We start from the raw sequence: 281,185 nt of genomic DNA, 5'->3' as shown, positions 1-281,185 counted from the left end.
CTGGGCCACAGCAGAGAGCTGGACTGGAAGAGGAGCAACCGGGACTAGAACCCGGCGCCCATATGGGATGCCAGCACTGCAGGTGGAGGATTACCCAAGTGAGCCACGGCGCTGGCCCCTTCTTGGTGACTTTTGAGACTGGCTTTCTCCCATGCCTCATGACATCCTCAGATCCAGCCAGGTTGTTGGGCGTAGTAACAGCCATGCCTTTTTACTGCAAAGTAGTACTCCGTGGCACGGATGAGTCAGTCTGTTTACCCACTCAGTCGCTGAAGGACAGTTGGGCTTTCCCAGTTTGGAGCTATTATAACTAAAGCTACTATGAACATTTGTGTACAGCCTTTTGTGTGAGCGTTAAGTGTTCATTTCTCTGCGGTAAATGCTCAGGAGTGAGAGTGCTGGAGCATATGGCAAGTGCATGCTGGATTTATGGAAAAAAAAACACCACTGTTCTCCAGTTGGGGCTTTCTTAAGTTTCTTTTCTTTTTTGTTAATTTGTTCGTTTCCACTCAGAGATTCCAGGGATGCGGTCCTTGATGAGATGATCGGGAAGGCTCGTTCTCAGGAGTGGGGTTCACAGCGCAGAGGTGACAACGCACAGGGCACTGTGCCTTCCTGTTCCAGGGTCTCCAAGTCTTTTGCTTCCATCATCATAGTAGAGCAAAATCATCACCTGCATTATAATTTCATTTACATATATCAGATACCATATAGAAACAACAAAAGTGAGCCCCAAGCCCATAACCTGCTACCCCCACATGGAGTTACTGAATTTCTTTGAACTTCACTTTCCTGTTCTGTAACCTGGGGAATAATATTTCCCTGGGAGTGAATTACAAAGACTAGGAAAAAAAAAGCCAGAGTGGGCATTTGGCTGAGTGGTTAAGACGCTGCTCAGGGTGCCAGCATCCCGAATCCCAGTGCCTGTATTTCAGTCCCAGCTCTGCGTCCTAGCTCAGCTTCCTGCTAACGTGCACCCCAGGAGGCAGCAGGGGATGGCTTCCGTGGCTGGGACCCTGCTCCCCGACACGCGAGAGACCAAGATCCAGTTCTTGGTTCTTGGCTTCAGCCTGGCCCAGCCCTGGCTGTTGTGGGGATTTGGGTGGTGAGCCAGCATATGAGATATCTCTCTCTCTCTCTCTCTCTCTCTCTGTGTGTGTGTGTGTGTGTGTGTGTGGTTCTCTCTCCCTCTCTCTGCCTTTCAAAATTGAATAAATAAATAGTTAAAAAGAAAGATAGAGAAGCAATGTAAAAACCTGGGACACCGTAGGCGCCACATAGACCATGTTAGTCAATCCAGGTGTATGACACGGGACCACTGAGCGCTGAGGGGGCAGACTGAGCTGACCCGCGTGGCCGCTTGTCCGGGCACTGCCCTGAGTGGGGCTCCACCCTAGCGGTTCTCGGGGGCTGTCAACTCAGCCCTCAAGTCTGAAGCAGGACTCTGCCAGACACATCCCCACAGCACCCTCGTGGGCATCACTTAGAAGGAGGAGAAGGGAGGCGAGAGGCCCTGGGGAGGGACTCAGGTGCCTGACATTCTCTGATTCCTGCAAGCGCCTCCACAGTGAACACTTCCGCCCATTCCACAGATGAGCAAAGCAGCACTCAGGACCGCTGGCTCCCAGGCGTGGAGCTTCCCGTGTCCCGGGGATTTTATCTGTTTGCATTGTTACCCGCCCCACATCCTGGACAAAATAGAAGCCTCTGGTGGGAGGACTCTGTCATACCCACGGCCACAATTGGTGCTGTCCCAGCTGTGACCCTGAATGAGGGACTCTTACAGAGAACCCCTGGCAGGGTAGGGCACTGGCCGGGGAGCGGGCTGGGAGGGCTTCACAGGACACTGCCCCAGCGGACACTGGGGTGAGACTCCCAGCCATAGAAGTGCACTGCTGCTAGTTTAAGCCCCCAACCACCCTGAGCCCCGTGGGAGCTTGTCCTCCTTATGTGGGGGGACTGTCGTGGAGTGGGGCATTTCCCACGCACACATCAGAAGCCCAGACCTGCCGGGTGCAGGAGGCCGGAGCCTGCTTCCTTGCAGTCCGCGGCCACTCCAGAGCCCCACCCACACCTGCCGGCGCAGACACGGGCTTCCATCCAGTCCTTGAGCCGGGCTCTCCATCCCGCGTGCTCCCCATCACCCTCACCACCCGCACCCCAGGCTTCAGCCCACCAATCCCTCCGCAAGCCGCGGAGGAAACCCCGAGGGGCTAAGGTGGTGGGGGCGGCAGTCCAGGACTCAGCAGGCGCACGCTGGGGTCCCGCACCCGCGCGAGGAGACGCAGCTGCTCCCTTGGTCCGCCCGGGCCCCACGCTCCCGGCGCCCTTCCTTCCGGATCCCCGCGGGGACTAGTGCGAACGCGGCCGCCGGCTCCCTCCGGCTCTGCCCAGCGGCCAAGCGGCCGGAGGCAGCGGAGCGCGTCGGTGCGGTCCCGGCCACCCCGTGCCGGTGCCGATGCCGGTGCCGGTGCCGGTGCCGGTGCCGGTGCCAGAGCGCGCGCTGAAGGCCTGCCTGGTGGCGGGCGCCTGTTCCTGCCCTCGGTTTCCCTCTTCGTCGGGTTTCCTGCCCTCCTAGAACTCCTAGGCGCCTGAATTGGGGCGGGGGCTCAGTCCGTGGCGGACAGAGCAATGGGTTCTGTCTCAGGGACCACAGGGGAGGGGCCTCTAGATCCCACCTTTTGGGAGGGTAAGGGTGCCCCTGGAGTCCACTGAGAGCTGGGTCCCCGCCCCAGCTCGGGCCTCAGGCAGTTTGGGGAAGCGTGCTTGGTCCCCTGCACAGTGGCAGCGGCCTGGTCCCTGCTGGGCAGGAGCCAAGAGGCCAGCCCATGGCGGGAGCAGTGGCACTGTGGCCCCCACCTTACAGAAGAGGAAGCTGAGCCTTAGCGGGGTGGTGACCGTGATGCACAGAGCCAGGTTAGGCCCCAGGAGTCCCAAGGCACTCTCTGGTGCGGGGGGCTGGAAGGGTCTGGGGTGAGGAGTGATCTGGTGGTGAGTGGCTCGTGCCACGGTGCCTGGCTGCAGGAGCGGTGGCCCCGGCCTGCCCTGTGGGGAGGGAGGGCTTGAGCGGCCCCTCTCCCCAACTCCCACCTTCTCTCCCAGCAGGTGGACCCAGAAGCAGGGGTGGCGTCCCTTGTCAGTCTTGAGGTCTCTGCTGAACCAGGTGCTGAGCCTAAGCCCCACTCACACCTACCCTGATGCTACCCCTTTCTGCAGGGCTCACCCCTCACCCCCAGCTCACCCCCTCACTCCCGCCCCACTTCTGCCCTCTCCAGAAAACCAGAGGTGAGGATCAGAGCTAGAGCCGGGGGGGGGGGGGGGGGGGCTCAGCCCAGACTGTGGTCACACTCAGGAACCTGGGGAAGAGGAGGGGCTGGAGAGGGGGCTGAGATGGCTTCAGGGTCGGAGGATCAGGGTTCAGAGGTGAGGAGAGGGATTGTCCAGGCGAGGAGGCACTGGCCCCACCTTTCTCCAGGGTCCCTGTACCCTTCGGGTAGCGGGTTCAGGGACAGTGCTGAGGCTGGGGACAGGGCTAAGAGTCGCCGTGTACTGGCGTGCGGGTGACGTCAGCGATGCTCTGTATGAGTCATTGGGCTTCATAGTATTACCTTCAACCACTGCCACACATTTGTGGCCCAGTTCTTGTTCTTTTTAAAGTTATATTTATTTTTGGCGATTTGAAAGGCAAAGGGAGAGAGAGATCTTCCATCTGCTGGTTCACTCCCCAAATGCCGGCAGCAGCCAAGGTTGGACCAGGCCAAAACTCAACCTGGGTCGGGGGCCAGGAACTCAACCTGGGTCTCCCAAATGGGTATCAGGAATCCAACTACTTGAGCCATCGTCTGCTGCATTCCAGGGTGCGCATTAGCAGGAAGCTGGATCAGAAACAGAGGGGCTGGGGCTCAAAGCAGGCCCTGTGATGTGGGATGGGGCCATCCCAGGTGGCATCTTAACCACTGTACCAAATGCCTGCCTGAGGCCTCGTTCTTCCAGCGGACATCTTTGGTAAAGACACCCACGCACAGTAGAAGAAAAGCCAGTTGAGTTCCTTAAAGCTCCTTAACGGTCAAGTGGACTCCCTGGGGAGAGGGGTGCCCTCTGTGGACACTTGAGGAACTTCACGATATCTTTTCCATCCTGGGGTGGATCCCTGATTTCCCCCAGGTGCACTCCACCCTCAAAGGCCCAGTGAAGGGTCTTTGTATTAAGGACAAAAAGGGCTCTGAGGTCCCAAGATTGGATTTCACCCTCAATTGCCTATAATTGTGTGAGCAACCACTTGGGTAACAGTTAATGTGAGTTTTACAAACAATGCATTTAGGGGCTCACTTGGTTAATCCTCCACCTATGGCGCCGGCATCCCATATGAGCGCTGGTCCTAGTACCGGCTGCTCCTCTTCCAGTCCAGCTCTCTGCTGTGGCCCAGGAAGGCAGTGGAGGATGGCCCAAGTGCTTGGGCCCCTGCACCCGCATGGGAGACCAGGAGGAAGCACCTGGCTCCTGGCTTCGGATCGGCTCAGTGCTGGCCATGGCGGCCACTTGGGAGTGAACCAATGGAAGGAAGACCTTTCTTTCTGTCTCTCTCTCACTGTCTATAACTCTACCTGTTAAATAAATAATAAAAAAAAATAACAACAATGCATTTAAACCCTGCAGCTGCTCCCATTGCCCCCTTACTGGTGAGGACATTGGGGAACAGAGACGCTAAGTGACTTGCCTGAGGTCACCCAGCCACCCTGCGTTCCAGTGCTCAGCTGTGCTGCCCCTCACTGGTGGGGAAAGCCTCACCCAGGGGTGGCATGGTGACAGTGGAGACATGGCGTGTCACAAGTGTGCATGTGACAGACAGACCCCTCCCTGGCTTCCCAGAGCCCGGCCCACACCTCCCAGGGTGGAATCTGTCCTGCCCTCCAGAAAGATCCCTTCTCTTCAGGTTCCTTCTGTCGCTCAGGGGAGGGGCAAGCTGTGGGAGGAGACTCCGGGACAGGACCCTCAAGTAACATGGCCCCACGCTGGCTGACCTGGAGCGGTGTAGGCATGGGCGAGTCGGCGGCCACACTCCCTTCCCAGGCTCGCTCTCCAGGTGTGCCGAGGGTCCTGAGCAAGTCACTGCTTGCTCCTGAGCCCCCTCTCTCCTCCCCCACTCTACAGACAAGGAACTGTCGGGAGCCCGGGCTGCATCTCGCCCTGAAGGGACCCTGGCCAGAGGATGAAGCACACGGTGACCAGGACTCGGCGTGGCGGGTGTGCAGCCGAATGTGTGCAGCCACAGAGGAGACTGAGCCGGCCCCACCCCGCAGGAGGGAGGGAAGCCGGAGCTTTGGAGGCGAGGCCGCTGGAGGTAGGTCTTGGGGGGTGGGTCGGGATTAATCAGTGGAGAAAAGAGTGTGACAGGTGGAGTGTGCGGTGACAGCGGGGGGCGGGGGGGACCTGGGAGTGAGTCTCTGGTGCCACAGAGGCTGCTGGGAAGAGGATGGGGGACTCACAGGGTCAGGTCACAGGAGGTCTCACCCGCCAGGCGGTGGAGTTGAGACCCCAAGTGCAGACAAGGGGTGGGTGACCGTCTCGGAAGAGCATGGAGGAGGCGGCGTCTGGCCCCACGCGGGGTGCTGGAGCCAGCTCGTTTCATTCCTGCGTGTTCTCTGTGGACCGGCCTGGTGTTCTCCACTAGTCTGAGCTCTTTGAGGTGCGAGCGAATCTCAAACCAGTGTACACCAACAGGGTACAGAAACGTTCCGCCCACGCTTGCACCTCTGCGGAGTTGGGAAGAATGAGGAGGAGCCAGGGAAGGAGGGACGGGAAGTTCAGGGCGAGACCTGAGACAGGCGGAGACCCGGGGGGCCTGCGCGCTTTTCTGGCCTCCGCTAGCGCTGGAGGGAAGCGGGAGGAGTCTGGGCCGGTGAGGGGCTGGGTGCCCGTGCCGCAGGCAGGTGGAGATGCCCGGGAGATGTTGTTGGGTTGAGAGAAAGGATTAAGCCAGGGAGAAAACCAGGGGATCCGTCCCAAGGGGTAGTAGCGAAAGCCACGGAGAATGGGTCCCGGGGAGGCAGGGCTCGGGAACACCCACAGTCCCCAGTGGGCGCCCGCAGAGGGCAGAGGGCGGCGGAGAGGGCCAGCCCGAGTTGGTGGCAAGTTTCAAGAGAATGGCTGAGCGTGGGAGCCCCAGGGCTCTGCTTGAAAAACCTCCCGGGTCAAGAGGCGGCCGCGATCTGCGATCCACGAAGGGATGAAAATCAGCGACCCTCCTGCAAGAAGAAGGCCTACAGAGCCTCCCGGGGTGCGGCACCCTCATCTCTCCTCCCACTCTCCCTTGCTAGCAGGGCCCTGGGCATTTTTTGCTGGCCCTGGAGTGAGGGCCCTGCCACTGCGGCCTCCCTTCCAGCCCGGCGGGAGGCCGGGAGACGCTGCTTCCGCCTGAGAAGCCGCCGGGAGCCAGGTCGCTTGCAGCCTTAGGGGAGCGCTGTAGGAGAGGTTGAAGGTGGTCACTTCTGGGAGGGGGCCTTGGAGCCCATGCAGGAGACTTGACCTTGAGTCCCTTCTCATGTACGGCTCAGAAGGATGCACGCCTCTTTTTTTTTTTTTTTTTTTTTTTTTTTGACAGGTAGAGTTACAGACAGAGAGACAGAGAAAGGTCTTTCTTCCATTGGTTCACCCCCCAAATAGCCGCTACGGCCGGCGCCGCACCCGATCCGGAGCGAGGAGCCAGGTGCTTCCTTCCGGTCTCCCATGAGGGTGCAGGGGCCCAAGCACTTGGGCCATCTTCCACTGCCATCCCAGGCCACAGCAGAGAGCTGGACTGGAAGAGGAGCAACTGGGACTAGAACCCGGCGCCCAAATGGGATGCTGGTGCCGCAGGCGAAGGATTAACCTAGTGAGCCACGGCGCCGACCCCACACCTCTTATTTCTTAATCCAACTTTTACTAATTTGAGAGGCATAGAGACACACACATAGACTGACAGGGAGAGGGAGTGAGCTTCCACCTGCTGGTTCACTCCCCCAAAAGCCTGCAGGGCTGGGCGGGAGCCAGAGTCTGGAGCCGGAAAGGCAATCCAGGCCTGCCACGTGGGTAGTAGGAACCCGATTACTTGAGCCATCATAGCTGCCCGCCAGTATGAGTCCTGGCTGTTCCCCTTCCGATCCAGCTCCCTGCTAAAGCAGCCAGAGGTGGCCTGGGCCATCCACATGGGAGACCCAGATGGAGCTCCAGGCTTCCGGCCTGGCCCAGCCCTTGTGGCCATTTGGGAAGTGAACCAGCAAATGGAAGATTTCTCCTTCTCTCTCTGTAACTCTGCCTTTCAAACAAAATAAATCTTAAAAAAATTATTTGACAATATGGCTGGCCCCACGGCTCAATAGGCTAATCCTCTGCCTTGCAGCGCTGGCACAGGTGGTTCTAGTCCCGGTCAGGGCGCCGGATTCTGTCCCAGTTGCCACTCTTCCAGGCCAGCTCTCCTCTGTGGCCAGGGAGTGCAGTGGAGGATGGCCCAAGTGCTTGGGCCCTGCACCTGCATGGGAGACCAGGAGAAGCACCTGGCTCCTGGCTGCGGATCATCGTGGTGCGCCGGCTGCAGCGCGCTGGCTGCGATGGCCACTGGAGGGTGAACCAATGGCAAAGGAAGAATTTTCTCTCTGTCTCTCTCTCACTGTCCACTCCGCCTGTCAAAAAAAAAAAAAAAAAAAAAAAAACTTCAATGAAAACAAGTGTAGAAAGCCTCATAAAAGAAAAGTCTCAGTAAAGTAACAGAAGATATAAAGGAAAGCTAAGTGAAATTTTTAGAACTGAGACATCTAAGAGAAATGAAAACTTTCGTGAGTTCAACAGTAAAATCCAGCAGATAAAAGAAAAATCAGTGAGCTAAAAGGAATAAAAATAGAAATTGCTCATAAAAGAACAACAGTTAACAGAGTATCAGGGACCTGTAGAACTATAATAAAAGGTCTGACATGCTGGGGCCGGCACTGTGGTGTAGTGGGCAAAGCTGCCGTCTGCAGTGCAGGTATCCCAAATGGGCGCTGGTTCGAGTCCCGGCTGCTCCACTTCCGATCCAGCTCTCTGCTATGGCCTGGGAAAGCAGTAGAAGATGGCCCAAGTGCTTGGGCCCCTGCACCCTCGTGGGAGACCTGGAAGAAGCTCCTGGCTTTGGATCTGCTCAGCTCCGGCTGTTGCAGCCAGCTGGGGAGTGAACCAGCAGATGGAAGACCTCTCTCTCTCTCTTTCTGCCTCCCCTTCTCTCTCTGTTCTCTCTCTGTGTAACTCTGATTTTCAAATAAATAAATAAATCTTTAAAAAAAAAAATCTGACACGCCTGTGCTCAGAATCCCAGAAGAAGAGTTAAAACAGACTCAAAGAGGTGAAGGCTGCAAACGTCCCAACCTGGGCCAAAGCTGTAAGCTTAGAGATTCAAGCAGCTACACGAACCCCAAACAACAAGCTCAGAGAAATACACACCAAGATATCACAATCAAAAGTCTAAAAATTAGCTGGCGCCACGGCTCACTAGGCTAATCCTCCGCCTAGCGGCGCCAGCACACCGGGTTCTAGTCCCTGTTGGGGCGCCGGATTCTGTCCCGGTTGCCCCTCTTCCAGGCCAGCCCTCTGCTGTGGCCAGGGAGTGCAGTGGAGGATGGCCCAGGTGCTTGGGCCCTGCACCCCATGGGAGACCAGGAAAAACACCTGGCTCCTGGCTCCTGCCATCGGATCAGCGCGGTGCGCGGGCCGCAGCGCGCCGGCCGCGGCGGCCATTGGAGGGTGAACCAACGGCAAAGGAAGACCTTTCTCTCTGTCTCTCTCTCACTGTCCACTCTGCCTGTCAAAAAAAAAAAAAAAAAAAAAAAGTCTAAAAATTAGACAAAGTCTTTACAGCAGGGAAAAAACTATGCAAATGACGGTAGAGTTTGCATCAGGAACCACGAGGCCAGAGGCAAGTAGCACATTTCCCAAACCCTGAAGGGAAAGAACTGTCATCCCGGGATCCCGTATTTGGTAAAAAAAAAAATCCTTCAGGAATCGGGAGAAATCAAAGCATTCCAGATGAAGAAAAAATAAGAATGTGTTACCAGCAGGTCTACTACTTTTTTTAAATAGCTAAAGGAAATTTGCTAAACAGAAAGAAAATTCTAAAAGAAGAACTCTTGGAACAGCAGGTAAGTCTCTCCTTCTCTCTCTGTGTAACTCTATCAAATAAACAAATCTTTTTTTAAAAAAGGCAGATGAGATGTGAAAACTGAATGTAATATATATATATAATATTCCTAGATCTGTACTTATGAAATTGCATTCATTAAATAAAAGCTTTCTTAAAATAAATAAAAAAATAAAAATGAAATTGCAGACTTAATCTCAAACATGTCAATAATTATATTAAATGTAAATAGTCTAAGCACATCAATTAAAAGACAAAGATTTGCATAGTGAATGAAAAAACATGACCCAACTGCATGCTGTCTACAAGAAACTTATTAAAAATAGAATGACATATCACATACACATTGTTAAAAACCAAGAGTGGCTATATTACTATCAGATAAAGTAGACTTCGGAGCAAAGAACATTACCAAAAATAGCTATGATGAAAGGAGTCACTCTATGTGCAGCACCGACAACTCCTGGGCGCCGGTTCGAGTCCAGGCTGCTTCACTTCCAATTCAGCTCCTGGCTAATGGAAAGCAGCAGAAGATGGCCCCTGCACCCACACAGGAGACCCGGAAGAAATTCCTGGCTCCTAGTTTCGGTCTGGCTCAGCTCTGGCCATTGCAGCCATTTGGGGAGTGAACCAGAGGATGGAAGATCTTTCTCTCTCTCTCTGTAACTCTGCCTTTCAAATAAAATAAGCCTTTAAAAAAAGCTTTTTTTTTTTTTTAAATAACAATCCCAAGCGTATATGGACACAAAACAACAAAGCTTCAAAATATGTGAATCAAAAGCTAATATAACTAAAAGAGTAGGCAAAACCAAGATCCTATTATAGATGACTTCAACACTCCTCTCTCAATAAAACAACTAGACAGAAAACAATGAGTATGCCAAGGAACTTAACAATAACATCAACAAACAGGACCCAATGACATCTATAGAATACTACACTAGGGGGCCGGTGCTGTGGCATAGTGGGTAAAGCTGCCACCTGCAGTGCAGGCAACCCATATGGGCGCCAGTTCAAGTCCCAGCTGCTCCACTTCCAATCCAGCTCTCTGCTATGGCCTGGGAAAGCAGTAGAAGATGGCCCAAGTCCTTGGGCCCCTGCACCTGCATGGGAGACTCAGAAGAAGATCCTGGCTCCTGCCTTCAGCACAGCTCCAACTTTTGCAGTCAACTGGGGAGTGAACCAGCAGATGGAAGATCTCTCTCTCTCTCTTCTTCTCATCTCTTTGTGTAACTCTGACTTTCAATAAATAAATAAATATTTTAAAAAATAATACTACACTTGACATTGGTAGAACACAGATAATTTTTGGGTACCCACAAGACACATGCCAAGATAGACCACATCCTGGGCTATAAACCCAACTCAACACTTTTAAAAGAATTGAAATTGTATAGAACATGTTCTCTAACCACATAAACTAGAAATCAGTAACAGAAAGATAACAGGAAAATCTCCAACACTTGGAAACTAAACAATACACTTATAAATAATCCATGAGCCAAGACGTCTTAGTGGAAATTTTTTTTTTAAAAAAATACATTGTCCTAAATGAAAATAAAGAAAACAGCATATTGAAATTTGTGTGTCACAGATGAAGCAGTGCTGAGAAATGTACAGCATTCTGTGCATTTATTAGAAGTCTATTAGAAGTTAGAATCATCTAACCTCCAATCCATAGTCCTTAGAAAAAGGGAAGCAGGATAAACCCAAAGCAAGCGGAAGAAGGAAGGAATAAAGATAAGATCATCAATTTATGAATTTTAAAATATAAAAAGAACAGAAAAAAAAGACATGTCTCCTCTGAAAAACGAATAGGAGGCAAACCTCTGCAAGACTGACACAGCGGAAGGAGAGCCTCAGATCTCCAGTATCAGTAGCAAGACACGGAATTCCACTACAGTCCCCACGGACAAAAGACCCACTGGGAGTAACTCTACAAAAGCTTGATAACTTAGACGAAATGAACTATTCCTTTAAAAAATCTGCAATGCATGCAATATGAAATACTTTTTTATAAGGAATCGAGGAATAACTTTTTCTGTTTAATTTTTTATGTATTTGAAAAGTGGAGAGACAGATGATCTCCCATCAGCTGGTTTACTCCTCAAGGCTTTCAACAGCCAGGGCGGGGCCATGCTGAAGTCAGGAGCCTGGAATTTAGTCCGGGTCTCCCCTGTGAGGGGCACAGACCCAAGTACTTGAGCTGTCATTCGCTCCCTCCCGGGTGCACGTTAGCAAGCAGCTGGGATCCCGAGAGGAGCTGGGACTCAAACACAGCTCAGACTCCAATATGGGATGCAGGCATTCCAAGCAGCATAGATTTATTTATGGGGTTGGCGCTGTGGTGCACCGGGTTAACGCCCTAACCTGAAGTGCCAGCATCCCATATGGGCACCAGTTAGAGACCCGGCTGCTCCACTTCCAATCCAGCTCTCTGCTATGGCCTGGGAGAGCAGTGGAAGGTGGCCCAAGTCCTTGGGTCCCCGGACCCACGTGGGAGACTGGGAAGAAGCTCCAGGCTCCTGGGTTCGGATTGGCACAGCTTCAGCCATGGCGGCCGATTGGGGAGTGAACCAGCGGATGGAAGATGTTTTTCTCTCTGACCCTGGCTCCCTATAACTCTGCCTTTCAAATAAATAAATAAATCTTTTTTCAAATAAATTGTTTTCAAATAAATAAATCTTTTTTCAAATAATTTTTTTCAAATAAATAAATAAATCTTTTTTTCAAATATTTGAAAGGCAGAGTTATAGGGAGGCAGGGTCAGAGAGCGAGGTCTTCCATCCGCTGGTTCACTCCCCAGACGGCCGCCACGGCCAGAGCTGCGCTAATCTGAAGCAAGGAATCAGGAGCAGACCCAACATGCTGCAAAGATGTACTGGTTAATTAAAGTCAGCGGAAAGCATTTAGGTTAAATGCGGTGCACTTTTTACTGGAATGATAATATAGAATTTCTAAACTGTGTGGAACCAGAGGATCAAAGAGAACAGCAGAAGAAAAGGAATCAGACAATAAACCTGACAAGCTTTAGGAAGGTGGGAAGTGGATGGAGGAGTAACAACAAGGAGCTACCCCCTGAATGTCGCTGTAGCCTCAAAGCCTCGCTCATCACCCCAGAAAGCTTTGGGGCCCAGGACTCTGCAGTGTCAGGCACAGTGGAAAGGGGGTTGTCACATGGGAATGAACACAGGTGCATTGGCAAAGCGTCGCGGATCAGAGCTCTCAAAGTTCCTAGGACTGCTTCCCACTCTGAGCAGCCAAGTAACCCCCACCGCCCCACTCAGAAGTAGAGGGCACAGGGCCGGCGCTGTGGCCTGGTGAAGCCGCCACCCGCACTGCCGGCATCCCATATGGGCTCCAGTTTGTGTCCTGGCTGCTCCACTTCCCAGGCAGCTCCCTGCTGACGCGCCTGGGAAAGCAGTGGAGGATGGCCTGTGTGCTTGGGCCCCTGCATCCATATGGGAGACCTGGAGATTCTCATTCTCTCTCTCACTCTCTCTCTCTCTGTAACTCTGCCTTTTAAATAAGTAAATAGATATCTTTTTTTTTTTTTTTTAAGTAGAGGGTGCCATTGTGTGAGGAAAATAAAACCAGCGTGAGACTGGGGGCAGCAGAGGCGGTGGCCGGGGGACAGGTTGATGCAAAGTACAAAGCAGAATATTCACGTGTTCTCTTCTCGCACCCGCTCCTGGACAGCGAGAAATCTGAAGCAGCCTCCGTAGGAGGACTGGCTCTCCCAGGGAGGGAGAGCTGCATACCGGGACCTGGCCGAGGCCCCCAGGAAGCCGGCGCCCAGGGGGTGTGGTGGGAGCGCCAGGGCTCTGCAGGAAGTGTGCCGTTGCTGGCAGCCTTTGCCAGTGTCAGCGGTGAGAATCCTCCCACAATAGAGAGCTTCCCGCTCCTGGCTGCTGTCTCTGAGTGTGGCGGGGAGGGGGGTGCACACCCAGACCCCGCACACCGGGGTCAGCCAGCTCGAGCTCACCAGGTCCGGGTCCCCTACTTGAGCACCCTGAAGTGAAGGCCACGCTTTGTAAAGCCCCCCCACCCCGTATACACACCCACCTTTCAGTTCCTTGCTATTTTTTGGGGTGGGGGGAATTACTTATTTATGTATGTATTTGAAAGGCAATTACCAGACAGAGAAGGAGAGACAGAGATCCTCCATCTGCTGGTTCACTCCCCAAAAGGCCGCAATGGCCCGGGGCAGGCCAGGCCAAAGCTTGGCGCTCCACCCGGGTCTCCCAGATGGGAAGCAGGGGCCCAAGCACTTGGGCCATCTTCTGCTGCTTTCCCAGGTGCATTAACAGGAAGCTGGATCAGAGCAGAGTGGCTGGGACTCGAACCAGTACCCATATGGGATGTTGGGGTCACAGGCAGTGGCTTAACCCACTAGGCCTCAATGCTGGCTCCAAGCCAAAGATCACTAAATATTTAAGTAAAGCTCACAATATGGAAGGGCAAGTCTAAATGAGAAAAATAACTTTGAGGGGCTGGCGCTGTGGCACAGTAGGTTAAAGCCCTGGCCTGAATCACCGGCATCCCATATGGGCGCCAGTTCTAGTCCCGGCTGCTCCTCTTCTGATCCAGCTCTCTGCTATGGCCTGGGAAAGCAGTAGAAGGTGGCTCAAGTCCTTGGGCCCCTGCACCCATGTGGGAGACCTGGAAGAAGCTCCTGGCTCCTAGCTTTGGATCGGCACAGCTCCGGCTGTTGCGGCCATCTGGGGAGTGAACCAGTGAATGGAAGACCTCTCTCTCTGTCTCTCCCTCTCTCTGTAACTCTGTCTTTCAAATAAATAAAATAAATCATTTTTTAAAAAAAGAAAAAGAACTTTGAGAGGACTTTTCTTGAAAAAAAGTCCCAGGGCCAGTGAGATGAAAGCTCTCTCTCTTGCTCTGTAACTGTGCCTTTCAAATAAATAAATAGTCCTCTTCTAGTGAATATGTTTAGAAATGTAGGATATTTCCACTCAGGAAACAAGTACAGGGTGCGCTAGAAACAGCTGGAGAACAGGAAGAGCTCTCCGAAGTTAAGAACAAGATGCAAGAGGGAGGAATTCGGCCCAGCACTCAAGATGCGGCCTGGGGTTCCTGCATCCTTGTCGGAGTGCCCGGATTGGAGCACCCACCACACTTCCGACCCAGCTTCCTGCTACAGCACACGCCAGGAGCTGAAGGCTCAAGCGCTTGGCTCCCTGCACCCACATGACAGACCTGGACTGCGTCCCTGGCTTCCAGCCCAGGCCTGGCCAAGACTCAGTGCTTGTGGGTATTTGGGGGAGTGAACCAGCATAGCATCTCTCTCTCTCTCTCTCTCTCTCTCTCTCTCTCTCTCTCTTTCTCTCCCTATCTCTCTCTCTCTCTCTGTGTATGTGTGTGTATGTCTCATTTCCAGATAGATAGAAATAAATCAAGCTTTAAAAAAGCAAGATATGGGACTGGCACTGAGGCATAGAAGACAAAGCCACCACCTGCAGTGCCGGCATCCCATGTGGGCGTGTGTTCCAGTCCCTTTTGCTCCACTTCTAATCCAGCTCTCTGCTAATGCACCTGGGAAAGCAGCTGAAGATGGTCCAAGTCTCTGAGTTCCTGCACCTACATGGGAGACCCGGAAGAAGCTCCAGACTCCTGGCTTCGGATTGAACCAGAACCGGTTGTTAAGGCCATTTGGGGAGTGAACCAGCGGGTAAAGCTCTCTCTCTCTCTCTCTCTCTCTCTGCCTCTCTATAACTCTATCTTTCAAATAAGTACATAAATAAATCTTTTTTTAAAAAGCAAGATAGGGGCCAGCACATCGCGCTGATCCGAAGCCAGGAGCCAGGTGCTTCCCCTGGTCTCCCATGCGGGTGCAGGGCCCAAAGACTTGGGCCATCCTCCACTGCACTCCCAGGCCATAGCAGAGATCTGGCCTGGAAGAGGGGCAACCAGGACAGAATCTGGTGCCCCGATCCGGACTAGAACCGCTGTGCTGGCGCCGCAAGGCGGAGGATTAGCCTAGTGAGCCACAGCGCTGGCCCTCATCCTTTCTTAAAAAAAGATTATTTATTTATTTGAAAGTCAGAGTTACACAGAGAGAGAGAGAGAGAGAGAGAGAGAGAGAGAGAGAGGTCTTCCATCTGCTGGTTCACTCCCCAGTTGGCTGCAACAGCCAGAACTGTGCCGATCCGAAGCTAGGAGCCAGGAGCTTCTTCTGGGTCCCTCATGCAGGTTCAGGGGCCCAAGAACTTGGGCCATCTTCTTACAGTTTTCCCAGGCCACAGCAGAGAGCTAGATAGGAAGTAGAGCAGCTGGGACTCGAACTGGTATCCATATGGGATGCCAGCACTGCAGGTGGCGCTTTACCCACTACACCACAGCGCTGGCCCCTATATATTTCATTCTAACCAGGAAAAAAACAGTATCTGGAGAGTGTAATGAAGCAAAGATAGAAAAATTAGGCAGAAGCTACAGTGACTCTGAAAAAAGATAAAGGACATATACTCAGAAACATTTTAGGTAAATCAGAATCATCTTAAAATACATTCAAGTAACCTACAAGAAGGCAGAAAAAAAATAAAGAAAATTAAAAACAGAAAGAATAATTACAGATTAAAAAAATATAAAATTACATGGGGCTGGTGTTGTGGCTTAGCGGGTAAAGTTGCCGCCTACAGTGCCAGCATCCCATATAGGTGCCGGTTTGAGTCCCTGCTGCTCCACTTCCAATCCAGCTCTCTGCTGTGGCCTGAGAAAGCAGTGGAAGATGGCCCAAGTCCTTGGGCCCCTGCACCCACGTGGGAAGACCTGGAGGAAGCTCCTGGCTCCTGGCTCCTGACTGGGGAGTGAACCAGCAGATGGAATACCTCTCTCTCTCTCTCTCTCTCTCTGCCTCTCCTTCTCTCTGTGTGTAACTCTTTCAAGTAAAATAAATAAATCTTAAAAAAAAAAAAAAGCAAGATAAAAGAAAAGTGAGTCAGGGGCCGGCGCTGTGGCGTAGTGGGTAAAGCCACTACCTGCAGTGCTGGCATCCCATATGAGCACTGGTTTGAACCCCAGCTTCCCCATTTCCTATCTAGCACTCTGCTATTACCCGGGAAAGTAGTAGAAGATGGCCCAAGTTTTTGGGCCCCTGCACCCACATGGAAGACCAGGAAGAAGCTCCTGGCTCCTGGCTTCAGCCTGGCCCGGGCCTGGCCATTGTAGTCATTTGGAGAGTGAACCAGCAGATTGAAGGTCTGTCTCTCTGTCTCTCATTCTCTCTTTCAAATAAATCTTTTAAAAAATGAGAATCAAAATGGCATAAGAATTCTTTTTCTAAAGATTTATTTATTTAGTTGAAGGGCAGAGTTCGAGTTCTAGCCACGGTTCATCCCTGAATGGCCACAATGGCTGGGGCTGGACCTGGCCAAAACCAGAAGCCTGGAATTTTACTCAAGTCTCCCTCATGGGTGGCAGGGACCCACATATTAGGGCCATCCTCTGCTGCTTTCCCAGGCACATTAACAAGGACCTTGATTGGAAGTGGAGCGGCTGGGACTCAACCCGGCCTGCTACCCCACAGCACTGGCCTCCAGAGTAATTATTTTTTAATTATTTTATTTATTTGAAAGGCAGAGTTACAAAGCGAGAGAGAGAGAGAGGGGGAGAGAGAGAGCAAGAGAGGTCTTCCATCCTCTGGTTCACTCCCCAAATGGCCATAACGGCCAGAGCTGGGCCGTTCCAAAGCCAGGAGCCAGGAGCCTGCTTTGGGTCTTCCAGGTAGGTGCAGGGGCCCAAGGACTTGGACCATTTCCTATTCCTTTCTCAGGCCACAGCAGAGAGCTGGATCAGAAGTGAAGCAGCCGGGACGCAAACTGGGGCCCACATGGGATTCTGTCCCTGCAAGCGGCGGCTTTACCCGCTGTGCCACAGCACCGGCCCCCAGAGTGAGAATTCTTAAGAGAAATACTGAAGCTAAAATACAATGGAGAAAGGCCTTAAAAGTTCTGAGAAAAGATAATTTCCAACCTAGACGTTTGCCTCCCAGACTGTCACTCAGAGGTGTGAGTAAACAAGGCCTGGGAAACCCCAGAAGTTATACCTTCTGGGCACCAGGAGCTTCTGGAAGATGTTCTTTAGCAAAACAAGGGGATAAACAAAGCAAGGGGTGCTGCGTGCTCCAGGAAACCGGGAAGAAGCAGGAGAGACACACAGGGTCCCCAGCCTGGCGGGGAAGGGAGGATCCCAGGAAGCGGCCGGGTGCACCTGCCACCCCTCCCCTCAGGGGCAGAGTTATTTCCCCTCCCCTTGCACAAGAGTACTTCAAAAGCTTCATGGAGAATGGAATTCAAGGTAAGTTTCGGAGCAGGCATTACGCCAGCGGTGAAGATGCTGGCTTGGACCGCATCCCACATCAGAATAACCGCCTTGGAGTCCTGGCTCTAATTCCAGCTTCCTGCTAATGCACACCCTGGGTGGCAGCTCAAGTCACTGGGCCCTGCCACCCACAGGGAAGACCTGGCCTGGCTGGGTTCCCAGCTCCCAGCTTCAGCCTGGCCCATGCCAGCTGTTGTGAGCATCTGGGGAGTGAACCAGCAGATGAGAGCTCGCTCTCTCTCTCTGTTTCTCAGGGTGTGTCTATCTCGCTCTCACTGTATCTTAAATGAATAAAATAAGTAAAAAATAAAAGTTACTTTGTTGCAAAACATTTTGAAATCTGTGCCTCTGTGGGGATCTTCAAAATCGTTCCAGAAGGGCCCGTGTTGTAGTACAGCGGGGTAAGCTGCTGCCTACAGTGCTGGCGTCCCGTGTTGGCGCGCAGGCTCTAGTCCCAGATGCTCTGCTTCTGACCCAGCTCCCTGCTGATGTGCCTGGGAAACAACAGATGATGGCCCAAATACCTGGGCCCCTCCAACCCACGGGGGAGACCAGGATGGAGCTCCAGGCTCCTGGCTTCCGCCTGGCCCAGCTCTGGTCGTTGCAGTCATTTGGGGAGTGAACCAGCAGATAGAAGATCTCTTTCTCCCTCTGTCTCTTCTGTCTCACTTTCAAATAAATAAAATACATCTAAAAAGTCATGGAAAGTGTATCAAATGTATCATGAAAAAACTATGCATGGCTATTAAAATTTATTTGAAAGGCAGCGTTACAGGGAGAATCTTCCATCCACTGGTTCACTCCCCAAATGGCCGCAAGGCAGGGGCTGAGCCAGGCCAAATCCAAAAGCCAGGAGCTTCTTCTGGGTCCCCAAGGGGGTGGCAGGGGCCCAAGCACTTGGGTCATCTTCTGCTGCTTTCCTAGACACAATAGGAAGGAGCTGGATTGCAAGTGGAGCAGCCAGGACTTGACCCGGCGCCTGTATGGGATGCCAGTGTTACAGGTGGCAGCTTTTACCCACTGTGCCACAGCACCGACCCCACCAAATCTATCTTTAAAATTAGCACATAGGAATGTGAGATCTGAATGCTTATTTTTTTTTTTTTTCATCTACTTGAAAGGCAGAGCAACAGCAGGAGAGAGAGACAGCGATTTTCCATCCACTGGTTCAGTCCTCAAAAGCCTGAAACAGCCAGGGCTGGGCCAGGTGGGAGCCAGGAGCCCAGAACTCCATCCAGGTCTCCCACATGGGCAACAGGGACCCAAGCACTTGGGCCATCATTTGCTGCCTCCCAGGATGCGTTAGCAGGAAGCTGGATTGAAAGCAGCCAGGACTTGAGCCAGCACCCTGGTATGGGAGGTGGGCACCCCAAACAGTGGCCTACCTGCTACACCACAACACCAACCCCCAGTTTTCCCACAAAGCTTGTGAAGTATCCTCACATATGGGCTGGCCCTGGCTGAGAGAATGCAGCCGAGTGATGCTGTCCCAGCTCCAGGCTCAGCCCTCACAGACCTGGGAGCTTCTTTCTCACTCTTTCAGAGCCCTGAGCCAAGAAGTCCAACTCCATTGTCAGAGAGGAAAGACCACGGGTGTGTGCCTCCCATCAGGTGAACAGAGGCAACATCTGCAGAAGGGAGAAGTTAATAGTCTTACAGAACTCACGTGGGGGCGGCGCTGTGGCGTAGTGGGTAAAGCCACCGCCTGCAGTGCCGGCATCCCATGTGGGCACCTGTTCGAGTCCTGGCTGCTCCACCTCCATCCAGCTCTCTGCTATGGTCTGGGAAAGCCGTGGAAGATGGCCCAAGTCCTTGGGCCCCTGAACCCACGTGGGAGACCCAGAAGCTCCTGGCTCCTGGCTCCTGGCTTCAGATCGTCGCAGCTCCAGCCATTTTGGCCATCTGGGGAGTGAACCAGTGGATAGAAGACCTCCCCTCCCCCCACCCTGCCTCTGCCTTCAAATAAATAAATAAATATTTAAAACACACACACACACACAACACAGAAAGTCAGTGTTATTAAAAAAAAAAACTCACGTGGGATCAAAGTCAAACAAGGCCTTACACACAAAGCACTGGGCAGGCATGAAGGCACACCCACTCTGAGTGAGAATTGTTCGGAAGGACAGGTGCAGGTGCAGGTGCCACGGCATTTTGGTTACGCAGCCACTTGGGAGGCAGGATCCCACATCTAAGTGCCTGGGTTTGAGTTCTGTCTTCACCCCCAGCCAGCTTCTCACTGATGGACAAGTGGGAGGCAGCAGGTGATGGTCCAGGTGCTTGGGTCCCTGCCACTCACGTGAGAGACCAAGATGGAGTTTCAGGGTTCTGGCTTCAGCCTGGTCCAGCCTTCACTGTTGCAGCCATTTGGGGAGTGAACCAGCGGAGGCAAGATCAATCTCTCTCTCTTTCTCTTCCCCCCCACCCCGTCGCTCTGCCTTTCAAATAAATAAATAAATAAAAAGAAACCACAGATGTAGACAGTTCCTCCAGCACCACCCTCCACAAGGACAGGCACATTGGAAATGTCAGACACAAAATGCAGAATGGCTGTGTGCTTACAAAAAGCAAAAGCAAAGAAGGTGACTATAGGGATCAAAATCCAACCAGAGCCGGCGCCGCGGCTCACTAGGCTAATCCTCCGCCTAGCGGCACTGGCACACCGGGTTCTAGTCCTGGTTGGGGCGCCAGATTCTGTCCCGGTTGCCCCTCTTCCAGGCCAGCTCTCTGCTGTGGCCAGGGAGTGCAGTGGAGGATGGCCCAGGTGCTTGGGCCCTGCACCCCATGGGAGACCAGGAAAAGCACCTGGCTCCTGGCTCCTGCCATCGGATCAGCGCGGTGCGCCGGCCGCAGCGCGCCGGCTGCAGCGGCGGCCATTGGAGGGTGAACCAACGGCAAAAGGAAGACCTTTCTCTCTGTCTCTCTCTCTCACTGTCCACTCTGCCTGTCAAAAAAAATAATAAAAAAAAAAAAATAAAAAAAAAATCCAACCAGAAATCCTCAGGATCATACGAATTAGAGAAAAGAGAACTTACAGAAATGCAAAAATAACATTTAAATAAGACCTTAAAAGAGATAAATAAAAAATCATAAAAAGCACTTTGTAAACTGTGTGTGTGGGGGGGGAACAACTTGATCTAATCTGAGGACTAGATACAGCTGAAAGTAGGATTAAAAAAAAAGATACAGGTGAAGAATTTATCCAGAACACAGCACAGACTAGGATGGTAACTCTCAAGAGGGAGGGGTGGTGGGTGGAGTGGAGGGACGTCCAGACTTTGTTGCTGTCTTTATCCATTTCTTCATTGTTTGAATGTTTTTTTTTTTTAAAGATTTTATTTATTTACTTGAGAGGCAGAGTTACAGAGAGAGGGAGAGACAGAACCATCTGCAGGTTCACTCTTTGTATGGCCCCAGTGGCTGAAGCTGTGCTGATCTGAAGCCAGGAGCCAGGAGCGTCTTCCTGGTCTCCCATGCAGGCACAGGGGCCCAAGTACTTGCGCCATCTTCCACTGCTTTCCCAGGCACATTAACAGGGAGCGGGATCAGAAGAGAAGCAGCCGGGACTAGAACCGGCGCCCACATGGGATGCTGGCGCTGCAGGCGGAAGCTTACTTAGCTCACTATACCACAACGCCAGCCTCATTGCTTGAATTCTTAAAAAGAAGCAGGTATCATTTTTCCTTTTTTTTTTTAAAGATTTATTTATTTATTTGAAAGTCAGAGGTAGAGAGAGAGAGAGGAGAGGCAGAAAGAGAGGGTATCATTTTTCAAACACAATTTGGCGTATGCAGAAAGAGACAGAGATTGGAAGAGAACCAGAAAAAAGCAACAACAGTAGAGCTCAGCGCTTGCTGTTTGTGAGGCCCTATTCTTAAATCCTCTCCGCGCACAAGGCTGGATCGCATGAAACGGTGAACTGATTGTTTTCTTAAAAGATTTATTTATTTATTTGAAAGGCAGAGCGACAGAGAGAGGTCTTCCACCTGCTGGTTCACTCCCCAAATGGTTGCAACAGTCCAGCCTGGGCCAGGCCAAGGTCAGGAGCCGGGAGCTCCATGCAGGTCTCCCACGTGGGTGCAGGGACCCAAGTCCTGGGGCCATCAGCCACTGCCTTCCCAGGCTCGTTAGGAAGGAGGTGGACTGGAAGCGGAGCAGCGGGATTTGAACTGGTGCTCAGAGGCTTTAACCCTCTTTTCCAGCCCCTGGTTCTTCCTGATCTACAAAAATAAACATTTTGGGGGCCAGTGACATGGCACACTAGTTTAATCCTCCGCCTGCATCCCATATGGGTGCAGGTTCTAGTCCCAGTTGCTCCTCTTCCAGTCCAGCTCTCTGCTATGGCCTGGGATAGCAGTAGAAGATGGCCCAAGTGCTTGGGCCCCTGCACCCACATGAGAGACCAGGAGGAAGCACCTGGCTCCTGGCTTCAGATCGCTGCAGCGCTGGCCATTGTGGCCACTTGGGGAATGAACCAATGGAAGGAAGACCTTTATCTCTGTCTCTCTCTCACTGTCTGTCAAATAAATAAATATAATAATAAAAATAAAGATTGCACATGGTTCAGTTTATATTTACTCCTTCCATCCTTGAGCAAGCCTGGGGGTGAATGCAGAGAGCTGCTAGAAACGGCGAGAAACCAAGTGCCTCCCGTGGGCCCCTCGCTCCACCCAGCCTGGTGCCCAGTCCTGCCCTCCCCTGCCCTCCCCCCACAGGCCCAGATGCTTCCAGAGGGAGCAGCAACCGCCTGCCTGAGGGCTAAGGACAGGACCCACGGCCTTGCTCTAACTCGGCTGACTCCTGACGGAAGTCACTTCAGGTTTCCGGTGGGGGGGGGGGGCAGCAAAGGAGAGGCCTGACCAGACCGTCCCAGGCACAGCAGCCGTGCCCGCCCCAGGGGCCCCACACTGGCATGGAAGCAGAACACGCTCCACAGTTTCAAGTTTATTTTCAGAAAGTGATGGAGACAAAGACATCCAGACACCACTCTCTGCACAATAAATAGCCACCCCGTTCAAAAAATAAAAATAAAGAGATAGGGAAGGCAAGAGTGGGCACGCACGCAGCCGCCCCAAACCAGCCCGCGCGTCCCGGGCTGTGCACTTCGGCCCCTTCTTCCGCACCCCACTGTGTCCGAGCAGGTGGGGCCCAGGCCAGCTGCTCAAAGTCACCGGAGTCCTCTCCCTGACCCTGGCTGGCCGACTGTTATAAAATCCGCGTCCATTTATTTTCAGATCGGGGATTAACACACACGCAAACAACCCCATCGGAGGCCTCTTTATAGAGGAAGAAAGCAGGCTCCCGTTCCCGGCCTCCCAGCCTGGTCCACGCCCCCCCCAGAAGCGAAGAAGCCCCGAGGTGTCCAAGACCTCCTCCTCGTCTGTCTCCTGTTCGCTGGCCGAGAGCCGACAGCCAGAAGCAGCACCAGGTACACGACCCGAGCTGGGGCAGAGTGAGCGGGCAGGGCTGAGCCTCACATGGTGACTGTGGGCCAGGAGGCAGCCAGCGAGCCCCAGACCCTTCCTGGCGCCCCTCTTTCCCAGACAAGGGACAGAGGCAGCCGGGGGCTCCTGCAGCCGGAGTCTCTTGTCCAAGTTCCGTGGTGTCCTCCAGCCTACCAGCACCGCTTCTGTGCCTCGCGCCAGGTCCACGCTGGCTCAGTTGGGGAAATAGTTATAAAACTGGCCCTCCGTGACCTCCTTATCAAAAGGGGACGGGGCCCCGGCGGGGGAGGAGCTGTCGCCACTGGAAGGATAGGGGGACACGCGTCTCCTCTTAGAGTCCCCTTCGCCCAGCCCTGAGTCACTGGACTCCGGCCGGAGGGGCGTGATGTCAGTCCAGAGCGAGGCGGAGACCTGGTCCTCCGAGGCTCTGGGGCCAGGTTCCATGGGCAGAGTCCGCATGGGGCGAAACCAGCTGGCTGTGCCCATCTTGGGTGGGTACTGGGGGGCCACCGGCCAGCCAGCTGCAGGCGCCAGGACCTCCTGGCCGCGGTAGTAGGGCACGGTGGGCCCAGGGGCGGAGGGCAGGAATGCGGGCTTCATGCTGACCGCTCGAAACTCGGCGTCGTAGCTGTGGTCCCGGGGGGGCCCCAGCCAGTAAGGCTGCGGAACCACCTCCTTGGCCTGGCCAGGAAGCTCGGGGTAGAAACGGCCGGGAACGGGGTACTGGCTGGGGAGGAGAGGCGAGTAGGGGTCTCCACCAGGCACCTGACAGTTGGGTGCAGGCGGGGAGGGGACGCTGGTGTCCACAGATGCATACATGCTAAACAAACAAACCAGAGAGTGAGAGAACAGCCGGCACAGCCCGACCCACTACCCTGACCCTCCCTGCCTGGCCTGCCCACCCTCCAGCACCTCCCCCCTCAGGAAGGGGGTGGAGCAGACAGAGGCTGAGCGCGGCCCTGGAGTCCCCGCTCGGGTGGGCTGGATCCAGGGACACTTACGACTCAAAGTTCTCCCGGAAGCCTTTGGCAAAGGGGTTGTTGTCAATCTTCAGCTGCGTGATCTAGAGAAAGGGGAAATGGAGGCACCTGGGGCTGAGGCCCGGGGGGGGGGGTGTCTTGCAGAACCTCCTACCCCCCCTCCTCCCACCAGGAAGCCCACAGGCCCCACTCTGCCCCTCCGCCCGGCCCAGGCCCCACTGGCCAGGCCGGCCTCACCTCGGCGTTCTGGTAGGCGGTCACGGCGATGAACTGCGTCTCTTGGAAGGTGAAGACGTGCGTGTTGGCGGCGTGGCACGCTGCCTCCGGCTCTCCGTCCGTCACCTCCACGATGTGCAGCCGGGGCTGGTACTTATGGAGGGACTGCAGCACGATCATCTGCACAGACAGCAAGAGGGAGGGTGAGGCTCTCCCGCTGCCCACGGCGGCCCTGTGGCCAGTCACGGCCCCAAGGGGGAGGGCCCTGAGGTCACTCATCCGTGCCCCTGCCACCACCTCACTTCTCCCAGGCCTTCCGAGTCCAGGCCCAGCACCAACTCTAAGCCTCGTGTCCTCTCTCCTATCCCCAGATGTCCCTTGTGACCAAGCCACCAGCACCAACAGGGCCTGTTAGGGATAAATGCACCTCCCAGCTGCTCAACCCAGAGGAGCTCCACACCCACTCCCTGGCAGGCGGGGGCCCTGAGCAGTGGCAGGCAGCCTGGGGTTTGGTGATGAAGCTCCCGGGCAGCCTTGACCTGAACCTGACCCCCGTCTGAGATGGGCCTTTCTCCTGCCTCATCTTCCTCCACAGTGAGTGGGAAAGAGCCCGAGCTCAGAGAGGTATAGCAGGGAGGCCCAGAGAAGAGGGTCCCAGGCTCTGGAGGGCGGGGCTGCCCCCAGGAAGCAGGTCCTACCTGGGTCACGTTGTTGGAGGCCCCTTTATTGTTCGTGAGCTTCAGTTTCCCAAATGAAACTTCCTGGCGCATCCAGTGGGCTCCGGTGTTGGGTGAATCTGGATGGACGTACAGGCGGTTTCCTGCGGATGGTTAACCTCTTTGGCTTGCAGTCCCCGGGGGCAGACCCCCTGGTGACTTGCAGGAGGCGCAGGGAGGGGCAGTTGGGGTGGGGCAGGACAGGTGAGGGTGCGGGGGGAGGCACAGGCAGCGCAGGGGCAGGCGTGGGCAGAGAGGTGAGCAGTGGGCAGGCTGCAGCCTAGGAGAAAGAAGGACAGACGAGGTGGAAGCCAAAGGGGGCCTGGGAGGGAGTGGAACAGGAAGGGGGTGGGGGTGTTAGTCCTCAGCATCCGCGGCAGGGGCTTGGGGATCCACCAGGGGGCGCTCGGTCCTGGAGAACAGGCGCGCGCACCACCCCGCGCCCGGGAGCGTACCTGACACGCTGCCTTCGGCTTTTCCACACTGCACCCACTTGCCGCTCTGGTACCGCCAGTGGTGCTGGTCCACCAAGACCACGTCCACGAACATCCTGTAGTGGCTGGTGGGCTCCAGCCCCGCCACGGTGAACGACAGGAACGGGAACATCCTCCTGGGGAGAACAGGGAGGCCCGGTGTGCATGGGTGCCAGCCCCGTGTGCATGGGTGCGGGCTCGGCAGCCAGTCGCCCCCGCCGGGAGAGCGTGCAGGAAGTCTGCCAGCCGGGAGCTGAGCGCTGTCATAATCATAAACTGAATTCTGTGAACTTACAGTGGGATACATTCTATTACAAACGAAAAGGTAATAAAACTCAAAACCATCACTATTGCACTACACTTGCTATGGTGGTGCTCCCGGGCTGTGTATGCCTACTGGACCCGAGTGGTGAGGAGAGCAGGCAGAGGGACACGGTCTCATCAGTGACACCACACCGGAGCCTGAGTCAGCCATGTGATGTTTACACCACGGCAATTGGCCAGCACCACTCCCCGGGGCTTGCTGAGAGCTTTTGCTTTCAGAGGGTCGGCTGCGGACATTCTGCCACGGCCAACTCTGCCCAGGGTTGGTTTCCACTGTGGCTCCCACAGTACTAGCACCCGCCTCGTCCCAGGGCATGCCCTCGCCCACTGGCCCTTCCTGCCCCATCCCCGTGGGCCTGGCGTCTGGAGGACCGCCTGTCCCAAGCCCAGGCCTTCTGAGAAGTAGCTAGCAGCTCAGGCCCCGCCCACCCGAAAGAAGGCACACCAAGGCCCGTCCCCATGCTCCCCGTCCTGTTCCCAGAATAGCGGAGGAAACTGAGGGTGAGGGGGGAAGCGGGCTGCCGCACTGCCCTCCCCCCCGCATGGTGCCTGCACAGCAAATTGTGAACGAGAAGCCTTCTCCAGCCGCACCCACCTCCAGTACTTCCACCGTCGCCGCCTCCATAGTCACTGTCATTCCGTAACAGCCACCATCACCCTAACCACCATCTCCACCATCACCATTGCAGCCACCACCATCACCCCCACCACTACTTCCACCCTCCCCACCGCCACTGGCAGCCCCGCGCCGCAACCACTGCCCCCTCCTCCAGCACCGGGACCAGCAGCAGCTCCAACAGCCAAACTTTTCTCTTCCGTCCCCGGCAGGGAGAGCGGAGTTGGCAGAAGGACCGACTCCAACCCTCACCGGGATGACTTCATCCCCCCTCCTCCCGTGAGAAGCCCAGCAGGGCTAGAAGGAAGACGGAGGCCTAAGCCTTAGCATAGCTGGGCCCAGGCAACCCCCCCAGGAGCTGCTGTCACATCCTGTCTTCCCAGACTCTCCTGGGTTGAGAAAAAGACACTGGGACCCTGGAGAAGTTAACTCCCAAGCCAAACCTGGGTTTCCTCCGCCGTGCATGGCGATACCTGCAGGCGGCCGACTCGGTGCCAGCGCCAAGGCCGTGCACCTGGGCTCCTTCTCCCTCTGCTGCGTCCCCAGCCCTGGACCCAGGGCTGCCCTGGCCCTGCCCTGGCTGGAGGACTCTAGGCAGCAGTCGGAGGTCAGGCCCCGGCTCCCTGGGAGCCCCGTGGTCAGAGGACCTGAGAAATCAAAGGTCAGGGACTAGGCCGTGGCCAGCCGAGGTGAGAGCATTTTCAACCCCGGCCTCTGACAATGGTCAGCTCACTCGAACCTTTGCTGTATTGTAACCAGAACTCACGGAGCTTCTGCTTATGTGCCAGCTGATTCATCACAACAGGCCTCTGAAACAGGGAGTGGGTGTGACTTAGACACCGGCGTCCCACAGCCTGAGTGCCTGGGTACAAGTCCCGGCTCCGGCTCCTGGCTCCAGCCTCCTGCCAGTGCAGACCCCGGAGCAGCAGTAACTGCTCAAGTGTTTGTGTTCCTGCCACCCACATGGGGGACCCGGATTGAGTTCCCAGCTCTTGGCTCCCTGGCCCTGGCCCAGCCCTGGCCTTTGCAGGCATTTGGGAAGTGAACCAGTAGACAAGAGTGCTCTCTCTCTCTCTCTCTCCCCCTCAAATAGATTTTTTTAAAGATTTACTTATTTGAAAGAGTTACTTAGAGAGGGAGAGATACAAACAGGGGTGGGGAGAACGCTTTCATCTGCTGGTTCACTCCCTAGATGGTCACAATGGCCAGGGCTGGGCCAAACCAAAGCCAGGAACCAGCTGCTTCACCCACATCTGCCATGTGGGTGCAGGGGCCCAAGCACCTGGGCCTGTCTTCACTGCTTTCCCAGGCCATTAGCAGGGAGCTGGCCAGGAAGTGGAGCAGCTGGTACATAAATGAGTGGTTGTATGGGACACTGGTGCCACAGGCAGCGGCTTTACCCACTCTGCCACAGTGCTGGCCCCATCTCAAATACATTTTTTAAATAGTTAATGTTATTTCTGACTTTATACTTGAAGAAACTGAGGCTCAGAGAGCTTTGGGGATGGCCCCTCTGTGGGAGGCAGAGCCGGCGTCTTCTGAGGGCAGAGCAGGGTCATAGTCTCAGCTGTCCACCCATCTTTCATGTCGAGTAATGGGAAACAGGGGAGACACAGGAAGAGGATGGGGAAAAGGGAGAGAAGGAAGGTCTCAGTTTCACCCTAAAAGTCTAGAATCGCCACCAGCCAGCATCCCAAAATAGCTCTGATTTACATGCCAGCATGCCGGGAGCACCGGGCGTGGAGATGGGGCCAGTGTCCCACAGCCCCTCCCCCCAAAAAACTGCCTACTGTGGGTCCAAGAGCCCAGACTCCTCCTCTGCCCCCAAGAGGATAGTCTCCGATGCTTCTCAGGGTCACCGGACCCGTCCCAGAGCCTGGCACCTGGCACCTGCGCTGCCTCACTGCCACTTAGTGCAAGCTAGACTAACAAGGGGATTCTGTCCATCATGCTGGCAGAGTATTTAAACATTGATCTTACCTCCTGCTGACCAGGGTGTGAAGAACAGGCCTGTCTCATAGAGTAAGATGGAGCTGTAAACGGGTCCCACTTTTTATTTATTTATGTATTTTATTCATTTTCATTTTATTTGAAAGGCAGGGAGAGAGAGAGAGATCTATCTATCTATCTATCTATCTATTTATCTATCTATCTGCTGGTTCATTCCCTAAATGCCTAGAACAGCCAGGGCTGGGCAAGGCCAAAGACAGGAGCCAGGAACTCCATTTGGGTCTCCCCATTTGGGTGGCAGGGGCCCAAGTCCTTGAGCCATCCTCTGCTGCCTCCCAGGGTGCACATTCGCAGGGAGCTGGATCAGAAGCAGAGGAGCTGGGACTGTAACCAAGCACTCTGATGGGGGATGCAGGTGTCCCAAACTCACATCTTGACCTCTGCGCCAAATGCTCACCCCTGATGCCACCTTTTGGGAGGGCATTCTGTACCTGCCGAATGCAAAATACGCCCAGATGTCAGGGGACCTCCTGCTCCCAGCCTTGGACACACTCACTGGAAGTCAGAGGGCCACTGGCTCGAAGCCACAGAAAGGGCAGGCGTAAGAGGAAGAAAACATTTTTGAGCATTGTGGCAAGGCAGGTTAAGCTGCCAGCTGCAACCAGCATCCCATAGGGGCACCAATGCAAGTCCCAGCTGCTCCACTTCCAGTCCAGCTCCCTGCTGATGCACCTGGGAAAGCAGCAGAGGATGGCCCTAGTGCTTGGGCCCCTGCACCCACATCAGAGACCCGGAAGAAGCTCCTGGCTCCTGGCTTCCGCCTAACCCAGCCTTGGTCATTGTGGCCATTTGGAGAGTGAACCAGCAGATGGAAGCTCGCTCTCTCTCTCTCTCTCTCTCTCCCCCACCCCAAGATCTCAAAGGCTCTGGGGGCTGGGTTGGGAAGGTGTAGAAAGAAAACCACGAAGGCCACCAGGCTGGCGAGCACCGCATGGACTGAGACCGCTGGGCCCGCGCCCGACCTCACACGCACGCACACGAACGCAAGCCGAGCTTCTCAACAGCAGAGCTCCCCAAGTTATCTTAATTACAATAATCAACTAATCACACTCAGAAAAGTGGGGATTACCAGCAATTAATGCACGCCCACGCAAGCCACAGCGCCCCGGCCTCGCTCTTCCTCTCCTGGGTCTTCATCCACCGCTCTGTCCTCAGCAGTCCATTCCCAACTCACACAGGGCCCGCGGCGCCGAGACAGCAGCACACGTCCGTGTGTGTCACTAGCAGCTGCCCAAAGTCCACGGACACACCACCATAACCATCAAGAGCTCCCTGGGCCAGGCCCTCATTTTGTTCTGCCTCGCCCAGCCTCCTCTGAGCCACCTTGATCAGTCTCTGGAGCCGGAAGCACCATCCCCCTCCCCGACTCCCCACCCCGGTCCCACACACTTGGGGGAGAGTGTGACTGTGTCTGGTCCACGCCAGGGTGGGGAGGTGGGTCTTGGGTGGGTGGGAGAGGAAGGACTTGAGTGAGTCAACCCAGGGCAGAGGGCTGCCCAGCTGTGGGTGGGCCTGGGGTGGAAGATTTCATAAAGGAAGAAGGCTGGGGGTGATACGGTGGTGACTGGTGGGTCAGTGGAGCCCACCAAGGGACAGACCAGCCGCCGAAGCAGGGGGACAGAGAGGAAAGGGTTCTCTGAGCCCATAGCGAGAGAAAATGGCTACCGGCTTCCCAGATAGGCATAGCCCAAGCTGAGAAGGCACGGGGGCCACTGGGCACTGGTAGGACTGGCTTAGGGGTAGTGGGCTCTCTGTCCCCCCGTCCTGCCATGAAACCTCCCTGGCCAGATCCAAGAGGAGGCATCAACCAACAGGGGTTCTGTGCTGCCCAAAGTGGCCCCTTAGGATGACTCAAAAAGTGTAAATTGAAACACACACACACACACACACACACACACTTACAACAGAATCAGGAAAACTTGGTGAAAGGAATTTCTGTCCTGGTTTGCCAACGGTGTTGTGTTTATTTGTTTCAAGGCCATTTTGAGAGATGCATGGAGAACTATTTAGGGATGAGATCGATTCTAGGACTTACTCACTAATTATTTACGTATTACTAATATGGCCCTAGGCGGGAGGGGTGGAAGTGAGTGAGGGCAAAGGAGAAACGAGACGGGAGCAGTACTGACACCTGCTGAAGCGGGGCCACGGCGGGGGGGGAGGGGGGATTTTTCTGTCTACTTGTGTATACAGTGGAATTTTTCATAACGAAAAATACAAGTGCCTGGACCCAAAAGGAAGACAACAAAACTTGTCCAGTGGGGAGCACTCATTAGGAGCAAGCGGGAAAAAAGGGGGCCGCAGGGCCAGGAGTGAGGATGCACGCTGAGAATCACACCCCTGCCCGACTCCCCTAAACAGCCCACGGGCAGGCAGCCCTGCGCAGGCCAGAACCCCGGAAGTCCTGGCTGACGCTCCATCTACCCCATCCCTTAAGACCGGACACGGGCGGAGCCCTTGCAGAAGGCTGTGGGGACAAGACCCCAGCCAGGCCGCAGGGCCGGGCAGCTTCCCAACCGTTCAACAGAGGGCAGGGCTAGGAGGCTCTGCCACCCTGCACCTCACTGCCCTCCACCAGCGCCTGCCTGCCTAACACTCAGATACTGGAAGTGAAAGCAGCCGAATGCATCAGGGCCTCTGGACAGCGTGGGGGGCTGTCCTTGCTCGTGGCCGTGGGGGACCCAGGAAGAGACCCCCTGGGCTCTGGGGCCAGCTCTTCCAGCAGTGGGTGTGCTGGGTGACCTCAGAAGACTCTCTTGCTGTCTCTGGGCCCATTTCATAGTCCCTTCCAGTCAGATGCATTGGGACCAGAAGCCTGGGCTGTGCCTGAGGAGCACCCAGAGGGGGAGTGGAGAGGAATTACCCGAAGCCTTAGCAAAGAAGGCTGGCCCACAAGTGCCCCTGCCAGCTTCCTGGGCTCATCCCAGGGCAAGCAGAGAAGCTTGGCAACCCTCAGTCCCTCAACCCCAGACTGTGCCACCACAGAGAGACGAAGGCCCCAGCCGGGCCCGATCCAGCACTAGCCCCTGGGGCCTAGCACACGCAGCCCTCACCCCCACCCCCCGAGCCTCACTTGTGACACCTGCTCCTCCACACCTCCTGACCGCGGATGGACCATGCTGGGTCGGCCAGCGACACAGCCCCTTTACCCAGAGGCCTCCACGGGGCAGGATGGGTCCCCGTTGTCACAGGCCAGACTCAGGCAGGCACACACAGGGTGTTGCTCACCAAACAAATACCACACGCCGCGCAAGTTTCTCTTTCTTTGCTCATGCAGGAGGCTGTATCCGGAAGCAGCACCCTAAGCCCCAAACCCTCACCGTGGGGCTCTCCCCACGACTCCCCCCAGGGTGCACTGATGAGAGCAGCGCTTTAAGGCACAGATCTCAAAGGGTGCTGCAGTCCAGCTCCTCCAACCCTTGGGTGAGTGAGCCTCACCTGCTCGGGCCCTCCCGGGCATTTGTGCCTGGAAGGGATCTGTGCCCCCCTCCCCGCAACACACGCACCCCAGACATTCGATCTCAAAGGGAGACCGGAAAGGAAACTTGGCCACAGCCTCTCTATGTCACCGAATCCCAGTCTCCCGCCACCCCCACCGCCATCAAAGCTGACACAGCACAACAGACGCAGAGGGACTGGGGGGAGGCAGGGGCCGGGGCTTGTCCCCCATTCAGCAAAATCCTGCCCTCCCTTCCAGTTTCCCACACCAGGAACCAAGAGGCCCCTCACTCTGTTGGACCCAGCCCATGCACTCCCGACAGCTCACTGCCACCTGTGCACACGGCGGATCTGTGCTCCCGACCCTGAGCAGAGCAACTTAAGCGCCCACCCTCATTCAGGGAACTTCCGGCGCTCACCCTCGTCCATCTCCCTGTTGAGTTCTCTGGGCATACACAGCCCTGCAGAACCTTCCCTGTGCTCGCCGCTACCCCATTCTGCCCCAAAGCTGGTGTCCCAGAGGCACCAGCGCCGTCCAACCGGAAAAGGCCTTGTCCCACGCGGCGCCCAACTCACCGCCCCTGCTTGGTGATGATCATCTCCGTCTGGTGCTGATTGAACTTGGACCACAACAGGTGGTTGTTGAGCGCCACTCTCAGCTTTCCCGACACCTCCAGCCCAGCGGGCAGCGCATAGTCCTCGCGCGGCCCCGGGTAGAGACTGGCGCGCGGGTCCGGGGCTGCGTAGCCATCCCCGGGCTGGTAGCCCTCGGCGCCCGCCGGCGGAGGATAGGGCTCGGCCGTCCCAGGAAAGCCGGCCGCCTGGGGCCGGGGCGGGTAGGCGTAGGCTCCGAGGAAGCGGCCTGGCGGGGCCGGCACCAGGGCGCCCCCTGCGTAGGACGCCCCGAGGCTGCCGCCCCCGCGCCGGTCGGCGGGGTCCTGCGCGCCGGGCTCCGGATAGAAGTAGCGGTGCTGCGGGTCGGCGCCAGGCGCCCGGCCCTCGTCGCTCGCCGGCATCGGCTCGGTGCCCGTCAGCATCTCTCCGCAGCCCGGCTCCACGATGCCCATCCGGGGCGGGCTGGGCACCTTCCCGCAGCCGTCGAGGGGGCGGCCCTGACGCGCGGGGGCAGGCGAGAGGGTCGCACGGGCTGGGGCGGGCCCTGGGGCGGGGTGGGGGCCCCAGCGCAGTCCGGGCTCGGGCGCCCGCCTCGTGCGCCCGCGAGTGGCAGGCGCACAGCTGCTGCCGGGCTCCCTCTCGGCGGGCCGCTGTCACTAGCCGCGCGGCGCCTTGGCTGTGGCTTTATGAAGCTCTCGGGTCCCCCCCGCCCGCCACCCCGGCCCCGCCCCGCCTCGCCCCGCCCCTCGTGGCTAATTCTCGGCGGAGTCCGCGCTGCGGGCGGAGGACCGGCGGGCCCCCCAAGGAGGGGACCAGCGGGTCCTCGCGCGCCCTGCGGTTCCTGCTTCAAGAACCTGCCCCCTGGGGAGGCAACCGCGCTGCCTAAATCGCCGGCCCGGTTCTCTTCCCGGGACCCTGGCGCGGGGGGGGGGGACGGGCGGGAAATTTCATCTGTCCCCGAAGGCTCAGATCAAAGACCCCCTCCTGCGGGAAGCCTGCGACGATGGCCCAGGTGGGACTCGCGGGGCCTCTTCGCCCGCACTGGCCGGCTCAGAGCAGCTGCGACCGCGGCAGCCAGCAGATTCTGGCTGGCGCCCAGTGTCCGGGCTCAGTGCTGGGTGGCTTTGCACTTTGCATGAATGAAGCGTTTGCCCTCTTTCTCCGGGCCAGCGGCCCACGCGGGCTGCGTCCGGACCCCAGCCGGAACCCCAGCCCGGGACCCACTTGGAAACTGGTGAGCCACAGGAGGAGTTCCTTAAAGAGAAGCGCCTCCGCAGCAGCGTGGGCGGCCGCGCACTCCTGGCCGGGCAGCCCCGTCCTGGAAGCCGCGTTGGGCTGCGGGTGCTCAGGTCCCGGGACTGGCGCTGTCACTCAGTTATATGTGACCTGGGAGAGTCACTTCCCTTGCCTGAAGGCAGCATGGCATTCCTCATCAGGACACTGGGGCAAAGAAACAGATGGACTTTGCCAGCGAGCTGCGAGCCTCAGACTGCACTGCACATAGGCTTCCAAGCCATGGTTACACCTGCGTGGAAACGCTGAGGTTCAGAGCCCACCCCACCCCCACCCCGGTACTCCAAAGGGCACCCCCAGGCTGATGGGACCACGGGGGCTTTGCTTTCTGTCTCTTTTCTGTTAACTAATGTAGCTATGCGTTTATGATGAAAACTCTTCCCCCCTCCCCCCAGCGATTGAAGGTAGCCTCACGGAGAGTCTTCCTGTGTATAAAGATGAAACATAGAGAAAATCGAGCAGTAAAGAAAACTAAAAACAAGACTATATAAATTGCCCCAAATCCCACCCTCAAAGGCAAACAGAATTAACATACCGCAAACACACAGATGTCACTCCTTGCACACTGGCTGTCTTTTGCACACACACCAATGCATAATTCTATATAAACACCACACGTGCTGCTTTGTCATGTGTGGTTTTTTTTTTTTCATTCAACAAAGTGGTGCCGAATTTTTTGCATGTCAATAACCATTTACATTTTAGAGTGTTTTGGAAAATACTTCTCACAGTTTCATCAGGTTAGCTCACCTCTCCTCTATCGCCCCCCCACACCCCCACTCCTGCCCTCCCTAGTCTCCCCTGGGGCTGGCCCCATCTCCACGTTCCTCCTTTCGTTTCTGCCCTGACCCAACAGGGCTTCACCCTTAGGGGCCCACAGGGACTCTCTGCTCCCAACTAGAGCTGAACCAAGAGGCAGGCTGGCAGGTGAAGGCGAAGTTGGGGACCCCAGGAGGCGGGCATGACCCGGGGAGGAGGGGGAGGGAATTAGTGCACCTCCCCTGGAGGATGGAGGCAGGGCATCGGTCTGACCTCCTCTTCAACCCTTCATCCGCCATCTCCCTGTGCCTCAGGAAGGCGGAAGCCTCTGCCTGCTCTTCCAAGTGGGGCAGCGCTGCTGGAGAGAGAGCACGCCCTGGAGACCTTGGCTACTTTTGGGGGAACCTGAGAGGCTTCGGGAAGACGGCGGAATGACTGATTTCCCCAGGAGCTGTGAGGCTGTAGGATACGGAAACCTCTGCCAGGGAGATTTTTCTGCTAAGTTCTTGGCTCTGGGGGCCAAATGGAGACTTGTTCCTTCCCACGCAATCCTCTGTCAAGGGGTCCGTCCCCACTCAGACCAATCCGTGCCCCACATCCAAACAGGCCCCCCAGCTCCCACCCAGCACTCCAGGGCGGGAAGGATTATAATCTCAGAGTTGGCAGCCCGGGGCACCTGTGTTTGGAGGAAGGGGGAGGGGCTGTGGGTGATCTCCATAACCTCAGGAGTACTTGGAGGTCTTCGGGCTCATCAACCCCGATTCCTCCCCGCCCGCCCTCCAATTTCTTCCACCCAAAAAAGAAAGTGCTTGTGAAAAGCGGAGGCTGAGCAGCCCTGGTGTCACCACTGCCAGTCCCGCCCTTCTGCCAGCTTGGGTGAGAAGAACCCTGGTGGTGACACCTCCTCCTCCCTGCTGCCGCCTCGCCCCTTCCCAGGCCCAGGGCTGGAAAGGTGGGAAAAGAGGAGCAGGAGACCAGGCCTCCTGGGATCCCTTCACTTCCCCGAGGCCGCCCCTCCCAGCACCTCGCCCACTCCCATCTACACACTGCACATCCGCCAGGCTGGCCCTGGTGGGGCGGGAGTGAAGAGACAGGGGGTAGGGGTCTGGGAGGGGAGAGACAAGCTCCCAACCAACGCGGAATTTGATGAGCCAGGCTGGGTGGTAAATATGGGGGAGGGGATCACACATCCCCCTGCAGAGCTGGGGCTGGAAGTCTGCTCTCTGCACTCCTGGTCCAGTGCTCTTCCCACAAACAGGGAGAGGGTCATGTAATGAAGGAAGAGCCTTGGAGATAGAAAAGAGCTCACCCTAAGCTGGCGGCCTAGGTGGTGGCTCCCCCCTCTCCCCCCGCTGCTTCTGCAAGAGTCAAGTTACTTCCCACTGAGGCTAGACAGGCTCCGTGGAGGTCCCAGCCTCTGCCACACCCGTGGGCTGAAAGCTGTCAGGAAGCCTTGGGCTGTTTCAGCGTGGACTCTGGGACTTGCCCCATGAGGTTCTGATCCCAGACCTGGGGCACAGGAAATAATATGTACTTGTTATTTTATTCATTTATTTGAGAAGCAGAGAGACAGGGAAAGGCCCTATCTTCTTGGTTTACTCCCCCAAATGCCTGCAATGGCTGAGGATGGACCAGGAACCCCATATAGGTGGCAGGGACTCGGGTACTTGAGCACCACCTGCTACCTCCCAGGGTGCACATGAGCAGGAAGCTGGGGTCTGGAATGAGGCTGGGATCCTAATCCAAGCACGCTAGTACAGGGGATCAGGTGCCTTAACCAGTCCTAACTGGTGCCTTAACCAATGCACCAAAGGCCCGCCCCCAGACACCTGTACATTTAAGGGCTCTGGATGGTTCTGGAAGTCAGTGAGTCCACTCACCCCAGGCTCAGGCCCCTGCCCCATAGCTCTCACACCTGCAAGCTACATCCCATCCCCAACAGCCAGGACCATGCGTGTGCTGGGGCACGCTAGGGAATGGTGGTGGTGGGTGGGACATACACAATGCCCAAGAAGGGTTCTCTTCTCACAGCTCTAGGCACCCCAGAATCAAATAGCCAGCTGGATCCTCCCGCCGCAAACATGGGAAGGACTGGCCATCCCATCCCCACCCCCACCCCCACCCCCACCCTAGGGGGCAGAGAAGGCTCGGGGTGGGGGGAGGACTCACACTCAGTGGCTCCATTAGGGCAGAGGCCTTTCTATGGGCAGCTGGGACAGGGGTGGCAGTGGCCCCAAGATCAGGATTTCTGCCACCCACCCGCCAGGCCCAGTCTTAGAGGCCGTAAGAGGATACACGGGGAAAGAGAGAAGGGGCAGTGAGTTGAGGATGAGGCCTGAAAGGCAAGAGTGCCAAACATGAGGTTGGGCGAGTTTCATGGAGAGACCGAAAAGGGCAGTCCCCACAGAGACCCCAGAAGCTGACTCAGTTAGTAAGCGGCAGGCCAGGGAGACACCGCGGAGGGTGGAGGCCACAGCAGAGGGACACAGGGCAGACCTGGTTGGGTGGCTGGGTCTGAACCCCAACTCATACTGTGTGACCAGCATGAGTACCTTAATCTCTCTGGTCTCCCTCTCAGTGCAGCTAACCGACCTCCGGCCAGGACTACCAGTTTGCAGCGGCAGGGATCAGAGCCAAGGCCCAGCCGCCCCTTCGTTCCTTCAAATCAACCCCCAGCCTCCACTCAAGGCTTTGGGCCAAAAGAGGGCTCTACCGTGTGCAAGATCCCATCTCAGAAGGGGAGAGGCTCCCTGGAGACACCCGCACGCGACTCCCTGGAGGCTCGGGTACTGCGCACTGGGATAAACGGACTCCGGGGTCACAAAGACAAATCAAAGTTAGCCTCTGCTCGCAGAGCGCCCCTAGCACGGTGATCCCGGGGATCAGAGCTGTCAAGCCCTCAGCCCACTTGCCGCTGGAGTGTGGCTGCATCAGCCTATGCACCCATGCTGCCACTGCACGCACACTGCCCACCACACACCACACATCGCCCACCACACTAGAGACGGCCTGGGACCCGGTCCCTGGCCCCACCCCTTGTTCTTGCCCCGCATCCAGCCTCCCAGAGCTCCCTGGGCATCTGATTCTGCCCATCCCCACCCACCCCAAACCCCCGCCCCTCCAGGACCAGCCTGCCAGTCTTTCAGAGGGCATAGCCGGAACCATCGGATTAACAGCCCGGGAGGGGGAGGAGCGACAGGCACCTGTACAACCCCCACCCTCGTGACAGCTGCAGGAGTTCCGAGTCCCCAGCACCCAGCATCAGGTGGTCAGTGGGAACACGGAGTGGAGGGCTCACCCCCAAGGTCAAGGACACCAGCTCCCAACTCCAGACTGGGCCCCCCTTCCCCACGCCGCACACCCCTCAAGGCCAGGCAACCCTTCCGCCTTGGGCCCCCGCCCATGCCTGGGTCCTTCTGCATCCAGTGCTGCTTCTCCAGGGGCATGATATTTCTGACTACGTTTCCTCTCTCCATCTCCAACCACTGTCACCCTGCCCCAGGTCTCCACGTGAGACCCCCTACCCACATACCCTGTCCCACAGCGCCCTTGGGCTGGGGTTCCTGCTTTGTGTCCCAGAGGGCAGGCCCGAGATCCAGGGAGGCCCCCCTTCCTGGGGAATCTCGGCAGACAGGCCCTTAATCTCAGGCAGGAAGCAGAGTCTGGTTACCAGGGGTGGGGGTGGGGGTGGGGGGATACCCAGGGCTTTGGGTAAAGGGAGCTGGGGGAGGAGGGAAAGAAAAGAAGAGACAAGGGGAAAGGAACTGGAAGGGGGAGACAGGCTGAGGGGTTAACCCCTGCACAGCCGCCCACCCCCAGCCCACGCGGCCCCCTGTGCCTACCCTGCCGTCTCTGGCAGCACCGCACGGCATCGGCACCGTTAGGCCCTGCCAGGCGAGCCTCCCTTGCAGGCTACCCCTGGGGCCTCCGGCCACAGGACAGCAAAACAAGCCCTGCTCGGCTCTCCCCTCTCGCCAGGGCCCTCGCCAAGGCCCGCGAGCCTCGCATCTCCCGGCTTCCGCCTGGCTCTGCGTCTCAGCGTGTCTGCGCCCTGGAAACTCTCTGCAGGCGAGTCCTGCACACAGGGCCCTGTCTGCCTCTCCGTGCCCGTGTCTGTGCGCCCCAGAACTCGGGGTCTCTCGGTTACGCGTTGGTGTCTGTCTCCAGGCCTCTCTGGTTCTCAGCGTGCCTGCTGCGTGTCCGTCTGTCTGTGACGGGGCCCCCTGAGTCTGCTCTGGCCTGCCTGTCTCTGGTCAGTCTTGTCCATCTGTTACGCTGCACAGCAGGGGCGAAACGGGGTGGACCTAAGGCTTGGCTCCGGATGGATGAAAGAGGCGGGAAATGGAGGAGGGCCCAGGCCAGAGCGGGAGGAAGCAGTGAAAGCCCTGACTGATAGGTGGGGTACAGGGAAAGGCAGATGGGGCTCTGGGGCTCTGGTCCTGCCTGCGGTGACCACAGGTCAGGCCCTCTCCCTGGCTGAGCCTCAGAGTTCTGCTCCGCAAAGCGAGACAGTTGGCAGAGTCTGTACCCTGGATGGCTGTGAGAGAGCCAGAGTGACAAGGACACCCCTACATCAAGGGCAGGAAGCCAGCTGCCCCTTTCTGTCCCTCCAGGGAGGCGTCCCAAAGTCCCTGCTCATCTAGATCAACAAACAGCCTGTGTGTCTTGATTCAGCACCACTAGGGGCAGGACAGAGGGAAGGATGAAGGATGGAGGTTAGACAGCAGGAAGGACTTCCTGAGAGCAGCAGGAGGCGAGGAGGCGCAGGCCTCCAGGGCCCCTCTACTGGGGCTGGGGGTGGAGGGGCAGGGGTGGGGGCGCTCAGCAGCTGGATAATTAGCCTGCGCTCTCAGGCCCTGCGGGAGGGGCCGGCTGGACCAAGAAACCAACGCAAAGTGACAGGGGAGGTTTTGACACGCGGTGGAGCTGACGGGCCCAGGGGGCCGGGGCTTTGGTTTGGAGGGGAAATCCTATCAAATGATTAAAAAATAGGTCAGAGGGAAGAAGCCACAGCCGGCACTGGGTCCGTGGTGAGAATGCAGCTTCCCCAGGGCTGCGGGCCAGAATGGGGCGGGGGAGCTGGGAGTGGGGACAACGGGGCAGCTGCCTCCCTCGGTCCCGTCTCATGGGGACACCGTGCAGTCTCTACCAGGGTCCACCTCTGGTCCTCCCGCGGTACCTCTTCCTATTTCAAGGCAGGGCGGTTTCAGCTCCTCCTCTGTCCAGCGCCCTCCCAGCACTGCTTTCCAGAAGCACTGGCCATGGCCCCATCTGGAGCCCTCACTACCTTCAAGCTTGGGTTCCTTGCCTGCAAAGGTGGACTGCTGATTTATCGACACTCTTTTTTTTTTTTAATATTTATTTGAGAAGCAGAGTTATAGACAGACAGAGGGAGAGACAGAGGTTTTCCCTAGATGGCCACAATGGCTGCAGCAGGGCTGATCTGAAGCCATGAGCCAGGAGCTTCTTCTGGGTCTCTCACGTGGATGCAGGGGCCCAAGCGCTTGGGCCATCTTCCACTGCTTTCCCAGGCCATTAGCAGAGAGCTGGATCAGAAGTGGAGCAGGGGCCGGCACTGTGGAGCAGTGGGTTAAAGTCTCGGCCTGCAGCACCAGCGTCCCATATGGGCACCGGTTGGAGTCCTGGATGTTCCACTTCTGATCCAGCTCCCTGCTAATGCATCTGGGAAAGCAGTAGATGACCCAAGTCCTTGGGCCCCTGTACCCACATGGCAGACCTGAAAGAAGCTCCTGGCTCCTGGCTTTGGATCAGCTCAGCTCTGGCTCCAGCCATTTAGGGAGTGAACCAACGGATGGAAGACCTCTCTCTCTCTCTCTCTCTCTCTCTACCTCTTTCTGTAACTCTGTATTTCAAATAAATAAAAAAAATCTTTTAAAAGAAACAAACAAAAAAGTGGAGCAGCTGGGACTCAAACTGGTGCCCATCTGGGATGTCGGCGCCGCAGGTGGAGGCTTAACTTACTAAGCCACAGCGCTGACTCCTATCAACATTCCTGCCCATCTGAACAGCGCCCCCTGGTCATCTTGCCAACTCTGCACCCTGCCTAGCGTCCACGTTGGCCCTCCAGCTTGTTCTCAGAGCTCCCTTTTCCCTCCTCTCCCCCTCTGCCACCTTCTCAACTCCTGCCATGAGTCGTGGCAAAGGTGGCCGGGAAAGGCCAAGGGCGAGGAGGAGCAAAGCAGGAGCCCTTGGGGTAGATCCACTGTGTCAGCACTGGACAGAGATCCGGGTGCCTGGGGGTGCTTCCCCATCTCAGCAATTAAGAAAAAATTATTTACTTATTTGTGCATCAGAGCTAAAGGGAGAAACAGAGAGATCTTCGATCCGCTGGTTCACTCCCCAGATGGCCACTACGGCCAGGGCTGAGTCAGGCAGAAGCGAGGAACTTCATCCGGGTCTCCCACGCGGGTGCAGGTGCTTTCCCAGGCCGTTAGCAGGGAGCTGGCTCGGAAGAGGAGCGGGCACGGCCCAGCCCTGCCATTTCAGCAAAGTCACCTCCAGCTCATGCACTTCAGGATGGGGCTCCTGTCAGCCGCCTTCCCACAACCCTCACGCTGCAGCGCATGTGCCTTTCTGAGGTCACTGGAAGTCATGGCGAGATCAGCACCTGAAACCAGAGAGCCGAACAGGGCCTGGGAGCCACACACATCCCTCTGTGCGGCTCAGGCAGCAGTCGGGGGTGGGGGGCGGGCAACCAGTGCAGAGAGACAAGCCTGGCATTCGGCTCCCAGCGAGCAGGCACCTGGGTCCCAGTCATCGCGAGGCAGGGCACCCAAGGCCATGCTGGCGTGAACACGGATTGGCTAGTTCTGACCTTGAGTTTAACCCCACTTACCACCCCAGACACAGATCCGCTCTGACACCAAGTCTGAGATTTCCCCGGGAGCCTGCTGTCTACTGCCCATTCCCGCCCTCGGTTACCCAGCAAGTGTCACAAGACGTCCTGCCAACCCCCTTCCACCAGGGCTCTGAGATGGCCCCCGGACTCTGCCTCTGGCCACAGCGGGCGTACAGCTGGTGTGGCTGCCATCACTGCCCCCTGCCCATGCCCGCCTCCATTTCTTCCCAACCAGTGGCACCAGAATCTGACACTCGGTGGGTTCTGATCAGGCAAGTCCTTAGCACCGCACCAGGAGCTGGGAATTGAGAAGTGGGGCCTATCACCTCGCATCTCTCCCTCTCTCTCCCTCCCTCTCTCTCTCTCTCTCTCTCTCTCTCTCTCTCTCACACACACACACACACACACACACCATCCACTGTCTCAAGGCCCAGGGTCCACAAATGGGCTGCATCCAGGACTCCCAGGTGCCCACCTCCCTGGACATAGCACACCAACTCCAGCTTTTACATTGTCGCATTCCTCAACTTTCAGGAAGTTTGGAAATGGAAAAATCCCAGCTTTTCCTGAACCCCTCTCCTGGCCCTGCTGCTTGCTGGGGGTGGGGGTGGGTACGAAACAAGAGAATCCCTGCAGGGAGCTCACATGCCTGGTGTGGGATCAGCTGGGCAGGCACCACTGTCCCCATCTTACAGACCAGGAAACCGAGGCGTCGAGAAGCGAAGTACTTTCTCCAAACGAGGATGCCCCTGTGCTTGGGAACTCGTGCCTGGTGTCCCAACGTCCTCCTTCCTTCTGTCTGATGACCCTACAGAATGCGCCCCCACTGCTCAGCAAACCCACGCCAGTTACGGGCAGGAGGGGAGGGAGGCAGGGCTGGGGGCTGCAGGGGGCAGGAGTTGGCTCAGCCGCAACGTCAAGGCCAGGCGAGGGGTCAGCGGTGCCGTGAAGGCAGATCCAGACGGGAAGCACTCAGGCGACCCGGGCTCCAGGTGCAGAGGTGGGAGGCAGGGGCAGTCCTCATTTCTCCCAACTTCCCCTGGCAGCCGAGCCCCTGGTAAGGGGCCTGCGCAGCTCCCTGCAGCCGCGCCGCCTCCTCCCTCTGCGGGGGGTGGGGGGCATCATCACACCTCCGCTCTGCCCTCTGCTAGCTGAGCCTGTGCGCTCTCCCCAGAGAGAGGCGGCAGAGCCAGCCCGAGCTGCCTGTGAGTCTGAGGACCCCTCTTGTCCCCGTGTTGGGGGCTAATCCAACTCAGGAGCCCCTCTCTGCGCCTTCCCTGACAACACATGGGACCCCAGATTCCTCGCGGTGGAAAGCTCCCCGAAGCTGCTGCTGTCTTTGAACAAACGCGGGGAAGCCTTCCCAAAAGAACCTGAGCCAGAGCCAGAGCCCCTTCCTGGCCCGGGCTGGGGTACCTCCTCCAGGCTAACCTTGACCTCCTGCAGAGAGGTGGAAGAGGACAGAGATGAATCGCAGTTTCTTATAAACCTGCTGGCTTCTTGGTCCCGGACGACGACGACACAGCGGAGGAGCCCTGTGGTTCTGGCTCTGAGTCAGGCCCTCGCCCGGGCGTCCCCAGTGCCATCGCGCTGCGCGCCGCCCCGACTGGAAAATCAGGCTCATGCCTCTGCCCCGGAGTCAGTGCTTCCCCTGCGTCCCCGCCTCATCTCGCTTTCCCCTAAAGGGAGGTGTTTCCTCGAAGCCGGGAAAAGTCAAGGGGCAGCAACCTCGCCAGGCAGCCGCGGGGGCGTGGCGCTGGGGGGCACCGGCGCGGGGCGGGGCCGCCGCCTTCCTGCCCCAGCCCCTGCCCCTGCCCCTGCCCCGCCCTCGTGCAGCTCGGCTCCCGGGAGCGCGGCTCGGCTGCGTGTAGGCGCGCGAGCGTGCGCACCTGACACGCGCGTGTGCGCACCTGACTCGCGCGCGGGGGGGGAGGGCGTGCCCGTGGCACACGAGGAGTTTCCTCGCGTGTGTTCTTCACATGTGCTCTGTCCGCGGGTGCTCGGTCCCCCAGGGGAGGAGTTAGGAGCTTCTCCGGGAGTCTTTGAGGAGGGTCCCTTCCCAGCTCTCTTCCTGCCCCCAGGCCTCAGCAGGTAGAGGCAGTGCCCTGCAGAACCCGGACCTTCTCCCCCATCAGAGGCTCAACCTGTTATCAGAACCCCTGAGAGAGTTGGGGGAGGGTCTCTCAGAAAGGCCCGAGTCAGCACCTGCAGGAACTCCTGGTGCCCCCAGCCCAGCCTGAGGCGGCTGAAACAGAAAGAGAGACAGAGAGACAGAGATGAGAGTAGGAGAGAGAAACCGGGACAGTCAGAAGGAGAGCTTGGGCAGCCCTGCCTTGGGGAACCAGAGAAGTGTGGGGATGGGGAGGGGGTGGGGTGCTAAGAGGAAGCGTCTAGGAAGTGCACCCAGGTCAGTGCTGGAAGAATCTATGTCCGTCATGTTAAGAAGGGGACATTGAGGCACCGCGAGAGCACAATGGGCTCCAAGTCACCAAAAGGGAGCACGGCCAGAGCCCCCCCCCAAGCTGCTCACTAACCCCAGGGGAGTCCGGAGGGCCCAGCGGCCGGGTCACGGACAGTTCAACATTCCCCGTGGACAGCCGGGGCTTGGGCCTGGGGGAGCGAGCACCGGAAAGGGAGTGGGACTTGCCTGAGGCTGATTTGCCTGGCAGGCACGCTTCTTGCTTTGAGATGTCACAGATCAATAAAAATGGCAAAACGTTCTAAAGGATGCTTTTACGTAACACCGGGAGGAGGGAGAGCGACCCCTCCCTTGCTGCTGCTGTCCGCTCACAGGAAGGCGGTGGGAAGAGTGGCCAGGAGCGTTCCAAACTCCTGGCAGAAAGAAAGCAAGCAACCCTTACCCACGCCACCGCACGCGCCATCGGATCACCTGCGCCCCTTCCTCCTGGCTCTGGGAGGGATGGAGGACAGGTGGGCCCTGGGACACCACAGCTGTCACACTCCATGACACTGCGAGGGCAGTGCCAGCTCCATCACCCCTTCCTGAAAGACCACCAACAGCACTGGGCCTGGGAGGGAGGTGGGGAAATCCTAGCCTAGGGCTCTGGCCCCGAGTTCAAGCTGCAGCTGGACCACAGGGCTGGGACTGGGCCGTGTCCGTGTCCTCAGGCCAGGCCCTGCCTGCTTCCAGGCTGTTGGGTGAGAAAGCCAGGAGTAGATGTTACCCCCACCTCGGTGACCCCACCCCCTGAGCTGCAGGCTCAGGACCCTCTGCTACCTGACAGCGCCAGGCTCCAAGGAAAACCACTTTCCATCTTGGTCTCTGACCCCTCTGAAAATGTTGGGGGGCTGAAGGGAGGGGCTCCCACCCCCCTAGTCATCCCAGGAAGCCAAGCTCAGTCGTGGTGACTGATATGCACCCGACCACAAGCCAATTTTGTGGTTTCTGTTTTCAGAGGGAGCGGCAGTACAGAGGCAGCGGGCCTGGGCAGAGGAGCGGGAGGTCTCCAGGCCCCCAGCCCCTGCCTGGGTGCAGCACAGCCCAAGGAATCGCCTCTGCCCTCGGAGTGGCCTGGCCAGGACAGGATTTGTGACAACTGGAAAGCCCTGCGCAGGGCCTGCACCTTTGCGGGGTGGGTCTGGCTGCATTCGGGTTCCACAGTGAGCCTTCCCTCCTTTCCCTCCCTCTCAGCTCCTTTCCCTTTCTCCCCCCACCTTCTTTCAGTTCCCCCCCCCCCGCCCCCACCACCTCCCGTGTGTGGCAGGAGTAATCTCAGAGCCACAGGAGAGAGCTGAAGCCGCTGGAAGCCCCCCCCCCCAGGTGTGCGCCCCGTGCACACTCACCTCCTCCTGAGCTACAGGGGAGGAGACCAAGACGAGCTCTAAGAAAGTGCTTCCCTTGGAGTCAAGGTCAGAGGAAGCGCACAAGCACAGAACCCCGAGAGCGCGGAAGGAAATTAACACTGCCAAGTCCGTTCCCTTCGTTCTTTCAAACCAAAGAGCAGAAGCTCCGAAGTGCTGTGGGGCTCCCAGGACTCAGTGAGAGCCAGAGGTGCCTGTCCCAGCAGTAGGCTCCAGCCACCTCCCCTCTCCAGGCCACAAAGGACAACTGCTGTCCCCTCCCAGTTCCAGGGGAGGCACGACCTGATGTCCTTATGTCCAGGGAGAAGAAAGTAAGCGGAGATGGGACAGGCTCAAGGAGGCACACTCGGGCCGGCAGCTGCCCAGGCCCGGGGCCTTAGCATTCCCAACACACAGCTCTGCCTTGTCCCCGTCCCTCAGTGGCAGCCTGCCTGACTCCTCAAGAGTCCATCACCCTAGTGGCCTTGACCGTGGCAGGGAGCGAGGGTAAAAGAGCCCTGCCTGAGTACCCAGCACAGCGTGCAGCCTGAGTGACAGGGGAGGCAGAGGAGAAACGAGAGGGGCAGGAAGTGGGGTCCAGGCAGAAGTAGGGAAGGGGAGGCAGCCCCACGGGGCAGAAGTTGCCCTGATGAGTCACTGCTGCCCAGGTGCAGCCCTCCTGGGGGCTGCCCAGCTGCACTAACGCTCATCATGTGATTTCTATAGAGGATCATGGAGTGGTGGGATGCGGCTGGTTCACACGGCTCGAAAGAGCAGCACATGTGTGTGCCTCCTCAGTGCTCCGTGCTCAGTGCGTTGTAGCCGTAGCTTAACTCAGAGAGCCGTTGTTAATCACGCAGCAGCACAGCACTGGATAACGGGGTCAGCTTCAAGGCTAGGAGTGTGTCTGTGTGTGCGTGTGCGACTCCACACATGTGTTGGCATGCAGTAGTCCCAGGGTCCCCGTGGCACCTGAGTCATACCCGACTGGCTCCAGGACCCTGGGTGCTGTGCTGGGGACAGTGTGTCCATGCAGGTGGGTGTCCCTGGGAGCCTGGTGGGTGGGGAAGGATGTGTGCACATATGGCTGGGTCCGTCCATGCACTCATAGCAACAGGGGTGAAGCGTGACCAGGGGAACCTGGGGGGGCAGTGGGTGGCTGCACATCTGCCTGACCAGAGAAGAGCACCCCTCCCTCATGCCATTGTGAGGGACAAGGGCAGCGCTGGGGATGAGCTCAGGGGATGGGGCGCCCACCTCAGTCCCTCCTCTGGCAGCAGGCACAGCCAGTCTGGGAAGGAAGGGAGGCTCTCTGATGCCCCCTGTGAGTTCTGGGGGTGTCCCGGGCCCACCCCCGAGGCCAGCACCAGGGGGCACTCTCCCCTTCCCTGCCCCTCACCCATGCTCAGGGCCAGCTATCTCCTTCACACCATCTCCCAGTCCTCCCCCTCACCTCCCATCCACCCCTCGCTTCTGCTCTCTGGCGGGCAGGAGGGAGAGCTGAGCTCCTGCAACACCCACAAGACCCAGGGCCCCAGGAAGGAAGACGGCTTCGATCAGCACTTCAGCAGGCCTGCGCACCTACTCCCCTTGGGCCAGGAGCCTGGACCTGGTGGCCTCCTGAGCAGGGCTCATTGGCAGGACAAGGTCTCCTGCCCTCTGGCAGACTCCCTCCAGGTCCTCTGCCCCAGCGCACTTGGCTCCCTGGCTCCAGTTCCCCTTGGAAGGCTCCTGTAGGCACAGCCCTCCCTGGCCTGGAAGAAGAGAGAGGCTTCCCGGCCGTGGCTTGTGCCTCACACCCCTTACCCCGCGGGCTGCTGTGGGGATGTGTGCATTCCAAGCCCGAATCTGTTCTCATCCCACAGACCCCCACGGCCTGCACTGGCTCGCTCTGCTCACCTCTCTGCCTGTGGCCTGCACTGTCCCAGGACAAACGCCAGCCCTGGAGGGAGCGCTGTGCAAACCACACAAGGGGACTGGACCCCTCTGTTCCTCTTTGGAAATATGCCCCTACCCCGTCTTTGCAGGAAGTTCTTCCTAAAGTCTAACCTCAGTTCCTTCTACTGCAGCTGTGCCCAGCTCCTCACAGCAGGCTCCAAGCCAGGCCTTTTCCCACCCCAGCCACCCCTTTCTTTTAGGAGAAGCTGGACTCTCAAGCAGAGACACAGCCAAGCTCTAAAAAGCGAAAATAAAAGTCTCTGCTCAGCCCCACACTAGCTACCCGCCCTGCGCCTGCCCCTGCCCCTACCCCAGCCACCCCAGAAACCCACAGGGCACCAGAGTTCTCATCCCAAGATGAGTCAAGGCCCCCGGGAGCGCTGAGCACTTCATGCCAAGAGAGGCAGCCTGCAGCACGCCTCCTGCCTGGGGAGCGAGCGGCTTCCCCACGCAGGGGTCCCACCCTGGGGGCCAGCTCAGGTGATGCTTCCGCCCTGCCCCCTTCCACACCCATCCCTGCAGAGTGCGGAAGTGCAGAGTTGGGGGCAAGAAGTGCTTGGGCTCCCAGGCTGTGCTCTGTGCCTGCCCGCAGGAAGCAATGGAAATGGAAACTTCTCGTGGGGTCTGAGGCCAGCTCCACATGTCCTGGCCACTTCTTCCCACCCTCCCACCCTGGGGCTCGGGAAGCACCTCCCAGTGACGAGGGCAGTGCAGGGGCATGCCGGAGCCGGGGAAGCTGACTGGGAGAGTGGGGACAGCGCGCGCCAGCTGACCCTGTGGAAGCTGGCACATGCCCCACCCTGCCCCCTGCGCTGCATATATCAGCTCCCCCAGAATAGCATCTCTGGAGGGGGAGTGGGGAAGTTCTCAGCTCGCCGTTCGCTCCTTCCCACGGTGTGTTCACAGCTCTTGCTCGCCTGCGACCTGCTTTCCCTGCTGGGCCTGCTGCTCCCCCCCTCACTCCCGCACCCCTGCGGGTCCCAGGACCCCTCTCTTCTCGGCACATCCCGCCTCTGAGCTGGGACCGTCAGGCTCCTCCCCGGCCCCGTTTGGGGCAGAAGTAAATTCGCTGCAAGTCCACGGAGCAGCAAGGGTCTGTGCGTTCCTTGCTGAGGCAGGGGAGAGAAAGGTGGAACTGGAGGGGGTCTGGTCCCTCTCTCTGAAACAGGAGACCTGACACTCAGGAACCACCTCCAGGTAAAGCTAGGGGTCCCTGGTACGGGAGAAAAACCCCTCTTTGCCCTGTCACACAGCCCTAGGCCCAGGGTCCCCTGCTGGGCCCCGCTTCACCCCAGATCCAGCAGAAAGCTCTGTGGCTGTCCCCTGGGCGACTTCCCCTGCAGAACGGCCCCTCAAGTGGCTCTGCTCAGGCCCTGGTTCTGGCAAATGCTCCAAATGCTAGTCTGACGGGGGAGGCAGGACACGGACTAGGGAGCGCTGGCAGAGACAACTCCCCAGCTGGGCAGAGCTGCAGGGGGCCCAGGGAGAAGGCTCCTCAGGGAGGGGGGAGGGTAGGATGGAGGACGGAAGGGGTAAGGTGGCAGTGTGGGGGACTGAGAGGCTGGGAAGGGGGAGCTGGCCCCCACTGGAGGAGCAACAGTGGGTGCACTCCCCTGCCCTGGGGCCAGCTGTGGGGCTGCCTGCCCTCTTGCTCCCAGTACCACGGGAGTGTTGGAGGCAAGACAAGGAAAGAGAACCTCAAAATGCCCCCCTCTGCCACGGGAACCACCTCCCCGCCCCCATTATTTCTGGCTCCATTTTCTTGGTCAAGAAGATTGTCAGTGGTAATGCAAATTAGGAGGTGTTGGAGGTGCTGGCCGACACCCATCCTGTCCCCTCACCCTCCCTCCCTCCCTCCCCCATGCCCACAGCCTACGGGAACATCTGTGAGACGCGCTTGTGACCCTGCCCTTGGCTGACTTGGCAGAGAGTGGGGGACACGGTCAACTGGGGCTGGGTTCTCAGGGGCATCGCCTTTGTCACAAGAATGGGGCAGGCGCCAGGGCAGGGGGCTCCCAGCTGATGCCCATGGCCTCCCTCCCCTGGCCTCTTCCTGCCCGCAGCTCTGCCAGGCCTCCCTGGGTCATGAACATAGGGCCGTGTGGCTTCTGCAGAGTGAACCTGCAGGTCCTGACCCACAGCCTTCTGTCACAGACGTGGCCTGGAATGTTCTCAAAGGCACAGCTCACGACCCTCCGCAGGTGCAGTTGAGACCTCAGTTTATGGCACAGGGGCAACCCCAGGGCAGCTGAGTGCCTGGCACAGCTCTGGGGTCCAATGGAGAAACGGGAGACGTGGCAGCGACAGGGCGGGGGCGGCACACCCTCTGGCCCCGGACGCCTTACCCCACCCCTTCCCAATCCACAGCCGCCTTGCTCTCTATTCTCTCTGCCTCTTCATCCTTAGTCTGACCTCGGTTCTTCCTGTGGTCTCCTAAGCTGCTGTCCTTGTCCTTGCCGAGGGTGAGCCTGTCTGCTCCCCTGCTCCATAAAGATGCCCCCCATTCTTGTTCATTAGTCCTCATCAGCCGGGTGAAGTGTTTCTCATTAACACGGCTGACTCACCCCACACCCCTCCCCGTTTAGCGACCGCTTCTGAAGGCAGCTGCTGCTGTCAGCTCGCCGCCGTCCTCAGCTCGCCGCCCCGCACAGCCTGAAGCGGGCAGGGGAACCTCGGCCGGGTGTGGGGCACCACGGAGAGCCCTGCTGTGTCTGGCTTTGGTGTGTGCTGGAGAGAGGGAGCACCTTTCCCAGCCTGGAGAGATGTCCTCCCTCACTTGTCCCGCCCCCTTCTACTTCCCCGGAGCCTGGAGCCTTGGCCACCCACCCCCTGCCCCGCCTTCTCTCAGCCCCAAGTGCCCCCTCCTGTGCCCCAGACAGCATCCTTCTGTCTGGTCTGGCCGCTCCTTCAGGGGGTGTAAGATGAAGGCCCTGACTCCGAGGGACCTGGGCAGGGGGCCTGTGTCGGCTCCTGCTACCTTCCCGCCTTCGCTGCCAGCCCCCAGCAACTTTGCACCCTGCACCTGAGTGTTTCCCGGGTCCCTGGAAATCAAGGCGACAAGCTGCCAGAATCGGCACCCTCTGTCCCCTCACTCCCCTCACCCTGCTGACAAGGGGCAGAGCCAGCTTGCGGGGCACTTGGGTTCCCTCACACATCAGCGGTCACGCAGCACCCCTGCCGCTGCACCAGCTCATTTCCAGGTCTCCCCAGGCCCCTCTCCCTAATGGCCAGGAGTTCTGTTGGCCTTGGGTGTCCTGAGACCACCACCCTTTAGACCACTCACCCCTCTGTCTAGGGCATCCAGAACAGGACCCGGGTCTGGAAAACCAGTGTTGTCTTCCTCCATGGGGCGTTGACTGAGGAGGGAAACAGCTGGCAGCACTGAGTGCCCACATCCCAGAGGTTCTAGAACTTTCCTGGCTCTTGGGACTTGGCTGCAGATGGCAGCTGTAAGCTGGGGAGGCTGCACCCTGTGTCGAGGGCTGAGCCTCAGGAGACCCCGTGAGCAACGGCCCCGCCACCACCACTTTTGTTTTCCGATGAGCTCTTGGCCAGAAAGGGCCGCATGGAAACCACGGGCACTGAAGCCCGTCCTGCAGACAGAGGGCACAGCCTCCGCTGGGGCAGTCATGGGTTTGTGACCCAGCTCTGACCTCCCAGGTATGGGACTCTTGAGGCAGCCGCTAACCCTGGATCCAGGCGCTCAGAGCCAGGATGATGGAGGCACGGGCGTCCCTCCTGTCGAGGGCTCACCTGGCCCCAGCCTGCAGCAACCATGGGAAGTAGCTGCCACTGATTAGTGACTCCCCCACCCCACGCCCAGAGACTGGACCTCTCCTGGCCAGGCCGGCACCAAGGGGCCCTTCAAGAGCCCCCACCAGGTGCTCAGGGCGAAGCTGACAGCACCAGCCACCTGTAACTACCTGCACGGCCCCCGGCCCTGTCCCTTCTGAACGGGGGTGCCCGCCCCCCTGTGGCTGTGGCTCCAGGAGATACTCCGCCCAGCACCTCCTGCCACCTTGGGCTCCAGCCACACCCCAGCCACGGAGGGCACAGGCCGAGCGCAGATGGAGCAGGTACGTTTATTTGGACTTCCAACTTGTTCAGAGAGCACACAGGCCCCCGCCCCCCTCCAGGCCCCCTTCCCCATGTCCCCTCCCTGGGGAACACTCAGGGTACGATGACATGTGTCTCTGGAGTCCTTGGCCCCTCTCCCCCCAGTCACGGCCCTTCCCTCCCTGACACTGAGGAGGGAGGGGAGGGGAGGGCCTGGAAGAGCTGGATCGGACGGGCACATGCGCTGCCAGCAGTGTCCATGGCCACCGCCCGGGGCAGGGAGCTGCGAACGGCTGGTGGGGAGGGGTCCCTCGGGGTGGCAGGCTCTGGCCCAGGAGGCTCCCCCACCCGCCAGCCGCCTGCTCCCCGTCTTTCTGAGGGCACGACTCTGAGGTAGATTTCACAGAGGGAGTGAGGGGCGGTGGGTGTGGGAAGGGGGTTAGCTCTTTTGAAGTGGATCTCCACAGCACCCTGGACCCATTCTTAGGTTCTGGCCTGGGAGGCAGGGGCCGATGATGCCCACCCATCTGTGTCACACGTGGGCTCCAGGGCACCTGTGGTGTCATCGGCTTGAGTGGGGCAGGGCTGGGGGGAGGGGGAGGCTCCCCCCTTGACAACCTGTGCCTCGGAGCCAGGACTCCAGGAGGAGGGCATGGGCTGGGGGCTGGCAGGCAGTCCCCGGCCAGAGGGTCATGGGGGGGTCTCCAGCCCCCCAGGGCAGCTTCTTTGTTGGCAGGCCCTCCCTCTCGCCGCCCACCCCCCCCTGCTCCCAGGGTGGGCGGGGGGAGGGGAGAACATGGCTGGCCTGCAGGGAATGGCCAGAAACCAGATGTCTGCTCGCCCACTAGGGCCGCTGCAAGGAGCCCAGGCTGGCCTTGGCGGGAGAAGCCAGCATCGGTGCTCTGGGCAGGCTCTGGGGGCCCACAGGGAGATGCTCCCTGGACAGAGCACAGCCTGGGAAAGATGGACCTTGGAGGAGGGACTGGGGGGGGCGCTCCTGGAATCCTCTGACACCCTCGCCCTCCCCCAGGCCCAAGCACTAGACACGTTCTTGGATCCAACCCTGTTTAAGAACAGAAAGGCAGAGGGAGAGGCGTGGGAGGGGTCTGCCCCTCCCCATCCCAGCCCAGAGTCCCCACCTCCCCAGTGGAAGCCAGGAAGGTGGGGTGGGGGTGGGGGGCGCCTCGACTGACCTCCCAGGAAGAGCCAGAGCTGAGTGGTGCCTGGGCCAGGGAAGACGGCACACACGTTGACTCAGTAGCTAGTGGAGGTATCTGGGGGTCGCGAGGGGCTGGGGCCCCCCACGAGATTCATGCAGCATTCAAAGTGAGTGAGATTCCAGGGGTGAGGGCAGAGGGCAGAGAGACAGCCAGTGGGGGGAGGTGCCCTAGATCTTGCTGTTCTCCAGGTGGGAGTCAATGTGTTTGATGAGGGCGTCATCCGGGTACCCAACGGGGAAACCCAGCTGGCAGAGGGGGCAGCTGCGGATGTCGGAGCCCACTGTCTCCATCAGCAGCTGTGGGGAGAGAAGGGGAGTCACTTAGGGTCCCCAGCCCCAACCCATGGCCCCCACGGCCCAGCCTGCCCTTTCCAGGGACTCGGGGCAGCTGCAGAAGCCGTCTCCAGCGCCATCACTCAGAATCCACTCTGTGGTCGAGGGCTGGGGTCCTCAGGAGCTCACTGCCCAGCTTGCCAATGAGGGAGGCCAGGCATCCCCGGCTGGAGATGAGAGCCTGGGGCGGGGTGGGGGTGGGGGGACCCAGGGCAATGGATGACTTCCTGGCTGCTTTTGGAACACACTTTGGTCCTTCCTGATGGCAAGCTGACCTCCAGGAAACTCATCGTTTCAGTGAAATGAGTGAATCCCGAAGACGGGACTGTCTCATGGCACAGCCAGAAAGAGCCGGGGCTCCGAGGCCCGCCAGGGCACGGGTGGGGACCGGCAATGGCTGCCGGTCCCGGACGATGGGAGCTGGGCCCTGCGCAAGCTGCTCCTGGCTCACTGCCTCCCTCTTCAGAATGCTCATTTAATCATTATCGCCCATTTTACAGACAAGAAAGCTGAGGACCAGCAAGGATGAGCAACTTGTAGGAGGTCCAACAGCTACTAAATCAGTCACACATTCCGGGGGCAAACCCAAGCCCCTCACTGAAAACCATGCTCTTAGCCGCGGCGTGGTGCTAAGCATAGCTCTCTAGTGGTGCAGGCCCCAGTTCCTGGAGGCACGGGAAAAGGCCCTGGAGGCGGCCCAGGGTCAGGAGAGAGAAGGGAGCTAAGCAGTGGGAGGAGGAGGCCGCGGGGAGGGCCCCCAGGCAGAGGGCGGAGCTTTGGGGCCGCCTCCCCCGTCCCACCCCCGCGCGCAGGGCGGCCCCCACTCACGTTGATGGAGGGCCAGGACTGCGCGTGCTCGGCGTGGGCATAGGCAGCGGGCGACTCCGGGATGGGGAAGCCCGCACAGAAGGAGGCGCAGCGGATGGTGCCGGCCTCCGGGCTGGGCGGGCTGGCGGGCACGGCCCACTCCTCCTCCTCCGACGGCTGCTTCTCGAAGCGCAGCCGGATGCCCTCGAAGGCGCGCCGTGGGCTGAGCGGCCGCGCAGGGCCGTAGAGCTCGCCGCCGTAGGTGCGCGGCTTGGGTAGCGTGGCCGCCTCGGCCTGCAGCCAGGCCGGGGAGGCGCCCGCGTAGGCCGCGCCCTCTGCCAGCTCGGAGTAGCTGCGGCGGCCCTGGAAGCCGGCCTTCACGTGGTGGCTGGGCGGCTTGGCGTAGGCGCGCTCCGCCAGCGTCCTGTCCGCGGGCGGCGGTGGCGGCGGCGGCGGCCGGGGCTGCGGCGCCGGGCAGCTGGGCGGCACCGGGGAGCGGCGCTGCGGGCTGGGGGACTGGCACGGCGGCGGCACCGGCGAGCGGCGCTGCGGGACGGGCGACGGGCACGAGGGCGAGGCGGGCGAGCGGCGCTGCTGGGGCGAGGGGCACGGGGGCACGGGCGAGCGGCGCTGCGGGACGGGGGACTGGCACGGGGGCGCGGCTCGGGCGGGCGGGGACGGCGAGGGGCACTGGGGGGCCGGGGAGTGACGCTGCGACAGCGGCGAGTGTCTCTGGCCTGGAAGGGAAAGCAGGCCGGGCGTGGGGGACAAGGGTGTGGGGAGAAGACGTCAGAAGTGGGACCAAGCCCACCGCCCTGGTGTGGGGAAAGGTGGTCGAGGGCTGCCCAGAACCCGGCTCCTTCCCTTCCTGCCTCCCGGGGTGAGGGTCCCATCTCACCGCAGCTGCGGGCCTGCTCCTGCAACAGAGTCCTCAGGATCCTCCCCTGCAGGGAACTCAACTCCCGAAGCCGGCCCAGCTCCTCAGTCAGCTCTGTGTAGGCCAATGCCAAGTTCACCCTGAGGACACAAGGCAGAGAGTCAGAAGAAAAAAGAGCGTGGGGGGGGGGGCGGGGTGTCCTACGGTCCCTGCTGTGTAGGAAGCCCCAGTTCTGCCACTGCACCTGCCCAGCCCCAGCTGTAAGAATCCTCTGTGGCTCTAAGGCCTCCCCCTGCTCCTACACCACCCTTCCCCACGGCCGTGGATCCCAGCCCCGGGGACCGGGTGGAGTGCAGTGACCCTAAGGGGTCCCTGATTCACGGGTGCACCAGGCCTTGCCTGGGGCCTGACACAGCCCCTCCAGGAATGCGCCAGTGTTCTCCTGTTCTCCGTGCAGAAGCTGCCAGGAGGACTGCAACAGTTTCACCATCAAAGAGCTATCATGAACTGAGGCTCGCCTTCCTCACTGTCAGCTCCCAGAGCAGTGCCCCAAGTGCAAGCGCAGTATGTGTGCCGGGGGAGGGGTCAGTGAGAAGAGTCCTCCGCTTGGCCGAGGGCCACTTGCTGCCCAGCCTGTGAGCAGCCCGGCTGAAGAACAGGGCCTGCGGGCTGCGAGAGGGGCCCGCTGGCACACGGCCCCAACACCACCTGACCCCACGGCCACCGCTCTTGCCTCAGCCTCAAAGCCACCTCCTGGCCCCTCTCAGCCTCTCCCTGCCCAGGGCCTCCGTGCTGCCCTGGTCCCTCCAGCTCCTCACATGGACATCTTTGTGAGCAGCTGTTGCGCACTGCACACCTGCCCCGAGCGCTCTCTGAGGCTGCCCTGTTCTGGAACTTTACTGGGTTCCTCTGTGGCAGCAGTGGGGACGGTATCACTGGGTTTATATTCCCAGCACTTTGCCCAGGGCCTGACACCCAGTAAATGCCCTGGGGCAGGGGTGTGTGTGTGTGTGTGAAAGTGAATTGAGCTGCTCTGTGAATTTATTTTCTTATTCCCTTTCTCCTTCCTGCTGGGGCCTCCTGGGCATCCACCTGCACAGAGCAAGAGCAAACTCCGGGTTAGCAAGGGGCCTCGCCCACTTCCTTTGCTCTGCCTCTCTCTCGGGGTCACTTTGAACCCAGAGCCATCGAAGGCTATCGCTCCAGCCCTGCCCTCCACTTCCTCCCCCTGTGGCCTGCACGCCCCCTCCCTGACCTCCCAGGCGGCTCTGCCATGGCCTCGGTCCTGCTTCGTCTCTGTTCTGGGCTTGGACACAGCCTGGGGCTCTCCCTATAGGCAGGGGTTTTGGTTTCCTTGCCCCGCCCCCAACCTCAGAAGGGACTTGGGGACTTTGGGGAAGTCGGGGCTGGAAGGAAGCAGCCCCTGTCGCCCGGAAGGTCAGGGCAGAGGCCCAGGTTCTGCATGGGATGCACGTGGGAGAGAGGCATGTGGATGGGAGGGGAAGGCGGGGATGAGACCGTCTGGTGAGTGTATCTGACCGCACAGGAGAGGGAGGCTGCAGAAGGCAGTGTGGCTTGAGCCCCACTGCCCTTGCTCATTGGCTGGCTCTCTCCTAGGCCTTGGGCAGAACCAGGGGGAGAGCCCCTCTCAAAACAAAATTATTTTAGGAGCCAGTGCCATAGCGTAGTGGGCTAAGCCTTCATCTGTGGCGCCAGCATCCCATATGGGCACTGGTTCAAGTCCCAGCTGCTCCTCTTCCGATCCAGCTCTCTGCTATGGCCTAGGAAAGCAGTAGAAGGTGGCCCAAGTGCTTGGGCCCTGCACCCACGTGGGAGACCTGGAAGAAGCTCCTGGCTTCAGATCGGCCTCCCTCTGGCCGTTGTGGCCATTTGGGGAGTGAACCAGTGGATGAAAGACCCTTCTCTCTGTCTCTCCCTCTCTAACTCAAATAAATAAATAAATAAAACCTTTTTTTTTTTTTTTTAAAGTGACTTTGGGCCGGTGCCACGGCTCACTAGGCTAATCCTCTGCCTCGGCGCCGGCACAACGGGTTCTAGTCCCGGTCGGGGCGCCGGATTCTGTCCTGGTTGCCCCTCTTCCAGGCCAGCTCTCTGCTGTGGCCAGGGAGTGCAGTGGAGGATGGCCCAAGTACTTAGGCCCTGCACCCATGGGAGACCAGGATAAGTCACCTGGCTCCTGCCATCGGATCAGCGCAGTGCGCCGGCCGCAGTGCGCCGGCCAAGGCGGCCATTGGAGGGTGAACCAACGGCAAAGGAAGACCTTCCTCTCTGTCTCTCTCTCTCACTGTCCACTCTGCCTGTCAAAAAAGAAAAAAGAAAAAAAAGAAAAAAAAAAAAAAAGAAAAAAGTGACTTTGAGGGCCGGCGCCATGGCTCACTTGGTTAATCCTCCGCCTGTGGTGCTGGCATCCCATATGGGGTTCTAGTCCCAGTTGCTCCTCTTCCAGTCCAGCTCTCAGCTGTGGCCCGGGAAGGCAGTGGATGATGGCCCAAGTGCTTGGGCCCCTGCACTCGCAAGGGAGACCCAGAGGAGGCACCTGGCTCCTGGCTTCAGATCAGCGTAGCTCCGGCCATAGTGGCCATTTGGGGGGTGAACCAGCGGAAGGAAGACCCTTCTCTGTCTCTCTCACTGTCTAACTCTATCTGTCAAATAAAAAAAAAAATGATTTTGAACTCATTTGGGCCAAAGGCAAATTATTGCATTGGGGCCAGGATCTAGGGGCAAGGCCTCTTATTGGGGAAGGAGAGTCCCCGCCCATCTGATGGTGGGTAGGGTTAGGCAGGCACGCAGGGAACAGGCCCTTCGAGGAGGCCGGGCCGAGGTCCAGGGCCCAGTCCCTGCACCCCTCCATGCGCACATCTGCTAAGCGTGTGCTGTGCTCACCGCACCCCCCCCCGACCTTCTCATGGGCCTGGCACCTCCCCCAGTAGATGGGGTGGCCCTGGTTTGTCCACCATCACGCTGGGGACTCCCCCAGGGAAGGAGCCCTCTTCAGACTGAGGACAGGGGCTGGAGGTCCCCCATCGGACTAGGGGCTCTAGGAGAACAGGGTCCTGCGGTGGCCTTGTGGGTGTGGGACTCTGGGGAGGGCACTGAGGGAGTGCTGCCCTCTGTCCCTGCAGCCAGCTTCTCTCATCCACCGTCACTGCTGCATCTCGGTGACAGATGCAGGTCGCTGCCTTCACACCCCTCCTCACGGATCTCACCTGCCACACTCAGTTCCCAGGCCCCTATCTCTCCGAGGCCTGCCTTCCTCTCTGATCAGAGCTACCCCAGTTCCCACCACCCAGCTCCTGGCACTGCAGGAAGGACCAAGGAGCAGCTCCAGGCCCTGAATGCCCAGCCCTCTCCCAGCCTTGACACCGGGTGCCTGGAGCAGGCAGAGCCCCAGGCAACCCTCACAATGACCTCTGAGACCCTGGCCAGCTGAGGGGACCTGGCCTCCTGGAACTCCATGGCCCTTAGGGGCTCCCCCCCTTCACAGGGTGTCTCTCCCAGCCTCACAATGCACAGGCAGGGCCGGCGCTATGGCGCAGCAGGTAAAGTTGCCACCTGCAGTGCTAGCATCCCGCGTGGGTGCTGGTTTGAGTCCCGGCTGCTCCACTTCCAATCCAGCTCCCTACCAATGGCCTGGGAAAAGCAATGGAAGATGGTCCAAGAGCTTGGACCCCTGCACCAACATGGGAGACCCAGAAGAAGCTCCTGGCTTCAGATCAGCCCAGCTCCGGCCTTTGCAGCCATTTGGGGAGTGAACCAGTGGATAGGAGACCTTTCTGTGTGTTTGTGTGTGTGTGTGTGACTGCCTCTCTAATAAATACATAAATACATCTTTAAAAAAAGAAGATTAAGATGCACAGGCCCTGGGCCAGCCCTGTGGCACAGCAGGTAAAACAGCCGCCTGCAACACCAGCATCCCAAATGGGTGCTGGTTCGTGTCCCAGCAGCTCCCCTTCCAATCCAGCTCCCCGCCAATGGCCTGGAAAAACAACGGAGGATGGCTCAAGTGCTTGGTTCCCTGCCAGCCATGTGGGAGACCTGGAAGAAGAGCCCGGCTCCTGGCTTCCACCTGGCCCAGCGCTGGCGCTTGCAGCCATCTGAGGTCTGAACCCGCTGAAGATTCTCTCTCTTTCAAATAAAAAATAAACAAATCTTTAAAAAACAAAAACATGCACAGTCCCAGGTTACTGAGTGCACTAGCGACCTGAATGACTCACTGAAAACACTGCCAGTTCAGTGGAAAAAAATCTCAACTTCACAACACAACCCAAGAGTCACACACGTGCACCTCAACACACACTCCATTTCCTGGCTTCCTGGCCCACACCTGAGTGCTTTTTCCGCCCTCATGACTGTTTGGGAAGAACGGGTGAGGGCTGCATCAGGGCGCTGCTTTATTGCTGGGGTCACAGGGAAAGGTTCTGCTGAGACTTTCAGAACCTGGGAGGCCCCAGGGCCAGGAGCTGCTCCGACACCCTGCAGGAACGCTCATCACGGGCCACATGCTGTGCTGACGAATGACCTGCACTGCCACGGCCGTCAGCTCCATCTCACAGGTGAGAAAACTGAGGCTTACAGAGGTTAGGGCCCTTGACCAAAGTCCTAAGGCATTCATTCCAGGCCACTGACCACTGCACTCTGCTGTCCCCCAAAGAATCAAGAAGGCAGCCGTAGGGAGAGGAGGTGGCCGGGAGCCCCGAGAACTGCCAGCCGGCCTGTCTGGGGAGGAGGGGAGGTGCAAGTGGAGATCAGAATGACTGAGCTGGCTGAAGGTCACAGCGTGGATGTGGCACGAAGCAGGGACACAAATGCGTGCTCCTGACACCTCGGTCTGCTGAGCTGGGCTGCACCGACTGACTGATCCTCTCATTCAGTCTTCCCACGAACAATCCGGGGATCTCAAAAGCTCTTCTGGAAACTGATGAGCAACTGAGATCAGGAGAGTCGGAGACCGCAGCGTCCTCTGCTCCGCAGGCCTCTTTCTCCGGCCAGCGGCTGCGCGACACAGGGGATTCTGCACGTCCCGTGCTGGGCGCTGCGGGACTCGGGCCAGCCTGGGATCAGGGCTAGGGATGGGCCTGAGGTCAGGAGGACAGCCGGGGTCAGGGTCACACTAGGGATGGGCCTGGTGTGTGTGTGGCCATGACTGCACACGAGTTGGGGTCAGGGTTAGAGATACGGCTGGACTCAGGGTTACGGTTCGGTTTGCAGTTGGCCACGGGGTCAGACCATGATCTCATCGAGAACCGGGAAGAACACAGAAATCCAGCATTCCCAGCCCTTCTGCCCTGGCTTGAGGCTGCCCCCAGCACCTCACCCTGGCGGGGGCGAGGTGAAGGGATGGGAATCTAGCGGCCAAACTTTCCACCACCCACGGGCACACCCGAGCCCGCCCGACCCTCAGGGAGGGGACCACAGGCACCGGGCCGGGGAGAGGAGGAAGTCGCCGCGTACAACCCAGGCTCCACCACTTCCTTTCAGGCGCCTTGAGCCTTTCTCTCCCCTCGACCAGCGCTGACTTGTGGTCCCCAGGGCCCAGCGCTCAGTGGCAGCCCCTGCCAGCTGCCAGCAGAGCCCGCCGCCTGCTGTGACTAGAAAGCTCCCCACATGTAGCTAAATGGGGTGGCTGGGGGGCGGCGGGGGGGGGGGTTGGGGGCCGTGACCGCGGCTCCTCCCATCGGCCCCTGCTCATACCAGTTGGCCCAGTGTAATTATTAATAGTGCCCCTTTCATTTTCAAAAGTGATCAGGTTTGGTCAACAAATCACATGGTCGCCCCTCGAGGAAGGGCCTCCCTCCCGGCAGGGCCTCCCTCCCGGCTAAACAGAACCTGGACGGGACATGCGCACCTCGTGTGGTTTACGTGAGTGACCTTGTAGAGAAACCACTCACCCAGTGTGTGGCCTGGACGCCAGGGCCAGGCAGTGCCAGGAAGCTGGGGGGGGGGGGGCTGAGACCTCCCTGGAGATGCCAGCTCGGCGGCAGGAGGTGGAGGACATTGGGGCTCTGAGCCCACCAATCCCTCGGACCAGCTTCAGGGTGCGCCTCCTGCTCAGGGAGCCCCCGGAGCGGCAAAGGCTCAGGGGTTCACTGCTGCGGCCCCGGGTGCCCTGGCTGAGGGAGCCTTGAAAGAAAGGAAGTGGGGCAGGATGAGAGGCGTCAGGGGGGAGGCCCTGGGCCTGCGGGTTCTGGTGCAGCAGGCTGAGCCCAGGGCACCCGAGGGTCTCCGGCTTCCGTCCTGACCCACCTCACACTGCCCTTGACCTCCGTGCAGAGTTTCCATCCTCTCTCTCAGAGTTCACACTTCTTCCCCCACCACTAACCGCAGCCCACGCAGAAGCTTGTGGGTGGAGGGGGGGGGGTGGGCGGAAAAGGGCCCGGGCTATAACCGTGAGCCCCCCACGTTGGGAAAATAGTTTCCCCCTCAGTACCCTCTGCTGAGCCCGTCTCCTTGTTGGGTCCCCTCACGGAAGAGCCCCATCCCCCGAGGGGCCTCCGCCGCCCCACAACTTCCCCTGCCCTCGGCGCTGGCTACACCCCCCTGGAAAGGCCCCACACTCAGGAACTCCATGCCCGGGTTCCGCATCTCCTACCTCCACCCAGACCCTCCTGGGGTCCTGACTCCCCCAACGCACCCTCAGGAGCAGGGTGGGCCTCACACACGCCTGTTGCCTCATCACTGCCTTCGGCCCGGAGCGGCTCTTCCTCCGGGGCAGTCTGTCCCCTTGGACCGCGGCCACCGGGAGCTGGATCCTACCCGAGGTCAGCCCTGGAGAGTGGCAGCACGGGGTGGCCTGGGCGCCTGCTTCCAGACAAACCCTGGTGGCCAGCACCTGTGAGCCAGGGGCCACCTCCCAGCCTGCTCTTGGGCCTGGCCAGCAGCCGGCGAGGGCACTCCCAGGCGGCGGCGGGGCACAGGAGGCTGGGGCTGGCGGCCCTGGAGGTGTAAAGATACCCCGCCATTCACGCAGACACTGCCACGCAGGAGGAGGCTGGACTCGGGACTGGACTGCCCCCCCTCCTGGCTTCACAACTGGGGGCCTCCCCCCTGGGATAATGCGGCCCCTGCGCGCCACTCCTGGAAAGCCCAGATCCCCTAGCCTGGAGGCTCAAGTGGAGGCAGAGGAAAGAAGGGGGCTGGGGGGCGGGGAGGTGCCCAGGGCAGGCAACAAGGCTCCCTCAGGTGGGAGGACCGGGGAGAGAGCACTCGGGAAAGGGCCTGTTACCAAAAGGAGCTGCATTTATGAGAAAATAAAACTGCCGGGGGAGTGAGGACTTCCTCTGAGAATTAACTCTCGCCAGGCTGGGGCTGTCCAGAGCTGCTCTGCCCGGCGGGGGAGCACGCGCAGCGGGGCGCAGGGCCCGGCTGGCTCTGGCTGCAGATACCAGGGAGGCCTGGGACAGAGGCAGAGCCGCACGGGAGCAGCCCCACGTGGTCACTCTGTGAGACCAGCTCAGAGCCCCCGAGCGGCCAGCACCCTCTGGCTAAAGGGCCCGAGAGGGGCAGGTGCCATAGCGGTGGGTGGGGAGGGGGGGGATGGCAGGGGGCTGCTCTAGCCAGATCCAGCCAAGGAGAGCCACGCCCCCCCAGCACCTCAGAGGCTTGCAGCACACACCCTCCCCGCCCACCCCCCCACCTGCCTCTCACACCTCTAGGAATGACTGACCCTTGGGCCTGTGGGGGCAACCTGGGCTCCAGGGGGCAAAGTAAGAGCCACAGAAGCCAGAGGATTTACAGCCTGGAAGCCTGGGCCTCAGCCCTGAGTGCGGGGCCTGCTCGGGGAGGGAGCCGGGCTCCGAGACCCGGAGCGGGGGTGGGGGCGGGGGTTGGGGGGTCTCCAGCCTGCCTTCTGGGGCAAGCTAGGATGCTGAGACGCATGTGCACATGAGTGAGCAAGAGCACGCTCCAGGTCTAGGCACACAAGCTAAGACGGGCCCTGGGCCCAGCCACAAGCTGGCGCAGAGCCCGTCTGCAAAGGCCCGGGCAGCCAAGCTGAGGGCTCCCACCCTCAGTGCCACAGAGTGAGTTCTCACCCCCTCCCCAGGCATCAGAGCCCCACCCAGGCCCCCAGCAGGGCAGGGAGGGGGCGTGGCACCCCAGTTGGCCAGAGGCTGGGAGGAAGATGAGAAGGAGGTGAGAGGCCTGGGGTCCCCGAGCCAGGCCTCGGGGCGGGTCTGAGCTCTGTTTCTCAGAAGGGGGAGGGGCCAGCTCAGAGGCAGAGGCGAAAGGCGCCAGGCTCTACCCTTGCTGCCTGGTGCTTCCAGGTAGCACCCCTGCCAGGCCCAGCCACCACGGCTGGCTGGCTGGCTGGCGCGCTGAGTTGTCCCCAGCAGAAGGTGCTGGGGGAGCCCTACCTGTCTTGCAGCCTCAACGTCTCTCCGGAGATAAGCAGAAAAGTACAACAAATCCTGAAGAGACCATCTCCCTCCTCCTTGTGGGGGAGACGGTGAACCCCGACTGGCTGGGGCTGGTTGCTGGGATAGGAAATGGGGCCCCAGTGAGGCCGCCGAACTCACGGAGGGGCACAGGACATGGCAGCAAAGCTGCTGAGCCAACCTCCGGGAGGAGACGGGCCGGGACAGCTCCAGAACCAAGCCATTCACAGCACACCCCGAAGCCAGCCAGAGAAGTCAGTGAAACAGCACCGAGGGGCCGGAAGCACCCCCAAGGGGGAGCTGGGCCAGGCCGTCCAGGCCGGGAAAGAAGAGAAGGCTACAGATGTCACTTACTGATCGTCCCCAATTCTTTTCACCCACGCCATGTCCCGCTCCGACTGGTTGGAGGCCAGATCCTAAGGGGGGAGATGGAGAGGTCAGAGCCCAGAGCCCCCCAGGCCTGGGAGCCTTCGCTCCTGCGGCCCCCAGGGAGCCTGTGCCCCACCCGTACCTGGGCCCGGCTCTCCTGTAGCTGCTTCAGCTCCCCCTGCAGCCGCTCGCACTCCGCCTGGAGCTGCTCCTCCCGCAGCTGGGCCCCCCGGGCCTCTCCCTGCGCGGCCTCCAGGGCCTCTTCGAGTCGCCGCCGCTCCAGCTCACCCACACTCGGCACAGGGCCTGGCCAGCCCGCTGTCAACGGAGGGCACAGCGTCAGACCATGTCCCAGAGCCACAGAGAGGGAAGCAGGCAAGAAATGGAAGCAAGTGTGAGGGGCCCACGGGAGCAAATGCCCTAGGGTGGGCCACAGCGCCACGGGCGTGGAGGAAGGAGGGGCTGAGCGGCCTTTTCTAGGCCTTCCCGGAGGCCAGGCGGAACAAAGATGACTTTCTGAAGGCATTCCTGGCCAGCCGGGCAGAGCACCCTCAGGGGCCTCTCCTAATCGCAACCTAAGACAGGCAGGGCAACTCTGGGCAGGGGTGCCCTCTGCTGGCACACACGAGAATGGCAGTGGGGTAGCCTGAGGCTGCCGGGGGAATGCCCGGGGTTTTTAGAAGCAGGGATAAAACTGGGGCTAACAGTGCATGAGGTGAGAGCACGATGGGTAAGGAGGGGTGGGGTGGTTGTGGAAGAAATTAAGCTACTATCACAGGGCGTTAAGTACGGTGGAGGTGCCCGTGCTATTGAAACGGGCTGGGTTTGGGGACCTGGCGGGGGGGAGGGGGGGGGTCGGAATAAGGGGTCACGGAGCTCTCACCATGACTCAAGGCAGATCCCCCTCTCAGTGCCAGGTAGTGCAGGTCCAGGTCAGCACAGGGCGGGGCAGGGGCGGGCGGGGGGCTCAGGCTGGGGAAGGCTGCGTCCCGAAGGCCTTGTTGCTGCCGCAGCTGCTGCTCCAAACCACAGATCTGCCGCAGGTGCGTCTCCACCAGGGCCCGCTGAGGGGGAGACGGCGGTGTGTGCACCACGCCAGGGAGCCCAAGCCTTCCCATGTCTGGACGGTCACCACTCCCCACGTCAGAGCCGAGGCCCCCAGACCACACACCCCTCACCCCACCCCAAGTGGCCACGGGTGCGAGGCCTCCCCTCCCAGCAACTGCAATGCAGGTGTTTCTGGCGACGGCTCCAGCAAGGTCAGAGCCGATGGCTCTTCCCTGTCACCAACGCACCAACACAGAGGGACACTCAGCCCCTGGTCCAGCCTCGGCCGCTCCATCAGGAGCAGGAGAGCCTCCCTTCACCCATCGGCCTCATCTATAAAGTGGGGCGAACAGCAGCCCGCCTACCTCTTGGAGTTGTGAGAATTAAAATGAGCGCACACACATAAAGTGATCAGACCTGGGCCCAGCGCACAGCAAGTGTCAGGTAAGTGTTTCTGATCATTCAAGCAGAGCAGGCTTCCGTGAGTGCCCCGCAGCCTCCCGACAGCTCAGAGAGCTGGTCTCCATTTCTGAGGGTCACGGCTAGGAGCCCACGGAAGCCACGTGTCCCGACTCGGACGCCTGCCTACTGCCTCCACCCCTACTCCAGCCATCACAGACTCTCCTGGTCACCTCTGCCCTCACCCGCACAGCCTCCCAGGCACCGTGCTGTGACCAAACAGGGTTGATACCAGCGGGCAGAGACAGACGCACACGCGCGCGAGCCGGGCGCACACCGCGGGCAGCGTGCGACACCATCATGGGGTCGGAACGCTCACCCACAGAACTCCACACGCACACACCACCAGGCACCCAGCCTCCGGCACCCACGCCTCCCAGGGCCTCACCATCTCGCCCAGCTCCGTCTCCAAGTCGCTCTTCTCCACACAGAGCTTCTCGTAAGCCTGGATCATCTCCCCGAGCTGTTCTTCCTGCTCCTTATTCCTCTGCAACTGAACGGGGCCCGCAGAGTCAGGCCCACCCTTGACTGCCCACGCCTCCTCCCCGTAGCTCGCTGGTTTTAGGGAGCACCCTGGCCACCTCTGGTCACAGGCGCAGAAGCCAGAGAGGCTGGGGTGGGCGTGCGAGGACAGACGGTGCATGCAGCCAGCAGCTCAGGGGGCCGGGCCCCACAGGCCCCAGAGCTCACCTCCTGCTGGAACTGGTTGAGCCGCTGCTGCAGGCTGACCTTCTCCACCTCCAGCAGGGAGCCCTCCTTGATTTCATAGAGGGAGAAGCCGTGCTCCTCGCCAAAGTCACTGATCAGCGGGTACTGCGGGCAGGGTGGGTCATCAGCAAGGTGGGCGTCTGCTCCCTCCCAGGCTATGGCCTCAAGGTGTCCCGGCCCCACAACCTGCCTCTCCCTCCGCTCGCCAGTGGGAGCCCCATGTCCAAGGGCCTGCAGGTATCCTAAGTGCTGCTGGAGTCTGCCCCCTGGCCCGCTCTGTCGCTGGACCCCCAGGTCCTGCTGCCCCCAGGCCCGCCCCCGGCAGGCACACTACCCGGCCCCTCACCTCCCAGTTCTGACCTTGATCTCATAGACTTTGAGACGGCGGCGCAGAGTGGCATTTTCCCTCTCCAGGCCTCCCAGGCGCTCTTTGATGTCTCCATAGGCCGTGATGAGGGCAAAGTGGGAGGCGGAGCACATGTCCCCGCCCAGCGAGGGGTCTCCAGGACCGTCCAGCCACACCTCGCTGGGCCCCAGGGCCTCCTGCGTCAGGATGCTGATGTCCTCCTCAAACATGGACTCCATGGTGAGGTCCTGGGCCGTGGCCCGCACCGGGCCTCCTGGGAGAGCAGGAGCCACCGTGGAGAGGTCAGCTTGGGGCTTGTCCCCAAGACCCCGTAGCTGGCCAGCACCCCGCCAGCCAGCTTCCTGCCCAGGGCCTGCAGGAGGTGGTGGGGAGGGGGGCTCCAGCGCCCCTTCCCAGGCCACTGAGCCTCCCCTTCTTTGCTTCCCCCAGGGTTGGAGGAGGGGTATTGGCAAGTAGGGACAAGGAAGACTGGCCAGCGGCAGGCACCGGCTCCTTCCAGAACCCACGGAGACCTGTGGAAGGCAGGGCTGCCTCCCCGGCCCCGGCCGGCCCTGGAGCCTGCCTGAGCGCACTCCTCGGCCCCCTTCACCGTCCCACACTCCACTTCCCCAGATACCTCGCCGCCAAGCTCCTCATCCCAGGCCTGGCGCCCCAGCTGCTCCCTCAGGCAGGCCCAGCGCCTGTGCGAGGGTCAGCCCCAGCAGGAGCGCGGCCTCGGCGGCGCCCCCGCCCAACTTCCGCGCTTCCTCCCGCAGGATCCCAGAGTTCAGGAAAAGGAAGCGCCTCCCCTAGCCGCACCGGGGCGGTGGCAACCGGCCAGGCACTCCCGGCCCCTGCCCCGGGACCGACAGGAAGCCCTTGGCTGAGCGTCAGAGCGACGCGTCAGCTGGGGAATGGGCCTCGGGTGAGGAGGGACCCCCGCGCGTCCCCCGCGGGTCCCAGCGCGCCTGCACACGGGGACCGGGGAGCCCGGCGAGGGGGTAGGGATGACTCAGGGCTCCCGAAAGAGTAGGCAGCGAGGGGGTGCGTGTGTGTACTTCTCCGAGCCTGTTTATGAATGTGTGTCTGCGGCGGGCCCGCGAATGAGTGTAGGTGTGTCAGCGTCAATGGGCGCCTCGGCCGGCCGCAGCCCGGGGGTCGGCGCGAGGCGCGCAGCGCCGGCGGCGGGCGCGCGTGTGTGCACGCGTGCGTGAGCGTGTGGGCAGGTGCGCACGTTCGGCCGGGTCACGTGAGGCACTATGGGAATGTCCGAGGTGTGCGCGCGCTGGAGCGTGTGTGTGCGCCCGGGAGCGGGGGCCCGGCGGAGAGGTGTGAGTGCAGACCGCGGGGCGCCGACCGCCCCGAGCGGGGCTGCGCGCGCAGGGGGCGCCCCGGGCTCGGGCGCAGGCCCCAGCACCGCGCCCAGCTCCTCTTAAGTGCTAGGGCAACGCGTGTGACCGGGTCTGAGTAAGGAGCGGGTGCGCGCGTGTGTAGGGCCGGCCCCACCTTTAACCCCCTGCTTCCCACGCCACCCCTCCCCCCGACTCGCTCGTCAGCGCTCTCCGCACACTCCCCCCACCCCCGACCCCTGCCCGTCCCCTCGGGCCCACCCCCACGACGGGCTCCGCGCCCCGGGCCGCCCCGCCGAGGCCTCCTTCTCCGCATTCTTCCCTCGGCCCAGCAGCCCCGGCTGAGCTCCGCGGGAGGCGGATGGGGAGGGGGTGCCTCCGGCCGGCCCCGGGCCCCTCCTGCGGCCCCTTTAAGAGCCGCCCTTTAAACCCCTTTAGCTCGGCGGACAGAAACTGTCGCCCCTCCCCTCTCGGGGGCTGAGACCACGCAGCCCCCTCCCCCGCCCCCGGCAGTGCCCGCGGCCCGCGGCCCCCCGGCCGCCCGCCCCAAGCCGGGGAAAAGGGCTCCGGGGGCGGCGCGGCCTGAGGCGCGGCGGCGGACACGAACCCTTCCCCTCCCAGCCATCCGGTGCAAACTGCCAGCCTTCCTCTCCCCCGCTCCGGCCCACCCGCGACCCCCCGGCCCGGCCGGCCGCCGCTCCCCTCCCCCTCCCCCTCCCCAGCCGGGGACTCACAGCTGCTGCCGGCTCCTGCTTGTAATCGCAGCTTATCCCCTCCGCCTGCTCCCTCCCAGACGGGCACCGGTGCCCCCACCCCCCTGGCACCGCGCTCTGCTCCGCGCCCTGTCGCCGCCGCCGGGTCTCTCCCCACCCCCCACCCCTCCCCCCAACCCCCTCCCTCCCTCCCGCCCGCCCCGCTCCTCCTCCGCCGCCGCCGCCGTCTCCTCCGCCTCCTCCTCCCCGGCTGCTCCGGGTTTCTCCGGCTGGGAAGGCGCCCGGGACCCCGCCGCTGCCCCCGGCACGTGGCGAGGGGCGGCGGCCCCCGCGGTGCGGCCCGGCTGGCGGCGCGCCCGGCGCCCACCGGCTCCCCGCAGAGCGGCCGGCCCGCGCCGCGCCCCCTCCCCGCCGCGTCCCGGCGCAGTGTGGCGTGGTGGCGTGTGTCGGGGCGTCTGCGGACAGCGCAGGGGCGCAGCCGGGGCCGGGTGCTTGCGGAGGCAGGGGGCCTGTTTATGTGGATGATTTTGGGAGAGGCGTTGGACCTTCTCCTCATTGCTGTAGGGGGGAGGGGGCCGGGCTGGGAGAAACACACGGAATAGAGAGGGTGCAGCCGGGGAGCTTGGCGAGGAATCTGTAACTTGGGAAGTGAGAGCGAACTAAGGGGCCCGCACGTTCATTTAAGAAAGTGGACGACGGCTCGCTCCCTCCGCACACGCCCCCTCCCCCAGCACCCGAGCGCCCTCCGGCCGGAGAAAGGAGACAACAGCTCCCATTCTTTCTACAGCGATTATTTGAGCGCTTTCCAAACTGCTGGGCCGGAGACGCAAGTGGGTTTTCTTGGTGGTGTTCTGTTTTGTTTTTGACACTTTCCCACCGGCTGACCTTGGGCAAGCTGCTTAACCTCTCTGAGTTAACTCCTCGCCAGGCACCGGGGTGGGGCAGGACCTGGTCAGAGGAGAAGGTGCCCTGTGCCGCCTGGGCGTGGTTAGCCCAGCTGCAGGTGGGGACGGGCAGGCGAGGGGTTTTTCCCAGGCTCAGCTTGGGCAGGTTGCTGGGAAGCTGAGCTAACCTTTCTGGCTGCCGGGACAGGGCAGAGGGAAGAGAGGTCCCTTGCTCTGGGCTTTCAGCAGCAGTGCCCTGCCATGCTGGCCCACTGCGGGGAAGCATGGCCCCGGGGGTACGCTCTTTCTCTTCAAAGAAGGGGGTTCTCATTGGCTTCCTTCCTCCTCAAGCTTTTTGTTCCTTTTCATCTTTCCTGCTAATGTTCACTCCCCTGTATAGGCCAGAACGGGAAGGCGGGACCCTTCACTGGGCCCCGTCGGGTGAGCGGTCCACCCTGTAGAAGGGAAGGCAAGCTGGGCTGGGACCTGTGCTCACGCCGTGAATCCAGGCACCAGGCTGGTGTCCCGTAGTGCTCGTAGGAGACAAGGGCAAGGCGTTGGAGGTGGGGCCAGAAGGTGTGGGTGCTTGGGAGACCCCGGACTTGGCTCCAAGGTGGACCTTGTAACTGCCTGGCAAACCCTCGCTCGCCCTTCGTTCTGAACACACGCTCTTCGTAAGGAGCCGTCAGCCCTGCTGCTGCCTGGATGCTCGGGGTCCAGGCCGGACTGAGTCACCTGGCAGGGGAAAGCCCAGGGTTCCAGCTTGGGTTCTGGGGGGTTGGTGGCAAAAGCCCAAAATTAGGCCTCGCTTAAATACCCTAAAATGTGCTCCCAGCCTGCTAAATTTGGACTTGATCTCCATTGCACTCTCCCTGTGTGTGGTCTGTGTGTGTGTGTGTGAATGTTTCTTTAGTTTCATTTGCTTAGAGAAGAATCTTCCGTGTGCTGGTCACTCCCCAGATGCCTGCCACAGTCAGGGGCCCAGGCATTTCAGCCATCGCCTGCTGCCTCCCAGGATGCGTTAGCAGGAAGCTGGAGCGGAAGTGGAGGTTCAGGACTTGAACCAGCGCTCCAAAAAGTATGGGTTGTGGTGTCCAGAGCAGCAGCTTAACCCACTACAGCACAAGGCCCGCCCCTCCTCCTTCCTGTTTCTAGCTCTGTTGCTCATCAGACAAGTGTCTAAAATGTTGTCATCAGGCGGTTCCAAGAGCAGGGTCTATATCCCATCCATAGTTCCTTTTTTTTTTTTCCAAAAAATTATTTATTTATTTGAAATGCAGAGTTATGGAGAGGCAGAAGCAGGGAGAGGTCTTCCATCTGCTGGTTCACTCCCCAAATGGCCTCAATAACCAGGGCTGGGCCATGCTGAAGCCAGCAACCAGGAACTTCTTTCAGGTCTCCCACATGGGTGCAGGGGCCCAAGGACTTGGGCCATCTTCCACTGCTTTCCCAGGCCACAGCAGAGAGCTGGATCAGAAGTGGAACAGCCAGGACTTGAACCATATGGGATGCCAGCACTTCAGGTGGAGGCTTTACCTGCTATACCACAGGGCTGACCCCACCCCCCATCCACAGTTTTAAAAGTTTTATTTAATTTGAGAGACAGAGCTCCCATCTCCCCAAGTGCCTGCAATGGCTGGAGCTGGGTTGGACTGAAATGGGGAACCAGAAACTCAATCCAGGCATTAGCAGAGTGTGCATTAGCAGGAAGCTGGATCAGGAGCAGAGCTGGGTCTGAAACCCAGGCTCTCCAATATGGGATGCAGGTGTCCCAACCAGGCTCTGAACTGCCTGTCCCTCCTATGGACTTTGTATCCCCAGATGTCCTGGTCACCCCTGCTTACGACGCATTTACTTGGCAAAGATTTCGTGGACACCTGTTGTGTGCTGGATGCTAAGAATACAGTGATGAGCCTGTCTCTTGCCTTTGTGGAGCTTACATTCTAGTAGGGGAGTCAGACAAATAAATAGATGAAGAATTATACAGTCACACATTGTGATAGAAGACCCGGAGCAGCAGCAGGGGAGAGTGGGAGGGTGGGTTCTGCCTTGGTGGTCAGAGGTGGTCTGTCTGGTTTAGAGATGGCGTTTCAGCCAAGCCCTAAAGGGTAAGCAGACGTGTCCGTTGTTGGACGAGTAAACACAGGAAGCGGTGTGACTTTGGAGGAGTTACTCCTGGGCCTGTTTCCTGAGCATAGAACCTGGACACTGCTCTGAATTCCTTCTAGGAACCCCCGGTATGTCCAGGGCAAATCACTGTGGAGACAGAAGGTAGAAGCCAGGAGCATGGAGCGGGAGGGAGGGGGAGCATGGTGGACACCTGCTCGGGCGTGAGTCGTGAAACGTCTGCAAATGGCCTGCACAGGCGCGGCAAGGGAGGACCGGCCTCCGCTCTGAGGACAGGGAGAAGCAGCCCCTGGCCGCCCTGCAGCGGTTTCCTCCCCAGGACCCATCGGGGGAGACTGTCTCCCACTCTCTGACTCGCTCTGGGGAGACTTTGTCTTGCCTGAGAAGAGTAGGAGGAGGTGGCATTAGCAGCCAGTAAAGAGACTGAATCAGACTAAAACCCGGGTGACTCAAACAGAACCAGGCGGGCAGGACCCACGTGACTGCAGGGTCCGGAGGCCGCCTCTGCCCCCCAGTCCCAGACCTTAGGAAATGAGGGCTCACTGCGGGCCCGTCCTGTGACTCAGCGTAGCTGCGATCTCCCGTCAGATCAGAGGGTAGGGCAGTGGTGGAACAACTTATCCCGATTCCTGGAGAGGGCAGGCACGGCTCTAATTCAGTTGGCAGGTCTGGGGAGGAAATAGGGCATGTTCTTCTGCCGCCCTCCCAGGTGCAATAGCAGGGAGCTGGATCAGAAGTGGAGCAGCTGGGACATGGACTGGTGCCCATATGGGATGCTGGTACTGCAGGCATAGGTTAAACCACAGCGGCGGCCCCTCACGGCTCTAAGCTGGGCATTGCAGTGGTAAACGAGTTAGACTCAGTGCCTGCACCACAGAGTTCACAGAGGGGAACCCAGGCACAAGTAGGTGGAGCAGTGTACACGAGTGTACGTCGAGTGACGTGAAGGACCGGATGCGTACAGCCGAGGTGCCGACGGCGTCCGTGCTGGGCAAGCCCGGGAAGAGCTCTGGCTTTGGTGTCTCTCAGACCTGGGTTTGAAGTCCGGCTCCCTGCGGTCTCGGGCTGACCACTCGTCTTCCTGCCCCTTCGTCCTCATCAGGATACCGGGAATAGTGACTGTCACCGCAGCTGTTGTGAGCGCGAAGGTAAAACATGAAATCTCCGCGTTTGCTGTTTTTCACTGCGGGAAGGAGCGGCCGGACCCCTGGTGGGGCCAGGCAGGAACTGCTGTAAGCTGATGCTATCAGCTTGTTTGTGGGCAGCTGCGGTAACCTGCGGCCCTAGTATAAAGGAGAGCAGGGCCTGCCATCTCCCACGAAGCACACTGACTGCTCTTGGCCGACCACTGTTACTCAGGATGTCACCCAGTGGCCTACGAACCCAGTAGTCTCCAAAGTGGGGCGCAGGAGCAAGGTATCGGTACTTCCATTCCATCTAGAGCCCACATTTTAGTCTGTGCCTTCTGATCATACCACACTCAAGAGCATCAGTGCATAGTTTATAGTTTACAAATACAAAGGGGTAAGCATGATTGACGTGTGTGCGGGTGAAAGGCCACGTGGAGACCGAAGTGGGAAAACAGCTCGGCCCTGAATTTACATCCCAGCATAAACTAAGAGCGAATTTCACAAACCAGCCTGCACATGCCAGTGCCTGGTGAGGGACAGGACCAGCTCTTTTTTTTTTTTTTTTGACAGGCAGAGTTAGACAGTGAGAGAGAGAAAGGTCTTCCTTCCATTGGTTCACCCCCCAGATGGCAGCTACGGCCGGCACGCTGTGCCGATCCAAAGCCAGGAGCCAGGTGCTTCTCCTGGTCTCCCATGTGGGTGCAGGGCCCAAGCACTTGGGCCATCCTCCACTGCCTTCCAGGGCCACAGCAGAGAGCTGGCCTGGAAGAGGAGCGACCAGGACAGAATCCGGCGCCCCAACCGGGACTAGAACCCAGGGTGCCAGTGCCGCAGGCGGAGGATTAGCCAAGTGAGCCGCGGCGCCGGCCAAGGACCAGCTTCTGAAGTCAGAATCTGGCATTGCTTCCAAGTTCCTGGGAGGAAAAAAAGTGAAGCAGAAATACATAATGCAAAAAAAAGCTAGCTTTTGGGAGCTAGGCATGGCACAGTGGCTCAGACACTCACGTTACTGATCAAAGTGCCTGGGACCAAGTACGGACTCCTCCACTGGTTCCCGCTTCCGAATGCGCCTGTGGAGGAGGGCATGATGGCCCAAGTGCTTTGGTTCCTGCAACCGTGGGAGACCCAGAGTTCCAAGCTTCTGGCTTTGGCCCGGCCCAGTCCTGGCCTTTGTGGCCATTTTGGGGAATGAACCAGCATATAGCTCTCTCTCCATCACTCTGCCTTTCAAATAAAATTTTTAAAAACTGGACTAGTGTTTAGAAAGAAAATGTAGGAAAATGGAATGAAAAAGGCCAACTTTTGGATGAGCCCTTAAATGCGATCATTAGCATAAAAATCATGCACAAGACACCCTTCAGTACAGGTTCCGAATCAAACTGAACAGGAAGCCTCCTCCAGATGGCACTTGGTTCCTCCCTCACTCACGGACTTGTTTTCCATGGTTCACACTGCACTACGTGGAGTCCATTTTTCAGAAGCATGTCCTCCCCCCCCCCACATGCGTGCACACACACAGCACACTCACCACACACTCGGGCTCCCTCCAGACCACTCGGTTCACCTCCACAGAGGTGACGCCACGTAGAAAAAAGAACGGGCAAAATGTTGAAAATAAAAATAAAGCGGACTTTATTTAGAAGATAGAGGTGGTGGTATCAGTTTTGGTTAATAAAGTGGGGCTCAAGTGTTTTAACAAGTCTTCAATGCCATCGCACAGACTGGCATGCCAAGGGCATTCCGAATGCCAATTACAGATTGAAGTTGTTTGAAAACCAAGAAGCTACCAAAAGCTGATGGATTTGGGTTTCTCTTAAAGTCAGACTAACACACTTCTGAAATGGTGAAGAGTAAATAGACTGCTTGGCTCTCAGAAGTTAAAACACTGCACTGCGCAGCGCCCCTCCCTGCCTCCGCAAGTCCCTAAGGCAACATTACAGTTGCCTCCGACAATTAAAACCCCAACATTTCAACAGAGGGGGCTGCAGGAAATTGAGAAAAATGAAGAGCAAAATTAATAATAAATGTAATTGGTATAGGCAGCTGCCACTTGTGGCAAACCCAAGTCTAGTCCGATGCCCATTTTGTTCACATTTGCACTGACATCTTCCCAAGCAGACGGTAACAACATTCTCAGAGGAATGTGCCGAAACTAGGGTGGGGAGGGCCAGACAGGCAGTGGACAGGATGCATTCTGCACCCAGTTGCCTTAGGTGGTACAACTTAAAGGACAAATACCCAGACTATAGGAAACCCAAAGGTTAACTAGGAAAGAGGATCAAATGCATAACCAGTGCAGAGTAACTGCAAGGCACCAAGACCACACCCCAACCAGCCCCTCTTCCTCCTCTCCACCAGCATTAACAGCACTCTCAATGGCCTCCCTGAACAAAACAGGACAAAGCACACGGAAGGTTTCGTTTCCATGATGGTTCTTGGCGTCCTTTATTCTCCTGCTGTCTAGCTAAGCAGCCCACACAGGACAGAAACGGGTAGCACTGAGGAATGATCAGACTGTTTTCTCCCCAATAGTCCTGCCCCAGCCCTCTCTATAGCAGGAATGGTTACAACATCCTTTCCTTCAAACTAAAATGGAATCAAGGCATCGCAGGCCAGGCCTCCTCACAGGGCTCAGGGGCTGGTTTGAGCTCTTTATTCACAATGGAGCGTCTCTCCTTCAAACACCTGGTTTTTTTTTTTTTTTTTTTTTTTTTGTACACTGGTTCATAGATCGGCACTTGACTTTGAACCTGGCACCAAAAGGCACAATATCTGATACCCTGTACAAGAGCTATTAGAGATGCTGCCGTATGGGTGGGCAGAACCGAGCCAATCCCACTGACGAACGGAAGGCTTGGATAGGGAGGGGAAGGCGGGAAGGAAGAGATGGAATAAAACATAAGCCCATTTTTTTGCTAGAATGGAAATGACAGTGGGAATGAGGGTTTTGTTTTTCAATCCTCCAATTATCAGGAAGCAATTAAAATGCCTCCTTTTTTTGGAAAGCAGCATATTCAAACTGCCAAAACTCCTAACAACTGCAAAACCAAAAGGGGATCAAAGCTCTTAACATCCCTTCTTATTGCTGAGATTCTAGAATTCAGGGTGCCCTGTTCCCTTGTAAAAGGGAAAATAATGAAGTCTGATTTATGTTAAGCACAGCACATCACACTTTTTAAAAATATTAAAGCGTGTGACCAGGGGAATGTTTGACACCATTTTATTAATCTTCAACTTCAGTGGAAAAATAAAACCTTTTTCAAGTGCCATTTTCATCACAAGACTTCTAGTTAGTGTGTGTGTATGTGTGTATAAACACATACACACACACACATTTATATAGTTTTGTTTTGTTGGTTTTCAAGTGCAGCAAGAGACCAACACCGCATTGCAGTCAATCAAATAAAAGAGAACAGAAGGCCAAGCAGTTTCCAAATGGTCATTTTATCAGGTTGTTTGAACATTAAATTTATCCTTGTTTGCAATCCAAAATCGTTCCCTGAAGTTTGCTGTTGTGTGTGTGTGTGTGTGTATTTACTGTTATCGTATGTCACTTTCTAAACTCTTTGGCACAATTTTCTGGGGGCGTTCAGACTGCCACAATACCAGTCAGGAGAGAGCTTTCCTTTCGTGCTGCCAATTCTGAGCATTGAAATTTTGGTTTGTTTGGGTTGTGGCTCTTTTTGTTTCTGAAGTCTGTATTCTTTATTTGTAACAATTGTACTTTTATTTTTCTATATCCTCTAACTCCAGAGTTTTCTCCTTCTCCCCCCTCCCCCCGCTTCTACATTCACAGTTGAACCATATTATTTAGGAAAGGCGCCTTGATGAAAAGACCAGGATAGGAGCTCTGACCATTCGTCAGTGTTTTCCCTAGAATAATTAAAAACAAAACAAAACAAAACCTAAAGAGCGTCTTTCCATTTTTTTAAACATCTCTTGTGCTGCATCAGTAGACAGAACTTGGGTTAGTTTTATGAAATGCAACATCTAACCCCTGTTTTCTGGGAAAAAGAAACTGCAATGACTTGAAGTTGAGAATGTGGATACCGCCTCACTCACACACACTCATTCTCAGACTGGACAAACCCCTCCCTCGCCCTCCTCCTCCTGGCTGGCGCACACTGGGCCGCGTGGCAAAGGTACAGCGGAGGTGGGCTCGAGAGCCAGGCTCCCTCTTTCTCCTCAGTAGCAAAGGCCAGGCTGCCTTTTACAAGCACCACAGCTGAACCCAGTCCCCGCCTCCTCTCCCAAACCAGTCATTCCACTCGGTACCGGCCACAAGACAGAAAAGCTACTTCTAGCCTCTCCCTGGGAAGAGACAGCTTTCTTTCTGTTGTTACAAGCAAGTAAATCCACCGTTTTCTTTTCCAAGATGGCCGATGTTATGGTTTTCTACGAAGTCAGTGCTTCCTTAGCTCACTAACAGCGCTGCTGTTGGCGGCTGCGGCTGCTGCTGTGGCAGGATTTTCAATGTGGTGTGTTTTCAAGCCTCACTCACTCATCCTCTCATTCCCAAACATTCAGCATCCGTGCACACTCCTCACTTCCGGGTTTTTCAAAAGATTGGAGATTTCCAGTGGGGGTCTCAGGTTATCATCCCAATGGTAACAGATCTAAAAAGAGATGGAAAAAAAGGTCAACCCCGAGATCACATCTACCCAAGAGCCAAACACCTCTGTTCCTTCAGTTAAATGCTTCCAGACTGGAACTCAATCTGTCACCTCTGCAAGCACTGTTTTTCTTCTCTGCGACGTGCCATCTACCTGCTCTCATTAGCACCTACATCAAAGGGTGAGGCAAAACTCAAACAGCCAATTTTACTGAGATCTGTGGAATATGATAACTGAGTAGCTGAGAGGAAAATAAAAGTATTTCAAAGCAGGGGAAGAACTCGGCTTTGTCTAAAAGCACTCCAGCGGAGGAAAAAGAGCATGAGGAAGAAAGGAAGGCGTTGGAAAGAGAATTCCGGGTTATGGGGCAGCCATCACTAATGATTCTATTAGGGCCCAAAACGTTTTCGGAATTTCAGGAATTCCGTTCTGTAAGTTCTATTCTCCATCCCCGTGAGGAATCGGCCACTGGGCTCAGGAAAGATGCCTCACTCTGCTAGTACAAAGCCAGAGATGCAAAGCCCAAACCAGAAGCACCTACGTGGAAAAGACAGCACATAAAATACCAACAGGCAGCCCTTGCCAGGCAGAGCAACCAAGACACGGTACTCCTTCCCGAGACAAAAGAGGGCAGCAAAGACAAACTCTCACCAAGCCTGGTTCTTCAGTTTCCTCAGTTCTTTCGTTGCCCATGTAGCAAGGGTTTTTGCTTTGTTAGTCTTCGATCTCCGGCCTTCAGTTAACAGTTCATGGATCATTGGCCTAGCTTCTACTAATTTCAGTACGTCCTTCCCAAATGCTGTACATAAGTCCCTGTGCAAAATAAACACACCTGAGCGCGAGCTCTCGGCCCCTTCCCAGTACCGGACTGCGGGCCCTCCCTACAGTGCTGAGTTAGTTCTCATCTACTTTCTAAAGCTCAAGAGATTTTCTGAGAGTACACACAAGACAGAGAGCTTCCATCCACTGGTTCACTCCTCAACTGCCATGGTGGCTGGAGTCAGAGTCAGGAGCTAGGAGCTCAGTTCCTGTTCCCCCGTGGGTGGCAAGAACTCAATTACTTGAGCCATGTCTGCTGTCTTCCAAGGTCTGCACTGGCAAGAAGCTAGTGCCACAGACTGGAATGAAACTCAGGCACTCGAGCGTGAGCTGTGGGCATCCTAAATGTGAGGCCAGGGACCTGCTCCCCTACGCGAGAGAGCGAGAAGTTTAATGTCTGCACTCAAATCCAAGTCTTGAGAACAATGTTCTTTCTCCTAACAGTGCTTTAGAAACTCAGAAGAGAAGGCTACACAGAGGCAATTTAATGACCAACGTCAGAACTTACTGAGGAGCAGTGACAGAGATATGGGGAGTCTGGAATAATCTCTCAGTATAGGCCCCTGTGACTCTCCAAAAACAAAACAAAAACAAAACAAAACTCTGTGCCAAAGAAGTGGGTTATTGCCATCCACACTATTCTCAAACTCTCCGCTGCTGGCAGCAGGTGACTTACCCTATGAGTCCAGCAGCACAGGCTACTACTCCATCTGTGTGATCCTCATCTCCAGCAATGTGGTCAATGAAAGACAGAATAAATTCTACTCTGGGCTGTACCAGCATTACATCCGCTGTAAAAGAAAGGCAAGATCTGCTCAAGTTGCTGCAGTCTGGCGGGACTATTCCTTTTCAAACGTTCAACTCTTCCATCTCTGGCAACGAGGGCCCAGCTGGAGAACCAGCTGCATGCGGCGATGACGAACAGCTCTGCCAGGTGAAGAGCTCTTTCCAAAGTCAACAAGAGACCAACAGTCTTCCTTCTGTTGCATCCCACCCCTTGTGATTCTCAACCAACACCAGACAAAGCCGCACAGGAAGGAGGAGCGGGAGTAATACACCTCCACAGCCTCCCCAGAAACACTGTCTTCATCAGGCACTGTGTTCCCTCTCCCCCTCCTTCAAGCACCAGGCACTTGTTCACAAGTGAGCATCAGAATCAAAGACACAGCCCATCTGGGTAACACACACTGGCCAGCGGACTAAGGGAACTAGGTCGTATACTCAACGGTGCACGTTCTCCTGATCCCCCTTCAATCCCTGGACGATTCCGGTGTAGGCCTCCAAGCAGCTTTCCCTCAGTTCATTTAGATAATCCACCATGTCATAGTCTGACTGTAAGAGACAAAGAACAGAACCCCCAGCAGACTGATCAGCTGTGGCTGTTTGCCAACATTTGGAAAAAAAAGATGCGCAGAATAGTTTCATGCTCACCTTGTCCACCTGGGCTTGGGAGGCCTGCTGAAGTGTGTTCAGTACAACCTCTAAGTATTTTTTAAATTCCCCACCAAGAGCAAGGGCGATGTCACCAAACACGGACAGTATCTGTGGCTTCACCGACCTGTGCACGTTCTCATTCTGCCGGGAAAAAGAGAAAAGTAACAATAAATAAAGCCAAACTTTTTCAGTCAAAAGACTCATAAAACTTTCCTTTTTTTTTAATTTTATTTTTATTTTTTGACAGGCAGAGTGGACAGTGAGAGAGAGAGACAGAGAGAAAGGTCTTCCTTTGCCGTTGGTTCACCCTCCAATGGCCGCCGCGGCCAGCGCGCTGCGGCTGGCGCACCGCGCTGATCCGATGGCAGGAGCCAGGAGCCAGGTGCTTCTCCTGGTCTCCCATGGGGTGCAGGGCCCAAGCACCTGGGCCATCCTCCACTGCACTCCCGGGCCACAGCAGAGAGCTGGCCTGGAAGAGGGGCAACTGGGACAGAATCCGGCACCCCAACCGGGACTAGAACCCGGTGTGCCGGCGCCGCTAGGCGGAGGATTAGCCTAGTGAGCCGCGGCGCCGGCCCAAAACTTTCATTTGTAATAAGCAACTACTACTAAGTACTTGAATGCCCCTTCAAAAATTAACTGTGGTTCATCTCTGCAGAGATTATGTGTTTACTTTTCCTTGGTAATCGACAGCTTCCCCCCAAGTGAAGCAGGCATCCTTTACAACCTTTCACTGGAATCATCGTGAACATGACGATGGGATTCTCCAGGCTGGCTCCTGAGCATGCGCAGACACTCACCCCCAAGTTCTCCAGCAGCAGCTGCATGACCTCGTCACAGAAAGGCAAGATGTTGGACTGCAGGGCACGGCATAAGTCTCCCACCAAGCCCACAGCTGCCAAACACACCTGCAGAGAACCAAGGAAATAATCGGCCTGACAGAAAAAGCTGCCTGCACGGGAAGACATTAGTTTTACCCAGCTGCTGGTCCTGCATCACCTGAACTTATTCCCCCCTTGCTGAGATTAAGACCAATGTGGCAGGAAGGAAACTAGGACTATTCCCAGACACCACTGAGTAAGGAAAGACAATATTCACCAGGGATGGCGGTGGCAGACCAAGGTGGGGGGGTGTTTCAAAAAGCCTTCCTCTTTAGGGTGCTTCAGAGTGTAACTCTGCCGTTGCCTTTACACTACCTAGACATTCGCTCTGTGCTTCTCACGTGGTGTAGCCAACACCCTGTTTTTCACAGCCTACTCCTTGTTCAGACAGAGGCAACAAATAAGGTAGCTGGACTTTTGGAGCAAAGCTGGGGAAACCATGTAGGCTACAGAAACCTGCTGCTGTCTGTTCTACAGTGACTCTTGCATAAATGTCAAAAGCATATCCTACCTGGTACTCAGCATAATTTTTCAATCCAATGCCCAGGAAGGGTTTAAAGGCCTCCATGTACTTGAGAAATTCACCACCCAACACTGTAATGAAACAAACTGTTAGCTGAAGACTGCATCACAGGACGGCAGATGTAGACAAAAATGACCATCCTAAGTCTTACTCAACATGGCAGGGTGGAGTGAGAGTTAATTATTCTAAGACAGTAAGGCTGTCTTGCACAAGCCAAGTTTACAACTGCTGGAAAGGCCTAATTCTTAGGCCCTCGAGATAACACCACAGCCAGTGCTCTGCAGGATGGGGTTTTAGCTGGCTGAGACAACCAAGTGGTAGGGCCCTCACACAGGATGGAGGTTAGCTGTGAACTGGCTGAGCCAGCAATAAGGCCTCTTGTCTCGGCAGCTAATCACAACACATGCCCTAAGGCTAGCTTCAAAACAGGGTCCCCAGGCAATCCCATCGAGCACTTAACAAGCCACAGCCAAGAAAAGCAGCACTGGCCTTTGGATACGAATCAGCCACTCCAGGAGCCAAGATTAACTTCCTTGCCCTCTAAGGGCAGTCACATTATGCCAGTTCAGTTGGACATAAGCTCTGCGCACCAGAAGTAGGTCTGAACCTCAGGAGAGTCCTCCTCAGGGCACGGCCTTAGTAAAATACTTGCAGGTCACCCCTGAAGAGATGTTCTAGGTTTCTAAAGTGCTCTTTAATGTGCTTTTGCTTCCCCATGCCGAATTCCTACAGCACGTTCAATGTTTCATCCTATGGCATCCCAGGCACTGTGAACACAAAGCACTACTGCCCAAACCAGGGGCTTCCAAGTGCCAGAGAAGGAGAGAACTTTCACTTCTTCCACCCTTGACAGGCGCCAAACATCAATAAAGTAAGTTGACTTTCAGGGTAAGAAGGAACCTGATGAACACGGGAGAATTAATTCAGTTTCCACCAATCTGACTTAGCTGCAAACTGGCGCCCCGTTTACCTTAAGAGTGGCAAGGCAATCACTCAGGTTCAATCCAACTTTGAACCAACTCACACCCCAGTGAAAGATCTACGCTTTTTGCAGTAAAAAAGAAAAAAATTCTCCAAGGCCACTCAAACGCCTACCTTCTACAGAAACCACCTGCCCAGTCCCTGCTCACTAACCTTCCACCAGTGTGCTAACTGCCATCAGGGCATCCTCTTGCACTCCCCCAGACCCAGCTGTGCTCTGGAACATCCTCAACAGGGAAGCCATGACCACATCAGAGATCTGCAAGGCATCTTGATGCTGCACTTTGCGGAGTACATTCTGTGAAGTAAGTAAGAATTCAGGATCCATTAACTCCAAATCCTTCAACCACAACACTATACCTTTTGCTTTCAAAATAAATTAAGTCCTTTGTTCATTTTTGGAAGATCAAATATACACTTTAACTTAAGAACTTTGACAGTGCAAATATGCATTACAATGCTCACTCTAGTATCTCAGATTCTGTTTATTTATTTATTTATTTTTTATAAATATATTTGAAAGGCAGTAAGAGAGAAACGGAGAGTAAGTTTCCATCCAATGGTTCACTCCCCCCCAAATGGCCACAATGGCCAGAGCTGTGCCAGGCCAAAGCCAGGACCCTGGAGCTTCTTACAGGTCCCTTACATGGGTGCAGGGGCACACCACTTTCCCAGGTGCCATCAGTTGGGAACTGTATTTTAAGTGGAGCAGCCAGGACTTGAACTGGTGCCCTTATCGAATGCTGGTGTCACAGGCAGTGGCTTAACCTATGGTGGCTATGCCACAATGCCAGCCCCAGATTCTATTTCTTGACTCAAAACAAAACCCACTTAGTCCCACCACCTGAAAAACTGCTAGTAGTTTCCATATTCCAGCCTTACTGGAGTAACAATTTGTTTTAAAGGTTACATCACTCATAAATAAAAAACAAGCCTTCTTACACTCCAACCCACATACAGATAGCAGTCAAAAAACAGTCTGGATAAAAATGAAGCCAGTCTGACTTCTCCCAAGCCATACTCATCACACTCCAGGGTACTCTTCCATGTGCCTCACCTAATGTTACCAGATCAAGCAGTCCTGTATTTTCTCTGATGAAAAAGGAAGATCCCAGGAGGCTGGCACTGTGGCGCAGTGGGTAAAGCCACCACCTGCAGGGCCAGCATCCCATATGGGTGCAAGTTCAAGTCCGGGCTGCTCCACTTCTGATCCAGCTCTCTGCCTATGGCCTGGGAAAGCAGTAGAAGATGGCCCAAGATCTTGGGCCCTTGCACCTGTGTGAGAGACCCAGAAGAAGCTCCTGGCTTCAGATAGGCCCAGCTCAGGCTATTGCCGCCACTGGGGGGGTGGGGTGGGGGGTGTGTGTGAAATAGCAGACGGGAGATCTTTCTCTGTCTCTCTGCATCTGTCTCTGTAACTCTTCCTTTCACATAAATAAAGAAAAAGGAAGATCTCTTAACCATCATGCCTTAAAAAATGAAGTATGGGGTAAAAAAAAAAAAAAAAAAAAGGCAAAGTTTACAGGTAAGATGACCTTGTTAGCATTAATGAATATTCCAGAACTTTCCTGTTCTGTGGCAGATTAGGAAATAGCTCCTTAGCCACTTCATAAGCAGAGAACGACGTTTCAGTTCCCCAGTCACTCAAAAAAGCCTACTGTGAACACAACGATAACGAAGCTTCCAACAGCAACTGCTTCAAAAGATGACGAGTGTCTGGTGCAGCGGTTAAGACACTGCTTGGGAAGCCCCACTGCTCTCTGTAGTGCTCGGGTTTGAGTCCCAGCTCCACTTCTGATTCCAGCTTCTTGCTACTGTGCACCCTACAAGCCAGCAGACGATGGCCCGAGTGCACAGGACCCTGCCACCCCCACAGGAGACCTAGATGCAGTGCCATGCTCCAAGCCTCAGCCTGGTCCAGTCTTGATTGTTGTGGCCATCTGGGGGTGAACCTCCAGACAGAAGACCACTCTCCGCACCCCTCTCTCTGTCACTCTGCCTTTCACATATTTTTTTAAGACATAGAAAATGTAAAATTTGTTTAACAACAACAAAGACAAAAGTAGAAACTCAAAGATATATATTTGTAGCCAAGTAAACCATAGTTGGAAGTCAAATCTAATTTTAGTTTGTACAACCTAATGACAACCAAGACTAAAAGGAGCTAATATAAACTAGCTGTACAGCTGGGAGAGACCATCACACACTAAGTAATTTCCTTCTTTATACTGTGAAAAAGACAAACTTGATTTTTCTGGATAGACAGGAAATTACTCTTCCAATCAATCACAGCCCAAAGCCTTCTGAGAGCTTCAGATCAGCACCATCTATCTACACCTACACAACTGCACAGCTCTCTGTGTACATGAACTTGTCATCCTGAGACACGCAGTTTCTTCCTCTGAGCTAGTAAGAAGTGATACAGCTCTAGCATACCTGAAGAGTTGCGCAGAGTAAAGACTGAAGGTCATTGAACTGGATCCTATCGGATGTGCTCTGGATATGTGACTATAAGATAAAAAAAGAAAACGTGTTCTAAAGAGAATCCTTCCACTCTTGTTAGGGTTCCTGAGACCATTAAGTTATTTTTATTAATACTAATGTAGGAAAGCAAATAAAAACACATAACCCACATGCACATGAGTAAACTGTGCCAAGTAATGCTTATGTAAAGTTGTAATAGTTTCTGTATAGCATGACATCTTTCTAAGAAAATACATACTGAAACACCAAACAGTCGTGTGTCCAAGGTGCTGCCCTCTCCAACAGCCAGGGATGCTGACTCACCTCCATCTGAAGCACCTGCTGCAGCCGCTCCATGATGACCAGGGTTGTTTTCTGCACTGCAGGGTAGCAGTCCTTGGCGCTGTTTTTCACGATCTCCATGAGAGATTCATACGCAGAACTCCTCAGGTTGTTCTGGTGGCCATCAGGTCTGCACAGAACACACAGCAAAGTTTTTAAACCTCAACTGATTAAGAAAGGACAGAGGAGCTGTTATGACATAGACACTGGCCAAAAGTAAGAACCCAGGCTGACATGATTGGAGGCCAGGCTTGAATTTAGCAACAAAATATCCAAGAATCCAACTTCCGAAAAGGTCTCTGCAAGCGATGTCTACGTTGGTTATGGTCTCCAGACCTGTTAAAATGCCCAAGTCGCAGGGCCGGCACTGAGGCCTTAGTGGGTTAAGCCGCTATCTGCAGTGTCAGAATCCCATGGGTGCTGGTTCAAGTCCCAGATGCTTTTACTTCCAATCCAGATTCCTGTGCACCTGGGAAAGCAGTGGAGGATGGCCCAAGTCCTTGAGCCCCTGAGCCCACATGGGAGACCTGGAGAAAGGTCCTGGTTCCTGGCTTTGGATCAGGCCAGGTTCGGCCGTTGCAGCCATTTGGGGAGTGAACTAGTAAATTGAAGGTTCTCTCTGCCTCTCAAATAAAAAAAGGGCCGACAACGCGGCTACTTGGCTAATCCTCCCCCTGTGGCACCGGTACCCCAGGTTCTAGTCATGGTTGCTCCTCTTCCAGGCCAGCTCTCTGCTGTGGCCCGGGAAGGCAGTGGAGGATGGCCCAAGTGCTTGGGCCCTGCACCCGCATGGGAGACCAGGAGGAGGCACCTGGTTTCTAGTTTCAGATCGGCGCAGCGCGCCGGCTGCAGCAGCCATTTGGAGGGTGAACCAACGGAAAAAGGAAGACCTTTCTGTGTCTCTCTCACTGTCTAAAAAAAACCTCTGCCTGTCAAAAAAAAAAAAAAAAAAAAAAAAAGCTAAAGTGCCTGGAAAAGCACTCCTACTCTCCCTTCTCATGTGGGAAAACCGGATGAAGCTCCTTGCTCCTGGCTTTGGCCTGGCCCAGTCCAGGCTGCTGAGTTCATTTAAGCAGTGAACCAGCTGACAGAAGATCTCTCTCTCCCGACGTCTCTCCCTCTCTAATTTTGACTTTCAAACACATAAATTAATGTTTTAAGTGCCCATGTTGCACCCTGGAGTCCTTGGGTTCCATCCCCAGTTCTAGCTCCTGGATCCAGCTGCCTGCTCATGCACATGCGGGAAGGCAGCGGTGTTCACACACGCAGTGAAGCTCCTGCCACCCATGTGGGGCATCTGGGTTGCACTTCCAGGTTCCAGCTTCAGCCCTGTCCACTGTGGGCATTTGGGGTGAACTAGCAGATTGGGAGCTCTCTGTATCTCTCAAAAGGTCTGAAATAGGGCTTTCTGAAATGTGTAATGGAATCCTAATTTAGGGACAACCTCTAATCTTTGTGTTTTGTGTGAACTGAAAAGTAAACCATCAGGAAGGGACCAGACATAAATTCTTCCGTGTTTAACTAGTCCTTCCCCATTGCTCTGTGCAAGATTGTATAAAATGACATCTCTTGGTGAATGAAGAAAAGTGGGGTATACTCTCGTAGAGAGCCAGACACTATCTTGATTTGTCCAGGAGCCAAGGACTCAATCTAGGCCTCCCATTTAAACGGCAGTAAGAACCCAATTACTTCCGCATCTCAGGAACCACCTTAGCAGAAAGCTGGAAATCAGGAGCCACAGCGAGCCAGGCATCAAACTCAAACCCAGGCGCTCCAATACGGAATACAGCATCCTAACTGCTAGGTCAAGTCCCCACCCCAACTCTTACCTAAACTCGGAGTAGAGAACCCTTTTTTTCTGTTAAGGGCCACTGGGTATTTGTAATATCATTAGAAGACAATTAAAAATTATCAACTTAAAAATTAGCCTGCTTAAAAAATTAGTTTGCTAATAAATAACTAGATTTATTGAATTTCAAGTCCCATCTGTGGTTGCCCTGGCAGGTACAGACCAAATGATTTCATGGAACTTATATGTCCATGGGCTAGCCATTCCCCACCCCTGTAAACAAGTAATTTCTTTCTTCTCTTTTTTTCTTTTTTTCTTTTTTTTTTTTTTTTGACAGGCAGAGTGGACAGTGAGAGAGAGAGACAGAGAGGAAGGTCTTCCTTTGCCGTTGGTTCACCCTCCAATGGCCGCCACGGCCGGCGTGCTGCAGCTGGCGCATCACGCTGATCCGATGGCAGGAGCCAGGTACTTATCCTGGTCTCCCATGGGGTGCAGGGCCTAAGTACTTGGGCCATCCTCCACTGCACTCCCTGGCCACAGCAGAGAGCTGGCCTGGAAGAGGGGCAACCGGGACAGAATCCGGCGCCCCGATGGGGACTAGAACCCAGTGTGCCGGCACTGCAAGGTGGAGGATTAGCCTAGTGAGCCGCGGCGCCGGCCTAACAAGTAATTTCTTAAGTGTACTTTCAACCTCTCTAGAGCAGATACAGTGCGCTCCTGTCTCATGTTGCTGTGATTAGGCTGCGCATTCTCCACACAGTGTAACAGAGTTGGGCACCCAGACATCACACCTTTCTGTACAGGAGATCAGTTACCTGTCTGTGGTCTCCAGGAGCTTCTGAACTATGAGTTCAAATGAAGAAGATAAGCAATAGGTGGCTGGTTCCTCCTGATCATCAGCTACATCTGCAGCCTCATAAGCAGCTTCAGCCAGGCTGGAGAAAGCCTGAAACGCAGAGATTTAGTATCAGTCTTGAAACAAACCCCACTCCAGGGGACAGGGTTGCGGCATGGTGCACACAGCCACTGCCTGCAGTGCAGTCATGCCATGTGGGCACCAACTGGAGCCCTGGCTGCTCCACTTCTGATCCAGCTTCTTAATGTCCTCGGAAATGCCAAGTGTTTAGGCCCCTGCCACCCACAGCACAGACCCAGATGAAACTCTTGGCTTCAGTCTGGTCAAGCCCCAGCCATTGCAGTCATCTGGGGAGTGAACCAGCAGAGGGAAGTACTCTGTCTCTCCCCCACTAACTAAGCCATCTTGGGTAGTGTTTCTTTCCAATTGACCTCAGAATGAATAAAAGCTAGTGAATCTTCAATGTTTCTGTTAAGGTCATCTCAAAGGGCCAGCAGTGTGGCACAGTGGGTTAATACCCTGGCCTGAAGCGCCGGCATCCCATACAGGCGCCGGTTCAAGACCCAGCTGCTCCACTTCCAATCCAGCACTCTGCTATGGCCTGGGAAAGCAGAAGATGGCCCAAGTCCTTGGGCCGCTGCACCCATGTGGGAGACCAGGAAGAAGCTCCTGGCTTCGGATTGGTGCAGCTCTGGTCATTGAGGCCAACTGAGGAGTGAACCATCAGATGGAAGACACTCTCTCTCTCTCTGCCTCTCCTCTGACTTTCAAATAAAATTTTTTTTTTTTAAAAAAAGATCATCTCAAGACAACTTAACATTTGACAGGTATCTTTAAAATAAAATATTCAAGGGCCAGCATTGTGGCAGGGTGAGTTAAACAGCTGCCTGGGATGCTGGCATCCCAAGTGAGTGCTGTTTCAAGTCCCGACTCCTCCACTTCTGATCCAGCTCCCTGCTAATGCGCCTGGGAAAGCAGCCGCTGGCGGCCCAGGCGCCACCCCTTGGGGAGATTCCGAGGGAACAGAAACCTTCACCTACCCCAGGGGCTGCCATCTCACCTCTCATGTACAGGAAGGCTCCTGCCCCACTCCTCCCTCATTAGCACTTCTCTCCCATTCCCTCAAAAGCCCCAATCAATTACATGCAGCCCACACTGACTCAGCGTTTAGGCCGCCTACCTTCCTTCCCTTTCTCTCTTCTCAGCAATGATGCTTCTTGTAGCCAACAAATCTCACCCTTAATCAAAATTTCTTCTCCCCAAGCAATTCAAGAAAGAAAAGCAACTCCACAGAGTTTCTCTGCTGCGTTACTACGACTGCTCTAAGTCGTTCGGGAGCCAGTTGCCATGAGTCAACAGCTCCCACTGGCTCCTGTGGGTGGCATCTCCCCCGCACTTTAACTGAGGAAATCAAAAAGGAGATGCTATTCCAAAAAAGTCTTCCAGTGAGGTAGGTCCATTTCTCCCCCTCACCCCTCACCTCCCACTTTCTTGCCATGGTTCAGGCAAACTCCTTTTCTCTCACCAGGAAAAAACCCCTTACCCAGCACACATTTGATGCCACTCTGGGTTCAGCACTGAGGCCCTCAATCAGACACTGTAGCAGGGGAGCCAAGTAGACATCATTGATGGCAGCTTCAGGAAGCAGTTCACAAATTCTGCCCACAGTCCACGCAGTTGTATCTCGAACAACTACACTTGGGTCTTTCATTAATTCTATGAGGGTGGGCATAGCCTACAAATACAACAGTTATTAGCAAAACAAAACAAAGATTAAGACTCATGTTGACTCTGTCTCTCAATAAATATAAAGTTGGGGCTAGTTTTGTGGCACAACTTAAGCTGCTGTCACCACCACCTAATACCAGCTTCCCATATACAGGCACTGGTTTCAGTCTTGGCTGCTTCACTTCTAATCCATCTCCTTGCTAACGCTCCTGGGAAGGCAGTTGAGGATGGCCCAACTCCTTGGGCCCCTATACCCAGGATGGCTTCAGCCTGGTCCAGAGCCAACTGTTGTGGCCATTTGGGGAGTGAACCAATGGATGAAGATCTCTGTCTCCATCACTGTGGTGTAGCAGATAAAGCCATCTGCGACACTGACATTCCATATGGGTGCTAGTTCAAGTCCTGGCTGCTCCACTTCCCATCTATCTCCCTGCTTATGTGCCTGGGAAAGCAGTGGAGAATGGCCCAAGTGCTCAGGCCCCTGTACCCACATGGGAGACCTGGAAGAAGCTCCTGCCTTTGGAAGGGTTCAGCTCTGGCTGCTGCAGCCAGCTGGGGAGAGAACCAGTGGATGAAGATCTGTCTCTCCTTCTCTGTTAACTCTGTTGTTCACTGGCAGTTGATGCCCACTGGATTTTGAGCACAGGCTTTGCTCCCAATTCCAGCTTCCTTCTAATGCAAACCCTGGGAGGCTCAAGTTCCTAGGTCCCTGCCACCAACGTGGGAGATCTAGACTGAGTTCTCAGTTCCCGGCTTCAGCCTGGAACGTGCCTGTTGCGGACATCTGGGGAGCGAACCAGTGGATGGAAGCTCACGGACTCTCTGCCTCTCAAACAAAAAATAAATCATGCTGATTGCTACTTCAAAACAGGAAATACTGACAAATGGATTTTAACTCAAAATATCCCTGGGGCTGGCGCGTGGCTCACTTGGCTAATTCTCCGCCTGCAGGGCCAGCATCCCACACGGGTGCCGGGTTCTAGTCCCGGCTGCTCCTCTTCCAGTCCAGCTCTCTGCTGTGGCCCGGGAAGGCAGTGGAGGGTGGCCCAGGTCCTTGGGCCCTGCACCCGCATGGGAGACCAGGAGAAGCACCTGGCTCCTGGCTTCGGATCGGCATAGCTCCAGCCATAGCAGCCATTTGGGGGGGTGAACCAACGGAAGGAAGACCTTTCTCTCTCTCTCACTCTCTATAGCTCTACCAAATTAAAAAATGTATATATATATATATATATATATATATCCCTAAAATCTTTTATAAAACACATGCTTGAAACATCTGTCAAAACTAATACAAATAGAGTGAGTTATGAAAGTCCTCCTCCCTTTATCAAACCCCAGTTCCACTTGATGCGGTGTGGGTACTGTCAGCAGGCTGCACTGAACGCTCAGCTTCCAGGATGCAGTTAGGACGGCACCAGGCCACATCCGAAAGCACCAAGTTCTATTACACCACGCAAAAAAACACACTACTTCCATAGGAGATCCTTATTACAGATACCATTCTGCCCAAAGGATGGACTATTAATCCCATCATTAGTTTTGGAAGCAATATCTAACAAAGCTGCAAGGATAAATATCAAGTTGAGAGGGTACCCGGACAAGAGGGATTAAGGGGAAACTTTGTGGCCTTTTCTGCATTTCCAACTTCCTGGGTCATAGGACTTATGCCATTAAAAAAAAAATCCTACTTTGACTTTCTACCCCCAAATTCCTTTAGTTTCACCTGTATAACTAGTGGTTTGAGCTGATTGGGCTCTGGTCCTTCCAAGATACAGCCGAAAGCCATCACTGCTGCATCCCGGTATCGCCAATCCGGGTTCTTGATGTGCTCCTTAATGAAGGGAAGGACGTGGGGGACGATGTCATCTTCACAGCAGGTGGCCAGGAGCATGAGGCACACCCCTGCTGCTTTGCAGGGGTTCCAATCATCATCATCATCATTTTCATCCTGGTGAAAGAACGTGGTGCTAAGAATGATTTTAATTCAAAAGGTTCTCTGACCACTCCAACGTAAACTCCAAGGAAGTATACAACACCAAGCCTTTATATTTGATCTCTTCCACAGTGATACATTACAAAATAAGGGGTAGCGCTGTGGTGTAGCAGGTTAAGCTGCATGGGCAGTATCCCACATGAGGGCCAGTTCAATTACCAGTTGCACCACTTCGGATCCAGCTCTCTGCTAATGCACCTGGGAAGGCAGTGGAAGACCACTCAACTGCTTGGATTCCTGCCATCCACGTGGGAGACCCAAATGGAGTCTGGGCACCTAGCTTCAGCCTGACACCGCCCCCTGGCTGGTGTGGTCATGTGGGGAGTGAACCAGCAGATGGAAGATTTCTTTCAAATGCCTTTCAAAAATACTAAATTACAAATCTTCATACAAGATGCAGATGAAAGATTCTACCTAGTACTACACAAAACAACAGAATGAACAAACTTTGGCTGCATACAACAAACATCAGTCTCAAATATGTATATGGATGGGCTTTGTGGTACAAATTTAGCTGCCATTTGGGACATGTATATCCCATTAGTCAAGTGCTGATTCAAGTCCCAGCAACTCCATTTCCAATGTAATTTCTGCTAAGACACTTGGGGAGGCAGCAGATGATGGCCCAAGAACTTGGGCTTCCTGGTTTTAGCCTGGTCCAGCTCCAGCTGTTGAGGGCATTTGGGGAATGAACCAGCAAACAGAAGACTCCTCCCTCTGTCCCTCTCCTTTTCAAATAAACAAAACTTTAGAGCAGGGGGTTGGCACTGTGGCGCAGCAAGTGAAGCTGCAGCCTGTAGTGTCAGCATCCCATATGGATGCCAATTCAAGACCCGGCTGCTCCACTTGTGATTCAGCTCTCTGCCATGACCTGGGGAAGCAGAAGATGGCTCAAGTGCTTGGGCCCCTGCACCCTCGTGGGAGAGCAAGAAGCTCCTGGCTGCTGGCTTTGCATAGGCACAGCTCTGACCATTGCAGAGCTGTGATTGAAACAGCAGATGGAAGATCTCTCTGCCTCTGCCTTTGAAATAAAAAAAAAAAAAAAAAAAAAAAAAAAAAAAAAAAAAAGCCAGACCAAATAAGCGGAAGGTACATGATTTTGGTCCAAAAATCTACCAAAATTAATCTATGGAATTAAAGGTCAAGAAAGCAAGGGGGTTCACAAGTGGGAAGAATATATGAAAACAGCCTCTGAGGTGCTATTAACAGTCACAATTCAATAAATGTGGGGCCGGTACTGTGGTGCAGCAGGGTAATGCCCTAGCCTAAAGCACCAGCATCCCATATGGGCGCTGGTTCGAGACCCAGCTGCGCCACTTCCAATCCAGCTCTCTGCTATGGCCTGGGAAGGCAGCAGAAGATGGCCCAAGTCCTTGGGCCCCTGCACCCACATGGGAGACCAGAAGAAGCTCCTGGCTTCGGGTTGACACAGCTCTGGCCATTGCAACCATCTAGGGAATGAACCAGTGGATGGAAGACCTCTCTCTCTCTCTCTGCCTCTCCTCTCTGTGTAACTCTGACTTTCAAATAAATAAATAAATAAAAACAATTCAATAAATGTTCATAAACAAAAATCACACAAAAAAGGACTGTATTAGAATCCAAAGTCACAGGGGACGGCATTGTGGTGCAACGGGTTAAGCCACCACCACCTGTAACTATGGCAACCCTCTGAGTACTGGTTTGAGTCCCAGCTGCCCCATTGTCCATCAGCCCCTGGTTGAGGCATCTGAGAAAGCAGCAAAAGATATCCTAAGTACTTGGGCCCCTGCCAATCCATGGAAGACCCAGATGGAGTTCCAGGCCTCTGGCTTAAGACTGGCCCAACCCCAGTTGTAGCCATCTGGGAAGTGAACCAGTGGATAGAAGACCTTTCTATCCCTATCTGTCCAACAAAAAAATTATGACCTCAGGTCCAAGTTCCTTATTGCAGCCATTCACAATATGTAGTAATTTAAGGCTGGCTGCCTACACAGTTTCAGAAAACCATATACATAACTTAAGATAAAAAACTAGATCTGTAAGGGGCTGGCGTAGCGGGTAAAGCTGCCACTTGTGACGCTGACATCCCATATAGGTGTCTGATCCAGCTCCCTGCTAGAAAAAGCAATGGAAGACGGCCCAAGTGTTTGGGCCCCTGACACCCACACAGGAGACCCAGATTAAGCTTCTGGCTCCAGCCTGGCCCATTGTGGCCACCTGGGGAGTGAACCAGTAGATACAAGATGTTTGTCTCTCCCCTTCTCTAACACTTTCAAATAAATCTTAAAAAAAAAAAAAAAAGCTACTGCAAAAAATTAAAAATGAGGGGCCAGTATTGTGGTGTAGCAGGTGAAACTGCTGCCTGCAGCGCCGGCATCCCATACGGGTGCTGGTTCATGTTCCAGCGGCTCCACTTCCAATCTAGCTCCCTGCTGCTAATGGCTTGGGAAAGGCAGTGGAGGATGGCTCAAGTGCTTGGGCCCCTGCCACCCATGTGGGAGACCAGGCTGGATCACCCAGCTTTAGTCTGTCCCAACACTGGCCACTGGTTCTGTCTCTCCCTCTCTCTGCAACTCTTTAAAAAACAAACGAAAAAACCCACACAATTGACAGATGAGATGAAAACTTACGGGGGAATACCAAGTCCATTTCAAACCAAACATCTCTCTACTTATCTTTTACACTGCTGTTATATAAAGTCATGTAAATCCCCCAAAACAATTACATTCATTTGTACAAACACATTTTGCAGTGTTCCAAGTTATCAGCAAAAATGTCACGTGTGGAAAAGATGAGGAGACAGGAACTTCTGAAACCAGATGCCAGGTGACACAATACCTCCAGTTAAGAGAAAAATGGCACCATGACAGATGTGTTAACAGTAACTGTTCTTTTCCTAACTACACCCAAATCATTGGGAAATCTTACTGCCATTTATTTTGCCTTGTATTTATATTTATATTTATGTTAATCGTCTTATAGGATCAGTAGAGCAATTTCTTTGACCCCCCCCCATATTAATTCTAATACAGAGTTCCATATGAAAAACTCACACACAACCCTTATCAGCATTTAAAAATATATTCTGTGAAACCCTGAAAGCATCCATCCTAGATATTCAAAGTTTTTTTTTGGTGCACAAGTGGTGAAGTTTATTTAGAAGGTGGGAAAGTAAATACACACCCACGTGGGCATAGTTCAGGAGCAGATAGAGCCAGGAAGGGAAAATAATGGGGGAGGGAAGTAGACAAGACAGTGCCTCGGCGCCGTGTCGTCCTCTTGGGGGAGAGAGACAGAGGAACAGATATTCCAGTAGCCTGGAACAAACAGCTCTTCTCTGTCAGTCCGGACAGTTTAGCATTCATGCAATCACAGCAGTGTGTGGCTCATTCCTGATGGAGACCCATCAGGGACATTTAGACCCAGATCTCCACATACTCTGCTCAGGGCCCCAGGGATCTCACAGATCCAGCTCAGCTGTTCTTGAGTTACCTACACAGATGGGCGGTCCAGGCCTGTCATGGAAACTGTTCCCCACCAACCCAACCTGAATCAAGTTTTGTAGCACATCTGGTTCGATTTGGCCAAGAACTCACCTGTTTAGTCAGTGTCTGTGTCAGGATCGGGACGAGATATTGTAGTGCTCCCTTGGCATAAAATTTGCTGGTATGCTCAGGGGGCCGTCCTTGCTCTGCTGCCTAAGGAGAAACAGAAAGCCAACAAGCTAAGATAGCAAGGGCTATAACTATAACGAGAGGTGCCTAGGGGTCTGTAAGAGAAACACACGGTAAGGAGCGATCACAGACCTTCACTGTGATCTCTGGAGGTGCTCAGCATTTGAGTCTCCTCCAATGAGATTCTTGTAGGTCACACATATACATATATCTGCCTTAAAGGACCAAGGCCACTTTAAGAATTACATTACTCTTCCATAAGCTCGATTCCTATTAACAACCTGACATCTAAGTGCTCTCTGGATCAAGAGATAGAAAAATGCTAAAAATAAGTCTGGATTTTTTTTGAAGCAAATAAAGATAAGCAAGGCTGGAAACAAAGTCTGAATTCAAAGTTACCTCTTTCCCCTTATCTGGTTCCCTCACCAGTTACATCCTGGACTTGCATTAGGACCTTGGAAAGAAGTGAGCGTTAGGCATCACCTGGGAAAACCGTGACAGCCTGCTGCCCCCTAGTGTTCATGGTGCTCCTACCAGTACTTTCAGTAAGTCACGCCCTACTGAGGGTCAAAAACTATTCTTGGTCTCCATAAAGAGGGCCTTTCCGCAGCAGAAAAACCCTGCAAGTGGTGCCCCCCCCAAGTCTACCCGGAATAACGCTTCCCCGGGAGAAAGAATGATGTTCACAGGCCGGAGTAACAGCTCCCCGCTCACCTCTGAAGCCTCAATGGCCAAATCCATTTCCTCATCACAGACGTTGGACCAGAATTCTATTCCTTGTAGGGCCACTTCATCAATGTCACTTTTCATTGCTTCAATTGTGATCTTAAGCAAAAAAAAAAAAAAAAAAAAAAAAGAAAACCCAAGCCCCAAGTAAGTACTGATTCAAGTTAGAATCCCCTCTTCAACTACATTCCAGTTTCAACTATAACTTATGAAAGTTAGGTCTGAAATGAAAGGTAAACAGGTTTTTTAAGTACACTGTTTACCAACATGAAGATAGCCCACATTTCCTGGGCACACCGCTGTTGGGCATAAACTTAACTCTCAGATTCCCCCGATTTCCTAACAGTAAGTAGAAGATTACAGAATGAACCAAACGGCAATGAGAATGATGGGCTCTGCAATCAGCTATAAATGCAAATCACATAAAATCAAAATACTTACTGCAAAAAGAGCAGGACCCATGTATGTCTCCATGTACTGGTAATACAGTGACATTATCTTAACCAGATTCTGTAAAGCAGCCACGCGTACCTTTAAAGAGATTAAATGGTTTACTAAAATAATAATGACACAAATGTAGATTCACTCAACTGAGTCAGTGATCTGAAGGTTCATGGAAGCACACATGACAGTGCTGTCTGTCACTGCTCCCCAAAGCTATCTGCCCTCCATTTTTCATGATCCCTCCCTCCAGTTTTCTAGTCCTTCCCTTTGCTTTAAAAGCACCTGTGCAACACACACAGAGCTAAACTCACTGGTGCTTACTCGAACTGAATGTGTCACTTTCACCTGCTTAGGAGTCGCACTTAGATTAGGGCAACAGCTAAACCTGTTTCAATGGCTATATTTGAACAATCACTCGGACAACCTAGGGCAAGAAAGTAAACCTTTAAGAGGACAGCAACCTCCAAATAACTTTTGAGGTAGTATACGACTACTTTTATTCCTTCTTCTCCAATATGTTGGAGAAAAATTGTTAGTAATCTAGTTAGTATTAAGCAAACCTTATTTCTTTAGTCTGACTCCTAGTATCTCAAACTGTATGTGAGAGTTGGCATTTCATAGGGAAGACTTAAAACAGATTTTTTGTAGGATCTCACACTTACCCTCGTATCTGGACACTGTGTGGCTTCACAGACCACCTGCATAATAAAGTGCCTTTCGGACTGCAAGAATAATAAAAATAATCAGGGAAGCAAAAACTATGCACAGGAAAATTCCTAGGCTCTACAGATAAAACTTCTCATCTCCTTGGGTCCACACAGCCTGGCATCATCAGCAACTCCTACTTGAACAGTGGTGGCCTGGAGAAGGCCATGAAGTTCACCTCCAGGGTCTGCTAGAACCTGCCCTTAAGAAGTCCCAAATCTTTGAATCCACAAACTGAGTTTCACTAACTAGAGTTCAGGAAGTAGACAGGAAAACGTAGGTCACAAAAAGATGTTAAGAGGATGCAAAACATCTGCTTTATTTTAGAGACCCCCAAATGTGTTTTTCTGCAAGATGGCTAAGCTCCATCCAATGTCAGGAGAAAAGGGAGAACAGAGTGAAGAACCTCATTTGTTACCTTTCTACATCTGAAATTTAAAAGGAAAGCCCTGTTTTTTAATCAATTAGAAATAAAGGTTGCTCTGTCATCTTATACCTTTCCAACACAAGGCCAAAAACCAGCAAAAACAAGCATACCCCCAAAATTACCTGCAGACCCTGTGAGCCATGAAGTCTACTCATGGATACACCGCCAAAAGAATGAGAGTAGGTCTCAAAAGAAATCTGCCACCATGTTAAAAACCTCATTATTGGAGCTGGCACTGTGGCACAGTAGACTAAGCCTCCACTTCCATATGGATGCTGGTTAATGTCCCAGCTGTCCAATGCAGCTCGCTCTGCCTATGGCCTGGGAAAGCAGTGGAAGATGGCCCCAAGTGCTTGGGCCTCTGTAACTGTGTGGGAGACTCAGAAGAAGCTCCTAACTCCTGGCTTTGGATTGGCCCATCTCCGGCCTTTGCAGCCGTTTGGGGACTGAACCAGTGGATGGAAGATAGCTGTCTCTCTGTTAACTCTTGCCTCTCAAATAAAAAATAAAATAAAAAACATTATTCACAATAGCCAAAATGTGGAAGCAACCCAAATGGATGATTTTAAACAAAATGTGGTATATCTGTATATCTTTGGGCCCCTGCCATCCCACGTGAGACCCAGATGAGTTCCTGAACATGAGTCAGCCTTACAACATGAATGAGCCTCCAGCATCATGGTATGTGGAATAAACCAGCTACAGAAGACAAACACTGTGTGATCCCGCTTTTATGAAGTATGAGAGCAAACACAGAGAAACGCTGGTGGCCAGAGGCTGGGAAAGGAGCTGGTACTCAATGATCCACTTTCAGTTCCACAAGATGACAAAGTTCTGCCGACTGGTTCCACAGCAAGGTGAAGATAATTAGATACTGCAAAATGGTTAGGGGGGCAAATTCTGCTATACAGACTTTACCACATTATAAACAGGGGAAGTATTTTCAGGCAAAACATTTATTTTATTTTATTTTTAAAGATTTATTTATTTATTTAAAAGGAAGAGTTACAGAGAGGCAGAGGCAAAGGCAGAGAGAGAGGTCTTCCATCTGCTGGTTCACTCCCAAAACGGCCACTATGGCTGGAGCTATACCAATCTGAAGCCAGGAGCCAGGAGTTTCCTTTAGGTCTCCCATGTGGTGCAGGGGCCAAAGGACTTAGGCCATCTTCTTCTGCTTTCCCAGGCCAAGCAGAGAGCTGGATTGGGAAGTGGAGCAGCTGGGACTCGAACCAGTGCCTGTTTGGGATGCCGGCACTGCAGGTGGTGGCTTTACCCAATCCACCACAGCGCCGGCCCAAGGCAAAACATTTATATCCCTTACTGCAGCACCAGTTTGAGTCCTGGCTACTCCACCTCTAATCCAGCTCCCTGCTGATGTGCCTGAAAGACAGCACATAGCAGCCAAAATACTCAGGGCCCTGCTACCCAAATGGGAGCCCCAGATGGAACGTGGGCTCCTGTCTTCAGCCTGGCCCAGTCCCAGCTGCTACGGCCATTTGGGGAGTGAACTAGCAGATCAAAGATCATCTGTTTCTCCCTTTCTCTGTCACTATGCCTTTCAAACACATAATTCTTTTAAAATAGCGTATACTATTTTAAAATAGCGTTCTCAAAAGCATCCTCCGGAAGGATATATGAAACAGTGCAATTGCTGTAGTCTTCTTTTTAATCCCAAATTATTCTCACACTTGAACTAAGCTAAGAAACACTTGAATAACATTATTTATAAGAGCCTGACGAAAAATGGCAAACACCTATTCCATGGCTGCATCCCATACAATCCAAATCTCATCAAGAGCGAAAACGAAGGCTCCTGAACAAGGTGGTGCTTTCGAAGTTATCAACTTCATGGAGAAACACCCTCCAAATCTAAACCTTTTGTCAAAAGAAACTTACCTCTTTGTCAAAGTTTGCTTTGGTGAACTCCAGTGAGTTCAGGAGTGCATTGGTAGCAGCGAGCTTCACATTATTACTAGGCTCTTCTTTCCTCATCCCCTGGATTATGGCAGTCAGAATCTCATTGGATTTATCCTGCAGCTGCTCTGGGTCCTGGAACAAGCAGAGAAGTGCAATGACTATAATAAAGAGATCACAGCTAATCAGCAGTCCTTTTAACTACAAAATCCACTTGAGTCTCCTGACTTTGTGATCATTTTCCACTCATTTCCATGTGGGGACAGCACTGCAAATCACCTGCAAAATATTCAATGGCACTGGTAGTCCACAATGGAACTGAAACAAGTTAGTCAACCTCATCTCTGACTTACTGGCATCTCAACTCTGGGCTTCTTCCTCTTCTGTGCACATGGAGATGGCAGTCTGCTGGGTTTTCCTGGCCATATGTACCAAATGACATAAAGCTGCAGAATATGGGCGCCAAGCACCAACACCTGAGCATAAAATCTTGGTTCTCTAAGCCAGCACACAGCAAGGGTTCTAACCTTAGCAGCAGCAAGCCTTTCAGAGGACCACATCTAAGATGCTGTGCTGGGCTGATCCTGTGCTGCGGAAGGCTAAGCCGCCACTTGTGATGCCATATCCCACACAGGCGTACCAGCTCGAGCGCTGGCTGCTCTGCTTCAGATCCAGCTCCCTGCTGATGCGCCTGGGGAGGGCAGTGCAAGATGGCCCAAGTGCTTGGGCCCCTGCCATTCCATGTGAAAGACCCAGACGGAGTTCCTGGCTCCTGGCTTCAGTCTGGCACAGTACTGGCGGCTCTGGACATTTGGGAGTCTGTCTCTGTGGGGCAGGTATCATGGCATAACAGGTTAAGCTGCCACTTAGAATGCCTACATTCCATACAGGAATCCTCGGGACTGAGTCCGACTCCACTTCCAATCCAGCTTCCTGCTAATGTGCACCTGGGAAGCAGCAGATGACCCAAATACTTAGGTTCCCGCCACCCACATGGGAGAACCTGGATGGAGTTCCTGGCTTGGGGTCCTGGCCAGGACCAGCTACAGCTCTTGCAGGTAACTGGGGAATGGAATCAGTGGATATCTCTCCCTGTCATTCTGCCTGTCAAATAAGTAAATATAACTTAAGATAAATAAGTATAATAATAATACTGTGTTATGGTTTCCACAGCTAAACCAACTATACCAAGAGTTGGCAAATTTTTCCATAAGGCAGTATATGAAAATGTACTGAGGATCTTAACAAAAGGGATCAAGTCAAGAATGCTCCCAATGAGGATATCTTCATTTTACGAGTCTAGAATCTAAGCTCTAAACATATGGATTTCCATTTTGACTTTGTGCCCCCTGCATTTATTTTAGGGTATGATTAGTTATGTGAGGATAAGCTAGCTAACCACACATACAAGCCTAAATTAATAAAGCAGTCCTACTTCCACACAACTCCACAGTAGCTTGCTTTTCAACATGTTCGAATAAAAAGAACAAGCCTAACACCACACATACCACTGCTGGAGGAAAGAGGCACGTACCCCAGAGTGATTGGGCAAGTACTTACTATATCTTGGCAAATGTAACCGATAGCTTCCAACGTGGACTCTTTCATATGCTCTGTGCTGCTGGGGTTTGTGACATTGGCCACTAGCTGGGGAATAAGTTCTGGCCACTGGTTTACTGGGATCTCTGCACAAGCAATACCAGCCACACACTGGGAGGCAGAACTAGGCCGGTAAGTTTCTGTGCCCAAAGTTTGTAAAACCTGCAAAATAAACACATAAATAACTAATATGTTACATGTAAGATATGAACTTCTAATACTATTTGAGCATATTTTACCTACCGTATTATACCTCTTATACCAGTGTCTGAATTCTTTCCTATAATATAGAAAAGGAGGAGAAAAAACTATGCAGAAAGAACCAGCCTCAGAGCCAACACAGGCACAATCAACACACATGGAAACAGCTCCACCTCCGCCCTCTGTGCCCCCCACCAACTTCCAAACAGACTGTCCCAAGTCATACATCTCATTTCAACATTCAACACAAGGTAGGAAACTAGCCAAGAGAGGTGAGAGGGATGGAGACAAAATTAATATTCCAGGCTCCTTGTAGTGGCAGGAGAGAAATCGCTGTTTGGTCTTGTTTTCTGGTCAGAGCTGTGGGACATCATAAAGAGGTCAACTCTGGGGCATCCAGGTGGGTGTCACCCACAGCACACACCTGTCTAACCTTACTGAGGGAAGACATCTATCTCCCTCAAGAAGTGTGAAATCTGCTTCCTCTAACCATTGACAACCTGGCATTCTGGGGGTCTACTTGTGCTGTACTCCAAGGGACCTGGTTAAATAAGGACATCTCTAAATGGAGAAACTAAGTTACTGATATGTCCAAACCTAAGAAGGAACCCCTGCTTAACTTCCCATCTGAAAGGATTCATTCTGTTTGCCCAAAAATCAGAAACCTGTTCTCATCAACAGACACCAAGAATCAGATAGGCCAATTAAAACAAGGTCCACTCTTCCTGGAACATGTCTTGCTTCAAATGGTCACCACACAGGCATCTATGTCAAGTGTGAAGGCACAAGTACAGCTGAAGGATGGAGCTGTGATCGACCCAGGGTTAATCATTGCCACAATCAGCTAATTCAGTCAATGAACTCACTAAGAATCACCAGTTCACTCAAAGGCAAACAGTTAACTGTTCCTGGCATGAGCACAGGGCAAAGAATAGCTGCCAGAGATCCAGGCCAGCTCTGTTGACTGGGGCAGGTCACTTAGTACCCAGCTTTGTAGCTAGTAACTAACACTGAACCCCAACCCCCAAGGTGGTCCCCCTTCTCTGGTTTGCCAACATCTCTGCCAACCCCACCCCAGCAGCTAGACCCCGTAACAGCTGACTGAGTCCACATGAAGGTTTTCTTCTCTAACACAGCTAGACTGGACCTTTAACAACAGTGCTATGTCAAATACATAAAGTAGGAAGGGAGAAAAAAACAAGGTGAACGGTCGCAAATGTCTGAGGCTGAATGGGTATGAACCAAGTTTGACTGAAGCTGCAGCCCAGGAGGGAGAAAGCAGACCAATGCAGGTGGATGGAAGCGGTAATTCCGAGCGCTCTGCAACACAATGGAGGAACTACGGTTCACCACGACCTGTAAACAGGCCTGGATGGCTGGAGGGGAGGCGCTGCAATGCTGGGAAGTGGGGTGGGCAGGAGATGTCTGATCACACACACTGTACACACTCCAGAGACTGCAACACCGTATTGTGTTCCAGAATCATGCACCATTACCATGTGTTAATTAAAAATGTTAAAAAAACAAAAATAGGAAAATAACTAAGAGGACCTAAGTATGGATTTTGAATTCAACAAGAAAGTCATTGGATCTCCATGATGCAAAGCAACAAGACATTCGATTTTCCTCAAACTTTATCACCTCATCTGTCCATGCCCTGAACAAAAAGCTAGTGTTCCTAAAGGAAGTTTTTTACAATGTGCCAAGTAGATAAAAGCACCATCAACGCCACATTCCTATTTCAGAATCTTTGGGCCTGAAAGACCCTAGAGATCATGAATTCTCCTCTGACTTCACACAGTGCCAGGACTAAGCTGCCAAACGCTGAGAATTTCCTACAGAAGTTCAGCAAGACAAAGGTGCTGGTGGACGGCAGCAGGCAATCACTTGGGATTCAGCTTGGAAAATAACCCTTAGCTTCACTTCCGCTTTGCTGAATCAAAGTCTGGAGATCTTGGGATGCACGGATTAACAAACTCCCAGAGCGGTCCTGATACCCAGCACCAACGTGTTCATTACTCCAGTTCATCAGCGGTTAGCTACAAATTCTGGTCCCTAATTTAAGTTTCCCAAACTGCTGCCGCCTACCTCAGTCATCTGAAAAGAATTCCAGTCCATCTTGACAAGCTGAGTTGAGAAAGAATTTTAAATCAACTACAGCTTTCAAGTGAAGTTTAGGTACCAGAAAGAAACCTATCACAATCTCATGCTCTATCCCATGCAAATAACAAAACTGACAAGATGTGTTCTGTGCAACACGACTACAAGGAGGGAGCGTTACTTACATAGTTCTTGACTTCCCGTCGGGCATTGGCATCGATGGCGAGCCATCTCTGCTGGTACTGCGCCTTGATGTCTGGGTCTTTAGATGTCAAAGAGTTCTTGATTTGTAGACCAGCTGCAACTCTGGCAACCTGACTGTTTCCTGGATTTGCTAGCACTCTGGACAGTTCCACAAGGAAAGTGGGCTGTTAAGAGAACATGCATTGGCCAATGAAAATCTCTTGGGATTTCAATAACTGAAGTTCATCAAGCACCCAAATCATGGGTGGATGCAGGAAGCACACACTTTTGGGACATACCAGGAACTCTAAACCATCTACTTCAAGATCCCCATAAAAGTTATTTGATATACAAGGAGGCCACCCGTCTTCGCATGTAGCCAAGCACTTACTTAGGAGATACATTATTTTCCTATCAAGATCATCCTCAGTGCCCCAATCTCCCTAACAGATCGCCAGAATTTAAGCAAATCTGACAAGCACATTCTTCATGTGTGCTGAAGCGTTCCAAGCACCCAGAACCACCTCTGATACTCAATAAATATTTGTTGAATGAATAAATGTTATGACGGGTAGAAATTAAAATTGCTTCTCTGAATTTCAAAAAGCTTAGTCCAAAAAGAATGATGGTTTGAGCCCCTGGGAGCAGTTAATCTCTTATAAAAAATGGAATACTTAAGCCTGAAGCAGACTTGGGTACCTAATCCTCTGTATTTTACTTGCGGGGTGTTCAGCAGAGGGAGACCAAAGGAAAAAGCCAATCGATAAGGGAAAGTAGTAGATACTTAGAAACAGGAAAAAACCAAACAGACAAAAATGTCCAGGCAAGTCATTTAAGGAAAATGACTATGCTTAACTCAACAGTCAATACACCAAGGGCTCCTTAGACTTGAGCTGTCTACTGAACACAGTGGATCCCTAAAAAGCACAATCTTCTAACCCACAGGTTCCAAGCTACTTGCTTCACAATTCTATCCCATACCAAAAAAAGAAAAAAGAAAAAAAAAAGCCTCATCCAAACAACAGGAAAAGCCAAACGCAGTACACTTTCTTACCACGGGCAAGTGCCGCAATCACAGCAAGAGAGAATTCTTCAAAAGTTGTGTTAATTACGCACCACTGAAGAATGTCAGGAATAAGAGAAAAAGCTGCTTGCAAGTCAGCAAACCCACACACAGGAATACACCCTGAATGGAATGACTGGTCTACACCAGGGGAAAAATCTTTTGTAGGGCAAGTTCAAGATAAAAGAGGTGTAAAACTGGCACGTGGAAGGACAAGAACAGCCAAACGCAGCTTGTAGAAAATAAGCCTTGTCACTTTGTTGTTGCTGACGTGCCTTCCCCAGAGGACACGTTTGGTTACAGCGTCATTTAGCCCTCACTACCTCGCACCTTTAAAAGATGTCCAGTATCATCCACCGCTCCCTCTTCTCCCCATCCCCCAGCAGGAGAAGGAAACAAGCTGCACCAGACCGTTCCAACCAATCAACCCTGCATTTTTGTAGGGAGCTCCAGCCTCCGGCGGAGCTATCTTCATTTTCCCTGCACCCCCTGACTTCGGAAATGAGAAATGAGGACTTTCCTCTATTTCATTAAAAATAGGCCCGATCTCCAGGACAAGCCTCAGTATGTCGCCTGGGCGCAGGTCCCTAACGATGAGGTCTCTAGTCATCGGGGCCAGGAAAAACGGGGAGACCTCCACAAAAGCCCCAAGAGAGGGCCAACTAGGCAGGAGAGGGAGAGAAATACCAATGGGAAGGGTTCAGAGGCAGCCGGGGGTGCAGGCCTGGCCAGGAGCACAGAGCAAAGCAAACGCTCTGGGAAGAAGTGGGGAGAGCCGCAGGGCCCCCGGGACAGGAAGGAGAAGCCGGCTGGGCCAGAGCAGGGCGGGCAGCCGGCCTCCGAGCTTCCACATGGCCCCTAGGCCCGGCTCCCCAACCCCCACCCTTGCTGAACACGCAGCGCCGCGCAACCTAACTTCCCTCCCCTCGCTCTTTCTCCCTCCCGCTGCACCGCCGCCCTCAGGCCGCGCGGCGATTGGGCGGCAGTCACCCCGGCGCGCCGCGCCATTGGCCGGCCGCGCGGCCCGGGGCGGGACACACCCACCGGCTTCCCGACGGCGGGGTTAGGTTGGACCGGGCGCGGGGGGGGCGCGGAGGAGAGGGGGACGGGGCGGGGGGAGGGGGACGGGATGGGGCGGGGTAGGTTCCCGAGGCCTGGGCCTCCGGGAGGGCGGGAAGGCCCCGCACGCAGGGAACGGGGACGCGGCGGGCTGGGGCGCGGCGGGGCGGCACGCACCAGGTTCTCCACGGCCGCACGCTCCAGGAACTTCTGCGCCGCTTCCAGTTCCAGCCGATCTGGGGGGAGGAGAGTGGGGACGGGAGCGGGGTCAGAGGGGCCGGGGCTCCCCCCTCCCCCACCCCAACTCACCTCAGCGCGACCCCGGCCCCCGAGTCCTACCGGGAGACACGGTCTTCTCGAGGATGGTGATCAGCTCCATGGCGGAGGTGGCGGCGGCGGCTGCTCCTCCGAAGACGACGGTCCGGCCTCTCGGGCGGCGGCTCCGACTGGGGATGGGGGTTGGGGGTCGGGTGGGAAGGGAGGGTGGGGTGGGGGGCGGGGGTCACCACACGCCCATTCACCGGCTCGCTGAGAGTCGTCCCTCCGGCTCCCCTTCCTCCCGTTTCCTTCCTTCCTCCCTCCTAAAATGCTGCTGGCGGCGCGGCAGCTGCTCCTCTGGCGGCGGGGGAGGGACCCCACGGGCAGCTCAGAGCGCGGCTGGTGCTCGGGTGGCGGAGGGAGAAAGAAGGAAGGGAGGCAGTCAGTGAACGGGCGGCGCGCAGGGAGGGAGAGAGAGGGAGGGAGGAAGGCGGAGGGATATTCGGGCCGGACCTCTCCGCGGCGGCACCGCGCTCCGCGGCGATTGGCTGCCGCCTTGGCCACGCGGAATCCCCAATTGGCCAGGCGGTCAGCGTTGAAGGGCCGCCGTGCGTCCATTCGCCCGCTAGTTTGAAGGCCCGGGTTGGCTGGGCGGGCAGGAGAATGCGGCTCGCGGATTGGCCTGGGGGAGGGAAGTTGGGGTGGGGCAGGCGGGAGCAAGCCACTGATTGGGTCGCCGTGGTAAAGGCCTTGAGCTCAGACCGGCTGGGCGCTGGGAGGAGGGTGGGCTCAAAGCGAGACCCGCGGCCCGCGCGATTGGCTGGGGTGCTAGACGTTGATAGGATAGGGCGCCCGGGAGAGGAGTTCGGGGTCGGGGCGCCGAAAGGCGGGAGGCGCCTGGCCGCTGTAGGAGCCCCGACGCGAGGCACGCTGGGACGCCCCCGGGAAGGGGCGGGGCTGGGCCCCTGCAGCCCGGGCTGCGGTTGGGGAGGCGCAGGCCCTCGGAGGGGCGTGGGGAGGGAGGGCTTGGCGGGCCTGAGCGGGGGAGGGGGAGACCGTTAAAGTCCGGCACCGCGCCCACAGGAAGCTGCTTGGGCGACGAGCTAACTCCACTTGTTGCCAGACTCTCGGCTGGGGAAGACCTTGAAGACCATGTGGTCCAACTTCCAATGTGCAGATGTGGAAAGTAAACCCAGAGGGGATGGGACTTGTCCAAAGTCGCAGCAGCCGGCTAGCGGCTTGGTCAGGGCTGTCCTCGGGGACTCTGGGCTGCCCTTGACCCTACAGGCGTCTTGCCTCCCCGCTCCAGGAGTCCCCTTAGGCCATTCGTAGGGTTTGAGACCTGTTCTGAAGTCTGACTTAGGGAAGGGCTAAGAGACTCCCGTTAGATCCCTGTCCATAGCTACCGGGTACCTGAAGTAGAAGTGTTTCGTTCACGCTGCAGGGGTACCCTTGTACACGCACATCCTCGAATCAAAGAATGTGCATAGGCCAAAAGCTCCGCGGTTCTTGGCCTTGGAAAGTTCAGAGTCCTGGGAAAAACTCAAGCCCTCCCCCCCCCCCCTTGGTAGGAAAATGCACATAGAGAACATGTGTGTCGGGTTTCTTGGCTTCTCCAGTATTGGCAGGTGGGCTCCAGGTTGATTTCCTAAGCGTAAATTTTCAGCGTATGGATCTAGGATGGGTTGGATGTAACTGGCTTCAGCTCCGTTGTATATCCTGAGCTTGTGAAATAATCGCGCTCCACCTGCCACCCTCGGGAAACCTCGGAGGAAGTCCTTCGGGAGAACTGGGGAAGCTTAGCCAACTACGCCTGGCTCCGCTGGAACCATCTTCGCGGCTCTGAGGCCACTCCCCAGCCCCCTCTCCCCCCGTGACTGCTGACTCCCCGGAGCTGAGCCCTAACTAACCCCAGCCTCTGCCGCATCTTCTCACCGCATCTTCTCACCGTGGCACAACTGCCCCAGGTGTGGAACTCTGGGAGGAGTCAGTGAAGGTTGAGTGAGGGACAGCCATGGAAACCGGGGCCTGTGGATGGCTCACGGTCCAGACGGTGCAGGTCGGTTCACCCCAGCTAGCACTGGCCCGCCCTCCGGCAGCTTGCTGGGCCACCGCTTCCATCTCACCCTCAGTCATTGTACTACCCGTGAGGCCAATGAGTTGCAGAGTAGCTGGAATAAAATGCAGGGAAGATCGGAACTTCTCGCAACAGTGCCAAGCATGAGACCCTTGCTCAGACTCAGGCGACGTGATGTTGAAGTGAGCAGAGGCCACTCCTGGTGCTGATTAGACCCTATCTGGAGCACTCCGCCCCTAGTGCCTTCTAGAAGTGCTAGGAAGGCACCACGGGCTGAATGTTGAGTGCACAGCCCAGCTCCGTCCTTCTTAGCTTGTGTGACTCCCTTTCCTTGTATGTAAAATGGAGCTGATAGGTGTACCTACTTCTTAGGGTTGGGGAAGGTCCACAGTGAGCTCACATGAATGTATTAACACGGGCACTGGTTACTATCCAGCTTTTCTGTGAAGTACTGGCTCCAGGTCCTTGGCCTGTTAGGGAAAATTAACGTTAATCAATTAATCCCACAAACATGTAAAGTTGTAAAGTGACACTGGCCAAGGAAGGTCCCCATGAAGGGGGCAGAGTTCTGCAGGTGAATGAGGGAGGATGTGTGTGTGCGGAGTCTCCGGGGTGGGGGGAACTTGGGGGTCACACACGACTGCAGAGGGTCAGTGTTCCCCAAACAGGGGCAAGGGACTGAGCTGGAGTGCTGAGTGGGGGCAAGGGCAGCTGAAACCTGGCTTGTTCTGTATCCTAAGAGCGAAGGGGAGCTGGTGCAAGGTGCTAAGGACAGTGGTTGCCAGGAGGAGATCGGATGGGAAGGGGGACGAGTAGAGGTGAGGAGACCAATGCTGTACTCCAGAGAGGTGTGGAAGCAGGGGGTAGAGGGAAAGTTAATGGGACTTGGTGATTGGGTGGAAGAAGAGGGCGGTGTTGCTGGGGCCGCCTGGATCTCCGGCTTTGCACTGAGAGGCGTGGCGACACCACTTGCAGTGTCTCCCGGGTGGTGGGATGGGAGGGAGGGTGCGTTTCTTGAGCTATGTACGGGTCATGTGAGTGGGGATGTTACTGTCTGTACCTTTCTGGATGTCTGCAACATTTGTGACCAAAACATATTTTACTTAGGGAAAAACGAGCTGATTGTGAAATGAAGGAGAAGAAAACTGGATTTCAGTCTTACGCTGGCACATCTGCTGTTTGAACCTGACCAAGCTTCTTAGCCTTCTGGATCTGGGAGATGGGGAGTGTCAGCCTGTACCAGTCAGCACTCCCCAGTGTCTGGTAAGCCGAGAATCGAGAATCGGAGCGGGGACGAGACAGCCCCAACCACCTTATCCAGCCCCACCCCCAGCGGCCCACAGCACTGGTGTGGGAGGAGCTAAGCCCACTGAACCCCAGAGGGCCTCAACCACACTAGCGCTGAGGACGCCGGGAGGTGAACATGGTGTTCAGGAGAATGTCCGTGGCATTTGGGAAGGAGAGCGTGCCCAGGAGAGTGGCTGAGACCCACTGCTCTTTCATCGCCACCGCTTGGAGCGGAGCCGATTATCTTCAGATGCCTCTCTGCCCTCCCACCTGTTTCCCTCACCGTCTAGCCTGCGGCCCTCTTTCTGTCCCTTGACCAGCCTCATGTGTGGGTCACAGGCCCTCGGCGTTTGGGCTTCTTGGGGCTGGTTTCTGTCTCACGCCCAGTGTTGCTCTGGAGAGGCCTTCCCTGACCACCAATCTAAGATTGTCCCCTAGATACTCTTTTTTTTTTTTTTTTTTTTAGAAAGATTTATTTGTTGGCCAGTGCCGAGGCTCACTAGGCTAATCCTCCGCCTTGTGGTGCCAGCACACCGGGTTCTAGTCCCGGTCGGGGCACCAGATTCTGTCCCGGTTGCCCCTCTTCCAGGCCAGCTCTCTGCTGTGGCCCGGGAGTGCAGTGGAGGATGGCCCAGGTGCTTGTGCCCTGCACCCCATGGGAGACCAGGAGAAGTACCTGGCTCCTGCCTTCGGGTCAGTGCAGTGCACCGGCCGCAGCGCACGGGCTGCGGCGGCCATTGGAGGGTGAACCAACGGCAAAGGAAGACCTTCCTCTCTGTCTCTCTCTCTCACTGTCCACTCTGCCTGTCAAAAAAAAAAAAAAAAAGAAAGAAAGATTTATTTGTTTATTTGAAAGGCAGAATTACAGAAGAGAGATAGAGAGAGGTCTTCCATCTGCTGGTTCACTCCCCAAATGGCTGCAACGGCTGGGGCTGAGCTGATCCAAAGCCAGGAGCCAAGAGCTTTTTCTGGTGGGTGCAGGGGCCCAAGGACTTGGGCCATATTCTACCACTTCCCCAGGCTATAGCAGAGAGCTGGGTCAGAAATGGAGCAGCCGGGACTCGAACCGGCATCATATGGGATGCCGACACTGCAGGCGGAGGCTTAAAGCTAACATACCACAGCACCGCCCCTTTCTCCCAGACACTCTTGTTGACAGGACTCTGTTTTTTTGTTGTTGTTGTTGTTGTTTTTTTAAGATTTATTTATTTATTTGAAAGTCAGAGTTACACAGAGAGAAGGAGAGGTACAGCGAGAGCGAGAGAGGTCTTCCATCTGCTGGTTCACTCCCCAATTGGCCGCAATGGCCAGAGCTGCACCTATCCAAAGCCAGGAGTCAGGAGCCTCCCCTGGGTCTCCCACGTGGATGCAGGGGCCTAAGGACTTGGGCCATCTTCCACTGCTTTCCCAGGCCACAGCAGAGAGCTGGATCAGAAGTGGAGCAGCCGGGTCTCGAACCAGTGCTCATAGGGGATGTCAGCACTCAGGCCAGGGTGTTAACCCGCTGTGCCACAGCGCTGGCCCCAGGACTCTTTTATCTTCAGAACACCTCTCGCTACCTGAAGTTACCTTTTTTTTTTTACTGTCTTGCTTAGAAGGGGGCGTGGCATACAGTAGGTGCCCAGATATTTGTCACGTGGATGAAGCGTGCAGAGCAGCCCGGGCAGCGTGCCTTCCTGCCCCTGACAGGTGGCTCTGCTTTGTTCACGTTGCTGAGGAACAGCGCCACTCTGCTTTGCAGTGTTAGCTGCTCTGGTGTCCACACAAACCGTAGGTACCCGCAGGCCAGCCCCTCGCTGTCTCCTGCAGAAGTGCTCATCACTGCTAGGCCCACTCCAGCTTCCTGTTAGTGCAGGCCTGGAAAGCAGTGTGATGGCTCGCGGAACTGGGTTCTGCCACCCCCGAGGGAGACCTGGATGGAGTCCCCAGCTCCCAGCCCGGCCCTGGCCCAGCCCGGCCCTGGTCACTGTGAGCATCTGGCAAGTGAGTCACCATTTGGAAACTCTCTCTCTCTCTTTCCTGCCATGTCTCTGCCTCTCAGATAAGTAAGTGAAACATTGTTTAAAAAGAGTAAGAGGGGGCCGGCGCCGCGGCTCACTAGGCTAATCCTCCGCCTAGCGGCGCCAGCACACCGGGTTCTAGTCCCGGTCGGGGCGCCGGATTCTGTCCCGGTTGCCCCTCTTCCAGGCCAGCCCTCTGCTGTGGCCAGGGAGTGCAGTGGAGGATGGCCCAGGTGCTTGGGCCCTGCACCCCATGGGGAGACCAGGAAAAGCACCTGGCTCCTGGCTCCTGCCATCGGATCAGCGCGGTGCGCCGGCCGCAGCGCGCCGGCCGCGGCGGCCATTGGAGGGTGAACCAACGGCAAAAGGAAGACCTTTCTCTCTGTCTCTCTCTCTCTCTCACTATCCACTCTGCCTGTCAAAAAAAAAAAAATAAATAAATAAAAAATAAATAAATAAATAAAAATAAATAAATAAAAAGAGTAAGAGGGAAATGAGAAGGAACAGCAGAGGTAGGGAAATAAACAGAGGAGTAGACAGTTTATAGTTGGGCGAATCTGAATTCTGTGCCCCATCCCCCTGGTTGGCCATGTGCTAATCTCTGGGCCTGGGGGATAGGTTATCTTATGGGGCAGAAGGGAATTAGCAGGCATGCTTAAGTTAAGGGGGTTGCGATGAGGGGTTGTCCTGGATTACCTGAGTGTGTCTAATGATGAGTTCCTTACAAGAGGGTGAGAGTTGGAGGCCTTGTGATGACAGAAGCAGAGGGCAGGGAGGTGGGGCCACCAACCATGGAGTGCCACAGCCTCCCCTGGAGCCCTCCACAGGGACACAGTACTGGAGACGTCAGCCCCTAAAGGTGTGGTCGCTTATAAAGCAGCCATAGAAAACAAAGGCAGTTGGTGGCCATCAGAAACCTAAATTTCTAACAAGGGTAGATTGGTTAGATAAGTGATAATACATTTGTGTGATAGATTATTATAAATGTAGAATTATAAATATACTATATAATTCTAATTAAACATTAAAAGAGATGCTGTTCAGGACCACCTGATCATGTGGAAAATGTTACAGTACATTGCAAAGTACAACAAAGCAAGCTGTAAGACTGTAGGCATATGTGTGAAAAATCCGTCAAGCCATACACTTAAGGTTAGTGCATTGTGTGCACTCAGCTGTAGGCATGAGATCTCAGTTTAAAAAGTTCTGCAGGGGACAGGTGTTTAGTCCAGCAGTTGGTTGCCACTTGGGATGCCCACGTCCCATATCTGAGGGCCTTGTTCAAGTCCTGGCTACTCTAATTTCCTGCCCAGCTTCTTGCAAATGTATACCCTGAGAGGCGTGAGGTTATGGTTCAAGTGGTTGGATCCCTGCCACCCATGTGGGAGACCTGGATTGAATTCCAGACTCCTGATTTTGGCCTGGCTCGGCCCCAGCCGCTGCAGACATTTGGGGAGTGAACCAATGGATAGGAGCTCTCTGTGTCTGTCTCTGCCTCTCAAAAAAAAAAAAAAAAAAAAAGGGTTGGGGGAGAACAGAAATCAACTGTGACCTTAAATTATGTCCACCATAGGGGCATATCATCCTCCAGACTACTTAATTATATTTTTTATTTTAAAGCTTTATTTCTTTGGAAGGCAGCATGCTACAGAGAAGCTGAGAGATCTTCCATCCACTGGTTACTCCCCGAATGTCTGCAACAGCCAGGGATGGCCCAGACCAAAGCCAGCAACCAGGGACTCCATCTGGTTCTCCCCCGTGGGTGGTAGAAACTGAAGGATTTGAGCCATCATCTGCTGCCTTCCCAGGCACATTAGCAGGCAGCTGGATCCGAAGCAGAGCAGCTGGGATGGGAACCTGCACTCTGATATGGGATGCCAGTGTCCCAGGCAGCACCTTACCCCCCAGGTACAAAGCCTGCCCCCAGAGTATTCAATTTTAAATGAAAACTGAACTATTCCCATCTTTGTTACCTCTGATAAAGCAGATAGCTGAGGATTTTAAGTCAGCCCACCCTCCAGTTTGCATTAAAACAATATTGGGCCTTCTCTTTCTGTAACTCTGACTTTCAAATAAATAAATGTTTTTTAAAAAATAAATTAAAAAAAATAAAACAAAGTTGGGTCAGCACCGTGGTATAGCCAGTAAAGCTGCCGCCTGCAGTGCCGGCATCCCATATGGGCGCCAGTTCAAGTCCTGCTGCTCCACTTCCAATCCAGCTGTCTGCTATGACTTGGGAAAGCAGTAGAAGATGGACCAAGATGTTGGGCCCCTGCACCCATGTAGGAGACCTGGGAGAAGCTCCTGGCTCCTGGCTTTGTGCAGCTCCGTCTGTTGCGACCATATGGGGAATGAACCAGCGGATGGAAGACCTCTCTCTCTGCCTCTGCCTCTCTGTAACTCTATCTTTCAAATAAATAAATAAGTGTTAAAAAAAAAAAAACAATATCATCAATCAAACATATTTAAACTAGTTTGGAATACATGTTCACATAGCTAGTGCAACACAGAAATAAGTGTAGCCGTTAACTGTGATTTAGCTTAAAAAAAAAAAAGTGTCATAGAAGAAGCTAAAAATTGAAACCCACTGAAGCATGTCCATGTCATCACAAAACCCAGGGCTCACTGAGGCCCCTCTTCCTGGCCAGGTGTCACAGAGAATCCTGTACTCTGGGCCAGGGCTCCTCTGATCACTTTCTGTTCTTCTTTCTCTTCTTCTTCTTTATTTAGTTGAGGACTTGGTCGATTTTGATGATCTGCACGTACATTTTGTGTTCCTGAATGGACTCTAACTCAGGGCTTCTCGGCCTCCACATTGATAATTTGGGACCAAATCCTTCTTTGTCGGGTTGGGGGACCTCTTCCTGCATTGCAGGGAGTGTAGCAGCAGCGTTCTCCCCCAAGTCGTGACAACGAGAACTGTCTCCGGGGTACTTGCGTTGTGGCACAGCCAGTTAAGCCTCCACATATGATGCAGGTGTCCCATAGGAGTGCTGGTTCGAATCCCGGCCACTCTACTTCCTATCCAGCTCCCTGTTAATGCGCCTGGGAAGGCAGCAGAAGACGGCCTAGTTGTTTGGGCCCTTGCTACCCACATGGGACCTGGATGGAGTTCCTGGCTTCTGTCTTTGGCCTGGCTCACCCCGGCTGTTGTGGCCATTTTGGAGGTGAACCAGCAGATAGAAGATCTCTGTAACTCTGCCTTTCAAATAAATAAAAGAAATCTTTAAAAATATATAGGCCGGCGCTGTGGCTCACTAGGCTAATCCTCCGCCTTGTGGTGCCAGCACACCGGGTTCTAGTCCCGGTCGGGGCGCCGGATTCTTTCCTGGTTGCCCCTCTTGCAGGCCAGCTCTCTGCTGTGGCCAGGGAGTGCAGTGGAGGATGGCCCAAGTGCTTGGGCCCTGCATCCCATGGGAGACCAGGAGAAGTACCTGGCTCCTGCCATCGGATCAGCGCAGTGCACCAGCCGCAGCGCGCTGGCCGCGGCAGCCATTGGAGGGTGAACCAACGGCAAAAGGAAGACCTTTCTCTCTGTCTCTCTCTCTCACTGTCCATTCTGCCTGTCAATATATATATATATATATATATATATATATATATATATATATATATAAAAAACAAAATGTCTCCAGTGCTCCAGTGGGCATGGCCATTTGGCTTAGGGATTAAGATACTTGTATTCCATGTCAGAGTACTTGGGTTTGGTACTAGACTCTGGCTCCTGACTCCAGCTTCCTGCTAATGCAGACCCTGAGAGGCAGTGGTGATGGCTCAGGTCGTTGGATTCCTGCCACCCACATGGAGACCTAGATTGAGTTCCTGGCTCCCAGCTTTGGGCAGCCCCAGTCCAGGCCTCTGTGGGCATTTGGGGAGTGAACCAGCAGATGAGAGCTGGCTCCCTGTTTCTAGACATTGCAAAATGTCCCTGCAGTTGAAAACCACTGTTATAGCTCTTTACGGAGCTTGTAAGAGTGCTTACCTGTGTAGCACATAGTCAGCATTTCTATTGTCCTCCTGAAAATAATAGCAAATGTTTATAAGGCACTTCCTCTTTGTCCTCTTCTAAGCTCTTCACAGATATTAACTCATTTAATCCTCACAACTACCCTTTGGAGGGGGTGCTATTGTCATGCCCTTTGTACAACCAAGGAACTAAGGTACAAAGACACTGGTTAGTGCACACAAAGTCACCCAGCTGGGAAGTGACCCCTGGGATTTGAACCCTAACCCAGGCAGTCCAGCTGCAGGTTCTGGGCCTTCCACCATTCTGCTTCTTAATACAAAACAAACAAGTAGCTGATGACACTGCTTTGAAAAAGCCAGACGTTACCCAGCAACCTACAAAGTACAAATAGGCAACCAACCGTATGCTGAAAAATAAATTTTTTTATTCTACCTTTGTCACAAAGCAGACATACAGCAGGGTATTTTGCCAGGTTGCTAAAAGCCTCCTAAATTGTTTGAATGGCTGCACTCTATTGTATCAAATACATGGACATTGTGGATGAATGTTGCTAACACAGTATTTCATTTGAAACATAACCAGTGATTTTAGAAATTCAAGTTTTATGCAATGAAGTACACCATCTTTGGGGTACAGTTTGTCAAGTTTTGAGAAATGTAGAAACTCATGCACTAGTGACATAATCAAGATTTAGAACTTTTTTCATTACCGTTTTTCCAAAAAAGATTTATTTGGGGCCAGCACTGTGGTGTAGCTGGTAAAGCCGCCACCTGCAGTGCTGGCATCTCATATGGATGCTGGTTCAAGACTCTGCTGCTCCACTTATGATCCAGCTCCCTGATGAGTCACCTGGGAAAGCAGTAGAAGATGACCCAAGTGCCTGGACCCCCTGCACCCGTGTGGGAAAAGAAGCTCCTGGCTCCTGGCATCAGACCAGCCCAGCTTCAGCTGTTGCAGCCATTTGGGGAGAGGGCCTGTGGGTGAAGGATCTCTCTCTCTCTCTCCTTCTCTGTACCTTTGTCTTTCCAATAAATAAATCTTTTTTTTTTTTTGACAGGCAGAGTGGACAGTGAGAGAGAGAGACAGAGAGAAAGGTCTTCCTTTGCCGTTGGTTCACCCTCCAACAGCTGCCGCGGCCAGTGCACTGTGGCCAGTGCACTGCGCTGATCCGATGGCAGGAGCCAGGTACTTCTCCTGGTCTCCCATGGGGTGCAGGGCCCAAGCACTTGGGCCATCCTCCACTGCACTCCCTGGCCACAGCAGAGAGCTGGCCTGGAAGACGGGCAACCAGGACAGAATCCGGCGCCCCGACCGGGACTAGAACCCGGTGTGCTGGCACCGCAAGGCGGAGGATTAGCCTAATGAGCCACGGCGCCGGCCCCAATAAATAAATCTTAAACAAACAGATTTCTTTGAAAAGCGGTGCAACAGAGAGGGAGAAAGAGAGATCTTCCATCTACTGGTTCATTCTTCAAATGCTCACAGCAGGTGGGGCTGGGCCGGGCCAAAGCTGGGAACCTAGAACTGCATCCAAGTCTCCCATGTGAGTGACAGGGACTCAAGTGCTTGAGCCGTCACCCACTGCCTCCCAGGACACATCAGCAGGAAGCTGGATCAGAAGTGGAGCAGTCAGAATTTGAACAGGCGCTCCAATATGGGCCCACATCTGCCCCTTTCGTCACCTTTGTCCCTTTCTCTGGTCATGTGCTAGGGCTGGCTGGTACCCGCTAAGTCAATCGTGTTCGTTTCCTCCCAGGTCTACACGGCTGATGTTGCATTAGTAGCTCACGGTTGGCCCTGCGGGTGTGTTTATAGCAGCGAAGTCAGTAAGTGCTACAGATTAGGGCTCTTTCCTTGAGAACAAGTGTGCCAGCACCACAGCATACACTCCTTGGTGGCCAATTGCTCGCCTTCCTTAGCCATGGTCCACTTTCAGACATGTTTTTAATTTTGTGTTTAGGATTTTGTGTAAATAGAATTGTGCGGGAGATAGTCCTGGCTGCTGCTCAGTGTTTTTTTGAGCTACTGCACATTGTTGGGTGTGTCAGGAGTTCATTCCTTTTCACTATGTCCCATTGCTTGGGTGCACCACACACTGTTCATCCGGTGATGCACACTGGGCTGTTGCCACTGGGGACCATGATGAATAAAGTTGTCATGAACATTCATGGTAGCAGCCATTGGATGCACAAGCGTTCTCATTCTTCTTGGACAAATGGCTAAGCGAAATGACCAGGGGGCCGGTGCTGTGGTGCGTAGGTTAATCTTCCGCCTGGGACGCCGGCATCCCATATGGGCGCTGGTACTCCTCTTCTGATCCAGCTCTCTGCTGTGGCCTGGGGAAGCAGTAGAAGATGGCCCAAGTGCTGGGGCCCTGCACCCATGTGGGAAACCCCAAAGAAGCTCCTGGCTCCTGGCTTTGGATCGGCTCAGCTCCATCCATTGCGGCCATTTGAACCAGCAGATGGAAGAACTGTGTCTCTGTCTCTCCCTCTCACTGTCTGTAACTCTACCTGTCCAATAAATAAATCTTTTTTAATAAAAAGAAATTATTAGGTTATATGTCACAGTTAAATTTTTATTAAAGAATTGCAACCTGTTCTGCAAGATGGTTGTACCATTTCTTTAAAATAATTTTTATTTATTTATTTGAGAGACAGAGAGCTCTCCCACCCTCGGATTTATTCCTCACATCCCTCAACAGCCAGGGCTGGGCCAGACTGAGAACAGGAGACAGGAACCAGTCTGGGTCTTCCAGAGGACTGACAGGACTCAACCACTTAAGCCATCACCTGCTACCTCCCAGGGTGAGCTAGGAGGAAGCTGGGACTGGGAGTGAGATCATGGGCCTCTCAAGCACTAAGACGAATGGCCAGCCCTCCTGCAGACAGTTTGATTGACGTGACCTGGGGAGAGGGTGCTGCTGCCACACACCCTGGAATGCAGGGGCGGAACTGGGCCTGGGACCCCAGCACGCAGATATGGGATGTGGGCGTCCCCAGTGGCGGCTCAGCTGCTGCGCCCAGTGCCTGCCCTGCCCCTTGCACCAGTTACAGCCCCGCCAGCTGTGTACTTGTGTGCATTCCAGTCACAGTGTATCCTCAGCCACACTTAGTGTTGTCTTTGTCATTTTAGCCATTCTGATAGCTTTGTGTGTGGTTTTCATTTATTTAATTTTTTTAAAGATTTATTTTTTTTGGCCGGCGTCATGGCTCACTTGGCTAATCCTCCGCCTGTGGCGCCGGTACCCCAGGTTCTAGTCCTGGTCGGGGTGCCTGATTCTGTCCCGGTTGCCCCTCTTGCAGGCCAGCTCTCTGCTATGGCCCGGGAGTGCAGTGGAGGATGGCCCAAGTGCTTGGGCCCTGCACCCCATGGGAGACCAGGAGAAGCACCTGGCTCCTGCCATCGGATCAGCGCGGTGCACCGGCCGCGGTGGCCATTGGAGGGTGAACCAATGGCAAAGGAAGACCTTTCTCTCTGTCTCTCTCTCTCACTGTCCACTCTGCCTGTCAAAAAAAAAAAAAAAAAAGAAAGAAAGAAAGAAATATGGGGCTGGCCCTGTGGCATAGCTGGTAAAGCTGCCACCTACAGTGCAGGAATTCCCATATGGGTGCCGGTTCAAGTTCCAGCTGCTCCACTTTCTGATCCAGCTCCCTGCTAATGTGCCCAGGAAAGTAGCAGAGGATGGCCCAAGTGCTTGGGTCCCTGTACCCACATGGGAGACCTGGATGAAACTTCTGGCTCCTGACTTTGGACCAGCCCAGCTCCTGCTGTTGTAGTCATCTGGGGAGTGAACCAGAGGATGGAAGATCTCTCTCTCTCTCTCTGACTATTCCTCTCTCTCTTTGTCTCTAACTCTGCCTTTCAAATAAATATATAAATTTTTTAAAAAAAATAAATATAAAAATATAAATTGTTTTTTCAGCATAAACTCCATTAAGTTCCAGACACTTGGAATCAGGGCTTGGCATTGTGGCATCGCAGGTTAAGTTGGCTCACTCCCCAAATGCCCACCGCAGCCAGGTCTAGGAAGAGTTGTAGCCAGAAGCCAAGAACGCCAGCTGGGTCTCCCACACAGGTGGCAGGAATGCAAGTACTGGGACCATCATCTGCTGCCTCCCAGGCACATTAACTGGCAGGTGGATCTGAAGGGGTGCAGGACTCGATCCGAGACACTCCGATAAGGGGTCAGGTGTCCCAGATGGCAGCTTACCCCTCTGCACCACGACACCTGTGCCATTAAAGATTTTTTTAATGTTAGGACACAGAAGTCAGAGGGGGACGGTCCAGGCCTGTCAGGGGAATGCCTGGATGGGTGGATTTCCCATCAAAACTCCTGCAGAATTGTCCTTGTTGATGGGGGGAATGAGCAGGAGCAGAGCGGGGGAACAGGGCCCGGGTGAAGCCTCCTGGGTGTTTTCCTGCCGCAGCCGGGCCGGCTTTCTCAGAGCACTCTGCCACTGCGTGCGTCATTGCTCGTCAGCACTCCGGAAGGTCATGAGCAAAGTGCCTCGAGCATCCCGAAGCGCTGTCGTGCTGTCCTTGCTGGCCAGCGGTTTGCTTTGACTGTCACTGGGCCTCGTCCCGTGCCGGTAGCCACTGCTGTGCCTGTGCTCCGTCTTCGGGATCACTCTGGCACAGCCGCGTTTCCGCTCCCTTTACAGCTTCTTCAAGGAGACACTGATGCCGCTGAAAGCCCTGCTCCTGTGTGCGGCGTTGTGACTCGGGTGCCGGCGCCCATCGGGCAGAGCGTGCCCCGCTTTAGTTCTTCAGTCAGAGCCCCCCGAGCCGCACGTGCTGTCCGCTGCTGCTTCTGCTGTGAATCCCCCGTCTTCCATTAGGGCACGGCCAGCGTTCACTTTTCCCGTGGGCGTGGGCGTGGACGTGGACGTGGCTGGTCTGCTGCTGTGGGCACCGTCCTCAGTGCCGTCTTGTCCCTTGTTAGACAGTCTGTGCCAGCAGTTAGGATGTCCAAGTCCTGTATTGCAATGCAACCCCTGGGTTCGACACTGGCTCCAGCTCCTCCTAACTCCAGCTATCTGTATTTCCCAATGCTTTGATACCAGGGGCCGTGCTGACTCCAGACAGACTGCCTCTCCCAGGCCGATTCTTGGGGTGGCCATTGTAAAATCATTACTTCTCTTTTTCCTTGACCTGCCAGTGACCTTTTTAAAATCCTGACTTTTTTTTTTTTGACAAATAAAAACTGGTATTTATCATACAAAATGGCATTGTAAAATATGTGCACATGGTGGAATGGCGTATGCATTACCTTGCATACTTACTATATTTTATCTTCAGAACACTTAAAATCTACTCTCCCAAGGACCAGCATTTTTTTTAAAGATTTATTTATTTATTTATTTATTTGAAAGAGTTACAGAGAGGCAGAGGCAGAGAGAGGCCACATGGCCAGAGTTTCGCTGATCCGAAGCCAGGAGCCAGGAGCTTCGTCCAGGTCTCCCACACGGGTGCAGGGGCCCAAGGACTTGGGCCATCTTCTACTGCTTTCCCAGGCCATAGCAGAGAGCTGGACTGGAACTGGAGCAGCCAGGACTCGAACCAGCACCCATATGGGATGCCAGCACTGCAGGCTTTACCAGGCTTTACCTGCTACACCACAGTGTGGCCCCAGAGACCAGCATTTGGCATAGTGGTGAGAGCCACCACTTGGGACACTTATATCCCATGTCCGAGTGCCTGGGTTTCAATCCTGGGTCTGCTCCTGCCTTGTGACTAAGACCATGGTGGAAGACTTGCAAATGATTTATGACGGATAGTTTTATAAATTAGCCAAATTGTGAATTCAGGGTAAGGTTTTTACTACCTGTCCGTGTGGCCTTTCTTGGGAAGCTACTGGAGGGTGTGGTGCACCAAAACAAGGAGCAGGGAGACTTGCTGTAGGAGGCAGGATGTTCCCCACGGGTGGGAAGTACAGACCATCTCCGGATGCCACTGAAGGCATGGCCGAAGGGGACGGCGGCCTGGCCGCAGGCCGGGAGAGCAGCCGTTGGAAACCATGGCAGGAGGACAGATGCCTAGGACGGAGGTGGCCAAGAAATAAGACGACATGGACCCTGGAGGGAGATCTTACACTTCTGGTAGTTGGTGGAGAATACAATCAGTATAAGGACATAGGAAAGCCAAGCAGATAAAAGCCAACTTTGTTTATATTTTTCTTAAGCTGAGAGAGAAACACAGCGTAATCCCAGTTGACTAAGTTGTTGAGCTGTGAGTAGCGTTTGCAGAGCCACGGCTGTGTAAACAGCGTGGCCTTTCCCTCTGTGGCCCAGGATGGCTGCTTCCCCTCGGGCTGTCCTGCCTGCATTCCAGCAGGCAGCAGTTCTCTCGGCTCCAGCTCTCCTGGGTTCTTTTGGTTAAACAGGAATCAAATTGATGAGATTCGATTAGCACATTAATACATTGAGTGAATTAATAAGTTAAATGTTGAATTAAAACACCAGTAGGAAAGTGGATCTAAACAAATGTCTGTGGACAAAAGCGCTCACACACATCTTTTTTTTTTTTTTTTTTTTTTTTTTGACAGGCAGAGTGGACAGTGAGAGAGAGAGACAGAGAGAAAGGTCTTCCTTTGCCGTTGGTTCACCCTCCAATGGCCGCCGCGGCCGGCGCGCTGCGGCCGGCGCACCGCGCTGATCCGATGGCAGGAGCCAGGAGCCAGGTGCTTTTCCTGGTCTCCCATGGGGTGCAGGGCCCAAGCACCTGGGCCATCCTCCACTGCACTCCCTGGCCACAGCAGAGGGCTGGCCTGGAAGAGGGGCAACCGGGACAGAATCCGGCGCCCCGACCGGGACTAGAACCCGGTGTGCCGGCGCCGCTAGGCGGAGGATTAGCCTAGTGAGCCGCGGCGCCGGCCACACACATCTTTATTTATCTTTAGTTGAAAGGCAGGGTCAGATCGAGAGAGATCTTCCGTCCACTCGTTCGCTCCCCGAGTTCCAGAAGCCTGGGACTCAACCTGGCTCTCCCTCATGGCTGGCAGGAGCCAAGTACTTGAGCCATCTCCTGCCTCCTCCCAGCGTGCACGTCAGCGTCAGAAGCATAGCTGGGACTTGGATCCAGGCGCTGTGATAGGGAAACGGAGCACCCCACGTGACACCTGCTGGGCTTCCCCGCTTTAAAGTTTGTTTATTTGGGGGCCAGTGCTGTGGTGTAGAAGTTAAGCTTCCACCTGCAGCGCCAGCATCCCATATGGGCGCTGGTTTGAGTCCCGGCTGCTCCACTTGCAATCCAGCTCCCTGCTAATGCGCCTGGGAAAGCAGCGGAGAATGGCTCAAGTGCTTGGGCCCCTGCACCCCCGTGGGGAACCCTGTTGGAGCACCTGGATCCCGGCTTGCTGGGGCCAACTAGGGAGTGAATCAGTGGATGGAAGATCTCTATATATAAATCTTTCAAAATAAGTGAATCTTAAAAAAAAAAAATTCTGAGCCAGTGAATGAATGAGTAAATGAATGAATGAGTCAGAGAGGAGAGTGGGAGGGAGCAGACAGTAGGGAGGAGGGGCCTAATGGAAGGGTCTGAGGGAACAAAGCCCTTCACCCCTTCACCTCTGGGAGCAGCTCCCCTACGTGCGTCGGAGGGGCGGGCCTAGTTTCCTCACCTACACAGAGTTCTCCAGAACACACCCACGCACACTCAGCGCACGTCTTGGTGTTGCAGGTCGCAGTGGTGGGATGCCCTGTGCCTGGGACTTGGCCTGTGTGAGCAGAGAATGGGTACAAATTCGGCTGTTCTGGGCCAGCCACGGAACGTCACAGCCTGCTCCCGGCAGTACGGGGACTGTGGCACAGGCACTGGGCACAAACCCGTGCTCCACTCCGGACATTACACCAGCTCTGCCTCCAAGAAAAGCCAGAAACTGGGATTTTTGTTTTGAAATATCTTGACTCTTTCAAATAAATAGAGGGAGATCCTCTATCTACTGGTTCATTCCTCAGTTGGCTGCAATGGCCAGGGCTGGGCCAGACTGAAACCAGGAGCCAGGAACTGCATCCGGGTCTCCCACATGGGTGGCAGGGACCCAAGCACATGGGCCGTCTTCTGCTGCCTTCCCAGGCACATGAGCAGGGAGCCAGATTGGAAGCAGGTGCCCATATGGGATGCCAGTGTCACAAGTGGTGATTTACCCTGCTGTGCCACAACACCAGCCCCAAAATATCTCGACTGCTTTTGAAGCTGGCAACCTCTGCTGCGGGGTCCTGGGGGTGGGTGGCTGCCCAGGGGAGAGCTGTTGGTGGTTTCTTCTCCACAGTGCAGGTAAGAGGCTGTGGCGACGGGCTAAATGAAATGCCTCGCTCTGCCGAAAGTCCGCCCTTGGGTACCTGGGTAGTGTTCTGTGTCTGGGCAGAGAGGAAGCACCCAAAATGAATGGCCAAGTCCTCGCTGATAGCGGGGCCGGAGAGGCGAACCCAGGTCTGCCGTCCCCTCTGAGCTGCCTGCTGACTGTGCCTCCTCCCTGGGACTGTTGCAGGAGTGCAACATCACAGTTTGGAAAGGCTTTTCCTGAAACATAGTGCAGGTGTTAATCGGGAGAGCTATTTTGCCACGCGCAGCTCAGAGGCGTGCCTTGTTTCGGGAGTGACGGCAGAGTCTGCAAAAACGGAGCTGGGAGCTGCGGGGCCTGAGCCCTGGCCGCAGAAAGTCCAGAGGGAAGAGCTTCAGTGGCCTCGAGAAGGAGGCAGACACTGAGCTTTTCTGGAAGTGGTGTTGCGGGGTCGGTGTGGCGTGGAGAAACGCATGTCGCCGAAGACGGTCCGATCCCGCTCTGCACAGCGGCACTCCCAGCCTTCGAGAATCGCACCTTGGGCACTTCCCCTGCAGTCAGCGTGGGAGCTTGCCGTTCCCGGCGGGGGGGGGGGGGGGGGGGGAGGCTAGGGTTTTGCAGAGGATCCAAGCCTCCCACAGAGCGGGGATGTGAAGTCTTGGGGCTGTATCATTTAGGGGGGTGGCATGGCTCCTTCTTACTACCACTGATACTACAGTGTGACTGATATTCCCATAATGCTTTGTAAGCTACAAAGACCTTTCACCGCACTCTTCTCACTTGCTTGCTGGAAGCTCTGTGAGATGGCTGAGAGGAATCTGCTAGTTCCCCCTTGGGCTGAACCACAGAATCTCTCTCTCTCTCTCTCTTTTTTTTTTTTTTTTTTTAGAGTGGACAGTGAGAGAGAGAGACAGAGAGAAAGGTCTTCCTTTACCGTTGGTTCACCCTCCAATGGCCGCCGCGGCCGGCGCACCGCGCTGATCCGATGGCAGGAGCCAGGTACTTATCCTGGTCTCCCATGGGGTGCAGGGCCCAAGCACTTGGGCCATCCTCCACTGCACTCCCTGGCCACAGCAGAGAGCTGGCCTGGAAGAGGGGCAACCGGGACAGAATCCAGCGCCCCGACCGGGACTAGAACCCAGTGTGCCGGCGCCGCTAGGCGGAGGATTGGCCTAGTGAGCCGCGGCGCCAGCCTCTCTCTCTTTTTTTTAATTGTTACTTTACTTTAAAGGCAGAAAGAGCGAGCGAGAGCAAGCTTCGATCCACTGGTTTACTCCCCAAATGCCCACAGCAGCCAGGGCTGGCCCCTCCTGAAACCAGGAGCCAGGAACTCCATCCAGGTCTCCCACAGGGGCCACAGGGACCCCAGTACTTGAGCCATCACTTGCTGCCCCGCAAGATGCAGTTAGCCCCCAGCCACACACCTGTGCCTCTCGTGCTGTCTTAGGAAGGTCTGCCTCTTTTCAGCACACGCTGTTGCTGCCGTTTGAGTACTCTTCCCTCTCCTCTTCCACCCATTGTTTCACTCCCCATACGGCTGCAGTGGCCAGGTCTGGGCCAGGCCCAACCAAGCCAGAAGCCGGGAACTCCCTGGCACTTGGGCCATCCTCCACTGCTTTCCCAGGCGCTTTAGCAGGGAGCTGGACCAGAAGTGGAATCTTGGGCTCGGTGCGGCAGGTTCTGGGCTGGTCGCATTCGGGGAGGCTGCCAGGGAACACTGACGCGGTGCTTCCTGGCCCGTGCTGCCCTGATTGGTGGCGGTGGCAGTGGTGTGTGTGTGTGCGTGTGTGTGTGCATGTGTGTGTGTGTATGTGTTGGGGGTGAGGGGTGTCTCTAAGACTGCTTCCACCGTATTATCGGTGGACACGCAGCCGTGGGCAGTGCCCCTCGCAGAGATGGTGCAGGCCTAAGTTTTGGAACCGGCCCGTTGGAGACCGAGTGTTGGGCTGGCAGAGGAGCAGCTCCTGCTGCTTCAGCCTCAGGCTGTGACAGTGGAGAGCGGGCCCTTCGTGACGGCAGCGGGTTTTGCTGCGAGGATGCGGGGCGGGTCGTCAGAACGTGCATCTTCTTGGTGTTTGCCTGAGCGGCTGTCGACAAGTGCGGAAACACTGGGTAGGAAATGCGGGGCCCTCCCTTGTCGCCTAGAAAGCCTCTCCCGACTCTCTTGTGCAAGTTCCTAGTTTTGTCAAAACGAGTTCGATAAAGTGCTTTGAAGCAGAAAAAAGAAGAAGAGGTGGCGCACTGGGACTTGAACCAGCACTCCGGTTTGGGACGCCGGCCTTGTGAGTGGCAGCTTCAGCGCGGCACTGCACTGCAGGCCCCTCCCTGACAGCTTTTGTGACCACTGTCTGCTGTCTGTGTCCCGTAGCCATGGCGCTCATGTGTGGAAATGAAACCTGCCCTCAGGTCCAATGCTGTGCGTTTTTCCTGTCAAGCGTCCTTTTTTTTTTTTTTTTTTTTTACAGGCAGAGTTAGTGAGAGAGAGAGAGACAGAGAGAAAGGTCTTCCTTCCGTTGGTTCACCCCCCAAATGGCCACCACAGCTGGTATGCTGTGCCTATCCGAAGCCAGGAGCCAGGTGCTTCTCCTGGTCTCCCATGGGGTGCAGGGCCCAAGCACTTGGGCCATCCTCCACTGCCTTCCCGGGCCACAGCAGAGAGCTGGCCTGGAAGAGGGGCAACCAGGACAGAATCCAGCGCCCCGACCGGGACTAGAACCTGGTGTGCCAGTGCCGCAGGCAGAGGATTAGCCTAGTGAGCCGCGGCGCCGGCCTCTTCTGATATTTAAAATTACCAAGGTCCTTGGACAGGTGACCACACTGCACACCCAGCACAGTGAGAGCGGCCGGGCCACTGCCTTGTGTGCCAACGACAAGAAAAGGCAGCGACATCCTCGTCCTCGACTTCAGGGGCCACCTCTGCCAGCGACCTTCCTGCTGGAGGAAGGGCCAGGGTGGGCCAGGGTGATGGGGACACGTAAAGCTGCCCAGACGATTGCTCCCCCACGTCCTTTCTGGGCTTCGCGCACACTTGGTGTATCTGCCGGAGGCAGGGAGGCACAGTCACCCAGTTAATGGGGCAGGCGCAGGTGTGGAAGTGACACAGTTGCTCAGGCTGGTGTGGCAGTGGGCGAGCCCCATGCGGGGAGCTCACAGCCTCGTTTCAGCTCCAGCCAGCTGGAGGCCCTGCAGGCTTAATTTTTGATTTTTATTATTATTTTTTAAAGCCAGCTACATCTCTCTCTACCAAAGTCTTTGTGAAGCTCATCACCATGGAACTTCTCAAATCCAGTTCCTGGTGATATTAAGCTGAAATTTGTAGGCAAACACCCAGGCAACAGTGCCTAGGATTGCAAGGTTCGGTTCCAAATATAGCACAGCTCCCATCTCCAGTGAGGAAAGAACACTGAGTGAATTCATTACACAAGCCAGGAGCTTAAAGCCACATCTCTCAAATGCATGCACTCCTCAGAACTGGCCCGAACCGATGGATCGGAACCCGGAGGCGCCGCTTCTCCGCGAGTGCACTGTCCAGCGGTGACTGTGTTCGCCAGCGTCCTTGGCAATGAGCTCCGTGACATCCGATCGGCAGGCCCACGCCTGGCACACTTGGAGTCTTTGCTTGCAAAGGCAAAGACTGAAAGCGCATGGCACGGGTTACAGAGGGGACAGGCAAAGGGGGCACAGGCCAGCTCCAGTACTAAGCGTGGTCAAGCGGGAGGCTAAGCTGCGGCTGTGACGCTGGCATCCCCTACTGGAGCGCACAAGTTGAATCCTGGATGCTCTGCCTCCTATCCGGCTCCCTGCTAATGCGCAGTGGAAGTTAGTGTAGGTGCTTAGGACCCTGCTACCCAGGAAGAGAGACTCGATGGAGCTCCTGGCTCCTGGCTTTGGCCCGGCCCAGCCCCAGCTATGGAGGCCATTTGGGGAGTGAACCACTGGATGGAGGATCTCTTGCTCTGTCACTTTGCCTTTCAAATAAATAAATATTTTTAAAATACTCCAAATGCATAAACAAGAATATGAAAGCACAGCTCGAAGAATCCTTCTCACATTTCTGATCATCACCGTCGTCTCTAGGAGGTGAGTTTGCGAGAAGGGAGAGCCACTTCTTACTCTTTAATTTCCATCAAAATTTGGAAAATGAACATGTTTTACATTCTTGAACAGAAATAACATTTTAAATGAAAAAACGTTAGTGATTTGTTGTTCTTCCACAAATAGCAAATTGTTACAAGGAAGCTGGTACAAAACAAAACCCCGCCTAGCACACCCTAAAGCCCACTTGGCGTCGGGGTGAGCAGTAGGATGGTCCTGTAGAACTCTGCTCAGCCGTGGCCTGTTTTGCATCTGTGTTGTCCCCATGCAGTGGACACCAGATACACGTGGCTACTGAGCGCCTGAAACGTGACTGGTACAACCAAGCAACTTAATTTTTCCTTTTAATGTTTATTTGTGTATTTGAAAGGCAGAGTTACAGAGAGAAAGAGAGAGAGGGACATAGACAGGCAGACCTTCCATTCACTGGCTCACTCTCCAACTGGCTGCACTGGCCAAAGCTGGGCCAGACTGAACCCAGGAGCCAAGAGCTCCAGCTGGGTCTCCTCCATGGGTGGCAGGGGCCAAAGCACCCCGGCCATCTTCCACTGCATTCCCAGGCCACATTAGCAGGGACCCAGACCAGAAGCAGAGCAGCTGGGACTTGAACCAGTGCCCATATAAGATGCCAGCATCGCAGGCAACTGTTTAACGCACTGTGCCACAATGCTGGCCCTAATTTTTTATTTCATGTAAATCAATTTAAATAGCTGCTTATGGCCAGTAGCTACCATGTTGGACACAGGCCTAGAACTTTCCTTTTTGGTGAGCATAAGAAATTTTTTTTAAAGATTTTTTTATTTTTTTTGACAGAGTTACACAAAGAGAGGAGAGGCAGGGAGAGAGAGAGAGAGAGAGAGAGAGAGAGAGAGAGAATCTTCCATTCACTGGTTCACTCCCCAGTTGGCCATAACGGCTGGTACTGTGCCATTTTGAAGCCAGGAGCCAGGAGCTTCTTCTGGGTCTCCCACATGCGTGCAGGGACCATCTTCTACCGCTTTCCCAGGCTGTAGCAGAGAGCTGATCAGAAGAGGAGCAGCCGGACTCAAACCGGCACGCATATGGGATGCTGGCACTGCAGGCGGTGGCTTTACCCACTACGCCACAGCGCCGCCCCTGTGTTCATGTCTTGAGACTCCTCCCATTGAGAATATCCAAAAGATTAATACAAATGATGCAAGTTAATCAGCATCCCAATAAATCAGGCAGGAGTGGCCTGAAACTGCAATGTAATGTACTACGCCCGCACCGTTTGCCAGCCTGATGGTAGGGGTGAAGGTTGTTTAGGGTGGGGGTGAGGACCACACTGAGAGTCAGCCAAACCACAGCATGGTTTATAGTTCTCCCTTTCTGGCTGTCATCCTAACTGGTGTGTGGCCTATCTGCTGGCAGCCTCCCTGGGAAAACAGAGATTATGAGGGTAAAGTATGTTCCTTCTCTGCTGCTAATTCCAGCCCAGTATTGGCATCGGAAGTTCAGTAGCGAAAGCCGGAACTGCCAGACACCAGCCATGGAGGGGAGCCTTAGAACCCCGCTGACTCCGCCCTTGGACACGGCCATGCATATACGGCAGATCTTCTGCATTCGTTAACAAAAGGATCTCCTGTCTCTTGCCCTTAGCATTGGAAATCAAATGCCTCCAAATACTTTGCACCAAGGTTGATCCAAGAAGACATGCTCCTTCTTTGGGTGACCATTTCATACTCTTACAAAAGGTAGTTTTATAATTCTGAAATCCTAAAGTTTGTAAGAGGACGCGATGAGATTCAGTTCTCATCGGGTGGTTTACTTTTCAGTCGAAAATGATGCCCTACTTGTAAATTCAGCATTATAAACATATTACCAAATGCTTGCTTTTATCTTCTGCCTTGCTAAAAAAAAAAAACAAACAAACCCAAAAACAAAATTGGCTACTGTGGTTTGAATGTGTCCTCTCCAAGTTCATGTGTTTGGGCCAGTGCTGTGGTGTAGTGGGTAAGGCCACTGCCTGCAGTGCCGGTATCCCATATGGGCGCCAATTCAAATCCCGTCTGCTCTTCTTCTGATCCAGCTCTCTGCTGTGGCCTGGGAAAGCAGTGGAAGATGGCCCAAGTCCTTGGGCCCCTGCACCTGCATAGGAGACCCGGAGGAAGCTCCTGGTTCCTGGCTGCAGATCAGCCCAACTCTGACCATTGTAGCAATTTAGGGACTTAGCCAGCAGGTGGAAGACCACCCCCTCTACTCCCATTCCTGCCCAGTCTCTGCCTCTCTGTAACTCTGCCTTTCAAATAAATGTTAAAAAAAAAGTTCATGTGTAGGGAACTTAACCCCCAAAGCAACAGTGTTGACAGGCGGAACCTTTAAGAGGTGATTAAGGGGCTGGAGCTGTAACACCGCCTGCTCTCCTCCAGAGAAAGCAGCAGCAGATGGCCCAAGCACTTGGGCCCTTGCCCCCATGTGGGAGACAGGAAGTGCCTGGCTTCCTCCTGGCCCATTTGGGGAATGAACCAAATAAACCCAAGTACACTTGTCGGGGTTGGGGGCAGAGGTGATTAGGCCCATGAGGGCTCTGCCCTCGTGAATGAATGAATGTCGTTCTCAAAGCATGTTTGGTTCCTTCTCGCCTTTCTGCCTCCTGCCAGGGGATGATGCAGGCTCCATGACCTTGTGCTTCCCAGCCTCCAGAGCTCTATCTGTTCTATAAATCACCCAGCCTCATGTGTCCTAAGAGCACAAAATGCACTATGTCACTAGCCCTCACATGAGCTCCGTCAAGTCTTTCAGTAACATTCCAGAGCCTTTTTGGCTTGCAGAATTCAAAGAATCAGGACTGGCTTTGTGGCATAGCAGGTTAAGCTGCTGCCTTTGATGCCAGAACCCGACATGGACACCAGTTCATGTCCCGGCTGCTCCACTTCTGATCCAGCTCCCTGCTAATGGCCTGGGAAAGCAAAAGATGCTCCAAGTGTTTGAGCCCCTGTCAGCCATGTGGGAGACCTGATGGAGTTCCAGGCTCCTGGCTTTGGCCTGGTCCAGCCCTGGCCACTGGTCATTCGGAGAGTGAACTAGCAAATGGAATACCTCTCTCTCTAACTCTACTTTCAAATAATGAATTCAAATAATCTATTCAAAGCAATAGAGATCCTCCTATACCCTCTAAATTGCAAACAACAATTTTTTTACCAATGATTTTAAGAAGTTTATTGTTCCCCTAAAACCATCCTTACAAATTTTAAGAATTCATCCCTTGCTACCATTGTCCCAAGAAGCTTTACTGTTGCCTACCACCTGGGTCAACCTGATCTTTTAGTTCTGAACATTACTTGCTATATAACTAAATAATTTACCTAACTTTGGAGTCTGCTTTTTCATTGGTAAAATGGGTGTATTAGTTATGCTAGGGAGTTCTTTGGGAAGCAAACAATAATTAAAACATGACACACAAAACGTTGGCCTAAGATCTTTAGAGAGCCAAAGTACCGAAGATACAGTGTTGGCGGAAAACACGACACTCACGAGCAGGTTGGGGAAACCAACAAGGAGTAACGGAGAAACGCAGGGCTGGGAAGGAAGCCCTTTCTATGCATAGGTTGGGAGGAGCCGGAAGCTGAAGATGGCTGCTCGACAGAAGCTGTGGTGTTCAGCAGAGGGACACACGTGACCTGCCAAAAAGCCAGCCAGGGGAACACACACCCGGCCTCTCTGCAGCTTCAGCGGCTGTTCCTGACGAACACGGCCTGAAGGCAGACGGACGGGAGCCTGTGGACGCAGTCCATGCGGGCCAACACCCGGGCCAGGGTGGGACGCACGGTTCGTCCAGCCTGCCCTCTGCACTGCATAAATCCAGTGCGCGAACCTAGCCGTGCACGCGGAGACGGAAGCAGCCTTCCAGGATCTCTGCGCGTTCTTCTCAGTGCTTTCGATGTCTCTGCCTTGCCGGGACCCTGGCACATGGCAAGAGCGGTCCTATTCATTAGGAATTCAGGAACTAGATTTTCTTAAACTCCAAAACCCCTATGGTAATAAAACATGCAACAATCCTACTGAATGACAGGAAAACCTGCGGTTTCTCATCAAAGAAAATAAAAGAAATCATGACATCAACTTCACATTGACATTTTTATTAACGCCAACTTTTTTAATTATTATTTTTTAAAACAATAGCACAAAAATGTTTCAAGGAAGCAGTCTCACGATCTGATGACCTTCTGAAATACAGTCAAGCCACACCAAATATGAATTTCTGTTAATAACACACAGAACATTTTTTAAAGAAAAATAAAAGGAAAAAGAAAACAGGGGGAGGGGAAGGGCATGAGACAGAGTTCCAACTGGCTGGGTGAGACACTGAGGCTCGTCGCGGGTGCACTGTCAAAGCAGAGTGGCACACACGGGCTCCCGGTCTGTTCTGAAAGCAGTCACCGCTAAGGGACGGGCTCTGTGCCCCGCGTGCTCGCGCACAGGAGGGACCGGGACCGGGGAGCGGAGCTGACACTGTTCGGAAGCGGCTCCACAGTGGCCCGTCAGACAACTAGGAGCGTTTGTGGCGGAAGAGTAACTCCTTCAGAAAGGCCTGGCTGAAAATCTAGTTCTATTGTCTCACCTACATGTACTTCAGGTTCTTAAAAGTCATCTTAAAAAAGAAAGAAAAAATAATGTATATCAGTTTTTCTTATTTAATGTGGCTATGAAAGATGTTTCTTTATTATTTCTTTAACTCTAAAGGAGGATGTTGTGGTGGGGGTTGGAAGTGGAACTAAAGGAAGGAAAAACCCAGAACAGGATGGGGTAGAGGTTTTTTTTTTTAATTTTTTTTTTTGGTAGTGGTGGGGGCTGGAGGGGTCACACAGACGGGAAGGCAAGGAGGAAACTACAATCCTTGGTTCAGATTGAGTTATGCAGGAAAATAAATCTTCCTGATCAGTCCCCATGCCAAAAAGGAAAACCACTTGGAATTATGCACAGACTCCAACTATGTCCCACCCGCCGTCAGCCGTCCCCAGCTGACCGTTCTCAGCAATGGACACCCACCGGGCTTGCAGGCCGCCTGCAGAACCACTGCACAGGGCCTCTGCCCCAGAGCCTCTCGTTCCTCCTGGCAGGTCACAGACACAGAACGCTGCCCTCAGCAGGAGAGCGCTAAATACTTTTCACCACTGACAAGGCTTCAGGAAGTTTCACAGTTTCGTTATGCTCTATTTTATTACTATCATATTTACATTTTTATTTTAAACTTTATTTATTTTATTTTTTTTTGCTGAATTGCTGATTTTCCTTTTTCAATAGAATTTAATTCTGGAGTGTGAGCAGGAACCCGTTAACTACATTCATTGTCCAACCCCCACTGGTTTGAAAGAAGACTGGATTCTTGGCGTGTGACCCGCTCGGCGCCACCGTTCCCTGCGCACAGCAGCAGGAGCGCGCGGCGGCGCAGCTCACACTGCGGGCGGCGAGGCCTTCCGCTGCAGGAGGTACTGGTGGATGCTGTCGGCGTCTCGCTTGAGCCAAGCGGCGTTCAGCAGAATATTCTCACAACACTGCTGGATGGTGCGCTCGGCGGACGGGGCTGGGTGGCTCTCGAAGAAAGCCTGGTGTAGAACAACCCAGAATGCAGACACGTTAGTCGTGGCAGGAAGAAGTTAGTAGCATGGTTATGAAAAAGACACCCACTCGTCTACACAGAGGCCTACACAACTGACCACTGCCACCTGCAGGCTGAAAGCAAGCACGCACGTTCTCCTTGGACCTGTGTGTAGGATTCTGCCCCCATCCCCAAGGGACACGCTTAGCACCGAATCCGAGTTAACAGTGCAGACAGAAGCTACTGCGTTTCTTCGATAACTGTCTCATCTTTAATCTAGGCTTTGGGCTCAGACTTGGGACTTGAATCTAGGCTTGGTCAAGTATAAGCCTGTGACTTCTGAGTAAATTAACTTCTTTAAGTCTCAGATTCGTCATCCATGAGGAAATATTTATTCCAGAAGAGGAAAGAAAAACCCTATAAAGATGTTTAGCAAAATACCTTGCACAGAATATTTAAGGATTCAACACATTCTGACTGCTTCAAATAAAGATAAATTTGCAAAGGATGATAAAACTAATTTCACTGCTGCCATACCCTGCTAATTTAATACTCCATGTCTCACATTTTTCAGAGAACACAACCATTCCCAAGTTTATTCTAATTTACCACAATGCTTATTGATTAACTAAGTTAATAAACTACTGAATAAATTATTCAACACAGTTGAATAAATTATTTTCTGATGACCTGGTTTCACAGAAAACAAAATGACTCATAAATACCAACCAGCAAAATGACTGGGCCTTCCCTTTGACCTAATCATCACAGGTACGAAAGAGAAAACCATTGCTAAAAAGGACTGCTTTATTTGAAAGGCAGAGTAATAGAGAAGGGGGAGAGGGTAAGGGAGACAGAGACCCACACAGAGAGACACAGACATCTTCCATCCCCTGGCTCCCTCAAATGGCTGCAATGGCTGAGGCTGTTCGAGGCCAAAGCCAGAGTGCTGGAATTCCATCAGGGTCTCCCACATGGGAGGCCAGAGGCCCGAGTATTTTGGCCCTCTTCCACTGCTTTCCCCGGCACATTAGCAGGGAGCTGGATCAGAAGTGGAGCAGTCGGGACTTGAGATGTCAGCATCACAGGTGGTGCCACAACGCCGGCCCCAAGAATTGACTGTTCCATTAGAGCAAGCCAGGACCTTACAAAAACCAATGATCTTGGCCGGCGCCGCGGCTCACTAGGCTAATCCTCCGCCTTGTGGCGCCGGCACACCGGGTTCTAGTCCCGGTCGGGGCGCCGGATTCTGTCCCGGTTGCCCCTCTTCCAGGCCAGCCCTCTGCTGTGGCCAGGGAGTGCAGTGGAGGATGGCCCAGGTGCTTGGGCCCTGCACCCCGTGGGAGACCAGGAAAAGCACCTGGCTCCTGGCTCCTGCCATCAGATCAGCGCGGTGCGCCGGCTGCAGCGGCGGCCATTGGAGGGTGAACCAACGGCAAAGGAAGACCTTTCTCTCTGTCTCTCTCTCTCACTGTCCACTCTGCCTGTCAAAAAAAAAAAAAAAAAAACCAATGATCTTACTTACATAGGTGACAACGGTTCCTACTCCAGGGCTGCTAGTCATGGTTGCGTTCTCAACGTCTCAATTAGATACAAGTCTTCCTTTAGTTTCATCTCAACAAATAGCACCAACATTTACATACCAGAAACCTGGGAATTATCCCAGACTAATTTTCCTTCCTTTCCCTGGTATGCTTACAACACAGAGAAGCTACTCAGTAAATATTGGGGAATTAAAAATTAAAAAAAAATCAAGGCCCTGAATCTTTTATTATTCATCGCCTTCCACCACCACCCTACTACTGTGTCATTCTTGCTTTCCAGCATGTTCTCTGTTCCCAATTCTCCAGGTTTTAGCGAGACTGAAATTTTGATAACACAAGTGCAATCAAGTCACTCTCACTTTTCTAAGCCATGGGAAGATTTTCCATTCTTAGGGAATCCTTGATAAGGACACCAAGGCCCTGCAGGGTTTGGCTCCCTCTACCTTAGTAGCCTCAGCTTGGCTACTATTCTTCCCCCTAAACCCATTATATATTTCTCCTTCATAGTGCTTATTACATCTATAACAATATACAATGTAAACTAGGGGCCGGCGCTGTGGCGCAGCGGGTTAACGCCCTGGCCTGAAGCACCGGCATCCCATATGGGCACTGGTTGTAGACCCGGCTGCTCCACTTCTGATCCAGCTCTCTGCTATGGCCTGGGAAAGCAGTAGAGACGGCCCAAGTCCTTGGGTCCCTGCACCTGCATGGGAGAACCGGAAGAAGCTCCTGGCTCCTGGCTTGCAGCCATCTAGGAGGTAAACCAGCAGATGGAAGACCTCTCTCTGTAACTCTTTCAAATAAATAAAATAAATCTTAAAAAAAAATACAATGTAAACTAAATGAAGGCAGAGATCATTTTTTACCATTTTCTCAAGATATGAAATGTTAAAACTTATTCCTAACAGCTCACAGAGTGAACCAAATTATGTTACAGATTTTAGAACTTTCAAATTCACAACTGATAGCTCTTTGTCTTTAAGAGGAAGGTGAAAGTGACACTTAGAATTTCTCAGGGGCCAGTGCTCTGGCACGACTGGTTGAAGCCATGGCCCTCAGCACTGCCATCCCATGTGAGAGCTGGTGGAGTCCTGGCTGCTCCACTTCCAATCCAGTCCCCTACTAATGTGCCTAGGGAAGCAGAGGAAGATTGCCCAAGTGCTGGAGTCTCTGAACTGACGTGGGAGACCCAGAAGACACCCCTGACTCCTGGCTTCAGCCTGGCCCAGCACTGGATGTTGTGGCCAGGGGAGTGAACCACTGGATGGAAGATCTCTCTTTTTGTCTCTCCTTCTCTATCAGTAACTCTGCCTTTCAAATAAATAAAATTTTTTAAAAAAAGATTTTTTTCAGTAGATAAATGCAATGGAAGTCTTAAAATTACAGTTTTCCTGATCGATGCAGATTTGTCCCCAGAATGCTGAACTTCACCAGGCCCAAGTCCATACCACATTGATACCAAACTCTATAAGGGCTAGGACAGTCCCTACATAATCATCTAATCTCACTGTACACAACAGACCTATGAAGGTCTTTACACAGGGAAAAAGAACTAATCTCAAGAATGTACCGGTGCCATGGTGCAGCTGGCGAAGCCACTGCCTGGGATGCCAGCATCCCAGATACACGCGCGGGTTTGAATCTCAGCCCCTGGACTTTCGATCCAGCTCCCTGCTGATGGGCCTACGAGAGCAGAAGACAACCGCCCAAGCACTTGGGCCCCTGCTACCCACATGGGAGTCTCAAGTGGAGTTCCAGGCTACTGGTTTTGGCCTGGCCCAGCCCTGGCTATTGGGGCCATTTGCAGAGTGAACCAGTGGATGGAAGATATCTCTAACTCTTTTAAATAAATAAATCTTTTTTTTTTTTAAGATTTTTATTTATTTTACTTGAAAGTCACAGTTAAACGGAGAGAGAAGGAGAGGCATAGAGAGAGAGAGAGAGACAGACAGAGGTCCTCCAACCGCTGGTTCACTCCCCAATTGGCTGCAACAGCTGGAGCTGTGCCGATCCAAAGCCAGGAGCCAGGAGTTTCCTCTGGGTTTCCCATGTGGGTGCAGAGACCCAAGGACTTGGGCCATCTTCCACTGCTTTCCCAGGCCATAGCAGAGAGCTGGATCGGAAGTGGAGCAGCTAGATCTTGAACCGGTGCCCACATGGGATGCTGGCACCACAGGTGGCAGCTTCACCGGCTATGCCACAGCGCTGGCCCCCTAAATAAATAAATATTAAAAACAAAAAACAAGCAAAAAACTACTCTGTTCGAGCCCTGACATGTTACTTAATTTGGTACCCCATTTTAGACGAGATACAGGCCTGCAGGGCGTAAAAGCTGCTCAGAGACACACAGCTATTATGGGGCAGAGCACAGATTTAGAGTCTGAGATTCACATTCTTTAAATTATACTTCCATGTCCTCAGAATTATTCTAATTCAATTCTAAATTCTTCAGACATTAAAAAAATATAATCTAGGGGCTGGCAGGCACTGTGGTGCAGCGGGTTAAGCCGTAACCTGCAGTGCTGGTATCTCATGTGGGCGCTGGTTGGCATTCCAGGTACTCTCTGACCCAGCTCTCTGCTCTGGCCTGGGAAAGCAGCAGAAGATGGCCCAAGTCCTTGTGCCCCTGCACCCTCTTGGGAGACTTGGAAGAGTCTCCTGGCATTGGCCTGGCTCGGTCCCAGCACTGGCAGCCATTTGGGGAGAGAACCAGCAGAAGGAAGATCTCTCCGTCTCCCCCTCCCTCTCTCTTCGTAACTCTTTCAGATAAATAAATAAATCTTAAAAAAAAAAAAAAATTACCTTTCTCCAGGCAAAAGCAAGGAGACACCAAAGTATGTTAGTACGTTATCCGAACACTCAGTGATTACAACCAGGTTAGTGTCTTTACTTACTAGACTGAAAAGTAAACAGTACTTTCCTTACCTTAACCTCTCCAGCCATTTTATCAACTGCAAATCCCTCAACTGATAGCTGAAAAACAATGATTTTAAGTAGTAAGTGACAATAAAAGAGGCTGGGAACAAACTTCCATTTGCCCTACAGACAAGTCATTCTGTTCTCTCCCAGTTTCAGCTGTGACAGAGGGTATGGGGTAGGGGATGGAGAAGGCCTCAAAGTCTCTAAGGAAACTCACAAAGCAGACCACAACCTGTGAGTCTGAGGAATCCTGGCTGGCACTCAGTAACACCCATGACTAGCAAGCTACTCAGAATTCTCACATACTTTTATTAGTCTGGATATTAAGAATCCTCCCTGGTATCGATTATAAAGTTCTTCCCAGTTGTCCTTGATGAACTTCCAAGCAGCCTTCCTTCCATGCTTGCTGCCTCCAGCTACTCCACCAATCACTGACACAGTGTCCTGTGGGCGTACCTCTTCCTACAAAGAGAAAGAACGAACAGTCCAGTGTGTCCAGCACATCTCTGAACCCCCGAGAGACCACATACTGTTGAGAAACCCGAGTAACCACACTGAAGACAGTCATTCTTTGTTTTAGGAATTAACTGGTGCCAGCAGCTTCCAGCAAAGAAAAGGTTTAATGCACAGATCACTCAAATGGAGAAAAAGGCACCGAGACAGGTGCAAGGGAACAGGCCGCTCCTGAGCCACTTGCTGCGATCTCGCAGGGTGAAGGAAGGAAGAGACACAAGGCAGGCAGAGAAGTCAGCTCCCCAGTTTTCAGGAGTCCCTGTCCTCAATGTCCCCACTCTGGAGGGGGAGGATTTCCTCTCTAACTATTCTGATTCCCACCACTAATGGGAGAGAATGGAAGTCAGGGGTAAAGCTGGCACTGGTTTTCCTGAAAGAGGATGCTTGAGTCCAAGGTTAAAGCAGATCAAGAGGACACTGACCCAAAGTCATCTGCCACAGCCCAATGTTAGCTAACAGTTCCCTCTAAGAGCAGTTTTCCTTGTAACTTACTGAAAGTGCAAATGTGAGGACTTTTTGAATCAGATCAGGCAAAAGAGTAGCTCCTAGAACTCTTTCAATTCGGTTTTTCTCTTCTTGCATATCTGCTTGTTTGTGAAGCTGTGGGGAAAAAATACAGAGGTATGAACTCTCCCCCTGGAAGTTGGCACATGCTTCATTGAGCTTCTACCCAATGAGGTAAAATTTCTGCTCTACTTCCCACTGGTAAGAGAATACATTTCCAAATGCTTGGGTACCAAATCTGTCATTTTCCTTTTTAGTAAGGAAGGCCTTAGGTCTGGGTGCCCATTGGATGGACCCTGTGTCCCAGATTCTGAGTGCTGTAACATCAGGCTCCAAGGAGAAATCTTCTATGACCAAATTTTTACATCACTATTATCTGGCTAGTGTTCTAGGTTAGATAAGCAATTAACCATATTATTTACTGGGATAATCTTATAGCATTAAAAACCATCAATTTAATAAATAGCAAAAAACTGAAAATAATCTAAATATTTGATAATCAAAAACTATAGGGCTGGAGCTGTGGTGCACCGGATTAAAGCCGCCAGCTTGCAGTGATGGCATCCCATACAAGTGCCAGTCCAAGTCCGGCTGCTCCACTTCTGATCCAGCTCCCTGCTACTGTGCCTGGGAAAGCAGCAGAGGATGGCCCAAGTTGTTGGGCCCCTGTACCCATGTGGGAGACCCAGAAGAAGCTCCTGGCTCCTGGCTTCAGATCGGCTCACCTCTGGCCATTGTGGCCATTTGGGGAGTGAACCAGCAGATGGAAGATCTCTCTTTCTCTTTCTACCTTAGTAACTCTTTCAAATAAATAATTTTTTTTAAAAAGAAATAAAACTATAATTGTAATCATTCACTTGTTGTAAAAAGCTGCATTATTGGGGCTGGTGTTGGGCAGTGCTGGGCTGCTGCCTGTGATGCTGGAATACCATATGGGCACTGGCCCGAGCCCGGCTGCTCAATTTCTTTTTTTTTTATTTTTTTATTTTTTTTATTTTTTGACAGGCAGAGTGGATAGTGAGAGAGAGAGACAGAGAGAAAGGTCTTCCTTTGCCGTTGGTTCACCCTCCAATGGCCGCCGCGGCTGGCATGCTGCAGCCGGCGCACCACGCTGATCCAATGGCAGGAGCCAGGTGCTTCTCCTGGTCTCCCATGGGGTGCAGGGCCCAAGCACCTGGGCCATCCTCCACTGCACTCCCTGGCCACAGCAGAGGGCTGGCCTGGAAGAGGGGCAACCGGGACAGAATCCGGCGCCCCGACCGGGACTAGAACCTGGTGTGCCGGCGCCGCAAGGCGAGGCTGCTCCATTTCTAATCCAGCTCTCTGCTAGTGCGCCTGGGAAAGCAGCAGAAGATGCCTCAAGAGCTTTGGCCCCTGAATCCATGCGGGAGATCCAGATGGAGTTTAAGGCTCCTGGCTTCAGCTTGGCCCAGCCCTAGCTATTGCAGCCATTTGGAATGTGAACCAGCAGATGGAAGATTGATCTCTCTCTAACTACCTTTCAAAGTAAATAAACAAATCTTTCTGAAAAAATCAGAACTATAAATATGTGAAAATTCACTTACAGGCCCTTCTGACCTTTTTTCTTTTTCTTTCTTTTTTATTAGATAGGCAGAGTTAGACAGTAAGAGAGAGACAGAGACAAAGGTCTTCCTTCCGTTGGTTTACCCCCTAAATGGCTGCCACGGCTGACACGCTGTGCCAATCCGAAGCCAGAAGCCAGGTGCTTCCTCCTGGTCTCCCATGCAGGTGCAGGCACTCAAGCACTCGGGCCATCCTCCCTGCCTTCCTGGACCACAGCAGAGAGCTGGACTGGAAGAGGAGCAACCGGCACTAGAACCCGGCGCCCACATGGGATGCCGGCGCTGCAACAGAGGATTAACCAAGTGAGTCATGTGCCGGCCCAACTTTTTTCTTAAGGTTTAACATTGAACAGTCTCTGGAAGCCACATTGCAGCTCCCAGTCCTCCTCCTTTCCTTTGGATTTTTTTAACAACAGGATGGTAAAATAAACAGCAAGTTGGGAGACCTGGGTTCTAGTGCTAGTTTTGCTTCTCACTAGCTTTGTGATCTTGACTTAATCCTTAACTTCTCTGGGTCTCAGTTTCCCCATCACTAAAATAGAGAGGTGACCAGTTTCTAATTTTTGTTTTAAGATTTATTATAAAGAAATAAATCTTGAAAGTCGAAGGTTTAGGGAGAGGAGGGACAGAAATTTTCCATCCATTGGTTCACTTCCCAGATGGCTGTAATGGGAGCCAGGAGCTTCATCTGGGTCTCCCACATGCGTGCAGGGCCCAAACACTTAGGCCATCTACTGCTGCTTTTTCCAGGCCATTAGCAGGGAGCTGGGTTGGAAGTGGAGACACAGACTGTGCCCATGTAGAATGCCAGCATCACAGGCGGCAGCTTAACCTGCCACACCACACCACACCACCAGCCCATTTCTAAGGTCCTTTCAGCTCCCATATTCAAAGTCTGAAGGTGCCATTCAAGGACCCTTTCTCCCAAAGAGAACCTGCTCTACTAGTCCACCAGGTGGCACTCAAATACCACCCTGCAAATACACCATGACGAAGTTAGTTCTTTATCCTGCTTCTTACTCCTAAACCCCAAACTACCAACAGACACATGCCTCACCCCACAGTCTCTTGAATAACTCAATTCTGCCTCCATCACTGCTCTTCCCATAATAAAGCTGATTATCATCACCCAACTCCTATTAAATATGTACACTCACATCAACTCTTCAAATTTGGGTTGTCATAATACAAAAATGTTAAGGTATTACCTTATTTTTAGAGCCCTATTTTCCCCCATACTTATATGAAATAGACTAAAAAACATAAAACATCTCATTTCATACACGTGATAACAGACTGAGAAGTTAACAGACTGAGAAGAGACCTCATTGTTTAGTTGAAAGGTAAACTACTCAAAATGTAACTTTTATATCATTAGAAGGAAAACCTATGTACAGCATGGGAAAGGTAGTGTATTTTGAAGTATAGTTTCTTTCTTTCTTTATATCTATCTATCTATTTATCTATCTACTTACCTACCTACCTACCTACCTACCTATCATTAGAAGGGCAGAGAGATCTTCTATCCCAATAGCCAGGGTTTGGGTGGGCTGAGGTCAAGGAGCCTGGAATTCCAGCTGGGTCTCCTACGTGGGTGGCAGGAAATCAAGTATTTGAGCCATCATCTGTTCACTGCCCAGATGCACATTAGCGGGAAGCTGGCTAAGAAGCAGAGTAGCTAGAACCCAAACCAGGCACTCAGATACGGGATGCAGGTGTCCCAAATGAGGACTTGACCACTGTGCCAAATGTGTGTGTGTGTGTATACACCCAGTGGAGCAGCTGAGACTTGAACTGACACCCATATGGGATGCTGGCATTGCAGGCAGTGGCTTTATCTGTTTTTCCACAGTGCAGGCCTGTGGTATTTCTTCTTAAACAGTGAAGTTTATAATAAATTTTTAAAAATATCCTAACCATCTTAATATGCTTTGTTTAAAACTAAAATATCAGAATTCAGATTTGTAATTCTGACCCACCTAGAATCAGAAACGGGTTCTTAATCCCCAAAAAGAAGAAGAGGTAAAGCACATTCTACTCTAGCCGTCCTCAGTGTGAATCTTTTGGATGATCTGGTATTTAGGCACATCTTGTTGGATGGTAATAAGTAAATTCAGCTCTCTCTCCCTCGCAGCCAGGTCAAACCCAGAAGCCAGGAATTCCCTATGCATCTCCCACATGGGTGGCAAGGGCTTAACAATTTACATCATCATTCTCTGGTGCATAAGCAAAAATGCTAGATCAGAAATGGATAAGGGGCTGGTGCTGCGCATAGCTGCTGAAGCCACCGCCTGTGGTGCTGCCATCCCATATAGGTGCTGGTTCGAGCTCTGGCTGCTCCACTTCTGATCTAGCTCCCTGCTAATGCATCTGGCCCAAATGCTTGGGCCCCTGCATCCACACAGGAATCAGGATGAAGCTCCTGGCTCCTGGCTTTGGATCGGCCCACTCCCATTTGGGGAGTGAACCAGTGGATGGAAGATCTCTTTCTCTCTGTCTCTGCCTCTCTCTCTCTATAGCTCTGCCTTTCAAATAAATAAATCTTAAAAAAAAAAAAAAAAAAAGGCACTGGAGAAGACAGGACTCAAACCAGCACTCCAACATGGAATGCCGGTGTCCCAAGCAGCAACTTTAACTGCTATGCCACAATGTGATGCTCCTTGTTCAAAATGAAAACACAAAGCTGAACCTTGTGTGCTTATCCAACGTTTAAGAGAAGGAAGCGAGGGGGCAGGTGTTGTGGTGCAACAGGTTAAGCTGCCACTTGGGACACCATAGTCTATACAGTAGTGCCTGGGACTGGGTCCTGCACCTCTATTTCTTTTTTTAAGATTTATTTATTTATTTGAAAGTCAGAGTTACACAGAGATAGAAGGAAAAGCAGAGAGAAAGAGAAAGAGAGAGAGACAGAGAGACAGAGACAGGTCTTCCATCTGCTGGTTCACTCCCAATTGGCCACAATGGCTCGAGCTGTGCCTATCTGAATCCAGGAGCCAGGAGCTTCTTCCGGGTCTTCCACACGGGTGCAGGGACTCAAGGACTTGGGCCATCTTCTACTGCTCTCCCAGGCCACAACAGAGAGCTGGATCAGAAGTGGAGCAGCTGGGACTCAAAACTGGTGCCCATATGGGATGCCAGCACCGCAGGTGGCAGCTTTACCTGCTATGCCACAGCACTGGGCCCCTGCACCTCTACTTCTTTTTTTTTTTTTTTTTTTTTTAATTTTTTTTTTTTTAAATTTTTTTTTGACAGGCAGAGTGGACAGTGAGAGAGAGAGACAGAGAGAAAGGTCTTCCTTTGCCGTTGGTTCACCCTCCAATGGCCGCCACGGCCGGCGCGCTGCGGCCGGCGCACCACGCTGATCCGATGGCAGGAGCCAGGAGCCAGGTGCTTTTCCTGGTCTCCCATGGGGTGCAGGGCCCAAGCACCTGGGCCATCCTCCACTGCACTCCCTGGCCACAGCAGAGGGCTGGCCTGGAAGAGGGGCAACCGGGACAGAATCCGGCGCCCCGACCGGGACTAGAACCCGGTGTGCCGGCGCCGCTAGGCGGAGGATTAGCCTAGTGAGCCGCGGCGCCGGCCCACCTCTACTTCTAATCCAGCTCCATGCTAATTCACAATCTCCTGGGAGGCATCAGATGATAGCACAAGTACTTAGTTCCCTGCCACACACATGGGAGACCTGGATGAAGTTCTTGGCTCCTGCCTTTGGCCTGGCAAAACACGGACTATTGAGGGCATCTGGGGAGTGAACAGAAGATGGAAGATCGAATTCTCTGTCACTCTTTCAAATAAACATCTTTTTTTTTTAAAAAGTTTCATTTATATGCAAGAAAGAGAGACAGAGAAAGAGGGAGATTTTCTGTTGGCTGGTTTACTCCCCAAATGGCCATAAAGGCCAGGGCTAGGCCAGGCCAAAGCTGGGAGTCTGGAATCCATCAGGGTCTCTCATATGGGACCAAGTACTTGCATCATCTTCTGCTTCTTTCCCAGGCTCATCAGCAGGGAGCTGGACTGGAAGTGGAGCAACCAGGACTTGAACCAGTTGTTCACATGGGTTGCCTGCACTGCAGGCAGATTAACTCACTGTGCCACAATGCCATCCCCAAAATAAAATATTTTTTTAAAAAAGAAGAGGGACCAGCATTGTGGCACAGTGCACCAAGCTGTCACCATCCTATATGGGCACCATTTCCAGTCCTGGCTGCTCTGCTTCTGATCCACCTCTTGCTAATGCAGCTGAGTAAGTAGCAGAAGATGCCCAAGTGCTTGTTTCCTGCCACCTACAGGGACCTGAATGAAACTCCTGGCTCCTGGTTTCAGCCTGGCCCAGTCCTGGCTGTTGTGGCCATCTGGGGAGTGGACCAGAGGGTAGAAGATCTCTTTCTTTCTCACCTCCCACCCTCCCAGTATAACTCCGCCTTTCAAATAATTAAAAAAAAAATCTTTAAAAAAAAAAGAGAGAGAGAGAGAAGGAAATGAGAGTCTTTTTCAAATAAAAGGGTACTTCAAAAAGTTCATGGTGGGACTAAAAGGTTTATTTTGGTGCAAAAATTTTTGAAATCCATGCATATTTGTATACTCACCTTCAGCATAATGTCTAAGGTAGTGCCATCACCATGTTTCAAGACAGTCAGATAGACCTACAAGAGAATACAGGAACAAAATGGCCATTTGATTAAATATATCTTGCTTCAAATACTCTATTAAGAAAGGACAGAACATAAACAAAGGGGCTGATGTTGTGGTACAGTATGTTAAACTGCCACTAGTAACACCAGCATTTCATATGAGCACCTGTTTTCAGTCCTGGCTGTTCTACTTCCTGTCCAGGGCCCTGCTAATACGCCCGTTTATTTCAAATAAATAAATCTTTCTAAAAAATTATTTATTTATTTGAGAAGCAGAATTACAGAGAGAGGTCTTCAATCTGTTGGTTCACTCGGCAAATGGCCACAATAGCTAGAGCTGGGCTAATCCAAGGCCAAGAGCCAGGAGCTTCTTTTGGGTCTCCCATGTGGGTGCAGGGGCCCAGGCACTTGGGCCATCTTCTGCTGCTTTCCCAGGCTATTAGCAAGGAGCTGGATTGAAGTGGAGCAGCCAGCACTCGAACTGGAGCCCATATGGGATGCACCACCAGCACCCAAATAAATAAATCTTAGAGGGAAAAAAGGGCAAAATTGTAAAGAGCCATGTGTTGGGGCCTGTGCTTTGGTTCACTGGGTTAGGCCACTGTTTACACACTGGCACACCATACTGGAATGCTGACTGCTCTGCTTCCAGTTCAGCTTCCTGCTACGGGGCTTGAGAAGGCAGTGGAGGATGGCTCAAGTACTTGGGCTCCACCACCCTGAGAGACCAGGATGGAATTCCTGGCTCCTGACTTCAGCCTTGTCCAGCCTCAACCAATGTGGCCATTTGCAGGGTGAAGCAGTGGAGAGAGGCTCTCTCTACCTCTCCCTCTTTCTCTTTGTTGCTCTGCCTTTCAAATGTATAACCCTTAAAAAAAGTTATTCTTTACAAAAAAAACTACCATGTGAGAATATAACAAATAAATTACAGGAGGGAGCTACCAGTCCTGTGAGCAACCACAAGGTACCCGGAAGGCGCTGACAGCAGAACAACGCATCAGTTCTCTCAGGGAATGTGCACAGCTAATCACCTTTTAGTACCGCAGGGCTGACTGAGACATTTCAATCAAACGAGGGGCTGGTTACAAACCACCTAAATGGCACATACTAAAATAATCAGACACGGCTTGTGGGTCATTTTTCATATCAGTGTTACTTATTATTTAAAAATATCTATGCTTTACAGAGTGGTGCAGTTACCTAAAAGTCATGGGAATTTATTATAAAAACCTACAGGACTCCTCAGATCAGCGGAGAGAATCTGTTTTCCTTCCACGTGGTCCTTAAATCGACGACGGGCTTCTTCTAATGTTGCCTTATGTCCTGCTTTTCCTAGTTTGCCCAGAACCAAGCCCCTCAGGAGTGCATCTAGATGACCTGATGGAGAAGTAAAGGAGACACAGGACTACTTAAAAAACCTACTTTTACAAATTAACCCCTGGGTATCTTATAATTATGCTGTGCCATGTCTACGGTCTTAAATAATCAATTATCTTAATACTTGAGAGAAAAATGATTTAAATTTATCATTAAATCCAAAGAATGAAATGAAGTGTAAACAGACTAGACCAACAAATCATTTTCTGACTTCATGTATAGTCATAAATGCCAAATATCATAATTTACTAAATCTTTTCTGTTAATACTGTTAAGGATTATGTGATGACAACAGGCTTAGATCATAGAGTTTTGGCCCAAGGTTCACAGAAACACCACATTTTGGAACTAGTATGTTCTGTGTACAATAAATTGAAATCTTCTATTTTTAAAATAAAAATCTGATGAATGGATTCCTCCAAAGACATGCAAATAGCCAGTTAACTTTTAAGGAGACGTTCAATATCATTAGTCGTTAGGGAGATGAAAAGCAAAACCACAATGATATGACTTCACACCCACTGGAATGACTATAATTAAAAGGACAGATGTAACCAAGTGTTGGCAAGGATGTGGATCTGCTCATAGGAATGTAAAATGGTGCAGCCATTTTTTTTTTAATTTTTATTTTTTTGACAGGCAGAGTGGATAGTGAGAGAGAGAGAGAGAGAGAGAGAGACAGAGAGAAAGGTCTTCCTTTTGCTGTTGGTTCACCCTCCAATGGCCGCCGCAGCTGGCATGCTGCGGCTGGCGCACCGCGCTGATCCGAAGCCAGGAGCCAGGTGCTTCTCCTGGTCTCCCATGCGGGTGCAGGGCCCAAGCACTTGGGCCATCCTCCACTGCCTTCCCGGGCCACAGCAGAGAGCTGGCCTGGAAGAGGAGCAACCAGGACAGACTCTGGCGCCCCGACTGGGACTAGAACCCGGTGTGCTGGCGCCGCTAGGTGGAGGATTAGCCTATTGAGCCGCGGCGCCAGCTAGTGCAGCCATTTAGAAAACAGCCTGGTAGTTCCTCAAAAGGTCAAACATAGAAATTCCACTCTTAGGTAGATACCCACGAGAAAGTAAAGCACATGCCTACACAAAAACTTGTACATCAATATTCATAGCAGAATTCCTAATAGTGAAAAAGTGGAACAATTCAATCGTTTGTCAGCTGGTGAGTAAACAAAACACGCTACAGCCGCACAATGGAGGGCTGTTGTACCCTAAGAAGGAAGGAAGAACTGCTATCCATTACAATACGGATGAACCCTGAGGACGTGCTAAGTAAAAGATGCCAGGCACAAAAGGCCGTGCATTGCCTGATTCCACTGATTTCAAACATCCAGAACAAGCAAACCCGTGCTGTGGAGAGATCAATGGCTGCCAGGGAATGGCAACTGTTAATCAATACTGGGGTGAAATTTTGGGGTGAAGAAATAGTTCTGGAATTAGAGAGTGGTGATGCCTGCACACCTTGTGAACATACTAAAAACACTGAACTATACACTTTTTTTTAAAAGGATGAATTTTATGGTATGTGAATTTTCTTAAAAAAATTAGCAGACAAATCTGACAACAGTACAAAGGACAAATAAAATGTAGTATATTCGGCCGGCGCCGTGGCTCACGAGGCTAATCCTCCGCCTTGCAGCGCCGGCACACCGGGTTCTAGTCCCGGTCGGGGTGCCGGATTCTGTCCCGGTTGCCCCTCTTCCAGGCCAGGTCTCTGCTATGGCCCAGGAGGGCAGTGGAGGATGGCCCAAGTACTTAGGCCCTGCACCCGCATGGGAGACCAGGAGAAGCACCTGGCTCCTGCCTTCGGATCAGCGCGGTGCACCGGCCGTAGCGTGCCGGCCACAGCGGCCATTGGAGGGTGAACCAATGGCAAAGGAAGACCTTTCTCTCTGTCTCTCTCTCTCACTGTCCACTCTGCCTGTCCAAAAAAAAAAAAAAAAAAAAAAAAAAAAAGTAGTATATTCATGTAATGAAATGAAACAGCAATCATATGCCTGGGAAAGCAGCAGAGGATGGCCTGAGTGCTTGGGCCCCTGCCACACTCGTGGGAGACCAGGATGGAGGTTCAGGCTCCTGGCTTCAGCTTGGCCCAGTCCTGGCCATTGCAGTCATTTGGGGAGTGAACCAACAGATGAAGATCTTTTTCTCTCTCCTTCTCTCTTTGTTAACTCCGCCTTTCAAATAAATAAATATTGGAAAGAAAAAGAAAAAAGAAATACAAAACAGCAATAAAAAGGAATCCACAACCTATATGTATCTTAACATCATGTCTAGTGAGAGAAGCCAAGTAAGAACAGAATACACAGTATATTTTATTTATATAAAGTAGAAGAATGCTATAAAATCTCCCAACTTAAAAAAACAGCCGTTTTTCACCCCAGGCCTCTCAAGTCTACCTTCTTTTTTGGGATCACCTTTTCAGCAAACCTCCTTTAAAAAGTTGTTTAAATACATTGTCGCCATTTCCTCTCCTTTCACATTCTGAAGAACTTGTTCCCCATCACTCCCTAAAACTTGTTAACTTCAATAACCAGTTCTCCTTCATCATTTTGCTTGACTTACAGCATTATCTGACACAGTTGTTCACTCTCCTTTAAAAATACTGTTTCTTTCTTTCTTTTTAAACATTTTATTTATTTGAGAGGCAGAGCTACAGACAAAGAGAGGCAGACACAGAGACAAGGGTCGGCTGGTTCACTCCCCAAATGGCCACAATGGCTGGAGCTAAGTCGATCTGAAGCCGGAGTCAGGAGGTTCCTCTGGGTCTCCCACCCGGGTGCAGGGGCCCAAGTTCTCAGGCCATCTTCCACTGCTTTCCCAGGATATAGCAAATAGCTGGATTGGAAGAGGAGCAGCTGGGACAGGAACCGGCGCCCATATGGGATGCCTGTGCTGCAGGTAGAGGCTCAGTCTATTAAGCCACAGCGCCAGCCCCTGTTTCTTTCTTTTTAATTTTCATTTATTTATTTGAGAGATAGAGAAAGAAAAAGATAAGCAGAAAAAACTCTTGTCCACCGTTTCACTCCCTAGATGCCTGCAACAGGTGGGCCAGGTGGGCCAAAGCCAAAAGAGCTCAATCCAGGTCTCTCACGTGGGCAGCAGGAACCCAAGTACTTGAGCCCTTGCTGCCGTCTCCCAAGGTCTATACAGGTGGGAAGCTGGAGTCAGGTACTGAACACAGGTATTCACTCTGGTGTGAGACTCAGGTATCTTTCAACTGGTGATTTAAATATTAGGCTAAATGTCTACCCCCAAAATACTGTTTCTTTAAGTTCTGGGACACCCCCCACCCCGGCTCAATCCTACCTCACTGCCCAGAATCCTCCACCCAACTTCTAAATTCCAGATTTCCTAGGACTGAGTCCTTTTTCCCACCAGTCCTTAGGTGATCTCATCCAGTTTCATGGCTGGATATACTGTCTATACACTAATGACTCCCAAATGTACTTAGCCAGTCTGGCCCTCCAGGCATGAGGACTCTCCACCTGGATGTCTATCTAAAGGACCTAGATTCATTCTCATTCTCTCGCTCTCTCCACACACACACACACACACACACACACACACACACACCACAGTGTATATATACATAGCATATATACTATATATACATAGTTTTATATATATATATATATAAAATGTACACAGTGGGTGGACCTTTAGGGACGCATCTGCTTCCCATGCCCCTTCTTTCACTGACTTCGTTCCGGCCTTCTGTCATCCTGGAACTCTCCAAGCATGCTTCTGCCCCAGGTCTTCCACACTCCTGACAGGACCAGTTTTCTCCTAGCTGTCTTCCTCACAGTTCCCTCCCTCAGCTCTCTGCTGAATCTCAAATATCCCTTACTAGTGACTGTTGCCCAACTTTATTTTCCTTCATGATACTTGCTACCTCCCAGAACATCATGTATTTATTTGCTGCATCTCCCACAGAGCGCAAGCCACACAGGGCATTGTTTTGTTAGTTGCTGCATCCTCAGCTCCTAGAAGTGTCTGGCATTTACTAATGGCATAAATACTTCCTGAATCACTGAAGGAAAGACACGTAATTCTAGGTATTACTACTATTGTTCTCATTTCAAAAGACTCCCAAATCAGGACTACAAGCAGAAGGAAATACCACCGTTAGTGATTAGTAGATGGTGGAAAATAATTATATTCAAAGCCTTCAAATCATCATTCCCAACATTTAAATGACAGTAAAAACAGTAAATATATGATTATAGAAATAATCAGGGACAAGTCAAATAACATACTTCATTCAGAGAGCTGGCCCCATGACTCTTAGTACCTTCAAAAGTGGTACACAAGGTGTTATTTATGGTAATACATAATATAATCCAAAATTCCCATGAGCCTTTTCTAACCTAAATGGGCCTTTTGAACTCTGTCAAAGGCTTCTGTTTCCATCACTGTGCACAAGTCCCATTTAGCAACAAATACACACAGGCGCTGGGCTGCGTGCTGATGATCCACCAGCTTCACCAGCAGTCTTGTCTTCATTTCTGGCTAGCTGAATATATAGTAACATCCAGTAGATACTAAAATTTCTGACGGATTCTTTCCCCATTCAGCACTTCCATTACCTTCTCCAGGTTTGGGGTCCCAGCCCAGTCTCTCCCCTATAGGTGAAAAGACATCTTTCACAAACTCCTGGATTTCCTCATAGAAGTCTGTGTGGGACAAGAGAGTTGAGAGAATCCCCAGGTTACAGCTCAGGTCGCTCCATACAGTATAATTGGGCTCATTCACAAAAGCCTCCATGACTTTTAGAACCTCTACAGTGCTAATGATTCCAGCTCGAGCCTGGGATAGGAAAAAACATAAATTAACCTCGTCTTCAAACAACACAAAACAAAAAAACATGTATTTTGGCACTGTCTTATTGTTAATGATCTTTTTTAAGGAAATAAGACTATGTAAACTCAGAAGAATACTGTGGAATAAAAAGGCTATTCTGAAAATATTTCATATTCAGTTTCTTGCTCTTTATAAAAGAACTACTTAGAAACAATTACATTAAAATCCCCTAATTTGGAAACATCAACAAACCAGTTTAACTTCCTATTTCTACTCCGTTTCAGGGGCCTTGGCTTTGTTTTTGTGTTGAAAATTTTCATACTTTCAGAAAAGTTGCAAAAATAGTCAGGGCTTTGATTTTTGACAGAGGCTCTTTCAAAACTGGACCTGCAAACTGTGTCAACTTAAGCCTCTGCTTTACTCATTTCTGAAAGAACAGAAACTGAAGGCACTACAGACTCCGATCCTTTCAGAACTAACAGTTAGGAAAGGAACTTGGTACAGCAGCCAACTGCACAAACAGCCTGCTCTCCTGGGAGCTCTCAGCAATGAGACCAGCAGATGGGAGGCTTTGCGCATCAGTGCTAATCTGTGTTTCTACAAAGGCACAACCCAAAACCAGCGACTACAGAGAGAAGGGAAAATTTCAAGTCCAATTTAAATGAACACTAGAAAGAGTGACCATTTTATCATAGTTAAATACATCCGTAAGTTACTTATGTTGGCATCATAAAGGTAATACTACTAATTGCAACTTTAAATCCTCACAGGAACAAAGCCAAATATAATTGTAAAACTAATGGGATATAATCTGTATAAAATGTTAAAAAGAAAAAATTCTAGCTTTCCCAGAGAAGTACAATCATTACTTTAGAAAAACATAAAATCACTCTGAATGAATTATTAAAAAAATACTCAGTATGGAAATTTCTTCAAGGCTCACACTGATTGCTGTTTACATTACAAAGCACAATTTAAATAAAGATGGTTGCAAAAACCATTTTAGGAATAGTGAAATTTGCTTCTGATAGATTATATAATTTAAATCTGTCATGTTAAATTAATAATCAGTCTTTTGCTCTAGTCCCAAAAGTGTGTAACCTTCAAGAAGAACCATATTCTTACTATGTTTCAGACACTCCAGAAAAAATAGAATCCATCATATTACATAAATGAGAGATGCTCACCAAGGAGAAGAGGTCATTCTGTAATCCAAGCCGATCTACAGGGGGCAGAGAAAGGTCACGAATGCCTGGTAATAAACTTTCCAGCATAGCAGAGCTGTACTGTGTCCGATAAAACCCAACTGTTCCCAGGTTTAACTGAAAAGATATGCAATAGGTACCATTAACAGTTCCATTAATTTTGTTTGTTTGTTTGTTTGTTTTGGACAGTTAGAGTTAGACAGTGAGACAGAGAGAAAGATCTTCCTTTTTCCGTTGGTTCACCCCCCAAGTGGCTGCCATGGCTGGCGTACTGCTCTGATCCGAAGCCAGGAGCCAGGTGCTTCTCCTGGTCTCCTATGTAGGTGCAGGGTCCAAGGACTTGGGCCATCCTCCACTGTACTCCTGGGCCACAGTAGAGAGCTAGACTGGAAGAGGAGCAACCAGGACAGAACCAGTGCCCCAACCGGGACTAGAACCCGGGGTGCGGGCGCCACAGGCAGAGGATTAGCCTAGTGAGCCGCGGCACAGGCCATCTCCACAAAATTCTTTAAAATGTAGGAACTGAAAATTGTTATTCTGCTAAGGCTTTGGGCTCAATAGATCAGTGTTTGTAAGGATTTGGTCTTTCTCAAAGATTCCACTGTCCGAGTGTTTTTATATGTAGTAAACACTTTCTGTAAACCTGAAACTGACCATTGGGATTAGAAATAGAAATGTATGTACATTAGTTTTCCTCTCCTTGACATTTTCTCTCTGCTCTCCCTCACTTTGACCCCCCCATTTCAAATTTCTGTGTCTGTTTTCTTTTGCCTCTGTTCATTTTTGCAAACTGATTCTTTATGTGTTGTTTCTTTTTGACCCCTGTCAGTTAGCATATGTGGACTTTGTTGTTTCCCACTCATATGTATGCCTATCCAAAACCTTTTACACATAGAAAAGGGTTGATTTAAAAACAAGGCCAGCGCCATGGCTCACTAGGCTAATCCTCTGCCTGCGGTGCCAGCACCCCAGGTTCTAGTCCCGGCTGGGGCGCTGGTTCTGTCCCAGTTGCTCCTCTTCCAGTCCAGCTCTCTGCTGTGGCCCGGGAAGGCAGTGGAGGATGGCCCAAGTGCTTGGGCCCTGCACCTGCATGGGAGACCAGGAGGAAGCACCTGGCTCCTGGCTTCAGATTGGCTCCAGCCATAGCAGCCATTTGGGGGGTGAACCAACAGAAGACCTTTCTCTCTGTCTCTGCCTGTCAAAAAAAAAAAAAAAAAAAAAAAAGAATTATGTGGCGCCAAAAGGCAATATCACATATTTGGACAATTATTTTCTATAGGTCATTTACCAACAGCCAAAAATCTTTCTTGAAAATATTTATATACACAGTAGTTTAATGGTAAAATAATTATATATACATACTTTACTCTTTGTATATTTTAAAGGCAAGTGTATATTTATTTACTTACTTATTTATTTATTTAAATTTATTTGACAGATAGAGTTAGACAGTGAGAGATAGACAGAGACAAAGGTCTTCCTTCCGTTGGTTCACCCCCCAAATGGCTGCTACAGCCAGAGCCGATCCAAGCCGATCCGAAGCCAGGAGCCAGGTGCTTCCTCCTGGTCTCCCACGAGAGTGCAGGGGCCCAAACACTTGGGCCATCCTCCACTGCCTTCCCGGGCCACAGCAGAGAGCTGGACTGGAAGATGAGCGACTGGGACTAGAACCCGGCGCCCATATGGGTTGCCGGCACCACAGGTGGAGGATTAACCAAGTGAGCTGTGGCGCCGGCCCCTGTTTACAGTATGTATTTTTAAATAATTACTTACTTATTTGAAAGGTGGATCCACAGAGAGAGAGGAAGGAGGGAAGAGATAGAGACCTTCCATTTGCTTTTTCAGTTCCCAAATGGCCACAATAGTCAGGTATGGGCCAGGCAGATACCAAGAGTCAGAAACCCCTACCTGGGGCTGGTGCTGTGGCATAGTGGGCTAGGCCTCTACCTGTGGTGTCAGAATCCCATGTGGGTGCCAGTTCAAGTCCTGGCTGCTTCTCTTCCAATCCGGTTCTCTGCTGTGTGGCCTGGGAAAGCAGTGGAGGTTGGCCCAAGTGCTTGGACCCCTGCATCCACATGGGAGACCCAGAAGAAGCTCCTGGCTCCTGGCTTCGGATCAGCTCAGCTCTGGCCATTGCAGCTATCTTTGCAGCCATCTGGGGAGTGAACCAGCAGATGGAAGACCTTTCTCTCTTGTCTCTCCCTCTTTCTGTCTGTAACTCTACCTCTCAAATAAATAAAATCTTAAAAAAAAAAAGAAGAAAAAGAGAGAGAGAAAAAGAGAGAAAGGAAGGAGAGAGAGAGAGAGAGAGAGAGGAAAAAGAGGGAGGGAGGGAGGGAGGGAGGGAAACTCCATGCTGGTCTCCCACAAGAGTGGCAGGGGCTCGAGTACGTGGGTTATCCTCTGTTGCCTTCCCAGCCATATTATCAGGCAGCTGGATCAGAAGTAGAGCAGCCATGACCTGAACCAGCACTGGTATATAATGCTAGTGTTGTAGGCAGTGGTTTAACCCCACTGTACCACAACACTGGCCCCTATTAACATCCTTTAAATTATCTCACAAGTAAAAAAAAAAAATATTTATTTGAAAGGCAGAAACAAAGAGATTGATCTTCCATCCATTGGTTCACTCTCCAAATGGCCACAACAGTGAGAGCTGAGCCAGGATGAAGCCAGAAGCCAGGAACTCCATCAGGAGGGTCTCCCTCCTGGGTGGCAGGGGCCCAAGTATTAGCAGATGCATTAGCAGGGAGTTGAATCTATCCCACAATTTAATGCAATTATTTTATTGATTTCCTTTATCTTTTACTGTAGGAATAACCTTTTTTTTTTTCCTTTACCTAATTAAAATCATAGGGGCCAGTGTTGTGGTGTAGCAGGTAAAGCCTCTGCCTACGACTCCAGCATCCCACATGGACGCTGGTTTGAGACACAGCTGCTCTACTTCCAATCCAGCTCCCTGCTAATGCACCTGCAAAGGCAGTGGAAGATGGCCCAGGTGATCAGGATCCTGCACCCATGTGGGAGATCCAGAGGAAGCTCCAGCTCCTGGCTTTGGCCTGGCCCAGTCCTGGTCATTGTGGCCATTTAGGAAGTGAATCAGCAGATGGAAGCTCTCTCTGCAAATCTTTCAAATGAATAAAAAAAAAAAAAAAAAAAATCAGCATATATACCTTTTGCCCATTTGTAAGAAATGTTTCTTACTGCTGCATACTTTCAGATTATAATTTCATATATAATAAAACAGTAATAAATAGTCTAAGTATATTTTAAAATATATTTTACAAATAAAAACAGAAAAATAGCTCTTTTCTGAAAAGTGCAAAAGTCTGAAATGCTGTATAATTTTCACCCCTGGAGAAGAGTCTATAAGAGTTAACAACTTTTTTTTTTTTTTTTTTTTTTGAAAGACAGAGTTAGAGAGAGGTCTTCCATCCGCTGGTTCACTCCCCAGATAGCCACAACAGTCGGAGCTGCACCGATCTGAAGCCAGGAGCCAGAAGCTTCTTTCAGGTCTCCCACACGGGTGCAGGGGCCCAAGGACTTGGGCCATTTTCTACTGCTTTCCCAGGCCATAGCAGAGAGCTGGATCGGAAGTGGAACAGCCTGGACATGAACCGGCGCTCATACAGGATGCTAGCACTGCAGGCTGGGGCTTTAACCCACTGTGCCACAGTGCTGGCGCCTGTAAGAGCTAATTTCATTATGAAGGTGCAGAAGATAGAATAATGAAAAATCACACTTACCCACAGGTATTTTTGCTAAAGGAATGTCACATTTCAGTAACACAAACTGATCATTATGTTTGTCTGATCTCATTTGATTACAGTTGTGCACATATGATGACAACACATCACTGAAGTTAACATGTCATTACAAGACAGGGCAGTTTGAAGTTGAGAGACTACAAATGTTCTGGTTAATGTGATTTTATACACAGCCTTCCATTTGCTTTTCCTCCTTAGTCCTATCCCTTTTTGTCTACCTAGCTACCTCTCCCTTACCTACAAGGGCAAATGGCTAGACAAAACAATTTGAATAAAGAAAGTGACAGTAACAATCATCTTTTTAAAAACAGCTACGCTGGGGCCAGGGCTGTGGTGTAGTGGGTAAAACCACTGCCTGCAGTGCTGGCATCCATATGGGCGCCGGTTCGATTCCTGGCTGCTGCACTTTCAATCCAGCTCTCTGCTATGTCCTGGGAAAGTAGTAGAAAATGACCCAAGTCCTTGGGCCCCTGTACCCAGATGGGAGACCAGAAGAAGCTCCTGGGTCTTGGCTTTGGATTAGCCCAGCACTAGCTATTGTGGACATTTGGGGAGTGAACCAGTGGAATGGAAGATTTCTCTCTCTCTGCCTCTCTAATAAATAAATAAATAAATAAATCTTTAAAAGCAAAACAGCTATGCCATCTCTGGACTTACCTTCACCCACTGGTCGGGTTTGACATTTTGCAAAACCACATTCATCTCTGGCTTGTCCATTAGAATTTTCAGTTTGGCCTGGTTGGGGTCTTCACTAGTAGATATTGTGATAGGAACCATCCACTGGGGACAATCTTCTCCTAAGCAACAGAACACACATAAAACTTGACAAATAATTTTGCACAGGGAGAAACAGATGGTAAAGTGGAGAGAGACAGGACTAGCACTGTGGAACAGAAGGTAAAGCCGCCACCTGCAATGCCAGGACCCCATAGGGGTGCTGGTTTGTCTCGGCTGCTCCACTTCCAAATCAGCTCTCTGCTAATGTGCCTGGGAAAGCAGTAGAAGATAATCCAAGTCCTTAGACCCCCTGCACCCCATGTGGGAGACCCAGAAAGAAGCTCCTGGCTTCAGATCGGTCTAGCTCCAGCCGTTGCAGTCATTTGAGGGAATGAACCAGTGGATGGAAGATTCTCTCTCTCTCTCTGTAACTCTACCTTTCAAATAAATCAATTTTTAAAAGAGAGAGAGAGGAGCCAGCACTGTGGCATAAAGGGTAAAGGTGCCACCTGCAGTGCTGCCATCCCATATGGGCGCGGTTCGTGTCCCAGCTGCTCCACTTCTGATCCAGCTCTCTGCTGAGGCCTGGGAAAGCAGTAAGAAGACGGTTGAAGTCCTTGGGCCCCTGCACCCTCGTGGGAGACCTGGAAGAAGCTCCTGGCTCCTAGCTTTGGATCAGCCCAGCTCTGGCCATTGTGGTCAACTGGGGAGTGAACCAGCGGATGGCTGACCTCTCTCTCCCTGCCTCTCCTTCTCTGTTTAACTCTTTAAATAAATAAATAAATCTTTATTTAAAAAAAAAAAAAAAGGGAGAGAGAGACAGAGAGAGAGAGAGAGAGGCCTGGTGTCCTAATCAGAGGCTTGAGTCTTAACTCTTGAGTCAACAGCTCATTCTTAGTACATGAACTCTTCCTCTAGGTAATATGAATATTAGTGCTAACAAGAGACAATTTCCTAACAAAATTTCAATAGCATATAAAAAAAGAGAACAGTTAACTCACTTAAAGAATCACTAATGCAATGATTTTTTTTTAAAGATTTAGTTTATTTATTTGAAAGAGTTACAGAGAGAGGTAGAGACAGAGAGAGAGGTCTTCCATCCACTAGTTCACTCCCCAGCTGGCTGTAACGGCCAGGAGCTGCACCGATCCACAGTCAGGAGCCAGAAGCCAGGAGCTTCTTCCGGGTCTCCCACATGGGTGCAGGGGTCCAAGGACTTGGGCCATCCTCTACTGGGCTATCCCAGGCCATAGCAGAGAGCTGGATCAGAAGAAGAGCAGCAAGGACTAGAACAGGCGCCCAAATGGGATGCCGGCACTTCAGGCCAGGGCATTAACCCGCTGAGTCACAGCACCGGCCCCTAATGTATTGATTTTAACTTGTTTTCCTTTTATAGACCAATAGGGATACCAATGATTTTACGGTTCAAATAAATTTTGAGGAGAAAGGGCTCATGTAGCATTTCTTTCTTTTTTTTTTTTTTTTCAAAAAAAGATTTATTTATTTATTGGAAAGCCAAAGTTACAGAGAGGCAGAGGTAGAAAGAGAGAGATTTCCATCTGCTGGTTTACTACCGATTCGAAGGCAGGAACCAGGAGTGTCTTCTACGTCTCCCGCGCGTGCGCAGGAGCTCAAGCACTTGGGCCATCCTCTACTGCTTTCCCAGGCCATAGCAGAGACCCAGATTGGAAGTGGGGCAGCCAGGTCTCGAATCAGTACTCATGGGATGCTGGCCCTGCAGGCGGCACCTTTACCCACTACAACACAGTGCTGGCCCCCACACAGCATTTCAAAACAAATTCTTAGGTGAAATTCAAAATAGGTATACATACTACTGAGACACTGAAGGGCTGATTCTTTAATTTAAAAAAGTATTTATTTATTTGAGAGACAAAGAGACTGAGACATAGAGAGAGAAAGAGAAAGAGAGAGAGAGAAACATGAGAGCTCCTATCCACTGGTTCATTCCCTAAATGCTGACATGGCTGGGACCAAAGCCAAGAGCTGATAACTCAATCCAGGTCTGGTGGCAAGGACTCATTTACTTGAGGTATTACTGTCTGCATTTGTGGCGAGCTAGAATAAGGAGCTAGAATTTATTGAACCCAGGGACTCAGATGTGGGATGCAGGGATTTTAATCCCTAAGCCAAATGCCAGCCCCTGAAGAGCTGGTTTTTATTGCTATGACAGGACACTGTTGGAACTGCTGTGTTCATCACTGACGAATCCTATCTAGAAGCCAAAGCTGGGACAAACATTTGGCACAACAGTCAAGATGATGCTTGTGATGTCTGCACCCCCCACCAGAGGCTCTACTTCCCACTCCAGTTTCCAACTAACACACACTGTGGACACAGCCAGGGATGGCTAACGTAGCTGGGTCCCTGCCACTGACACTGGAAGACTCCTGGCTTCAGGCTGGCCCAGCCACAGCTGCTGTGGGCACCTGGAATGTGAACCAGCAGATAGATCCTCCTATTGTCTGTCTCTCTGCCTTTCAAATAAAAGGAAAAAAGATAAATAAAAATTAAACAAATAAAGCCCAAAGCTTTTGTTAGGCAAAAACACTATTTTAGATATCAGACAGTAAAACAGAGTTTACATTAAAATACTAAACAGGGGGGCCCGGTGCTGTGGTGCAGCGGATTAAAGCCCTGGACTGAAGTGCCAGCATCCCATATGGACGCCAGTTTGGGTCCTGGCTGCTCCTCTTCCGATCTAGCTCTCTGCTATGGCCTGGGAAAGCAGTAGAAGATGGCCCAAGTCCTTGGGTCCCTGCACCCACATGGGAAACTCGGAAGAAGCGCCTGGCTCCTGCCTTTGGATCAGCACAGCTCCAGGCATTGCAGCCAACTGGGGAGTGAACCAGCAGATGGAAGACCTCTCTGTCTCTATATCTCTCTGTAACTCTTTCAAATAAATAAAATAAATCTTAAAAAACAAACAAACAAAAAAAAACAAAAAAAAAACCTGTGGATTGATGTAAAAAAATTGAAAAAAATAAAATACTAAACAATCGGATGTCCTTGTGCAGTCCATTAATGGAGCTATTTAAATAAGTTACATAGTTTTATGCTATCAGGCTAAACCATCAATTAGCAATGTCTCCCTGAACCTGGGATATTATAGGTTTTAATATTACCTGTATTAGTCACAAAGCTTTAGAAAAACCTACAGGCCGGTGCTGCGGCTCAATAGGCTGATCCTCCGCCTGCGGCGCCGGCACCCTGGGTTCTAGTCCCAGTTAGGGCGCTGGATTCTGTCCCGGTTGCTCCTCTTCCAGTCTAGCTCTCTGCTGTGGCCAAGGAGTACAGCAGAGGATGGCCCAAGTCCTTGGGCCCTGCACCTGCATGGGAGACCAGGAGAAGCACCTGGCTCCTGGCTTCAGATCAGCGCAGTGTGCCGGCCGCAGCAGCCATTGGGGGGTGAACCAACAGAAAAGGAAGACCTTTCTCTCTGTCTCTCTCTCTCTCACTGTCCACTCTGCCTGTTGAAAAGAGAAGAGAAGAGAAGAGAAGAGAAGAGAAGAGAAGAGAAGAGAAGAGAAGAGAAGAGAAGAGAAGAGAAGAGAAGAGAAGAGAAGAGAAGAGCCTAAAATGTAGATTATACAGTTATGGGGCTAAAAATAGCAACCATGACACTTGGATTTTTTTTAATTTTCATTTTATTTGAAAGACAGAAAAGAGGCCGGCGCCGCGGCTCACTAGGCTAATCCTCCACCTTGCGGCGCTGGCACACCGGGTTCTAGTCCCGGTCGGGGCGCCGGATTCTGTCCCGGTTGCCCCTCTTCCAGGCCAGCTCTCTGCTGTGGCCAGGGAGTGCAGTGGAGGATGGCCCAAGTGCTTGGGCCCTGCACCCGCATGGGAGACCAGGAGAAGCACCTGGCTCCTGCCATCGGATCAGCGCGGTGCACTGTCCGCAGCGCACCGGCCCTGGCGGCCATTGGAGGGTGAAGCAACGGCAAAGGAAGACCTTTCTCTCTGTCTCTCTCTCTCTCACTGTCCACTCTGCCTGTCAAAAAAAAAAAAAAAAAAAAAAAAAAAAAAAAAAAAAAAAAGAAAGAAAGAAAGACAGACAGACAGAAAAGAGACAGAGAGTTTTTTTTTTTGTTTTTGTTTTTTTTAATCTGCTGGTTCATTCCCCAAATGCCCACAACCAGAGCTGAACCAGGCTGAAATAAGGAGCTCAGAACCCAATCCAGATCTCCCACTTGGGTGGCAGAAATCCATGTATAGGAGCCATCACCTGGTGCCTGGGAAGGTGCACGTTAGCAGGAAGCAGAGTAACAAGGACTTGAATCAGGCACCCAGATATGGGATGGAGGTGCCCCAAATGGCAACTTAATGGCTGCATCACACCTCCACCCTAGTCGGGAATTTATTTGAGTAATAAATGTGTGATCTGACTTGTCAGACCTACTTGTTAAGAGAGTAATTCTAAATGCTAAGGAAGGTTAAAGGTAGAAGGCACACCTCTTAAACCCTAGTAAAATATATCACATTCAGTGTATAACATGACAAGGCACTGGTGATTCTGATACATACCTTTCCCAGTTGAGAACTACTGTTCTATATATTTATTTATTTTTTTTTTTGACAGGCAGAGTTAGACAGTGAGAGAGAGAGAGACAGAGAGAAAGGTCTTCCTTCCGTTGGAAAACTACTATTTTAAAGAAGAAATATAGAGAGAAACATTTAAAAATTTTTTTCAATTAATATTTGAGTTCAACAATTTTTTTGTCTCCTCTTTTTTAAATTTTTAAAAAAGATTTATTTATTTGGAAGTCAGAGTCACAGAGCGGGAAAGAGAGAGAGATCTTCCAACCGCTGGTTCACTCCTCAGATGGCCGCAACGGTCAGGGCTGGGCCAGGCCAAAGCCAGGAGTTACGACCTTCATTTGGGTCTCCCACATGGGTGGCAGGGGCCCAAACCTTTGGGCCATATTCTGCTGCTTTTCCCAGGCTTTAGCAGGGAGCAAGATCAGAAGTGGAGCAGCCAGGACATGAACCAATGCCAATATGGGATGCCAGTGTTGCAGGTGCCAACACCAACCCGTCTCCTATTCTTCTAACTTATTGGATAGGTGGTTTTACCTAATCTATTTGTGCTAACTCCCTCATCTGTGAGATGGAAACAACATTACCTACCTTATAAAGATGATAAGACTATAAAATAGAAGCTGGCGCTGTAGTGTAGCGGGCAAAGCCACCTCCTGCAGTGCCAGCATCCCATATGGGTGCTGGTTAGAGACCTGGCTGCTCCACTTCTTTTAAAAAATTTTTTTAAATTTATTTTATTTTATTTATTTGACAGGTAGTTACAAAGAGAGAGAGAGAGACAGAGAGAAAAGTCTTCCTTCCGTTGGTTCATCACCCAAATGGCCGCCATGGCTGGCGCTGCGCCAATCCGAAGCCAGGAGCCAGGTACTTCTTCCGTGTCTCCCATGCAGGTGCAGAGGCCCAAGCACTTGGGCCATCCTCCACTGCTCTCCCAGGGCATAGCAGAGAGCTGGACTGGAAGAGGAGCAACTGGGACTAGAACCTGGCGCCCATATGGGATACTGGCGCAGCAGTGGAGGATTAACCAAGTGAGCCATGGCACCAGCTCCTCCACTTCCAACCCAGTTCCCTGATACAGCCTGGGAAGGCAGAGGAAGATGGCCCAAGTGCTTAGGCCCCTGCACCTGCATGGGAGACACGGAAGAAGCTCCTGGCTTTATATCAACCCAGCTCCAGCCATTGCGGCCATTTGGGGAGTGAACCAGTGGATGGAAGATCTCTCTCTCTCTCTCTCTCTCTCTCTCACTCTCTGCCTCTGCCTCTCTGTAACTCTGAACTTCAAATAAATAAATAAATCTTTAAAAAAAAAAAAGAGTATAAAGTAAGATAATAGGTTACAATGCTTAGCACAATGACTGGTATATAATAAATCGAAATAAGCATTGAGCTTTTTTTTTACTAAGAATTAAAAGAAGAGTTCTGCCACACTAAGGTTATAAACACCTCTTGGGTGTTTCTATCCTTCACTATTGCCTTCAGCAACACAAAGAAAAATGGAATTTCAAAAATCTATGAAAGTTCCTCTCATTCTGCCTTTCAAATAAAATTGAAAATATTAACAAAATATTTTAAAGGAGCAGGCATTTAGTGTCGTGGTTAAGTGTCACTTGGGATAGCAGTATCCTATACTGGAATGTTCAGGTTCATGTTCTGGCTCTGCTTCTGAGTCCAGCTTCCTGCTAATTCACATCCTGGAAAACAGCAGTGATAGCTTAAGTCCTTGGGTTCTTTTTTTTTTATTTCCTTCTTTTTTTTTATTTTAAGAAAGGTCTTCCTTCCGTTGGTTCACCCCCCAAATGGCCACTACGGCTAGCGTGCTGCGCCGATCCGAAGCCAGGAGTCAGGCGCCTCCTCCTGGTCTCCCATGTGGGTGCAGGGCCCAATGACCTGAGCCATTCTCCACTGCACTCCCGGGCCACAGCAGAAAGCTGGACTGGAAGAGGAGCAACTGGGACAGACTCCGGCGCCCCAACCAGGACTAGAACCCAGGGTGCCGGCGCCACAGGCGGAGGATCAGCCCAGTGAGCCGTGGCGCTGGCCAAGTCCTTGGGTTCTTGACACTCATATGGGAGACCTGGATTGAGTTTCTGGTTCCCAGCTTTAGGCTTGGCCTGGCCTGGCCCAGCTGTTGCAGGCATTTGGGAATGAATCTAGCAGACAAATTCTCTCCTGTCTTTGATGTAAAATAAAGAAAAAAAATTTTAAATATATGAAAGTAACTAAATACTACGAATAGTTCCTTCTAGTATAGTATCCAAATTCATTGATCAGCTCCCACTTATAGCCGTTTGCTTACCAACATATGGTCCGCTGGCACAGAACTTCTTTTGAGACAACTTTAGTAATCTGTCATCTTCCACCTAAAGAAGAAAACAAAGGCTGTAACAGTATAAACACTTTTTGAGGGGTAAGGACAGCATTTCTGTGATAACCAATACAAACCAAATTCTTGAGTAAACCCAATGCCATGGTAATAGAGATGATACTACAGAATGGTGGGGAAAAAAAAATCACATTCTTCATGTTGGCCTCAAAATAACAACACTCTAAATAAAGGACCAAGTCCTATATAATATGATCTCAGAAGAGAAGGGGCACTCCAAAATGTTTGTGGGAAACAATTAAAATGTATATTGATTTTGGTGCAAATAATCTTTAAAATCCATGCATTTTTTCTTTTTTTTTTAAAGATTTATTTATTTATTTGAAAGTCAGAGTTTAAAAAGAGAGAAGGAGAGGCAGAGAGAGAGAGAGAGAGAGAGAGAGGTCTTCCATCTACTGGTTCACTCCCCAATTGGCTGCAATGGCCAGACCTGCATCGATCCGAAGCGGGTGCAGGGGCCCAAGGACTTGGGCCATCTTCCACTGAATTCCCAGGCCATAGCAGAGAGCTGGATCAGAAGTGGAGCAGACGGGACTTGAACCGGCACCCATATGGGATGCCAGTACTGCAGGCGGCAGCTTTACCTGCTACACCACAGTGTGCCAGCCCCAAGGCCTGGTTTTTTGATAAGACACTGTTTATGTAAATTTTCTGAAGATACCTTATATGTACATATAGATTTAAATTTTTTGTACTGAAATAAACTTATCTTTTAATTTCATTTCCCACAAACCTTTTGAAATGCTCTTTTATGTAACCAGATAGAAACAGGATCCTAAAAGCTTTAAAGCATTACTTTTCAAGGGTATATGCAACAATAAATACTGCTACAGCAAGTTATATTAGCCTTTACAGAGAAAGGTTATGTCTTTAGTCTTTCCCAGTGCTAGAAGTAGCAACATTAAGATTAGCATGTTGATAAACATGAAACACACACCCTGTTTTTCATTCCAATTTTAGTACATGTGCTGCTGAGCACATACACCTTGTTTTTCAAAGGATGAGGTTTACGCAATGAAAGTCAAATAGTGGGGATGGGAGAGGCTGCAAGTAACTGACAAGCCAGAAGCATCAATGCTGAGTACACGTTTTATAAGTATCTTAATATACATTTTAGGGGCCTGCGCTGTGGCACACAGTATGTTAATCCTTCGCTTCTGGTGCCAGCATCCCATATGGGTGCCTGTTTGAGTCCTGGCTGCTCCACTTACAACCCAGCTCTCTGCTGTGGCCTGGGAAAGCAGCAGAAGATGGCCCAAGTGCTTGGACCCCTGCACCCACGTGGGAGACCCAGAAGCTCCTTTTTCCTGGCTTTGCAGCAGCTCCAGCCAATGTGGCCATTTGGGGTGTGAACCAGCAGATGGAAGAACTTTCTGTCTCTCCCTCTGCCTGTAACTCTACCTCTCAAATAAATAAATAAAATCTTAAAAAAATACATTCTTTTCATTTATCATAGTGACTACATCCTAGAAGATTTCAAAAACAGAAGATGTAGCAGATTTAAGGTCATACAAATCAAGCATAAAATTGAGCTAGTGACCTTCATGGATAAATGGAATTCAAGAAACAGAACTGAAAAACTAAGAATAAAAGTTGCAGTAAGGAAGCATTTCATATTGATGCCAAAAAATTATTAATAAACATCAATACTACATCATATAGATTTCCTTGAAAACTGACTTTAAAACTCATTCAGAAATAAAGCAAAAATATTTAAATTTAGGGGATGTAAGATGAAAAAGAATTAAGGGTCACGGGCAGGCTTTCTATTATAATGTAAAATGGAGTTTGGTTGTGACTGCAGGCATAAAACCAAGAAAGCAAGACCTTGAAGGTAACAGGATGGAAAAGTTAACCGAATTTCAACAAGGGGAAGAAGTGGGATGAGTGTTCTCTGGTCTAACTGATAAGACTATCATGTTCTGTTTTTAATTTCTTTATTTTTTTTCCTTTGGGAATAGAATTATATTTAATTGAGGCAATTATCTTGATAAATTACATTGTATTTGAGTTTTGTAGTTTTTATGGATAAACATTTTTACTTGGAATCCCTTTGTTTCTCACTTGTTAATGCCCATGGTTCAAACAGAAACAGTCCTTGATCTTGTTGCTAGTACTATTTTTTTTTTTTAAAGTGAGAGAGAGACAGAGAGAAAGGTCTTCCTTCCATTGGTTCACCCCCAAAATGGCCACTACGGCCATCACGCTGCACCTATCCGAAGCCAGGAGCCAGGTGCTTCCTCCTGGTCTCCCATGTGGGTGCAGGGTCCAAGCACTTGGGCCATCCTCCACTGCCTTCCCAGCCACAGCAGAGAGCTGGACTGGAAGAGGAGCAACCGGGACAGAATCCGGCGCCCCAACGGGGACTAGAACCTGGGGTGCCGGCGCCACAGGCGGAGGATTAGCCTAGTGAGCCACGGCGCCAGCCGACTGTTAGGCTCTTAAAGTGTGCTGGATGCCCACGTCCCATATCAGAGTGTCTGGCTTTGAGTCACAGGTCCACCTCTTATCCAGCTTACTGTTAAATATACGCTTTGGGAGGCAGCAGATGGTAACTCAAGTTCTTGGGTGCCTGCCACCCATGTGGAAGATTCCAACTGGGTTCAAGTTTCCTGGCTTCATTCTGGCCCAGTCTGGACTATTGTGGGCATTGAGGGAGTGAATGAGTTGATGGAAGAACTCTGTATCTCTCTGAAAGTGTGCTCTACTTGAGAAAAAAAAATTATGGCTTAATGGCCCACCTTATAATCATTATATAGCTTAATAGTTTTGAGGGACTGAAATCCTCAGAGATGAAACAATTACCTTTGTATGTAAATATTCTTAAAATCTGAGTCAGAGAGAAAACAACTTGTCAATCTACATGAAGTGTCACTGACAAGTTCCATCAGTCATCAAAAATAATAGACTCAGAGCTGGCACTATAAAATAGCGTAGCCTGCCACACTGGCATTTCATATGGGTACCAGTTTGAGTCTTAGCTGCTCCACTTCCTATCCAGCTCCCTGCTAATGAGGCCAGGAAAGCAGTCAAAGATGGCCCAATCCTTGGGCTCCTGCACTCACATCAGAGACCCGGAAGAAGCTCCTGGCTTCTGGTTTCAGCCTGGCCCAGCCCCAGCAGCCATTTGGGGAGTGAACCAGTAGATGGAAGATCTCTCTCTCTCTCTCTCTGTAGCTTTGCCTTTGCAGGATCACAAGAAAACACACACACACACACACACACACGCACACACACACACAAGAGCTGACACCTTCTCCCTAAGAAATGACCAGTAAGCAATTCCCCATGCAGCTCACAAAACCACAGCAGAGAAATTTAAGAGAACAACTTTATAGGATGAAACTGAACCAAGATAAAGTTTTTCAAGGGTAATACATGTTAAAGTGTAATTCTCAGTCCTCTGGGGCATAACTCATTCTGAAGTACTGCTTTCTGAATTCAATTAACAGTTCAGAGAATGAGTATGATTATAATCAAAATCACACTGCCATCTGGCCAACATTAAAAACCAACTTTTTTTTTAAGATTTACTTATGTATTTGAAATTCAGAGTTACAGAAAGAGGGAGAGGGAGAGAAAGATACAGTGATCTTCCATCTGCTAGTTCACCTCCCAAATGGCTACAACAACTGGGCCTAAGCCAGGAGCCCTCACCAGGTCTCCCACATCAACACTAGGGGCCCAGGGACTTGGGCCACCCTATGCCAACCTCCCAGGCTTATCAACAAGGAGCCAGATTGGAAGCAGAGCAGCCAGGACTCAACCACCGCCCACATGGGATGCTGGAACCACAGGCCACAGCCCAACCCACCATACCACAGTGCTGGTCCCTAAAAACCCAACTCTATTGAATATTCTATATGCATGTTAAATTTTACCAAACACTTTTTCTGCATCTACTTAAATTATGTGATTCTCCCACTAAATTCTTTTAATGTAGTGATTATGAATTAGTATGTTGATATCTTTTAAACATTAAGCCAACCTGCATTTCTAAGAATAAATGCCACCTGGTAAATTTAGAATTATGTCAGTGGATTTACAGTCATTTCCCTGGGAACAAGACAAGCAGACAGGGCCGGCGCCGTGGCTCACTAGGCTAATCCTCCGCCTAGCGGCGCCGGCACACCGGGTTCTAGTCCCGGTCGGGGCGCCGGATTCTGTCCCGGTTGCCCCTCTTCCAGGCCAGCCCTCTGCTGTGGCCAGGGAGTGCAGTGGAGGATGGCCCAGGTGCTTGGGCCCTGCACCCCATGGGAGACCAGGAAAAGCACCTGGCTCCTGGCTCCTGCCATCGGATCAGCGCGGTGCGCCGGCCGCAGCGCGCCGGCCGCGGCGGCCATTGGAGGGTGAACCAACGGCAAAGGAAGACCTTTCTCTCTGTCTCTCTCTCTCACTGTCCACTCTGCCTGTCAAAAAAAAAAAAAAAAAAAAAAAAAAAGACAAGCAGACAACATCTTGCTTTATGTCTTAAGCATGTATTATTTTAATGATATAGAGTCACTGAAAAGTCATTTTCATTACAAAGTCATTGAAGAAAGAGTCCAAGGGCTGGTTTAAATGTCATTAGAAAACTTAACAGAGAAAACAAATTTATTAACAAGCACTGAATTTCATTTAATACAATATCAGACAAATGGAAGGGATGTTTCCAATTTACCTGTTCGGCTTCCACATAAATGAGGGGGAAGCCCATTTGTTTGGTCCAGGTACTCATCACGGCTGCTATAGGTTTACCACTAGCATTTTCTAAACTTTCCCAGAGATCCTCTAGAAGACAAACACAATGATGATCTAAAATGTTTATACTTCCATTTTTCTAATAAACCAAAAATTTTGTTTACTGCATTGCTGACCAGTTCTTTAGTTCTTTTAGGTTCCAGAAATAAACAGTGAATAAAGTTAATGTTCCTCTTGCCCCTTCTCCCTTCAACTAAGTAAACCCTATAATAAAAATTGGTCTTTTATTCTAAGATGTACTTAACCATTTTAATTTATAAGAAAAAGTACAAGTTATAATAAATGACAAATGAGTTCAAACAAGAAAACCTAGAAACAAACAGAAACATGTTCAAGATCACTGCTAAATATTCAGGAATTTAAAGCCATTATATCCATTCAACAAACTGAAGTTAAGCAATATTCATAAGGTCAAACACCACAGTGGTGGGAGGAGCTGGACGGAAACATAACATGATCTATACTGTAATGGTGGCAAGCATGCGGAAAAGCACTGGGAAACTCCGAAGTAAACACAGGCTTTGCAAGAACTGACTTTTAGTCTGCATCTTAAAGATGAGTTGTTCATCAGACAAGGCAAAAAGGACATTCTAAGCAGACAGAAAAAATGGTCTATGTACAAACAGGAAAGTGTAAGACAGAAAGTAGCAATAATATGTTATTCAAAAAACCGAACATCAGAGATACCAGCATGCGAGTGTGAGTAACAGGAAATGAGGCTAAAAAAGTAGGCAGGGGCTGAAATGCTTACGACTGTATGACTAAAAGTATGGACTTCACTGAGAAGGTAACGTAGCATCAAAGATTTTTAATAAGTTGGGTAAAAAAATCACTCATTCATTATAGCAAGACAACTCTAGTCAGTGTGTAGGACATAAAACTGAAGGGAGTGGAGCAGGGCTGGACGTGCTGAGTTCGTCAGCAACTGACGATTCCAGCTGAGCGAGGATGAAGCCTGGATTATGGAAGGGCAATAAGGACTAAACAGAGGGGTCTGGACATTCTGGAAGAGAATGAAGCTGAGTAACAGTAACTGAAATAGATTTGAACTGCCAACTGTTTTTCATAAATAATGACAAGAAACACACAGAATGTTAAATGGTGGGTCTGTTATTCAAAGTACAGCCCATGAAGCAGTAGCACTGGGTTCACCCAGGAGCTTGTTAGAAATACCTCATCTTGGATAGAGTAACAACCCTTTCTTCCCATTTCTGTCTTAAGCTATTAAAAATTACCTGTGGCAGCATTCTTTTGTTGGAACTTGGTTAAATACATGTTCATTCCTTTCTTAAAGTCCTGAGAAAACACAATTTTAAAATCCAGGAGAGTTAGATTCTCAAAATTTATAGTATATTTGCATATTAGTCAAAAACAAATTTACTCCAATACTTAAGTATCAGATATACTGAAAAACATATATCCTGGGGCTGGTGCTGTGACAAAGCTAGTTAAGCCCCTCCTGTGGCACCGGCATCCCATATGGGTGCTGGTTCAAGTTCCAGCTGCTCCCCTTCTGATCCAGCTCCCTGCTAATGTGCTTGGGAAAGCAACAGAGGATGGCCCAAGTGCTTGGGTCTTTGCACCCATGCGGGAGACCTGTTAGAAGCTCCTGGTTCCTGGCTTCAGATCAGCCCAGCTCTGGTTGTCGTGGCCATTTGGGGAGTGAACCACGGATGGATGACCTTGCTTTGTCTGTAACTCTGTCTCTCAGATAGATAAATAAATAAATAAATTTTAAAAGAAAAAAACCCTCTGATGCCTAATACCTTTAAGAATTCATACTTTCCCTTCTACTCTTACTTTTAAGTTTTTTTGTTTTGTTTTTAGGGATTTATTTACTTGAAGGTCAGAGTTAGAGAGAGAGAGGTACAGAGACAGATGTCCCATCTGCTGGTTCACTCCCTAAATGGCCACAATGACTGGGGTTGGGCCATCTTCCACTGGTTTCCCAGACAATTAGGAGGGAGCTGGATTGGGAGTAGAGCAGCCAGGATATAAACTGGCACCCATATGGGATGCCACCATCACAGGCCGGGGCTTTACCCACTATGCCACAATGCTGGCAGTGCTATTATTTTTTATACCAGCCACAAATCCCCACTCACAAATATACTTGCATAACATTCATGTAAGAGATAACAAAAGTCAATACTAAAAAAAGAAGTAAAAAATTAGGAGCTTAATTTCTAAAAAATCCTACATTAAATCTATGTAAAACTAGGATGATTTCACCATAAAATGAAGATTCCTAAAAAGTGCTTTCTTACCTTATCCCCAATGTAATCATGTAGCATTCGAATGACAGATGCACCTTTGCTATATGATATGGCATCAAATATCTCATCAACTTCAGATGGATGGCCCACACTGACCTGGCAGACAGTAGGATTCAGAGTTAGGACAGGAAGCAGCCAGCCTGTAACACTGAATTACACAAAAAACTTTCTAGGAAAACCCTTCTAACTAGACATTTTCCTGCCTCTAACTCACTCATAATATATAATGATGATCTTCAAAGGAGTAACTAATCCTAATAAAGTAGAATAAGAAACATGACGCTGTCATCTCTTGGAGACGACCTTCTAGTCCTGACTACTCTGCCGGGAGGTCAACCGCTACAGCTCTGTTTATTTCGGGGTGAAGTAAAGGAAGGAGAGGAACGTGGAAACGGAAAACATTCAACTTCTTATACTAATTGCAATGGCTTACAGTTACATTTGACTGATTAAATATGTCAAAATGGAATTTTATCTCCAGTTCTTTGGATGCAAAATTTACTCATATAAATTAACTGAAGTAAAAACAGTCTAAGAGAATTAAATATGCAGACAATGAATTAAATGCAAAGAATTAAAAAAACAATCACAATAATAATAAAATATGTCCAGAATTTCCCTTCAAAGAAACAATGGAATAATAGTGTTACATAACAGATATGATGTCATCCATTCATTCATAAGCACTTAGTGAATGCTTATGGGTACATAACACCTGCCTCTATAAAGACCAAATTTTTATAGTGCCTACTAAAAAGTTAATTAGAATTTGGTCTTACTACATTTTTAAGTCTGGAAATATAAACTATAAAAACAAGTGAAATCACTCACGCAATTTTCTCTTTTCAGAATTCTAAGCATTCTATAACAAATTATTTCTTTCACTGAAAATGAGACTAGTCATAGGTTAATGGCTGGGAGGTATGGCTCACTTCAATAGGATGGCTGTTATCTAAAGCGTCAAGCTCCTGGGCCCGGGTATAATCAGCAGAAACAAACTGAGTCCAGATATCATACTCTGGGAAGCAGTGGTCTACACATAGATACTCAATCCAGGATGCAAAGCCTTCATTTAACCAAAGATGAGTCCACCATTCCTAAAAACAAAAGGTAAAAATACATAAACAAAATGATTGTCATTCCACTAATTCGAAAAACATGTCTCTCCCACTATACTCCAAGACTTACAACCTAATGAACTAAAAATCAACTCGAACTCAAAAACGACACTTAAAAGACATGTCAAGAAAGGCCAAATGGAGTTGGGCATTGTGGTGTAGTGGGTTAATTTGCTGCTTAGGACTGCCTGAATCCCATATTGGAGTGCCTGGTTTGAGTCTCACCTACTCTACTTCCAATCCAGTTTCCTGCTAATGTGCCTAGGAAGGTAGCAGATGATGGCTTAACTGCCTGGGTTCCTGCCAACCATGTGGAAGACCCAGATAGAGTTCCTGGCTTCTGGTTTTGGCCTGGCCAAGCCCTAGGTGTTGCAGGCATTTAGGGAGTGAATTAGTATATGGAAGATATCTGCTTACCTATCTCTCCCACACTAATATATAAATAATTTTTTAAATGTCAAATGGTGATATTAGAATTATACCTGAGGGGTATTTTCAAAACACTGCTAAATAACTTTTCATTATCAAAGGTAGAAAAGGATAGGGGATAGGAAATAAGTCTATATATGTAAAGGAAAAGAGAGTAGATCAATGTAGGCAAGAGTAGAGGTGAGAATATCATCATATGGAATTTACTGTAGTAGTAGCAGTAGTAGAGGAAGAGGAAGAAGAAGAACAGGGATGGCTGTTTGGTATAGCAGATAAGGTGCTGTCTGGGACTCCTTGTGACTCACGTCAGAGCGTCTGGGTTCAACTACTGGCTCTGATCCCAATTCTAGCTTCTTGCTAATGTACACCTGGGAGGTAGTAGATGATGGCTCAAATAGCTGAGTCCCTGCCACTCATGTGGAGATCTGGACTGAGTTCCTAGCATCTGGGCATTTGAAGAGTGCCGTTTGCTAATGCACCTGGAAAAGCAGCAGAGGATGACCCAAGTACCTGGACTCTTGCACCTATGTGGGAGACCCGGACAAAGCTTCCGGTTCCTGGCTTCAGCCTGGCCCAGGCCGGGCCATTGCAGCTATTTGGAGAGTAAACCAGAAGATAAAGATATCTCTCTCCCTTTCTGTAACTCTGCCTTTCAAATAAATAAGTTTTTTTTTTTTAATTTTTAAAGATTTATCTATTTATTTGAAAGGCAGAGCTACAGAGAGGCAGATGCAGAGGCAGAGAGAAAGAGAGAAGTCTTCCATTACTGGTTTACTCCCCAGATGGCCACAACAGCTGGAGCTAAGCCGATCCAAAGCCAGGAGCAGGAGATTCTTCTGGGTCTCCCATGCGGGTGCAGTGGCCCAAGGACTTGGGCCATTTTCTGCTTTCCCAGGCCATAGCAGAGAGTCGGATTAGAAGTGGAAAAGCCAGGACTTGAACTGACGCCCATATGGGATGCTGGTACTGCAAGCAGTGGCTTTACCCAGTATGACACAGTGCCAGCCCCATTAAGTCTTTAAAAAAAAAAAAAAAAAAAATCAGGGGCTGGTACAGTGGCGTAGCAGATAAAGCAGATGCCTGCAATGCTGGCATCCCATATGGGTGCTAGTCACATGCTGCTCCACTTTCCACCCAGCTCTCTGCTATGGCCTGGGAAAGCAGTAGAAGATGGCCCAAGTCCTTGGGCCCCTGCACCCACGTGGGAGACCTGAAAGAAGCTCCTGGCTTTAGATCGGCACAGCTCTGGTCATTACAGCTAATTGGACAGTGATGGAAGACCTCTCTGTGTGTCTGTGTTTCTCTGTGTAACTCTGACTTTCAAATAAATAAATAAATCTTTAAAAAAAATCAAAGTTTTCAGAGTTCAACAAGGAAAACTGGAAACTACTATCAAAAATTACAAGTTGAATTTCCTAGATAAACAGAAAAGTAATACTGCTTACATAAGGATTATGTGAAGTTAACAGAAATGCTATGGCAGGAAGCAGTTCAGTAATGAATGATGTTTAAGCATTTATGAATACAATATTCTTACTTGCTAATAAAGTGACTAGAACTGTTAAAGAATGTAATGAGTGACACATAAAGTTGATTTTAAAAATTAACCTTTTTTGGCCCAAGTCTTTGAGCCCCTGCACCCACATGGGAGACCGGGAAGAAGCTCCTGGCTCCTGGCTTCGGATTGGCACAGCTCTGGCCGTTGCGGCCATCTGGGGAGTGAACCATCAGATGGAAGACCTCTCTCTCTCTCTCCTCTCTCTGTGTAACTCTTTCAAATAAATAAATCTTTTTTAAAAATTAACCTTTTTAAGATTGTTTATTTATTTATTTGACAAATAATTTCAATCTGCTAGTTCATTTACCAAATGCTTGGAATAGCCTGGGCTAGGGCAGGATGAAGCAAGGAATCTCTCCCATGTGGGAAGCAGGGACCCAATTGTTTGAGCCACCATCTGCTACCTCCCAAGGTGTGCAGTAACAGGAAGCTGGATAGTAAGGAAAGATGGGCCTTAATCCCAGGCCTTATATGGGACATGGGCATCCTAAGCAGTGGATTAAACTGCTGAACCACGACGCTCGCTCCTAATTAACTTTTAAAAAAGAGATTACAACAACCTAATTTTCATTACAGTTGATTAAATCTGTTAGTCAAAAAAGGCAATACATGAACCAAGATTGAGGCCAAAGGACTAACAATGGTGAAAAACATTTGAAATTATGAAAAGATGAAATGTTTTTAAAATAAGTGACAAATGGCCATTTGTTCAAACACTTTGCGCTATTTAGCTAGTAGGTTCCACTGGGATAAGCTAGGACAAAGCTAAAGGGATTTTCTCCATTCTATCTCTGAGTCCTTGGAATTTCAGTTTATGAAACAATGGACACCTAATAGCCAGAACAGCCACAGAAACCCAGGGAAATGCTGCTTAAAAACAACATGATGAGGACGGCGCTGCAGCATATAGGGTTAAAGCTCTGCCCTCCCCACTCCCCACCCCGCAGTTCCAGCATATGGGTGCTGGTTTGAACCCTGGCTGTTTCATTTCAGATCCAGCTCTCTGCTGTGGCCTGGGAAAGCAGTGGAAGATGGCCCAAGTCCTTGGGCGCCTGCACCCAGTGGGAGACCCCAAGGAAGCTCCTGGTTCAGGATCTGCTTAGCTTCTGCCATTTGGGGAGTGAATCAGTGGATGGAAGACCTATCTCTCTCTCTGTGCCTCTGCCTTTCAAATAAATAAATAAATCTTTAAAACAACAACAACATGATAATGCACACATTTCCTCTACTAAAATTTATTGCTGGTAGTTTCAAAATAAAATCACAAAGTTCTCTCAAAGCTTAGCAAAAATTATTTGTATGAAGCAGCAAACTTGCTACATTAGGAGAAAAGATCATTTCTGTATATATTCAAATACAAGCACTAACACATGTAACGCCACATGAAATTATATTTCAAATATTTTTGTTCCAAAGTAAAATTTTAAACATCCAAAGTAAAAGGAAATGGTTTATTTACAAGGGTTGACTTTCTCTAGAAACTTGTAAAAGTTGCTAAATATCTTACTTTCTTGCCTATTTCTATGACATATGGACTCAACCAACACCTAAGTCCAATGCTGTGTTCTTTGGCAGCCTAAAATGCTGTCAAGGAAATTTGGCTGGCTCCAGAATCTCCAGTTCGTTTATTACAGTGGTACCTCTAGTTCACTTATTAAACTCTGTGCTTCTAATATGTAACATATCTAGTTCCCAGAGATAGTATTTACTTAGAGTAACTGCAAGAGGGCAGAACTAAAAGACAGAGATCCCTCACTGGAAACATAATAAATGGGGATTTCAATGGAATTTTTAATAAACCGTTATTCTGCAGTTTGTTTTTAATCAAACTTCAACTTAACATTTAGACAAAGAAAAAAATGACCCCTAAAAACTTTAAAAGAATCAAAGACCAATTTATTTGTCAGTTTACTTTTCAACTAGTAAACTATCTAACAATCACGACTCAAGAAACTGTAGTTAGCTTGGAACCTTTACTGCATGATTCATTTATCTTTACAAGAGGAATCTCTCACTCAAATTAGTATCTTCACTTCCTTCTTTACAAACAAACTCTAGAAAAATTTAGAAGTGTTTTTTGTTGAGTAAAGATTGTATGTTGTTGATCAACACAGAATTCTGATAAATGAACCCTTTAAAATAAAATTTTTCTATCACACAATTATTTTTGGCATACTATTACAGACAAACTTGACATACTATGTAGCCAAATTAATATGCAGTACAATGAAAATAAATATATTTGAGCACTTAAAAATATTAAATACCATAGTAACAAGATTTCCAAACCATTGATGGGCGAGTTCATGTCCTACAACCAGAGCAACCCACTGGCGTGATGAAGAACAGGAGTTTTTTGGATCAATAAGCAATGCAGTCTCCCTGTGTTCAAAAAAATAAATAAAGTGCTGTAGTGAAAGTGGACATGCACAAATGGGGGAGATTTAAATGAGATGGTTAAGGTAGGCTTTAGAAATATCAAGAAGATATTTTTCATATATAAAAGACAGAACAAGTTCTAGGAAGATTAAAGACTCCCTCGATAGAATTCAGATAATGGGTCAAAGAGGTACATGAGTTTAACTGTCAATCTGTTGATAGGACAGTTACTTAAAGTTTTAGAAAAACTTTAAAAGAACTTGGGATTTATTATGCTAGGTAGAAAAAGATAGTCCTTCCATTAAATGAGGAGGGGCGGTGGAAGGTGCATTCCATAGTCCCAAAATGAATACTGAGCAGGCTGTCCAAAACTTAACTCATCTAAAAAGGCAATTGAAAGTAGAAGGCAAAAACTTGTTTACAGTCTCTGCTTTAAAAATTATACATCCCACATGTTTGTGTTGTGGTGACAGACATGTAAAAACTTGGCCAGAAGATATGAAACCAGGGAAGGTTCTTCCAGCTGGATAAATAACTGTGAAACTACTGGGAGGGACGAGAGGCACTGAAATGAGAAACTCAGCCAACAGCATATCCAAAAAATGCTACTAAGCCAGATGCTCACTATAAATCTCATACTCTCAAATAACAGCACCAGAGAGGGTGCTTCTGCATTCCTGAAACATGCATGGAACTGGGGGGAGGTGGGAAAACTTATGCCAGATAATAAGGCAGAAGTTACTCAACTGTAATTAGAAGTGAAGCCCTTATGAAATCAGTGATTAAAAAGATAAGGAAGGGTAATGCATCATTAACATACCTATAAGTAACAAGGCCCCAGTTCTCCATGGCACCTTCATAAAATAAATATAAACATTTGTTGATATATGTACATACTTTTTCCTCAAAATCACAAAATTCAAAAAAAATGTTTTTACAATCCAGCAATAAAATGAAATTTACTTTACCAGCTGCAAAGTCTGCAATAGCAATGAGATCAATTTTAGGTAGTGGATAAGGAACATTGAAGTAGTCCTTATAAAAAGGCAAGGTTTTAGCAGCAACCTATGAAAGTATAAACAAAAGAGACATTTGATAAATATTTTATTATACTTCATACAGAAATCCACAAAGGAATCCTGTTGCAAGCCAAAGTACTTCAGGTTACTAGAAACTAGTCCTGGGAAGCCCTACCTTCAAAGAGTACTTCAGCCCAAGCTTTGTATATGCCGAGTAAGCTTTAATCCATTATAAATTAGTATGAAAAATATAATTACATAATTTCCCACCCATTCCCTGGATTAAAAAAAATCCATGATATTCCCTTAATCATTATCTTGTAAAATATTAATGCAACATCAAGTTGGCATTCTAAAATTCTTTTTAAAAAACCAAAATAGCACAGTCACTTTCAGATTAAATTATAAATAATTGTACTAATAATTGATCAGAAATGTAAATTCCCCAACCTGGAGTTACGGACTGTTGGAACAATCCTCTTCAAGTACATTTACCTCTAACGCAAATTTTCCTTGCTCTGCTTTGCCAACAGGGGTGTAAACACGGACACACACACCATCTTTTGACCTTGTTTCTACAAAGTCATATTCACCCACAACAAACGCCACCAGATATGTAGACATAACAGGTGTGCGGGCAAACTTCACTTCCACTAAATTTTCATCATCAGGGTATGGTTTCCGGTCAATTACATTCTTCAAGGGAAAAAAAAAAAAAGGAAAATTTAAAGAGATTACACTGATACCTTAGAGCAAACACTACCCACAAAGTGCAGGCCTGATCATCTCTCCTGCCTTTCTTCTCCAACCTAATCCATCCAGTGCTTTTATACTGTCAAGATCTTTCCTCTTCAGAAGGAAAGTGATCTCATAAAGCACTCAGACTAAGAAGCTGGAGGAATAAAGCAATAAAACTGCTAAAGGCTTATGAGGAAAATGAGGAATCAACTTTCCTTGGATGCTTATTGTATGCCAGGCACTGGAATGTTTTAAAACCTCAAAACTTTTCAAATGCAATAAGGATAGGAGAAAATGATAATAAACGTAATGATGGAGTCTCTCCTTCCAGAGGGTAAGAATTTCCACATCTAGAGAATTCTCTATATAAAGGCTGACTCTAAGCGAATTTGTGAAGAAATTCCCACTTTACTTTTGTAATCCCTAACTTCCCTCTGATGCTCTCCCTCTTTTTCCTATTCAGACTCATTTTTGTCAAGCTCTCTCAATTTTTCCTAGGAAGATTTATTCAAGAACCAATCTGATAAATTCATTCACACTAAAATAAAATGAATATTTCAGTTTCAAATATTAGCCGCCTCTTTAAGAATATTTGAGAAGAGAACATGTTACCTATGAATGTCCCTCCACCAATAAGCAGGCAAAAGCCGGTTATTTTCAGATACAATAGGCTTTCCCAATTTCCCAAGAGTTGTATTATAGGATGCAAGCTATTTTACATCTTAAACAAGGCAGTCCTAAACAACACACCTTGAATGGTGAATATGAGAGCAATGGCATCAGTGACAGAGAGCTTATTCCAAAAATACAACCAGCCAAAACCTTAATAAAGTTCATTATATAGTTCTCTCTTCTGGTGATTAATAAGAAAGTCAAGAACTTCTTTTTGCAGGTATCAGCTATTAAACTAATCATTTATTTATGTCTCCAAATTAAAAGAACAGGTATTTTTAATTTTATATTTACAGGTATAAGTAATAAAAATAACAAGTATAAATAATCTTGTATTTAACAAGGTTTTTTTTTTCTCCCCATGAGGGAGAAAGTCCTCCAAAAATAAGGCTATTAAGAAAAAGAGGGCTGGTTAGAAATAAAACTGATAATTTGTGTCCTATTATGTACCAAGCATAATATGTGGTTTCATATTATCCCATATAATCAGCTAATTAAATATGCTAAAGTCTATTAACAATTCCAATAGATGTACAAACATATACATACCATGTTTGATAGAGCTACTCTGTCTTTAGGAACAACCAACGAGATATCGAAAGTTGCTTTGATGGCAGGCTCATCCCAGCAAGGAAAAGCCCTTCGGGCATCAGTAGCCTTAAAAAAAGAATATGAAATAAGAAAAAAATTACTGAATTCGCCTAAGAGGCTACTTCATGAAGCAGCTGTTACTTGTATCATTCATTCATTCACTTGCTCTTTCAAATATTTACATCCCACTTTGTGGACCAGGCAACAAGTTAGGAACGGACTACAAAGGAAACACAACACTTGCTACCACTGTTGTACTAGTAATTATTCAGGAACTAGGAGTGCTACACATCTTTTTTCTTTCTGTAAAAGATTTATTTATTTGAAAGGTAGAGTGACAGAGAGAGGGTGAGATAGAACTAGAAAGACAGCCATCTTCCATGTATGTGCTGATTCACTCCCCAAATGCCCACAACAGCCAGGGCTGGGCTAGACCAGTGCCAGAAGCCAGGAACTCCATCTGAGTCTCCTACATGGGTAGCAAAAACCCAAGTACTTGTGCTACCATCTGTGGCCTCTCAGGTATGCTAGCAGGAAGCCGGAATGGAAGAGTGAAGCAGCCAGGATTGAAGCAGGAACTCCTGGGATGTGGGTGTCGCAAGCCCCACAATGCTCACCCCTGCTACACATCTTAATCATACAGCAGGATCATTTGTAATTATATTTTTGCTTTTAATAAAACATTTTAACATTTCAAATTTAATGGAGTGTCTTCATCAATAATGTTACACCATCAAGCACAGAACAGTTAACAGGACATTGTAAGGATTCAGAGGATAGAGTCACATAACAGGTTGCCTCTCTGGTTTTTATTTTAAAAATAAAATAAAAATACTCTCAATCTTTGATGTGCTTTGTACTTTATCTGGAATGGCAGCAATGGGAATAAAGACAGAAGGCGCTATCCATTTTAAACACCTCATTCATTTAATGGCATTTAGATATACTACACATAAAACTGTCACCATTCGACCTACTTAACAAGACCTCATTCCTTCTTTAAAAATAAAAAAGACCGGGGCCAGTGTTGTGGCACGGAGAGTTAAGCCACCGCCTGTAACACTGGCATCCAATATGGGCACTGGTTCATGTTCTGGCTGTTCCACTTCAGATCCAGCTCCCTGCTAACAGCCTAAGTATGTAGCAGAAAATGGCCAAGCACTTAGGTCCTTGCCACCGAAGTGGAAACCCAGATGAAGCTCCTGGCTCCTGGTTTAGGCCTGGCCCGGCCTGGCCGTTGCGGCCATTTGGGAAGTAAACCAGATTGAAGATCTCTTGTCTCTCACTCCCTCTCTGTAACTCCTTCAAATAAATAAATAATTCTTAAAAAATTTTTTCAAAAAAAGACCAAACTTATTAAGGCAAAATTTAGTGCTTCTGCAGGATCTCAGTTGTAAAAGAAACTTTAGGAAACAGAATAAAATCATGAAACCAATGGTAAGATTCTGTAGGATGAAAATACAAAAATATGCAAAAGTAGAGGAATCCTCTACATCTGAAAAAAAGATTTGTTCAAGGGAAAAAAATGTTGGATGGCTGACTGCATTCGCGAAGTTAAATAAATCATGAATTCTATCAACAAACAGATAAGACATCTGAAAAGTACAATGTACGTAAAGAACTGACAGAACAGAAAAATCTAAATTAGATGTAGCAGTAGAGAAATGAGTTTATACTAGAGGAAATTAAATGAATGACATGGGTAACAAGATTTAAAAGTTTCTAAAATATCCAGGATAAAGTGATGAAAGCAATCAAAGGTACATTTGTCAGACAGTCACTAGAGCTAAACCTATTATTCACTGGTGTACGTGAAGAAGAGATAAAAACAGAAACCATAATGAAGACATAACAGAAGATAATTTTGCTACTCTAAAGGAAAATACAGGGGCCAGTGCTGTGGCGTAGCCGGTAAAACTGCCGCCTACAGTGCCAGCATCCCATACGGGTGCAGCTTCGAGACCCGGCTTCTCCACTTCCAATCCAGCTCTCTGCTATGGCCTGGGAAAGCAGTACAAGATGGCCCAAGTCCTTGGGCCCCTGCACCTGCATGGGAGACCCAGAGGAAGCTCCTGGCTCCAGATCAGTGCAGCTCTGGCCGTTGCGGCCATCTGGGTAGTGAATCAGAGGATGGAAGACCTCTCTCTCTCTCTCTCTGCGTAACTCTGACTTTCAAAATAAATAAATAAAATTTTTTTTAAAAAAAGGAAAATACAAATCTAAAAATCAATGGGGTTCATTTAGTACCAAAGAAAAATTAATGAAATGTGAACACCTAGTAAAAATCTTTAATTTTCAGGGTCTAGAAATAATTCAGAGGCAGGCATTTGGTACAGCAGTTAACACACCACTTGGGACTCTTGCATCCCATGTTAGAATGCCTAGGTTCATTTTCCAGCTCTGCTTCCAGTTCCAGCTTCCTGCTAATACACACCCCAGGAGGTAGCAGATGATGGCTCAAGTAATTGGGTTCCTGCTACCCATGTGGGAGACTCGGATTAAGTTCCCAGCTCCTGGCTTCAGGCTTTTGGGGAGTGAACCTGAGGATGGAAGATCTGTCTGTCACTGTCGCTCTCTCTGCCTTTCAAATAGAATAAAAATTAATTAATTACAAAAATTTTTTGAAGAAGTAATTTAACAGACAAGTAGGAAGAAAACAAAACAGGCTACCTACAAAGAAAGCAGAAACATTCTAATTCCTCTTCTTGACACAATGTGATATGAAAGACTAGAAATTTACAGACTTTTGAAGGGGGAAATTATAATCTGTTATTTGTCTTTTGTTAAAAATATTTATTTATTTTTTTATTTGAAAGGCAGAGTAATAGAGAAGGGGAGAGACAGAGAGATTGCCCATCTGCTGGTTCATTTCCCAAATGGCTGCAACAGCCAGGTCTAGGCCAATCTGAAGCCAGGTCCCAGGAATTCTATCCTGATCTCCTACACGGTGTAGCAGGGGCCCGAGTACTTGGACCATCTTCCACTGCCTTCCTTGGTGCACTAATAAGAAGTTGAATCAAAACTGGAAGAACCAGGATTCACACTGGCACTCTGATAAGGGATGCCTGCACCCCAGCAGCAGCTGAACCTACAGTGCCACAATGCTGGCTCCAATCGTATTATTCTGATAGTTAACAGATGGACTTATTATCCTTTGTTGCAAGGGCGAACTTATACAAGTAACCATAATGTGTTTCAGTAAAAGCTTAAAAAGGAATTTATTATACAATTTGGGATTAAGTTAGGTGATTTGAGAGAGAGTCTAAGGAAGCAGGGTTTTACTCTAGATTAGGTACTGCCACAAAGGCGGTAATTCATTTCTCAATAACTCCTATCTATAGGGAAGGCAGACTAGAGCAAGTCTAAAAGCACAATTGGTTAAAAAGCAGTGGTCAGGGTGGGAATTGGGACATACTATGTTAAGCCACTGCTTGGGACACTCACATTCCAAACATATGGAAGTGTCAGCTAAAGCCTGGCCCAGCTCCAGCTGTTGAGGGCATGTGGGGAGTGAACTACAAGGCAGAAGATTTCTCTCTCCTTCCTTCCCCGCTTCCCTCTCTGTCATTCTGCCTTTCAAATAAATAAACTTAAAATAAAAAACAAAAAACACATAGTGGTCACTCATTTTAACCAAGAGATGCAAATATTTGGCATTTTGTGTAGGTAGCAGTGACCTTGTTATCCTAAGTACCTAGATGAAATTATGAGGTGTCCTTGTTTTATCTCTGTCAGTCTTAGGGTAACCTTGTCTGTGGTACTGTTTATGTTCAACAGGAGAGTAACAAGGGCTAGTTCTATGTTTGAGATTTTTTTTTTTTAGCTAACAAATCTATCTACCTAGTAAAATTAGTCATGTATAAAGGCAAATGAAAGATTCTACACAAAGTTTCAGGGTTTATACCCTCACATATCTTCTCTCTAAAAACTGTTTGGGGGCCGGCTCTGTGGTGCAGTAGGTTAATCCTCTGCCTGCGGCGCTGGCATCCCATATGGGCACTGGGTTCTAGTTCCAACTGCTCCTCTTCTGATCTAGCTCTCTGCTATGGCCTGGGAAAGCAGCAGAAGATGGCCCAAGTCCTTGGGCCCCTGCACCCACATGGGAGACCTGGAGGAAGCTCCTGGCTCCTGATCAGCACAGCTCCAGCCGTTGCGGCCAGCTGGGGAGTGAACCAGTGGATGGAAGACCTCTTTCTCTCTCTCTCTTTGCCTCTCCATCTCTCTCTGTGTAACTCTGACTTTCAAATACATAAATAAATCTTTAAAAAAAATTACTTGGATTGGGGCTGGCATTGTGGTATGGTGGGTGAAGCCACTGCCTGTGATGCTGGCACCCCATATGGATGCGAGTTTAGAGTCCGGCTACTCCTCTTCCGATCCAGCTCCCTGCTAATATACCTGGCAAAAGAGCAAAAGATGGCCCAAGTCATTGGGCCCTTGCACCCACCAGGGAGACCTGGGTGGAATTCCAGGCTCCTGGCTTTGGCCTGGCCCAGCTCCAGCCGTTGCAGACATTTGGGAAGTGAATGAGCTGACAGAAGATCTCTCTTTCTCTGTCTCTCCCTCTAACTGCCTTTCAAATAAATGAATGAATGAATCTTATCAAAAAGAGAGAGATAGAGAGACAGGCAGCAGACAGATATCTTCTATCTACTGGTTCACTCGCCAAATGCTTACAACAGCCAGCCCTGGACCAGGTTGAAGCCAGAAGCTTGGAACTCCATACCTACATGTGCAGAGGTCCAGGCACCTGAAACATTATCTACTGCCTTCCAGAATGCATTAGCAGGAAACTGGATCGGAAACAGAGGTGCTGGGACTTGAACCAGACACTCCAATATGGGATACCAGTGTCCCAAACGGCTGTTTCATTGTGTTTCAATGTCCAACTCCAAGTGCTTTTTAAAAATTTTTCTTTTTCTTTTTTGAAGATTTATTAATTTACTTGAGAGGCAGAGGCAGAGAAAGAGAGATGGGTAGGTCTTCCGTCAGCTGATTCCCTCCCCAAATGGCTGCAATGGCCAGAATATGGCCAATCCAAAGCCAGGAGCTAGGAGCTTCCTCTAGATATCTAACATGGGTTTGGGAGGCCAAGGCCCACGCCATCCTCTACTGCTCTCCCAGGCCATAGCAGAGAGCCAGACCAGAAATGGAGCAGCTGGGACCCAAACCAACGCCCACATGGGATTCTAGTGTCACAGGCAGTGGCTTAACCTACTGCAACACAATACCAGCCCCCAGAAGATTTCTTTCTCTGTCACTATGCCTTTTAAATAAATAAATAAGAAAGAAATTAATTCAAGTATTGAAATTCTGCTACCTGTATGTCTACATATGTATCTGTACATAATCATTTCTCAGTCCACACCCTTAATTCTCTCCCTTTTATAGATAGAACCAATGGCTAAAATAAAGTAAAAATTCTAAAATCATGACTAGAATTATGGGCAAAGGTACCTATCCTCAATATATATACTCCATATAATGAAACAAAGCTTTCTCAGAATGCCTAATTTAAGGACAATACTTTAGAAAAGAATAACACATACCTCAAACTGTGTGACAGCAGCATAGCGGACCTCTCCAGAAGGGGTGGTATATTTACTTCTATAGAAACCTTTCATTTTGTCATTCAGCTCTCCAACAAAATCTATCTTTAAGGTTCCTGTACCTGTGATTGAAGATAGATAAAAACCATTTTAACAGAGATGTTAAATACAGTTATCAAAAATATGTCATCAAGACAATATATTCAGCTTGTTATTTACAGTGTTCTAATCAATCCTTCCTTTCTTAAATACTCCTCCTGCCACTGCAGAGAATACGGCATTTACTAAAGTAAATGACAGACTAATCCTAAAAAATTTCTGAAGTCACGTTTAGGGTGACTGTTCAGAAAGTTCTTTAACTTTATTAACTTGGACTCAAATTACAAACACATGCAGTTAAGAACAGGTAAGGAAACATTTATTTTTAAATGTCTGACACATGCTATTATGCATGGTGCCTTTCTATTTGTGACTACTTATAAACTTGGAGGTAGGTATTGTTGCTGTTTTTTCATAAGGAAACAGAGGCTGAAAAGCTAAGCAACTTGCCTAAGGCGATGTTATTAGTAAGCAGCAAGAATGGGATACAATGCTTTAACCCAAAATTCATGCTCTCTGCCAGTTACACTATGAACTTCAGGCACAGAAAGAGAAATATAGCCAATTAATCATTAAGACAAGATACTATCCATTCAAGTCAAATGCAATACTGATTGCATTCTTCTGTAAAGAATCACAGGGAGGACCAATGATTTGATCAGAGGAAGAAACAAATTCTCAGTCATCTCAACCATCTGAAACCTGACAGAATATATACATACATTTAATCAGTAAACTAAACGCAAATAAAAATACAACTGAAATGTGCTCTAGTGTATGAGAGCAAAACTAATTTAGATAAAATGTGAGTTTTGTGAGTATATGTATTTTCTTATATAATACAAGAAATATTTTAATACTATCTAGTTCTCATCTGCTACATTCAGGTGCATAGTAGAACAGTAATTCTATATTTTGCAACTGAGTCACAAAAAACTCAGGAAATGTTGACTTAGTAATTGATCCTTCAAGTGCCTATTTATAACAAGATCTAAAGTGCAGGAGTCTAACAAATCAGATATGATATGACTGCAAAATGATTAGCCAATCATACCAAGCTTTTATATATCCTAATGTTTTAAACTGTCATTTTTGAGTGCTATAGTGCAATGACACTGACATTGTCAAAATGTTCTTGACTTTCTGACATATTCTTTTGCATGATTTCAAAGTCAAATCTTCACCTTCTAAAACTGAATTTGCATTTTGGAAAGGACCAAAAGTCATTAAGTGTAAGTCTATACAGTGAGTGAATGACAAATTGCAAACTGTTGCTAGACAAAAATAAAGTGTGTCAGTGAAGCAATTAAACTGATTCTATGTGACTCAAACTAGTTCTGAAAGTAATTTAAGTGAAAATTTCACACCTTTACAGCAAAGTCATCACTAAAGAAAAGTGCCACATTCTTAAAGTAATCATGCTGGAAAACAATAATATCAACAACTCAACTGAATGCTGTGATGGTCTTTTTTTTTTATTTTATTCAAACATTCATAAATATCTGAAGTGATGATGGATACTTTTTTCTTTAGAGAATGATATATTACTGGGACAATAAATATAAATATAGTAAAAGAATCAATAAGAATGCTAAATGACTGTATCAAAAAACTATAAATATGAAAATTTTAAAGATGTTTTCTCTATTTTCTTTTATGAACTCACTTTCTTTTTAAAAACAGATGTATTCACATTAGTCAAATATGCATGGAAGACCTAATAGACGATAAAACCCCACTAGCTTTAAAGGGAATTGCTTGATGGAATTTTATTCCATAAATGGAATTGGCCAGTCTGTTTTCATTAAGTGTTAAGAGGTTTTAAAATATAACTTGTATTTCATGGTAAAACTACTTTCAACCTTTTCTGTTTGGAACAAAAGTGGATTTAAAACTCATAACTAAATAAGAAAGGCTGCTTACACTTTTACTCGGTTTTAAATCTCCAAGGCCATCAAACCATAACAAGATATTGACAGTGACCACTTCCAAAAAGTGGCATACTAAACAAAATACAAAGTATTGGAAAGGGTTATTACCTGAAATTCAAACAAAACACAAGTTAAAGTTTTAAAAAGATCATTAGTAAATTTAACTACTGTCACATTATACAATGCTAATTACAAAGTATTTACTAGTAATATAGAATTTTAGGGCAAGGAGGAGAAAAAGGACTTTTTGATAAATTTCACTTATCAAATTTTTACCATGTTTACACCATAATGAACTGTTAGACTGTCTCCTTTTATACCTATTTATACACATAATTTACATTGATTCCTCAAATCAGATAATACCTTATTTCAATAAAGAGTGTATGCAATATTTATCTGTTAAAGGTGGTAAGCCTTTTAATGCATACAACAGGCTCATTTATAAACTGAACAACTAAAAATGTGGGACCTCTGCCAAAAACCTCAAATGTTTAAACCTTGGGAGAATATAGCTGTTGTAAAACCTGGAAGAGATCTTGAAATACTTTAGTAATAAGAAATTTAATAAGTTTAGTAAACTCAATAAAATTAAAGACATTAATTTACATAAAAAGGGAAAGTCTGACTTTGTGTCACCGCTTCTTGTTTTTCAGGAAGCATTTTAAAATGTTTCTAAGAACTGCTTTCTCCATACACTCTACAAGACCCTTAACCACTTATTCTGAGGTTGCCAAACCTTACAATGATTATAATCACTATATATATAAACACACATATATATAAGCATATATATATATATATATAAAACTACTATTTGGAATGGTGTCAGCTTCAGACAAAGATGCTTCACTTAACTATGTAACAATTGGCACATCTGTTAATTTTGATGAAGTGAAACACAAACATTACCAATGTACCAATGTACTCAATAAGTTCAATATTTATTCCATTATCAGATCACTTGTGCAATCTGTTAAAATGTGAAAATGTTAGAACTTCATTTTTAAAAAAAATTTTAAAAATCAACACATAATTGTACATATTTGTGGGGTAAAAACTTCATGCTTATCTTAAAGCAAAGAATGACTGGGTAACACTGACCTATAGAGCTTTGGTAAATTGTAAAAGCAATTAATTCCATATAGTCTCACCCACAAGATAAATTTTCTATTCTAACATTTCTATCAGTTATTTGTTATGTTAAAATTCTCAAAAATTATGTTGACTTATACTATATTAATGATAACCTTTCCTAGCTTGTTCCTGCTAGTATTTGAAATGGCTTCACCATTTAGTATGTTTGCTGAAAATATTCCGTATCAAAAATGATGCAGCTCTTATATACTGATAATAAATGATGTCTAATCATTATAGGGACAAGAAGAAAGGTTCAGACTATTATTATGGTGTGATAACTTCTGTATTCTTAAAAAGCATATATATAAGTGCTTACAAAACAGGGTATAGTTTTAAAAGGATACATAGGAAACTGGTTGCTTCTGAGGAGTGGAGCTGAGAGAGCAAGACAGGACAGAATGACAAACTCACTGTACAGCATTTGGACTTCAAACTACAGACATGTATTATGTTTTTTAAAATATTTAGTTTATAAAATAAAAGGAAGGGGCCGGGGGCCAGCGCCGTGGCTCACTTGGTTAATCCTCCGCCTGTGGCACTGGCATCCCATATGGGCGCCGGGTTCTAGTTCTGGTTGCTCCTCTTCCAGTCCAGCTCTCTGCTGTGGCCCGGGAAGGCAGTGGAGGATGGCCCAGGTGCTTGGGCCACTGCACCCTCATGGGAGACTGGGAGGAAGCACCTGGCTCCTGGCTTCAGATCGGTGTAGCACCGGCCGTGGCAGCCATTTGGGGAGTGAACCAACAAAAGGAAGACCTTTCTCTCTGTCTCTTTCTCTCACTGTCTAACTATCTGTCCAAAAAAAACAAAAAAAAAAAAACAAAAAAAAAAAACCACAAAAAAAACAAAAAAACAAAGCAAGGGGCGGTGCTGTGGTTCAGCAGGTTAACACTCTGGCCTGAAGCGCTGGCATCCATCTGGGCACCAGTTTGAGACCCAGCTGCTCCACTTCCAATCCAGCTCTCTGCTATGGCCTGGGAAAGCAGAAGATGGCCCTGGCTCCTGGCTTCGGATCGGTGAAGCTCTGGTCGTTGCAGTCAATTGGGGAGTGAACCATCGGATGGAGGACTTCTCTCTCTCTGCCTCTCCTCTCTCTGTGTAATTCTGACTTTCAAATAAATAATAATTCTTTTAAAAAAATAATTCTTTAAAAAATAAATAAAAAGCAAAATGTGGCAGAAGTGCAGACTTTCGAGTTAAACTGCTTGGGTTGAAACCCCACCTCTGCTGCTCACTAGTGGTGTTACCTTGGACAATTTAAATTAATTAAATTGTTTTCTTATCTATTAAGAAAGTCCTTAGTTTTCTTATCTATTAAGTAGAGATAAAAGAATCTATATCAAGATTGTTAAAAGAATTAAATTAATATTTTTGGTGCATTTAAAATATGATTGGCACAGATTAGTAACTCAGTAAATATATATACACATATATAATGTATCATGTCAGGAATGTCTGTGTGTTCTTACCCAGTGAGTTCTAGCAAATACATTCTGGTTTCTTTGATAAATAGCATCTTTAATTTTCTGATTTAATTAACAGTGTTGTCTTATTTCCTAATGCTGTACAACAACTAAATGCATGTCTTTTTCCTTCCTGTACTTGCTAGATTTATGTATCTTCTTGGACTATTTTCCAATTCAGAGTTTTAAAAAATTATTTCCATTCCTTTCTTCATGTTTTATTTCATTCATTTTTTTTCTTTTTTCAAGACTTTATTTATTTACTTGAGAAGCAGTTATAGACAGAAAGAGGGAGAGACAGAGAGATATCTTCCATCCGCTGGTTCATTCCCCAAATGGCCCAATGGCTGGAACTGGGCTGATACCAAGTTAGGAGCTAGGAGCTTCTTCTAGGTCTCCCACGTGGGTGCAGGAGCCCAAGGACTTGGGTCATCTTCCACTGCTTTCTCAGGCCAATAGCAGAGAGCTGGATTGAAGTAGAAGAGCCAGGACTTGAATTAGCCCCTATATGGGATGCTGGTGGCAAAGGCAGAGAATTAACCTACTATACCGTAGCGCTGGCCCCTATTTTGGCTCTTAAATCTTTATTTCTCATCAGGTTATCAGTTATTTTTATCTAACTCTGAGTTTGTTGTTTAGCTATTCATTTTCAGTCTTTTTAATTATATATCTTCTCTGTTATGTTTTACCAGCATCCCTCATGTTCTGCTATGTGATAATTTCACTGTTCAATTTTAAATATTTTCTAATTTTCATAGCAATACTTCTTTTACTCATAAATAATTCAGTTTTACAAATATTTAAGATTTCTGTTTCCAGTTACTACTGACTTCTAATATTTTTTCAATGTGAACAGAATGAAGTCTGTAATGATATAGATCTAAACCTTTAAAAAAATTATTTTACTTTTATCAAATAACATAGTTTAAAACCCATCGGTTCTGTGAGGCTATGCGCATCCTCTGCCCAACATCATCCTGTGCCCTCACCCTGCCACTATAAACCACCAATCTCAACTCTGATTTTACCAATATTTGCTTATATGAGTAACTAGTTTCTCAATTTTAGACAATATTTTCTCCTCACTATAGAAAGTGAAGTTAAACCATTCTCCACTTCCACATATTTTACAAAGAATTAAATTTCCTATGACTTTGCAAATTTGAAAGTATCTTTACTTTACTCTCACATTTGAATTCATAGTTTACCTAAGCAGAGAATTATCAGGTGAAAACTTAGTATCTATTTTTATTTTAAAGATTTATTTATTTGAAAGACAGAGTTACAAAGAGATGTAGAGCCAGAGAACGAGGTCTTCCATCTGCTGGTTCATTCCCTAAATGGCTGCAATGGCCAGAGCTGAGCTGGTTTGAAGCCAGGAGCTTCTTCTGGGTCTCCTACATGGATGAAAGGGCCCAAGGACTTGGACCATCTTTTACTGCTTTCTCAGGCCATAGCAGAGAGTTGGATCAGAGTGGAGTAGCAGGGACTCGAACTGGGACCCATATGGGATGCTGGTGCTGCAGGCCAGGACTTTAACCTGCTGCATCACAGTGCCGGCCCCTCACTTAGTATTTTGAACGAGAAGCTTCATCTTAGTTTACACTCTTCTTAGATGTCTTTAATTCCTTTTCCCAAGTACTAGATGGATGCTGGTTCTGCTGGATTGGGTGGCAAATCTATTTCTGTTTTCCATCTCTGCTTTTCCTATTATTTGGAAGACTCCTCGATTTCATCTCCCAAACTCTTACTGGGTTTTTTAATATTTAGCATATTATAATTTCCAAGAGTTTTCTTACTCTAATTTTTGCTCTTTGGGTATTCTGTCCTATTCTTGTCTAATAAATGCAGTACCTTCTCTTAACTCTCTAAAGAAATTAGACAGTTATGACTTTCTTTTTATACATACATTTGTTTTATTTATTCGAAAATCAGAATTAGAGAGAGAGAGAGAGATCTTCCACCCACTGTTCACTTCCTAAATGGCTACAACAGCCAGGAGTGGGCCAGGCAAAAACCAGGAGCTTCATCCAGGTCTACCACGTGGATACAGGGGTCCAAGTACTTGGGCCATCTTCTGTTGCTTTCCTAGGCACATTAGCAGAAAGCTGGATAGGAAGTGGAGCAGCCAGGACTTGAACCAGCACCTAAATGGGATGGCAGCATCATAGATGGAGGCTTAACCTGCTATGCCATAGTGCCAGCCCCTATTACTTTCTTTTTTAAACTTACTTGTTTTTGTTTCTTCCAACTTCCCATGTTCCTATTAAACTTATTGTTTTGGTTTTTGCTCTCTCATACCAGAAGCTTTTCTCATATGTCTGCTAATTGCTGCCCCAGTGACTTTGTTTGGTCATGCTACTTGTTTTGACCAACCAAAACTGAGAGCATATCAAGTGTACCACCATCTATAAACAAGCTTGAACTGTATCTTTGTGCTCTGGCTCCCAGCACATCCCTGACCTTCTGCCCTCTGCCATGTTTGAGAAGAGTAAGCTGCAGATAGTAGCTCTACAGGTCCTAGAATGAGAGACCTGTGAGCTGAGTGGAGCCTGGTCAAGCCAGTTACAGCTGCAGAGGATCAGCAGCCCTCTCAGCCTATAGCGAAGCAAGAAGTATTTGCTGTAAGCCACTGAGATTTGTGATCCTATTTGTGGGTTAAAATGTACACAAACATTTATAAATATATAGAGTATCTCTGGAAGGACTCATCAGACAGTGGTTACAGAGAGGGAAATCTCAATTTTCACATTTCTGTATATTAATTTTTTTCTAAAAATATTTTATATTAAGGATATACAATCTCAGTATAAAAATTTCAGACACAAGTCCAAAGGCACTTAAATTTAAATAAGAATAAAAATCACCAATTATGTCAACACTCAGACATAACCCAGACGTTATTTTATCTGCATCCTTTGGAGATATGATTCATCACCCTGAATATGTAATTTTAGATTCTGCTTTTCAATTTTACATTATTATAAGCATTCCACAGTATTATTAAGAATTCACAAACCTTCATTGCTAAGTATATTCCACTATATTGATATGTCATAATTAGCTAAATAATTTTCTTGGTGTTAAACAAATAAGCAATGTTTCAATGGACACCTGGGGGCATATATAATTTTCTGTATTTATTATCTTTCCTTTAGGATATATTCTTCTGTATTTATTATTTGTCCTTTAGGAGATATCAGCAGAATTGCTGGGTCAAAAGACAGGAACACATTTAGGCTCTTGATACATACTATCAGACTGCTTTTCAAAAAACTTACATGGATTTATACCCCCACTAGTAATACCAAGACAGTTACATCATCAGGAATCTTTTCTTAACTTCTCACTTACATGACAGGAAAAATTGGGAACTACTGTTTTGATAACCTTTCATTTCTAGGAGGCTGAATATCTTTTCATATGTTTATTAGTCATTTGTATTTTCTTATTAATTATCTGTTCCTTTTCCTTTGCTCATTTATCAAATTCGTAGAGCTTTACTAGTTGATTTGTAAGTATTTCTACTACTATGTTAAATTCACAAAGTCCTCTATTTTCTGGTGCTATACCTAACAACAGTAAGTGACAGAATTACTGGCAGCAGCTCTTCCCTCTGTGTCCTCACAACCCAGTCTGACCTCTGGCTACACACATCAGTCATCTGCAGAGCATTCACCTCAGAGACCTGGAATCAAACAGCAGGGGGTGGAGCTAGTAAATAACGTTTTTAAAAAGCTGAAGCTGGGGCAGGTGCTACAGGTAAAGCTGCAGCCTGTCTGATCCAGCTCTCTGCTATGGCCTGGGAAAGCAGTAGAAGATGGCCCAAGTGATTAGACCCCTGCACCTCCATGGGAGACCCAGAAAAAACTCCTGGCTCCTGGCTTCGGATCAGCACAGCTCCAGCCATTAAAGCCAATTAGGGAGTGAACCAGTGGATGGAAGACCTCTCCCTCTCCCTCCCTCCCTCTGCCTCTCCTTTCTCTGTGTAACTCTGACTTTCAAATAGATAAATAAATCTTAAAAAAAAAAAAAAGCTGAAGCTGAAAGACATTGCATTATACTCTAGAGTGAATGATCTTTAGTTTTTCTTTTTTCTTTTTTGCCCAAAGAGGACACAGAGTAGAATTGCAAACCTTTCTTCTCATAACCCAACATACTCAGAATAAACCTCTGGTGTAATGAAGCTTTTTCAAAAGTTCATTCTTGGTATTTAACCTGCTAACAACCACAACGAGAGAAACAGCATAAAACATTTCTTTGGAAGAAATAAGATGTCACTATTTATGAGATTTTACAAAAGCAACATCTCTTACCTGTTTGGAGAGTACTAGGAAAGGACAAGGTGACTTTTTCATCTTCATTCTGATAGTTAAATCCTGTAGCATGTATTTCTGGAATGAGGAAAAAAAAGTGACTTCATTAATCCAATTGGACAGATGAGAACAAATCCAGACTATAGCAACTAACATTTACAAGGGTAGAATGTGTACCAAAACTAAATATTCTTAATTTAGTAAATCTAGCTTTGTCATTTCAAAATAGCCTATTTTGAGTTACATGACCTAGGTTAAATGTTATTTTTTTAAAAAGATTTTATTTTTTATTTTTATTTGAGAAGTAGAGTCACGGACAGTGAGAGGGAGAGACAGAAAGGTCTTCCCGGCCGGCACTGCGGCTCACTTGGCTAATCCTCCGCATGCAGCGCCGGATTCTGTCCTGGTTGCTCCTCTTCCAGTCCAGCTCTCTGCTGTGGCCCGGGAGTGCAGTGGAGGATGGCCCAAGTGCTTGGGCCCTGCACCCACATGGAAGACCTGGAAGAAACTTCTGGATCCTGGCTTCAGATCAGCCCTGCTCCAACCATTGTGGCCATTTAGGGATGGAAGATCTTTCTCTCTCTCTCTCTCTCTCTCTCTCTGTAACTCTACCTCTCATATATATATATATGAGTTTTAAATAGGAACACTTCAAACTAATATATAAATCATACCCACTTTGTGTAAAATTCTTTGTTAGTACATTTTACAGAAATAAAGATGAAACCACACGTGAAAATTAAATGCAAGCTTTCAGCTGCTCTCTACTAGTTGTAAGAGACTGCTTACTTGATTGATAATTTAGACCAACTTCCAACTACACATAGTCTCATCCCCACTCAAAGAAAAATTTGGCCTTAATAAGCATGTGAACAGATGAAAAGATGTTCAACATCATTAACCTTCAGGAAAATCACAATGAGATACCACTTCACACCTACTTGGATGACTATAATCAAAATGATATAAGCATAAGGAAAGATGCAGAAAAACTGGATCCCTCATATATTGCTGGTGGACATGTAAAGTGGAGCAGCTACTTTGGAAAAGTCTGGCAGTTCCTCAAAGCTTAATTATATACTACTACATGACTCAGCAATCCCAGTCCTAGGTATACACCCACCCAAGAGAAATGAAAACACACATCCACACAAAAACTTGTACACAAATGTTGACAGTAGCATTTTTTTAAAAAAAGATTTATTTAGTTACTTTGAAACAGTTACACAGAGAGAAAAGGAGAGGCAGAGAGAGAGAGAGAGAGAGATTTCCATTGCTGGTTCACTCCCCAAATGGCTGCACCAGCAGAAGCTGTGCCGATCTGAAGCCAGCAGTCAGGAGCTTCCTCCGGGGCTCCCTCGTGGGTGCAGGGGCCCAAAGGTTTGGGCCATGTTGTACAGCTTTCCCAGGCCACAGTAGAGAGCTGGATTGGAAGTGGAGCAGCCGGATCTCAAACCAGTGCCCATATGGGATGCCAGTACTGCAGGTGGAGGCTTTACCCGCTACACCACAGTGCCGGGCCCAGTAGCATGATTTTTAATAGCCCAAAAAGTGAAAGCAACCCAACTGCCCATCAATTGAGGGGTGAAAAAATGTGGAATATCCATACACTTATATATTATTCAACAATAAAAAGAAATGAAGTGCTGAAACATACTACAATGTAGATGAATCTTGAAAAATAATCTAAGCTAGGGGCCAATACTGTGGCATAATAAGTCATGCAGCTGCCTGCAGTACTGGCATTCCATATGGGCACAGGTTTGAGTCCCAGTTGTTCCATTTCCGATCCAGCTCGCTGATAATATGCCTGGGAAAGCAGCGACAATGGTACAAGTGCAAGTGCCCTTGCGCCCATGTGGGAGACCTGGATGAAGCTCCTTGCTTCAGTCTGGCCCACCTCTGAGGATTCAGCCATTTGGGGAGTGAACCAGTGGATGGAAGATCTCTCTTGTTTCTCCCTCTTTTTCTGTGTAACTCTACCTTCCAAATAAAATTAAGTTAAAGAAACCAGACATGAAAAGAATATTAATATTAAATATTCAGAACAGGCCAATCCATAGATAAAAAGATAGACTGCCAGGGGCCAGCACTGTGGCACAGTAGGCTAAGCCTCCACCTGTGGTGCTGGCAACCCAGGTGGGTGTAGGTTTGTATCCCAGCTACTCCTCTTCCAATCTAGCTTTGTGCTTACGGCCTGGGAAGGCAGTGGAAGATGGCCCAAGTGATTGGGCCCCCGCACCCACATGCAAGATGTGGCTCCTGGTTTCAGCTTGGCACAAGCCTGGCCCAGCCCCGGCCGTTGCAGCCATTTGGGGAGTGAACCAGCAGGTGGAAGATCCCTTTTTCTCTATATGTGTGTGTCTATCTTTCCTTCCTTAAACCTTTCCTTCCACCCCCCCCCCCCCCCCAGGCAGAGTGGACAGTGAGAGAGAGAGCGAGAGACAGAGAGAAAGGTCTTCCTTTGCCGTTGGTTCACCCTCCAATGGCCGCCATGGCCGGCGCACCGCGCTGATCCGATGGCAAGAGCCAGGTACTTATCCTGGTCTCCCATGGGGTGCAGGGCCCAAGCACTTGGGCCATCCTCCACTGCACTCCCTGGCCACAGCAGAGAGCTGGCCTGGAAGAGGGTCAACAGGGACAGAATCCGGCGCCCCGACCGGGACTAGAACCTGGTGTGCCAGCGCCGCAAGGTGGAGGATTAGCCTAGTGAGCCGCGGCGCCGGCCAACGTAAACTGTTCCTTTCAAAGGCTAGGAGCCAGGAGCTTCATCCAGGTCCCCATGTGGGTATCGGGGACTAAACATTTGGGCCACTTTATGCTGCTTTCCCAGGCACACTACAGAGCTGGATCGAAAGTGGAGCAACCAGGACTCGAATTGATGCCCATGGACCAAGAATGGGGAATGTTTAAAAGATTTAAGAACAAAACTGTTGTTGAGATGTCTGTTTCACTCTGTTGCCTCTTTATTGTTCCTCAAAGACTGTAAGCATTCTCCTACCCTAGGGTTTCTGCATCTTTTTTCTCTAGATAAGGAAACACTTTATATTACTCAGGTCCCTGTTCAAATAAACTTCTTTAGGTACTTGTTCTTATCATTTTATTTATTTATTTAAAGATTTACTTATTTGAAAGGCAGAGTTAGAGAGTTAGAGAAAGAGGGAGAGAGAAAGAGAGGGATCTTCCATCAACTGGTTCATTCTCCAAATGGCCTCAACAGCCAGAGCTGGGCCAGCCTGAAGCCTGGAACAAGAGCTCCTTCCAGGTCTCCCATGTGGGTGGCAGGGCTGAAGGACTTGGACCATCTTCTTTTTTTTTTTTTTTTTTTTTAATTTTTTGACAGGCAGAGTGGACAGTGAGAGAGATAGAGATGGAGAGAAAGGTCTTCCTTTTGCCGTTGGTTCACCCTCCAATGGCCGCCGTGCTACGGCCGGAGCATTGCACTGATCTGAAGCCAGGAGCCAGGTGCTTCTGGTCTCCCACATGGGTGCAGGGCCCAAGCACTTGGGCTATCCTCCACTGCCCTCCTGGGCCACAGCAGAGAGCTGGCCTGGAAGGGGGGCAACCGGGACAGAATCCGGCGCCCCGACCGGGACTAGAACCCGGTGTGCCGGCGCCGCAGGCAGAGGATTAGCCTATTGAGCTGTGGCACCATCCTTGTTCTTGTCATTGTAAAGAACAATTCTCACCTTGTATCTTCATGTGTTTGTTTTTTTTTTTTTTTTAAGATTTATTTTATTTATTTGAAAGACAGTTACAGAGAGAGTTAGAGACAGAGAGAAAGGTCTTCCATCTGCTGGTTCACTCCCCAGATGGCTGCAAAGGTCAGAGATGAGCCAATCTGATGCCAGGAACCAGGAGCTTCTTCTGGGTCTCTCACATGGGTGCAGGGGCCCAAGGACTTGGGCCATCTTGTACTGCTTTCTCAGACCACAGCAGAGAGCTGAATCAGAAGAGGAGTAGCAAGGACTAGAACACATATGGGATGCTGGCGTTTCAGGCCAGGGCTTCAACCCGCTGCACCACAGTGCCGGCCCCTTTATGTGGTTTTTAAAACATCTATTAAGGACCTTTTTTTAACATGTGTGTGCAGTTTTTTGGCTTTTCTAAAAAAAAAAAATCAACTTGTAAACTTTTATTACAAATTTAACATGAAGTTCTTAAAATTCTCAATTTGACCAGATATAAAAACAATTTAAAAATATTTAAAGATGTATTGACAAAAATCAGGCTTTTTATAAAAGCACATTTGTCATTAACAAAGAGACATCTTTGGATAAAAATAATAAATTCCTCATGCTGCAGAGATAATGCTGACAGTTCTGGGAATCTGGTCAAGGGGCAAGGTACAAGCACTTCACGCCTTCTGCACCAATCTTCTCTTCAGTCCTTACTGCTGGAATTTCACATCCATGTCTTCCTGCTGGGTGACTGACCCGGCTGATGGCAGAGATAGTTGCTGGTGTTTGCTAAGCCCTGGGAGAGGATGAAGCAGCCGGTGGATCTGCTGCTGTTACTGCTGTTACCTCTTCGCCATCTTAGGGCTTAGGGCTCTCTGGTGCATCTGCATCAGAATTTAAGTGTAGCAGTACTGATGCTGATGTGGTTGTTGGCCTTGGGTCTTATCTCCTGGATTTCCCTAACCCTCTTCACTGTTGTCCCCTCTAGGCTGTCTTTGGAAAGGAGGCCCCTGCAGAATCATGGTCTACAACCCTGATATGTATTCTGTCTCACTGGGCTACCCTGCTCTCCTGCACCCTGGCTGTCAGCACCTCCCTCCACTTCTCCCTGCACATGAGGGTTGGAATCCTGTGGTCCATGCCTGTAGGATCTCCACGTGTAGTAAGGTGAGAACCTTCGCCCGCAGTAGGGCCAGCGTGTCTGTGCCTGGCCTTCGGGAGTGCCCTGGATCCCTCATTCTCTTCCCTTCTCTCACCACCTGGTACCTGCTGGCTACTGTGTAGAGGACCCTACGGATAGTTCTGGTCTGCTGCCTATTTACTGCCTGGCACTGGAGCTCCACCAAGGCCTCTAACACTGCCTGCCTCCGTACCCTTGGCTCCTTCAACAGTTCTGCACTCCAGTCTCTCCGTCTCCTGCACTGTGAAGGCACTTCCTGGGGTTGTTCTCCTTTACGGCAGCCTGGTGTACAACTACACCTTCCTTGGCGTCATTCCTGTTGATGAAACCATATCCGTTTCTTACAATTAATCATTTTTACTGTTCCCAAAGCCTTTACTGCAATGACATTTTTGTCCCTGCTGACAGGTGCCTCTGATGTGAGGTCGCCCAGGTCACTGCTCCCAGTGCTGTGGCCTGTGGTGTCAGGCTTGGTTTGAACAGTACAGAGGGAGGAGGTAAGTGGGAAGGCTGCAGGTGGCTGCTGGGTCTCAGCCTCACTGCTCGTGTTGTGATGGTAACTAGGGCGGTGGAGGCTGTGGGGCTCCTCAAAGAGTTCTCTGCGGTCTACTCTGCTCCTGCTCTTGGCTAAAGTTTATTTTTATTTGAAAGACATGGATATGAAGGTAGAGATTTTCCATTCACTGGTTCACTCTTCAAATGTCCACAATAGCTGAGATGGGCCAGGTAGAAACCACAAACTCAATCCAGGTTTCCCATGTTGGTGGAAGGGATATAACTGACTTGAGCCACCATTGCTGCCTCCCAGGCTGCATATTAGCTGGAAGTTGGAATCAGTTGCAGAACTGGTGCCCAAATGGGATGCCAGCACTGCAGGCGGTGGCTGTACCTGCTATGCCACAGCATGGGCCCCCAAAGATAATGCTGAGACTAGGTTTTATTCATCTTTCCACCTCCAATGCTAGCAGTTTCTGTCACTTAGTGGGGGGTCAGCAAATATTTGCAGAATGAGTGAATCACCTCTAAAGCCAACAGACTAAGTGATTACGTCATGGAGATCATCACGTAAGATTATATTAATGAAAAACCACCTTTATGTCATTATTATGATATGATGATTACATCACAGAGATCATCATGTAAGATATATTGATAAAAAAACACCTTTATAAGGTTATATGAGAGGACCTATGTCTAAAGATAAAATTTCCATTTACAACATTAATTCAAATATGAATCTGTCTCAAACACTTTAGAAGATATTTGCTTTGGAACTGTTAGACTGCTCAAAGAATGCAAAGTCATTAATACTAAAGATGCACAAGAAAGACTAAATATGCCTCATTACAGAAGAAAAGGTAATATTTCTAAAAATTAGCATTAATTCTGATATATATTTTATATTTTAACAAACACATAAAAATTGTACAAATGTGGGGTACCCTGATGCTTCTATACATGCATGTACAATATAATGTCCAATCAGGATAAACATAGCTATCTCTTCAAATATTTAACATTTTAAAATATTTATTTATTCATTAAAAAGGCAGAGTCACAGAGAGGCAGAGACAGAGAGAGAGGTCTTCCATCCATTGGTTCACTCTCCAAATGGCACACCAGCTGGAGCTTTGCCAAACCAAAGCCAGGAGCCAGGAGCTTCGCCAAACCAAAGCCAGGAGCCAGGAGCTTCCTCCGGATCTCCCACATGGGCACAGGGGCCCAACGACTTGGGCCATCCTCTACCACTTTCCCAGGCTACAGCAGAGAGCTGGATCAGAAGTGGACTAGCCAGGAATAGAACCATAGCCCATATGGGATGCTGGCACTGCAGTTGGCAGCTTTACCCTCTGTGCCACGATACCAACCCCCAATATTTAACATCTTTATGGTGAAAATATTAAAAACCATTTTATTTATTTATGGTAAATGAATTAAAAATCCTTTACACTAACTTTTTTTTAAGAGAATTATACAGTACACTAGCTACAGTTACCCTACTTTGCAACAAGACACTGGAATGTCTTCTCTAACTATAACTTAGCATCTATAAATCAACTTTCTCCTCTCTCTCTCACTGTCCACTTAAAAAAAAAAAAAACACAAAAAACAACTTTCCCAATCCTTCCTGAGTTTATATTAATATATTCAAACTTTACACATTTAAAATTCAGCATTGTACATAGACACTTCACAATGCATCATGTATAACATTTTAAACTTCACCAATAACTTTTTTTTTTTTTTAATTTTTTGACAGGCAGAGTGGACAGTGAGAGAGAAAGACAGAGAGAAAGGTCTTCCTTTGCTGTTGGTTCACTCTCCAATGGCCGCCGCAGCTGGCGCGCTGTGCTGATCCGATGGCAGGAGCCAGGTACTTATCCTGGTCTCCCATAGGGTGCAGGGCCCAAGCACTTGGGCCATCCTCCACTGCACTCACTCCCTGGCCACAGCAGAGAGCTGGCCTGGAAGAGGGGCAACGGGGACAGAATCTGGAGCCCCGACCGGGACTAGAACCCGGTGTGCCGGTGCCCCAAGGCGGAGGATTAGCCTAGTGAGCCGCGGCGCCGGCCAAACTTCACCAATAACTTTTTTAAAAAGTATTTTAATTTAAAGCATAAAAAATGGGATGGCGCCGTGGCTCAATTGGTTAATCCTCCGCCTGTGGCACCGGCATCCATATAGGCGCCGGGTTCTAGTCCCGGTTGGTCCTCTTCCAGTCTAGCTCTCTGCTGTGGGCCGGGAGGGCAGTAGAGGATGGCTTGGGGAGTGAACCAACGGAAGGAAGACCTTTCTCTCTGTCTCTCTTTCACTGTCTATAACTCTACCTGTCAAATGGGAAGGAAGGAGGGAAGGAGGGAAGGAAGGAGGGAAGGAGGGAAGGATGGAGGGAGAGGGAAAAAAAATCTGGGGCCAGTGCTGTGACATAGTAGGTTAAGCCTCAGCCTGCCATGCAACTGTTCCACTTCTGATACAGCTCCCTGCTAACAGCCTAGGAAAGCAGAGGATGGCCCAAGTGCTTGGGACTCTGCACCCACATGGAGGACCCGAAAGAAGCTCCTGGATCCTGGCTTTGGATCGGTGCAGCTCCAGCCATTGCGGCCATCTGGGGAGTGGACCAGTGGATGGAAGACCTCTCTTTCAGTCTCTCCCCCTTTGTAACTCTGCCTCTCAAATAAATAATTCTTAAAAAAAAAAAAAAAAAAAAAAAGACCTCTTTCTTCCTCTGTCTATAACTCTGCCTCTCAAATAAATATAATTATCTACTTCTAAAATATCTGAAAGTTATACAATATACTCTTTGTAAAGTGCTTAGCATAGTGCCTGGTTATGTTCATCAAGAAATACTCCTTCAGGGCTGGCACTGTGGCATAGCGGGTTAAGCAGCTACCGGTGACATCAACATCCCAAATGGGTGCTGGTTCAAATCACAGCTGCTCCACCTCCAATCCAGCTCCCTGCTAATGGCCTGGGAAAGCAGCAGAGAACAACCCAACTGTTTGGGTCCCCACATCCACGTGGGAGAAGCTCATGACTCCTGGCTTCAAATTGGCCCAGCTTTGGCTGTTGCAACCGTTTGGGGAGTGAACTAGTGGATGGAAGACCTTTTACTCTCTGTCTCTACTGTAACTCTTTCAAATAAATGTTTTTAAAAAGTCATTGTTCTAGATAGCAACAAAAGTGAAACTATATTCAATATGTTCTGCTTAAATAGGTGGGGAACACCAGGCCTATAGGCCGTATAATGCCTTGAAATCATTTGGTCTGGGGGCCAGCGCTGTGGCGTAGCGGGTAAAGCCACCGCCTGCAGTGCCAGCATCCAATATGAGCACCGGTTCGAGACCTGATTGCTCCACTTCTGATCCAGCTCTCTGCTATGTCCTGGGAAAGCAGTAAGAAGATGGCCCAAGTCCTTGGGCCTTTTACCTGCGTGGGAGACCAGTAATAAGCTCCTGGTTCCTGTCTTTGGATCAGTGTAGCTCTGGCTGTTGCGGCCAACTGGAGAGTGAATCAGTGGACGGAAGACCTCTCTCTCTCTCTGCCTCTCATCTCTCTTTGTGTAACTCTTTCAAGTAAATAAATAAATCTTTAAAAAATGTGCACTGGTTCGTGTCCTGGTGCTCCTCTTCTGATCAAGCTCCTTGCTAATGGCCTGAGAAAGCCGCAGAAGATGGTGCAGTGCCTGGGATCCTGCACCCACAAGGAGGACCCGAAAGCAGCTCTTGGATCCTGGCTTTGGCTCGACCCAGCCCCAGCCATTGCGGCCACTTGGGGAGTGAACCAGCAGATGCAACACTTCTCTATCTCTCCTTCTCTCTGTCTGTGGCTCTACCTTTCAAATAAATCACATAAATAAAATCTTTAAAAAAAAAGCTCTGAGCCATATACACAATGCACTATCATTTTTGGAACACATGCTCTCTCTATATACATATTCATGTACGAATACGTATGTCTATAAAGTACACAGGAACTCTAACAAGGAAAATGGCAGAAACTTATCAAGTCTAGTACCATGAAGGGGAGCTAAGAGGTAGGAAAGGGAAATAGACCTTTTGTAATGTATATCACCTTTACCTTCTGAATCTGGCATTATGTTGTATACCTATGAAAAGTTTTTAAATGCTTAAAATCTTTCTGGGCCAGCGCCATGGCTCACTAGGCTAATTCTCCACCTAGCGGCGCTGGCACACCGGGTTCTAGTCCCGGTCGGGGTGCCGGATTCTGTCCCGGTTGCCCCTCTTCCAGGCCAGCTCTCTGCTGTGGCCCAGGAAGGCAGTGGAGGATGGCCCAAGTACTTGGGCTCTGCACCCCATGGGAGACCAGGAGAAGCACCTGGCTCCTGCCATCGGATCAGCGCAGTGCGCCGGCCGCAGCGCGCCAGCCGTGGCGGCCACTGGAGGGTGAACCAATGGCAAAAGGAAGACCTCTCTATCTCTCTCACTATCCACTCTGCCTGTCCAAAAAAAAAAAAAAAAAAAAAAAAAAAAAAAAAAAAAACAACAAAAAAACAACACCTTTCTGAAGGTGAAGCTCATCTTGTTTGCACACTCAGTCTTTCCAGAGGGTAACAGCCTTCAGCATGCAATGATGTTCTAATTATATATATAAAAAAAAAAAGAAGTCAAGCTCTCTTAATTACCATGCCACTTAGCTACTGCGAAAATTTCAGCACCTCTCTCATGAGAGTACTTTGAGAATAGTTTTCTGTTCAACATTTGTGCAGATATGTTATTTGATGCAATGCTTGCCTTATATCCCTGCTCACTTTCACAAGGAATACCAGAGTCCTTATGAAACAAATCCAACTTCCATGAACTCCACCATGAACCCCCATTACTTAATTCATAATTACCACTCTCACTGCAGGCCTCTTCCAGTCTTTTTTTTTTTTTTTTTTTTCTCAAGATTTATTTATGTGAAAGTAACAGAGAGGAAGAAGCAGAGGCAGAGAGAGAGACAGATGGGTCTTCCATCTGCTGGTTTACTTCCCAGATGGTTCCAACAACCAGAGCCGGGCCAATCTGAAGCCAGGAGCCAGGAGCCTCCTGTGGGTCTCCCATCTTCTACTGCTTTTCCAGGCCACAGCAGAGAGCTGAATTGGAAGTGGAGCAACCGGGACTCAAATCAGGGCCCATATACAATGCTGGAACGGCAGGTGGTAGTGTTACCCACTAGGCCACAGCACAGGCCCTTGGCCTCTTCCATTCTGTTATTTAACATATTAATTCTCTTTCTCTCCTTCTGTTATAACATGGCTCAAGAGAGATACTGTGACTTTTCTCTGGCAAGCACACATTGCCACAGGGAACCCACTGTTGCTGTTAAAATCAATTTGAATTATAAATGAACAACACAATCAATAATTATTTGGTAACTCCTGCCCTCCTTATTAAATAAAATCTAGATCAATGTTTCTCCTAAATAAAAATATGTAAGTATGTCCACATGCCCTTATGTTCTAGTAATACCTCAAATTAACCATGTGGCCAATCAGTACTCTTACATAAAGCATTAAATATAAAGAATAAAGAACAAACAGGAGGCAGCATTATGGTTAAACTGCCACTTGTGATGCCAGCATCCTATATTGTACTGCTGGTTCAAGTCCTGGTTGCTCTGCTTCCAATCCAGCTCCGTGTTAAAGCACCTGGGAAAGCTGGAGAGGAAGGCCCAAACTGGCTGTTGCAGCCACCTAGGAGTGAACCAGCCAACCGAAGTGCATGCTCTTGCTAACACTGTCCCTCCCTCTGCCTTTCAGATAAATGTCTAAAAAAAAGAAGTGAATGGCTTCCTTCCCAAAGGTGTCACTGTTTTATTTCTTAAATTAACAATTAAAGCATAAAATGTTATTTAGATATTGAAATGTTATGTTTTTCTCAAATTTAATACAACTGATATTCCTAAAAATCAAATAAAGGGGAGCTTCAAAAAGTTTGTGTAAAATTCATATTGTTTCCTAATTCTTTTTTTTTTTCTTTCCATTTTTTATTTGAAAGGCAGAGAGACAGAAAAATAGACCAAAACAGATTTTCCATTTGCTGGTTCCCTCCCCAAATGTCTGTAACAGCCAGGGTCAACTAGGTCAAAACCAAGAGCCTGAACTCAACCTGAGTCTCCCACATGGGTGGCAGGAACTCAAGTACTTGAGCCATCTTCTGCTGCCTTCCAGGGTGTGCATTAGCAGGAAGCCGGGTCAAAAGCAGAGTAGCTGGCATTCACTCCTGGCACTCCAACATAGGATGTGGGTATTCCAAGCAGTAACTTAACCATTGCACCAAACACTTGCCCCTCCTGATTCCATTTTTCTATAGTTTTTGAAGACTCCTAATATATTTTAAGAATACTTCTCTTTTTTTAACAGCAGAGTGGACAGTGAGAGAGAGAGACAGAGAGAAAGGTCTTCCTTTTCTGTTGGTTCACCCCACAATGGCCACTGCGGCCAGCGCACTGCACTGATCGGAAGCCAGGAGCCACCTGGTCTCCCATGCAGGTGCAGGGCCCAAGGACTTGGGCCATCCTCCACTGCCCTCCCAGGCCACAGCAGAGAGCTGGACTGGAAGAGGAGCAACCGGGACAGAATCCGGCGCCCCGACCAGGACTAGAACCTGGGGTGCCGGTGCTGCAGGCAGAGGATTAGCCTATTGAGCCGCGGCGCCGGCCAAGAATACTTCTTAAATACTTTATTTGAAAATCAGAGTTACAGAGAAGGAGAGCCAGAGGCAGAGAGAGAGAGAGAGAGAGAGAGAATGAATGAGAATGAGAATATGACACTCTTTTATCTGCCAGTTCATTCCCCAAATGGCCACAATGGCCAGGGCTGGGCCAGGCCAAAGCCAGGAGCCAGGATTCTTCCAGTTCTCCCATGTGGTTGCAAGGGCCCAAGTACTAGAGACATCCTCTGCTGCTTTCCCAGGCACATCAGCAGGGAGTTGGATCAGAAGCAGAACAGCCAGGATCGAAATGGCACCCATAGCAGAGGCTTAACCTGCTATGCCAGAGTGCCGGCCCCAAGAATATTTCTAAACTCACTCATAGTAGACTGAACAAAAAGTGCAATTTTCTAAGTCAGCAGATATTAAAAACATTACTACTAGTATGTAAAACACCATTTTGAATGGAAAGGGCAGTGGAGAATAGATAATATTTCTTTTTTTTTTAAGATTTGTTTATTTATTTGAAAGTCAGAGTTACACAGAGAGGAGAGGCAGAGAGAGAGAGAGAGAGAGAGAGAGAGAGAGAGAGAGAGAGAGGTCTTCCATCCAATGGTTCACTCCCCAATTGGCTGCAACGCCACAACAGCCAGAGCTGCGCCCATCCAAAGTCAGGAACCAGGAGCTTCCTCCGGGTCTCCCCCGTGGGTGCCGGGGCCTAAGGACTTGGACCATCTTCTACTGCTTTTCCAGGCCATAGCAGAGAGCTGGATTGAAAAGAAGCAGCCGGGACTAGAACCGGCACCCATATGGGATGCCAGCGCTTCAGGCCAGGGCGTTAACCAGCTGAGCCACAGCATCAGCCCCGAAAAGATAATGTTTCTACTAAGTGGTACATGGGACAAGAAAATTTCCATGGAGGAGAGGAGTTGGCCTGGACTTGCCCCACACCTAAGAAGCAGATAATAAAGTCAAGACAAAAGAGCTTTCAGAAGATAATTGTGTTTGGCCTAGCAGCTAAGATTCAGGTCCAACGAGCAGCATCCCTTACCACAGTGCCTGGATTTGACACCCAGAGCACTATCGCTAGCTTCCTGCCAATGCAGACAGAGAAAGCTTTTATCCACTGGCTCACTCCCCAAATGCCTGCAACAGCCCCCAGCTGTGGTTGAATATGGGAGTCAGGAACTCAACATAGGGGTGGCAGGAATCCCATCACTTGAGTCATAGCAGCTCCTTCCCTCCCTCAGCATGGCCCATCCCTGGCTGTTTGAAGGCATTTGGGGAGTGAACCAGTGGATGAAAAATCTCCCTGTCTCTGTCATTCTTTGCCTTTCAATGAAATGAAAATGAATACATAAAATGTTTTAAAAATTATTTTAAAAAGAAATTATATGAAGACAGATTATGAAAAAGACAAAAGAGTTTTTTAGCATATATGAAAATATTATTTATCTTACAATGTAAAGTAAAGGTAATCCCTTTTGCCTACTAGATCCAAAGATCAAAATATCATAAGGTGAAGGTATTGACTAAACTGTTTAGTTAATTAGCTGGTGGATGTTAGTACAGTATCTTTGAAGTGCGATTTGGCAATATCATTCAAAATTACAAATAAATATACCCTCTTCCCAGCATTTTCCACTCCAGGAATTTATCCCATAGATGTTTCCTCATATGGTCAAAAGGACATGAGATATGTGTATGGCTGTTAATTACAACATGGAATTTCACTTAAATGACTATTGGTAGAAGAATGACTTGATGGGTTATAAATTTATTCTGAAGAATACTATTTAACCTACATAAAACTTGTATAACTTCGAGGAAAAAAAGTACTATTTAATCATAAAACATGAGGAAGGGGCCGAAACTGTGGCTTAGTGGGTAAAGCCGCTGCCTGTAGTACTGGCATCACATATGGGCACAGGTTCAAGTCCCGGCTGCTTTACTTCCAATACAGCTCTCTGCTACAGCCTGGGAAAGCAGCAGAAAATGGCCCAAGCCCTTGGGCCCCTGCACCCATGTGGGAGACCCACAACAAGCTCCTGGCTCCTGACTTTGGATTGGCTCAGCTCTGGCCATTGTGACTATTTGAGAAGTAAACCAGCAGATGGAAGACCTTTCTTCCTGTCTCTCCCTCTCTGTCTGTAACTGCGCCTCTCAAATAGGTAAATAAATCTTTAAACAACAACAAAAATCTTTCAAATGTTCTTTTTAAAAAAAGGTTGAAATAGAAAAAAATAAAGTCAAGCAAAATTATCGTTATTTCATCACTATAAGCTTCTAGTGGATTCCAGTACAATACCGGGATACAGATTGCTGTAGTTTGAATATCTGATCCCCTCAAACTCAACAGTCCAGTTCCCAAAGTATTATGTTAATGGTATATGAGTAAGAACTTAATGCAGTTACAGTGCTTGGAGGCAAGGTCTTTAGTAAGTCATCAGAACAGGGTCCCATGATTGAATCAGGTGGCTTTATAAAAGGTGAGAGAAAGATACAGAGACATGTGCTCTCTTTCTCTTGCCATTTGATATCCTATGCCACCCCAGGACTCTGCCAATAAGAATCACAGAGGCTGAAACAACAGGGCCCACCTGGTCTTGGACTACAAACCACCAGAACCTTGAGCAAACAGCCTTCTCGGTTCTGCTTTTTAATTTGAGATGCAGAGAGATGAACGGACAGCGCTCCTATCTGCTGGTGTACTCCCCAGATGCCTGCAATAGCCAGGACCCAGCTGAAGATGGGAGCTGGGGACATAATCCAAGTCTCCCTCATGGGTGGCAGGAACCCAATTACTCAATATCACTGCTGCCTCCCAGGACCTACTGAAAGGCCACCATAAAACACAACAAATGCCAGAGTAAAGGGAAAGGCTTACTGTCGGGTGAGGGAAACCTGTCAGGCTGCCTCCCCGTGCGTGAGAGAAGAGCAGCCTGTACTAGGAGAACAGGTCTTATATTCCTTGCAGAAGTAAGGAAGTGGGAGCACTAAATCCCGTTAGGGTGGGGTACTACTGACGCTTGTGGTTGGGCCATTTGGTCACCTCATTTTTTTTTTTTTTTTTAGGATTTATTTATTTATTTGAAAGTCAGAGTTACACAGAGAGAGCAGGAAAGGCAGAGAGACAGAGAGAGAGGGAGAGGTCTTCCATCCACTGGTTCACTGCCCAATTGGCTCCAATGGCCAGAGCTGTGCCAATCCAAAGCCAGGAGCGGGGAAGAATATTTGGTTTTATTATTATTATTATTATTTCGACAGGCAGAGTGGACAGTGAGAGAGAGAGACAGAGAGAAAGGTCTTCCTTTGCCGTTGGTTCACCCTCCAATGGCCACATCGGCCGGCGCACCGCGCTGATCCGAGGGCAGGAGCCAGGTACTTATCCTGGTCTCCCATGGGGTACAGGGCCCAAGCACTTGGGCCATCCTCCACTGCACTCCCGGGCCATAGCAGAGCGCTGGCCTGGAAGAGGAGCAACCGGGACAGAATCCGGCACCCCGACCGGGACTAGAACCTGGTGTGCCGGCGCCGCTAGGCGGAGGATTAGCCTGTTGAGCCACAGTGCTGGCCAGGAAGAATATTTGAAGAAGGAGATTTCAAAACATTAAAGTATTCCAGTTGTAGCATGGGTATTGGTGGCTACTTTTAGTTTTCCAGTGAGAATCAGGAGCAAAAATAAGCAGAGTGGAATATTTGGAAAATTGAGAGGTTGGCAAGCGAGGAGGAAGAAAAAGTGCCTAGGGGCCAGCAGGTTAAGCCGCTGACTGCAACGACAGCATCCATATGAGCTTCAGTTCGAGTCCCAGCTGCTCCACTTCTGATCCAGCTCCCTGCTAACACACCTGGGAAAGCAGCAAAGCAGAAGATGGCCCTAATACTGGGGTTCTTGCCCCCATGTTGGAGACCTGGATGTAGCTTCTGTCTCTTGGCTTCGGCCTGGCCCAACCCTCAAAGGTGAGCCAGCCAATGGAGGATATTCCCCCCCTCCACTCCATCACTCTGCCTTTCCATTAAAATCTTAAAAATAAATAAATAAATAAATAAATAAAAGTGGTTGGAACAGGAGAGTGTGGCAGTGAAAGCAGTTGCTAAAGAGATGAGAGCCAGTAGAAGGAAGCCATATGCTAATCCAACAGATAATGGGAAAAAGGCCTCAAGGGCATCTCACAAATCTTTGATGCCTCTCCCATCACAAGCCAGGAGGCAGGGGAAGGGCAGGACTGTTTCATGGAACCTCAGGACACTTTCTGCAGGCTTACTCAAGATCACTTACAGATTCCTTTCTTTCTTTTTAAAGAGGGCAGAGTTATAGACAGAGAGAGGTAGAGACAGAGACAGCAACAAAAAGAGAAAGAGAGGTCTTCCATCCACTAGTTCATTCCCCAAAAGGCCACAAGAGCCAGAGCCAGAATTCAGGAGCTTCTTCAGGGTGTCCCATGTGGGTGTAGGGGTCCAAGCACTTGGGCCATCCTCCACTTCTTTCTCAGGTCATTAGCAGAGAATTGGATCAGAAGTGGAGCAGCATCCCTGGAATCGGTGCCCATATGGGATGCCAGCGCCACAGACAGAGGCTTAACCCTGGAGATTCCTTTCTAACATTCAGCTGGTAAAGTGCTCCAAGGCTGGTCCAGGTGTGGACTCACACATGCAGTAGGCCTTGGCATTTCCCACGTGATGCTAATTTTGGCAGGTATGCAATAAATATAAATAATATATATTTTATAAATAATAAAAAAATAGAGTTATGGTGGTTTCCACTGAGATTTCAAAGGAAGCCTAAGAGGTCAGGCACATTTTGCACAGGGCTGGAGGCCCTGATGGAGAGGTGCGTAGTGGAGCTGTGAGAGCGCAGTTGCAGGGGAAACCCCAGGAAGGCAGAGGTGACAGCAATATGCAGCAGTCATGGCGAAAGCTGTACGCAGCACACAGAACCATCCCAAAAGAGGAGCACATGGACTGTACCCAGCATACAGCTGGGGCAGTGCTGCCCAAGTCCTTGGGCACCCATTTCCCATCAGAGTGTAATGGATACTGAACACAGCGCATTCAGGATTTCACATTTACCCTGCTGGCTTTCATTTTTGTTTGGGCTAATTCATTATTGCTAGTTCTCCCTTTTGGAATGGGAATATTTACCCTCTGCTGGTTCCACCACTATACCTTAAAAGTATGTAACTCTCTCTCTTTTTTTTTTCTTTTTAATTTTTATCGGGGCTCACAGTTAAGGAAATTTGCCTTGAATCACAAATGAGACTTTAGAATTCTTGGGGATGAAATGAATACATTTTGCATTGGAAGTGGATATGAACCTTTGGGGGCCATAGGCAAAATGCTATGTCTTAGATGCTGAATGTCCCCTAAAGGCCTACGTGTTCATTGGGAACATGCCCTCAAAATGTACAAGAGACCAGATTTGGTCTCATTCACTCTCTGGCTTCTTTTCTTTCTTTCGACTGATTGTTTTGAAAGGCAGAGAGACAGAGATGGAGAGATACAGAGAAAAAGAAACAGAAAGAAAGATGGAGGGAGAGAGAGAGAGAAATAGATATTCCATCTGCTGGTTTATTCCCCAAAATACCACAACAGTAAGGCCTGGACCAGGCTGAAGCTGGGAACTCTATCTGGGTCTCCCACATGGGTGGCAGGGGCCCCTGGTTACTATCCCAGTGCATTAGCAAGAGCTGGATTGGAAGCAGAGTAGCCAGAACTCAAACTGCACCTTGATACGAGGTATCTGCATCACAAGCAGCAACTTAGCCTGCTGCACCACAACACTGGCCCCAAGAGCCAGGAAGTCAACCCAAGTCTCCTACCTGGTGGCAGGGACTCAATAACTTGAGCTATCACCTGCTCCCAGGGTACACATAAGCAGGAAGCTGGAACTGGAAGCAGAGGTGGGACACAAACCCAGGTACTCTGAGATATGGTATGTAGGCACCACAAGCAACATCCTAAGAATTATACCAAACACCTGCCCCTTGTTTTGGTTTTTATTCAGATAACAATCTACCCACCACATTGTTCATGTGGTTTTGGAAAGCAGCTCATGGTGCAATAAAAAAGAAGGGCTTGCAATGGCCACCTGCTACTTCATAATGCTTAAAATAGTGGGGACAGGACTGTGGGGCAGCTGCCTGCAGTGCCAGCATCCCACATGAGCTCTGGTTCAAGTTCCAGCTGCTCCACTTCCAATCCAGCTCCTTGCTAATGCACCTAGGAGAGCAGTGAAGATGGCCCAAGTACCTGCAACCCACATGAGAGATGTGGGTGGAGTTCAAGGCTCCTGGCTTTGGCTTGGACCAGCTTTGGCCACTGCAGTCATTTGGGGAATGAACCAGCAGATAGAAAATCTCTTTCTCTCTAATTCTCCTTCTGTCTCTATAACTCTGCCTTCCAAATAAATAAAAAATAAAAATACAGAGTATATTTAGTGCAATAGGGAAAAAGAAACTCACCATTCTGGAAAAATTCCAAAGGAGGCTAAAGAGAAAAATAGAACAAAGAGCTCAGCGATACTTCTTATTTTGAAAGGTTCTAAGAGGACCTCCTTCTCAGTCTAGGGAGAACCATTCAGATATATGCATAATTAAAGCCCCAGCAGTACGGTCACTGACAGTTCCATATTTCAAAATGAACTTAATATTTATATAAGACAGTAACGGTCCTACACTATCAGACTATCTAAAAAGTCTAAAGAGAATTAGCAGATGTCAAATATAAATTTGACCCAAAAGAACAGGGAAATCTCTTCTATCGCTAGACCTATTCTTAATAAATGACTACTAATTATTTAGGTAAATTTACTCAGCAGTAGTACAAATACTAGAATAATACAAATACTTGTGTTCTAGATCCGATTCTGACACTGATTTTGTGGTCGTACACTATTACTTCATCTGTCTGGATCTCAAGTCCTTCATCAGTAAAACAATTATGGACTTAATATCATGTGGTGGAGTATATAATTCAAACATTTCCTCCATTACTCAACTCCCTTAAAATTAAAAAAGCTATATGGAGGGTGGAAGGCATGTACAGTAAGATAAAGAAGTCAGATGAAGACGACGACAGAGTCCAGGAGGAGGAAGCTTTGTACTCTAGGCCACTTTTGCCTTGAGGTTATTTGTTGATACATCAAAGATGCCTAAGACTGAGTGTGCAAGGCTCTACAGACAAAAGTTGGAATCCAGGGCCAGTCAAGACTGGGGACTTTGGTAAACAACTCCTTGCTTTGGGCCTGAAACCCCAAAAAATGATAGCCTAATAATAAAAGAGAACAAGAAAGAAAAGTAGGGTTTGGCACTGTGGCATAGAGGGATAAAGCCTCTGCCTGCAGCGCTGGCATCCTATATGAGCACTGGTTCGAGTCCCAGCTGCTTCACTTCTGACCCAGCTCCCTACCAATGCACCTAGGAAAGCAGTGGAGGATGGCCCAAGTCCTTGGGCCCCTGCAACCACGTGGAAAACCCAGAAAAAGCTCTTGGCTCCTGGCTCCAGATTGGCTCAGCTCTGGTGGTTGCAGCCATTTGGGGAGTGAACCAGCAGATGGAAAACCTCTCTCTGTCTCTACCTCTCTCTGTAACTCTTTCAAAGAAAAATAAAAATAAATATTTATCAAAAAAGTAATCCACACATAGAGTACAATTAAACTCTAGAAAATAGGATTCTCTAATATTATAAAAAAGATGATATCTGAGTATTGGTAACCCTAGGATGAAGCAAACAAAAATCTCTAGATAAAGCTAACACCATTCTATTTTGATCATACAATTTTCCTAATTCATTATCTAACATTTAATCAAATAAATCCTGGCACATCAGAGGAAAAAGATAAAAGAAATAAAAACAGTTGAAATAATGTGCAACAGGAACCCATTACACAGCACTAAACTATTCAGATACTTGTTTACTATGTTCAAAAAGACAAAATTCAAAGCATGAAATTTTGACAAGAGGGGGCTGGTGCCGTGGCTCACTTGGTTAATCCTCCACCTGTGGCGCCAGCATCCCATATGGGTGCCGGGTTCTAGTCCCAGTAGCTCCTCTTCCAGTCCAGCTCTCTGCTGTGGCCCAGGAGTGCAGTGGAGGATGGCCCAAGTGCTTGGGCCCTGCACCCGCATGGGAGACCAGGAGAAGCACCTCATTCCTGGCTTCGGATCAGCGTAGCTCCAGCGTAGCGGCCATTTGGAGGGTGAACCAATGGAAGGAAGACCTTTCTCTCTGTCTCTCTCCCTCACTGTCTAACTCTGTCAAATAAATAAATAAAAATTTTAAAAAATTTTTGACAAGGAAAAATTCCTGGAAAAACTTAGTATCAATACACAAGGAATGAAGCTTGATTCTTTACTCCAAATTAACTCAAAATGGATCAAAGATATGAAATAAAGAACTAAAACTATAATACTCTTAGAAGAAAATGTATAAGGAAAAACTTCAGGTTGTTGGATTTGGTATAGTTCCTTGAATATGATCTCAAAATCACATGCAACTAAGAAAAAGACAAATTGGACTACTTTGAACTCAAAATTTTCTATACATCCAAGTAAAAAAACTCAACAGAAAAGGTAACCCACACAATGAAAAAAATATTGCAAATCATAAATCTGACATATCCAGAATATATGAAGAAATTATATGAACCCACTAAGTAACAAACTGATTGAAAAATAAGCAATTGGGCAGACATTATGGCACACTAGGTTAAGCCACCATCTTTGATGTTCAAGTGCCAGTTCGAGTCCTGGCTGCTTCACTTCCAATTCAGCTTCCGGCTAATACACCTGGGAAAGCAGCGGAAGAAGGCTCAAGTGTTTGCACACTTAGTACCTATATGGGAAATCCAGATGAAGCTCCTGGATGAAGCTCCTGGATCCTGTCTTCAGCCTGGCCCAGCCCTGACCATTGAGGTCATCTGGGGAGCGAACTAGCGGGTGGAAGATATCTCTCTCTCTCTAAACCTGCCTTTGAAGTAAATAAATAAATCTTAAAAATATAATAATAATGAGCAAATGGAGTGGGTGTTTAACCTGTCAGTTAAGATATCCATCCATATCCCACACCAGACTACCTAGATTTGATTCCCAATTCCACTCCTGACTCCAGTTTTCCGCCATTGAAGACTCTGGGAAACATGGACGCGGGCTCAAGGAACTAGGTTCCTGGCTCCTGGCTTTGGCCTGGCTCAGCCTTGACCATTGTTACCATTTAGGGAGTAAAGTAGCTGATGGAAGATCTCTCTCTCTTTCTCTCTCTCTCTCGCTCTCTGTAACTCTACCTTTCAAATAAATAAATAAATCTAAAAAAAAAAATCAATAAACAAGTTGAAACTCTCTGTGTCTCTGCCTTTCAAATAAAACGAAAATAAAACTTAAACATAAAATGTTCAAGTGAAACCACAAAACTACCGTGCCAGAAAAGGCATGGAAGACAAAACAGGAACAAAGAACGGTAAGATAAATACAAAAAGCATAACAAATATTAAGCCAACTATATAACAATTTTATTTTTCAAAAAAAAAATTATTTATTCTTTGAAAGGCAGAGTTACAGAGAGGCAGAGGCAGAGAGAGAGAGGTCTTCCATCCACTGGTTCACTCCCCAAATGGCTGCAACGACTGAAGCAGGGCTGATCCGAAGCCAGCAACCAGGAGCCAGGAGCTTCTTCCAGGTCCCCACGAGGGTTCAAGGGCCCAAGGACTTGGGTCATCTTCTATTGCTTTCTCAGGCTATAGCAGAGAGCTGGATTGGAAGTACAACAGCCAGGACTCAAACCAGTGCCCATATGGGATGCTGGCACTACAGCGCTCTGCCCCAGCACTGGCCCCTATATAATCACTTTAAATGTCAATGGTCAGGGCCAGTGCTGTGACACAGTAGGTAAAGCTGCTGCCTGCAGCGCCTGCTGCCATATGGGCTCCAGCTGAGGTCCTGGCTGCTCCACTTTCAATCCAGCTCCCTTCTAATGAGTCTGGGAAAGCAGTGAGCAGTGGAAGCTGGTCCAAGTACTTGGGCCCCTGCATCCATGTGGGAGACCCAGAAAAAGCTCCTGGCTTCTGGCTTTGGCCTGGCCCCATCCTGGCTGTTGTGGCCACTTGGGAAGTAAACTAGCTAATGGAAGATCTCATTCTCTCTCTCTGCCTCTCTGTAACTCTTTAAAATAAATAAATAAAATTTTTTTTAAAGTCAACAGTCTACATACAGATTGTAAGAATGGATCAAAAACAAAACTCAACTAAATGCTGGCTACAAAAAACCTCTTTCTGTATATGAACATACACATAGACTTTTTTTTTAATTTTTTTTTTTGACAGGCAGAGTGGACAGTGAGAGAGAGAGACAAAGAGAAAGGTCTTCCTTTGCCGTTGGTTCACCCTCCAATGGCCGCTGTGGCCGGCACGCTACGGCCGGTGCACCGCGCTGATCCGAAGCCAGGAGCCAGGTGCTTCTCCTGGTCTCCCATGGGGTGCAGGGCCCAAGCACTTGGGCCATCCTCCACTGCACTCCCTGGCCACAGCAGAGAGCTGGCCTGGAAGAGGGGCAACCAGGACAGAATCCGGCGCCCCGACCGGGACTAGAACTCGGTGTGCCGGCGCCGCAAGGCGGAGGATTAGCCTAGTGAGCCGCAGCGCCGGCCCTACACATAGACTTAAAAGTAAAGGGTTGGAGGCACTAGCATTGAAGCACAACAGGTTAAGCTGCCACCTGCCAACTCCAGCAACCCATACTGAAGAGCCAGATCCAGTCCCAAATGTTCCACTTCCGACCAGCTTCCCAAATAAATGTTGCTCGGAAGCCAGTGTAAGATGGCCCAAGTGTTTGGGTCCCTGCCATGCACATGGGAGACCAGGTTGAAGTTTCTGACTCTCAGCTTTGGCCTGGCTATTACAGCCAATCAGGGCATGGATTGGCAGATAGAAGAGATCTCTCATTCCCCAAATGGTTGCAATGACTGGGGCTAGTCCAGAGCAAAGCCAGGAGCCCTGGAACTCCACCCAGGTCTTCCATGTGGGTGCAGGGGCATGGGACTTGGGTCATCTTTCCTGATTTCCCAGGCGCATTAGCAGGGGACTGGATCAGAAGTGGAGTAGCTGGGACTCGAACTGGTGCCCATGTGGGATGCCAGTGCTGTAAGACCGCAGATTAACCTGCTGTGCCACAGCACCTGCCCCAATAAATTAAGTCTTTAAAAAAAAACACACAAAAAAACAGTATGGCCAGTGCCGTGGCTCAATAGGCTAATCCTCCACCTGCGGCGCTGGCACACTGGGTTCTAGTCCCGGTCAGGGTGCCGGATTCTGTACCGGTTGCTCCTCTTCCTGTCCAGCTCTCTGCTGTGGCTGGGGAGTGCAGTGGAGGATGGTCCATGTCCTTGGGCCCTGCACCCGCATGGGAGACCAAGAGAAGCACCTGGCTCCTGGCTTCGGATCAGCACGGTGTGCCGGCCGCAGCAGCCATTGCGGGGTGAACCAATGGAAAAAGGAAGACCTTTCTCTCTGTCTCTCTCACTGTCCATTCTGCCTGTCCAAAAACAAACAAACAAAACAGTAAAGTGTTAGACAAGATACATTGTGCTAATACTAATCAAAAGAAAGCAGGTGTGGCTATTTTGCAGACTTTTGAGCAAGTAAAGTTATCAGGGATAATGAGGGGTATTGCATAATGATAAAGCAGTCAAAAGTCCAAGAGGGCGTAACAATCCTTAATATATATTCATCTAACAGCACTGCATCAAAACAGAGAAACAAAAACTGACAGAACTACAAAGATAAACAATTGGAGACTTGAACATCCCTCTATCAGAAATGCAGAAATACATCAGACAGAAACTCAGTAATGACATCATTAATCAACTGAATATAACTGACATCTATAAACTACCGCATCTAACAACAGCAAAATACACATTCTTCTCTTGTTCATACTGGAACATTTACCATGACAGACAGCATTCTTGGTCATAAACATTTTAACAAATTTACAAGAACAGAAATCATACAGTTTGTCTTAATACCACAATGGAATTAAATTGAAACTCAACAGCAGAAATAAAGATGGAAAATTCCAAAATATTTGGAGATTAAACAACATACTGCTAAATAATACATGGGTCAAAGGAGAATCCCAGAAGAAATTCCAAAATATTTTTAAGCAGGGGCCAACATTGTGGCATAGTGAGTAAAGCCACCACCTAGGACGCCAGCCTCCCAAATGGGCACTGGTTCATGGCCTGGATGTTCCGCCTCCAAAATCCAGCTTCCTGCTAATGTACATTCTGAGAAGAAGCAGGTGATGGCTCAAGTACTTGGTACTCTGCCATCCATGTGGGAAACCCATACTGAGTTCTGGGCTCCTGGCTTTGACCTGGGACGCTAAAGTTTTTGAGTTTTTGAGTTTTTTTTTTTTTTTTTTTAATTTATTTTTTGACAGGCAGAGTGGACAGTGAGAGAGAGCGAGAGAGAGAGAGAGAGAGAGAGAGAAAGGTCTTCCTTTGCCGTTGGTTCACCCTCCAATGGCCGCCGTGGCCGGCGCGTTGCGGCCGGCGCACCGCGCTGATCTGATGGCAGGAGCCAGGTACTTCTCCTGGTCTCCCATGGGGTGCAGGGCCCAAGCACTTGGGCCATCCTCCACTGCACTCCCGGGCCACAGCAGAGAGCTGGCCTGGAAGAGGGGCAACAGGGACAGAATCCGGCGCCCCGACCAGGACTAGAACCCGGTGTGCCGGCGCCGCAAGGCGGAGGATTAGCCTAGTAAGCCGCGGCGCCGGCCAGTTTTTGAGTTCTTGACATCCATGTGGGAAATCCAGATTGAGTTGCCAAGCTCCCAGTTTCAGCCCCAGCAGGGGGCTGCTGTGGACATTTGGGAAGTGAACCAGCCGATGGGAGCCTGTTTCTCTGCCTCTTAAGAAGAAAAGAAAAAGCTACAGTAATCAAGAGAGTGTAGCATTACTAAAAGAACAAACAGATCAGACTTACACACAGTTTGACAAAAGAGCAAAAGCCAAAGGAGCAAAGACGATACAATGGAGAAAAGACAATGTCATTTTAAGAAATGATGCTCCTGGGCCAGCGCTGTGGAGTAGTGGGCAAAGCTGCTGCCTGCAGTGCCAGCATCCCACATGGACACCGGTTTCAGTCCTGGCTGCTCCTCTTCCGATCCAGCTCTCTGCTATGGCCTGGGAAAGCAGTAGCGGATGGCCCAAGTCCTTGAGCCCCTGCACCCACATGGGAGACCTGGAAAAAGCTCCCAACTCTGGGCTTTGGATCAGTATAGCTTCAGCCATTACATCCATCTGGGGAGTGAACCAGATAGAGTGCCAGGATCCTGGCTTTGGCCCAGCCCAGTCATAACTACTGCAGGCTTTTAGAGAGTGAACTAGGAAATGGGTTCTGTTTCTCTCTCTCTTTCTCTCTCTATTGTTCTGCCTTCCAAGTAAATGAAAATAAGACATGTAAAACAAGAAAATGAAGGGCAGGCATTTGGAGAGTGGGTTAAGCCACCATTTGAGATATCTACATCCCACATCTGAGGGTTAGTCTGAGTTCCAGAACCTCTGTTTCAAATCCAGCTTCCTATTGGTGCATTCTAGGAAGCAGCAGGCGATGGCCCAGGAGCTTGGATCTCTGACACCCATGTGGGAGACCAGAATAGAGTTCCTTGGCTCCTGGTTTCAGTCTGGCCCAGGCCAAGCTGCTTGCAGGTATTTGGGGAGTGAACCAGTGAATGGAAGACCTCTTCCTCTCTCACTCCCACCCCTCCCCTTCAAGTAGGTGAAAATAAACATTTTTTTAAAAATAGAACCCAATTTAAAAATGGCAAGAATCTAAATAGACACTTCTTCAATAAAGACATACAGGTGAGAAGCCTGTGAAAAGATGCTTAACATCATATGCGGGCAGGGAAATGCAAATTAAAACAATACTAACAAGTCAAAAAAAAAAAAAAACTGTCAAAATGGCTATAATCTAAAACACTGACAACACCAAATGCTGGAAAAGATGTGGAGCAACAGAACTCTCAATAACTGGTGGTGGGGATGGTACAGCCACTGCAAAAGAGTGGCAGTTTTTACAAAACTAAACATATTCCAACCAGACGACTGTGATCACACTCATTAGTATTTATCCAAATGGGCTGAAAACACATTCACACAAAAACCAGCACACATGTTTATTGTAGCTTTAGTCATAACTGCCAAAACCTAGAAGCATTCAAGATGTCCTTATAGATGAGTGGGTAAATAAGCTGTGGTACATCCAGACAATGGAGTATTAGGCAGCACTAAAAAGAAATGACCTGTTAAGCCATGAAGAATGAGAAAACATCAATGACTATTATTAAGTGAGAAACGACAATCTGAAAATACTGTATACTTCTATGAGTCCAACCATGTATTTTGGAAAAAGGGAAGCTATGGACACAGTAAAAAGACCAGTGGTTACCAGGGAATATGGATGGAGGAAGGATGAATAGGCAGAGTACAGAGACTTTTTAGGGTAGAAGCCTACTCTGTAAGGTACTATAATGGTGAATATATATCATACATTTGTCAAAAGCCATAGATTACACAGCACTAAGAATCCTATTATAAACTATGGACTTTAGGTGGTGATGATTTTTTTTTTTAAAGATTTACTTATTTGAAAGAGTTACAGAGAGGCAGAGGCAGAGAAAGAAATCTTCCATTTGCTGGTTCAATCCCCAAATGGCCATGATGGCTGAGCAGATCCAAAGCCAGGAGCCAGGAGCTCCTTCCAGATCTCCCATGTGGGTGCAGGGGCCCAAGCACTTGGTCCATCTTCCACTGCTTTCCTGGGCCCTGGCAGAGAGCTGGGTCAGAAGTGCAGCAGCTGGGTCTTGACCCAGTGCCCACATGGAATGCCAGCACTGCAGGAGGTGACTTTATCCTCTACGCCACAGCGCTGGCCCTCATGACTTTTTTTTAAAAGATTTTACTTTATTTATTTGAAAGACAGAGTTACAGAGAGAGATAGAAACAGAGAGAGAGAGACAGATCTTCCATCCACTGGTTCACTCCCCAAATGGCCACAATGGTCAGAGCTGAGCTGATCTATAGCCAGGAGCCAGAAGCCTCCTCTGGGTCTCCCACATGGGTGCAGGGGCACAAGCACTTGGGCCATCCTCTGAAGCTTTCCCAGGCACATTAGCAGAGAGCTGGGTCGGTAGTTGAGTAGCCAGGAAACAAACTGGCACCCATATAGGATACCAGCATTGCAGGCCAGGGCTATAACTTGCTGTACCACGGCAACTATAACAAACAGATATTGATAGTTGAGGAGTAAGTCTATGAGAGTTTGGGGATATAGGGGTAAATGGAATTCTATTATGTATTTGCTCAATTTTGCTGTGAGATTAAAACTGCTCTAAAAAAAAAAAAAAACAAAGTTTATTTTTTTAAAGATTTATTTATTTGAAAGGCAGAGTTAGAGAGAGGGAGGGAGAAAGATCTCTTCTATCCACTGGTTCACTCCCCAAATGGCTGCAATGGCCAGGGCTGGGCCAGGACTAGAACTGGAGCCCATACGGGAAGCCGGCACTGCAGGTGGCAGCTTTACCCACTATGCCACAGTGCCGGCCCTTGAAAAACAAAGTTTATTAAGGCCAGCACTGTGATGCAGTGGGTTAAGCCACTACCTGTGACTCCTGCATCATATATGGGTCCTGGTTCATGTCCCAGTTGCTCCACCTCCAATACAGCTCCCTGCTAATGCACCTGGGAAAGTAAGGGATGATGGCTCAAGTGCTTGTGCCCCTGCATCCATGTGGAAGACCCAGAAGAAACTCTTGGCCATTTGAAGAGTGAGCCAGCAGATGGAAGATCTCTCCCTCTGTCTTTCCCTCTCTCTAATGCCTTTCAAATAAAAAAATATTTTTTAAAAAGTTTACCATAATCCCATATGGGCACTAGTTCAAGTCCCAGATGCTCCACTTCCAATCCAGCTCTCTGCTGTGGCTTGGGAAAGCAGTAGAAGATGGCCCAAGTCCTTGGGCCCCTGCACCCGCGTGGGAGACCTGGAAGAAGCTCCTGACTCCTGGCTTCGGATCTGCTCAGCTCTGGCCATTGAGCCATTTGGGAAGTGAACCAGCAGATGAAAGACACCCCCCTCTCTTTCTCTCTCTCTCTCTCTCTCTCTCTCTTTCTGTCTCTCCTTCTCTCTCTGTATAACTCTGACTTTCAAATAAATAAATCTTAAAAAAAAAAAAAAACTGGGAAAATATTTGGTTCCTCAACCACAGCCTGTATTAGTGGTTAGTTTATGCATAAATTGACCCATTTTACAGAAGAGCAATAGCACAAAACAGACTGCATGCTCAAAATTTTCAACACTCAGTACATTCAGGAATAGTGAATAAAAACCAAAGATATAAACAAACACATATGCATATTCAAAATCTCAGAAATGAGGCAAATTTACTAAAAGCTACCAAAAAAGAAGTATTATGATAGATTCTGAATATCTGAGTATATTCCACTGGAGTAGATTAAAGCAAACTAAAACAATTCCCTTAATATGTTTAATAATAATGATGTATTAAACATTATTTATATCCTTTTCCATTAAGAACCTATAAGAATCTTGAAAGTGTTCCCTCTTTTTATTTTATTTTTTATTTATTTATTTATTTTTTTTTTTAATTTTTTGACAGGCAGAGTGGACAGTGAGAGAGAGAGACAGAGAGAAAGGTCTTCCTTTGCCGTTGGTTCACCCTCCAATGGCCGCTGCGGCTGGTGCGCTGCGGCCGGCACACCACGCTGATCCGATGGCAGGAGCCAGGAGCCAGGTGCTTTTCCTGGTCTCCCATGGGGTGCAGGGTCCAAGCACCTGGGCCATCCTCCACTGCACTCCCTGGCCACAGCAGAGAGCTGGCCTGGAAGAGGGGCAACGGGGACAGAATCCAGAGCCCCGACCGGGACTAGAACCTGGTGTGCCGGCGCCGCAAGGCGGAGGATTAGCCTAGTGAGCCGCGGCGCCGGCCAGTGTTCCCTCTTTTTAATGAGACCATTAAGCTTAAGTTGTATCTTCAGGTCCAAGTAAATAGAGAATATGCACAACTCACCTCTGTTCCCTAAGAACCCTTCCATAGAGGTGGAAAATTCAACAGTATTCAGTATGGCCACAGAAATGTTCAATGTGGCACACAAATGTTCTATGTGGCCAGCAAAGTTTTTATTTATTTATTTGACAGGCAGAGTTAGACAGTGAGAGAGAGAGACAAAGAGAGAGTTATAGACAGTGAGAGAGAGACAGAGAGAAAGGTCTTCCTTCCATTCGTTCACTCCCCTAATGGCCGCTACGGCCGGTGCTGCACCGATCCGAAGCCAGGAGCCGGGTGCTTCCTTCTGGTCTCCCATTAGGGTGCAGGGGCCCAAGCATTTAGGCCATCCTCCACTGCCTTCCTGGGCTACAGCAGAGAGCTGGACTGGAAGAGGAGAAACCGGGACTAGAACCCGGCACCCATATGGGACGCTGGCACCGCAGGCGGAGGATTAACCAAGTGAGCCACGGTGCTGGCCTTAAATAGGTTTTAAAAGACAGTATCTTAAAGAGTACATGCCAATAATTCTTTCAGGATTACTGCAAATTATCACAAGACAGCCTTTCTTCATCAATTAAAAAATTACACAAAAAAGCAATAATTTCATGACTTCAAATAATTTTCTGGTTGTATCTTAAAGCACCTAGATTTAGTGGCTACAACTATCTAATAAATCAATCTTGTAGAAGGCAATCATTATGTATTAATAGGTACAAAATAAGATTAGCTGGGTTAAAAAATGGTATCTCTTGTATTAACTCATTTATTTTCCTGTCACCAGTATAAAGCCCTGGTAAAGAAAAAAAAATGTAGGCCACCATTGTAGTGCAGAGGGTTGAACCACCACCTACAATTCTGGCATCCAAAACGGGCACCGGTTCTTGTCCCAGCTGCTCCACTTCCTTTTTTTTTTTTTTTTTTGACAGGCAGAGTGGACCGAGAGAGAGCAGAGAAAAAGGTCTTCCTTTTGCCGTTGGTTCACCCTCCAATGGCTGCCATGGCCGGCGCACCACGCTGATCCGAAGGCAGGAGCCAGGTGCTTCTCCTGGTCTCCCATGCGGGTGCAGGGCCCAAGCACTTGGGCCATCCTCCACTGCACTCCTGGGCCACAGCAGAGAGCTGGAAGAGGGGCAACCGGGACAGAATCCAGCACCCCAACCGGGACTAGAACCCGGTGTACCGGCGCCACAGGCGGAGGATTAGCCTCGTGAGCCGCGGCGCCAGCCTGCTTCACTTCCAATCCTATTCCCTGCTAATGTGCCTAGGAGACAGTGGAAGGAAGATGGTCTGTGTCCTTAGGTCCCTGCACCCACAGTGCAGACCAGAATGGAGTTCCAGGCTCCTGGCTTCAGCCTGGTCCAGGAGCAGACATTTTGAGAGTGAACTAGTAGATAGAAGCATATGCTCTGTCTCTCTCATGCCCTCCCTCCCTCCTTCTCTTTGTAACTCTACTTTTCAAATGAATAAATAAATCTTTTTTAAAAAGCACATATTATACTTTCCCGTAAAGTAAGCACACAAAGTCATATGTACATATGTACCTGTGGAAGACCAAACCTATCTTTGTTCTTGATCCAAACCCTAAAACACCAAATTAATGCAGCTTATCTCTCTCTCTCTCTCTCTCTTTTTTTTTTTTTTGCTTTTCCAACTTTATTTAGAAAAACAAATCCAGGTCCCAAGGCCCCCCAGCTTATCTCTTATACTCTAAAATTAAATAGACTGATAATGATTCCAGGTTTTCCCAGCTGCCATAGGAGAAAGGTACTGAGAAAGGTTTCTTAGCTGTCTCTGAAGGAAAATATTTTATGTACCCCAAAAAAAGTAAATGTTTTCTCTGAATCTCTATTCAAGTTCTCTAAGATATTCCCCCTGACACTCTTATTGAAAACACTGACTCAGCTTCCCTGCAATACAATACTAGCATCACTCAGTTACACATATTAAAACCCACTTTAGGGGCCAGTGCAGTGGCACAGTCAGTGAAGCCGCCACCTTGATCCCTCTCTCTGCCTCTGCTTCTCTGTGACTCTGCCTTTCAAATAACTAAATACATCTTAAAAATAAAACAAAACAAAACAAGACAAAACATTTTAAGGGGCTGGCACTGTGGCGTAGCGAGTAAAACTGCCACCTACAGTGCCAGCATCCCACATGGGTGCTGGTTTGAGTCCCAGCTGCTCCACTTCCAACCCAGCTCTGTTAATGCACCTAGGAAAGCAGTGGAAGATGGTCCAAGTTTTTGGCCCCTGCACTTGCATGGGAGATCCAGAAGAAGCTCCTAGGGCCTGGCTTCAGATAGGTCCAGCTCTGACCACTGCAGCCATTTGAGGTGTGAACCAGTGGACAGAAAGACTTCTTGGGGCCAGTGCCGCGGCGCACTAGGTTAATCCTCCGCCTGTGGCACCGGCATCCCATACGGGTGCTGGTTCTAGTCCCAGTTGCTCCTCTTCCAGTCCAGCTCTCTGCTGTGGCCTGGGATAGCAGTAGAAGATGGCCCAAGTGCTTGGGCCCCTGCACCCGCATGAGAGACCAGGAAGAAGCACCTGGCTCCTGGCTTTGGATCAGCACAGCTCCGGCCATTGTGGCCATTTGGAGAGTGAACCAACAGAAGGAAGACCTTTCCTTCTCTCTCTCTCTCTCTCTCTCTCTTTCTCTCTCTCTCTCTCTCTCTCTGTCTGTAACTCTGCCTGTCAAATAAATAAATAAAATCTTAAAAAAAAAAAAAGACTTCTCTCTCTGCCTCTGCCTCTCTGTAACTCTACCTTTCAAATAAATCTTAAAAAAAAAAAAAAATTAAGTCTTCTGAATTCTTTCCTGGCATGTTTATTAATAAAGGCAGATAAAACCCAGACACACGCAGACAACACGTCAGCTGAAGACTGTGCATTTATTTTATTACAGCTACCGATCTACAAACTGGACAACACCTTAAAACCCTACATTGGATCCAACTGTTTGGTATAGTGGTTAGGATGCTGGTTTGGACAGCTACTTCTCACATGGGGGTGCCTTCGTTCAGCTCTTGGCTCTGATCCAATTTCCTGCAGATGCACACCCTGGGAGGCAAAGGGAGATAACTCAAGTGGTTGGGTCTCTGTCATCCATGTAGAAGACCCAGATCGAGTTCCAGCTCCTGCCTTCAGCCTGGCCCAGTCCCAGCTGTTACAGGCATTTGGGGATTGACCTAACAGATGGAAGTGTGTGTGTGTGTGTGTGTGTGTGTATATACCTTTCAAAATAAAATAAAATTTAAAAATTTTTTTTAAAAATCAGGGGCCGGCCTGGCACCTGGCTCAGAAGGTTAAAGCCTCAGCCTGCAGCACTGGCATCCTATATGGGTGCCAGTTCAATTCTCTGCTGCTCCATTTCCAATCCAGCTCCCAACTGGTGTGCCTTCGAGGGTGGCAGGGGATGCTCAGGTGCTTAGGCCTCTTCAACCATGTGGCAGACCTAGAGGGGGCTCCTTGCTCCTGACTTTGGCCTGGTTCATGAAGAAGTTTCTGGCTACTCACTTTGACCTGGTTTAGTCCTGGCTGTTGCAGACATTTGGAGAGATCTCTGTGTCTCTCCTCTCTCTGTAACTCTACCTTTTAAATAGACAAATAAACCTTCAGGGAAAAAAAAAATCAGGGACTGGCATTGTGGTATAGCAAGTTAGGTCACTGCCTGCGACACTGGCATCTTATATAGGAGCCAGTTATAGTCCCCGCTGGCCCACTTCTGATCCAGCTCCCTGCAAATGGCTTGGGAAAACAGTGGAAGATGGTCCAAGTCTTTTGGCCCCAACACCCATGTGGGAGATCCAGATGAAGCACCTGGTTCCTAGCTTCAGCCTGGCCCAGCCCGGACCACTGCAGCCATTTGAGAAGTGAACCAGAGAATGGAAGATCTCTCCCAATCTGTCTCTTCCTCTGTGTAACTCTAATTTTCAAATAAATGAATAAATCTTCTAAAAAAATTTAAACCATTTGTTAAACTTATAAATAAGACTTTCTAAGAGGATGCCTCAGGGTAAACAAGAAGCCATTTGACAAGGAATACCAAGATGAAGTTGAAAGTAATAAAGCAATTCAATTTCAGTACTATATAAGTTTATGCCAAACTTGCAATTTTTTAAAAATGTAGCATATGGGGCCAGCATTGTACCTAGCAGGTAAAGTCACCACCTGCAACACCAACATCCCATATGTGTGCCGGTTCTAGTCATGGCTGCTCCACTTCCTATCCAGCTGGCTGTTAATGTGCCTGAGAAAGCAGTGGAGGATGGCCCAAGTGTTTGGGTTCCAGCACTCATATGGGAGACCAGAAGAAGCGCCTGGCTCCTGGCTTCAGACTAGCCCTACTCTGGCCCTTCTGGCCATTTGGGGAATGAACCAGCAGATGAAGGATCTTTCTCTGTGTCTCTCCCCCTTCTCTTTGTAGCTCTTTCAAATAAAGAAATCAATCTTTTTTTAAAAAATGTAACTTAAGTAGGAAAAAGATTTCAGGACAAAATTGAATACAACCTTATAGAAACAAGCTCTGAAATAGTTCTCATTTTAAAAATGTTAACAGGGTTTTCTCATGTTCACTAATTATGTTTCTTTTTAACATATTGTTCTATAACTCATTCCATCATCTTTTTACCTTCCTTATCAGTCTCACAAAGGAAGTACTTTTGTACCTACTGTGAATAAACTTATTATCTCAATTTTTCAAGAAGGAAAAAACCTTTAAGAATACATATAAACGGCCGGCGCCGCGGCTCACTAGGCTAATCCTCTGCCTAGCGGCGCCGGCACACCGGGTTCTAGTCTCGGTCGGGGTGCCGGATTCTGTCCCGGTTGCCCCTCTTCCAGGCCAGCTCTCTGCTGTGGCCAGGGAGTGCAGTGGAGGATGGCCCAAGTGCTTGGGCCCTGTACCCCATGGGAGACCAGGAGAAGCACCTGGCTCCTGGCTCCTGCCATCGGATCAGCGCGGTGCGCCGGCCGCGGCGGCCATTGGAGGGTGAACCAACGGCAAAGGAAGACCTTTCTCTCTGTCTCTCTCTCTCTGTCCACTCTGCCTGTCAAAAAAAAAAAAAAAAAAAAAAAAGAATACATATAAACTAAACCCCTTCATGAAGCTTTCAGGTTCAAAGTACTTAACTTTTAAAATAATTCAGCAATTTTATGCATTCTGTTATAGTTATTTTATTCTTGGAAAAATGTAATTAATCAGGATCACAAAATAAGTTAGTGTTTGAAGTAGAATTTAAATTGTGACTTATTCTTTATCTTATCCTACAACTAAATTATTCAAATATTTCCGAAAAACTTCCAAAGAATTTTCCTATTTCTTAACAAATACTGATGCCCTTTTTTTTTTTTTTTTAAGATTTATGTAATCATTTTAAAGGCAGAGATAGAGGTCTTCCATCCGCTGGCTCACTCCCTAAATGGCTGCAATAGCTGGTGCTAGGCCAGGCTGGAGCCAGGGGCTTCCTCCAGGTGCAGATGGATGCAGGAGCCCAAGCACTTGAGCCATCTTCTGCTGCTTTCCTGGGCCATTAGCAGTGAGCTGAATCAGAAGTGGAGCAGCCAGGACTCCAACCAGCACCCATATGGGATGCCAGCACTGCAAACAATGGCTTAACCTTCTACGCCACAGGACCAGTTCCACAAATACTAATGTCTTAACCTGAAAGTATTCTCTCTCTCTCAGACATACACACACACAAACATATCCCAAATTAAAATGGAAAACAACTCTTACCTTCATCTCCTTCTGGCGCATATGAAGCTGTAATAATGTCAATATCAGCACAATTCATCACAATTTGATTGGTCGCCTGCCTCACCTAAGGGAAGAAGAAAAAATAGCAGTCAGAAATAGCCTGAATTAATCATATGTCCATCTGGGGCCGGTGCTGTGGTGTAGCAGATAAAGCTGCTGCCTGCAATGCTGACATCCCATATCGGTGCTGGTTCAAGTCCTGGCTGCCCCACTTCTGATCCAGCTCCCAGCTACGGCCTGGGAAAGCAGTAGAAGATGGCCCAAGTCCTTGGGCCCCTGCTCCCATGTAGGAGACCCGGAAGAAGCTCCTGGCTCCTGGCTTCAGATCAGCACAGCTCTGCCGCTGCAGCCAATTAGGGAGTGAACAAGCGGATGGAAGACCTCTCTCTCTCTCTCTCTCTCTCTCTCTCTCTCTCTCTCTCTCTCTCTGTATAAACTCTGACTTTCAAATAAATAAATCAATCTTAAAAAAAAATTGTACATCTTCATCTTGGAATAATGTCACAGGTGATTTTTTTTTTTTAAATCTGGACTTCACTAAAATCTAGATTGAATATTTATGCATCAGTGGTAAAAATAAACAAGTAGTTTTAATAATCCAAAGCAATTCACATTTTGCAAATTACATTAACACCACCACCAAATGTTTATTTCATACCACTCAAAAACCTGACCAGGGCCAGTGTTGTGGCATAGTGGGTAAAGCTGCTGCCTGTGATGTCAGCACTCCATACGGACACCAGTTTGAGTCCCAGCTGCTCCACTTTTGATCCAGCTCCCTGCTAATGCACCTGGGAAAGCAACGGAATGTGGCCCAAGTCCTTGGGCCGTGTATCTAGGTGGGAGACCTAGAGGAAGCTCCCAGTTCGGGATCAGCTCAGCTCCGGCCATTACGGTCATTTGGGAAGTGAACCAGTGGATGGAAGACCTCTGGTTGTGTCCCTCCCTCTCTTTCTGTCCCTCTTTCAATTCTTTTTTTTTTTTTTTTCAAAAAAGACCAATGAGACAAATTATTTTTCCTACCTAAACCTTGACTTAAAACATTTTGATTAAAACATTTTTTAATTCAGAGTGAGAGAGAGAGAAATCTTCTATCTGCTGGTTTACTACCCAAATGACCGCAACAGCCAAAGCTGAGCCAAGCCAAAGTCAGGAGCCAGGAAGTCTGTCCTGGTCTTCCATTGGGTGGCATGGGTCCACGCACTTGAGCAATCTTTGCTGCTTTCCCAGGGGCATTAGTAGGGAGTTGGACTGGAAATGGAGCATCTGGGACTCAAACCAGGGCTCATATGGGATGCTGGTGGCAGCTTAGACCACTGTGCCACAGCTCCAACCCCAATTTAATTAAAAATTTTTAATTTCAAAAAATCAATTAGTAAATATTCTTACATGTTGCAATAATTATGTATTTTAACCTGTATGTCAAACCCACCAGAAGATGATCTGTGAGGATAGAAGGAAGGTGGTATCACAAACTATGTAAAAACTTCATAAAACATTAAATTTTCTTTTCCCAAAGAAACATTTGACTGGGACCAGCATTGAGGTACAGCAGGGTATGCTGAAGCTTATAAAATTAGCATCTCATATAGAAGTACAGATTCAAGCCCTGGCTGTTCCACCTCCAATACAGCTCTCTGCTAATGTCTGGAAAAATAGCAGATAATGTTCCAAGTGCTTGGGCTCCTGCCACCCAAAGGAAGAATCAGGTGGAGTTCCTGGTTTCTTCCTGGCCCAGCATCTGCCTTTGTGGCCATCTGAGGAATGGACTAGTAAATTAATGACCCACCATCGAGATTAAATCAACTTTTACGATCGCATTATTTGTTTCAGAACCAAGAAACTAGACCCCTTTATCTGAAGTCAACTGCAGCCCAAAAATATCACATAGAAAATTTCAGAAACTCATACATTTTAAATCGTGTGACACACATAACATGATGAAATCTGGCTCCACCCTGGAAATCATCCCTTTGCCCAGTATCCACACCATGCGCACTATCTATTCATTAGTCACTGAGTCATTTATCACTTAGTAGCCATCCTGGTTTTTTAAACACATGTTTGTTAAGTATTAAAGTGCTCAAGTGTTCAAGGAATGGTTATTTTACTTAACAGTAGTTCCCAGAGAGCAGGAGAAGTGATGCAAAGGAGATACCAAGGCAAAAACCATGAAAGGACAGATTAACTCCAGTACCATGTGGCAACACAGTACAGAATATTGGAAAATACGTCGGCGCCGCAGCTCAATAGGCTAATCCTCTGCCTGTGGCACCGGCACACTGGGTTCTAGTCCCGGTCAGGGCGCCGGATTCTGTCCTGGTTGCCCCTCTTCCAGGCCAGCTCTCTGCTGTGGCCCGGGAGTGCAGTGGAGGATGGCCCAAGTGCTTGGGCCCTGCACCCACGTGGGAGACCAGGAGAAGCACCTGGCTCCTGGCTTCGGATCAGCGCAGTGCGCTGGCCGCAGCGCACCAGCCACAGTGGCCATTGGAGGGTGAACCAATGGCAAAGGAAGACCTTTCTCTCTGTCTCTCTCTCACTGTCCACTCTTCCTGTCAAAAAAAAATATATATATATAGGAAAATACATTCTATATTTACCGTTTTGGCATTATCTATGGTTTCCATACTCCTTCCCTTCTCTCTCCCTAGAGATAATTTCCATTCAAAAGCTAATGTCTGTCTTTCCAATATGTTTTAGTACTTTTGCTTCATATCTGTATCTGCAAACAATGTTCTTTATATTTTACACAAATGGTATCAAAGTATGCATAACCTTTTGTAACTTGCTTTATTTATTTATTTGAAAGACAGAGTTACAGAGGGAGGGGTAGACAGATAAAGAGAACTTCCATCCTGCTGCCTCAGTCCCCAAACAGCTGCAATACTGGGGGCTGGGCCAGCCTGAAACCAGTAGAGTTTCATCTGGGTCTCCCACATGAGTGGTAGAGACTCAAGTAATTGGGCATCTTCCACTGCTCTCCTGAGAACATTAGCAGGGAATTAGATTGACAGTGGAGCAGCCAGGACTAGAACCAGTGCTCATATGGGGATGCTGGCACAACAGGTGGCCCCTTAACATAATTTTTTAAACAAGTGAATGCTGATAGATGCAGACCTAATTCATTTACTTTAATTCCTGCATATGAACAAACCAGTTATTTAATCTCTTTCTGAAGGAAGTAAAGTTATTTCCACTTTTGTATTTAAATAGTTTTTTAAAGATTTATTTATTTCTTTGAAAGGCAGAACTACAAGGGGGTGGAGGGAGGGAGAGATCTTCCATCTGCTGGTTCACTCCCCAGATAGCCACACATAAATAAATCTTAAAAAAATACTCCATGAAAAAATAAAGAAATTCCTTTTTTTAAAAAAATATTTATTTATTCGAGAGGTAGAATTAGAGAGACAGAGATAGAGAGAGAGGTCTTCCATCTGCTGGTTCATTCCCCAGTTGGCTGCAACAGCCAGAATTGTGCTGATCCAAAGCCAGGAGCCAGAAGCTTCTTCCAGCTCTCCCATGCAGATGCAGGGGCCCAAGGACTTGGTCCATCTTCTACTGCTTTCCCAGGCCATAGCAGAGAGCTGGATTGGAAGTGGAGCAGCCGGGACTCACACCGGCGCACATATGGGATACCAGCACTGCAAGCAGCAGCTTTACCCAATAGGCCACAGCACTGGCCCCGCAGCATCTTCTAAAATGAACAAAATTGTTTGACATTTGACAATATTAAATGGTATTCCGTTATTGTTTTAATTAGAATTTCCTGATATGGGTGCCAGTTCAAGTGCTGGCTACTCCACTTACTATCCAGTTCTCTGCTACAGCCCTGTGAAAGCAGTGGAAGGTGGTTCAAATGCTTGTACTCGCAAGGTAGACCCGGAAGAAGCTCCTGGCTTCTGGTTTCAGATCGGCTCAGCTCCAGTAGTTGCAGCCATCTGGGGAGTGAACCAGCGGATGGAAGACCTCTCTCTCTGTAACTCCACCTTTCAAATCAAATCAAAAAATCTTAAAAAAAAAAAATTTTTCCTAATGATTTTGGGGGGGGGGGGATAGAGAGAGATTAAGTTCCTTTTTGCTGTGAATTAACTGTTTAAAATTCCTGCCTGGGGGGTGGGGGGCGCTGTGATGTCTCAAGTAGAGCTGCAGCCTGCAGTGCTGGCATCCCATATGGCCTCCGGTTCAAGTCCTGGCTGCTCCTCTTCAATCCAGCTCTCTGCTATGGCCCCTTGGGCCCCTGTATCCGTGTGGGAGAGCTGGAGGAAGCTCCTGGCTCCTGGCTCTAGCCGTTGCAGTCAATTGGACAGTGAACCAGTGGATGGAAAAACCTCTCTCTTTGCCTCTCTCTCTCTGCCTCTCTCTCTCTGCCTCTCCTTCTCTCTCTGTGTAACTGTCTTTTAAATAAATAAATAAAATCTTAAAAAAAAAATTATCCCTTGCCCAGAGGCAGGCATTTGGCCTAGAGATGAAGATGCCTGCATTCCCTCCATATTGGAGTTATGTCTGGGTTGAAATCCCAGTTCTGCTTCTGATTTCAGCTTCCTGATAAAGTATACCCTAGAAAGACAGCTCAAATAGATAACAGATAAATAGTTGAGACCTGGATTGAATTCCTGGCTTCTAGTATCAGGCTGGCCCAGGCGTGGTTGTTTCAGGCATTCAGCGTCTGAACCAATGGACAGAAGACCTGTTTATTTGTCTCTTTCTGCTTTTCAAATAAAAATAGTAAATATAAATTTAAAACTCTTGCTCATGTTTCAATTTGGTTGTAACCTTATTTATGTATATTTAGTTTCTTCAAACAAAATTTCACATTTATTTTCAAACACTTGAATAGTCTAAATCTAAAATAACAAAAATACAAATGCCCTAAATCACAAACATGTGCCCACAGAGGCCAGTCAGGCAAACAAGTGTAGTGGACCACATGAAGCTATCTATGCATCATACCCTAAAGAAAGGAGCAGGTAGCCATGTTGAAGCCAATCATTGCTATAGAGAAAAGCACACTTGATATTGGCAAATTTCCCAATGTAAAAAGTTGCAAATTCAGGGCCGGTGCTGTGATATAGCAGGTAAAGCCACAGCCTATAGTGCCGGCATCACATATGGACGCCTGTTCAAGTCCTAGCTGCTCCACTTCCAATCCAGCTCTCTAGTATGGCCAGGAAAAGCAGTAGAAGATGGCCCAAGTCCTTGGGTCCCCTGTACTCACACAGGGGGCCAGGAAAAAGCTCCTGGTTCCTGGCTGTGAATCAGCCCAGCTTCAGCTGTTGTGGCCATTTGGGGAGTGAACCAGCGAATAGGAGACCTCTCTCTCTCTCTCTACGTCTCTCTGTAACACTTGTTTTCTTAAAAAAAAAAAAAAAAAAAAAATAGATTTATCTATTTGAAAGGCAGAAAGATATCTTCCATCCGATGTTTCACTATCCAAATGGCCGCAATGGCCAATCCGAAGCCAGGAGCTCCTACCAGGTCTCCCACCTGGGTACAGGGCCCAAGGACTTGGGCCAATCTTCTACTGCTTTCCCAGGCCATAGCAGAGAGCTGGATTGGGAGTGGGGCATCCAGGACTTAAACTGGCACCCATATGAGATGTCGGCACTGCTTTACCCGCTACACCACAGTGCCAGCCCCAACACTGTCTTTCAAATAAATAAAATAAACCTTTTAAAAAATGTATTTCCCAATTTTTTAATTGGTGGGAAATAATTCAAAGCTTTCAAAAACACCATGAATACCAAACAAAACCTGTGTGCATTTCAACAGTGCTTCATGCTACTGAACAAACCACAGAACTAGGTAAGGACACAAGTAATGTGGTATCTGTATGAAAAAGCTATATCCAAGAATCATTTTATTGGGGCCAGCGCTGTAGTGCAGCAGGTTAACGCCCTGGCCTGAAGCGCTGGCATGCCATATGGGCACCGGTTTGAGTCCCAGCTGCTCCACTTCGGATCCAGCTCTCTACTGCGGCCTGGGAAAGCAGTGGAGGATGGCCCAAGTCCTTTGGCCCCCGCACCCAACGTGGGAGACCCAGAAGAAACTCCTGGCTTTGGATTGGCACAACTCTGGCCGTTGCAACCAATTGGGGAGTGAACTATCAGATGGAAGACCTCTCTCTCTCTCTGCCTCTCCTCTCTCTGTGTAATTCTGACTTTCAAATAATTAAATAAATCTTTACCAAAAAAAAATCATTTTATTAAGAATCAATAATAATTATGATTATAAGCTAAAATCACTCGATTTAAATTTAAAAAGCATATGATATTAAACATATAACAAGTTGTCAAAAGTTCAAAACGTGTGAAACTACTTTGGCTTTTTAAAAAAATCCTTCTCGGCCGGTGTCGCGCCTCACTAGGCTAATCCTCCGCCTAGCGGTGCCGGTACACCGGGTTCTAGTCCCGGTCGGGGCGCCGGATTCTGTCCCGGTTGCCCCTCTTCCAGGCCAGCCCTCTGCTGTGGCCAGGAAGTGCAGTGGAGGATGGCCCAGGTGCTTGGGCCCTGCACCCCATGGGAGACCAGGAAAAGCACCTGGCTCCTGGCTCCTGCCATCGGATCAGCGCGGTGCGCCGGCCGCAGCGCGCCGGCCGCGGCAGCCATTGGAGGGTGAACCAACGGCAAAGGAAGACCTTTCTCTCTGTCTCTCTCACTGTCCACTCTGCCTGTCAAAAAATAAATAAATAAATAAATAAAAAATAAAAAAATCCTTCTCATTTTATTCCAAAATAAAAATGTAATTTAATGAACAGATTTTTTTTTGAAATGGCAATATTCCTTCATTCTGTTTATTTCAACAGAACATACCTGAATAACACTAAAACCTGTATGCCAAACTGGTTATTTATAGCACTACATTCAAACATAAAAGGAAAAAACTCTCTGCCTGCTCATAAATTGACTTTAAAAAAATTTCAAAAGCACACATTTACTGGGGTTTGCTCCAGAAAGTAAAATGAATAAAAATCTTCCAGAGTTTGAAGTTTCCCAACAGAATAATAATAGAGGTATAGCTACTGGTCTTAATCCTTAATCTAGGCAACCACATTTTTATCCATCAACATCTATAGTGAATTTCAATAGCAGCCAAGCAGTTAATATACCAACGTCAAGATACCTGTACATTATATATGCCAAATCACATTTAGCGTGCTACTTGTATAATCATTCTGAGAGAAAGTGTTTATATACTTTGGAAAGGCACAGTGCAAAACATCCAATTACAAGTACATTCCAATTCCTCCTGTGTTTGTGGAAAACCCACCTGTTTATACTAATGAATTAAGCTGCCATTTAATTTTTTTTTCCCAGAATACCTCAATTTCTGAAAGAATAGAAGGACCAACCAAAGGGATAAAAATATGTGTCTTAAAAATAGAATTCAAGAGGACTTGCACTGTGGCACAACAAGTCAAACAACTGCCTGCAATGCCAGCATCCCATATGAGCACTGGTTCAAGTCCAGGCTACTCTACTTCCTATCCAGCTTCTTGTTAATGTTCCTGGGAAGGCAGCAGAAGAGGGACAGAGTACTTGGGCCCTCATCACTCACATGGGAGACCTGTATGGAGCTTCAGGCTCCTGGCTTTGGCCTGGCCCGGCCCTGGCTGTTGAGGCTATTTGGGGAACAAACCAGCTCAATCTCAGTCTCTCTCCCTCCCTCTCTTTCTCCCTCTCTCAAATAAATATAAATAAATACTCCCCTCTCCAAAAAAAGGAAACAACCACGATTTCATTCAAATGTTTTAAAACAGGGGTGAGCACTGTGGTGCAGGTTAAGCCACTGCTTGAGACACCTGCATTCCCTACTTGAGGATTCAAGTCCAGACTACTCTACACTTCCAATCCAGCTTCCTGCAAATGTGCCCAGGAGGCAGCAGGTGATAGCCCAAGTACTTGGGTTCCTCATCCCGCTGTGAGAGACTCAGATGGAGTTCCTGACTCCTGGCTCCTGTCTGGACCAACTCTCGCTGTTGTGGGCATTTGGGGAGTGAACTAGAAGGTGGAAGATTGCTCTCTCTCTCTCTCCCATCCCCACCCCTCTCACCTTCTCTGTCATTCTTCCTTTCAAATAAATAAAAATATCTTTAAAGATTTATTTTATTTATTTGAAAGAGAGAGAGAGAGAGAGAAAGGAGGGAGGAAGGTACACAAAGAGGTCTTCCATCCACTGGTTCACTCCCCAAATGGCCACAAATGCCAGGGCTGGGCCAGCCAAAGCCAGGAACCAGGAGCTTCTTCCAGGTCTCCCACATGGGTGCAGAGGTCCAACTCTTGGGCCATCCTCCCAGGAGCATCAGGGGAGCTGGACTGGAGTGCAGCAGCTGGGATTCAACTGACGCCCATATGGGATACCATATGGGATGCCAGTACTGTAGGAAGCAGCTTAACTCACTATGCCACAGCACTGTCCCCTAAAAATAAATCTTAAAAAAAAAAAAACAAACAAATTTTAGGGGCCAGTAGGTTAAGTCACCGCCTGACATGCCAACATCCCACATGAGTGCCAGTTTTGAGTCCCCACTGCTCCACTTCTGATCCAGCTCCCTGCTACTGCACCTGGGAAAGCAGCAGAAGATGGCTCAAGTACCTGGGCCCCAGCAACTCATACGGGAGATCCAGATGGAGTTCCTGGCTCCTGCCCCCTTCAGCCTGGCCGAGCCCCAGGCCTTGCAGTCATTTAGGGAGTGAACCACTGGACTGTAGTAAGCCCCCATGGGCGCTCTCTCCCCATCCTCCCTTCCATCTCTCTCTCTTGTTCTGCCTTTCAAGTAATAATTTTTTAAAAAAGATTTTTTAAATGAAAAGAGATAAAAAGCTTACCAAATATGGGATAATTAAGTATCTGTGTTAGTACTTAGTACCTGATACACAGTAATCCCTTAAAAGATGTCATTCTGTTACACATATACACACAATTAAATGTGCTCTGGTATCCAGGTGGGCATGTGGCACAAGAGTGAAAACGCTGCTTGTGATGCCTGCATCCTATACTGAAGTCTCTGGGTTCAAGTCCAGGCTCTGCTTCAGATCCAGTTTCTTGCTAACACACACTCTAGAGGCAGCGCATGACAGCTCAAGTTCTTGGGTCCCTGCCACCCATGTGGGAGACCCACAAGTTGTAGGCTCCTGGCTTTGGCCTGGCCCAGCCTGGGCTGTTGCAAGCATTTAGGAGTAAACCAGCAGATGGAAGATAATCTCTCTCTCTGCCTTTTAAATAAATAATTTTTTTTTTTAAAAAAGAAAGTAACATGCTACTTAAAAATTGTATTCTCATATCATCTAACAGGATTCACCTAACAGTTTATAAAGTGCCCAATGAGAATGACGTAAAATGTTAAAACTATACACTATACTATTTAGCATTTTGGATAGGAGCAGTATACCCAAGAGCATAATTTAAATACCCACAGTATCATAAATAAGTGCGCTGACAATACAGTTCAACACTGCTCTTTCTGATACTTTCTCAACAACAGCATTGACCTGACTGATGATGCAGTATGTGGTTTCTCATATGCTGACACAATCGTGTTCATAAACATTACCTGCATTCTGTCAAAAAACAAACAAAACAGGGAATAATTCAAGGGAATATGAGCATTAAAATCTTTGATTTCCAAGTTTAAAATAAGAGTGAACTGTTTAGTTGGCATATAGCCTGTGTTGGTAACAAGCTCATCTTCAGTCTTCCTATGTGATGCTATGATAGGATGGCATGGTAGCATATCCTTCCCTTGCTTCACACCCAGGGTGAAGTCCTCTTGGACCCTTTGCACACTGTACTTCTACTGAGCCAGATACTGAGAAATGGTTGCACTAAAGAGGCAACTTGACTCTTGTAAGAATTTCACAATGGAAGCTTCCCATGAGCAAGGGAGGCCACAATCTGAGACAATTTTTTCCTGAATGAGTCTTTTTACATCACTCAAGAATACATCTTGCATTTACTATAGCAGGACTCAAGAGGTTTTCCTTTGTTCTGATTTAAAGTCAGGAGATTTTAGTAAAATAAAATCTCCACTATGTATAATTTCAAATACCAACCAACCCGAAGCCTGAATCACCTGGCCTAATAAGTGATTTCATTAGTAAAATTTTGAAATAATCATTGCTTTGGTGGAATGATGCTATAATTTCTAAAGACAACAAAAATCAAACAATTAGTGAACTCAAATTGAGACACATTTTATAACAAAAGAGATGTTGAAAAGAGCAAGTTGCAGGGCCAAGCACTGTGGCACAGCAGGTAAAGCCACTGCCTGAAGTGCCAGCATCCCATGTGGACACCAGTTCAAGACCCGGTTGCTCCACTTCTGCTCCAGCTCTCTGCTACAGCCTGAGAAAGCAGTAGAAGATGACCCAATTCCTTGGGCCCCTGCATTCGAATGGGAGACCTGGAAGAAGCTCCTGGCTCCTGGCTTCAGATTGGCGTAGCTCTGGCAGTTGTGGCCAATTGGGGAATGAACCAGCAGATGGAAGACCTCTCTTTCTCTCTGCCTCTCCTCTCTCTGTGTAACTCTGACTTTCAAGTAAATAAATACATCTTTAAAACAAAAACAAAAACAACAAAAAAAACTCTTAAGAAAAAAAAAAGAACAAGTTGCAGAAGGTCAATTTTAAGTATTGTTGATGTAAAATTTTACATACAAACACTGGTATTTACAGTTTATGGTTAATTACATATGTAATAAAAATTTAAAACTACATGGGAATAATATGTAACTACCTTAAGATGGAAGTGGGAAGATATGAAAATGGGCTTTATTGGTATCTGTGACACTTTATTTCCCAAAAAACATCACACAGTCTGAAGTAAATGGGGCAAAATATTAATATCTGTTAATTTTGGGTGGTGGGAGCCTGTGCTGTGGCACAGTGGGTTAAAGCTCCGGCTGCAGCACCAGCATCCCATATGGGCACTGGTTTGAGTCCTGGCCAGCTCCCTGCCAATGCACCTGGGAAAGCAGCGGAGGATGGCCCAACTCTTTGGGCCTCTGCACCAAAGTGGGAAACCTGGAGGAAGTTTCTGGCTCCTGGCTTCAGACCAGCTTAGCTCCAGCCATTGTGGCCATTTGGAGAGTGAACCAGAAAATGGAAGACCTTTCTCTGTCTCTACCTCTCCCTGTAACTCTTTGAAATAAATAAATCTTTAAAAAAAAAAATCTGGGTGGTGGGTTATTTTCCTATTTCTGAAATATTTCCCAAGAAAACAAAGTTTTAAAGAGATTACAAATGATCAAATAAACCAGGAACACACACTTGTGTGATATTCAAAGTGAAATCACACAAATCTGCAAAACAGTAATCTCAGTTAACAACATAACAGCTATCGGAGGCCGGCGCCACGGCTCAACAGGCTAATAATCCTCCACCTTGCGGCGCCGGCACACTGGGTTCTAGTCCCGGTCGGGGCGCCGGATTCTTTCCCGGTTGCCCCTCTTCCAGGCCAGCTCTCTGCTGTGGCCAGGGAGTGCAGTGGAGGATGGCCCAGGTGCTTGGGCCCTGCACCCCATGGGAGATCCGGAGAAGCACCTGGCTCCTGCCTTCGGATCAGCGCAATGCGCCGGCCGCAGCACGCAGGCCGTGGCGGCCATTGGAGGGTGAACCAACAGCAAAGGAAGACCTTTCTCTCTGTCTCTCTCTCTCTCTCACTGTCCACTCTGCCTGTCAAAAAAAGAAAAAAAAAAAAAACAGCTATCGGAAGACTCAGTCCTTCACCATTGACTCCCATATAGATTACAATACAACTTAAATTTTAAGCACAGGCTCATTTAGGTGGCAAAGTTCAAAGTAGCTTCACAGATAATTTACTACACAAGACCACATTTATACAGGTTGTTTTAGCAATATCAATTATCTAGAACCAGGAAGTTAAAAAAAAAAAAAAAAGGCCTGGATAAAAAGCAAGACTAGATGATATGAAGTCCATAATAAAGCTTATACACTCTACTCAGAAGAGAACCCATCAGACTCTCATCTCAGAAATGTATTTTTATCTGGTCACTTAGACCTCTTTAGATCAAGACCAGTAGAATAAAAGAGGGGGAAAACGGCACAACAGGCAGTGACAAGGCACAATAAGTAGCAAGAAAACCTTAAGTAAGGAAAACAAACAGAACTTTCAAAGAACAGATTCGAAACTAATAAATTATTGTACATAGTCTGAGATAACTTCTATGGTTATAAGTATTTCAGCATCAATTACAGATACCTAGAAGAAATTTGAAAACAAACAACCTCACCTTATGAGGAACTACAAAGATCAAAACATAATATACTGTAGGAATATTTCCATTCAAATCAGTCTGTTTTTTAAAGTCTAAGTGCCTCAAAGGGTAAACTCTAGTTATCTGGAAAACTCCCTGCAGAATTCACTGCCAGATGACAAGTAGATAAAGGTTAACAACTAAAACTGTTTCTTTTACATCTTTTCTCAAAATTTCAAAAAGCAGAACAGAAAATCTGAATAAATTCAGTTCCTTATCACTAATCTTTTAAATTTAATTTCTTAAGACCATTTAGTGCTCTAGCACAACACTGACATACAATCCTACCATTTACTTGAAAGGAATAAAAATGGCCAAAATGACTGCATAGAAAGTATGCGAAATTTGGGCAGAAAAATTTGTAACTCAGGGTTAACAATAACATCCATTTAGATGCCAAGTTTCTAGCCTGCCAAACAAACAACTATATCTGTAACTCTCTGATTATCAGTGCCAATTTAGTCATCTCCAACGCGAGTACTCTGTTGATGGAGGCTAGGGATTGGCTAGTCTATCCTGACTTCTGACCTCGAAGAACGAAGTTCATTTCTCTGGCACAGGTAAAATCTTTCCATGACAGGAAACCCAATTACTGTACCAACCACCATACACAATCAGAATTGTAGCAACACTCACATAAACCTTCCAATACTTTTTAAAATTATCTACAAAGAGAGTCAAAATTTGCAATAACTATAAAACTCCATTGCTCTCAAAGAGCTAATGCAAAGAGAGGGAAGAGGGAATGAAATCAAAGAAGCCTATGGCTGGCGCCACGGCTCAATAGGCTAATCCTCCGCCTAGCGGCGCCGGCACACCAGGTTCTAGTCCCAGTCGGGGCGCTGGATTCTGTCCCGGCTGCCCCTCTTCCAGGCCAGCTCTCTGCTGTGGCCCAGATGGCAGTAGAGGATGGCCCAAGTCCTTGGGCCCTGCACTCCCATCTCCATGGGAGACCAGGATAAGCACCTGGCTCCTGCCTTCGGATCAGCGCTGTGCGCCGGCTGCAGCGTGGCGGCCATTGGAGGGTGAACCAATGGCAAAGGAAGACCTTTCTCTCCATCTCTATCTCTCTCACTGTCCACTCTGCCTGTCAAAAAAAAAAAAAAGAATGAAAGAAATCAAAGAAGCCTGGATAAATTTCTCTAGGCTCATAATGACAGTTTCAAAACCTACCGGATTGGACTATACTCACCTACATGGAAGACAACTAATTGTTAAATCACTGCACACACTCTAATTTCTTCACCTTCCCCTGGAGTCCACACCCCAGGCCAGGTTAAAAATCCACTAAGTTTCTAATATATAACCTGTACAAATACTCTGGTCTTATCATAAAATTTTGCAACTAAAGCAACATAACAACTTGAATACTTTGTGCAATGTGATCCCAACTGTTGGGAAACTGACCCATCATCAGTTATAAATCTAGGTTTCCAGAGAGATGTTTTGTCATTATCCTCACAGTTCCACAAGATACCACCTGACAGCGCCATTTAAAAACTTACTGCTTCAGTTTGATTTCAAAAACATCCCTAAGTTTCCAGGTACTCCTTTCTAATGTTGACCCCTCTTTTGTATTCCCAAAGGTGTCAATGGGTATAGTTAAAGGGTCCAATCACTCTGCAGTCAAATCCACCAAAATTCATTACCACGCTCTCTTTGTGTTGCCACCTAATCTGAAAAAAAAATGCTTCAAAAAATTCTTATTACTCAAAAGATCCTTTTATTTCCTTGTATCACATTAGCAAGTCCCTGCTAATACCTAATGAATATCTTATCAGTGCTGCCTCAATGGCACATACCCGGTACTCCTCACATCTTGGGAAAACTAGAAAAGGGGTAAGGAGAAGCACTGCTGTTTGTTCTAACACTTCAATAAAACTCACTTCTCAATAACCATTTTAAAAATCTGAATCCTTTTCTTCTGAAACTTTTTTCCTAAACATGTATGCCTCCCCAAACTATCAACTCATGATGCCAACCCGGGGAGCAAAACACAAATGACTTTTTAAATGTTAGTCTTTTCACATAATGCGAACTCATCCATTGCTAGTTCCCTCTTCCCAAAGGTTTGCCAAGTCACAAGACACACCACTGTTTACAATCCCTCCCATCTGCCCCCTGCCAATATGTATCAAACACTCTAGTGACTTGGCTTAAACTGCAGTCTTCCCAAGAACTCACTCAAATCCTAATTTAGACCCAAGAGGCACTCATTCTGATTCACATTCTTAATGGAAAAATTTTAAGTCAACTGACTCTCCCAGGGCTGAATTCCGCCTGGAAGCAGCCAGACCCTGAAGCCCTCAGGCCGTCACAACAGCACCCTGAATCTGACCATATACCTTTTAATTCTGTACTTTTAGATACATTTTCAATGTAACTATCAAACCTTCTTGGCACTAAAGGCAACTTCCCACTTGCAATTCGTTGGGAGTACTAGTCTACATTTCTTTCATTTCGTTGCTACATACGGTCTGGTGTTTTTTTTTTTTTTTTTTTAAGCTTGAAACAAAATATACACCATTCTTTTCACAGATAACTATTAAGCAACTCCCATTTTTCCTTAGGGACTTCATATAACCCGTCCTGTAACATGGTATCATAAATGTCTATTGTTCAGGATCTTTGTAGGGCATCTATACCGAACGGTCTCCAAAAATCAAACAATACTACAGATAATGCTGTGGGAGGAGGGGGGGGAGTATGAATCACCAAAAATTGCAATGAAGAGTAATGGAAGATTTTCACCCGCGGTATGCAAAAACTAATGCAGCTTCTTTCAGCGGAGGGCACGGCTAAGCAACAGCCAGCACTCTAGCAATAAATCCGCCCGCCTGGAAGGTGGCAAAGCTGGGAAGACAGGGGCAAGAGCGGACACGGGATCCTCCCGCAGCTTCTCCGGAGGTTAGGAGAGAACAAAGTCACTGCTGCACTGTCACTTCAGGGGGAGGGGGAGGGGGCTGATCATCTCGGAAACCCAGCCCCCGAGCCGGAGCAGGCGGAGAGAACTCGGCAAGGCTGCCTGGGATTAACATTCTCGTTCTCACCCTCTCCCCCCCCCACACACACACCCTTTCTAGAAGCTCCCCTCCTCGCTCCAGCGCGGCGGCCGGCCTCGCAGATGACCGCCCCTTTCAATCGATCCCCGTCGGGTGTAGGGAGAACCAAAGAAAAGAACTGAGCGGGAGACTGAGACGGAGCGGGGGCTGCCACGACCCCTCCGGCCTCTCCCCGGGCACTACCAAGCCCCGCAGGGCCAGGGGTGGGGGGAGCTCCACACAGGTGTGCTCGCCTGGGCCCGTCCGCTCCGCAGCGCGGCCCCGGGCCCAGCCCCAGCCGAGCAGGCAGAGCACGCCGGCCCTGGCGCCCCGCGGCCGCCCGGAGGGGCGCGTCCGTCCCCCGAGCCGGCCCCCCAGCCCCAGCCCCGCGGACCCACGGCTCCGAGGCCCGCCCGCCCTCCCCGCCGGGCCCCAGGTCCAGCCCGCAGGCGCGGCCTAACTGCTCGCCCCCGGCGCCCGAGGGTCGCCGTACCTGGGCGGCGGCCTCCAGCTTGCCCTCGAAGGTGAAGTCCAGCAAGTCGGGCTTGAGGCAAAGGCTGTAGTTGATAGGGGAGACATCGGCAGGCAGCCGCTCGAAGGGCCTCTTCTCCGGCATCGCGGCGAGGCCCAGGCTGTGGAGGCGGCGGCGGCGGCGAGAGGAGCGGCTGAGGAGGAGAAGGAGGAGGGGAGGAGGCGGAGGGCCGAGGAAGAGCAGGCGGCGAGCGACGGAGGGGGCGGCGGCTGCCAGCCACATCCACCGAGCGCGGGCGACCGCCGGAGGAGCGCCACTGGGGAGCCTGGGGGCGGGGGACAGACCCAGCCGGAGCGCTAGGGGCCGGGAGGGAGGCCGTGCGGGCGGGCCGGCGGGCGGGCGGGCGGGCGGGCGGGCTGCCTACGGGGAAGGGGGCGGAGGGGAGGGAAGGGGAGGAGGGCCCGCAAGGAGGGAGGGAGGGAGGGAGAGAGGGAGGCGGCGGCGGCGGCAGCTGCGTGCGCGGCCCCGCCGGCGGCGGCCGGGCGCGCCCCCGTGGAGTGCGCGCGCGCACCGGGGCGGGGGGCGGGGTGGCGAGGGCGTGGCCGCCCGCGCAGGAGGGCCAGAGGCGGCTTCCGGCGGCGCTGCACCTGTCACCCCGGCTCGGGAGAGGGGGCGGCCTGCGGGCCGCAAGGAACCCGGAAGCGCTTGAGAAGCGGCGAGGAAGGCGTGAGGGCTCCCTGAGCTGCCTTGGGAAGTGGAAGCCCGCACCACTGGCCAGTTCAGTCGCGGTAACATGTTAAAATAGAAATTCAAAACACAACCCCAACTCCAGATCAGCGGAAAGCCCTGATTTGAGTTCTTTGACCCTAATTCTTATTGTTTTAAGGAGCGAGTTCAAGAGATGATTTGAAAAAGAAGTTTTTAGTCAGAAGACCTTGAATAATCCAGGTTATCACCTCCAGTGCGATTTAGACCTTTGAGGAAGTGATCTCAAAAATTAGCAACAGTTTTGTTTCCATAGTTTAATGTTTAAAATAAAGTGTTGCCACCCCCCTTCATCTTTGTTTCTGCCTTTTTATTTTTTTGACAGGCAGAGTGGACAGTGAGAGAGAGAGACAGAGAGAAAGGTCTTCCTTTGCCGTTGGTTCACCCTCCAATGGCCGCCGCGGCCGGCGCACCGCGCTGATCCGATGGCAGGAGCCAGGAGCCAGGTGCTTTTCCTGGTCTCCCATGGGGTGCAGGGCCCAAGCACCTGGGCCATCCTCCACTGCCCTCCCTGGCCACAGCAGAGAGCTGGCCTGGAAGAGGGGCAACCGGGACAGAATCCGGCGCCCCGACCGAGACTAGAACCCGGTGTGCCGGCGCCGCAAGGCGGAGGATTAGCCTAGTGAGCCGCGGCGCCGGCTGTTTCTGCCTTTTTAAACGAAAAAGCCCTGCACCAGTTGAGGCCTCTTCAGTGGTGTACTGGCTGCACCTTCCTTATTCACTCTGGCAGCTCTGATGGATGCTTCCCCACAGAGATTTATCCACAGTCTAGGTGCCTTTGGAGAAACTTCTCGGGCAGAACGCTTTCATCCCCAAAACTCTAGGCAGAGGGCTGTGGTGGACCAATGCTGCCCAACAGAAGTAGGCTGTGCACCACTAGTGGTATTAAGTTTTCCAGCAGCCACATCACAAAATGATGAAAAAAATGCAGTGGAATAATACATCTTTTTTAACCCGACATACCCAAAATATTTTTTTTTGACAGGCAGAATGGACAGTGAGAGAGACAGAGAGAAAGGTCTTCCTTTGCCGTTGGTTCACCCTCCAATGGCTGCCGCGGCCAGCGCACCGCACTGATCCGAAGCCAGGAGCCAGGTACTTATCCCGGTCTCCCATGGGGTCCAGGGCCCAAGCACTTGGGCCATCCTCCACTGCACTCCCGGGCCACAGCAGAGAGCTGGACTGGAAGAGGGGCAGCCGGGACAGAACCCGGTGTCCCGACCGGGACTACAACCCGGTGTGCTGGCACCGCAGGCGGAGGATTAGCCTAGTGAGCCGCGGCGCCGGCCCTGACATACCCAAAATATTTTCAGTTCAACATGTAACCAATTTTAAAAATATGAATATTACTTAATTTTTATATTATTGTTGAGATCCAGTGTGCATTTTGCACTTACAAGCACTCCTTGGTTCTGACTAGCCACATTCCAGGTGCTCAGTTGCCACCCATGGCTGGTGGCTACTGTGGTGGGCAGCACAGTTTTGGACACTGGGCCTGCCCTCTTGTCCTCTGAATCCTACATTTTAGAAGGACCGTCTGAAAAGCTGCAATCCTTTCAAACTGAGTTATGAAATGAAGGCTTTTGTTATATGAATGAATTTCTGTGACCACTTATGGGTCATAAAAATAACAATAATCTAAGGAACATAAAATAATTAGATTATAATTGAATATTGATCACTTACTAAACACTTGTCATTCATTAATTCACTTAATCTCAACAGCTCTGTGAGGTGGACGCCATTATCCCCACTTTACAGATGTAACAGCAGGTGCACAGAAATACAGTGACTTTCCCAAGCTCATCTAGCTAATATTCGCCAGTGTTGGAACAGAGACTTAGGCATTGTTTTCTGCTAATGAATTTGGCAGCAGCTTCCCTGTTTTTCTAACTCTCCATTTTTGTTGTATTCTAATCTATCTGTATGTCAGCTTCTCAAAATGTTATTTTCATTGTGCAAGAACCCTTAAGGGGGCTGGCGCTGTGGTGTAGAAGGTTAAGCTGCCGTCTGCAGTGCCAGCACCCCATATGGGCACTGGTTCAAGTCCTGGCTGTTCCACTTCCCATCCAACTCCCTGCTAATGTGCCTGGGAGGGCAGCAGAAGATGGCTCAAGTCCTTGGACTGCCACCCACATGGAAGACTTGGAAGAAGCTCCTGACTCCTGGCTTTGGCTTGGCCCAGCCCTGTCCATTGTGGCCATTTGGAGAGTGAACCAATGGATGGAAGATCTCTCTCTCTCCCTCCTTCCCTCCCTCCCTGTCTCTCTCCCTGTCTCTCTCTCTCTGTATCTCTGCATAAATGAATCTAAAAAAAAAAGAAGAAGAAGAAGAACCCATAAGGCTCCTTCTTGTCTGTTAAAGCAAATCTGATTCTTAACCATTCTAAGGCTCTCCCTGAACTGCCCTTGTCATGTTCAGAGTTATTTTTTTCTTACCCTTCAGCATAAATGCTCCAGTCTTAACAAGCTAAAGTCTTTACTGTTTGGCACTTACAGGTGGTTCATTCTCTCCTCTCTACCCTTGCTCATGCGCTGTTGCTGAAATGGCCTCATCATTTTTGGCAAACCCCTGCCCCTCCCTTCCTACAAAACTCATCTTTTCCGGAAAGTCCTCATTGACTAACTCCACCCAACTCTAACCCTTTTCCCATCAGCTTTTGCTGATTTATTTGTACATGTTCTTTTGTTCTGTTGTTGCATTTTGAAATTTGTTTTATATGTATATCTTCACAAGATGTACTTCTAGCAAGAACTTGCTTTATCATTCTTTTATTACTCTCAGTTCTGGCTACTGCACAAAAAATGTCTCAGTTGTTAATGAGGTGATAAACCAATTGACCAAGAGAGAAGATTTCATCCAGTCTCTGGCTTTTCCTTTATAGACAAGATGTGTGCTCTACAGAGTAACTGTGTAAGCCTAAGGAAAGAGGCTATTTTACTTTTTAAAAATCACAGAAAACATGAAAAATAAAAATGCCAGGGCCATGGACTTGGAATCAGGGAGTGGACCATCACATGCAGTTTCCCTTACACACGACCAGACGGCAGCCTGGCCTGCGCTCCCTGCAGTCTTCTCTGAAATCATGGAAAGGAAGAGCACAGGGCTTTTGGAAATTCACTTCTCTCCACTGTGCTTCAGAAAGGAGTCTGGGAGAGGGGGCTGATACTGTGGCACGATAGGTAAAGTCTGTAATGCCCCATATCGTGCAGGCTTGCTCTCAGCTGCTCTGCTCCCTATCCGGCTTCCTGCTAGTGCACCTGGGAAGGCAGTGGAAGATTGCCCAAATACTCGGGTCCCTGCCACCCATGTGAGAGACCTGGATGGAGTCCTCGGGGCTGGCTCATTTCTGGCTGTTGAAGGCATCTGGGGAATGAACCAGCAGATGAAAGATCTGTGTCTTCCCCTCTCTCTGTCACTTTGCCTTTGAAATCAATAAATAAATCTAAAAGAAGACAGCAAGGGGACATCATTAATGTCTCAAAATGGTTAGCCCTACTTTTAAAAATTTGTTTGAAAGGAAGAGAGATAAAAATGGACACAGAGAGAGATCTCTCATCCTTTCATTCACTCCCCAAAATGCCTGCAAGCGTAGGTCAGGTTGAAGCCAGGTGCTGGGAATTCAGTTCAGGCCTCCCATTGGGTAGCAGGAACTCAGCTACTTGAGCAGCTACCTGCTGCCTCCGAAGGTGCACCTTAGCAGGAAGCTGGAATTGGGAATGGAGCTGGTACTGAAACCCAGTCACTCCAATGTGGGATGTGGGCATCCCAAGCAGTATCTTGACTACTAGGCCCTGTCCAGTATTGCCCCTATTTACTTCCAGGCTTCTCTGTTTACCAAGCCCTTGATGAGAACCTGCAAGTAAAAACAAACAAACAAACAACAACAAAAAAAAAAAAACCTGTAGAAATCTGTATATATCAATAAAAAGTCAAAAAAGGGAACAGGCATTTGTCTAGTGGTAAGAAACTATATGGGACACCTGCATCCCATATCAGAGTGCTTGAGTTCGAGTCCTGGCTCTGCTCCCAACTCCAGTTTCCTGCTGATGTGCACCCTGAGAGGCAAGAGATGATGGCACAAGTACTCAGGCACTTGGTACCCTCATGGGAGACCCAGCTGGAGTTCCCAGCTCCTGGCTCTTGGCTTCAGGTGGCCTGGTCCAGCAGCAGCCATTTCAGCCATCTGGGGAGTGAAGCAGAGGTTGGAAGATAATCTCTATCCATGTGTGTCTTCCTCTCCCTCTGTTGCTCTGCCCTTCAATTAAATAAATACTTTTTTTTTTTGAAGGAAGAAAAGAAAGGGGGGGGGGGGAGCTGTTCTAGTGAGAGCACTTTGCTTTTAAAGATTTTTTTCAAGATTTATTTATTTATTTGAAAGGCAGAGTTACAAAGAGAAGAAAAGAGAGAGAGAGAGAGAGAGAGATCTTTCCATTTGCTGGTTCACTCCCCAAGTGGTCACAACGGCCAGGCCAAAGCCAGGAGCTTCTTTCTGGTCCCTCACGTGGATGCAGGGGCCTAAGCACTTGAGCTGTCGTCTGCTGCTTTCGCAGGCACATTAGCAGGGTGCTGGATTAGAAGTGGAGCAGCTGGACTGGAACCAGTACCCATATGGGATGCTGATGTCACAGGCGGTGGCTTTACCCACTGTGCCGCAGCACCGGCCCCAAGTCAGCGGCACTTTTGCCTTCAATCTTCAAGCATTAGTTTGAGAGTCTGAGGACACGAAGTAATAGTTTCAGTATCATCATGGACTTTGTGACCTAGAGCAAGTCTTAAAATTTCCCTGCCTTGGTTTTCCCATCCCTAAAGCAGATATGTGCAATATTATTTCACCTGTGGTTTGAGAATAAAAAGAAAATGAAAAAGCCCGTCATTGTATGACTGTCAGAAGGGTATTTGTAGCAAGAGTAGTAAAGAGTGGGAGGGAAGGACACGAGTAGACGTAAGTCATGGAGAGAGGTCCCAAAGAAGAGAGACTAGAAGAGCCCGCACCGCGGCTCAACAGGCTAATCCTCTGCCTTGCGGTGCCAGCACACCAGGTTCTAGTCCCGGTCGGGGCACCGGATTCTGTCCCGGTTGCCCCTCTTCCAGGCCAGCTCTCTGCTGTGGCCCGGGAGTGCAGTGGAGGATGATGGCCCAAGTGCTTGGGCCCTGCACCCCATGGGAGACCAGGAGAAGCACCTGGCTCCTGCCTTCGGATCAGCGCGGTGCGGCCATTGGAGGGTGAACCAATGGCAAAGGAAGACCTTTCTCTCTGTCTCTCTCTCTCTCTCACTGTCCACTCTGCCTTTCAAAAGAAAGAGAGAGAGAGAGAGAGAGAGAGAGAGAGAGAGAGAGAGACTAGAAGGGAGCTGGGTTGTGGGCCAAGGTATTTAGGTAGGAGGAAAAGAAACCCTGGCTATGAAGCAGTGAGAGGGAGAAAGATGTGGAAAGCTTGGGAGACCATGGCAAAACCTGTAGTGTTGAGATGGAAACAAAGCTTAGCTGCTACCAGGTAGCCTCACTGACTTGAAACTATGCCCTTCCAGGGTCAAAATTACCACTCTGATTCCATTAATATGAGTCTTACCTGTGGAATATGATGAAGGGGTTCCAAAAATTAGGGACACAAAACGTCAAAGAGCAATCCATAGGAAGCTGATACCGGGAGAGCCCAGCCTCATTCTGTAATGAAAATGGCTGTTGGAATGACAGTTGGAAACGTGAGTGGACAGAACGTTGCCCTCCCATGCTGTGTTCCCCAGGAAAGGCAAGTGGGTTAATTCCATTTGCTCTGAAAGTTATAGATAGATAACAAAATACGATGAAGTCATACGTGATACACATGAAGAGGATACATGTAGATTAATTTGAGGGTGACAATATGACATTCTATACATCTAAATGTGGCCAAAGAAATGTCCCATCTGGTCCCATAGAGCTTTATTTCTCTTGGTATGTTTCCATCAGGAAGTTGAAAAAGTCACACGCTTCCACCTGTCTTGTTTATTTGCAACCCCTCCTTCCCCCCTCCTCAGGACTTATGCTTCCTTTTTCAAAACCACTACTGTCGGCTTATTTATCAATCCTGAGTGACTGGCAGCTACCTGACTAAAACCAGGTCCCTTTGTTCATGATCTTCAAAATGAGATGAGCCTGTTTGGCTCCATTCTTTGGTGAAGGGTTTGCCATCAGGGCTTTGCAGAATGTGAGTTAGGGATGGAAGCCAACACCCTGTGCTGCAGGCAAGAATGCATATGTCGGTGCCTGATGCGTGGGTCTCTGGAATGCTGCTACAATATTTCCCGTGGAATCCCAAGTCTCTAAAGGTTACAGTGTTCTGGAGCTGGCAGGCCAGAATCGAGTTTGCATTGACTTCAGATCCAAAAATATCAGTGCGGGTTCAGGTTGAACCAAGAGCATTAGAAGTCTCAGCAGCTTGGCAACGATCAGAGGGCCTCAGTTTCTCCACCCTTGGCTTGATTTCTGTTTGCTTCTTCAAACCCTGACAAGAATTGACATCAGAATTAATCCTCACTCAATATCTCAATATCTGATCCTGTGCCTAGCAAAGACAATAAGCTCAACTTTTGTCCAACCCTGGGTGTAGGGTGGGGTGAAGAGAGGCATAACACATGAAGTCTTGCCAAGCTGGTAGAATCACATCTCATGGGATATGATTTTATAAAAGCAGTTTCCCTTGAAGCCTTAGCCACATAAATAACTGGATGAAAATCTTTTTGCTGTCAGCCTCCGTACAAAGTTTGCATAGGGGTCAAGATTAATAAACACATGGGAAGTATATGGGAAGCTAGAAACTGACTTGTGAGCTGCTTACCTGTAGGACTGAGCTAAAAGTCATCTTGTCCGCAGTAAACAAATAGTGCTGGAATTGAAAAAAACTTGGAGGGAAGTCACGGGACCCCTTCACTTTCAGATATTATGCATTTTCTAGGAAAATAATCTTGGCATGAAGACTGGCGTTTGAGATCTGGTGCCTTACTTTTCATAAAATCTAGGTGGTAACATCTCTGTATTGTGAACTGACTCAAGATGAAACCAAAGAGACAAAAAAGGATTCAAACTGCTCATATGTTTTAGCCCTGGGAAGCCTGCAGCAGCAGCTTTCAGGACTTGGTCTATTTTAGTTCAAAGTGCTATCACACTGTATAAAATATACATTCACTGAGAATGAGGCATAGCACGGATACCCTAGGGCCCTGACATCAGAAATTAGGGCAGGTCAAAAAAAAAAAAAAAAAAAAAAGACAAAACTCTTTAGGCAAACAGGCACAATTTAAACCATTCAATAGAGATTTATATTCTTCTTGTTCCAAACCTACATTAGTTATGAAGTGGAGGCTGCCATTGTAGCAACTCTGCATCAGGAAACCTTGAACTCTGGCTGGACCCTATCCTAATGTGTCTTGGGACCAAGAGATGCCTAAATATGTCGCCGCTGCTTACCCCCATGGACTTTTGCTGAAGTGATTCATTACCATCTTATCTCAGTGTAAGAGGCTATCAGTAGTTGCAAGGGAGGGTGACAGGCTCAAAGGAATGGAGGAGGTGAAGAGGAGAAAGTGGGGTCACAGAAAGTGCTAGTATTGCTGTCTTACACAGTAAATCGCTTTCTTTACTTTAGAAACCCACCCCCTTTTATTTTTTCCAGGAATCAGAACACTGTAGTTCTATCCAGATTGGGTTCCCACTTTACTTCCACAAGTTGCAGACCTATGCTTCACCCTTCTCCTAAACAAGGACTTAAAGTGGTAAAATATTTGAGGCCTTTGTTTTGCATAACTTTTCTTCCCCTTTGTGGTAATGGGACAGAGAAGCTCAGTATGCCACATTACAAACATGAAGATTTATAACTTACTTTTTTTTTTTTTTTTTTTTTTTTTTTTTTTTTTTTTTTTTGACAGGCAGAGTGGACAGTGAGAGAGAGAGACAGAGAGAGAAAGGTCTTCCTTTGCCGTTGGTTCACCCTCCAATGGCCGCCGCTGCAGCCGGCGCACCGCGCTGATCCTGGCAGGAGCCAGGAGCCAGGTGCTTTTCCTGGTCTCCCATGGGGTGCAGGGCCCAAGCACCTGGGCCATCCTCCACTGCACTCCCTGGCCATAGCAGAGAGCTGGCCTGGAAGAGGGGCAACCGGGACAGAATCCGGCGCCCCAACCGGGACTAGAACCCGGTGTGCCGGCGCCGCAAGGTGGAGGATTAGCCTATTGAGCCACGGCGCCGGCTCTATAACTTACTTTTTTTAAAAATTTTTTATTTATTTATTTGAAAGGCAGATTTACAGAGAGGCAGAGGCAGAAACAGAGATAGAGATCTTCCATCTGCTGGTCCACTCCCCAGATGGCCACAATGGCCAGAGCTGGCCAAGCCAAAGCCAGGAGCCAGGAACTTCTTCTGGGTCTCCCACATGGGTGTAGGGGCCCAAGCACTTGAGCCATCTTCTGCTGCTCTCCCAGGCCCATTAGTTGAGAGCTGGTTCGGAAGTGGAGTGGCTGGGACTGGAACTGGCCCTCATTTAAGATGCTAGTGTCACAGGGGGCCGCCCAACCCCTTGTGCCACAACGCTGGCCTCTATAACTTACATTTTAAGGATATCCCAAGTAATTGGAAATGAATTCCTTCTGTTTTGTTCTTTTTAGTTTTTTATAAAGATTTATTTGTTTATTTGAAAGGCAGAGTTACAGCGAGGCAGAAGCAGAGAGAGAGAGGTCTTCCATCCACTGGTTTACCCCCTAGATGGTTGCAATGCCTGAAGCTGCACTGATCTGAAGCCAGGAGCCAGGAGCCAGGAGCATCTTCCAGGTCTCCCAGGTGGGTGCAGGGGCCTAAGGATTTGAGCCATCTTCTACTGCTTTCCCAGGCCATAGCAGAGAGCTAGATTGGAAGTAGAACAGCCAGGTCTCGAACTGGCGCCCATATGGAATGCCAGCACTGTAGATAGCGGCTTTACCTGCTACGTCACAGCACCAGCCCCTCTTTTTAATTATTGTTATAGAGGCCCTCAAATAAAAGATCAGAAACTGACACAGGACACAGATAGATGCGGTCATTTGCCCAAGGTCCCTGCAAAGCAATGACTAAAGCCCTAGAAGAATTCCCCAGCCCTAGCTCCTTTCCAAATATGCTTGCCATTCTAGATAACTGTCACAGGACAAGTGTTGAAACATTAGGGGGACCCACACCTGCCCCAGAGTTTCCATGGTATTCTTGATTGCCAATATCTTCCACTGTTATAAGCCATGTAAATGTCCTAGGATTTCCAATATTCTGGCCCTTGAGTTTAAAGAAAATGAAAGAGAAGTTGTATGCCTGGGAGTCAAGGCAAAGAGGGCACACGCTAGCTGGTGTCAAGGCTGGGTTACAGGAAGGAGACAGAAGGATCTGATTGCAGGAATAAGCAGGCAGCTCGCATGAGGGTAACACAATCCCCTGCCGCAGAGACCAGCAGCTGATGCTAAAAAGAATGCCCTCTCCACGGGTGCTTAAACCAGGCCGTGTGTGTTTTCAACCCACCTTTGCACTATTCATACTTGAGCTCCATCAAGCACGCTTGCACATGGAGATCTGACAAAGCTTGACAAGTCCTATAAAGGCAGGCACTGGGGTAAGCCTTTAGCGAAAGGGGTGGGAGTAACTTACTTCATTAGAAAAAAATATGTTCAGTCAGCATTTCTGAAGTCCTCAAACTGCTTTACAAAATCACTAGGACTAGAAAACCAAGCCAGAGAAACAAGTTCTCTAGGTTCATAAATCCATGTGGTTAATCCGAGGCTGTTCGTCTCTACACAGACTCTAGGCCTAGAGAGCCACATGAAGTATTCTCTTTATTTAGTACCATACACCTATTCCCACTCTGAATAATTAAAAATATATCTAAATGCCTTTCACAGTGTGAAAGAGACAGAATGGAAATTCACAGAGCAGAACAAAGGTCCAATTCTTCTCTCCTCACCATGATCATCACTAACCTTAGGCACAGTTCTAAGCAGTAACCAGAAAGGCACATTCTCATCCACCAGGTCGGGACCCCTTGCTCTGCAGGGTAATGAAGGGGTTATACCCTGTAACTCTCTTAATTAAGATAATTAGTTGCTGAACAAAAAATAGGATACCTAGTTAAATTTGAATTTCAGAGAAACACTAAAAGTTTTTTTAGTATATCCCAAATATTTCAAGAGACACACTTATACTAAAAATGCGCCATAATTAGGGGCATATTTATTTCAAAACTACTCATTCTTTATATGAAGCTCAAATTTAATTGGGTATCCTGTATTTTTATTTGCTAAATCTGGCAACCCTATTGGTACTCTGCTTTAGAATTTTTCTTTTTAATTATGCCTGGAATATGATTACCTGTTGATCTTACCAGAATGTCTCTTATTTATTTTTATTTCTTTTTTTAAGATTTATTTATTTATTTGAGAGACAGAGTTACAGACAGTGAGAGGGAGAGACAGAGAGAAAGGTCTTCCATCTGCTACTTCACTCTCCAGGTGGCCGCTATAGCCAGAGCTGTGCCAATCCAAAGCCAGGAGCCAGGAGCTTCTTCCAGGTCTCCCACGTGGGTGCAAGGGCCCAAGTACTTGGGCCATCTTCTACTGCTATCCCAGGCCACAGCAGAGAGCTGGTTCCGAAGAGGAGCAGCAGGGACCAGAACCAGTGCCCATATAGGATGCCGTCGCTTCAAACCAGGGCTTTAACCTGCTGCGCCACAGCGCCGGCCCCTATTTTTATTTTTTTAAAAGACAGACAGACAGAGATTTTCTATCAACTGGTTCACTCCTTCAAATACCAGCAACAGCCAGAACTTGGACAGGCTAAAGCTAGGAGCTAGGAACTCAATCTAGGTCTCCCACAAGGGTGGTGGAGACCCAAGAACTTAGGTTTTCACCTGCTGCCTACCAGGGTGCACATTAGCAGGAAGCTGGAATTGAACCCGGGCATTCTGATATGGGATGTAGGGTTCTCATAAGGCATCTTAACCACTGTACCCATCATCAACCCTGCTTTCCGATTTTGAAGATTGCAGCCAATGGCTTTTGAATTGCTTGACTTTATAAAAAGGAAAAAAAAATTTTAAGATCGATTTATTTGAAAATCAGAGTTACAAAGAGACAGGGAAAGACAGAGAGAAAGAAAGATCTTCCATCTGCTGGTTCACTCCCCAAATGTTCACGACAGCCGGTGCTGGGCCAGGCCGAAGCCAGAAGCTGGGAGCCCAAACGCTTGGGCTACCTTCTGCTGCTTTTCCCAGGCCATGAGCAGGAAGTTGAATCAGAAATGGAGCAGCCGGGACACAAACCAGCACCCATGTGGGATATTGGCATTGCCCGTGGCAGCTTTACCCATTATGCCACAACACCGGCCCCCAAAAGGAAGAATCTTTTCTTGGAAGTCAATTGGTATTCTGTCCTGTTTAATTTTTCGGCCTATGAACCCCCAAAAGGATCCTCTCTCTTCTGATTTTCTTACACCCCAAGGTACTCTCACCTCAATAGAAAACAGCACAGGTTAATATCAGCTTGCTTCCAAAAAGTAAACCTGTCTCTTCAAATATTTCAAATACTTTAAATGCTGTTTCTGAGATTAAATGCCCTTGTTCAGAATCGGGTAGTGATTGTGCCATATTTTATAAGAGAAATTACTTTGAGAGTGATGCTGGCAAGATTATGTCAGGTAGCAGCCAAGGACTGATAACACCACACTGAGAAGCCAATGGTGGTTTTTGGTTTCTTTTCTCTTACCACTGCTACTATCTTAAAATACTTTTAGCGTTTCCACATATCTGGAAATGATGCAGACATTCTAGGCCTCATTCTGCCACTCCTGTAAATATCAAAGCTTAAACATTTTAATGGGGAAGGAAAAAACACCACAGTGAAGAATGAATATTCATAGGACTTTAATCAGGAATTATCCCAATAGAATCTCACATTTTACCATACACTACAGGAAGGGAACCTTTTTCATTATCATTAATAATTTGGTTCTTTGGAAAAATCATCTCCTTCTTGTTTTTTAAAAATTATTGAGTACCTATGTGTGCCACTCATTTGTGTATATATATAAGCTTTTTTAAAAAAATATTTTATTTATTTATTTTAAAGATAGAGTTACAGAGAGGCAGAGGCAGAGAGAGAGGTCTTCCATCCACTGGTTCACTCTCTAGATGGCCTCAATAGCCAGAGCTGGGCCATCTGAAGCCAGGAGCCAGGAGCTTCTTCCCGGTCTCCCATGAGGGTGCAGGGAACCAAGCACTTGGACCATCTTCCACTGCTTTCCCAGGCCATAGCAGAGAGCTGGATCAGAAGTGGAGCAGCCAGAACTAGAACTGGCGTCCATATGGGATGCTGGCACTGCAGGTGGTGGCTTTACCCATAATGCCACAGCACAGGCCTATAAGCTTGTTTTAAAATGTTTATTGGGGCCAATGCTGTGGCTCAATGGGTTAACGCCCTGGCATGAAGAGCCAATATCCCATATGGGCACTGGTTCGAAACCCAGCTGCTCCACTTCCTATCCAGCTCTCTGCTATGGCCTGGGAAAGCAGTAGATGATGGCTCAAGTCCTTGGGCCTCTGCACCCACGTGGAAGACCTGGAAGAAGCTCCTGGCTCCTGGCTCAGCTCAGCTCCGTTGCAGCCAACTAGGGAGTGAACCATCTGATGAAGATGTCTCTCTCTCTCTCTCTCTCTCTCTCTCTCTGCCTCTCCTCTCTCTGTGTAACTCTGACTTTCACATAAATAAATAAATCTTTTAAAAATGTTCATTTATTTTCATCTACTTGAAAGGCAGAAAGAGAGGGAGAGGGAGAGGGAGGGAGGGAGGGGAAGAGAGAGAGAGAGAGAGAGATCTTTCATCCATTGGTTCACTTTCCAAATGCCCACAACAGCCAAGATGGGACCAGGCTGAAGCTGTGAATCTGGAAATCCATCTGGATCTCCCAGGTGGATGACAGGAGCCCAAAGACTTGAGCCCTCATCTTGTTGCCTCAGGAGGCATTAGCAGGGAGCTGGATCAGAAGCAGAGGGGGCCCGCGCTGCGGCTCACTAGGCTAATCCTCCACCTTGCGGCGCCGGCACACCAGGTTCTAGTCCCGGTCGGGGCACCGGATTCTGTCCCGGTTGCCCCTCTTCCAGGCCAGCTCTCTGCTGTGGCCAGGGAGTGCAGTGGAGGATGGCCCAAGTGCTTGGGCCCTGCACTCCATGGGAGACCAGGAGAAGCACCTGGCTCCTGCCATCAGATCAGCTTGGTGCACCGGCCGCAGCAGCCATTGGAGGGTGAACCAACGGCAAAGGAAGACCTTTCTCTTTGTCTCTCTCTCTCACTGTCCACTCTGCCTGTCAAAAAATTTAAAAAAAAGAAAAAGCAGAGGGGCCAGGACTCCAACTAGCACTTCAGGACTGGAACCAGCGCTCTGATATGGGATGTGGGCATCCCAAGTGGTGGCTTAACCCGCTGCTCCAGAATGCCTGCTCCATGTATAAGCTTTTAATGAAGAATAATTTACATACAATACATTACATGCAATAATAAGTGGGCAAATCTGAAGTGTTCAGGTCAATGACTAATAACAATTGTAACCACTGTGTAATTACCACTCAAAACCTCTCCAAACCCCAGAGAGTTTCCTCGTGGCCCTTTCCTGTTAGTCTCCACCCACAACTCCTGTTCACCCAAGCAACTACTTTCCATCACCATCAATTTGTTTGTTCTGCCTACTTTCGTATTTTGTATCAATGGAATCATTTGATATGAGGTGTGTTAGTGGAGGACTTCTTTTTATACAGTATGTTTTTGTTCTTTATCTATGACGTGTGTGTGTGTGTGTCAGTAGTCTATTCCTTTTTTTTCTGAATAGTATTATATGACTACACCACAATTTATTTATCCATTCTTTTATTCACAGACCTTTGGATTATTTCCAGTTTTTGGTTATTATAACTAAGGCCACCTGTGAGAATTCCTGTATTAGTCTTTTTATGGATAAATGTCTTCTTTTTCTCTTATGTACATACTTAGGAATGCAATTACTGGGTCAAAGGTTAAATGTATTCTTTGTAAGAAGCTGCCAAACAATTAATTCTCCCATGTAGTTCTACCATTTTACCTCCTACTGTCAACACATGAGAGTTCCAGTTTCTCCACATTATAATTTGCTGTTAGTCTGTTTTTGCCTTTTAGTGGATGTGAAATGACACCTCATTATGGTTTCAATTTGCATTTCCTTGATGCTTATTCCTGTTGAACATTGTCCCAGGTTGGGTTCCCATGGTAGCAGCGCACAGGGAAGTAAGCATGCAGGAGGCCTTGTAGGAAGTAGGCTCGTGCTCAACACTTATATAAGGTGTCTCAGGCCACTTTCTGTTTCGATAACAAAATTCCAAGGCTGGGTAATTTACAAAGAAAAGAGGTTCATTTAGCTTGCAGGCCTTAAGTCTGGAAAGCCCAAGAGTGTCTAGTGAGGGTCCTCTTGCTGCACTATGACATGGTAGAGACCCAGCTGGAGTTCCAGGCTCCTGGATTTGGCCTGGCACAATCCCAGCCATCGTAAACATCTGCAGAATGAACCACTGGATAGAAGATCTCTCCTTTCTCTCTCTTTCCCTACCCCTGTAATAAATATTTGAAAATAATAGGGTGGGAGGGAAGTTCTAGGGGGGAAAAGCCATTGTAATCCATAAGCTGTACTTTGGAAATTTATATTCATTAAAGTTAAAAACAATAAATATTAAAAATATTAAAATATAAAATAAAATATTAAAAATAAATATTTGAAAGGCAGAGTTACACAAACAGAGAGAAAGAGAGGGAGAGAGAGGTCTTCCATCCACTGGTTCACTCCCATATGGCTGCAATGGTTGAAGCTGTGCAGGTCCAAAGCCCGGAGCCAGGAGCCAGGAGCTTCTTCCAGGTCTCCCACGTGGGTGCAGAGGTCCAAGGACTTGGGCCATCTTCTACCGCTTTCCCAGGCAATAGCAGACAGCTGGATCAGAAGTGGAGCAGCCAGGTCTCAAATCAGCGTCCATATGGGATGCCGGCACTACAGGCAGTAGCTTTACCCACTACACCAGAGTGCCGGCCCCTAAAAATAAATCTTTAAAAAAAAAAAAAAGTCTTGAGGCCAACTCTGTGGCATAGTGGGCTAAACCTCCGCCAATGGAGCAGGCATCCCACATGGGCGCCAGTTCTAGTTCCAGCTGCTCCTCTTCTGATCCAGCTCTCTGCTATGGTCTGGGAAAGCAGTAGAAGATGGTCCAAGTGCTTGGGCCCCTGCACCCTCATGGGAGACCGGGAAGAAGCTCCTGGCTCCTGGCTTTGGATTGGCCCCGCTCTAGCCATTGAGGCCATTTGGGGAGTGGGCCAGTGGATGGAACATTTTTCTCTGGTCTCTCCTTCTATCTGTCAGTAACTCTACCTCTCAAATAAAGAAAATCTTAAAAAAAAAATCCTTTCTTCTTTCTCCTTTCTATTAATACCTCACTGACTTAGTCTGTTTTCCATAACAGAATACCTGAGACTGGGTAAGTCACAGAGAACAGAGATTTATCTTGATTTATGGTTCTGGAGGCTGGGAAACCAAGGACATGGGGCTGACATCTGCTTGGCTTCTGGTGAGGGCCTTGTGTTGCTTCAACTCATGCAGAAAGTGGCAGGGTAAACAGGCACATATGAAAAAGACAAACCATGAGGGACAGCCCCAATTTATCACAACCTGCTCTCACAAGAATTGAAGCCACTCCCACAAGAAAGGCATCAGTCCCATTCCCTGTCTAATCACCTCTTGAAGGCCCCACTTCCCGACATCACCACACTGGCAATCAAAGTTCAATATGACTATTGGAGGGGACAAACCATATTGAAAGCACAGAACTCAGATGTAGGACAATGTGAAGCCACTCTGAACCAGACCCTTAAAAAGCTGCAGGCTGTGGCTTTAACCTGCTGAGCCACAGCGCCAGCCCCTAAAGCATTCTTATTTTGTTGGAGAGAGGAAGGTTGTGAAAACTTGTGCTTACTCCATTTTTTTCTATCACGTAAGGAAGCTATATGAACAAACTATAAATACATCCCCCCCCCAACATGATTGCTTCTTTAGGCTAAATATCTAGAAGTAAAACCCGGTATCAAAGAGTGTGAACATTTTTAAGGCTCTCAATACACATTGCCAACAGACCTGCAGAAATGTACCAACTTACACTCCTCTAAACAGCATAGGAGAATATCTGCTTCCACACCCTCCAATACTTTGTTTTCTTTTATCTTGATATTTTTAAGTTATTTGAAGGACAGAGAGACAGAGACAGTGACATACAGAGTTCTTCCAGCGGCTGGTTCATTCCTCAAATGCCCACTACAGCCCAGGCTGGGCCATGCCAAAGTCAGGAGCCAGGAACTCAATCTGGGTCTCCCATGTGGGTGGTGGGAACCCAAGTACTTGTGTCATCACCTGCTGCCTCCCAAGATTCGCATTAGCAAGAAGCTGGAACAGGAAGTAGAGGTGGAACTGGAACCCAGGCACTCTGAAATGAACCAGCATCTTAACCACTACGCCAAACACCCACCTCTCTTTTCTTTCAATCTTTACCACTTTGGTAGGTGTAGATGGTATCTCATTGCTGTTTATTGTGCATTATTTTGATTCCTGATTAGGAATCACATTTTCTTTTTTAAGATTATTTATTTTAGCGGCAGAATTACAGGCAGAGAAAGGGAGACACGGAGAGAGGTCTTCCATCTGCTGATTCACTCCCCAAATGGCCACAACAGCCAGAGCTGGGCTTGTCTACAGCCAAGAGCCAGGAGCTCTTCCGAGACTCCCATTTGGGTGCAGGGGCTTAAGCACTTGGATCATCTTCCACTGCTTTCCCAGGCTATTAGCAGAGAGAAGTGGACTGGAAGAGGAGCAGCCAGAACATGAACCGGTGCCCATTTGGGATGTTGGCGCCACAAGTGGAGGCTTAGCCCGATAGGCCACAGGCATGGCCCCAGGAACTGCATTTTCATATTGACTGTTTTCATTGCTTTGGTGAATTGCTTTGCCCTTTATACTTTGTATCCTCTCACTTATTCTCCCAAGAAGCATATGAAGTAGATGTTATTATTTCCATTTTGGGAAACAGAAATGCATGGATTATTGAACTTGCTTAGGATTTCAATAGCTGGCCTATGGCAGAGGCAGTGCCAGAGCCCAGGACACCCTGACTCAGAACAGGCACTCTTCCCTCCTCAACTCTGGGGTAAACCTCAAGGCTGACGTAACTGCACCCACAGGATGGCTGGGACAAGAAAAGAGGAACAGAGCTTGAGTTCCCATTTTGCTCTTCCCCAACTGATGGTGCACAACTCAGCCCATTCAAGAGAGATGAGTTGCCATCACCTGTTTTCCTTAATTAATATTAAGAACTATTAAAAGAGCCGGCGCTGCGGCTCACTAGGCTAATCCTCCACCTTGCGGCGTCGGCACACCGGGTTCTAGTCCCAGTCGGGGCACCGGATTCTGTCCCGGTTGCCCCTCTTCCAGGCCAGCTCTCTGCTGTGGCCAGGGAGTGCAGTGGAGGATGGCCCAAGTGCTTGGGCCCTGCACCCCATGGGAGACCAGGAGAAGCACCTGGCTCCTGCCATCAGATCAGCTTGGTGCACCGGCCGCAGCAGCCATTGGAGGGTGAACCAACAGCAAAGGAAGACCTTTCTCTTTGTCTCTCTCTCTCACTGTCCACTCTGCCTGTAAAAAAAAAAAAAAAAAAAGAACTATTAAAAGAAATTATTTCCTTGGTGGTCATCACAATCTCCCGGCTTCCCAACAAGGCCACCTCCTTCTGTATCTGCCTCTAGAACCTCCCACACTATTATTTCTTCATCTGTAAGACAAGGCTTGAGATTACATAATCTTTTTTAAGAAATATTTATTTATTTGAAAGAGAGGGGGAGACAAGAGAGGTTTTCATCCCGTGGTTCACTCCTCAAATGGTTTCAACAGCCAGGGCTAGGCCAGGCCGAAGCCAGGAGCCAGGAATTCCATCCAGGTCTCCCACGTGGGTGTGGGTGGTGGGGACCCAAATACTCGTCCCATCTGCTGCTGCATTAGCAGGAAGCTGGCTTGAAAGCAGAGCAGCTGGGACTTGAACCAGCACTCTGATATGGGATGCCAGCATTGCAGGCAATGGCTTAACCCACTGCGCCATAATACTGGCCCCGGGACTAGATAATCTTCGAAGTTCTTTCCAGCTCTTTTTTTTTTTTTTTTTTATTTTTCTGACAGGCAGAGTGGACAGTGAGAGAGAGAGACAGAGAGAGAAAGGTCTTCCTTTGCCGTTGGTTCACCCTCCAATGGCCGCCGCTGCAGCCGGCGCACCGCGCTGATCCGATGGCAGGAGCCAGGAGCCAGGTGCTTTTCCTGGTCTCCCATGGGGTGCAGGGCCCAAGCACCTGGGCCATCCTCCACTGCACTCCCTGGCCATAGCAGAGAGCTGGCCTGGAAGAGGGGCAACCGGGACAGAATCCGGCGCCCCAACCGGGACTAGAACCCGGTGTGCCGGCGCCGCAAGGTGGAGGATTAGCCTATTGAGCCACGGCGCCGGCCATCCAGCTCTTATATTATTCTGCTAATTTTCTATGGAAAAAGTTGTTATTCTCAAGTCTATCACCTTTGGCAAAAGAGCTGCATTCAAAAGTTGGAGGAGTTTAGAGAATTCCCCTTAAAAACAGCTTTTCTTTTCTGACCCACCTTTCTAAGCTTTCTTACCAACCTTTCCTCTGGATACATGGTGTTCTTTTCCCAAGAATCTCTCTCTCTCTCCCTCCTTTTCCCCCACTTTTCCTGCCTCCCTCCCTCTCTCAGTATATGTCTTCATCCCCTGGAATTGGATAAACTACCCTCCATAGCCCACCCTATTTGTCTTTCCATGATCACATTCTGTGTATTTCTTTTTTCCTCCTCTTTCTCTAGAATCTTCACTGTTCTCTTTCTATCTATTCTTTATGTTCATTTCTGTAGAAGCTACAAGATAGTCATAAAGCTTGGAAACATTGATACTAGGGCTCTTTTTTTTTTTTAATATTTATTTATTAGAAAGACAGGGTTACAGAGAGAGGAGGAGAGACAGAGGTTGAGAGACAGATCTTCTATCCTCTGTTTCACTCCCCAAATGGCTGCAAGATCTGGGGCTGGCCCATGACAAAGCCAGCAGCCAGGATTCCATCTGAGTCTCCACGTGAGTGTCAGGGGCCCCAGACTGGGTCCTCATCTGTTCTCCCAGGCACATGAGCCAGACGCTGGGTTGGAAATGGAGCAGCCAGGACTCGAACTGGCGCTCTGATACACGATGCTAGTGCTGCAGGCTGCCACTTAACCTGCTGTGCCACAACACTGGCCCTGTCCTAGTCATTTTTTACACACTGAACCCACTTGGTTATTTCTTCTTGGGTAATAGGTTTATTTGATGAGACTCAAAGATAAACAATCTAAGACAAAGCATCTCAAGCTCATTTGCAGGGATTGACAGAAAGTCTGCATTAGCTTTGCTTTGGTTCCGTACATTGAATTAAGCATTTCTAATGAACAATATATTGACTCTATCACACAGCATTATTGAATATATGAATTATAATATTCATGAGACTTTCATTGTGTATATTCACCTATATTTCCAGATTTTATGATCACTTATTGTTCATCAGTAGATTTTTTCCCTTGCCTTTCCTTTCTCTTTGTATTAGCCATAGTTCCTCATTAGCATGCTCTTCATTAGAAGTAGCCCATATTTTGCTGGTGCTGTGGCGTAACAGGCAAAGCCACCGCCTGCAGTGCTGGCATCCCATATGGGCATTGGTTCGAGTTCTAGCTGCTCCTCTTCTGATCCAGCTCTCTGCTATGGCCTGGGAAAGCAGCAGAAGATGACCCAAGTCCTTGGGCCCCTGCACCCATGTGAGAGACCCAGAAGAAGCTCCTGGCTCCTGGCTTCGGATCAGTGCAGCTCCGGCTGTTGCAAGCAGTTGAGGAGTGAACCAGCAGATGGAAGACCTCTCTCTCTGCCTCTCCTTCTCTGTGTGTAACTCTAACTTTCAAATAAATAAATCATAAAAAAAAAGAAGTAGTCCATATTTTAACAACTTGGCTTTGAAAACAAAACCAAATGCTTGAGTGGAGTCCATTGAGAACCAGAAGTTGTGGAACAGTTAGGTTCTGTTTTGGCCCTTCTCCATTTCTGTCAACGGCCAGGATTTCTGTCCCAGTTAAGAGGAGGAAGTTACTCAAGAGAGGCCACTTAGCAACACTCTACATTCATTGAAAAATAGCATGTCAAGAGCAGGCGTTCCATTTAGGGGTTAAGTCACTGCTTTGGACATATACAGCCTATATCAGAGTGCCTGGGTTAGAGTCCTGGCTCTGCTTCCAATCCAGCTTCCTGCTGATGTGCACCCTGGGAGCCAGTGGTCATGGTTGAGGCACTTGGGTCCCTGCCACCCACATGAGAGAGCTGGACTGAGTTTCAGGCTTTGGGGTGACTGTTGTGGGCATCTGTGGAGTAAACCAGTGGATGAAAGTTTCTCTCTTTCTCTGTCTTGCTCCCTTTAAAATAAATAAAAAATAAAATACAAACAGCATAGCAACCGTTTCCTTCTTGCTTTTCTGAAACAGTTAGCAAAAAATAAATCTATCTAGTACTATTTCCTAGTATTCCAATGTTAATTACTCCTTTCTTTCCTTTTGCATAATGTCATTGTGAGACAAGAATTTATCATTCCCACAGCACCAATCAAAAACTGGACATACAGACAGGTTGTGAATTCCCAACCTAATTCACAGTAAGTTGGAACAGAGCTAAACCCAGAAGCTGGCTCTCTGCTGACTGGGTGTCCAGTCCAGGCCTTTTTAGCCTGCAAGAAGCCGTCTGGTTAACGCTGAGGACATGGCTTGCTTACTGTTGCTCTTGGAAAATGAATCTCTTCCTTCCTTCCTTCCTACCTCAAAAAAGAAAAAAACAATGCAAAACAATAAACCTGACTTTATTAAAGGAGCAAGAGAGAGGAAGATCTCTCCACAGCAGCTGCAGCGGCTCAGGTGAGAGCCTGAAGGCAGAGCACCGGCTGCAGTCGCCCGCGAGCGCGGCGATTTCCCATCACCAGCTGGCATAACAATTTCCAGAAAAGCTGCCAGCAACAAGCAGAGATTGGCATTTCACAGCCACAGCACAGCACGGCCACGCCCCTCAGGGGCCTGGGAAGTGCTCCTGACTGCTCCTTGCCCTTAACCTTCCTGCCCGCCACCACGCCAGGTAAACAAGCCAGCTACTGGACTCACCAGCAGTTGAGGTGTCATGAAGGCCCCTCCCTGCTGCCAGCGACCCTTATAGGGTCGTTTCATTCCTAATCGGCGTGGTTTCCTGAAAATCAAAACCCCCAGGAACAAGCACCTTATTCCTACTCTCCTTTTCCCTTTCTCCGATAGCTCTCATTCCAAACAATACCCTCAGGACTCGAACCACCTGGGCACCTATCACACTGAAGTAACTGGCAATGGAAGCGCTTATCCCCGTTTCTAAAATATAGCACTTGTTTATGTTATACTTCCACCAGCACAGTCTGACCAACTGTTAGGACTCCATAAATGCTGATTGGATAGAACTTGCCTAAACTGGCCTGGGTGCCTTCTGAATTTCACAGTGTGCTGGGTTCCGGGCAAAGCTCAACTGACTAAGGCAACTGCTTCCTCCCTGAAGCAGCGACCCACCCAGGGGCCAGAACAGGGAGGCAGTACACCTGCGCAGCAGCGACTGGACTGAGGGCCCTCATCTATTTGTGATCCCACAACATTACTTTCTCCTCTGCCACAGGCAAAGGTGCTCCTAGAATTTGCTTTTTTTTTTTTTTTTTTTTTTTTCCTCCTGCGCTGAGGCAGGTCCTTTTGTAGGGCAGAGATGTTAATAGGATCAGGCTGAGGGCTAGGTAGGGATCAGGGTAGAGACCACAGCCTGAATTATATTGTAGAAATCACTAAGGAACTTGGGTTTGGGTGGGCATTTGGCCTAAGACCCACTTGGGATGCGGACACATTGACATGCCTGGGTTAGAGTCTCGGCTCCTCTCAGCTCCTGATTCCAGCTTCCTGTTAGTGTGTCTTGGAGGGCAGCAGGTGAAGGCTCAAGGACTTGGGTCTCTGCCACCCATATGAGAGAACCAGTTTGGGTTCCGGGCTTCTGCCTTCAGCCTGGCCCAGTCCTGGCTGTTGTGGGCAATTTTGAAGTGAACCAGCAAATGGGGACTCTCTGTCAAATAAATACATTTTTAATAATGAAATTTCAAATAAATACATTCTGAATAAAGAAATTTAGATTCGAACTTAATAGAGACCTGTATAAACTAATCTGTGTGTCTGTTGAAAGAATCATATTAGTTACAGCTTCAAAAAGTCTGTGGAAACTGTGTCCCACGTTGGAGTCCCTGGGTTTAATTCCCAGTTCCACTCTTCATGCCAGCTTCCTGCTAACGCGCACCCTGGGAGGCAGCAGGTGAGGGCTCAGTCCCGTGGGTCCCTGCCACCCATATGGGCAACTGAGATTGGGTTTCCAGCTCCTGGCTTTAGCCTGGCCTGACCCTGGCTGTTGCAGGGAGTGAACCAGTGAATTGAAGGCCTCTCTCTCTTTCTGTCTCTCTGCCTTCCAAATTAAAAAAAAAAAAAAAAAAAAGTTTGTGGAAAATGGAGTTAAACTATAAAAATAAAGCATAAAGTTTATTTCTCAACATCATCCCTATCAAGTCCAGGATGCTGCTGAAAACAAGACACCAGTCATTGAGTCATCCCTGAAAGACTCATTGCGTGTCCTCAGAAGGCAGCCACGTCCGTGTAGTATTTTTTTACATGAACTAGAGAAAACTGGGTGCCCTTTAAACTGTTTCTGAGATTAGAAGACAAAACAAAGTCAGAAGGGACCACAGCAGGACTGAAAGTTGAGTGCCTAATGATTTCCATCAAAATTCTCAAAAATTACCTTTTTAAAAATATTTATTTATTTGAAAGGCAGGGCTACGGGGCTGTAGAGGCAGAGAGAGAGAGAGAGAAAGGTCTTCCATTTGTTGGTTCACTCCCCAAATGGCCACAATGGCCGGAGCTTGGCCCATCTGAAGCCAGGAGCCTCCTCCAGGTCTCCCACGGAGGTGCAGGGGCCCAAGGACTTGGGCCATCTTCCACTGCCTTCCCAGGCCACAGCAGAGAGCTGAACGGAAGCAAAGCAGCCGGCCTCGAACTGGCGCCCATATGGGATGCTGGCACTGCAGGCAGCGGCCTTACCTGCTATGCCACAGTGCCAGGCCCCAAAATTACCTTTGATGAGAGCAACGAGCAGGAGCATCATCGGGTGGAGAAGGACCCTGGTGAAGCCTCCTGAGTATTTGGCTGACTCCCCTATGAGCAGATGTTATCACTCTTTGGCCTTCCAGAAAGTCAGTGAGAAAATGTCTGCACAGCCCATAAAACTGCTGCCACGGCCTTTTGCTCTTGGCTGGTCTGCACTGGCTGTGCCTGGACCCTCTTGGTAGCCATCAGTTGGATTGTGCTTTTTCTTCAGGATCATACTGGTAATGCTAAATGCTTCAGGGTCTTGATCCCACTTGGTTTACATTTCCATTTAAAGCTACGCTTTTCTCCAAAGTTATCTTGGGCAGCAGTTTTGGCACCCATCGAGAAGGAAGTTTTCTCCATTTTAACTTTACAGTCAGACCCTGTAAGCTGAACCAATGGAGGTGTTGATGGTGCTGGCTATTGTTTCTGCTGTGAATTATCAATCCTCTTCAAGTACGGCACAAACAAGATGAATTTTTCTTTCCTCACAAATGGATGTGGATGCTGCTTCATCTTCAACATCATCTCATTCCTTTTTTTTTTTTTTTTTTTTTTTTTGGACAGGCAGAGTTAGACAGTGAAAGAGAGAGAGAGAGAGAGAAAGGTCTTCCTTCTGTTGGTTCACCCCCAAAATGGCCACCAGGTGCTTCCTTGGGCCGTCCTCCACTGCCCTCCCAGGCCGCAGCAGAGAGCTGGACTGGAAGAGGAGCAACCAGGACAGAATCCAGCACCCCAACCGGGAATAGAACCCCGAGGTCCTGGCGCCACAGGCGGAGAATTAGCCTAGTGAGCCGCGGCATCGGCCATCTTACCTGGGATGGGCACGGAGGCACAGTGGGCTCAACAGCTGCTTAAGTCACCCATGTATCATGTCAGAGAGCTGGGATTGAGTCCCGGTTTTCTGCTAATGTGTCTGCGAAGGCAGAGCAAGACAGCCCAAGTACTTAGATCTCTGCCACCCATGTGGCAGACCCAGATGGAGCTCCTGGCTCCTGGCTTTGGTCTGGCCCAGCCCTGACTGCTGTAGCCATTTCGGGAATGAATCAGTGGATGAAGTCCTCTTTCTCTGTCTCTTTCAAATCAAGTTGATATGAGTTCATTTTGGTATAAAAAATTTGGAAATGCATGCATAGGTTTTCCATAATACTCAGTTGAAGAACTTTTTGAAGCTCCCTCATACATGTTCAGGCTCAACATTGTTATTACTGAGGAAGATGGCTTTTTTTAAAAAAACATTTATTTATTTATTTGAAAGTCAGAGTTACAGAGAAGCAGAGGCAGAGAGAGAGAGAGAAAGAGAGAGACAGAGAGAGAGGTCTTCCCTTCGCTGGTTCACTCCTCAAATGGCTGCAAGGGCTGGGCTAATTTGAAGCCAGGAGCCAGGAGCCAGGAGCTTCCTCCGGGTCTCCCACGTAGGTGGGGAGCCCAAGCACTTGCACCATCTTCTACTGCTTCTGCATAGCAGAGAGTTGGATCAGAAGTGGAGCAGCTGGGGCCGGCGCCGCGGCTCACTAGGCTAATCCTCTGCCTTGTGGCGCCGGCACACCGGGTTCTAGTCCCGGTCGGGGTGCTGGATTCTGTCCCGGTTGCCCCTCTTCCAGGCCAGCTCTCTGCTGTGGCCAGGGAGTGCAGTGGAGGATGGCCCAGGTGCTTGGGCCCTGCACCCCATGGGAGACCAGGAAAAGCACCTGGCTCCTGGCTCCTGCCATCGGATCAGCGCGGTGCGCCGGCCGCAACGCGCCGGCCGCGGCGGCCATTGGAGGGTGAACCAACGGCAAAAGGAAGACCTTTCTCTCTGTCTCTCTCTCTCACTGTCCACTCTGCCTGTTAAAAAAAAATAAATAAATAAATAAAAAAAAGAAGAAGTGGAGCAGCTGGGACTTGAACCAGCGCCCACATGGGATGCCAGCACTGTAGGCAGTGACTGTATCTGCTCCACCACAGCACCAGCCTCAAGAAAGATGGCTTTTGGATGGCAGCTGGTTGACTATGGTAAGGTTTGCATTGCAAGTTAAGTAAAAGAGGCTAGAGACAGCAGAATTATTTTTTCATAAATGAGTGAGAAGAATTTGGACTTCAGGGTCGGAAGAAATTTGAGACAAGATAAGAAGAAGAACTAAAAAGGGGAGATGGGAAAAATAAGAATCAATGTACAGCACTGTAGCACAGCAGGTTAAGCCATTCCACATCAAAGCACTGGTTTGAATCCTGGTTGCTCTTCTTCCAATCCAGCTCCCTGCTAATGTGCCTAGCAAAGCAGTGGGAGATGGCCCAAGCACTCGGGGCCCTGCCACCCATATGGAAGAGCCAGGTAGAGCTTCTGGCTCCTGGCTTTGGCCTGGCCCAGCACTGGCTTTTGTGGCCATTTAGGGAGTGAACCAGGAGATAGAAGATCTCTCTCTTTCTCTCTCCTTCTCTCTGTTACTCTGCATTTCAAATAAATTAAATATTTTAAACGAAGTAATTTAAATTTTTTCAGTAGTAGAATATCAAGATGTCTGTAAAAAGAAAAAACAGGTATATTTAATTTGAAAGCATTTATGTTGCTAAGAATCTAAACCACTACTCAAGTAAAATGAGAGCAATTTAACAAAATCTATCAAAATAAAAAGGTACATATCATGAACTTTAAAATTCTACTTCCAGGAGTTTACTCTACATTGCACTTGGCAGTTTCATGATATCCTTCTCTGTAATACCAAAACTTTAGAACCCACTTAAGAGGTCAGTGTTGTGGCATAGCAGGTAAAGCCACTGCCCTGCACTGCAGCCACTTGGGGAGTAAACCAGCAGTTGAAAGATCTCTCTCTCTCTCTCTTGCTCTCAGCCACAGCCTCTTTGTAACTCTGCCTTTCAAATAAATAAATAAATCATTTAAAAAAGAAAAGAAAAGAAAGAAACCACCTAAGTGTCTATCAGTGTACTATATCTATACAATGGAATAATATGTAGCCATTAAAAAGGTTCAGGCAGAGTTATTCAAATATGTATCTTTTGAGGCTGGCACTGTGGTGCAGTGGGTTAAAACCCTGGCCTGAGGTGTCAGCATCCCATATGGGTGCCGGTTTGAGTCCCAGCAGCTCCTCTTCCGATCCAGCTCTCTACTATGGCCTAGGAAAGCAGCAGAAGATGGCCCAAGTCCTTGGGCCGCTTCTCCTGCATGGGAAACCCAGAAGTTCCTGGCTCCTGGCTTTGGATTGGTGCAGCTCTGGCCAATGCGGCCAACTGGGGAGTGAACCAGCAGATGGAAGACCTTTTTTTTTCTGCCTTGCCTTCTCTGTGTAACTCTAACTTTCAAATACATACATAAATAATTTTTTTTAATAAAAAGAAAGTGTTCTGGGGTCAGCACTCTGGCACACTGGGTTAATGCCCTGGCCTGAAGCGCTGGCACCCCATATGGACGCTGATTCCTCTTCCAATCCAGCTCTCTTTCCCAGTGGCCTGGGAAAGCAGTAGAAGTCCTTGGGCCCATGCACCTGCACAGGAGACCCGGAAGAAGCTCCTTCCTGGCTCCTGGCTTTAGATCAGCACAGCTCAGGCCATTGTGGCCAACTGGGGAGTGAACCAGCAGTTGGAAGAACTCTCTCTCTCTCTCTCTCTCTCTCTCTGCCTTTCCTCTCTGTGTAACTATGACTTTCAAATAAATAAATAAATCTTAAAAAAAAAAAAAGTGTTCCTTGATGATACTTCCTTTACAAAAAAACAGAAGCAAATATGTATCTTTTATGAAGCAATAGGAAGTTCTGTCCTAGGCAGGGGGAACCACTGAGCACCAGGCCAGAGTGCAACAGAGGCACCATGTTTGCAGAGGGGTCAGAGGGGTCAGTCGGAGAATCACAAAGCCCCCCTCAGCAGTGCTGGAGGGAGGGTCAGCCTGACAGTGGGTCAGGGACCCACACTGGGAGGTCCTTGACAACTTCTTTTAAGACAGCAGGCCTGTGGCTCACCTCCACAGAGCTGCAGTTCTGCTGCGCCTGGCCGGGTCTGGTTGGCAGAATGGGCCAGGGGCAAACCAGAGAAAGGTAGTCAAGGGGCAGGAAGATGCTGCTAAGAGAAGGAGCCTGTGTATTGTGGGTCATGCAGGGGCTCAGTAAAAAATACTCCAAAATGGCTGGCGCTGCGGCTCACTAGGCTAATCCTCCGCCTGTGGCGCCGGCACCCCAGTTGACCTGGTTGGGGCGCAAGATTCTGTCTTGGTTGCTCCTCTTCCAGTCCGCCTCTCTGCTGTGGCCTGGGAGTGCAGTGGAGAATGGCCCAGGTGCTTGGGCCCTGCACCTGCATGGGAGACCAGGAGGAAGCACTTGGCTCCTGGCTTCGGATCGGCGAAGCCATTTGGGGAGTGAACCAACGGAAGGAAGACCTTTCTCTCTGTCTCCTCTCACACTGTCTAACTCTGCCTGTCAAAAAAAAAATTATTAAAAAAAACTCCAAAAAGAAGACCTCGGAAGCTGAGTTTCTCTCTGACCTTCTTCTGCCCTCCTGTCTTTAGCTGCTCATGCTCCTCTGAGCCAAGCTACAGAAACTAGGACTGCTCCCCTCCAGGGCAGGTCACAGACACAAGAGTCCCTATTCCCCAAAACCATCCACAAAGCTAGAAGTGTCACTCTTCTCCCTACCTTCTTGTGTAAGTTGGCCTTAAAGAATTCCTCTAAGCTACGTTGTGTGATTGTAGGGCATAAGCTCCCCTTCAAGCATGGACCCTGCCCATCCCTGGGAAGAAGGAATGCTACGAAGAGGACAAGAATCTGAACAGACAGGCCCTGCTGGTTCCCAGACGCCCCTCAGTCTATTTCCATTACATCATGTCCTTTTTGTCTGTATCTCTGTCCATGCCACACTGAACATAAGTCTGGAAATGGATAAGTCACTCTTGGATCTTTGCGTCTTTCATCTAAAGCCCCTATGTCACATAAAACTCTGAGCTGATAAGTTTGTTGTGGTTTTCTCCTGTTAACCTGTCTTTTGTTATAAGGTCCATGGCTCTTCATGACAGGCACGAAAGGATCACCCCCTTCTCTGCCCTTACAATTAAACACATAGTTAAATGGCTTTCTTCCTTTAATTTTTAAAATTAATTAATTAATTAATTTGAAAGGCAGAAATAGAGATTGTCCATCTTCCGGTTTACTCTCCAAACGCCTGCAGGGACCTGAACTCAATTCAAATCTCCTGCATGGGTGGTAGTAGCTGAGCTGTCACCGGCAGCATCCCACTGAGTATTAGCAGGAAGCTGGATCAGAAGTAGTGGAGTTGGGACTCAAACCATGCACTCCCAATTTGGCACGCAGGCACCCCAAGTGGAGGTTAACAACTTAACCTCTGCACCAAACACCTGCCCCTGTTACGTAGCTATTTAACTGACTTTTCAATGGGTTATGAAGATATTGATTCCAACACAGATTTCATGGAAATTGTGTTGTGTTTATTATGCATTTTCTGTGACCCTGAAAATCTAATGTATTAATAAGTTTCTTAAAAAATAAGCCATTTAGAAACTTTCGAAAAAAATAAAGAAAAAGATATCAATACTAACAAAGAAAGAAGCCTTATTGTTCTAGTAAACATTTTTTCTTTTTAATCTATAACTTAAGAGTAGTGTTTAACTCTTAAGTTAAGACACCATTTGGGGGCTGGCGCTGTGGCGCAGTGGGTTAAAGCCCCAACCTGCAGCACCGGCATCCCATACGGGCACCAGTTCAAGTCCTGGTTGCTCCTCTTCCAATTCAGCTCTCTGTTATGGCCTGGAAAAGCAGTAGAAGATGAGCCAAGTTCTTGGGTCCTGCACCCACGTGGAAGACCTGGAAGAAGCTCCTGGCTCCTGGCTTCAGATCAGCTCAGCTCTGGCCATTGTGGTCAACTGGGGAGTGAACCAACAGAATGGAAGACCTCTCTTTCTCTGGCTCTACTTCTCCCTGTAACTCTGTCTTTCAAATAAATAAAATAAATTCTTTTTTAAAAAAAGACACTATTTGAGACACTTGCATTCCATATCATAGTGTCCGGGTCCCAGTCCTGGCTCTGTAAATGATTCCAGCTTCCTGTTACTGTGCAAGCCGGGAGGCAGCAGATGATGGCTCAGGTAATTGGATTCCTGTCACCTGTATGGGATGATCCTGAGCTCCGGGATCCTGGCTTGGGTCTGGCCCAGACCCAGCTGTTGTGGGCATTTGGAGAGCAAACTAGCAGATGGGAGATATTTCTCTCTCTCTTTCCCTTTCAAATAAAATAAATAAATAAAAATTATAAAATAATCTACAACTTAGATGATGATATAGTTGAGAAAGGATAGATGACAGACACAAGATTGCAAATGATCTTTTGAAATTTTTTAAAGTTTTAAATTGACAAACAGTAATTGTATATCTTCTGTAGTACAGTGTCATGCTTTGGTATATGTTTACAATGCAGTCAAATCATTGAGCAGATTGGAACAGTGTCAACATCAACAAGAAGAAATTCAACACTGATAAAGTGAAGATGCACATTAAGGTTTAAAAAAAAAAAATCATGGCCGGCGCCGCAGCTCAGTAGGCTAATTATTTGTCTTGCGGCGCCAGCACACCAGGTTCTAGTCCCGGTTGGGGCGCCGGATTCTGTCCCGGTTGCCCCTCTTCCAGGCCAGCTCTCTGCTGTGGCCAGGGAGGGCAGTGGAGGATGGCCCAAGTGCTTGGGCCCTGCACCCCATGGGAGACCAGGAGAAGCACCTGGCTCCTGGCTTCGGATCAGTGTGATGCGCTGGCCTCAGCGCGCTGGCTGCAGCGGCCATTGGGGGGTGAACCAACAGCAAAGGAAGACCTTTCTCTCTGTCTCTCTCTCTCACTGTCCACTCTGCCTGTCAAAAAAAAAAAAAAAAAAAAATCAATTGCCCAGGAAGGAGCAGGACTGGCTTCACAGTGTTTTATGTGAAAAAGGTTTAGGTCTCATCAAACCCAGTTCAGTCACAGTTTCTTGACAAGGCACATGTCAGATCCAGAGAGATCATGTCTCACTACATTTTGAACTAACCAGTTCTGGCTGTGCCAGTTACGACACATATTGAAGAATTAATGTATGCCTACTGAGAGATCATGTTAGGAAAGGATCTAGTAACTTATCCAAGTGAGAAAAAACGTTATGCAATTTAGAAATATTAACGATGGAGAAGAGAAGACCATGGTGATGAACAACAGCCATCCTCAAATAGCTGATCAAGTTTAAGGTCAACAACATGAAGTTGCCAATATTTGACTGCTATGATCTAGAAAACGACAGGTTCATTAGGTTCAACCTAATAGAAGAGGATGGAGATTCTTTTTGTAATGCTGCAGAGAGCAAACAAGAATCATTGGCTGAAAGAGAGAAGTAAATATTACATCCACATAGGAAGGAATTTGTCACAACCGGATACTCAGAAGCAGAATAAGTTGCCCTATGAGGATTTAGGTTCCTGTCACTGAAAGAGCCCAGGCAGAGATAGGTGACAATCTACTGGGGAGACTGTGGGAGACTCCCTGTGATGTAGGCTGCATCTGCAAGCTGTCCAGCTGGACCCCCAAGGTTCGGGGATAACACACCAAACCAATTAGGGGACCTGGACATCCCAGATGGTTTGCATTGCTGTGTCTTTGCCTACTTGGCACTCTGCAAATTCCTACTCAATTCTCCAGACTCAAATGTGGCCCCACCTGAATTCCCCAAATGGTCTGTCACTCTCTCCATTGCGCCACCAATTACCTTGTGCTTACTTCTGTAGTAGCTCTCAGCATTCTTTTGCAATTGTTTGTGTATTCAGTCCCATTCTGATTAAATGTGAGCTGCTTGTGAGCCAGAAAGATAGACCTTCCATCCTTGTATCCTTGAGAGTAGAACAATATCTGTCACAGGGTAAATACAACAAATACGTATTAAATGAATGGGGCCAGGGATTTTAATTTTATATGTATGTAACATCAAAAAAACTGTTACATATACATTTTGAATCAAATGTTAATTAATTAATATCCTTATTGTGATACACACTTTATTTCATTTATTTTAAAAAATTAAAGCCGTAGGACATGTGTTTGGTGTAGTTTTGTGCCACTTGGGACACTCGTATCCACATGGGATTGCCTGGTAGAGTCCCAGATCTGCGTCCCATCCCAGCTCCCTGCTAATGTGTCCCCTGGGGGGCAGCAGACTACGGCTCAAGAACTCGGGTCCCTGCCACTCACATGAGAGACCTATAGAGTTCTGGGCTTCAGCCTGTTTCAGCTTTGGTTCTTGTGGGAATTCAGAGAGTGAACCAGAGGATGGAGGATATCTCTGTGTGTGTCTCTCTGTCCCTGCCTTTCAAATAAAGTAAATAAAAATGTAAATATATATACAAAATGGAAGCAATGACCCAGGTTCCACAATTAATTTCTGCTTTCAGCCTCATCATGACAAGCATTGAGCCGCAGGTTCCAGGACAGGGAGTCGATCACAGCGGCCTTTGGGAACCTGATGGAAGCTACAGGCCTTCTTGCTGGAGGTGCAAGTGTGTACTGAAATTGACATTCCATTGTGGAGGCTCCCTGGTCCCCCTAGAGTCTGTCTGTGGACAGCTTCTTCTCCCTCTGCAATCCTACAATCTGAGAAGCAGGAAGAAGCCGTCTGGGAAACTTTCCCAGGGAGAGCTCAAGAGTGGAGGGGAGGTGCAGCAGGAAACCCCACGGCGAGACAGGCAGGGTGCGCGATCACACGCGGGGAGGCAAGTGTGGAAACGCGAGGCCAGAGTCCGAGGCCTGCCGGATCGCGTGTTTTCAGACCGCGGAGCCTGGGGTTCCAGTCCTGCAGCTTTCTCCTCCTCTCCCTGTGGCTCACTCTCCCTTCCTCCCTTTTCGGCAGCCCTAATGGAAACTCGGCAGCTCTTTCTCTTTCCTTCCAGATGGGAGGTTCTGGCAACGAGAAAGTTCTGATTCTGTTCTCTCTGCCAAGGGATAAAGCTAAAATCTGTTTTCTTGGAAACCAACTAATGTCTTTAGGAAGCATGACCCTCATTAGGGAGGGACTGGCCCCTTTGAATACAGAGAAGGCAACAAAATTTCCAGCACCCACTGATTGGGTGATTCCAAACACATCAGCACCTTGAACACTAACAAACGATTTAAAAACGGACTCACTTGTCTCTGCCATCTAACCTCAGGATCACAGCCCGCCTCGCTGCTCTTCTTTGGATCTCAGATAACTCCGAAATGTTTCTGACAACCTGTCTGGGAGGTAAGAGACACAGAGCTCACATTTTCCACAGGACAAATAGCGCAAGGGACACATAGGAAGCCCAGGAGCACAATACAATCAGCTTCCTATTGAACCCTCGGGAACTTGGCAGTTGGAAGAACTTCTGTAGAGTCCAGAAAGCCCAGAACATTACTTAGTCCGTAAGCCACTAGACTGAGAGAGAGAATGGAATTCGGGGTGGGGTTAGGAAGCCTGAGCTGTGTCCCCAGATAGGCCCCTGACTCATGATGTGATAACGGCCTGCTCATTTCCTGGCTCAATGTTCCCATGCCTACCCCACCTTCCCAGGCCCCTTCCCCTACCCAAGCAAAATAAAATAATGATTTTATTCTTTCTGGAGAAAGCCAGACATGATTGTTTCTATAAAGGAATCTGGAAAACAGCCAGTCTCCCAGCATAGCTATGTAAGATGAGCTTGTCCATTTTATAGCCCAGGAACCTTCTGGGTGGCACATAAAACCAGGACTGTAAACCCTTTGTCTGTGGCTAGGAGCCTCAGTTGGGCATGAACATCTCCATGTCCTCGGTCTGGGATGACAGGCTGGGAGACAGCTGGGTAACACCCAACTAGGCCAGGGAATGAGTCAGGGCTCAAGGACTCGATACCAACCTCTGCCACTCCTGCCAGGAACTCTCTGGGTGAGAGAGTGGAGGAGCTGAGGGGCGGGCCTCCGGCTGCCTGCCCTGGAGCTGCGGGCTTGTGGTTTCACCCTGGTTTGCCCTACAGCTGTAACGTGTCTACTGACACGCAAGCCCTGGACACGCTGTCCCTTCCCGGTTCCCAAACCTCTGCTCAGTGTCTGGAACAGATGGTAGGTTTCACCCCAGCAGTGACAGCAGGCAAGGTGAGAGGAGCAGGGGAGAGCAGAGCTAGGGGCAGACAGACTCCTTCAGAGAGCACGGGGCAAATACAAGACTTCTCATGGAGAAGGTGAAGAGCAAGTAGAAACTAAAGTCACCTTCAAGGAAACAGTAAGAAAAGGGCAGATGAGGGGTCGGTGCTGTGGAGCAGTGGGTTAAAGCCCTGCCTGCAGTGCCACATCCCATATCGCTGCTGCTCCACTTCTGATCCAGCTCCCTGCTAATGTGCCTGGGAAAGCAGCAGAGGATGGCTCAAGTTCTTGGGCCCCTGCACCCATGTGGGAAGACCTCGGAGAAGCTCCTGGCTCCTGGCTTCAGATCAGCCCAGCTCCGGCTGTTGCAGCCATTTGGGGAGTGAACCCAAATGGCTGACCTTTCTCTGTAACTCTTTCAAATAAAATAAATCTTAAAAAACAAAACAAAACAAAACAAGAACTTAAAAAGAAAGAAAGAAAAGGGGAGACGAGAGAGGCAGACAGGCTGCTGCAGGTGATAAGACATGACCAAAGGACAGGTTGATGCATACCCAACAGCCTCATCTCCTATCTGCCAACCTGCAAGATTCAGGAGCAAATGGCTAAAGGCCCATGGCTTGTTTTGACATCTTCAGCTCCTGGCAATCCATCTCTCTCCTCAGCACATTGATTCCCAGTGTGGGGCAGGTCTTAGAAATATCCTCCGGTGCCAAAACAGTCTACCACTCACATGTTTCCTTATATGATCTTAGTTAGTATTCCCAGCAACTCTGCGAGGTAAGTTTTAGGATCCCCATTTCACTGATGGGTACAGTAAAACACACAGGATTTAATTAATTTGCTTACAGAGTCTGGAAATAGTGGAGCAAGATCCATATCAGATTGGAATACTGGGTTTGAGTCCCGGCTCTGCTGCCAAGTCCAGCTTTCTGCTAATATGCACCCTGGGAGGTTCTAGATTATGGCTCCAGTACTGGGGTCTCTGATTCCTGTGTGGGAGACCCAAACTGAGTTTCTGGCTCATGGCTTCCACCTGGCCCAGCTCTGGCCATTGCATCTCATTTGGGATGAGAGAACCACTGAATTAAATATATCTCTCTTTCTCAAATAAAAATTATAAAAAATAAGATGTGTTGTCAGAGCCTCCCTGGATTCCATTATATCAAGTTGCCTTTGATCTGATGTCAAATCAAATCAAAATGATCCCAAAGGGTAGACTTCTTAAGCCCTCTAAGGAGCAGAACAGGTAATGAACAATGAATGGAAATCTCAGAATCTCTCAACTGAGGTATTTAAAAATCCTGGAATTGCTGGGTTTGTGCAGGCTCCCTGCCATCTGAGCTCCCAGCGCAGCCTTGGTACCCTCTAGTGGAAGTTTTCTGCATTCACACAGCTTCCCTGGCTTCAACCCCAAAGAGTTGGGAAGGAAGCCCTCACCCAGCCACTGGGGAGCAAACTGAAAGAATGGCCAGCTGAAAAACCCATGTTTGTATGTCAGAGTCCATAGGAGCAGAGGAAGGAAGGAATACAGATGAGAAAATGCATGCCAAGCACGTGGCTCAGATGGGACCCCCAAAAGAGTTATTGTCTGTATGTAAATAAGCCAAGGCCTTTGTGCATTATTTATAGGAACTCAATTATACATCTCATAGAGTTGTAGACTTTTTAAGGCTCTAGAAAGATACTTTTTATTTTATTTTACTTATTTATCTATTTGAAAGGCAAAGAGACAGAAAGAAATCGACATGGGGGTGAGAGGAGAGGGAGAGAGAGATCTTCCATTCATTGGTTTACTTCCCAAATGCCTGCAATAGCCAGGGCTGGGTCAGGCCAAAGTCAGAAGCCCATAAGTCATTCCAGGACTCCCGTATGGGTGTCAAGACCCAATTACTTGGTCAGTGCCACGGCTCACTTGGCTAATCCTCCACCTGCGGCACCGGCACCCCGAGTTCTAGTCCCGGTCAGGGCGCCGGATTCTGTCCCGGTTGCTCCTCTTCCAGGCCAGCTCTCTGCTGTGGCCTGGGAGGGCAGTGGAGGATGGCCCAAGTGCTTGGGCCCTGCACCCGCATGGGAGACCAGGAGGAAGCACCTGGCTGCTGGCTTTGGATCAGCACAGTGCACCGGCCATAGCGGCCACTTGGGGGGTGAACCAACGGAAAAGGAAGACCTTTCTGTCTGTCTCTCTCTCACTGTCTAACTCTGCCTGTCAGAAGAAAAAAAAAAGACCCAATTACTTGAACCATCACCACTGCCACCCAAGATGTGCATTAGCAGGAAGCTGGAATCAGAAGCAGAGCAACTTGAACCCAGGGACTCTGATATGGGATGTGGGCATCCAAGTGGTATTTTAACTACTATGCCAAACACTTGCCCTGAGTTACTTTTATTTAATGAGAAAAATTAGTGATCAGAGATGTGAAGTGACTTGCCCAAGGCCACAGGGCAAATCACCAATGATGGGACTAGAACCCCTATCTTCTGCCTCCCAATCTGGTGCTCTCTCCTCTGTTTCACACTTCCTAGTTTGTTGATTGATTAATTTTAGTCATAAATTGGTGTGCACATGAGGACGAGAGTTGCAGGTATAGCTGGGGAATTGTTTTTGCCTTCATCTGCTCACAATTCATACACACTTCATTCTTTCATTCAATATCCATGTTTGCCAAACACTACCCTAGGCATTGTTTTCCAAGTTGGTGGGCCCTTTCTTAGTATCCCTGCATAGGAGAAGGGGATCCCAGGCTCCTGGGACTCTATGCCACTGCCCTCCATGGACACTCTGGGAGCTGCTTCCCCACATTCCCAGCACTAAGGTGTTGGATTTATTTCTGCTGTCCCCTCACCCCGCCCCGACACCCCCCCCCCCCCGCCCACCTGCAGAGGTAATCCCTGGGAATGGAAGTGGGTTAGAAAGAGATTACTCTGATCCAAGGGCTTTACTCTCTCCTCCCTAAACATAGTGTGAGGGTGGGGACTCAGGGGTGGGGAATCGCAAATAGCCTGAAATTCCCTGCTAGGATTATTGCTTGATTTAGCCAGCTGGGGTGAAAGTGGAGAAAGAAGAGGCAAGGGATTAATTCTAGACCTAGCTGGAGCGGCAGGAGGCATGGGTTTCTTTCCCTGCTGAGCCAGGATAAGCAATATCTCTTCCTAAACATACCTTTAGAATGCGGAATCTAGGGCAGGCAGGGAGAGGTACAGGAAAAGGCTTTGTCCCTAGCAGCAGGGGAGAGTGGGAGGATGGATGCAAAGAGAAGCTAAGAGAATAAAGTCGTGTGGCACAGCAATAAGGAATCATTTTGGGGCTTGGAAATGACTTCATTTTGGCGGTCTCAGCTACCACAGAGGTGAGAGAGCAAACACTCAGGGCTTCCTGAGGACTTGCAGTCCCTATGCCAGTCAGGGGCTCTCCTGCTTTAGGGATACTGTGTGTGTGTGTGTGGGGGGGTGGCTCTGGGGACAGAGATGTTATCTGGGTCCAACAAAAATAACAAACACCAGGATTCTGCTAGGCTCTGCAGATCCCTTCCAGGGCTATAATGAGGCTTAGAAGCAGCGGTCAGGGACCACCGTTGTGGCCAATTCGGGGAGTGAACTAGTGGATGGAAGACCTTTCTCTCTGTCTCTCCCTCTCACTGTAACTCTACTCTCAAATAAATAAAATCTTTAAAAAAAAATACTCTCAGGCACTAAAGCATTTTTTTTTTTTTTTTTTTTGGACAGGCAGAGTGGACAGTGTGAGAGAGAGACAGAGAGAAAGGTCTTCCTTTTGCCGTTGGTTCACTCTCCAATGGCCGCTGTGGCCGGCGCACCGCGCTGATCCGATGGCAGGAGCCAGGTACTTCTCCTGGTCTCCCATGGGGTGCAGGGCCCAAGCACTTGGGCCATCCTCCACTGCACTCCCTGGCCACAGCAGAGAGTTGGCCTGGAAGAGGGGCAACCAGGACAGAATCTGGCGCCCCAACTGGGACTAGAACCTGGTGTGCCGGCGCCGCAAGGTGGAAGATTAGCTTAGTGAGCCGCGGCGCCGGCTACTAAAGCATTCTTAACTAGCACATAG

The 281,185-nt window shown here is 49.4% G+C and overlaps 4 protein-coding genes, 1 long non-coding RNA gene and 1 other non-coding gene across 21 annotated transcripts; 1 reads left to right on the top strand and 5 right to left on the bottom strand.

The window, feature by feature from the left end:
• Positions 1–22,410: 22,410 nt before the first annotated feature.
• On the bottom strand, positions 22,411–32,955 carry TBX21 (T-box transcription factor 21). The gene is made up of 6 exons (XM_008271373.4): positions 32,273–32,955; positions 25,291–25,445; positions 24,818–24,939; positions 24,141–24,299; positions 23,925–23,986; positions 22,411–23,743 (listed from the first exon to the last, which is right to left on the bottom strand). Exons 1-6 carry the CDS (start codon positions 32,761–32,763, stop codon positions 23,137–23,139), a joined length of 1,596 nt encoding a protein of 531 aa, XP_008269595.3. The 5' UTR covers positions 32,764–32,955; the 3' UTR covers positions 22,411–23,136.
• Positions 32,956–51,026: 18,071 nt separating this feature from the next.
• Positions 51,027–67,803, bottom strand: TBKBP1 (TBK1 binding protein 1). Of its 4 annotated transcripts, XR_007911514.2 has the most exons (11): positions 66,213–67,126; positions 65,590–65,849; positions 65,212–65,334; positions 64,910–65,014; positions 63,899–64,079; positions 63,158–63,333; positions 63,001–63,062; positions 54,275–54,393; positions 53,398–54,113; positions 52,211–52,533; positions 51,027–52,080 (listed from the first exon to the last, which is right to left on the bottom strand). XR_007911514.2 is itself a non-coding variant. In XM_051825619.2 (10 exons), exons 2-10 carry the CDS (start codon positions 65,812–65,814, stop codon positions 52,405–52,407), a joined length of 1,836 nt encoding a protein of 611 aa, XP_051681579.2. In that variant the 5' UTR covers positions 65,815–65,849; positions 67,659–67,803; the 3' UTR covers positions 51,027–52,404. The 4 variants fall into 4 exon arrangements, 3 of the variants coding, with proteins under 3 accessions (XP_051681579.2, XP_008269596.4, XP_069916899.1); XM_051825619.2 differs by lacking the exon at positions 66,213–67,126 and adding an exon at positions 67,659–67,803 and having other exon boundaries at positions 51,027–52,533; XM_008271374.4 differs by having other exon boundaries at positions 51,027–52,533.
• Positions 67,804–73,386: 5,583 nt separating this feature from the next.
• Positions 73,387–105,057, bottom strand: KPNB1 (karyopherin subunit beta 1). Its single transcript, XM_008271382.4, has 22 exons — positions 104,617–105,057; positions 104,455–104,513; positions 102,158–102,340; positions 99,633–99,833; positions 98,055–98,207; positions 95,689–95,748; positions 95,024–95,113; positions 94,571–94,681; positions 93,779–93,880; positions 89,931–90,155; positions 88,023–88,214; positions 86,439–86,569; positions 83,817–83,964; positions 83,466–83,537; positions 81,183–81,327; positions 80,037–80,119; positions 79,445–79,552; positions 78,642–78,785; positions 78,437–78,542; positions 77,887–78,001; positions 77,043–77,204; positions 73,387–76,394 (listed from the first exon to the last, which is right to left on the bottom strand). Coding segments are annotated over exons 1-22 (2,631 nt in total). The 5' UTR covers positions 104,657–105,057; the 3' UTR covers positions 73,387–76,393.
• An 89-nt stretch (positions 105,058–105,146) lies between these two features.
• On the top strand, positions 105,147–150,944 carry LOC103351553 (uncharacterized). Of its 6 annotated transcripts, XR_011383489.1 has the most exons (4): positions 105,147–105,460; positions 105,619–106,502; positions 107,720–107,875; positions 118,531–126,634. It is a non-coding gene; the product is annotated as an uncharacterized protein (transcript). The 6 variants fall into 6 exon arrangements; XR_011383491.1 differs by lacking the exons at positions 105,147–105,460; positions 118,531–126,634 and adding an exon at positions 150,811–150,944 and having other exon boundaries at positions 105,469–106,502; XR_011383492.1 differs by lacking the exons at positions 105,147–105,460; positions 118,531–126,634 and adding an exon at positions 139,035–141,432 and having other exon boundaries at positions 105,469–106,502.
• Positions 130,330–249,375, bottom strand: NPEPPS (aminopeptidase puromycin sensitive). Of its 7 annotated transcripts, XM_070060797.1 has the most exons (25): positions 242,960–243,342; positions 227,133–227,217; positions 210,798–210,822; positions 192,323–192,400; positions 185,399–185,514; positions 183,377–183,498; positions 177,786–177,893; positions 176,322–176,522; positions 175,776–175,872; positions 175,628–175,661; positions 174,696–174,810; positions 170,256–170,420; positions 169,315–169,419; positions 168,283–168,343; positions 166,968–167,077; positions 162,221–162,284; positions 155,305–155,444; positions 150,863–150,997; positions 149,462–149,681; positions 144,734–144,876; positions 143,455–143,511; positions 137,274–137,381; positions 136,575–136,730; positions 136,275–136,322; positions 130,330–131,812 (listed from the first exon to the last, which is right to left on the bottom strand). In XM_070060797.1, the coding sequence occupies exons 6-25, from the start codon at positions 183,449–183,451 to the stop codon at positions 131,660–131,662; spliced, it is 2,295 nt and encodes a 764-aa protein (XP_069916898.1). In that variant the 5' UTR covers positions 183,452–183,498; positions 185,399–185,514; positions 192,323–192,400; positions 210,798–210,822; positions 227,133–227,217; positions 242,960–243,342; the 3' UTR covers positions 130,330–131,659. The 7 variants fall into 7 exon arrangements, with proteins under 7 accessions (XP_069916898.1, XP_051681583.1, XP_051681581.1 ...); XM_051825623.2 differs by lacking the exons at positions 185,399–185,514; positions 242,960–243,342 and adding an exon at positions 249,276–249,372; XM_051825621.1 differs by lacking the exons at positions 185,399–185,514; positions 210,798–210,822 and adding an exon at positions 249,276–249,352 and having other exon boundaries at positions 242,960–243,131.
• A 16,184-nt stretch (positions 249,376–265,559) lies between these two features.
• On the bottom strand, positions 265,560–276,968 carry LOC127484481 (uncharacterized). Of its 2 annotated transcripts, none has more exons than XR_007911519.2 (3): positions 276,172–276,961; positions 274,763–274,902; positions 265,560–269,544 (listed from the first exon to the last, which is right to left on the bottom strand). It is a non-coding gene; the product is annotated as an uncharacterized lncRNA (long non-coding RNA). The 2 variants fall into 2 exon arrangements; XR_007911520.2 differs by lacking the exon at positions 265,560–269,544 and adding an exon at positions 273,354–273,881 and having other exon boundaries at positions 276,172–276,968.
• Positions 276,969–281,185: the final 4,217 nt, after the last annotated feature.

Source organism: Oryctolagus cuniculus, chromosome 17, assembly GCF_964237555.1.
Source record: "Oryctolagus cuniculus chromosome 17, mOryCun1.1, whole genome shotgun sequence".
In the NCBI taxonomy this organism is placed as follows: Eukaryota; Metazoa; Chordata; class Mammalia; order Lagomorpha; family Leporidae; genus Oryctolagus; species Oryctolagus cuniculus.
The sequence above is the reverse complement of the archived record's forward strand: the minus strand, read 5'-3'. Positions and strand labels throughout refer to the sequence as shown.

Bases quoted from the DNA above. Each gene is read 5' to 3' on its own strand.
- TBX21 (XM_008271373.4), bottom strand. From the start codon at position 32,763: ATGGGCATCGTGGAGCCGGGCTGCGGAGAGATGCTGACGGGCACCGAG. The intron at 24,300-24,817 runs GTAGGACCTGCT...CTGTCTGTGCAG, and splicing joins CCTCCAACAACGTGACCCAG to ATGATCGTGCTGCAGTCCCT. The intron at 23,744-23,924 runs GTAAGTGTCCCT...TTGTTTGTTTAG, and splicing joins TTCCGGGAGAACTTTGAGTC to CATGTATGCATCTGTGGACA.
- TBKBP1 (XM_051825619.2), bottom strand. From the start codon at position 65,814: ATGGAGTCCATGTTTGAGGAGGACATCAGCATCCTGACGCAGGAGGCC. The intron at 63,063-63,157 runs GTACGGGTGGGG...CTCCCCCCTTAG, and splicing joins TACAGGAGAGCCGGGCCCAG to GATCTGGCCTCCAACCAGTC. The intron at 54,114-54,274 runs GTGAGATGGGAC...TTTCCCTTCCAG, and splicing joins GGAGCAGGCCCGCAGCTGCG to GCCAGAGACACTCGCCGCTG.
- KPNB1 (XM_008271382.4), bottom strand. From the start codon at position 104,656: ATGGAGCTGATCACCATCCTCGAGAAGACCGTGTCTCCCG. The intron at 98,208-99,632 runs GTAAGTACTTGC...TGCTTGTTCCAG, and splicing joins GTTACATTTGCCAAGATATA to GACCCAGAGCAGCTGCAGGA. The intron at 80,120-81,182 runs GTTAGTGAGCAG...GTTTCATTACAG, and splicing joins AGTTAGCACACTGGTGGAAG to TGTTGGGTGGTGAATTTCTC.
- NPEPPS (XM_002719328.5), bottom strand. From the start codon at position 243,220: ATGTGGCTGGCAGCCGCCGCCCCCTCCGTCGCTCGCCGCCTGCTCTTC. The intron at 174,811-175,627 runs GTATGTTAATGA...TTTTGAACACAG, and splicing joins TGGGGCCTTGTTACTTATAG to GGAGACTGCATTGCTTATTG. The intron at 143,512-144,733 runs GTAGGTTTTTAT...ATTCTCTTGTAG, and splicing joins CCGCTGATCTGAGGAGTCCT to GTCTATCTGACTGTCTTGAA.